The sequence below is a fragment of the Aristolochia californica genome, unplaced genomic scaffold (assembly GCF_029961685.1).
Source record: "Aristolochia californica isolate CCGP_79_NKW_82.1479 unplaced genomic scaffold, dmAriCali1.0.hap1 SCAF_2, whole genome shotgun sequence".
Classification (NCBI taxonomy): Eukaryota; Viridiplantae; Streptophyta; class Magnoliopsida; order Piperales; family Aristolochiaceae; genus Aristolochia; species Aristolochia californica.
The window spans coordinates 43766941-44045639 of NW_027181881.1; the positions used below are offsets into that span (position 1 = coordinate 43766941).

General features: G+C 38.2%; 34 protein-coding genes, 1 long non-coding RNA gene and 1 other non-coding gene across 55 annotated transcripts; 21 read left to right on the plus strand and 15 right to left on the minus strand.

The window, feature by feature from the left end:
- Window positions 1-5322: 5322 nt before the first annotated feature.
- On the minus strand, window positions 5323-11843 carry LOC137955639 (protein argonaute 4B-like). Its single transcript, XM_068802669.1, has 23 exons — window positions 11600-11843; window positions 11177-11419; window positions 10860-11065; window positions 10552-10773; window positions 10319-10455; window positions 10102-10199; window positions 9917-10014; window positions 9580-9748; window positions 9368-9484; window positions 9083-9190; window positions 8901-8963; window positions 8692-8805; window positions 8440-8605; window positions 8258-8370; window positions 8004-8141; window positions 7764-7891; window positions 7347-7412; window positions 6903-6966; window positions 6637-6748; window positions 6321-6394; window positions 6118-6212; window positions 5995-6026; window positions 5323-5835 (listed from the first exon to the last, which is right to left on the minus strand). The coding sequence occupies exons 2-23, from the start codon at window positions 11417-11419 to the stop codon at window positions 5660-5662; spliced, it is 2739 nt and encodes a 912-aa protein (XP_068658770.1). The 5' UTR covers window positions 11600-11843; the 3' UTR covers window positions 5323-5659.
- A 4804-nt stretch (window positions 11844-16647) lies between these two features.
- Window positions 16648-21863, plus strand: LOC137957016 (uncharacterized). The gene is made up of 8 exons (XM_068804717.1): window positions 16648-17491; window positions 17583-17768; window positions 17870-17968; window positions 18097-18207; window positions 19830-19961; window positions 20046-20183; window positions 21031-21261; window positions 21416-21863. The coding sequence occupies exons 1-8, from the start codon at window positions 16991-16993 to the stop codon at window positions 21797-21799; spliced, it is 1782 nt and encodes a 593-aa protein (XP_068660818.1). The 5' UTR covers window positions 16648-16990; the 3' UTR covers window positions 21800-21863.
- Window positions 21864-23062: 1199 nt separating this feature from the next.
- On the plus strand, window positions 23063-25555 carry LOC137957044 (ethylene-responsive transcription factor WRI1-like). Its single transcript, XM_068804746.1, has 7 exons — window positions 23063-23271; window positions 23572-23654; window positions 23781-23789; window positions 23887-23975; window positions 24066-24190; window positions 24308-24384; window positions 24779-25555. Exons 1-7 carry the CDS (start codon window positions 23063-23065, stop codon window positions 25360-25362), a joined length of 1176 nt encoding a protein of 391 aa, XP_068660847.1. The 3' UTR covers window positions 25363-25555.
- Window positions 25556-36239: 10684 nt separating this feature from the next.
- LOC137955606 (transcription termination factor MTEF1, chloroplastic-like) lies at window positions 36240-37523 on the plus strand. The gene has a single exon (XM_068802621.1). It carries the CDS (start codon window positions 36300-36302, stop codon window positions 37458-37460), a length of 1161 nt encoding a protein of 386 aa, XP_068658722.1. The 5' UTR covers window positions 36240-36299; the 3' UTR covers window positions 37461-37523.
- Window positions 37524-40720: 3197 nt separating this feature from the next.
- LOC137955605 (transcription termination factor MTERF8, chloroplastic-like) lies at window positions 40721-42902 on the plus strand. The gene has a single exon (XM_068802620.1). It carries the CDS (start codon window positions 40845-40847, stop codon window positions 42012-42014), a length of 1170 nt encoding a protein of 389 aa, XP_068658721.1. The 5' UTR covers window positions 40721-40844; the 3' UTR covers window positions 42015-42902.
- Window positions 42903-43018: 116 nt separating this feature from the next.
- LOC137955607 (uncharacterized) lies at window positions 43019-53988 on the minus strand. Of its 2 annotated transcripts, XM_068802622.1 has the most exons (10): window positions 53552-53987; window positions 52398-52543; window positions 52180-52276; window positions 44475-44584; window positions 44242-44310; window positions 43940-44055; window positions 43807-43861; window positions 43494-43614; window positions 43233-43375; window positions 43019-43143 (listed from the first exon to the last, which is right to left on the minus strand). In XM_068802622.1, exons 2-10 carry the CDS (start codon window positions 52515-52517, stop codon window positions 43042-43044), a joined length of 933 nt encoding a protein of 310 aa, XP_068658723.1. In that variant the 5' UTR covers window positions 52518-52543; window positions 53552-53987; the 3' UTR covers window positions 43019-43041. The 2 variants fall into 2 exon arrangements, with proteins under 2 accessions (XP_068658723.1, XP_068658724.1); XM_068802623.1 differs by having other exon boundaries at window positions 52398-53988.
- Window positions 53989-54659: 671 nt separating this feature from the next.
- On the plus strand, window positions 54660-57670 carry LOC137957074 (CST complex subunit TEN1). Of its 3 annotated transcripts, none has more exons than XM_068804776.1 (5): window positions 54660-54817; window positions 55496-55774; window positions 56325-56468; window positions 56961-57114; window positions 57200-57670. In XM_068804776.1, exons 3-5 carry the CDS (start codon window positions 56350-56352, stop codon window positions 57329-57331), a joined length of 405 nt encoding a protein of 134 aa, XP_068660877.1. In that variant the 5' UTR covers window positions 54660-54817; window positions 55496-55774; window positions 56325-56349; the 3' UTR covers window positions 57332-57670. The 3 variants fall into 3 exon arrangements, with proteins under 3 accessions (XP_068660877.1, XP_068660876.1, XP_068660879.1); XM_068804775.1 differs by having other exon boundaries at window positions 55585-55774; XM_068804778.1 differs by having other exon boundaries at window positions 55637-55774.
- Window positions 57671-58296: 626 nt separating this feature from the next.
- Window positions 58297-61083, plus strand: LOC137957173 (F-box/WD-40 repeat-containing protein At5g21040-like). The gene has a single exon (XM_068804907.1). The coding sequence runs from the start codon at window positions 59009-59011 to the stop codon at window positions 60689-60691; it is 1683 nt and encodes a 560-aa protein (XP_068661008.1). The 5' UTR covers window positions 58297-59008; the 3' UTR covers window positions 60692-61083.
- A 276-nt stretch (window positions 61084-61359) lies between these two features.
- On the minus strand, window positions 61360-64357 carry LOC137955120 (protein DETOXIFICATION 20-like). Its single transcript, XM_068801991.1, has 9 exons — window positions 64106-64357; window positions 63369-63910; window positions 63113-63199; window positions 62971-63027; window positions 62632-62870; window positions 62429-62547; window positions 62252-62338; window positions 62040-62130; window positions 61360-61499 (listed from the first exon to the last, which is right to left on the minus strand). Exons 1-9 carry the CDS (start codon window positions 64355-64357, stop codon window positions 61360-61362), a joined length of 1614 nt encoding a protein of 537 aa, XP_068658092.1.
- A 12838-nt stretch (window positions 64358-77195) lies between these two features.
- Window positions 77196-83301, plus strand: LOC137956885 (protein DETOXIFICATION 21-like). Of its 4 annotated transcripts, XM_068804544.1 has the most exons (12): window positions 77196-77315; window positions 77431-77603; window positions 77921-78084; window positions 78188-78277; window positions 78358-78647; window positions 79388-79929; window positions 80616-80702; window positions 80793-80849; window positions 81643-81881; window positions 82166-82284; window positions 82776-82862; window positions 83019-83301. In XM_068804544.1, exons 5-12 carry the CDS (start codon window positions 78390-78392, stop codon window positions 83091-83093), a joined length of 1464 nt encoding a protein of 487 aa, XP_068660645.1. In that variant the 5' UTR covers window positions 77196-77315; window positions 77431-77603; window positions 77921-78084; window positions 78188-78277; window positions 78358-78389; the 3' UTR covers window positions 83094-83301. The 4 variants fall into 4 exon arrangements, with proteins under 4 accessions (XP_068660645.1, XP_068660644.1, XP_068660646.1 ...); XM_068804543.1 differs by lacking the exons at window positions 77921-78084; window positions 78188-78277; XM_068804545.1 differs by lacking the exons at window positions 77921-78084; window positions 78188-78277 and having other exon boundaries at window positions 77455-77603.
- Window positions 83302-85360: 2059 nt separating this feature from the next.
- Window positions 85361-89225, minus strand: LOC137956886 (ADP-ribosylation factor 2). The gene is made up of 7 exons (XM_068804547.1): window positions 89120-89225; window positions 88882-89037; window positions 87820-87890; window positions 87222-87341; window positions 86231-86349; window positions 85701-85782; window positions 85361-85616 (listed from the first exon to the last, which is right to left on the minus strand). Exons 2-7 carry the CDS (start codon window positions 89027-89029, stop codon window positions 85611-85613), a joined length of 546 nt encoding a protein of 181 aa, XP_068660648.1. The 5' UTR covers window positions 89030-89037; window positions 89120-89225; the 3' UTR covers window positions 85361-85610.
- Window positions 89226-89675: 450 nt separating this feature from the next.
- Window positions 89676-94919, minus strand: LOC137955816 (vacuolar protein sorting-associated protein 36). The gene is made up of 8 exons (XM_068802966.1): window positions 93977-94919; window positions 93485-93688; window positions 92374-92467; window positions 92218-92275; window positions 91947-92016; window positions 90595-90730; window positions 90416-90500; window positions 89676-90068 (listed from the first exon to the last, which is right to left on the minus strand). Exons 1-8 carry the CDS (start codon window positions 94580-94582, stop codon window positions 90011-90013), a joined length of 1311 nt encoding a protein of 436 aa, XP_068659067.1. The 5' UTR covers window positions 94583-94919; the 3' UTR covers window positions 89676-90010.
- On the minus strand, window positions 94738-94935 carry LOC137957401 (U2 spliceosomal RNA). Its single transcript, XR_011113369.1, has one exon. It is a non-coding gene; the product is annotated as a U2 spliceosomal RNA (small nuclear RNA).
- A 1310-nt stretch (window positions 94936-96245) lies between these two features.
- On the minus strand, window positions 96246-101123 carry LOC137956353 (uncharacterized). The gene is made up of 3 exons (XM_068803820.1): window positions 100799-101123; window positions 97509-98021; window positions 96246-96657 (listed from the first exon to the last, which is right to left on the minus strand). Exons 1-3 carry the CDS (start codon window positions 101027-101029, stop codon window positions 96448-96450), a joined length of 954 nt encoding a protein of 317 aa, XP_068659921.1. The 5' UTR covers window positions 101030-101123; the 3' UTR covers window positions 96246-96447.
- A 373-nt stretch (window positions 101124-101496) lies between these two features.
- Window positions 101497-109029, plus strand: LOC137956874 (probable ADP-ribosylation factor GTPase-activating protein AGD14). The gene is made up of 13 exons (XM_068804529.1): window positions 101497-101793; window positions 102046-102107; window positions 103529-103616; window positions 103689-103750; window positions 103834-103930; window positions 104592-105041; window positions 105152-106051; window positions 106195-106335; window positions 106501-106605; window positions 106751-106837; window positions 107881-108010; window positions 108088-108133; window positions 108463-109029. Exons 1-13 carry the CDS (start codon window positions 101698-101700, stop codon window positions 108515-108517), a joined length of 2319 nt encoding a protein of 772 aa, XP_068660630.1. The 5' UTR covers window positions 101497-101697; the 3' UTR covers window positions 108518-109029.
- A 1895-nt stretch (window positions 109030-110924) lies between these two features.
- LOC137955929 (SEC1 family transport protein SLY1-like) lies at window positions 110925-113221 on the minus strand. Its single transcript, XM_068803156.1, has 2 exons — window positions 113061-113221; window positions 110925-112904 (listed from the first exon to the last, which is right to left on the minus strand). The coding sequence occupies exons 1-2, from the start codon at window positions 113089-113091 to the stop codon at window positions 111061-111063; spliced, it is 1875 nt and encodes a 624-aa protein (XP_068659257.1). The 5' UTR covers window positions 113092-113221; the 3' UTR covers window positions 110925-111060.
- A 288-nt stretch (window positions 113222-113509) lies between these two features.
- Window positions 113510-119972, plus strand: LOC137956395 (uncharacterized). 2 transcript variants are annotated; one of them, XM_068803879.1, is made up of 12 exons: window positions 113510-113664; window positions 114296-114458; window positions 114740-114817; window positions 115406-115521; window positions 115673-115726; window positions 115921-116008; window positions 116095-116187; window positions 117621-117661; window positions 117828-117881; window positions 117984-118147; window positions 119256-119325; window positions 119644-119972. In XM_068803879.1, the coding sequence occupies exons 1-12, from the start codon at window positions 113569-113571 to the stop codon at window positions 119767-119769; spliced, it is 1143 nt and encodes a 380-aa protein (XP_068659980.1). In that variant the 5' UTR covers window positions 113510-113568; the 3' UTR covers window positions 119770-119972. The 2 variants fall into 2 exon arrangements, with proteins under 2 accessions (XP_068659980.1, XP_068659982.1); XM_068803881.1 differs by having other exon boundaries at window positions 114296-114446.
- Window positions 119973-120511: 539 nt separating this feature from the next.
- Window positions 120512-120916, plus strand: LOC137955122 (chaperone protein dnaJ 20, chloroplastic-like). Its single transcript, XM_068801992.1, has one exon. It carries the CDS (start codon window positions 120512-120514, stop codon window positions 120914-120916), a length of 405 nt encoding a protein of 134 aa, XP_068658093.1.
- A 2065-nt stretch (window positions 120917-122981) lies between these two features.
- Window positions 122982-123437, plus strand: LOC137955123 (RING-H2 finger protein ATL64-like). The gene has a single exon (XM_068801993.1). It carries the CDS (start codon window positions 122982-122984, stop codon window positions 123435-123437), a length of 456 nt encoding a protein of 151 aa, XP_068658094.1.
- Window positions 123438-133460: 10023 nt separating this feature from the next.
- LOC137955124 (chaperone protein dnaJ 20, chloroplastic-like) lies at window positions 133461-133925 on the plus strand. Its single transcript, XM_068801994.1, has one exon. The coding sequence runs from the start codon at window positions 133461-133463 to the stop codon at window positions 133923-133925; it is 465 nt and encodes a 154-aa protein (XP_068658095.1).
- Window positions 133926-139056: 5131 nt separating this feature from the next.
- LOC137955517 (pre-mRNA-splicing factor SPF27 homolog) lies at window positions 139057-146173 on the minus strand. Of its 4 annotated transcripts, none has more exons than XR_011113163.1 (8): window positions 145909-146173; window positions 145440-145615; window positions 144292-144375; window positions 141850-141919; window positions 141526-141659; window positions 141089-141437; window positions 140322-140354; window positions 139057-139461 (listed from the first exon to the last, which is right to left on the minus strand). XR_011113163.1 is itself a non-coding variant. In XM_068802491.1 (8 exons), the coding sequence occupies exons 1-6, from the start codon at window positions 146143-146145 to the stop codon at window positions 141380-141382; spliced, it is 759 nt and encodes a 252-aa protein (XP_068658592.1). In that variant the 5' UTR covers window positions 146146-146173; the 3' UTR covers window positions 139057-139461; window positions 140322-140354; window position 141379. The 4 variants fall into 4 exon arrangements, 3 of the variants coding, with proteins under 3 accessions (XP_068658592.1, XP_068658594.1, XP_068658593.1); XM_068802491.1 differs by having other exon boundaries at window positions 141379-141437; XM_068802493.1 differs by lacking the exon at window positions 140322-140354 and having other exon boundaries at window positions 141379-141437.
- Window positions 146174-146743: 570 nt separating this feature from the next.
- Window positions 146744-154879, plus strand: LOC137955516 (mitochondrial import receptor subunit TOM40-1-like). The gene is made up of 11 exons (XM_068802490.1): window positions 146744-147214; window positions 147850-147931; window positions 148013-148109; window positions 148389-148484; window positions 148612-148662; window positions 150584-150649; window positions 150874-150975; window positions 151361-151429; window positions 151525-151608; window positions 154193-154288; window positions 154405-154879. Exons 1-11 carry the CDS (start codon window positions 147031-147033, stop codon window positions 154459-154461), a joined length of 984 nt encoding a protein of 327 aa, XP_068658591.1. The 5' UTR covers window positions 146744-147030; the 3' UTR covers window positions 154462-154879.
- A 1145-nt stretch (window positions 154880-156024) lies between these two features.
- LOC137956830 (non-specific lipid transfer protein GPI-anchored 31-like) lies at window positions 156025-157486 on the plus strand. The gene is made up of 4 exons (XM_068804468.1): window positions 156025-156600; window positions 156755-156799; window positions 157032-157085; window positions 157173-157486. Exons 1-4 carry the CDS (start codon window positions 156243-156245, stop codon window positions 157304-157306), a joined length of 591 nt encoding a protein of 196 aa, XP_068660569.1. The 5' UTR covers window positions 156025-156242; the 3' UTR covers window positions 157307-157486.
- On the minus strand, window positions 156170-157174 carry LOC137956831 (uncharacterized). Of its 2 annotated transcripts, none has more exons than XR_011113275.1 (2): window positions 157023-157174; window positions 156170-156875 (listed from the first exon to the last, which is right to left on the minus strand). It is a non-coding gene; the product is annotated as an uncharacterized lncRNA (long non-coding RNA). The 2 variants fall into 2 exon arrangements; XR_011113276.1 differs by having other exon boundaries at window positions 156170-156880.
- An 11479-nt stretch (window positions 157487-168965) lies between the features above and the next one.
- On the minus strand, window positions 168966-169904 carry LOC137955125 (uncharacterized mitochondrial protein AtMg00810-like). The gene has a single exon (XM_068801996.1). The coding sequence runs from the start codon at window positions 169902-169904 to the stop codon at window positions 168966-168968; it is 939 nt and encodes a 312-aa protein (XP_068658097.1).
- A 2972-nt stretch (window positions 169905-172876) lies between these two features.
- LOC137955472 (bifunctional UDP-glucose 4-epimerase and UDP-xylose 4-epimerase 1-like) lies at window positions 172877-176250 on the plus strand. Its single transcript, XM_068802424.1, has 9 exons — window positions 172877-173374; window positions 173554-173603; window positions 173768-173903; window positions 174902-175003; window positions 175093-175320; window positions 175471-175552; window positions 175635-175717; window positions 175795-175886; window positions 175976-176250. The coding sequence occupies exons 1-9, from the start codon at window positions 173180-173182 to the stop codon at window positions 176058-176060; spliced, it is 1053 nt and encodes a 350-aa protein (XP_068658525.1). The 5' UTR covers window positions 172877-173179; the 3' UTR covers window positions 176061-176250.
- A 326-nt stretch (window positions 176251-176576) lies between these two features.
- LOC137957065 (uncharacterized) lies at window positions 176577-177350 on the plus strand. The gene has a single exon (XM_068804765.1). The coding sequence runs from the start codon at window positions 176635-176637 to the stop codon at window positions 177253-177255; it is 621 nt and encodes a 206-aa protein (XP_068660866.1). The 5' UTR covers window positions 176577-176634; the 3' UTR covers window positions 177256-177350.
- Window positions 177351-177971: 621 nt separating this feature from the next.
- Window positions 177972-179802, plus strand: LOC137955473 (syntaxin-related protein KNOLLE-like). Of its 2 annotated transcripts, none has more exons than XM_068802426.1 (2): window positions 177972-178090; window positions 178284-179802. In XM_068802426.1, exon 2 carries the CDS (start codon window positions 178308-178310, stop codon window positions 179241-179243), a length of 936 nt encoding a protein of 311 aa, XP_068658527.1. In that variant the 5' UTR covers window positions 177972-178090; window positions 178284-178307; the 3' UTR covers window positions 179244-179802. The 2 variants fall into 2 exon arrangements, with proteins under 2 accessions (XP_068658527.1, XP_068658526.1); XM_068802425.1 differs by having other exon boundaries at window positions 177972-178086.
- A 5723-nt stretch (window positions 179803-185525) lies between these two features.
- LOC137955591 (ETHYLENE INSENSITIVE 3-like 1 protein) lies at window positions 185526-189643 on the plus strand. The gene is made up of 2 exons (XM_068802602.1): window positions 185526-185745; window positions 187251-189643. The coding sequence occupies exon 2, from the start codon at window positions 187353-187355 to the stop codon at window positions 189225-189227; it is 1875 nt and encodes a 624-aa protein (XP_068658703.1). The 5' UTR covers window positions 185526-185745; window positions 187251-187352; the 3' UTR covers window positions 189228-189643.
- Window positions 189644-195050: 5407 nt separating this feature from the next.
- LOC137955513 (type I inositol polyphosphate 5-phosphatase 10-like) lies at window positions 195051-199569 on the minus strand. Of its 3 annotated transcripts, XR_011113162.1 has the most exons (14): window positions 199418-199569; window positions 199170-199288; window positions 198888-198963; window positions 198077-198139; window positions 197903-197990; window positions 197687-197791; window positions 196877-197447; window positions 196599-196792; window positions 196381-196489; window positions 196118-196266; window positions 195805-196023; window positions 195500-195670; window positions 195201-195300; window positions 195051-195081 (listed from the first exon to the last, which is right to left on the minus strand). XR_011113162.1 is itself a non-coding variant. In XM_068802486.1 (12 exons), the coding sequence occupies exons 2-12, from the start codon at window positions 199197-199199 to the stop codon at window positions 195664-195666; spliced, it is 1611 nt and encodes a 536-aa protein (XP_068658587.1). In that variant the 5' UTR covers window positions 199200-199288; window positions 199418-199569; the 3' UTR covers window positions 195140-195663. The 3 variants fall into 3 exon arrangements, 1 of the variants encoding a protein (XP_068658587.1); XR_011113161.1 differs by lacking the exon at window positions 195051-195081 and having other exon boundaries at window positions 195140-195300; XM_068802486.1 differs by lacking the exon at window positions 195051-195081 and having other exon boundaries at window positions 195140-195670.
- A 5816-nt stretch (window positions 199570-205385) lies between these two features.
- On the plus strand, window positions 205386-209149 carry LOC137956785 (uncharacterized). Of its 3 annotated transcripts, none has more exons than XM_068804408.1 (7): window positions 205386-205442; window positions 205588-205622; window positions 206308-206406; window positions 206575-206751; window positions 207590-207688; window positions 207803-208045; window positions 208273-209149. In XM_068804408.1, the coding sequence occupies exons 3-7, from the start codon at window positions 206338-206340 to the stop codon at window positions 208723-208725; spliced, it is 1041 nt and encodes a 346-aa protein (XP_068660509.1). In that variant the 5' UTR covers window positions 205386-205442; window positions 205588-205622; window positions 206308-206337; the 3' UTR covers window positions 208726-209149. The 3 variants fall into 3 exon arrangements, with proteins under 3 accessions (XP_068660509.1, XP_068660511.1, XP_068660508.1); XM_068804410.1 differs by lacking the exon at window positions 205386-205442 and having other exon boundaries at window positions 205504-205622; window positions 208273-208466; window positions 208566-209149; XM_068804407.1 differs by lacking the exon at window positions 205386-205442 and having other exon boundaries at window positions 205504-205622.
- A 583-nt stretch (window positions 209150-209732) lies between these two features.
- Window positions 209733-211506, minus strand: LOC137956997 (protein PHYTOCHROME KINASE SUBSTRATE 4-like). The gene has a single exon (XM_068804690.1). The coding sequence runs from the start codon at window positions 211490-211492 to the stop codon at window positions 209837-209839; it is 1656 nt and encodes a 551-aa protein (XP_068660791.1). The 5' UTR covers window positions 211493-211506; the 3' UTR covers window positions 209733-209836.
- Window positions 211507-229173: 17667 nt separating this feature from the next.
- LOC137955126 (uncharacterized) lies at window positions 229174-229873 on the minus strand. Its single transcript, XM_068801997.1, has 2 exons — window positions 229750-229873; window positions 229174-229655 (listed from the first exon to the last, which is right to left on the minus strand). The coding sequence occupies exons 1-2, from the start codon at window positions 229871-229873 to the stop codon at window positions 229174-229176; spliced, it is 606 nt and encodes a 201-aa protein (XP_068658098.1).
- A 3659-nt stretch (window positions 229874-233532) lies between these two features.
- On the plus strand, window positions 233533-256269 carry LOC137955580 (probable apyrase 6). Of its 4 annotated transcripts, none has more exons than XM_068802588.1 (9): window positions 233533-234352; window positions 235587-235699; window positions 243319-243426; window positions 244815-244869; window positions 246975-247151; window positions 248217-248311; window positions 248431-248627; window positions 255011-255274; window positions 255769-256269. In XM_068802588.1, the coding sequence occupies exons 1-9, from the start codon at window positions 233719-233721 to the stop codon at window positions 255785-255787; spliced, it is 1662 nt and encodes a 553-aa protein (XP_068658689.1). In that variant the 5' UTR covers window positions 233533-233718; the 3' UTR covers window positions 255788-256269. The 4 variants fall into 4 exon arrangements, with proteins under 4 accessions (XP_068658689.1, XP_068658688.1, XP_068658691.1 ...); XM_068802587.1 differs by lacking the exon at window positions 255769-256269 and adding an exon at window positions 255625-255753; XM_068802590.1 differs by lacking the exon at window positions 255769-256269 and adding an exon at window positions 255625-255753 and having other exon boundaries at window positions 233533-234148.
- A 4228-nt stretch (window positions 256270-260497) lies between these two features.
- Window positions 260498-262308, plus strand: LOC137956106 (transcription factor MYB60-like). The gene is made up of 3 exons (XM_068803443.1): window positions 260498-260718; window positions 261078-261207; window positions 261468-262308. The coding sequence occupies exons 1-3, from the start codon at window positions 260586-260588 to the stop codon at window positions 262117-262119; spliced, it is 915 nt and encodes a 304-aa protein (XP_068659544.1). The 5' UTR covers window positions 260498-260585; the 3' UTR covers window positions 262120-262308.
- A 7373-nt stretch (window positions 262309-269681) lies between these two features.
- Window positions 269682-271853, minus strand: LOC137957030 (uncharacterized). Its single transcript, XM_068804731.1, has one exon. The coding sequence runs from the start codon at window positions 271458-271460 to the stop codon at window positions 269682-269684; it is 1779 nt and encodes a 592-aa protein (XP_068660832.1). The 5' UTR covers window positions 271461-271853.
- Window positions 271854-278699: the final 6846 nt, after the last annotated feature.

The following is a 278699-nucleotide window of genomic DNA, read 5'->3' on the forward strand; positions in this document are numbered from 1 at the left end:
CCCTTCTCTTCTCACTTCTTCCTCTTATCTTCTTCTTTCTTCTCTATTTTCTCTTCCTTTTCCTTTCTAATTCTAGTCCTCATCGCTCCAAATCAGAATTCCAACTCTAGATTTCAGTGAGAATCGACATTGAACACCACATTTGACCTTCATTGGCTATTGTCTTCCTCATTCAACCTCGACTCAACTGAGAAGAACCAACTTCTCGTTTTACAGCCCTTCTTTCTTCCATTCCTCTTTCCATTGTCGACACCCACAACCCTTGCAGGTGGCCACTCCTCCACCTCTTTGTTCGTCATCAATACGCCCAATAGCTATTGACAATCCCTCAGCCATCGTCGAGCCACAAATGCCTCACTGCCGCTGTCCTCCTCTTCGAGAAACCACCTGCTGCCACCGCCAACCATTAGCCAATGCCACCACTGCTGCCAGCCGCCATCACCAGAGTAGACCTTCCTCAATACCTGATTTCGCCCCTTTGAGCTTGGATCAGAACTTTGATTAATTAGAAGCTCGGGAAAAAGAAAAGCCCACACGTGTAAATTTCACACATCTGAGCTTATAAAGCGTCACTTGTGCGAATTTCGCACGTGTGCACAGGGATAAAAAAAAGGATTAAAAAACTAAATAAATAATTCCACCGATCCGACTCGCTGCCTGCTGTCACCGCCCTTCACTCAGGCCTCCCCACCGCCTTTGCCGCCCTTTAGCCATCGTCGGCAATTGAATGATGTCCGCCTGCCGACACTTGAACTCCCTTTCCATCGCTGAACTCCACATCTCTGCCATTGTTGTTGTTGTCGTCTGCCTTTGCTAGTGCCACGCTGCCCCTCACCATCACCTCTCGCCAGCATTGAAGCCTTACACCACCACGTCCTAAATCTACGACAAAATAATTCTCCCCCATTCCAAAATCTCGATACCTTGTAAGTGGCCATGCACATGCAACCTTGCATGTGGGGCCAAAAAATGAAAAAAAGGCCTTCCCTATTTGTGAGTTTTGGATTGCATTCGAATAAATCTGGGACCTCGTTTGTTGAAGTATTATCTAAACTCCCAGAGCTATACTCGGTAGAGTCGAGTTCTCCAATAGCAAGAGAATTGGTGGGGACACCAATATGCCCATCTGGCCCCAGTGAACCCACCAATTATGGTGAAATTATTTTTATTTTATTTTTAGCTTATCTTTCCTGATTTTACTAGATTTGATCGATATTGATCTTATTTGTTTTGAATTTTAAATTTCAATATTAGTTGTTAATAGGCTGTAACAGTTTGTTGAAGGTAGCTTTGAAGATGAATTAATAAATCCTCCTGCTATTTTTTCCCCTTCTTCTCTTTTCATGTCTTCCTCTATCTTCTTCTTCTGTCTTCTCTATTTTCTCCTTTTTACTATCTAATTCCAGCAGTTAATCGATAATCAGTTGCAGTAAATGAAATTACGTAGTTGTCCTGCATCACATTTGGTCATCTCAGTGGAGAGAATTTTAAAATTGAGTGTAGCAGCTTTGTACTGGTACAAATGTTTAAGCACTTCTTTCCATCTTCGTCTCTTGTTCTCATTATTAGTTTCTTTGTGTTCTATGCCCTAGGAGTTCTTCAACCTCTTGAAATAATTTGTTGTAAATTAGGTTTTTCATTTTTTGCCTTTAAAATCTAATTTGTTTGCTCTCTATCTCAGTTTGCAGCTCCATTATACAAATATGTTAATGTCTAAATCATTATGAAACTACTGGATTAGAAGTTTTCCTGGAGAGTGGAGATAATGACTTCAGATCATTGAGTCTAGGAGCAAAGTTTTAGTGTCTGAGAATAAGAAACTGGATTGGCAGTTTTCCTGGAGATAAATGACTTTAGATCATAGGGGTTAGAGAGCAGAACCTTAGTTATTTATTTGGTGTCTAGGAAGAAGAAATTGGAAAGATCGGTCTTTGATGGGTTTTGGTTTAAAAAATATAGTGGAAATTTATTGGTCTATACAAAAATATACTGGAGATTTTTTGGTCTATAGTCAACAAGCAATAGTAGTTGAATGCTTTTTTTCAAAAATGCCAACTAAAAATTGGTGAGTGATTTTGGAGGTTCATTATTCATGTAAGAAGACTATAGTCTCTTCTCATGTAGCTTTTTGTTTCACTGGCTGTTCAGATATTGTCACAAATTCATTTTTCTTGGTATGATATAAAAAAACACTTTGACGTCTGTAACTTATATATACTTTGTACTAGATTGACGAGAAGAATAATGTAGATTACATTTTGCTTTTAATGTTGCTTGTAAATTATACAATTGCCTTCCATAGGCTTAATAATGGTTGAGATATCTCTCAACTAGCTAGGTCTTGATATTAGTCCTTATTTTTCATTGGTTGGGTTGAATTTGAACACCTGTTGGATGTTTTCTTCTCAAGTCTGATCTGGGTTTGACATTGGAGCTACTGTCTTGAACAATGGTTTTAAAAGTAAAGTTCTCTTTACACTTGTTTATATATTTAAATTTTTTCAATAAAAAATAAACAAGATAAAAATTACTTTAAATTGATAGATAGTGTTTAAAATTTACTAGAGTCTTGGCTAACTGGCTAAATTTTGGCTGGACGTGTGGCTAGATCTAGGTTGTACTTCTTTTATGGGTTGGATTTGGTTTTGGACTCCTGTTTGGAGAGTAAAGGGTGTGCAGTAACCTATTTTGATGGTTGGGTAATTCAGGTACAATTTGTTTATCTTATAAAGTTAAAATAGTTTTCTGTCAACATCTTTGATCCTGGAAAAAAACTGAAATTACAAAAAATTTCAGACAGGTTTTATGAGTTTTGCTTGATAACTCATTGGATGTTCTACTAAAATGAGTTTTTGTTTTTTTTATTTTTATTGATTCTTTCAGTACTTACATTGGGATCCATTATAAATTCTTAGTTTATTTTTATCCATCTAGTTACTTAGATATAAATAGTTAAACAAAAATTGTTTTAGTCATGATTAATATTCTTTACGTAATGAATACTGGTTCATTTTCTGGTCAGTGTTTTTACCGGAGACTTGAGTTTCAGTTGTATGTACTGCAAACTTGGGGTTCAGTTTTTAAGTGCTTTCTGGATCTTTATAGCATGTCTTAAGGTCTGACTTCTTCAGGTGTGCTTCATATTATTGACACTTGGCAATTTAAATCATCTAGCACATCCTCCATGAGAGACTGATGCTAGATGTTGCTTTGGCTAGTGTGCTCTTGTGATTTTAGTAGGATTGTCATTCTGGAGTCAGTTTATTTATTTTGAAGAGTTGAACTTATTGGAGGGAACACGAATTAGTTGCTGGAATAGCTGCTACATGTGTTGAAACAATATATTTGATAGCCATGTTTGGTGGAAGAGTATTTTTCTGTTTGTTTTTCTTTGTGTCATTCTATGACATCTCTTGCCTTTTCTTATCATCTTCTGCTCTACCTTTTTCTTTCTTATCCAATCTTCTGCTCTACCTTTTTCTTTCTTATCCAATCTTCTGCTCTACCTTTTTCTTTCTTATCCAATCTTCTGCCTTATGACTCCGGTTTAGTTGCTGTCCTTAACAGTATCTTCTGTTAAGTGTTTGCTCTTGTTACTATTAGCCTCCAGACAGGATGGAATGAGTTCTGCCTTGTGACCTTTGAGGACTGTCCTTGATACTTTTTGTACAAGAGATGTCTTTGGGCAATCTTGGTGGTGTGGATATTTTTGTGACCTGGCATTTGGGTGAAGCTGATCCTCCAAAGCCAAGCCATAGTCAGAGAAGTTGATATATGTCATGGTCTTTGTAAATTTGGTAGTTTTGCAGGCCGAGTGGATTTAGTGGAAGGAAGGTGGGAGGCAATGACATTTCAGTGTTTCTTGATATTTGTAATAGTTGAGTAATTACTCTCAACCATTTTTGTTTTTATCATGGCTGGTTAAGAGATTCCAAGATCAAATGTGGAGTTACTGTTCTAAAGACATTTCACATATGTTGCCTTCCTCTATAGTCGTCTGCGATTAAGGTTGCTTACTGATTTCGTCGACTTAAGTTTTTTTCTTATTTTTTATTTTTTATTTTATTTCTTTGATGAACTTTCTGAATTTATCTTCCTATTTAGTGACGCCTGATGATCAATTAAGCATTACAACGTAAGCATTTCTATGGAAAATTCGGCTTTATTTGGGTCAGAACTCAAGAGGAGTACGAGTGTATTTTGTTCTCTTTCTTTTTTGACTCCTTCCGAGTGTGGATGACTGAACGAAACTGGACCACGTCCATGTCCAGGGTTGTGATCTAATTTTTTTTACCGGGTTGCAGAATCGTTGTTTAAATTGTTGTTGCATGTTTCATGCAAGAAATGGTCAGGGGCATGTGCATACCAAAGCTGATGAAAACTCTTTAAGTCTTTTGTATCAGGTTCAAAGTAAACAGGGTTGTGGTTTGGATGATAAGTAGGGTTGGTGCTTCTGTTAATTATTCCAACATTAGATAAAGCCTTTGTCTACTGTGTTTGTGATTATTCCAGGTTATTGGCTGGGCGTGTTTCTAAATTTCAAATAAGTTGTCCCATGTATCCTCCTCGAGTTTGTCGATGACATTAAGAGGCAGAAAACTACAGCGTTAGCCAGGCGTTGCAAGATATTAGTTATTTTCTGGAGCTTTGCGTCAAAGACGTGAGAAAATAAACATTCGATCAAGATCGGTTTCCTATTGCTCAAGATTCTTGATCAGTTACTTCGCATTTTGTCTTACTTTTATTATTTATAAATTTTTTTTTTTATCTCTAGTGTGAATATAACCTGTATTACAAATTTTTCTCTTGTTTTCTATTGCAGCACAAACGCAAGAAAAATTATAATAAAAAATTAAGTAATAAAAAATAAAATTTTCATAGTTTAATTTTCCTGTGATAGCAAAAATGATCCTCCAAGACCACTTCTAGGCCATGAAAAAGAAAGTGGAATTCCCATCATATGGCAGAAATTCATGCCTTGCATATAATCTCTTTTCTTTAAGTCCTGCATTTATTTATTTTATCTCTTCCATCTTTTTGGATGTCTTTGCGGAATTATGATGGAAGCCACACCATCGAACAGACACCGGCACCCATAAATACTCACTTTGTGGACGACGCCTTGACAACAAGAAAACCACAAAATCAATTGAAGACGATAGTCCATTGTTATAACTTTCACTGGAGAGTTTCTCCAATAACCTCTGGGAGGATAACCATAACAGATTTCCTCTGATTTCACGGAAGATAACTCATGCCAACACATTAATAACGGAAGAAACAGAGAAGTCCCCTCTGAAGCACCGTTATCAAACCACTCCATGGGAAAGACACTCCATTGAGCAAGCAACTAGTTTTTTGTTTTACAGCAAAGGAATAGAACTGAGTATAGTTAACAAGGAATAAAACAGTGTTTAACAAGCCAGAATAACAAAATGAATAGCATGCATGAAGCTAGGTCGACCTCAAAATATACAAAAGCAAAAGAGATTTCAGAGCTCGACACCATCAAGCCCTACTACCAACCACTAACATAACTTCACCTAGTTGGGTATTTACCAAAAAGAAATGGTAAGACAAAAAAGAGCATATGCAAAACGTGCGTTACCCATCTAGTGGTAGTATGTACATTGTGACAAAGAGTAATGGATCTCAACACCTAGCAGAAGAACATCGAACTGCTCACTCTATCATGTAGCTTAGGTAGTTCAGGTACCGGAACAGGTCCAGGGGCTGTTACCCCACCATAGCTCGAAGAGGTATCAGACATATCATCAAACTTTATGAACTGCCCGATCTGAGCTGCCGCTAAATGGGCATAGCAAATTGGTGCCACTGCAGAAATTTCAATATCCTTACATTCAAACATTCATGATGCAAGTGAAAGAACAGAAAGTGAGCCTGGCTTGAGGACGTGCACCACATCGGCAAAATAGCCTATCAGTGGGTTGCTGCACCTCGGGCCTAAGCTAAAGTAATTACAGCAGTACTTACCCACAGAAATGGCGGTTGTACTTCTTTGGTACCTGGGCAGAGTCAAAGGATTTGAGATGTTACCTCAAAAGAAGAAAGATAGAGTGGAAAATACGAACTAAATGCAAAGACTATAAGACTTACACATAGGATAAGGAATGCACTAATTCTTGCAAATCATCAGCAGAGAAACCAACCTCATCCCTCAAGACATGATAATGGGTAGGCCTAGTTGTACCCTATTAGACGCATGAATTAAAATGAATCAGTGACTAACACTTGGTTCCAGAAAGGAAATCATCACCTTATAGCTTCACATAAAAAGGGCTACTCCTAGCAGAACTCACTATCATTCCGGCATGAGAGCACATGAAGAAATCATAGTTACGCGGATGACACACTTTGTTGTCAACAACAGTTCCTGAAAAACATTTGAAAGCACAAAAGTCACAATGTCTAACAGAACAGGTGATGTGCCCCACAGGGATAGGTGTCTCAGTTATCCAAGACATCACGAGATGCAACTTGGGCATAAAAGCTCATAACATCATTTTATACAGATAAAAATAACATCTAGCACTCCTTGAAATCTGAGACAACCCTCATGCCCTGTCTAGCAGTTATGAGACGAATTAATCTAGAGTCTTTGGACAACAATCGCACCTGGAGGAACATTATCAGGGGAATTTGGCTGGAAGAATTTAGTATGATGATTTTTCTGAGCAATAATTACAGTGAATTTGGGAGACCATGTCGCATCAAGAAACTCACAAGCCTACAATAATATATAAAAAAAAGGTTAAAACACTGGAAGAAAGTGAGAAAGAATAAGTGCTTACATTTGCATGTTGGACAAAATCAGAAAAGAAAAAGATGATTGCTAGCATTCCTACTCAATCACCTAATTTAAATGAGATCAATAAGCTAACCTGAATAATTTGATCCAGTTCAATATTTAAAACTTGGTTGAACTGGGACTCACTCACACCATCACTACAAGTAAACACGTCATCAAAGTGAGCAGTTAAAACAAAGCACAAAACAATATTATTTTTTAATAACATATGGAAACAAGGGGACATCATAAATTCAAAATACAGTAATAAGAAATTATCCGAGCATTAACAAGAATAGAGAATCATGCAGTCTAATTAATACAAGGCTCCAATAATGGCCTAAAGAATCCAAAATTTGTGGATTAAAAAAATATTCCAACAAGAGATCGCAAGAACATGAAGACGATGGATAGATAACAAGAACAAGTTCACATCATCAGTATGCCTTTTAAGATAGACACGATAACTCAACCAACAAGAGATCTTTTTGTTTTTTTGTTTTTTGACAATGAACCAACAACAAGAGATCTGGCTTACCGGAAAATAATAATGTTCTCTGGCTTCCTTTTAGATGAGCTGTTATAAAAATCTACCAATGCCTCCCTGATTCATGACATGAGAAACACATAACCAGTCTATTAGAGCTATGAATCATTTCACCGATACACTTACAATACAATCGATATGTAAGTATGTCTCACTATTAACCGCAAGTCATTTTTGGAATCCCAGTAACAAAAACAATCCATCCCCTCAATCTTTGAGGTTAGAAAGGATCCTCCATCCAAGAGAATGAACAAAAAGATTTCAATCAACTGGGTACTGTCAACCAAACAATTGTTTGATACTAACTTAATACCATGTCACTCTTACCATTTTAAAAACAAGAACAGCCACAGGAGTGCAAAAAATGAAATTTCAAGTCAAGAAACTAATCATAATCCAAAAATCCACCTTATTAAACCCTGATCGTTGTCTCCAACAGGTTTAAAAAGAGAATCAATCATCTCGACTTTGGGCGATTGTGTACGTACAGATGCTCTATAGCGTGAAATCAATGGCCATTGACGAGAGCTGACAACCTATTCAATTGGCAGGAAGGGCAGACATGGATACAATGAGCCAGAGCAATTGATACAGGTCAGTATTCAAAGCAATTCCATGCAGGACAGACAGTATAGAGAACTATGTTACCGCAGCAATTGATGGCACATCAGACTGGCCAGGCGATCCATGAGAGACATCCATCCCCAGTATAAGAGTTGGAATTTTCGAAACAAGAGGGATGGCAGGGGAGTGCTCAACAGCAAGAAGGGAGTTAATGCCACCAAGCTGTTGATTGAATTTTAGAGAACAACAAAATCAGAAGGATTGCCAACCTTAACACAGAAAGGCAAACAACAAAAAAATTATATTTAACTACTGCAGTAGAATCTATCACTTATTACTTTGGCATTAATCTTCAAAAGGACATTAGTCAGGTACTGGTCATTGACTTTTTGTGGGGCAATGCATTGAGTCACAACTCCAAATTGTGAGAGACACTTCCTTTTCCATGGGCCTGCAAAGCACACTGTCAAACTCTTATGAAACTAAACAGAAGCAGGCAATACAAGTGCCCAATGCTCACCGTAAATGTCAGAATTTTTCCTTTCTGGAAGAACACAAAGAAGAAACAGTGGAGAACCAGGAAGACATGACATCAGCTGCTCAAACATGTTATCTACTCTTACTATTGGTGGAGCCCGTCTCATATTCATTTCCTCTTCACAGACTGCAGTGGGATCGTCTATACACTGGTGAAGTAAAAATGTAAGAAATACACAACAACTATAACAACCATTGAACCCAACAGGCAACTACAGAAACAGAGAGAACCTACAATTCCTTTTTGCATCCCACACTTTTTCAAATCCTGACTAAGAGCTTTTAGGTTACATCTCGCGCTGAAATTCACTATAGCCCATCGCTCAACTCTGGCTGCTTGGACTAGTTTCTACTCAAACCAAAAATATCAGAAATCAAAAACAGTTACTTCAGGAACCATGAACTAAAAGCATTAAATAATACACCATCACATTGATCAATGACCTTGTTATTGAAGTTCCAACGCCCATTCCTTGGTTGGAAATCTTCTCCATTACCCACTTTCAGCTTTTATTCAAAAATATTACCAAGAAATTAGTATAATAAATTCAGATGGAAAAACAGAAAAATGTTGCAAGAAAGGAGGTCAAATTAAAACATTTATAGTTTTTATTTCCAAAACGAACCTTGGGTGGTGGTAAGACTCGGCCATCAACTTGAGTGAAGTGAGTATTGATTGATACCCCACAAGCACGCAACATGGGATCCACATCATAGTTGCTACTCTTGAGAGCCTACAAAGGAGACCGTTGAGCAAGAGGAAATAACTATAAATTCTATCTAATATATGCTGCACAAAATGGTAAAAAAACCGAAGCAAATAAATTAGAGTATCTAATTGTAAAGATGAAGAAAGGGAACATTAAACTCAAGAACAAACACACACACTCACACACAGAACAGAAACCTACATCACTCAAAACATGCATTCGTTCTTGTGGCTTTTGTCGAGATTTCTCAACAAGGGAAGACCTTTGGAATGTTGACAATGCCTTTGTATAACGTTGCAAAGAAACTAGAGTGCATAGCTACAAAATGAAAAAGGAAATGACATATCAACATAAATGATTTAAAAAGCAATTCTACAACCGTGGAAACCTTTATATCAATTACACTGACTCACCTCAATGGGCATGTAAGTAGGCCTCTTAGGCTTCCCCACATTAATACAAGGCAAATTAGCAGAATATTGTAACTGCATACCCTTAATGTTTGTAAAGTAATCATATACAGTCACCTCACGGGTTACTGGCTCACCATCCCCATTCCCATTTCTCTCTTTTAAGGAGAATCTGTAATCATCAACATGTTTATGTGAATATCTAAAATTGCAGATTGTGCACAACTGGCAATTTCACACAATAGAACAACCAACTCTCTAATATGCTTAAGTACAAATGAGGGGAGCAGCGAACAGATAAGGAAGGCATAATGCTAAAACAGAAAACCAAGAAACTCACAATTGCTCGTTGCATAGCTGTTCACTCAATCCCACAATCTTGCACTCCGCATTTGTATGAAATATTTTCACCCTAAGATTTTTTATCATTCGCTTCGCCTATGGCAAAACCAAGAACCAAATAAGTTTCCGATATTAAAGTCTCAAATAAGGGTTAAATATGACCCATATGGAACTTCACACTACCTTTGCCCAGTCAATAAGATTGGGATGGTTTACTTTCTGGTTGTCAACAAGAAAGTCCACAACAGGGCCTGGTTTGACTATCATTGTGGTTGAGACATCTGAACAGAAAGAAGATTTATAAGTTTCATTGCTATAGTTCAGGGAAAAAAATGTTTTTCTTTAAGAAGGACAAACAAACATATTACCAAATAAACTTGGGAGCAGAAAGAATATATACCAATATTAAGTGATAAACCCCCTTGAGAGGTTCTGAAACTAGAATGAAACCCTCGGCAGCCAAGAACACCACCACCTATGTCAACGAAATTTCTGGGCTCATTCCTAAAGAAAGACTGTCTCACAAGAAGGCAGCCCCTGCGGCGTATGGAAGAAATTTATGAGCGTGAAATGAAAGAACATGCAAATATCATAATGAATAAAAACTAAAATGGACGATCAAAGCCACCCTACTGCTTTGCTGCATGCTGCCTTAGTATGATATCAAGCACTCGCAGTGCTTCCTGTGAATTCTCTGATTCATTACCCCGTAAAGCATTCCCAATAGCTTGCAAGGGAATTTTTGCTGCAAAACTTATCTCCACCTTGAAGGTCTTTGACTGATAGGGGCGCCGTCTCCTTTTTTTTTCAGTCTCATCATGGCTCTCATTGCCTGGGCTACCATTTCCAGAAACCCTGAAAAAACAAGCATTAACCAGACAAGAGCAATTAGACACGCAATAAAACATGTGGTGTTTGATGAAAAATAAACAAAATTGTACTTGTTAGAGGAGATGTCTTCCAGCACAACAGTGAACTCGTGATTATTTTGAGGAAGTGCCCCCACAGTAAACAAGCTCTTTTCACCATCATATGCAAAATGCTTCCCCCCAAGCTCGGTATCATATGTCTGGTGGACCTTGTCAAGTATTTTTCTGCCTACACCTTTTCCGTCAACTGGCTTCCCATCTTCATGGAACAAAGAAACCTGCCCATATTTCATTGAGAGAAAAAAAAAAAAAAACAACGAAGATGAAATACACTTCCAAATACAATAAACCGTTAATAATGAGTGAAAATGAAAGGAGGCAGAACATACACAATAGTGATAGAAGTAACCGTTGTTGCTGCTAACATTAACCTTAAAGTGGTTGGTTAGCAAAGGTATCGGTTGCCCCTTGCGTCCGAGACCGGGTCTAGCCATTGGAACACGTGTAGGCTTTGGGGGTGTTTTCGGCAGCGGATCAAGTTGATCCGATTCTACCTTCAACGGAACTACATTGGGCGGAATAGGAGGTGGCGGCGGTAAAGCCTCCTGTGCCTCGGGGTCTGAGGGGTCCATCTGACATTAGTTACAAATACATAAAGTTTGTAAGAGACAACCTAAACGTTTAGGTTCGGAAAAACCAAACCCCTTCCTCGCAATAACAGAAACATCACGAAAAGAAAATAACTAGAAGAGATCAAGCAAGTCAAACAAACAAGGGACGAAAAGCATATAACCATAATGCAGCTTATTTACCTTAGAGATCAAGCAGAGCAGAGTCAAAACAAAACAACGTCACCAAACAAAGAGAGCAGGAATCGCTAAACGAACACAGGAACACAGGCTAAAAGGAAGAGACCAGCTTTCTAGCGACTGCTCTAAACCCTAAACCCTAGAAATCTGAAGTTACCGGAGACGTAAAAAGCAAGCACCGAGCAAAAGTTCATATTCCTCCCAGAGTTCACTCCTGATTTCTCGCACAGGTTAAACCTCCGGTTTGCTGAAGTAGGCAGGCGAAGCTCTCGGCCTGCACTTCCACTTGTACTTAACTAGAAACCGATGAGTACGGAAAGCAACTGCCCATTGAAATGACAATACGCCCCCTCGTCCCTCTCTGTTTTCAAGGTTTCCGCTCCATACGGGAGAGATACGGTTGCGTTTCTTTAGGGGCAGTTTCGGGTAACAAAATATATCAGAGTGACGATAAAGGCCCAGTTCGAAAAATGAATCCCCCACCAGAATTCGTGGCAATTTTTTCATTTTCCATAGTCCGCAGGGTATTCGTGGTCCTCTTGTCACCTTTGGTTGACCCAGGATCGAGGACAGACACTGCTCTAGCCTTGACTTCCGTTCTCCCGTATGCCCGAGGACCACCGTCCCCGTTACTAACGATGCTCGTTTGACCCACTGTGGGCATGGCCCGTGACATGTTGCGGACATAGATCAGTCGACGATTCGTGGCCCTACTTGTTTTCTTGGTGGACCCACTTTCCTAGTTTTATTTGGTGGTTTTTATTCTGAAGCGACAAGGGCAGTTTTGTACTTCCGACCTCTCTGATCAAATAGGAAATTAATAGACGTTTTCGGACTGCCTCGTTTTTCTCGCCTCGAAGATTCGCGAAACCCTGCCTTTCTCGCGAGATTTTCTGCGTCGAGAAATTAAACGGCAGCGCGTGTTAATATTTTTTACAATTCATATAGAAAGAATTAATAAAGAATATTTTGTTACATGCGCAGCGCCTGCTGCCTGTGACCAGTATCCACCATCTCGGGGGGTGTGACATATTACTTTATATTGAATTCTGATTATTGGATGTACCAAAATAAAAGCTATACTCTGTATGCCAGCTCAAAGTGCCATTTAAGGGTTTCCCCTGATTAAGGGCAGAAAAAAAGCAATTGGCTCATTTCAAATCGAATCAAATAATAGAGAAGAGTTGATTAAAGGAATTTACTTAAAATATATTTTATATCATTTGCAACCCACCCCTAGGTAAAATCCCTATACATAGTAACAAATCATGTGACACATATTTTATATTATTTGTATGTGACTGTTAAATATGTCTATGATTTTACCTTGTGTACAAATAATGTCAAATTTAATTTTTAATTGTTTGCTTCCTTAAGAAATGATATAAGTTGTTGTGGTAACTTTTATTTGTGCAGTGGAAAGTTTACTTTCTTATTTTTTTTTTCACAACAAGCTTAGTGCATCAAAGTGTTGTGATGTTCAGATATTTGTTATGTTTTCTTGTTGTAAATATTGTAGAAAAGTTGTATTATTTATATATGGAGTAAAAATATTATATTATAATTTTTAATAGATCTTTTAAGTTCAAATGAGTAAACATATTTTATATTATCTATACGCGATTGTTTAATATATATCGTGATTGTGTTGATTTTTCAGACAAACCTGAAAGAGGGAGAAGAAGATAAAACATGAAAATGAGAGGTGGGAAAATAGAGAACAAAGAAAGCACATGTAGATGGATATGTGAGGAAAAATACTAAAGAGATATTATACTCTCTTATATCATGTTATTTATCAAGGAATACAACTCGAATCTTACTAAAAATAAACTTTTTTAAAGTTCTCAATTACACCTAAAAAATAACTTGTTAAACAGACTTAAGAGACAAAATATAACAAGGAAACATACTCTTAAATTCCAATTTTTTCCTTTGAATTTGCTTTTTTTATGAGATTTGTCTCGCCTGAAATGTAACTTAAAGTCAAAACATGAGACTTGTCTTAGACTCCTTGATATGACCTATTCAATAGATTGTGACACAAAATAGGTGACTTAGAGTAGTCTTAGTTTGTTTTTAGACTCTTATTTTATTTTTTATGTGTTTGCTTATTCCTGCCAACATCAATTATATACACCTTTTCTATATTTGAACGTGAATGTTAAAAAGGGAGAAGATATTTATCAAAACAAGTTAATTTCAATAAATTGAACACAATATATTTATACAAATTCGATGTCTCCAATCATGCCTTAAATCACACCTTCAATTATGCCTACAATCACATCATAGTAGACTTTTTCGTTTTGATTCTACGAAAGATTTTTTCTTCTTAAAGGAAGCTCAGACAGCTCATGCCAACACTCCCCCTCAAGTTGGTGCATACAAATATCTGATGCCCAACTTGCTAAGTAAGTTGTATAAATTCTTGCTGCATACTACACTTGGTCTGAAACAAAATATGCTATATATCCGCTCTTATTGAGCGCTCCATCGGGTGCAATTAGCAGAAGTCTATTTGTGCGATCCGATTTGGATGTTCAATTCATTAATTCAATTCAATCGAGTCTGGTTCGAGTCAAATTTGGTCTCGTCGTCTTCTTCGTCGAGAGTACTTCTGAACCGTGCTCTCACGGTGAACTAAAGATTAATTCGAGACAGTATTCAGTGACGGGTAACGACATAGCGTGTTCGGTAGACAAAGCGTCATTGGTGACGATAGAGCGTCTTCGGTGATGACGAAGTATATTCGGTTTTGTGGTCACGATAGAGTGTTTTCGGTAATGTAGTGACGACAGAGCGTCTTCGGTCACGATGACTACATAGCAGACTTGCTCTGTTCTTCTCCCTTTTTTTTTTTTTTTTTTCTTTGCCCTCTCTTTTGCTGATCCTCGTCGGGGTGTTTGCCCTCTCTTCAATGGAGTGACTTCAGCGCCTGCTCAAGCACTGCCACGTCCTTGGGGCCAACCTCTTCTTCAATAATAATGTCTCATAAAAAAGAAACACAATAGCAGCAGCTGAAATAAGCTTGGGTTGGTCCCATTTAACAATACCCAAAAAAATCATTGTAATATCACCCACGAAATAATCCAAAGCATATATCGAGTCCTGCCGAAATCTTGGGCATATATACCGAGGTAGCAAATAAGTGACCTGATCCGGGTTGACTCGGACCGAGTTGGTTCCAGTTGACTCGGTCTAGCTGGTGCAGGAGCAGTACCCTCGGGTTGCTGGTTCGCTGGCTCGCTAGTCCTAGTTGACTCGGGCGAGTTCGGGTCTTGGCAGAACAGAGCACGCTGCGCTGATTATTTTTGAGTTTCCTAAACTTGAATAAGGCAACAATATCATCTTTTTCTTCGCCGACGGCATCATCGGCTTCCTTCGTTACAGTGGTCGGCAGCGACAACGGGACCGGTGGTGTAGTCATCGGCGACGCTATTTCGGCTACGAGACCGTAGTTGCAGAAAGAGAACAGAGTTTTGCAAGTCGGCTTCTTTCGACGACAGCAGTGATTGGCAACAATAACGGGTTGGTGGCGAGGTCGTCGGAGATTGTCTTCGGTGATGGTCGTCGGTCATCGACGACGTTCTTTTGGCTACGAGAAGGTCGGGATACAGAGTTCTGCAACTCCCCGATGATTTTTTTTCGGCTTCTTCCTTCGGCAACTACGGGAGCACTTAGCTCCGACCTTCGGCGACGGAAAGGAGAAGATAATTCTCCCGCTCTGATACCATGTTAAAACGGGAGAAGGTATTTATCAAAACAAGTTAGTTTCATTCAATTGAACACAACATATTTGTACAAATTTGATGTTGCCTTAAATCACACCTTCAATTATGCCTACAATCACGTCATAGTAGACTTTTTCGTTTTGATTCTATGAAAGATTTTCTCTTATGAAATAAAGCTCAGACAACTCACGCCAATAGTGAATTTCAAAAGTCCTTTGATTACAAGTCAAGGAAGAAACCTTCATTAGATTGGAAGTTGCACTAGAATTTTTTCAACCTAGGTGAGTCTCAAAGCTCAAGAAAAGAGAGTTTCATTTCAACCAATTATCAAATTAGAAGAAATAAATTGATAATATGATCTAATAAGTATCCAGGAAGCCTACTACTCAACCCGCTTAGTTTGGCTTAAGATATAAAAGATGTCCATGATTTGAAACTCTAAGAAATAAAAAATAATATTGATTTAGAACTCTATCTATACTACAATTTTTAGGGTTGTAAGAAGGTAAAATCTAAGTTTTGAATGTAAGACCTGGTTGTAGAGAGGTTGGTCATGGTAGCTATGTTGGATTTTGTTGAAAGATATGATGTAATTTAAGTGTCATTGATATAATTAATTTATATTTTTTCTTGCTTCTTTTATCCTTGTTAGGATGAAGGAGATAATTGTAATATTATACTTTTATCATATTTAAATATAGCTTATAAGGGGAGTGTTTAGATCAAGTACATTACCCTATTATTCCTCCTTTTTTTTTTCAAATTCGTCATTTTTCCTATTCTCCTCCTAAAACCTTATTTCCACATCTTTTTTTTCTCTCTATCCCTTGTTGAAGTGAAGATAGGGATGGGCATGGGTTATGAACCCCCAAAAAACCCATACAATCAAACCCGACCCCAACCCAATCACTATCCTCGTAACCTCGTCCTCCCCCATCCGCGTAAACTTGACGCATCTCTACCCCGTTTTATATTTTTCCCTCCCATTTTTCATGGACATCCAAGGCAAAATAAACATTTTTTCTTTTCACTTTTTTGTCTCTTCTTTTATCTTTTTTTTTCCCTCCATAATTTGTACTAAAAAAAACTGCCATGGAATTGTCGGCTCCTTTCAAACTTTTTGATTCTGGTGCGCTTCTCACGGTAAGGGATTCTCATTTGGCTTCGTCCGAAACTGCCAAATTGAAACGTTATCAGTTACCTCGAAGGAGACGGGAAGTTCCCCACTCAGAATATTTCTCTTTCATTCGTCTACTCGTTTCGACCAAATATCATGCCTGCATTGACTTCATCAATCAATGTTTGCCTTTCAGTTTCTGTTGATTGCGAAATAGTTCCATCTCATTCGAAAAGCTTGGTTTGGGTTGTCGTATCTTCTCCCGAGGTTCCGCCTCGTTCCAAATTCGTCTTTCCTTATCGGAACCATGTCTCATCTGGTTCCCCGATTTTCAAGTCTGATGGTTGGGATACTGAATGTGTTGTTCAAGTGAGCTGTTTTTGAATTTCTTCTGAAACTCTCCTCCCTCATATCCTGCAGCTTCACTTCTCACAGATGAAGGACTGAGGTGTTAAAGCTCCAGTATTTCATCTATTTGTTCATTTTGAATTTCCAAAAGGTTGAAGCATGGGTTCTGCTTCTCTTGTTTGATCTGGTAAAAAAATGGCGACCTCAGCATTCAAATCGACTTCTAAGAGAGGGACTTTCGGAACTTCTTCAACTAACCCTGCTTCTGCGAATGAAAGCAATACGGGAGACGTAAAAAAGAAAGTTCCACCTCGAAGATCGAGAAGCGTTAGTGCTTTGTCCAGGAATTACACCAATCTCTCGATTGTATCGTCTTCATCTGATACTGTCGATTTTTCTAATAAACGGGATAATCCCCTGTTCGCTACCTCTTCTTCATCCCCCGAAGGGTTTGAACCAGAAAATCCGATAACAATCTCGAAGTTTGATGACGCTTTGGCAAAGTTTGACGAATCTAATCCGAAGTCAACAGGAAGTGGCGATTTGGATGGTAGAAGAGGTAGGTCTGTCTCGAGAAGCTCTGACACTATGAAACTGTTTTCTGGTCCACGAAGAGAAGTAGGACGAAGCTTATCAAGAATGGATATTGGAAGACGTCATAGATCTGTGTCAAGAGGGCCACATGGGAATTATGAGGTTTGAATTTTTTGGAGTATTAATGCAATGCTAATTTTTGCTATTGGTTTTGTACTACTTCTGGTACGTCTCTTGTTTGTTGCTTGTGCAGAGTAAAGCAGAATATCAACTTACTTTAGCTTCGAGTCTGCGGAGCAAAAATAAGAATAGCTTTCTCGTGAATAGTCAAACGGAGGCCGATCTGGTCACTAACGTTTCCAAGGTGACAAAGCCGCGTAAGAGTTTGCTGACATGGTCCAGTAGGTACCCACTTTTGGATCCTACAAATGGAGCTAATGTAAGTTGGCCGAAATCATGAAGAACAAGATTTTTTTTGTTTTATTCTCATTTTTCATGCTGTAATGGTTATTCAAATCATTTGTTGATTGGGTTCTTTAGTCATGTATGCGAGGACCTAATAGGGAGGATGGAATTACTTCAAATTCTCATTCGGAAGCAGAAGAAAAGACAATTAGATCCGTATTTGAGCATATGAAGGTGAATAAGAAAGCTGAGTTTCAAATCTATGATCTTGTAGAACTTTAGTCGTTTTCCCATCAATGACTGATTGACCGTAATCATGGATCTGACATCATGATTTCTGCTGATTTTTGCTTCCTTTACAGGCTTCCCAGAGTGATTATACAGCAGGTGATGCCAGCAACCATGTAATATATGAAACCCTACGATCTGAAGTGAGAAGGGCCATTTCTGATATACGAAATGATCTTGAAAATGTAAGTTTCTATGTCGTTTTTTACTTAATCCTTGATTTTGTGAATAATATTGTAGTAAAATATCAATCTGTAATCCAAATTTTATGGGAAAAAAATTTAAAAATTGACCAAGAATTTTGTTAAGGTCTTGGTTGCTTGCATTTTGATTTGTATACTTGTTAAAGGGAAGACAAGTGCTTCACTTTGCTTGCATGAGGTAGAAAATGAAGGTTTACATGGATGTAAGGGTGGAGAGATCAAGTTTGAAGAGCAGTCATTGGGTTATGAGGAAGTGGAAACCAAGAGGAGGAATGTAAAGATAATGAAAGTTTGGTGTAGATGAATGAGGGAAGAGACATTAGTCGAGAGAGGAAGGACTTAGGGGTTGTGGGAGGTGAGGGAGATAGGGGATGGTGGGGGAGAATTAGGGCTGGACATAGGAGAAAGGATGAGGAGTGATCAAACCCACACAATCGGGGGGTTAGCTGCCTCAAATTTCATGCCACATGAGCCTGATTTCTGAAATAGATTTCGGCCTGCTCACTCTGGAACTCATTACAATTTATAGACTCATTTAACCTTAATTCGACTAATTCCCTAATGCCAGAATAGCCTGCTGGCTTCCCCATGATAAAACCTCTAATTCTCTAAAACAACTTTGCAGCCATAAAAGAACTACTTTACTGGACCTTTCCCTTGACTCAGCCTATGGAGAGGCTCCCTTATTAAACTCAGACTTGCCAACATGACTGTAACATCTCAATGCCACTACTAAGTCTACTAAGTTAGGTCTACAACTATGTAACATTTAGTCAGATGTTTCTTACAATCAGCGAGGTTGACTGGAAACACATTCTGTTTTTTAGTTTCCACTGCTAACCACCTAAACCAATAACGGATCCTTTTATTTGCTAATTTCCTGCTGCCCATTTACCATAAAAGCTGCTATTCAAGGACACTCTGTGAGAAGTTATTATGCTCTCATGTTTATATTCTGAAATAATTAGGTCCACCATCATTAGGAAAGTCCTTTTGTGATGCAGGCGAAAATATTTGATGCGGGTACATATTCGGATCCTTAATAGGATCCGGTGTAAGTAGTCAGATCCTTAACCGGATCTTTAGTCGGTGTCGGATCTTTAGTCGGATCCTTAATCGGATCTGTTGTATTGAACCTGGATTAGGGTTTGCTTTATTTTGAGCTGCAGCCCGGGCTTGTCGGGGGCGTTGGGTTCGGTTAAAAGACTGTTTAGGTTTTAGAGGGAGGGTGGTTGAATGATATTGATTTGTGAATCGCTTTAGAGAATTTCTCTACGATTTCAGGGCGGATTTCTTGCGTTCCTCCCGTGATTCTCAATTTGATCCGCCTACAGGATAATCACTATCTTATCCGGCGTCATTTTGACAATATGAGAAGTATTCATCTGGCTAATTCTTGCAAGTGAAGATTATACAAAATTGTAGGTTCTTTGCAATTTCTTCCTTTTTTTTTTAATTGTTGTAACTGGGTTCCCAATGTCCTGTTGGACTAAAGCTGAGATCTATTGCACTTAACATCTATAAATTCAATTAATTGGGTCATTCTTATTCCTATTTCAGTTTTCAGTAAGATATGCTTGCTTGTATTAATCTAATTGTATTAGGCTGTTCGAGGAAAGAACCCTGCTATATTCTCAACAAACAATGTGACAGAGATTCCTCCGGAGTTGGTGAACCCAAATGCTATCGAGTTACTTTCTGATATCAGAAGGGAGTATGCGTCAAAGCTTGAGCAGGTTCCTTACCTATGACCTATTGAAATTTTCATTTTTCTTGGAAGGAAATGAATCGTTCTTTTGAATGGGGATTTTGACATGTAGTCCCAGGAGCGAGCCAGGAAGCTTCGGGCAGATCTAGCAATTGAAGTGCAGCGGGTGCAAGAACTGAGTAGAATTTTGAAGGGGGTCCTGCCTGACCCAAAGACTCCTCAAACAAGTCATTCTCGTCCAAGGAGAAAGGTATGCTGGACTAGTTGTATGCTGGTGTTTCTTGTTTTCTTCAACACCAATTTGATTAAAATCACCTTGGAGTAATTGTAGGTACTCTTGTAGAGGTCAGCACTTGTGAGTCATCTGCTTGTGGTTGTAAATGTGTCATTGCTTGCATTTTACCCAGGTCCACATTCCATCAAGCTTTGTTCTCAATGTGCTATCTGAATAGCCAATTGCTATATTTGGTCAATATTGGGCCAGGCCCAAGTGGGTGGAGAAATAATGAACCGGAATTATTTAGTTGAACCCAGTGCAAAACCAACGTTGGGTAAAGTTTGGTTTCAAGTTTGGTAGCTAGATCAGGCAAAGTATAAGCAAGACCCTCTTTGTATAGAGGAAAAGGCAAGACAATTAACCTATTGTATTCTTGAGGACTAATCCTAAAATATGCCGCCAAGGCTAGGCAAAATGTTGACCTTTACTTTTTATAAGTCAATTAGAAATTGACAATTTTAAAAAAGAAAGTATAGCAGGTCATCTTTGTGTATTCCTTGTCTGGATTGTTCTTGTATTCAAGTCTTATAAGGTTGGTTAAGGGGTTCTACCAGGTTGCATATACGTGAATGAGTGCTAATGAATGGCAAGTGCAATTCTTTGAATAATCATATGTCAATTGATGATTGATGTGTAGCTCTGGATGTCTTACTTTTATTCGTATTGGATGTTACTCACTATGATTACATTCATAGTGGAAGGTATTTTAGCACATGGCATTGATGCAACTTGATTCTCTAAATGTATTTAGATGGGTTGTCTTTTGTTTCTTTGTTGGTCACTTAAATTAATTCATTTAGCATGTCAATTGCAATGGCAGACTAGCATAGAAAGGCGTAAAATGTCCAAGCATTTGGCAGAGGAAGCGATGAACTACTTTGATGAATGTGTATCAATCTCGACTTTTGATAGTTCTGATTTCTCTGCACCAGAGGAGCCACTTTTTAACTCTGTTGCCGTTACTACTTCACTGGGAGGCAGTGGTTTTCCTTTGGAAGGAGGCTCAACTGCCTCAACTTCCTTCTCTGGCTGTCGTGTCTACAATAGCAAGGTAAATTTCCAAATGCAGTTTCTCAGATTCTTACTTTTAGTGTTTGAGTATTTTAACAACCTTTAATTCTTGAAAGCCGACATAATTCACATAAAAACTAGGAATTTCTAAAATTTCTTTGTTACTAATCAATTATTTTCTTTTTCTTTTGTAGGACTCGGATAATCAATCTCATTCCTCTTTTATACATGACCATTCAGATTTGACACCAAGCAGCAGTAGCAGTGAAATAATCAGAACACGTACAAATTTTGATAAAATCAATCTATCAGGTCCCACCCTAATCCAAAATGGAAATGTTCTGAAGTCATTGACATCAGCTGAAACAGACAATGTCAATGACATGAGAAACTTAGTAAAGAAGTTTGAAAAAGGGTATCAAAATGAAGGCTTAGTAACATGGAAAGAAGGACCAAGGTACTATGCAGATGACTACAGTTTCTGTATGTCAGCTGAGAGAATGCTATTTGACAAGGTAATTTATAAGAAGAGAATAGAGTCTGGTGGTCTTCTTCTCTGTAGTATTAGAATTTTTTAACAATTAATGTAAATTCCATAATGCTGTCAAAGACATTGTTCCGTTACAGGTCATACATTTTGACAAATATTTACAAGTCTGAATTGCATTGCATAAGGAGGTAACAGACATAACCCATTATAATTAGTTTTTATGTCGTTATCTATGACGGCTAAAAAGTTATAAAATTTTAAAATATTTATTTAATATATAAATATTTTTGTTTAGAAAAAAGTTCCAATTTTCACTTCAATTTTGAAGTCCTTTAATGCTATTGACTTGATTAATTGATGGACTAGTGTTACGTAACTAAGGTATCAAAATGTTTGCTATCCAATTTTCAGAGTAAGAAGCCAGTTTGAAAGTGGTGCAAAGAACTTGAGACTGCGTTTTCCCATTGCTATTTTGTTGTAGTAGAGCACCAAACTGGTTTAGCCTGGTTGGGGCCCTTCAGCTGAAAAGCTAAAAGGTGATTTTGGCTGTACTGGAAAACGGAGTTCGAAGGTCCAAGGAAGCTTCTGGTGTTGTGAAGTTCAGAAAATGTCTTGCACGAAACCTGTATACACGGAGATGAATTGAAAACACCAGACACAAGCATTCCAATTTGGCAACCTAATTTCACAGAAGCAGAAAAGATAACCACAGAGTAGATAGGGAGTTACAGGAAAAAGGAACAGGTACAGCGAGTGGGACCCCGGAACAATTTTAAATTTGAGCAAACAGGAGGCAAGACCTCTTTGTTCCAGATAAGATACTCGCATGTTAGCAGAAGAAGAAAACCCAAAAACTGGACAAACAAGTCGGAAATTTGATGGCCAAACAGGGCAATTACACCAAGTCAGTTAGGCTGCGGGAGATTTACTTCCATCAAAAGTATAGGCAGCTCTCTGGAGTGGGTACAAAAGAGGCTACAGAAAACGTTTCTGAACGAACAAAATCTTGGCGTTTTTGACTCACCATTTTTCATTTAAACGACTAAGAGAGAGAGAGAGAGAGAGAGAGAGATTCCTGCGCATCGATGCATGAGAGCAGCCTCAGCGTGTGCTCCCATTGGAAGCATGAGAGGCCTTCTAGCCAGGTGTAGGGTCCCAAATTAACCCAGGTTAAGATCTTAACTTTAAGTTAGAAAACCATAAATAGCGCCCCATCTCTTTCCTGCTCTTTCCTGAGTCACCATTGAGAGTGTGAGACCTCCTTGGGACCAAGAAAGAGAGAGCACAGGGTCCTTTCCAACAAATCTTACCCCCGATATAGTAATCAGCAAGAACCCTTTTTCTTCTCCAGATGAAGAAATCTTCGCCTATTGTGCCTGGGTCTCCTCCATCTCCTTCTTCTTCGTGTTCTTCTTCTGCATATCCTAGTTCTGCTTTGTCTCCCTCTCAATCAGCCATAAGTAAAATCAAACGTGCTAAGAGAACAATCAACGGCGAGAAACGCCTGCTGTCCAATAGCGGAGGAGGGAAGAGAAGCTCCATGTACAGAGGTGTTACCAGGTAAAGAGCGATCCTGAGGAGACTTTCTCTCATGTTCTTCCTCTGCTTAAATTAATAAAAATTATGAAGGTGGTTTCCTCTCTGCTAGTTTCTTTAGAATGGGTTTTCAGTAATGCCTCTGCGAGTCTGAATGTAAAGATCATGCCTGGTTGGTATGAATTTCCGGTGATACTTTCTGGGTCTGCCTTGCATGGATCTACCACAAAAGTTGGCGTCTTTTTTTGTTTCATGTTTGAACTGTTCTTACTTTCTAAGAATTTTTTTTTTCTCCATTACTAAAAACCTTGGTTGCATGTATAGGCACAGGTGGACTGGGAGGTACGAAGCTCATCTGTGGGACAAGGGCAGTTGGAATCCTGTCCAGAACAAGAAAGGAAGGCAAGGTAAAAACATCTCACAGAGAGTAAAAATGGGATATTTCCGCTTTCTGCTTTTCCACAGGCGATGATTCTCTTCTTGACAAAATCTTTTCTTTTTTCTGCTGTTTGTGGCTGATTCATCTCTACAAGTTTATCTGGGTAAGTTGCAGAATCCGAGTTCAATTGAACCCATTTATTTTGCCCGATTCCATCTCCGCTTTCATGCAAGTATCTCACTTCACGGAGCCAAATGCAGGAGCCTACGACGATGAAGAAGCTGCTGCTCATACTTACGATCTGGCCGCTCTGAAGTACTGGGGGTCTGATACCATCCTCAATTTCCCTGTCAGTGATCCCCTCTTCACTCCTTCCTTCTCCTATATACTCAAATTAGGTTCTTTCAAAAATTACTTATATACATATATATGAATGTAGATTAGCACATATATGAAAGAGTTCGAAGAAATGCAGAAACTCACAAAGGAGGAGTATCTGGCCACTTTAAGGAGGAGGAGCAGTGGGTTTTCCAGAGGAGTTTCGAAATATCGGGGAGTAGCTCGGTAAATATTAATTTAGTTTTAATTCATTCTTTTGCTTTTATGCTTTAAAAGATCGTCTACTTTACTCACACTTGGCGTTTTCCGGCTGCCGGAATCTGACGATCTGCGGGCTTTCAGACATCACCACAACGGTCGGTGGGAAGCCAGAATTGGCCGAGTGTTCGGTAACAAGTATCTCTACCTGGGGACTTACGGTGAGATCTTAGTTTCTTTTTCTTTTCTCTGGCTTCTGCATGCGGGAAAGATTCGCCGGAATATGCTTGTTTGGTCGGCGAAGTCGGTGATTTGGCATGAACGTCACGTGACACATGCATAATCCCTGCCGTCGAGGACGCGTGCGAGTGCAGCCATGCACGTGAAATTTCACACTTGTCACCGGCACGGGCCTGCACTGGGTCCCACTTTGCTAAACGCATCAAATGCTGCGTTTATAGTGTATAGAGTGACAAGACAAAAAAGAAACGGCCATCGGGTCGGACTCTGTAACCGGAAAGCTTGGGTCCCACTGCCGTCTCCGGGCCATAATTCTTCCTGGCTGTTACAATTTTTTTTTTCTTTTTCTGATTTTTCATTGTTTTCGCCATGCAGGAACACAGGAAGAAGCGGCTCAGGCTTACGACATGGCGGCGATAGAATACAGGGGAGCAAACGCGGTGACCAACTTCGACATGAGCTACTACGTGAGATGCCAAAAGCTGCGCCAGCTTCAGACCCAACCGCCACCGCCGACCGCTCTGACGGAGGCGTCACCACCACCACCGCAGCAGCCGCATCGCCCTTCTCCTGCTCCCTCTCCCTTCCGGGGGGCATTCCAGAAAACAGAGGCCATGGAGTATATCGTTCCCGGGGACCCCGACCCCATCGGCGGGCACTCAATCATGGACGACCTAGATGGGCAGTCCTGGGACCTCGCCATGGACTGCTCCGGCTATGACCCCCCGTTCTGGGTGGCCGCAGCCTTGGACGACAAGTCGAACGACTTAAACGATCTGTTTAACGATCTGGCATTTGAGGAAAACATCGACTCTTTCTTCGAGGGACTTGAGGGAGCCGCTAAATTCGGTGGCAGCGCCGGCAGTACTCCCGCAGCTGCCCACCAAAGTGGTGCATCGAAAGAGGGGATGAGCTCCTCCGCGGGCCCCATTGCCAAACCCATCAGCATTTGTTCTTAGCTTTTTTTTTTTTTCTGTTTCCTTCTTGTGCTTTCTCCTTAGTTTTGGAGCAGGTAAGGATTGTTCTGAGTTTGGCAGTGTTGTTGGGAGTTTCAGTCTGGTGAAGGCTATTTGGTCTTTATATTTTTGGGCGTTGAATTTTTATTTTTTATTTTTTTAGAGGACTTCAAGATGGTGATGTCCGTGCGGAATGTTTTACAGTGACCTGTTCTTGTTTTTCTTATTAAAAAAGCAAAAAAATAGTTCAAGACAAGTTAAGCCTTCTTAATTCATGACCGAAGATGTTAATACTATAATCTTTTTCAAAAGGATAAAAAGTATCTCATTTTATTGTCAGTATCTTCCAGTGTTTTCCATGCATGTTGCAGTCAATGGTGTATGAAAATAGGCCTTACGATATGCGATGGAATGAGAGAAAATCTGGTTTGAGTTGAAGCGAATTTGTGGAGACTTCTTTTGCATATAAAGGATTCTCGTAGGAGATTCGCTTCTTGCTGCTCTCGCCACTGATAAAAGATTTTCAGAAATGGGAGGATTCGACTTTGGTTCAGAAATACATTGGTTTGGTTTTGTTCAAAAACTGCGACCTGTTACTTCTTTAAAAGATTACTCCTGTTTCTTCCGTTAAAAAAACTATTCAAAGTTGATTGCTATACTTCAACTGATGCTCACATGGATGCCTCTAAACTTCACTGCTTTAGAAGATTCCAAACGTCATATTATGGTTGCATCAACCAAGGCCAATTATTCAGATCTCTCTTCATAATTCACGGATACATTTGTTACAAGAAATGAATATATGTACAGCACTTATCTCATCCAGAGTAAATACAGAGCTGATTTTCTGTATGCCTTCAAGAGGTAGAGTAATTGCCTGTATTCAGTGTTGTGCACAACAATGGCATAATTCAAACTGATTTGCAATAGAAAGAGCTGGATGTAAAACAAAATGTGTTAAAATTCTTCTAGAGTGATCTGTAAATTAAAATCTGGAAGAAGTATGTAAGAATGTAGGAGGAAGAAGAAGTGAATGAAAGAGAGAGAGAGGAAGAGATAAGAAAAAGTTGATATTTTTTGGAGTAATAGCTATGATGTTCTCTCTTTTGTTTTCTTTTATTAATCTTAAAAAAAAAAAGATTACATGATAGAAAATAGGAGAGATGAGTACTCTCCATTAGTACATATTAGGAAAGAAAAATTGGAGAAATGGGTTATCTATACTCCCCCTCAATGTGATGCAAAGATATTCGAGAGCTTCAACCTGCATGTAAAATCCATAAGGGGGGGTTAGTCAACTTGACGTAAGAGATGAACTTCAGCTGTATTACACAGTTCATCTTATGACGTGGTTAGTGAAGCACCAACGTTCAAGTCATGTAGATGACTAAAATGAATCTGAAAATTATCTCCACGGCTTAATTTCGGGAATCTGGATGAAGCGGGCACCGTGTTTTGAACCCTCGTTGAATTTTTTTTTCCGGTCTCTCTCCTGCACCCTCGCTCTCTCGGTCCCCTCCTTCCCTCCTTTCTTCTTCCTCTGAATTTTTTTTTCTCTCTCTCGGCCTTCATCTCCCTTCTCCCTCTCGCCGTTGTTACCCCTTTTGCTGCCGCCACACCTAATCTTCCCCCGCGCATCACCTTCTTTGCCTTTCGACGTCGTCGACTCGCCTCGTCATACCCCAGCCAGAGCAACTGCTCTAAAGCCTCTCCCATCGTTGTCACCCCCTTACCACCTCTTGCTACCATCATCAGATCAGCCAGCCACCGCTCTCGCTAGCGTAACACATAACCCCCCGGATACCTCTACGCCCTATCCCGCACAACGTGCGAACTCGCACGTGAAGTTTACACGTGCGATTTTTTTATAAAAAAAACTTGCAAATCCTATTCTCAGCCTGGTTTTTCTCTGGACGATGCAATTTCGTCTGCCTCTAGTACTGCTTTTCCTCAAGACGATGCAATAATATGTAAAAATATAGTGTGTTAAAGTTAACATTTGATCAATTTTTTTTTGTTTTTTTATAATTAATCATGTGCACAGTTAATTGGCTCAAGTAATTATTGTATTAATGTACAATAAATTGTAATAATTAAATAATATAATATATAATTTAATTAGTTAGTATATTAATATATTTTAATTATACATTAAATTACTTATTCGTGTTGTAATCATGTTTGTTTTACCTAATTTGGGGTTTAAGTATTATATTTTAATTAAGATACTATTATAAGTTACTCATTTTCTTGTTTTTGATATTTATCTCATTTTGGGGCACTAACATTAGAAAATGTTTTCCAGTGCACATGAACTCGTCCACACTAACACTAAGTTTGAAGTTGAATTTCATGTAGATGAATGAAATGAATTTGAAGTAGGAGATGAAAATGAACTTCAAATTTTAAGTTTGTTGACCAATCCCCATCATCCCCCCCCTCTAAATGTTAAATGTTAAAAAGTAAGAGCTTTAGTTGTCAACACATTTGCAACTTGGAGTTTCAAACAAATATAAGGTATATAAATATCCCAAAGACCAACCTTTATGAATAAAATGACGATCAATCTCAATATTCTTTGTCCCATCATATTGTACTAGGGTATTGACAATATTATTACATAACAATTTTAGAGGATGATTTTAAGATATACCTAAGTCGATTAATAAGACCTTTATCCAAAGTATCTTTGCAACTCCATTTGCTATTGCATGATATTTCACTTCTATTCTTAACCTTGCCACTATAGATTGTTTCTTTATCCTCTAAGACACAAAGTTGCTTCTCATGAAGCAATAAAAGCCACTAACAAACTGCTTGATTAGTTCAATTTTCATCTATCAAGACTTTGACAAACATATTAATGCTCTTGGAGAAAGTGAATCCAAACCAAGAGTACCTGTAAGATGACGTACATTCCACTCCCCATCTATAGAAACCACCCAACTAATCTCTTAAATCTATTCTTATCTAACAATGACTCATCTATAAGACACAATTTGTGTACTATTTCCAAACATCCCAACTTCTTTGAGAGTCTAATACATATTTTTTCGAACAAATGAATATTTCAAATTCCTTTCTACATTCTTTAATGCCAAGAAAATATTTTAAGTCACCCAAGTCATTTATTTTAAATTTCTTGGTTAGACTTATTCTCAATATCTACAATTTCCCCCTTTGCTTGTCCTTGTAACAATTATATCGTTACATGTACGAGTAAAACAACATTACTTTAATGATATCCTTGTTGAACCATGAAAAAAATTTCAAACACTCAAACCAAGCTTGAGGGAACTGTTTCAAACCATATAAAACTTTCTGAAGTCTACAAACTCTAGTTCCATCAACTATGAATCCTAGTGGATGAACCACATCTACTTTTTCCTCAAGATCACCATTGAGGAAGACATTCTTTACATCTAAGTGGTGTAAACTCTAATAAAAATTAATTCATAGTTAGAGACAACAAGACTTACACAATATTCAACTTCACTAGGTTTCATACCACACCTAGCTAGTAGATTTTGGATGTAAAAATTTGTTCTGTTTAGCAAGTTCATAAATTAAACCTCACATATATAAAATAAAGGAAACAATCTTAAACACATCTAGAAAATGCACCTTAAATCATGTCCTTAGCGACTATGTAACAAAGAGACTCTAGTTAGACTTTGTACTAATATTAGATTAGTAGTAACTCTGCGACGTGCAAAATAGACATCAACTTAAGGTTTGAAACACATATGTCTCCCTTTCCAAAAATAATAGAAAGAGAACCATTTGTAGTCCTAACCTTATTTTGACAAGAACAAAGAGAGTTTGCGGAGAATAAGGTAGAGATATTTGTCATGTGATCAATGCTTCTGAATCAATGACTTAAGAAAATGGAGTAGTAACATACAAGTAGAAGAAATAATACCTATCTGAACTAAAGCAGTGGAAGGAGATAACGTCTCTTCATTAAGTTTGGAGTACAGCTAACAAATATGGTCAATAGTATCACATGGGACAAAGGGCGAAGAAATACAACTACTTGAAGGAAATGAAATCGACACCTCCATGGTGTGAGCTTGAACTTACCCTCTCTTTTGTTTTGCCTTCTTGTTGTTAGTATACCCCTCCTTCAAATGGGGAAAAATTCACCAAATTGTTTTTGTTCATGTCCTCTGGCACCACAATGTGGACAAGCCTTTAGTGGTGGTTTGCTCAACCTTATCTAGGTTTGTACATAATGGGTTTGAGATGTGGAACTTATCTCAATAGAGCACATAACACGTAAACTCCCGCTAAATGGAGCACATGATACACAAAGTCCTACCCAATAGAGCATTCAATATACAATCTTCCAACAAAACATTAGGCCTCGGGCTATACAAATATCTTACTTTGATAACATGTAAAAATTCCTCAAGTAATTTATAAATTAAAATATGAAAGAAGTATGTAAGAAGAATAGGAAGAAGAAGAGGAAGTGCAAGAAAGAGCAAGAGTAGAAAAGATCAAGGAAAGTAACAACACAATATTCTCTCTTATTAATTTTAAATTAAAAAAAAATGATTAGAGAAGAGAAAATAGGAGAGATGCCTCTTGTCCATCATTACATGATTACAAGAGATGCCTCTTTTTGAAACCTAAGTAGCATGGTATGGAGAAAAGTTTCTGGAGTTACTGAAGACATATTAATCACGACATACTGTTCCTTTTGTGCAAGTTCTATTCAATCCATATGGGCATTGGGCGGTATCATTGCCAACTGTCTAGTAATAGTGTGAATAAAATTAAAGAGTATTGATGCAATTTCATACCTGACCTCCATATACAACTCCTTTTGAACTTCGTGTAATTACAACAACCGTTGTTTTCTTCTCAAAAGAACTCTCCCCAGAGTTTGATTGTACCGAGTCTCTAGCATGTGTTTGTCAAGGGAAAGAGACACTTAAGCATAAATGAGTTTACTACTATTGAGTTACAAGCTCTCCGTCAAGATTCATCATCTTTCATGACTTCATTGGTGGTAGAATTTGGATTGAAGGAGATTCTAATATTGTAATTAGGGAGTGTTTTAAGCCAATCAAACCCCTTGGTGTCATTGAGAGACTTTTCATGAGATCATGGATATTATTAGTGTTGAAATTTGTTAGTAGTCCTAGTCTAGTGGAATTTATAGGTTGAGATCTATTTTTAGCTAGTTAGCTTTTAGTACTATGGAGTTGTAATGGTCAGAGAAGTGGGTTAGAGGAGAAGTTAGAAGTTAACCGTCTTTTACTATTTTTGGTTGGTATATTGCATATATGAAGGCTATTGATTAATGAAAGGTCAAAGCAAAGTTTATTTCTCTTCCTTGTCTTGTTTGTAGTAACTTTATTTCTCCTTCTCTCTGATTTTATATTGGTGGTATTAGAGTTTACGTGAAGGAAAAAAATAGGAGAGAAAATCTGCAGAGTAAAAGAGAGAATTTCTCTCAACGTCAAATAACCTCTAAAACGTTTGTGCATTTTGTAATTCCTCGCTTTGATGATCATTATAATCATGGGAGCAAGTTGATGAAGAACTTCTTGAGGTCGAAAGAGTATTGGCAGGTTGTAGACACATGAGTGGCTGAACCAACAACATGCCTTCAATTGAGAGACATACAAAAAGTCGAATTGGATGCACTAAAGTTGAAGGATCCCAAACCGAAGAACTACCTTTTCCAAGCTATTAACCATTTGATCTTGGAAACCATTCTTTGCAAGCACACCTCCAAGTAGGGGTGGCATCGAGCCGAGCCAAGCCCGAACCTGCCTATGTTCGAGCCGAGCTTGATTTAAATATTTTGAACTCGGCTCGAGCCTAATAATTTTAACCGAGTTCGATTCGAGCTCGAGTTTCAACATTCATTTAAAAATTTTCAAAAAATACAATTCTCGAGTTCGTGCTCCAACATACATTTAAAACTTTTCAAAAAATAAATGTCAAATAAATTGTATATAAAATTATGCATACATTTTACATAAAATTGGGAATGACCTCTACTTAAAATTGGGTATAAGGGTGGCATCGAATCCAACTAAGTCCGAACCTAGTTTAACCCGAGCTTGATTTAAATATTTTGAACTCGAGCTCGACCGACCCTAGCCTCGAACCTAAACTTGTAATTGAACTCGAGCCTAATAATTTTAACCGAGTTCGAGCTTAACCTACATTTAATACTCTATATAAAATATATGTCAAATAAATTATATATAATATTATGCATACATTTTAAAAAAATAATGAGAGGGGAGGTTTAGGATTGAATTTCAATAATGGATTAGAACGCACCAATATTAATCTTTTTTACTCCAAATGTTGTCTAACTTATTTGTAATTTTTTTAATCTGGCCATACATTTACTATGGCTTCCTTAGTGCTTCTAGTTGAAAATTTATATTCTAGGAAAAACTAGAAATATTTTTTCTATGATACATATTTCATAAAAAAACCTTTAAATAAAATCCTATTACTATTAGTGACTTATTAGAAAATTATAAAAAATATTTTAAAATTTTCTTAGGAAAGTTAGGATAGGAAAGTTAGGACCTCTTATTGCCTCTTTTAGGGAAATAAATAAAAATTAATAATCAATCTAATATATTACTATACCTATTGATAATTTTTTAATCAAATAAAATATCAAACACAAAATTGCTATGAAAATTGCCTCATGCTAAAAGTATTACAATATCAACTGTCAAATACTTATTCAAAAATTTTCTATACGGTTTTCTAGCCCATCTTGGCAAGAAAATCTTACTTAGAAAATTATATGATTTTTTTAATAAGAATTTTCAATTACAAAAATGTTTACAAAAAACATGAGACACTAATAGTCTCTAGAAACTTATTTCTACTAAAATGTATTTTCAATTTCTTCAAGAGCCATGAGGAAGGAGAGTTTAAGATTTTTTTTCACTTTATGATCTCGCACGTACGAAATCATCATCAAGCAGGGGGGATAAGAACTGCCGAGACGAGGAACGACGCTGAGGGAAAAGCTTCCAGTGGCGTCGACGATCGTCGTGGATAACGGTTGAGATGGAGGCGGCGACAAAAACAAAGGCGAAGGCAGACGAGGGGGAAGAAATTGAGTGGCGGCCAGAGAATTAGAGGTGACGAAAAGGCAGAAGACGGCCGACAAGGCAGTTGTCGACGACGACAGAGGTGGCCATAGCAGCGGTCGGAGGGGCTCGACGATGACGAGGGGTGAAAGAATTTTTCCCCCTCGCTCCACTCGGCGCTCCGGTCTTGCTCCCTTGTCCCAAATCTCGCGTCGCTCGTTAAATTAACGAGTAGGCTAGCGAGCTTTCGAGCCGAACCTTGATTTGATCAAGCTCAGCTCATTTAAATGAGCCGATCCCGGATCTCGAACTCGGCTCGAGATTCGGGTATACCGAATCGAACTGAGCTAGAATCGAGCCAAGCTCATGTCGCTCACGAGCAAGCTCGGTTCGAAGCCACCCCTACCTCCAAGCACGTTTGGATTCTATGAAGAAGAAGTATCAGGGATCAACAAGGGCAAATAGGCTGCAATTTCAAGTACTTCGTACAGAGTTCGAAACAGTTCAAATGAAATCAGGTGAGTCGGTCATATACTATTTTTCACGTATAATGACAATTGTCAACAAGATGTGGATCCACGACAATAAGACAGAGGATGTCACCATAATTGAGAAGATTCTTTGATCCATGTCCCCAAAATTCAATTTTTTTGTTTGTTCTATTGAAGAATCTAGAGATATTGACAATCTTTCAATTGATGAGTTGGAAAGTTCTTTGTTGGTTCATCAATATAAAATTGTGTAGCAAAATAAGGAAGAACAAACTTTGTGGGCAGTAGCCAATCCAAAAGGCTTTGGTCATGGAAAAGGGAGATGGAAGGACAAGAATACACATCACAAAACAAATGAAATCAATGGTTCTGATTTCAAAAGAAAGGGTCGTGATAATCACCATTCAATTGGTTACAAACCAAAGTATGCAAACAAGTCAAATATTGAATGTTTTAGATGTCATAGGTATGGTCATTATAAGTCTGAATGTAGAGATAATATGAATAGAGATCATGGTGTAAAATCAAATTTTGTAGAGAAAGAAAAATAAATTTCTCTCCTAATGGCATGTCATGTGAAGGAAGAAAGCCATCAACACTTGTGGTGTTTAGATACTGACTGTAGCAATCATGTGTTGAGATAAATCAATGTTTTCAGATATGGATGAATCATTTCACAACACTGTGATATTTGGTGACAACTCTACAGTCTCTGTCATGGGCAAAGGAATGTAAAAATTCACATTAGAGAAAACTCAAATCAGATTATTACTAATGTTTTCTTTGTTTTAGATTTGAAAATCAACTTGCTTAGTATTGTTCAACTCCAAGAGAAGGGATATGTAATTTCTATCAAAGATGGAGTTTGTCACATGACTATACCGTTTGCGTTTTCTCCATCAAAAGTAGCTTCAATTTGTTGTTCGACATTATTTTCATCCCATATCTAGAACCTTTCTTCATCAAACATCACATCACGATTGATGACGATTTTCTTGGTGATAGGATGTATGTTTTCGAATGTTCACTAACACAAAAAAATATGCATTTCTCACCTTTGTCATCAAGCTTTCTTCTTTTCTGATATGGAATTGAACAAAAACAATATAACCAAAAATTCTAAAGTGTTCTACATTTGGTCTACGTCCATTCCAAGCTTCTTCAGGTGTCATGTTTTTAACAACAAATGTAGGGTTTCTGTCCAATACATAAGTGCTCCAATTGATCGGTTCAAGCCAAAAACTTCTTGGGATAATGCTTCTTGCCAAAATAATCCTCACCATATTTAAGATTGTATGATTCTTCCTCTTTGAAACGCCATGCTATTGTAGTGAATAAGATATTGTAAGTTGCTTTTGGATTCCATACTCCTCACAAAAATTTACAAATTCTTGTGAGTTGTATTCTCCACCACGATCACTAAGAAGGATCTTTATAGGCTTGCATGTTTATTTTTCGACCAACATCTTGAAAATTTTGAAAGCTAAAAAAGTTTCAGGAAATAAATCCAAGTTTTTCGACTATAATCATCAATGAACGTTTACCATCATTCGATGTTTGATTAATAGGCCCACATATATCAGAGTGAACAAGCTCCAACACCTTCTTTGCTCTCCAAGATTTTCCTTTTGGAAAATAATCTCAATATTGTTTGCCAACAACACATTCTTCACAAATTTGAGAAGGATTTTGAATTTTTAGAAGACCTGTCACCACGTCCTTCTGTTGTAGCGTTTTTAGACCTCCAAAATTTTGATGTCGATAGCAAAAATGCCATAGCCATGCCTTGTCCTTCAATCTCTTAGAGAAACATGATTGAGTGGTGTTGTCGAGATACAATAGAAACATCTGATTTGTCATCATGTTGACTTGAGCAATTAAGCCCAATTTTTCATCCTGAATGCGACAAACTCTATCTTTGATAGAAATCATATATCTCTTCTCTTGGAGTTGATCAACACTAAGCAAGTTGGTTTTAGATCTAGAACAAAGAAAACGTTAGTAATAATCTTATTTGAGTTTTATTTGGTGTGGATTTTTACATTTCTTTTGCCCATGACAGAAACTGTAGAGTTGTCACCAAATGTCACAGTGTTGCGAAATGATTCATTCAGATTTGAAAACATTGACTTATCTCTACACATATGATTGCTACATTCGATATCTAAAGACCACAAGTGTTGATTTCTTTCTTCCTTTTCTTGTCTTTAGTAGCTTTATTTCTCTTATTCTCTCTGATTTTACATTAGTGGTATCAAATCAAACTTTTATTTTAAGGGAGGGATTGTTGAAATATGTTAGTAATCCTAGTCTAGTGGAGTTTGCAGGTTGGGATCTATTTTTTAGTTAGTTAGTTTTCAGTATTATGGAGTTGTAGTAGTCAGAGAAGTGGGTAGAAGTTAATGGTCTTTTACTTTTTTTGGGTTGGTATATTGCCTATATAAAGGCTATTGATTAATGAAATGTCAAGCCAAGTTTATTTCTCTTCTTTGTATTGTCTTTAATAACTTTATTTCTTTTATTCTCTCTAATTTTATATCAATTAGTTCTTGTAATTATTTTTGGAGTCGTGTTTTTTGAGATTACTAACCATTTAACTTTTTTTAAGTGAAAAATATCCTTCTAATCTCTTGTTATGACAAAAAATCCCATTTCCTAGTTTTATTATCTTTACAAACTTCACCTTCCTAAAAAAACCACTTAAAGCAATGTTATAAAACTTGACGGAAGAGGTGGTCAGGTGTGATTTGACTTGGTTCAATCAGGTTTAATCACCAACTGGACATTATAATGATGTCCGTTCAGACGAGGAGAGTCCGATCTTAGTCTTTAAGAAGAGGGAGCATGGTTACAAAAACGGTTTGGTGAGAGCATCAACCAATTGATAAGGCATGAATAACTCGAAGATATAGAACTAGGTTCACCAATTGAACCAAACAATGTAGCCGAGTTACTCGGGTTTCGAGTGTTCTCCTCGGTATGTAAGACCCTTAGATATAGAACGAGGTTAAGTTAAATCCGGTTCAACTAGGCGGTCGGGTCCGCTTTATATAAGAGCTCCTGAGTGTCTATCCTCCGTTGCACAAAGAGGCAGTCTCCCCGTTTATAATTCTGCCTCTCCTTGTCTTTTGTCTTTGGCACGGTGAGAGTGAGACACCCCTTTTACATCTTCCGGTCTTTAACAGACTTCAGCAGGTCTGGCTTCTTCGCTACTCCCTTCTCCTGCTTCCTCTTGCCGCTGCATAAGCTATCGAAGGTTCAACCCTCAAGCTACTAATCACGTTTGTACAACAGCTTTATTTCGAAAAGAAAACACTGTAAGTCTCATTATTGGCTCCGTATTTTCCTTTTCGTGTGCTTCCTCAGCATGTTTCGATACTTGTCGAAAACAATAGTTCAAACCTGTAGGGCGAACCTGACAGCAGATATCCGCCTTCTCCGATGCCCGGCGCTTAAATCGTTTTGCACGATTACAGAACCGAGTGACTCTGAGTTTTGTTTACTAACGTACCTCAAAAAGTCATGCGGGTTCTCGCAACAAAGCGCCCTGTCAGTTTCCAAAGCTATCCAAAATAGAAAACTCAAAAGTCCAGACTCAGTCATTAAATTTCTGAAGGAGACTGGCTTTTCTCCATCGCAAATTACAAACATTATCACAAAACGTCCTCGTTTCCTTTTCTCCCGCGTCGAATATAGTTTTGCCCCCAAAATCAAAGTCCTTGAGGAAATGGGTTTGTCAAAACCTGAAATTCTGGAGCTTATTGCGACAGACCCGTTAATACTAGCCATCAATCTTGACAAGCGAATTAAGCCTTTGGTTGATTTTGTGCGATCTGTTTCAAGCTTAAACGAGTCAGTTATAAGCACGATTAAACGTTATTATCCTTTGTTTAGATCCAATTTGAAAAAAAATGTGGTGCCCAACGTGGATTTAATGAGAAAGTATGAAATTCCTGATCATCGTATTCTGGAATTTCTTACCACCAACCCGAGAGCTCTTATGGTGAATACCGATAGGTTTGAGAAAAATTTGAAAATTGTTGTGGGGATGGGATTCAGGCCATCTACCCATATATTTCTGGAGGCTGTGCGTGGAATGCTGACACTAAGTAAGTCAACATGGAAGGCCAAGTTGGAGGTCTACAAGAGTTGTGGTTGGTCAGAACAGGAGATAGACATGGCTTTCCGGAGACATCCTAGCACTCTTATGATATCAGAGGAAAAGATTAGGGCAGGCCTGGATTTCCTTGAGAAAGTGTTGGGCTTGGATCGATCATCGATTTGTGCAAATCCTATTATTTTGTTGCTTAGTCTGGAGAAGAGGATCATACCCAGATACAAGGTTCTGCTGGCACTGAGGTCAAGAGGTCTAGTTAAAAAGAAAGTGGAGGTTCTGAGAAACTTCATTATGCCGAAGACAAGATTTTATCAGAAGTATGTGGCAAGTTATAGGGAGGAGTTTCCTGAAATATTGGATGTTTATCAGGCAAGTGCAAATGTTTGGAACAACAAATTAATTGAGTCTTAGTATTTAATTGCTGATATCAGGAAAAAAATATAAGTAGTCCATGGAATACGTCTTGATGTGTCATGGTTTTGCTCTAATATTATGCATCCATTCATTTGGTTTAAGAGCTCTATTTTACTAATGAAAATTTAACTTTGTCAGCTTCACAATTCTCTGTACTTGAAAGAACTTAGCCCTGTGGTCATCCCGCTGTCTTTTTGTTATTTTTTGAACTCTGGTTCGGATGTTATTCACATTCTTCTGGAGTAATTTGCTGCGAAGATGTTTATCACAATTTAAAGTTGCTCCTCCAAGCTGTAGTTGTGGAGCACGAGGACTTAAAGGGTCAGTCTTTCAAAATTAAATGGTCCTATAGTTTTGCTTTTTGAAAAGTCAAATACTTCATTAGAAGATTAAGGGAATATTGAATGACCAAATCTAAATGATCATATGCTTTTTTGTAGAAGTTTTCTTGCTGCTTTCTGTGTTGCTTTTGTTTTCTATAATCTTTAGCTTAATGAAACTAGTATCTGGCTTTCTGGCTGAAATGGCTTTTAGTGACAAGTTTTTGTTTAATAACCTCAAGGAACTTCCAGGGGTCAGTGGTCAGTAGGCACTTTAATATCGGTTCTCTTCTATTTAGTCTTCCTACATTCTGCTTCATCACTTACTGGTTCTATTGATATGCTGCCTCTCTTTGAGTCTTTCCTCACTGTTTGCATCTAAGTTAATGATATAACACAGTTACTATAGTGTCAGTTTCAGTCTGAAGTTTGGTTAAAGTTTTGTGTAGGCTCTCACTGTCCTTGTTTGGCCTCAGGGCTTGGCAAATCTTTGATTTTTATTAGTTCGACTGAATTTGGCAGCTGAAGTTGCTTGCAGTGAGATGGATAATCCATTAGTAACCATGATTACTTGGCTGTGGCGTTCAGTGTTACCTTTTTAGCTGTTTGAACATGCCTGTGCTAATCGCTACCTAAAAAGTTTCTTGCATTAGAGATTTTTTCCGATGGTCATTGCCGAGATTCTTGATTCAGTTCCTCAAAATTTCTCTCCTGCTGCTGCTGTTGGGAGAATTAGCAATCTGAGGTTTCAGTTGGTGGGGACGTTTCTATGAACTGTTAGTATTACATTATTAGTGTCATGAGGGAAATACATGTCACAGTTCCAATTTTATTTATACATTATAGAATACAATAGGCAGAGTCAGAAGTCTTTGCGAGCACCACTCTTTGCTCTGCTTGGCGTAACAAAATGATTGAAACACAATTTTGTTATACTTCTACACCAACTCTGAAAATTGATGCTTTTCAAGCAAAATGAAATGGAGTTTCTATAAAATTGAATTCTAATGTTGCGACAACCAGTCATTGAAGTGTCATCAGCTCTTTATATATGTCACTATCTCCGGTGTTTCCTTCCTTATACTTGTTATAAACTTCTCCAGGAATTTCTTCTCCTTCAATTGCAGTATCGATAACAAACGAAGACTTCTCTTTGTCAAGTCCTTTGACTGCAAAATCTGCAGAACAGAACATCTAGGATCAATTTTTTTCTCCAAGCTAAGCGCAAGAAGAAGCAGACGGTTCAAACGCACAATCTTTCACAAATCACTCCGTCAAGTTTTCTGATTTTCTTCTCGGAGTTGGCCATGGAGAAAGGTTCTACTTTGATTGTTGCTGAGATGTCATCACCGGACCAACCCACGCTTCTAAAAGCCTCGAGTTTCCTTTCCAGCTTGATGTATTATTGGTTATTGATACACGAAGAGCTCTAATAAACGTCATTCCTGAAGGGGTGAAGCCCGTTTCTTTAAGGGGGGGTTAGTCCACAATGAAGTGGAATGAATTCCCCCCGTATTACCTAGTTCATAAAAAAATGGCGTTAGTGTAGAAAGACTTGAATTGAAGTGAGATTACACCATTTCATTCGCTTAGGCAATAACGGGGGAAAGTTGTTTCCCACCTATTTTGCGAATCATCAGTTTTTCACGTGCGACGCACGTTGCTTCGGTCCCCCCCCCCCAGCTATTCTGCTCTCCCTCTCCTCGATCTCTGCTCCCTCCGCGATCCTTCAACAAAGTGTTTTTTTTCTCCTCCCTCTTCCCCCACCCCCGTCGGCAGTCCTCCCTCTCCTTTCCCTCTTGACCCCGTCGCAGAGCACGGGAGGTCGAGCCTCTGTCGCAGAGCCCCTCGGCCTCTTGACTTCTCTTTTCTCTCGGCCTCCCTATTTTCTCCCTCTCAGTGTACTATCGGAGCGTCGCCTCCGTTGCCGTTGTCCGCATCGTCACCGTTACCGTTGCCCATTGGCCCGTTGTTGAGGAAGACGAAGACAATGTTTAATTTTTCCTAAGTTAGGAAAAATTAAACCATCGTCATAATTGGTTTAATTATCCAATTAATTAAACCATTAGTTTTTTATTTTTTTGTTAATATATTATTAATTAATAATATGTAAAATATATATTATGTTATTGATAAATTAATATATTTATTTATTTATTATGTATTTTTTATTTTGTATTAAAATAGTGAGTTTTAATGTTAAACTATATATTATGTTATTACAAAATAATTTATTTATTTATTATATTCACTTATGTTATTTTTAATTAATTAATTTATTTTAAATAATTTATTCTAGTCATACGTAATTAGTATATTAATTTATAATAAACTGTAATCATTAATTGATTTAATTATCCAATTGTTATCATTAATTAAACCATTAGGTTTATTTATTATGTTCTCTTGTGTTAGTTTTTAATTTTTTTATTAATTTTGTATAATTTATTCTAGTCACACGTAATTATTGTTTTCATCTATAATAAATTATAATCATTAAGTAATATAATATAAAATTTTTATTAATTAAGATATTAATATATTCTAATACTTCACGTTAAATCACTTATAAGTATAATAAGTATATTTATTTTTGTTAATTATATGTTTAAGTATATATTTTATTTAAGCATATTATAAAATATTATTTATTCTTTTCTTTATATCATATTTTTCATTTGGGGGCACTAACACTGGAATCTGTTTTCTCCTCGAGTTGAAGTTAAATCAATTTATTTTACTTTAATTTAATTCTTCAATTCAAGTTTATTGTGAACTAATCCCTAAAACAGTATTATTGAGGCTGGGATCTCCCGTTAGCACGGCAGGTCCACTATAATCGACAGTGTGAGAGGTCACACTTCTCCTCAGGACGCCTGGATCACCAGAGACGATCTTTGCGACGCATGGGCGTGAAAGGCCCAAACGCCGCAAAAAGTCAAATTTAGGTTTCAACGCCGCAAGAAGTTAAATTTAGGTTTCACCGATCAAGCTGCTCGGCCGGGGCCTTCTAACTTCCGGTGAGTGAAAGAACCGAAAACTCTACTTACACAGCGGTACGATGCTCTCACTTCTTTGTTGTAGACTTCTCCGAACCAGCAATGGGGACTCCGCAACCCATCTTTCTATGCTTCACAACCAGTGTTTCAAACCTTTTTCAAGCGTTGCGAACTCCAGATCACAGCCATCTCTTACGCTTAAATACCTTCTAAATTCATGTGGGTTCTCACCTGAGGAAGCCCTCCAGGCATCCAAAAGCATAAAACTGGTGAATACATCAGGCCCAGACTCCATTTTGCAGTGTCTGAAAAACTATGGCTTCACACAGACCCACATTCAACGCCTCATTTCTTCCTGGCCTAGAGTCCTCTTTGCCAAAGTGCCCACCCTGCAACCGAAACTTCAATTCGTTCGAGAGTTTGGAGTTTCTGACTCAGATCTTCCTGACTTACTTGTTCAGAACCGTTACTCGCTTGTTGGATGCCTAAAGACCCAAGTCGTGCCTTCTTTTCAGTTTCTTAAGGGCTTTCTTCATACCCCTGAGAATGTTGTAAAAGCCTTAAAGCGATCCAGATGGCTTCTTACTACCGGCCTCGAAAAGAAAATGCTTCCTAATATTAATCTCATGAAGGAACGCGGAGTGACTACTTCGAGAATTGCTCTGATGATCATGAACCAACCTAGAATTTTGACGCAGAGGATAGAAACTTTAGAGGAAACCATCCGTAGAGTTGAAAAACTGGGATTCAAGGGCGGTTCGCCTTTCTTTCTGTTGGCTGTACATGCTATTAGTTCGATGAGTAAATCAACTTGGGAAACAAAATTTGAGCTCTTCAAGAGGTTAGGGTGGTCCGAAGAGCAAATCCTTGTTGGGTTCAGGAGAATGCCCGTTTTTCTAACATGTTCAGAGAAGAAGATAAAGCAAGGGATGGATTACTTTGTTAACCAGCTCAACTTAACACCCGAGGATATTTCTAAAAATCCGAAGCTTTTAATGTATAGTATGGAGAAAAGGATTCTTCCCCGGTCTAGAGTGTGGAAGATTTTGAGATCTGAAGATCTGATGAAGGGGAAAGAACTGATTCGTATGTTGCTTGTTAGTGATATTGATTTCTTGGAGAAGTATGTGCACAAGTATGATGATGAAATTCCTAAGTTGATGAAGGTTTTTAAGGGGGAGCTAGAATTTGCCTGGTTAACTTCGTCGAAAGCCAAGGTAGAGGTTTGTTAAGTAGCAGTCTCATGTTGTCTCGATCAGTCTTTCGTCTTCTGCCTTTGATTGGTAATATATTCTTGTCATATTGGGTTTTTCTATTCTGTGGCTCAGCTTTGATGGTGGATGTAACCCAGTTCAGCTAAACGACTGGAATAGTTTTTGGTCTATATAGCAGTTATACCATCAGGTTCCTTGCGCTACACTTTTCTTTACTCTGATTCTACCATTTTTGTTCTTCTATGAGAAATTTTACTAGCCAAACTTCCTTACTGTTTGCGTTTGGAGGACACTGCTCCGATTCTTTTGGCCGGGGTTATATGCTGTCCTATCACACTCCCCTTTAAGTAAATGAGTTGCAGCTGTGGACGGCATAACTTGGCTTATCACAGGGTGTGGTGCTGTTGCGGTGTGAAATAGTAGGCGATTTCAGATTTGTCGATCCGGGCATCTGATTGTTCTGAGATAGAACTCGTAATCGGACAGTTCAAGATTGCACATGACGGGTGAATTTCAAAATCCGAATCTGAACCACTTCAGTGGATACAAAAGGCATTGAAGAAAGGGCAGATTACAAGTGAATGCTACGTTTGGTTTTTCTGCAGGCTTTCTCACTGAAGGGTGATTAGATTTTTCTTCTCCTAATTGACAGACAGCTCGTGGTTGAGAGCCCAATCGGGTGTGGTGAAATTATGATCCGAAGAATCATGTTAGTGTTACCTTGTTATTTGGATTTTAACCCCTTCATGCCAATCTTTATCTTAAACAATCTTCATGGTCTTCGGTTTTTGGTAGGATGGTAAGGACCAACATGCTCCTCCTACTCGGGCTTTGGCAGTTTTTTTTTTATTGAAAAATGTTGATACAGAGATGTAATCAGAAAAGTCAACAAGCCTTCAGGCTGGATAAGTTCATTTTTTAATGCTATTGAATATTTTGAGTAATGAACTTCACTCGTCGATAAATTGTACAGGCTAGAGAAGACTGTTAATGATAAAAAGACCATCTAATTGATTCTGAATAAATTGTTTCTAGACATGGTTAGTTATACTCTCAACAGATTGTACGCTGGTAAATCATTGATGCTTGAGATGTCTTCCAACGCAAGTTCTCGTTCTAACTGAGTTCTTGTAGACTTCAGAACCTCCTGGGAAGAAAAAAAGAAAGAGCATATTATAGGCTTAAGATTGCTAAAACCAATTTTCCGAGCAATGTGGTATTGAAGAGGATTCTTACATTAAATTCCATATAGGAAGCACGCTTTGCTAACCATTGAGCATCCAGCATCTCGAAAGCTATGCAATACAAGTTATCAAATGCCATTTCATCGTCGCCGAGCAGCTCCCGAAAGCGAACTCCAGCCATGGCAGTTGGCTTACCTGCAACAGTATTTCAGTAACCACTACAACATTTACTCGGTACTTCAAAGAAATACTCCTGTTAACTACTTATTATCTGGTGAATGTGACAACAATTTGGTTATATATGGATGCCCACCTGATTGTAGGTCTAACATCTGCGCCAGCATGAATGACACATTGATGCCAGCTACAGCAAATGGGTATTCCCATTCAGCTCTTCTCCCTTCTTTCTTGTGCAATAGTCTCTGGAACGACTCCTGCTCAGGAGTAACTAGTTTTTGTTATGGAGTGGAGAGCCAAAAATTTAGTTAATAGCATTCTTCAGAATAAGAACTATTAGCAAATTTAGTAATAGCAGATGAGCTATTAGAACCTCTAGAAAATAAAAACAAAAAGAGAAAAAATACAGCACATAATTCTGATATAGAGTTATGGACAGTGGAACAAACCGGATGCTTTTTGGCGAAAAAGATAAGGTTCTCCAGTGAGATAAAACCACCACCCCTGCAAAAAAGATTAAAATTAGCAATTTCTAGCTTCTTTTCATCAAATTTGGGAGAAAATCACTGTTCCTATGTATACCTGAAGTCTGTTGATGGGTCAGGACCTTGCCAGCCCATCTCCTTCCAAAGTTCTGATTTGAGAGATGGGAGTTCCCGATCAGGATAAGCCAGCCTCCACAAATGCCTAAGAGCGTCCTGAAACAAAATAGGTTTATGACTTAAAGGTAACCCAGTCATAAATTTGGCAGACAAACAAAACCATGCTAGTTGTAACAATTATGTAAGCCACCAAGTCTATATCATAACTCCAAGTTTGATTATTTTTTCATTCATATTAAAAGGGGAAGCAAACACAAGTCAGTTCAAGAAAGGTTATTTAACCTGATGATCAAGTCGAGAGCCGTCAAAGGGGACTTCCAGTCTTTGCTGCAAGTTCCTCAATCTTTCTTCCTAAAAAACAACCGAAAGTACAAAACGTAAATCACTACTTTGCTACTTCATATTTATTTCAACAAATCTCACTAAAGAAAAAGAGGTTGAAAAAAAGATTTTCACACAAAATAAAGCTTCAGCTAAAGATAATTTGAACACAGGACTGAAGATCTAACTTTTACCTGTAAAGGGCTCAAAGAAACATGAAAATTCTTATCATGTCCATTCTGACTGACGAAAGGAAGTGTTAGATATTTTCCTATAAATGAACCTGACCCGAGCACAATATTTGCTGTTGAAAATGAACAGATAACATAGTAAATACCAGAATCATACAAACTCAATAAACTCATATTTCATGGGAAAATGACTGCTAGCCTACTTAAAATAAAGGAGTAACAAATTTGACACTATTTAGGATCCACGAATGTTATCAACTTTTCTTGTTTTGAATCCTAACAATAATGTTAAAAATACATGTAAAAAATAGATGTCTTCATGCTCTCCTGCAATGACAAGTTTGGTCCATTCAGGCTTCAGCATCCCAAACCATTTCAAAACACGTGAAGTTGCTCTAGCCTTCTTGTTAAAAAACAGAACAAGTATTCACTACTTAACCAATATAGGATTACTCACACTCACCACCTTGAAGAATAGCCAACAAAATATGGCTTGTGTAAAATAAAGAAAACCAAACACACTGCCATCTGCTTATTTCTTCATAAACCAAAATGTGGCAAAGACAAAATATCAAACAGTTACCCATTTGATGGTGACACGTATCTTACCATCTTATTGTGTGCCTATGCACTCATTTCTAAATGAAATAGACAAAAGATTACAACCCTCAATTGGTCATAATTAACATACCAGGTGCAAATTGGCATATTGATCAGCATTAGATGAGCAGGCCCCCACTCCCAGATAGAAGGTGAACTTTGAGGATGAAAATGTTCTGATCCTTTAATGCATTGAAATTGTGAGACCAGAGCCTCACTTTATAAATGAGAACTAGCAGTCACTTTTATAGGTATTGTTGAAAAGCAAGTACAGGGGCACTTTAGTTATTTTATCTTATCATTATTTATATTTTTTGATGTAATCTTGTCCTACATGTCAAACTATGTCTATGGACCAAATTTCATGTAAAGAGGACACATAGAATAGGAGATATAGAGAATTAGGGTAAGGGCATTTTTGTAAATTGTACTCAACCCTGATTATAAATAGAGGTCGGGGAACGTGAAGGTCCCCCAACGCTGTCACTTTCTCAATCTCTCCTCCCCACTTTCTCTCCCTTTCATTCTCTCTCTTCAACCATCTTTCTTCTTAACTTTTTCATGGTATCAAAGCAGTAGATCACGTCTGAGAAGACTCTTTGTCAAGTTTTTCTCTCTTTTGAAGCAAACGTCTACATAAAGAAAGGGTATTTTTCCAGTTTTTCGGCTATTAGTTAGTAAAAATCCAATTTTTTCTCCTTTTCTCTGGGCTATAACCCTAGGGTTATTGGTTCTACTATTCTAAGAACAGATTATGAGAGGTATGTGCCAATTCCAGATCTATCACTGCTGATGTCATCTGTGCCATCTGCTGACATCAGCCCTAGCACAACTCTCAGTACACTGTATCTTCTGAATTTAATCCATGTGTTAGATTTTTTGGATTTCTTGATCTGCACACATCATCTATCTGTCCTAACTGTGATTTTACGCTGTGGGGCCCACTAAAGCTGGTTGCTTTTGAATTTTTTGGAAGGTTTATTTGATCTGATTGGTATTCATATATATATATATATATATCTATATATATATATCTATATATATATAGATATATATATATATATATCTATATATATATAGATATATATATATCTATATATATATAGATATATATATATATATATTATATATATATATATATATATATATATATATATATCTGATATGGCTGATTATGGTGAGGTTTACACTCCATCAAAGGAATAATATTAATCCGGATGGTAAAGATACTATTACTATAACCTTTGAAAAGTTGAGTGGTGATAAGTACCTTACTTGGTCCAGATCTGTTAAAGTGAACTTAAAGGGCAGGAAAAAGCTGAAATTTATTAAGGATGACCCTCCTTCTCCTCAGGATAATGATTGGGAGACTGAAGATAGTCAAGTAATGACTTGGATTGTCAATAGCATGAAATGTAATATTAAGAGCCAAGTTATGAATATATATATATATATATATATATATCTGATATGGCTGATTATGGTGAGGTTTACACTCCATCAAAGGAATAATATTAATCCGGATGGTAAAGATACTATTACTATAACCTTTGAAAAGTTGAGTGGTGATAAGTACCTTACTTGGTCCAGATCTGTTAAAGTGAACTTAAAGGGCAGGAAAAAGCTGAAATTTATTAAGGATGACCCTCCTTCTCCTCAGGATAATGATTGGGAGACTGAAGATAGTCAAGTAATGACTTGGATTGTCAATAGCATGAAATGTAATATTAAGAGCCAAGTTATGAATTTTGAAACTGGTGCAAAGCTATGTAGCTGTCTTTGGAAGCTCTTTATGGATAAGAGAACAATCTTTCCAGGGTTTATGAACTATATACAATTTTTTTGGCTTAAAAGGGGTAATAGAATCGTGACAAAGTATTATAGTTCTTTTTTGAGTATTTGGTAGGAAATTAATGTTTTTCATCCATTTACTACGGATGAAAGGGAACTCCGAAAATAGCAAAGTCAACTTCTTGTGGCAAAATTTCTAGATGGTTCGGCTGCTGAAGACATCATAAAGGCACAAATTCCAGCCTCGGATGAGATATCTAACCTCTCTACTATTTTTAATAGGGTACAGAGAGCTGAAAAGATTGTTGTACCTAGAGCTGGAAAAGATACCACATCAGCTACAGTATCTGAATCCATAGACACATCTAGGGGAATCATAGGTACTGGCAGAGGTAGAGATAATTCAGCAGAGGACGAGTCCGAGGAGATGGTAAATCTGAGTGTAAGTGTGATCATTGGGTCACACTAATCATCTCAGACAAATGTTGGTAAAATTTGGGAAGCAAGCATGGGCAAACACTATTACACACGAAGGTACAACCCTAGGGTCTGAAACTACAATCCCACCTGGTGCTCCAGACGAATTACAATAATTAATCCAACCGTAGGAATAGATCTCACAGCAGCAACAACAAATGTCCCAACATATGGCACAACTATTTATTCCTTCTGTATCCTTGGCACATATGACTCCTAGAGGTATGTCTGCACTCTCAATATCTCATTCCTCATCTTGGGTCCTTGATTTTGGTGCCACAAAACACAAGTCAGGTATGTCCTCACTATTTTCTGACTTAAAAAGAGTTCGTTCTCGTTAAGTATGTTAACCTTGCTGATGGGTCAGTTTCACTAGTAGAATCAGTAGTAAGTGTTACTCTTGCTCCTTTTCTTTCCCCTCAATCTACACTATTAGTTCCAAAATTTCCTTTAAATCTGTTGTCAATCAATCAGGTAGCTAAGTCCATGAATTGTTCTCTAACCTTTTATCCTACTCATTGTGTTTTCTAGGATATCGTGACGAGGAAGATAATCGGTTTTGCTCGTGAGAGGGGGATTATACTATCTGGACAACCACAACCCAGACAGTACTTTGCATGCATTACACACAGCTGATTCACCTCTTCAGTGACATCTCATACTTGGTCATCCATCGCCTACAAAACTAATTCAAGTAGTTTAAGATTTTCCTTCTAGTATTACTTTTCAATGTGAATCATGTCAACTGGGCAAGCATCATCAGAGCTCCTTTCCTATTTCATCTCATAAGATAAGTAAACTTTTTGAGTTTGTCCACTTAGATGTCTGGGGTCCTTGTCCTGTGACTAGTCAGTTTGGTCATAGGTATTGTATTTCGTTTATTGATGATTTTAGGAGATGTATTTGGATTTATCTCATGCAAGAAAAATTTGAAGCCTTTGATATATTTCAACTATTTTGTAATGAAATAAAGAATCAGTTTGCAACTTCTATCTATATCTTACAAAGAGACAATGGTCTTGAGTTTATGAACCGTAAATTTGACTCTTTCGGTCACAAGGAATCATTCATCAGACTTCCTATATGTTCACTCCACAACAAAAGGGAGTTGCCGAATGCAAGAACCTCAATTACTTGAGGTAGCTCACACTATTTTAATTCATATGAATGTACTTAAGCCATATTGGGGTGATGTTGTTCTTATTGCATGCTTTCTGATAAATAGAATGTCGTCTTCTGCTCTTGATGGCAAAATTCCTATTCATATTGTTTTCCATACTGCACCTTTGTTTCCTATATCACCTCGTGTGTTTGGGTGTGTATGCTTTGCACATATATCTGATCCTTCCAAGGATAAATTGTTTCCACAATTTGTTAAATGTATATTTCGGTGATATTCTCGGACACAAAAAGGGTACAAATGTTACTGTCCATTTATGAGAAACACATTTGTGTTTACAGATGATACTTTTTGAGGATGTTTCATTTTTTTAATCTTCCAGATCTAAGTGAGTTCCACCTGAACGTTCTATACCTAGTCTGGTTATTCCTATTCCAGTTGATGAATGTGTTTCAACCTCACATGATGCTCCTACTGAGAAACCACTACAGGTATATCAACGCCGATAACAACCATCTCGACCTAATCCAGACCCCCTTCTCACACCAAACCATGATTCTTCATCGTCTCCTGATCCTGAGGTCTATCGCCCTTCAGAAAGGTATTTGCAAAGGTACTCGCCATCCTCTATCTCATTTTGTTTGATTCGATTCCTTGTCTGACAATTATTGTAAGTTTGCTTTGTTCGTCTCCACTTGTACTATTCCTTCTTTAGTGCAAGATGCTTCGTTGATTCCTCATTGAAAGAAAGCCATGGATGTTGAGATGGAAGCACTAATTGATAGGGGGAGTTGAGAGTTATGTGATTTACCTCCCGGTGTTGTTGTAGTTGGCTGTTGGTGGGTCTATACTGTTAAATATAACTCTGATGGATCTGTTGAATGATACGACTCGTCTTGTTGCCAAAGGGTATACTCAAACATTTGGTGTGGATGTTTTGAAACTTTTTCTTCGATTGCCCGCTTGTCTTTTGTTCGCATACTCATTTCTGTTCCAGTCCATCAAAGTTGGTATCTGTTTCAACTGGATATTAAAAATGCCTTTTTATATGGTGATCTTGAGGAGAAAGTTTATATGGAACAACCTCCAGGGTATGTTGCTCAGGAGGAGACACAAGGTATATCGACTCATGAATGCTCTTTATGGCTTAAAACAGAGTCCACAAGCATGTTTTGAAAAATTTACTCAAGTGGTTATATCCATGGGATTTCATAGAAGCCACTGTGATCACTCACTATTTATTATGAAACAACCATTTGAATTTCTTATGTTAAGGAATAGTCCCACATGAATTAGTGAGTACAAATATCTTGTGTTGGAAAAGAAGTTTCCTAATTTGGCTAGTCATTTTGGGATGGGCACTGGACCCAACTTCCAATGGTATCAAAGCAGGTACTCATATGTGGGCCTACACCTAAATAATCCACTTGTAGAGCCACAAAAGAGGGCCTACACTTAAACTTTCCACTTGTAGAGCCATAAAAGAGGGCCTACACCTAAGCTATCCACTTGTAGAGCCACAAAAGAGGGCCTACACCTAAAATTATCTACTTGTAGAACCACAAAAGAGGGCCTACACCTAAATTATCCACTTGTAGAGCCACAAAAGAGGGCCTACACGTGAGGGAGAGTGTTAAGGAATAGTCTCACATGGATTAGTGAGTACAAAGATCTTGAGTTTATTAGTTAGGAAAAATGTTTTCTAAGTTGGCTAGTCATTTTGGGATGGACCTTGGACCCAAAATTACAATCTTAGTGTTATATGAAAATGATATCATCTTGTCTGAGAGTGACACATCAGGTATATAAAAAGAAATCCCATGCGCCGAATCACTTTTAGACTAAAGATCTGTGACAACTAAAGTATTTCTTGAGTATTGAGGTTGCAAGAAACAAGGAGAGAACAACTCTAACTCAGAGGAAATATGTCACCAATATGCTTCAAGAGTATGGATTTTTGGGGGCCAAACTTGCAGATACACCTATGGAAGTGGACTTGACATTCAAGACGATCAAAATCCAAAATTGAAAGATAAAACAATGTATCGGAGACACGTAAGAAAACTCATTTATGCTACGGTTATTAGACCAAATATTTCGTTTGCAGTGAGTCAGTTCATGGAGCATCCACGTAAGATTCACCTAGAGGTTGCACATAGAATTTTGAGATATCTAAAAGGAGAACTAGGAAAAGTCTCCTCTTTAAACCTAATAATCACTTGAGGATTGAAACTTTCTCTAATGCTGACTATGCAAGTTCCAAGCTTGACAAAAAAATCAACCACTAGATAATGTGTATTCCCGGGGGGAAGTCTAGTCAGCTGGAAGAGTAAAAAACAAAATGTTGTTGCTCGGTCCAGTGCAGAAGATGAATATAGAGCAATGACTCACACCCTCAATGAGCTAATGTGGGTAAAATCTGTTATCTATGAATTAGGCCTCAATCAAAAGGATCCAATGACTATATATTGTGATAACTAGGCAGCAACCTTCATCGCGAACAATCCAATCTTTCATGAAAGAACAAAGTATATAGAGGTTGATTGTCATTTCATCCGAGATGCAATAATGAGGAAAGGCTACTCTCAATTTGGTGATCAACTCAGCGATATCTTAACTAAAGCACTGAGAAAGTGTGAATTTCTAAATTTCTACGACAAGCTGGGACTATTCGACATATACTCTCCAACTTGAGGGAGAGTGTTGAAAAACAAGTATAGGGACATAGTTTGACATGTAGAACAATTACATCAAGAAATATAAGTAACGTCAAGGTAAAATGATCAAAATAAGCTGGGATTATTCGACATATACTCTCCAACTTAAGTATAGGGGCATTTTGATCATTTTACCTTGCCATTACTTATATTTCTTGATGTAATCTTGTTCTACATGTCAAACTATGTCTATGGACCAAATTTCATGTAAAAAGGACACATAGAATAGAAGATATAGAAAATTAGGGTTTTCACTTAAAGTAAGGGCATTTTTATAAATTGTACTCAACCCTGAAGGTCCCCCAACGAAGTCACTTTCTCAATCTCTCCTCTCCACTTTCTCTCCCTCTCATTCTCTCTCTTCAACCCTCTTTTCTTTTTAACTTTTTCAGGTTTTTTTTTTTTTTCAGTGTCTTAAACTAAAAAGAGTGTCAATATGCTATTTTCAAAGGATGAGCGTCAATCCAACAAATATCTACTACTTCTATGAGATTTCTTATAATTATATACAGAATACACTCATGAGAAACTCAGGACAACATGAGATGTGAGACATATGTGCTCACCGAGCCTTAGTATTAAATCCAAAACTTATCAATATCAATTCCTTGAATCTTAATAACAATGCAAAACACATTTAATTAGAACTCTTCTATGTCATGCTTGATAAGTAGTTAGATAGCAAACCAGTTCAAAGCATGGGGAGTCCCTTCAGCACTTTTTCCAAATACAGTTGCAGTATCTACCATTAGTTCACCAAGTGAACTTCACCTGATGAACTCTAAGCTATGTAAAAAGCCAATTTTAGTTACATGAGTAACCTTTGTTTCAACCGGATTTGTATGCAACTCATATTCTTCTCTTGAATGATACAACAGCTATTATTTCAATTCTTCACATTATTAAAGAACTTCACTATCAGGTGAAACCCATATTGCATACTGTGGAGGAGTAATCCTAAAAGAAGCAGAATGAATGCCAAACAAACAAAAAAAAAGCTTACCCAACCATTGTGCCCATTGAGCTATCAAGTTTGAAAAAAGAAATGTCCAGTGGAGATGTTCCTTTTTTCTCTCATCCCAGATATCTTGACCATACCTCTACATGCACAACAGAACAAGTTAAATCACTGTAAAACTATAAATAGTTGATAATGCTGTTGTATGTTGAATTACAACATATCCAAACAAAAAAAAAGGGTTCATGAGCAAGCAAAACTACCTCTGAGTCACTATCACTATAGTTCCCAAGAAGTGGTTCATTCAAGGAAGTAGATCTTAGTGAATCAAGGTGTCCATATCTTCTCCCATCGACATCCCCATGATGGAACCTTCTCCTCATGGTTCTTGAAGTTATAATTGTTGTTTCTACTTGCAATGACAAATAAGTTCAGATACAGATTCCAAAATCCAAAAACCACTAAAAGAAGCTGCATCTATTAAACTATTAAATGTTAGAGTTAGCAATAATTTCTCCTAATACAAAGTCCAAATAACTTAACAACTCTGTTTCCAAGTCTAGCGTGACCAGACAAACTTCTGAAGGATTTACGAGGTTTCAGCAATATCTAATAACCCTTCCATAATCAAATATTCAAATTATGAAAATTTTGAGTTAGGTTATAAGAATGTCTTGCTCCAAAGAGAGCTGTTGGCTCTTCCAATGGCCTAAGACTGTATATAGAACAGATTATCATCCCCCTTCAATGTTCATCAAGATATTCACTAGGTGGCAGAGGCAATATACTCCCACCTGGAGGCTTCACTGTATCCTTGAGGAGATCCAAGATGTAAATTTTAGAATTTCTGTAGCTTGGATCCACTATCTAAACCCCTCAATTGACTAATTTTCCAGCGCATTATTTAGCTAGAGATAGCTACCGTCAATATCTTGTTATCGGCAATGAAATCCCCCATGTGTCGTTCGAGTGGTAAATATTTGGTCTGTAGCGCAGCATATATAATCTTCTCTCGTATCCGTTCTGGCTTAAAAATATCTCCAACAATGAAAAGAAAAAAAAAAAGAACAAGGGCTCTGCCCTCCACTGACATGCGGAGCAACTAAATTTCATCTTTTAACAAAGGCAAAGATCAAGAAAAATCTACTCTGAAACTCAACTTCAGAGTAGGGTTTAGAATAGGTGCACAATGCTTAGAGCAAAAGGGCTCGAGTATATCCTCTTCTTTTTCTTTTCAATCTTGAGGATAAGCGAAATGCAACAGAGAAGGAAAAGGGCCATAACTAGATCGCTCCAATGCATAAATTTTCAACTGTACCGTTAATTGAACATCTACCAAAGCGATTTTGATATGTAGGAGTATAAAAAAATGAGAAAAACTCAGGACCCAAAAGCAGAATTGAGGAAGAAAACTCACCAGAGCCTCCCAAATCCGAAGTGTTCGCAGTAACAGTCGCAAAAAAAAAAAAAAAAAAATGTTCCGAGAAAAATCAGCGATCAGAAAGTAAAATCAGTTATCTGGATCCGGAGGATTCGAAGATGTTGCAAAAGGGACATCCCCAGAAAGCTTTATGAGCAAGTTATGCAGTCCAGAGACGCAACAACTTAAACGCACGCGCCGTTTTGGAACTTTTGCTATTCAGTTAAAACAAACAACCGAGAAACACCACCTCCATCGCCAAGCCCCGCCTGGTCTCTTACACGGCTGAGTAAATCTCCAGTTTTAGTTTTCGTTTTTTCTCTTTTCCTTTCTTATAGTTTTCTCTCTGCCTCGACACGGTTTTTCACCGGTAGATACCCCTGCGTGTCGTACCTTTGGTCTCCCTCCGTTAAAGCTAGTAGCTGGCTATGTCCAAGATTCAGAAGCCGGTCTAAGGTCAGCTGTCAAAAACTACTTGCTTTCGAAGATTATCAAACTTAGTCCGTTATCTTAGCAAAAATTTTAAAATTACGTCAAGCAACTGCCATTAGGATAAGACGGCCATATTTGAATGTTTCCGAGTCTCTGAACAGAAAATTCCTTTTTGTCTTTTTCGAGTTTTAGAAATTGACAACAACCATAATCCCACCATAGCCATGCCTCTTGACGGATGAAAGCTTCTAATTCGAGCCAATTTAGAACCATTCAAACCAGCCAAGTGAATTGATTTCTTTTTCTCCCCTCCGAATTTTCAATTCAGAAACCACAAAGACGTTGGTTTTGATTGAACCTAACCAATCAGTCCTCTGGATATATATTTGAAAAAAAAGTTTATTTAGATAATTACTTTTTAAATTAATTTAGGAAGATTGGTGTAGAATGGTGAAGTGCCAAGATAAAGAAAGATAAAACTTCATTATAAGGTTATTACTTATAACCTAACCCAATCTATTCCTTTGTGTATAAATTGATAGGATGTAAAATGTAAAAATTGAATTTTTTGAATATACGATACCGAATTTGTGACAAGTCTCTCCTCCTTGCAACCTAGACAGCGGTGACGAGTTACGGATGCTCTTAAAATGAGAGGTCACTGATTCATTCTGTTTTCTTGACTTAAATACAAAGGCGAAACTTCATACTGTGTTCCTTGCTAAAAGTTCAATATTTTGGCGGTCGTGTGTTAGCTCGGAGAACTCGGACGGCGTCTCCATCTCTCATTGGGACACTGATAACTACCTCTGCTTCCATTACTTCCTCTTCGTATGTTCTCCAATCTCTTCTTGACCATTTTAATAGATTTATTGTAGTTATTAAGGGGTTGGTTCTAATTTAATCACATTGCTGCTTTCGTGTTATCATGATTTTACTACAATTGCCCAGACTATTTAGTGTTTTTTTTTTTTTTTTTTGAGTTTCTTTCTTATCCACTTCTTCGAAACCTTGTCGAACAAATCTAGCTCTGTGTTTGTATTTTTATTTTTTTATTTTTTTATGTATTCCCCCCTCTCCCAACCTCCAGAGACCAAAAAATCCTGCCTTGGGAACGTCTGTTCATTGTTCTTTTTTCAAATCTTCTGCTCCATGTCCTCACCCTCAGTTTACTGTGAAACCTCATAACCCTGCCCTCCGATACTCATATCCTGGACCTTTCTTAGGCGTAAATTTGAAAAATTCATACCAAGACTAAATTGTGCTAGTTCTCTCTCGAACTGATTTCTCAGAAACTGCCGTAAATTTTGGTGTTTCCTTCTATTAGGATCCCCCAACATCCTCGTGATGAAAACACCCAAAACTTGCTACCTTCATCTCAACCTTGTTCATTGGAATTGTTTCAAAATCTTTTTCCCTTTAGTGCTAAGAGGAGTATTTGGTGGCATTCTCTTTATCAAAGAATAAAATACTGTGTCTTGACATCCTTTGCGTTTATCCAAAGTTTAGATCAGACAGGAAAAAATGGTGACAAGGCCTCCATATGTTTATGAAAAGTAGACCAGGCGGTGATTAATCCGGAGTTAATCGTGTGGCAGATGTTATAAACTTGCATTGAAGGGCTTTGATGTGAAGAGTTGACATGTGCAGAGCTTGATAAGAAATTGAAATGCAGCTGGGTTTCAACTTATAACCCTGGCAGTGGGTGTCGAGGAATTTAGTTTTTTCAGTCGACAACAAGAAAAAAAAAGTGAAAGTCACTTCTGAAATTGGTGAAGAACTCTTGAGGTTAGTAGTTATGATATTTCCAGTGGTTCTTTCAATCTAAACGCAGTTGAAAAACTAGAAAGGCTCAATGATGCACTTGATTAGTCAAAATGCAGCTACTAGCAATTACGTAGTTCTGATAATAATGGGCATGAAAAAAATGTAAATAACTAAAAACACCCACTGCCTGTGAGATGAGATCATAGATCACATCAATAAGTTTTTAGTTGATTCATTGGGAATAGCTATGTCCATCACATCTCAAACGACACAGTTTATCTTTTGTATTTTATTTTGCATGTTTTGTATCTAGGAGATTTGGTTTAGATGATCATCGATCTGAAAAACTTGTGTCAACAACATCTGATCATAAGACTTTTGTCCTTGAAGTTTTGGGACTGATCTTGGATTTATGTAATTCTCTGTTATGATTAACCTCATCCAGTAATTAGAGTTGAAGTCCAATTGGATCACATCCTAGACAACTTCCATGAGGGTGCTGAACTGGGGTTTAAGTTTCCTTGAGAACTTCTAAGAAAATGTGAGTAATAATGCCTCTTTGATTTTTCAGGTTTCCTCTTCTCAACACTTGTTAAATGTGTTTTGGGTCAATGGCTGCATCTATGGTAAAGCCTGGCATACCTGTTGCTTTACGGGAATTAGACAGTTTTTCACCACTGTTTAAGGAGGGAACCTCACTTCGAGTTACTGGAAAGTGAGTTGGTCTTTTCTAGTGAATGCTTCAGCTTCATTTGCAAATTCATTTACGCACCCTAAATATACTCTTTCCTCATATAAACTTTGAGATTTGTGAGTCATGAAAAGAAAGAGTTACATGGTGACAAAGATAACGAGCTGCCATGTGAGTGGATGATAAATACTAATGCTTATGTACTTACATAACTCAGTGAAACGTAGAACGACCTACAACATTCCTTGCAGCCTGTGGATTGCAGTGATTCTGCTGATGTCAATTGACAGGCAAAGCATTCAAGTTGCTTCCTGTGTTGGGCATCAGATTGAGTCTCTGCAAATTACATTTGAAGGTTCTTGCCCTAGACAAACACAGCCTCATCATGCCATATTATTCTTCAATTCTCAAACAATCTCTAGCCCATTGAAGGAGGGAGTGGATTGTTATTGGGTATTAGTTTACTTTTTATTTCCTTCACAATGTGATGCTTAAAAACTTTATTTGGTACATCAGGCTGCTAGAACATGATGAACATACTTCAGTTGCAGTCATTGTTGATGAAAATGTCAACCTAAAAATTGACACCCAACACTTGAGGGACCTCAACCTCCGAGTAGGATCTATGTATCAGTTCATTGGTGAACTCCACATTCATCTGGATACTGATGTAAGCTTAACACCTCTCTGGTTTTCTCATACAGTACGCCATACATTTCATTTTAAAGTACTTATTGTAGAAGTTAATTTTCCAGGCAACGCTGCATGCCCGTGTTGGTAGGAATGTGGATGGAATTGACCTCAATCTCTACTACCAGACATTGCAGCTCCGGCGACGGTTCGAAGCCGAAATAAGAAGACGTCAAGCAACTGATTTTGGGGGGTAGACAAGGTAATGGTTCAGATTTGTTATTCAGAGTCTGGGTGATCATGCGGTGTTGTAAGAAGAGAAAACATACCTCATGGAATTAAACCATGTAGCTGAATCATAGGCCTGACAAACTATCTTTCTGTGGAAAATTTGGTCTGAGACATCTCCATGCCTGTTTTTATGCTGGAACTGGATGCTTCATTTCAGTCGTTTGCCTGCATGGAAATCTCATAAGTGCGTTTATGCTGATTGATTGGATGACCATGTCAAGGTTGCTTTGGGTTCGAGTAACTCTAGTTGTTTCATTGAGACAGTAATCACCTTGCTTCAAGTAGACTCCTGGGCATATTTATGGATGGGCAAATATGTAGCTTTTATATGGTTTTATTTTTTATTTTTTTATTTATGTTTTATTTGTATATCATATTATTTATATTTATTTTCCCTATACAGATCAAAATTCCAAAAAAATACTCATGTCTTATATGAAGGATTACCTTTATTAGGGTTTTTAGGGTCTCTCGAATGTATTCAATACCGAAAAATGCTCATAAAAATATTTCTGGGTAATAATAGAAAAATATGAACCTAAGTTTATATAAATTTAGGTACATTCAATTTTTAATATAATTATTAAATTTGAATTGATTTATTTTATTCCGTATTTTTTATTTGTAATCTGATCCATTTTCTTATTTATATCAAAATTTTAATGGTAAAATACAAGTAATGACATTTTGTAAATATATTGAGGGGAATGATATATATGAGGCTCTACGAAAAACGTATAGTGCTACGTCCAATTAGAAAATTGTGACATCTCATCTCAGGTAGACCGTGGTCACATCCATCTATTTACGATTGTTGCATCTTAGCCGTTGATTGACACGAGTAGCGACGGTCGTCTAGACGGGACATAAGCTCACCGCCTCTCGCGTCTGTGTACACATTTTGAAGCTTGCTCGCTCTTGCCTTCTTTCTCGAGACCTTCCTTTGCTTTCCCCAATTTCTGGTTCCCTTTGTTTTCCTCAGTCTTTCTCCTTATTGGTTTTGCTGGGGTTCTGCTCCGGGAGCACCAGAGGACCATAGAGGTATTTTCGAGTTTTTCTTTTCTGTATCTGATCGGAATTTTTTGTGTTGAGTTATATGTAACTTCGATTTACTGTGTTTCTTTTATTTTTATTATTTTTTGGATAGTATCTGGTACTCTGGGTTCTTCAGCGAGCAAATTCCCCTTTTGTTTCTTTCCCTCTATTAATACTCCGTCCCCTATTCTTTATTTCTGCCTCTTTATTTCGGGAACTAGGGATTGAGCTAGGGTTCTGGTGTCAGAAACTTTAGGTCTCCTTACACGGATTTTTAATGGCAGTTTTGAATTAGTGAGGGTTGGGTGAGAAGCTTTTACGGAATTGTTGATCTTATTTTTTGATACTCGATATCAGATTCTCTGGGAGAAGCAATTGAATTCTAGGTCTCGCACCATTCTACGTTTCTTCAACATATAGAGACTGAATAACTGTTGATTGTCCCACTATTCTTAAGATTTTTTGTTTTCAGCAACGGTACCGAATACTAGGGCCTTCGGTGTTAAGTCCTCTGCAAGAGAGGCATCACAGGGTCTTGGGTCTCCAAGGGCTTTTCTCGGTACCAAGTCTTCAGTTCTGTCGTTCACTTTTGCAGTTATTTCTTTTTTATGGCACTAGCATGCCAAGAACCACGGGCCACATCTCCAAACACCAATAATTCTGTAAATAATCCGTGGGACGAAGAAGTTGCATCTGCCAATCTCGGAGCTCATATTTCTCCTGCCATTTCAAGATTTCATTCTTCAGAAGAAACCTGTGAAATCTTTGGACAAAAATCTGTTTCGGATTTTGATTCAAGTAAGGATATTACAAATTCACCTGGCCGGAAAGCTTATTCATCCAATGAATCATCCACTACCATCCGCCGGTCTATCACTGACCTTCCGGCAGCCTTGGTTTCAGAAATTCTTCATTGCCTTGACCCCAAAGAGCTTGGTATTGTTTCTTGTGTGTCTACTGTTCTTAACAAAATTGCCTCCGACCACCATGGATGGAAGAATTTTTACTGTGAGAGATGGGGTTTGCCTTTATGTCCTATATTCCCCAGTGAGAAATCTTGGAAAGAGCTTTTTATAGAGAGAGAATTCAGGAGTAAGTCCTTCATGGGACGTTACAGTGTGGATGCTCTATATGGTCATACTGAAGCTGTTCGTTCTGTTTTTCTTCTTCCGTCTGCCAAACTAATTTTTACAGGTGGGTATGATTCTGTTGTTCGGATGTGGGACATGGAAGAAGGGTTATCAATCATGTCATCTCGACCCCTGGGTTGCACCATCCGAGCAGTTGTGGCTGATATGGAGCTTTTGGTTGCTGGGGGGACTGCCGGTTTTCTCCAATGCTGGAGGGCAACTGAAGGCTTCCTGCATTTGTTTGAAATATCGGGTTCTTTGAACCAAAATTCAGAATTTCGGTTATGGGAGCATGAAGGCCCGGTCACTTGTCTTGCACTGGATTCTCTTAAAATTTACAGTGGTTCATGGGACATGAGTGTTCGTATATGGGACCGGAGTTGTTTAAAATGTGTGAAAATTTTGAGGCATGGAGATTGGGTTTGGAGTCTTGTTCCTCGTGGTTCCACAATTGCAACCTCAGCTGGAAGAGATGCGTACATTTGGGACATTGAAAGTGGACAACAGTTATCTGTTATCCAGAATGTTCATGTTGGTAATGCTTATTGCCTGGCTCGTAGCCACTCTGGAGATCTTTTATTCACGGGAGGAGAAGACGGAGCAATTCGTATGTATGAGGTACCCAAAGATCATTTTGATGAGAACATTACTTCTATTGCCACATGGGTCCCTCACACTGGTCCAGTTCTTTCGCTTGCATTTGAGTTTCCTTGGCTTGTTTCATCCTCCAGTGATGGGAAGCTGGCACTCATCGATGTTAGAAAACTCTTGAAATCAAGCTGCCGATCTTCATTAAGGGGCCATGTTAGAGTGATTAGTAAGTTGCCATCCACCGCGGAACCCCCGCTGAGGATGCTGCATGGTTTTGGGCCCAATTTGTTCTCTGTAGATATTGGTGCTGATAGAATAGTTTGTGGTGGGGAAGAAGGCGTTGTTAGGATATGGGACTTCTCACAGGCTCTGGAGATTGAGAGGAGGATTCAGGCCTTGAGAGGTATAAGACTTGAGAATCGAATGAGGCGGAGGAAAATTCAAGCAGAGAACAGCAGTAACGGACGAGTTGATCAGTGTTCTGTTGCTGCTAAAAGGAACCAAGCTAATGGGGTCAGAAGTGGTATATGGCATGGCAAACGAGGTGCCAGCGGAAAGCTGAAGGCTTAAGAGTTTTGATCCCATATGGGGCCTAGATTTTAGTTTTTCTTTCTTACCCATGTACAATAAAAACGACAGATCACTTGTTTTAGCAGAAACATACGCTGATTCTAACATTCCTGGCATAGTTGGATGTTATACGTCTCCCTTGATCAAGTCTATTAAAAGTGAAGTTTCTGTTCTTTTTTGGTGATTTTGGTTCGTGCTTGTTTGGGTAGATGATTCATACAGGGCAGATTCATGCTAGGGTTGAAATTGGTTACAATATACACCGACCCAATGAGGTGGTTGTCTCCGTTTTGATCTGGTTCAACTTGGTTTGGTTTCGGTACAGATGAGATTTTTATTTTTATTTGTTATCTTAACCGAATCTTATATTAAACTGTTATTATTAACTTGCAGTCCTGGTTCATTCCCTGTTAAGATCGTTTTTTAATATTTTACTATCAAATAGATGGAACGTGCAGAACATCTTTTTAAGGTTAAAATCAGGAGCCGATGAGATAGAAGTGATATGAGAAGAAGAAACGTGAGACCTTTCAGACAATTTATTTGTTTGATGAGAAGAAAGACGGAGCGGAGGCTGGACGAGAGTGGAAGCACCATTTTCCAACACCCGATCAACATAAGAAAACTTCTCCGGTATTTTGGTAAATGTCCCGATTAAATATGCAACTTTACGTTACAGAGTGCAACGCTCGATTTTGTAAATTGTAATGTGTTTCACGCGATTCAGGAGTATCAGCGAAACGATAGACTCCCGTTTCCCTCCGAAAGAAGCCCTCTGTAAGAAATGAAAGACCTGTCTGAGTCTTCCCTGAAGAAGAGAATTTTCTTTTCAGAAGCTTTGCAAAGTACGAGGATCAAGAAATATGGGAAATAAGGCTTCCAAGCTTCTGTTCTTCTCTCTTCTCCTAATTGCAATCATCACTCTCTGGCGATTTCAGGTTCTAGAATTTTGCGTGTTCACTTTTCTTCACGGTTCTAGGATAATTTTCACTAAAAATTCAAAACAAGGCAAGGGACTTTCAGTTTATTGTGAGAAAGATTCACATAGGGAAGGTCTCTTAGGCCTTCCACCTTATCCATCTTTAATTTGCAAGGGAGCATTGAGAGGATAACTTGATTTCCCTTCGTTTAATTGATCCATTTTTCTGTATGATATCCTCTTTACAGAGACACAAATTCGATCGTAGTGCTCACAAAAAAATAGCAGTTTCGTAATTCAGAGGGATAATGTAGTTTGGAGTGTCTTTTGTTCTTCACTCAAAAGAAGACTTTGTTGGGAAAAAAATAGAAATTGAAGTAATCAATTCTCAATATTTGATTCATTTCCTCTTCAAAAATTGCGACTAACCATGGTGCATGTCAATGTTATGTATCCCGTTTTTTGCTTCCTCATCTTTTGGCACAATCCACTTATTGACGCGGTGAGATGCCCTCTCCACCTGTAAACATAAAAGGATTCATAATGTTAACCTGTAAGTACTAGGTTTGAATGGTTGCTGTTGAACTAGACAAACTGGTTCTATCGTTTATAGCCATGAAGATTGGAAGTTTGGACTGGACCTGTTTATTCCAATCAGTTTTGGAAGTAATGATGATCAGCACCAGCGTTTGGATTGCAATCCCACATATCATCCCTATCCAAATACCCTGAACATAAATTTGAAAAACCCATCAGCCATTTCATATATATGTGCTTTAGTGAGAGAAGGTGAGAGAGAGAGAGAGAGAGAGAGATACTCTGATGCTGAGGTTTGCAACATATCCGAGCACAACCCCAAGAGGAATTCCCAATACGTAGTATGAGCCGATGTTCACATAAGCCACTATGTGCTGCCAACCAGCACCTAAAGCTACACCTGCTCACAGAGTAAGAAGAGTTTCAGAAACACTGAAATATCTGAACAAAGGAGTCGGAGAAGATGAATAGTGGATGGGCGTGCCTGAAAGCACTGGTTGAACGCTATTGAGCAAGACGGATAAAGAAAGGTAGATCCGGAGGGAGCCCACTTCTTTTGCAACCTCTACACTGCTTGTAAAGGCATAGGAAATCAAGCCTCCAAGCCCCAGAAAGAGAACGAAGAAGACCAGTCCGATGGTTAATGAAGTGGCTGAGACCATTAGGATGGCGAATTTCGCAGCTGGCGCATCTCCTCTCCCCAGCTCATTAGCCACCCGCACGCTGCCAATACCAAGGAAATCTATGATTCAATACATTGCTTTGATCTTGAACAAGGCAACAGGATTTAGTATAAGAAAGCGAGACCCTTCTCGCATCACACCTTGCTGCTGATAAGAAGCCCAGAGAAATCATCAATTCCCAAGCAGTGATATTTAGGCTGCAAGATTGGATATTAAAGCTGTGTTAGGAAGAAGCCGATTTGGGTTGCACTATTGAAAGGAGACTATACTTTCTCTTCTCACCAGATCGAGAATGCATTTATCGCAACCTCCGCATTTGGCATGTAACCTGCTAATAGCACCAACACTGAATTGTACCACAGCTCTAAGCTGTTATTTGTTGTTGTAGATGACATATTTTTCCAATACGGAGAAGGAGAAGAACAAAACGAAGAAATGATGTGTGAGAAATGGAGAAGATTAAAGACGGAAGAAACAATATAAATGCTCACAACCAGTTGAAAAAGAAGGAGAAGAGAGAAGAAAGAAGAATGCGTACCAGATCATCACACCAGAAGCTACAGAGAGCTTGATGACAGGCCATAGTTCACGGAAGGCGAGCCAGGAGAAGCCGGTCCATGTATTGGGGCACCACCCACCAAAAACATAAATTAATTGGCCGATGACGGCCAGCCAACAGGAGAGAACCATGGAGCCCATGGCTCCGTCAACTCCCAGTTTACAGACGTCGACGAAGACCCAGGAGAGGAGGATGTGGAGGAGAAAGGAAGCAGTTGAGACCCACGCAATTATGGCGTTTTTGAGTTGCGCTTGCAAGAACATTTGGAGGGTGTAAGTGAAGACATAGTAGTAGTTGATGGGAATGAACCAGAGAGAGATGGGGCCGGCCAGTCTTGATATTTCTTCTTCTTGCCCCATACTAAGGAAAATCTCCGTCGTGTAGGTGTATACAGGGACGAGAATGGTGGCTATGACCAAGAGAACGATCCATGAACGTTGCATGTAGACCCCCATCATTTGATGCTGCCCTGCGCCGAATGCTTGCCCACAGAACGTCTCCAGAGCACTTCCCATACCCAGCTGTTGTTGATTAATCAGTACATTAACAGTTAGCATTGTCCTTGATAAAATAGATATTCTATTAACTCGGAAATCACAACCATATTCAGGGCAATCAAAAAGTTTCTCTCTCAAAATCACAAAAATAGCTCTCCACTTAAATAAAAATAGATAAAAGAGTGACTTAGTATAAACGCTAATGAAGCACGAACTTACCAGTATTCCATTGGAAAAACGCATGATAACTGTTTGAACGAGAGCATAGGCTGCAAGTTCTCCATTGCCAATGTGACCCATGAAGGACTGTGTCACCACGAACATCCCGAACAAGGTCAGCCGCGTTATCACTGAAGGCCCTCCCACCCTCCATAGCTTCCCTGACTCCACCCATATTTTTCTGCCCAAGCTCATGCGCCTCTCGTCCGACGAGGACGACCGCAGAAGGCTCTCCTCCAACTTACTTTCCATTCTCTCTCTCCTGCAGCCACCGCTTGAAGAATATCGAATAGATATTGACCTGCCTGAATTGCAGGCACCTCTGGCTCTCCACTCTCCTGCCTGCGCTCAAACCAAATGCAATGTATTCAACTGTGACCCTTTTTTGTGTCTGTATCAGTGAAACGAGTGCCTTTTGGTAGTTGTTGGACCACTGCTTCCATCATACAGGAACCACTTCTTCTAGACCGTCTGAGTTTCTAGAAAGCAGAATCTCATGTGTTAGGTCGCATTCTCTATATCTTCCTCTCTTTCGTTTTCTTAAGTTCAAACGATCAAAATACTCAAATGGGAATGACCAGACAAGTTCAGCTACATTAATCTGCACTTGCATTTATTTTCCGAAGCTGTCTTAAAGTGTCAAGGATCGGTAGGATGATTGGCTCTAGTTGCTATTCCCCTACCTACTTAACACTTCGATGGAATCCCAACCACTTTTCAGCAGATCTCCAGTTAGGTCCGAACCTTTTTTATTGCTAATGGAGCTTTGGCTTTTAATAATAAGCTCGTTTATAGAATGATTTGTTTCCAAGATTCCATATATTTACCCATATGGTTTGCTGTATCGCTGATACATATTATATTTATCTAGCTTTTCTTAACCCAACGATTAGTTAAAAAAATTCTCTCCAATCTTATAAATCTGCTTCGCTAATCTTTTTAACAATTTGACATTCACTTGTGTTTTCCCTTTTTTCTTTGCTCTTGGTGCTCCTTTTAAATTTACTCCCTTTGGGCTAAAATCAGCACATCTTTTTGCTTGCTCGCGTTGCTACCATTGGTTGGAATTTGCGGAAAAGCGCCATAGAAGGGCTTTTCAGAACAGGCAAATGACTTTACGAAGAACCAATAAAAAATGCACTGTACGAGTTAGTTACATGAGACTTCTCATCTTCCCATCTCCGTCAACAGGATAAATTATCAGTTGCATTGGAAACTTTATGACTCTCCTTGGCAGGAAGATTGGTTGAAACTCAATTTTAATGGCAACTCTTAGGGCAGCCTTGAACCTGTAAATGGAAAGGGAGTAATCAGACACTCTTCTGAGAGTATTCTTTTCGTTGCTTCTACTACACCCTTGGTTAGTCTGCGTTCACAAATGCGGATTTAGTAGTCTTGCTCCAAGGTCAAAGGATTTACTATAACATATTCCTCTCCCTTGTCACTCCGCATTACTTGTCCTCAGGAAAGAAAATTCTCCCGGGGGCCATTTTTGGAGTATTTTAATCAGATTGAATGTGTATTTCTGATTATTCAATGTCTGGCACACCTCCATGAGCAGAGTGTGTCGGACGTTCTGGCTAAGGAAGGATCTAAGCGTCCTCATTCACTGCCTATAGTTCTCTCCATTTGTGTCTATCTGATCTTTCTTCTATTTTTTGTACTTTTTTTGGTATTTACTCTCTCTTTTGTTTTCTCAGAGTTAATCTTTATGTACTCTTTGTTCTACAGTTACTTGGAGATTGGTCAAGTAGCCAAGCAGAACTCCAAAGAGGAATTCCTACCATATAGTAACTACCTGTGTTTACATATGCTACAATGCTTTGCCAACCTAGACCCGGTAGAGAAAATTTTGAAAAGGTTAAATTGATTAAACCAAGATAATTAATGTTAATGGCATATCAGAAAAAAAATGAGTGTTTACCTGATGAACTTGCTTGTGAATATTGGTTGGACTCTATTGACCAACATAGAGAAGGGCATGAGCAGTTTGAGGCCCCATAAGCATAAGAGATGGCATTTCCTTGTCCCAGAAAAAGATAACCCTTATAGATAAAGAAATATCAGATGCAACTTTGATGAAAAATTTCAATGCTCCTGCATCCTCCCTTTCCCAATTCATTGACCACTTGCACGCTGCCAGTCCAAACTAAAATGTCAAAACAAATAAGTACTCCCAACACTTTGGTATGTAACTGAATGAACTCATACATAGCTGTTGAAAGAAAACCCAGCGGGATCATCCGCTCCCAAGTTATCTTGTTCAGGCTGTTATTTGTAAAAATTCTCAAGTCTCATTTCATTTTCACATTCAGTTTATAAGGAAGTTGGTCAGATAGGACAAAAAAATGTTTCATTACCATGTGGAAAAGGCTGATACAATAGCCTCAATATTTGTACCATAGCTCCAAGTTGTTGCATCAGATGAAGTTTGTGGTAAAAATAAAAGTTGGGTGGAAAGATGATTTATGTTAAATCAGTTGACCACTACATTATACCAGAGGAAATCGAAAACTTCAGTAGTGGCCAAAGTTTATCAAAAGAATGTTAAGAGAATACTTCCATATCTCTGGGCAGCTTCCACTTAAAACATACATAAATTGACTGGTGACTGATAGCCAGTTGGCCAACACCATCGAGCCCATGGCTTCTATAGTACCCAACTCCAATTTGTTAACTAGAACCTAAGAGAAAATCGCATGGATGATAAACGTTGCACTTGATAATCGTGAAATCATTGAATTCTTGAGGTGGCTCTATAATAGGTCGACATGGTAAAATTTAATTTGAAATAGATGTTCATGAGGATGAGGCAGAGCGCAATTTGGCCAGCCACCTACAAGAGCTCCTCGGATTGGCTAGAAGTCTTAGGATTTGGGCAGCAAAGATGTAGATGGGGAGGAGGAGACTGATAGTGGCAAGAATGACAACCCATGAGCGTTGCAAGTAAATACCTATCATGTGGTACTGTTTGACACCAAATGCTTATCCTCAAAATGCCTCCAGAGAGTTAGACAATTTCATAACTGACCCATCATCAGGTGGTTTCCTTGGATCATGGTGACGTCAATTGTAACTGCTACCAGTTACAACCTCTCCTCCTTAGATGAAAAATAGGAGTTTAAGTAAAGGATCTAGTCTAGCAGAAGCTAAACGTTTCCATCAATGATCCTTTGAATAAACGAGTCATTCCAATCATCTCTGAAAATTTGATCGCTATGATAGAAGGTATGTTTTTGTCTTATATTTTATTAATTTTATTATGTTTAGAGGTTCATATGAAGCTTTCATATGGTATCAGAGCCAGGATCGAATAGTTTCCATAACTCACTCATCATCAGGTAATTTCCCTAGATAGTGGTAATAGTCGTCAATTGTAACTGTAAGTAAATGATTTGGTCTAGCAGAGGGCTTGGACACTTCCGTTAACAATCCTCTAAATAGATAAGTCATTCCGATCAACTCTAAAAATTGATCGACTTGATAGGAGGTAAGTTTTCCTCTCCTCATTTGATAGAAAATATGAGTTTAAGTAAAGGATCTAGTCTAGCAGGAGGGCATCGACGTTTCCATCAACGATCCTCTGAATAAATGAGTCATTCCGATCATCTCAGGAAATTGACCGCCATGACAGGAAGTATGTTTTCGATTTACAGTTTAAAGAATTTCATTATATTTTAAAAGTTGATATGAAGCTTTTATATAGTATCAAAGCCAGATTGTGATCTTGAGACCTGTGAGAGTTTCTATAACTGACCCATCATCAGGTGGTTTCCCTAGATGGTGGTGATAGTCGTGGGTTGTAACTAGTAGCGCTTAGAACCTCTACTCCTTGGATTCGAAAAATAAGAGTTTAAGTAAATTATTTAGTCTAACAGGGGGCCTGAAAGTTTTCATCAACGATCCTTTAAATAGACAAGTCATTCCGATTATCTCTAGAAATTGATTGCCATGACAGGAGATAAATTTTGGGTTTATAGTTTAATAAATTTCATTATGTTTTAGAAGTTTATATGAAGCTTTCATATGGTATCCGAACCAAGTTGCGATCTTGGGACCTGTGACAGTTCCATAACTGACCTATCATAGGGTGGTTTCCCTGGATGGTGGTGATAGTTGTCGATTGTAATTGGTAGCAATTATAACCTCTCCTCCTTTGATGAAAAAAAAAAGTTTAAGTAAAAGATTTGGTCTAGTAGAGGGCCTGAACATTTCCATAAACGATTCCCTGAATAGACGAACAATTCCGATCATCTCTAAAAATTAATCGTTATGACTGGATATATGTTTTCGGTTTACACTTTAAAGAATTTTATTATGTTTTAAAAGTTCTTATGAAACTTCCATATGGTATTCGACCCAAGTTGCAATTCGAGAACCTGTGATAGCTTCCATTATCGACCAATCATCAGGTGGTTTCCCCAGATGGTGGTGATAGTTAGCAGTTACAACATCTCCTCCTTTGATAAACAAACCGCTCTGATTATCTAACAATTGATCGGCATGATAGGAAGTATGTTTTTAGTTTTAAGTTTAATGAATTTCTTTATGTTTTTAAAAATTCATATGAAACTTCCATATGGTATCAGAGCCAAATTATGATCCTGGAACCTGTGACAGTTTTTTATGAGAATACAAAATATCATATTTTCTCCCTTAATTCGTAGGATTTGATAATTATTTAGTGCCTAAATATACTCATTATTCTTATATTTTGATTTAGGATGCAAATGGAGGCACAAAGTTAATTAGGCGATTCTGGACAATTTCAATATTGCTTTGTATTCTAGGCATAACTCTCTCATCCAAGTTCTGATTGAGATGATACATGATGCTATGGAACTCTAAGAAAAATTTATATAACTTTTATGTTTAGAATTTTGAGAGATATTGGCTACATCCAGGTTTAAATTGGGCTTGAAGTTGTTTTACATGGAATGTGACGTCCTAGAATGTTCCCTAGCCCCACGAATTCTATATGTGGTCTATTTTAAGAGGCCTCCAAACTTGATGCACGAAAAGTCAAATCACAACATCACTTTCCTAGTCATAGTTGTACTTTATTTTATTTTTTATTATTTTTTTGAGGAGAGAGTGTTGGCAAAAGGAATAGAAGAGGAAGAGGCAGAGGAGTTCAATGATGACCTCCCTCTTTTTCTTTTCTCCAGTTTTTCCTCCTCTTTTCTCTAGTTTTTCCTTCAATTTTCTTCATGGCCCTGTGTGGCTAAACTTTCAGACTTGTTCAAAGGAAATTGAAGCCTAGGAATCAATAAAGCTGTGAGATCTGATTTATTTTCATCGTTCAATTTATGTTTTGAGTATCAAATGTTCTTCTATAATTTCTTCATGATTATCTCTTTTAATCACTAGGAGATCTACTAGTTTATTACTTGTTACAATCTATTGCTACGTTAGATGTCAAATCCGAAATTGTTTAATTCATCTAACTTGTGAAACAATTGAGATTTGATGATTTGCTACGTCAGGAATTATTAGATCTTAAGAAGAATGCTAGACTAAATTAAATGCATTCGTTTGTGCTTGTGTTGTTTAGTTTCATCAATCTCTCTAATTCTTAAGGTTGCTGCTAGATTAAACCTTTAGCGCTTGTCTAGGGTTGTTTAGTAGTTAGGGTTCAGTGGATAGCTTGTTTTCTAATTAACTATGACTAAGGTGAGATAAGAAGATAGTTCCAATGATGAATACTCAAGTGCGAATTGATATATACTTGCATTGATGATCAGTTGTAAAGTTCCGATGGTGGATGTTAATTTAGACCAAGGTTTGTTTTTTTGATTGATTTTGATCCTTTAATTTTCTTAGTTGTTTTTCTTTAAAAAAAAAAAAATCATTATACTCAACCCCACCCCATCCTTGTTCACGGACCATAAAATTAGATTTATTACTCTTCGTGGGAATGATCCTTACTCCCACTGCTACATATATTTTTAGGAGTATAAATTTTATTTTTGGTTGCCTGCGACAGCACACCAATTTCCATTATTGACCAATCATCGGGTGATTTCCCCTGATGGTGGCGATAATCTTCAGTTGTAACTGGTAGCAGTTACAACCTCTCATTTTTTTATGGAAAAGATGAGTTTAAGTAAAGGATCTGGTCTAATAGAGGGGTTGGACGTTTCCATCAACAGTCCTCTGAATAGACAACCCCTTCCAATCAACTCTAGAAATTTATCACCATGACAGGAGGTATGTTTTCAATTTGCAGTTTAATGAATTTTATTAAGTTTTAGAAATTTGTATGAAGTATTCATATAGTATCAGAGCCAGGTTACGATCCTGGAACTTGTGACAATTTCCATAATTGACCCATCATCAAGTGGTTTCCCTGGATGGTTGCGATAGTTGTCGGTTGTAACTGGTAGCACTTGCAGCCTCTCCTCCTTGGATTTGGAAAAACAGGAGTTTAAGTAAAGGACCAGGTCTAGCAGAGGGCCTGAACATTTTCGTCAACGATCCTCTAAATAGACATGTCATTCCGATCATCTCTGGAAATTGATCGTCATGATAGGAGGTAAATTTTTGGTTTATAGTTTAATGAATTTCATTATTTTTTAGAAGTTCGTATGAAGCTTCAGTATGGTGTTAGAGCTTGGTTGATATCCTGGAATTTGTGACAGTTTCTATAATTAATCCATCTTCATGTGGTTTCCCTAGATGGTGGTGATAATAGTCGGTTATAACTAGTAGCAGTTACAACATCTCCTCCTTTGATGGAAAATATGAGTTTAAGTAAATGATATGGTCTATTAGAGGGCCTGGACGTTTCCGCGATCCTCAAAATAGACAAGTCATTTCGATCATATCTGAAATTGATCGTCATGACAGGAGGTATATTTTCAGTTTATGGTTTAGTGAATTTCATTATGTTTGAAAAGTTCATATGAAGATTTCATATGGTATCAGAGCCAGGTTGCGATCTTGGAACCTGTGATAGTTTTCATAATCGGTTATAACTGGTAACAATTACAACCTCTCTTCCTTTGATGGAGAAGAAGAGTTTAATTAAATTATCTCGTCTAGAAGAGGGCCTGGACGTTTCTGTCAAAAAACCTTAGACAAATCATTCCGATCATCTCTAGAAATTGATCGCCATAACAGGCAATATATTTTCAGTTTCTAGTTTAATGAATTTTATTATGTTTGAGAAGTTCATATGAAGCTTTTATATGGTATTAGAACCAGGTTGTGATCTTGAGATTTGTGACAGTTTCCATAATTGACCCATCATCGGGTGGTTTCCTTGGATGGTAGTGATAGTCGTTAGTTGTAATTGGTGGTAATTACAACCTCTCCTCTTTTGATGGAAAAGAAGAGTTTAAGTAAAGGATCTGGTCAAGCAGAGGGCCTAGACGTTTCCATCAACGATTCTCTGAATAGACGAGCCATTCCGATCATCTCTAGAAATTGTTCACCATGACATGAGGTATGTTTTCGGATTATAGTGAATTTCATTATGATTTAGAAGTTCATATGAAGCTACCATATGGTATCAAAGTCAAGTTGTGATCCTGGAACCTGTGATAATTTCTATTATTGATCCATCATTGGGTGGTTTTCCCAGATGGTAGTGATAGTCATTAATTGTAACTAATAGCAGTTACAACCTCTCCTCCTTTGATGGAAAAAAAAGAGTTTAAGTAAAGGATCTGGTCTAGGAGAGGGCCTAGACGTTTCCACCAACGATCTTCTGAATAAACAAACCATTCCAATCATCTTATGAAATTGATCGCTATGACAGGAAATATATTTTCGGTTTATAATTTAATGAATTTCATTATGTTTTAGAAACTCATATAAAAATTTCATATGGTATAAGAACCAAGTAGCGATACCTACACCTGTGACAGTTTCCATAATTGACCCATCATTGGGTGGTTTCCATGGATGACGGTGATACTCGTCAGTTGTAACTGGTAGTAGTTAAAACCTCTCCTCATTTGATGGAAAAAAAGAGTTTAAGTAAAGGGTTTGGTCTAGCAGAGAGCCTGAACATTTTCATCAACGATTATATGAATAGACAAGTCATTCATGTCAAGTTGTGGAGCCTAATTAACACTTACCCTCATCGAGAGGGTCTACGATATATTGATTGTTGTGTCATTAATAGTAGTTTGGAAATTTCACACTTGTAATCTGGTTGACCTAATTTTATTTTAATATATAGAGGCGTAGTTGTTAGGGTTTTATCACCTTAACAAGGAGCATCTTGAGTTGTAGTCGAGAAAGGTTAGAGAAAAATCACTTTTAAGTGTGTGCGATCACTCTTGTAAACTATTTCATTTTCATAGTGGATTATTACAGTGGTGGAAGACAGGACCTAGTCTCACCTTAAGGCGAACCTGTATAAATCTTATTTATTCTCGTGTTTGTTTTTCCTTTCTTCTGGGATTATTATTACTGCTCTCATTAGTTCTGAATTAGGGCATCTAATTCCTAAGAACTCCAATCATCTCTGGAAATTAATCGCCATGACATGGGGTATATTTTTAGTTTATATTTTAATGAATTTCAATATTTTTTAGAATCTCATATGTAGTTTTTATATGATATTAGAGTCAGGTTGCAATCCTGGGACCTGTGGCAGTTTCCATAACTGACCCATCATCGGGTGGTTTCCCTGGATAGTGGTGATAGTTGTCGGTTGTAACTAGTAGTAGTTACAACTTCTCCTCCTTTGATGGAAAATTGGAGTTTAAGTAAAGGATCTAGTCTAGCAAAGGGCTTGGAAGTTTTATTAATGATCCTCTGAATAGGTGAGTCATTCCGATCGTTCTATGGAAATTAATCGCCATGATAGGAGGTATGTTTTGGGATTATAGTTTAATGAATTTAATTATGTTTTAGAAGTTCATGTTGAAGCTTTCATTTGGTATCAGTGCAATGCCTCTCTGATGGCTTCATTTCCGTTGAGATTAAAAAAAAAAATTTGAGCGACGCTTTGCGCATGATGCTCTTTGTTCTCTATGCGTGTTAGCCATGGTTCGTGACCCAGCACCAGCACCATGCGTTGGAATGCATGGGGGTTTACATGCTGGGTGGCACAGGATCCGCCGACGACGTTGAGGTTGTGACCGATCTTGCAACGTCCAAGATAATTAATGTTAATATATTAAACCAAGATAATTAATGTTAATGTCATATAAAAAAAAGTGTTTGCCAGATGAGTTTGCCTGTGAGTATTGGTTGGACACTATAGACCAACATAGAGAAGAACATGAGGAGTTTGAGGCCGCATAAGCATAAGAGATGGCATTTCCTAGTCCAAGAAAAAGACTGAAAAAGATAACCCCTATAGATAAATAAATGCTAGATGGAAAATTTCATTGCTCTTGCATCGTATCTTTCCCAATTCATTAGCCACTCGCACGGTACAAGTCCAAACTAAAATGTCAAAACAAATAAGTACTCCCAACACTTTGGTATGTAACTAAATGAACTCATACCTAGCTACTGAAAGAAAAACCAGTGGGATCATTAGCTCCCAAGTTGTCGTGTTTAGGCTATAATTTGTAAAAATTCTCAAGTCTCATTTTATTTTCACATTCAGTTTATAAGAAAGCTAGTCAGAGGGAACAAAAAATGTTTCATTACCATATGGAAAAGGCACATACAAAAGCCTTAGAGTTTGTACCATAGCTCCAAGTTGTTGCATCAGATGAAGTTTATTGTAAAAATAATTAATAAAGCTATGTAGAAAGATGAATTATGTTAAATCAACTGACCGCTGCATCATACCGGAGGAAATCGAAAGCTTCAGCAGTGGCCAGAGTTCATCAAAGGCATGTAAAGAGAATCCCTCCACATCTTTGGGCAGCTCCACCTAAAACATACCTACACTGACTGAAGATTGATAGCCAGTTGTTATGGTCTTGGGTTAAGTACCTATGTCTTCCGCTTCTGACAGCCGGTCTTTTGGGTAGTATCTGCTAGGTGTTTAACATTTGGTATCAGAGCTAGCGCTACGTCGCGGGTTCGATTCCCGTGTGCTACAAGCGGCGTGTGGAGGTGTGTAGCCCTGGGCGGAGGGGGCGACCTAGCGGAATGGGCGACCAGAGTGTGTTCCCGCACCATGGGCCATCGCTATAAGCGGAAGGGGCGACCTGAGTGTGTTCCTGCACCTTAGGGCCGTCGCTAGAGTGAGCCGCCTCCAGTGTAGGCTGTCATGGGCGTCGGCCTCACGACGGTGGGTGTGATGTTATGGTCCTGAGTTAAGTACTTATATTTTCCGTTCCTGATAGACTGACCTTTTGGGTAGTATTGGCTAGGTGCTTAACACCAGCTGGCCAACAGCATCGAGCCCATGACTCTTGTAATCCCCAACTCCAATTTGTCAACTAGAACCTTAGAGAGGATCACATGGATGATAAACGTTGCGTTGGATAGCTATACGGTCATTGAATTCTTGAGTTGGCTTTGTAAATAGGTTGGCATGGTGAAGGTGAAGTCAAAATAGAAGTTCATGAGGACAAGATTGAGTGCAATCTGGCCAGCCACCTTCAAGAGCTCCTCGGATTGGCCCAGAAGTCTTAGGCTTTGGGCAACAAAGATGTAGATGGGGAGGAGGAGAGTGGTGGTGGCAAGAATGATGACTCGTGATTGTTGCAAGTAGATGCCCATCATGTGGTGTTGTTTGGCATCAAATGCATGTCCTTAGAATGTCTCCAGAGCACTTACCATATTCCTAACTGTTAACACAATTTTGGAAGACAAACTATGATTTACTCTTTGATCATTTTCCAAATGCATAAGAGATGATATAAAAGAACGAATACACTGAATGATTGAAGAAACTAACTCAACAAGGGTATTATCATTCAAGAATTCCATTTTAAAAGCACAAGATAACTTTGAAGACGAGGGCATAGGAAGCTAGCTTGGTTTCACCAATGCTGCAGATGAATGTCACCACAAACGTCCCATACAGTGAAATCCTCCTAAGGATGGTTGTGTTGGAAGGGCAAACAATTCACTCAATAGAAAGACAAAAGAAGATGAAATTTTGAATCAATTCATTTCTTTTCAAAGCTTGACCACATGTGTTTATACTATTCAAAAGATAATTCTAATTCAATAACTTATGACCAAATAATTCTATAAATGCATCTTATCACACTAAAAGACACTAAATAAAGAATACACATTTGTTTTCTAAACAACCTATAGTAAATTAAATAATTTTCTCTAGAAAATTCTAATTCATGAATAGTTTTATTCATTGGAACCTAGACAGACATAACTTTTCGATGACATATTATTTGCACCATTTAAATGAAAATAACTCCTCCAGATTTCCTCACAAAAGACCTTTTGGTTCAATACCCACCCCATCTTAAACTTGATATTTTTGCAACAATGATCAATATTCTCAACTTTTGTTCATATTTGAGAGGTTTTGTGAAAATGTCAACAACTTGATGAAATGACTTTACTTCTTCTATCCATCTTCCATTTTTAAACACATTCTTGAATGAAATGATATCTTGTATCAATATACTTAGATCGATCATGAAACACCGGATTCTTTGCTAGAGATTTGTTATCTATCATAATCTTGGTTGTTTCACTTTGTTCCAAATGAAGCTAGCCTTTTTAACCAAATTGCATGATAGACACGATAAGTTGCACTTACATACTCAGATTGACATATTGAAAGTGTGACTATGGGTTGTTTCTTGGTACACCAAAAAATTGTATTATTTCCCAAAAAAAAGATAAACCCATAAATATTTTTTCTGTAATCAATATCTCCTGTATAATTACTATCACAATACCCTCTCAACTTGAAAGATACCCTCAAGACATTAGTACCTACCAATCTTCATAGTTAGTATGTAAACCCTCACTTTTTAGACCAACGAATATTGATCAAATGAGTTGGTTCGGCCAATCTGTGATCTCCCGTAAATTTCTGGACCTAACCAATCTGTTGACATTTATGGCCGAACAGTCCTGTAGATCTTAACTCACTCCAGCCAATAACGTTTGATAGATCATTTATGTCCATTTAATTAGGAAAAATTCTTGACATCACATCGCATACCCTTAAGAGAGAATTAACTTTAGTGGATAAACTGACCATAAAAGTAAACAAAAGCGTATTGGAACTGCAGAGATTCATCAAAGTTGGGCCTGCGAAAAAAGAGAACCATTAATTTGAATTTGGCCACCTTAGAGACCTAAATTAGTTCCCCGGCCGATTAACCAGAAAGCTGTCAGGGCGACTATTGGATCTCTAAGCCAATTCTGGAGTCCTGTCACTTGCCTCAATGCTGACCTTTGAATGGCTGGTGGAACCCACATGGACGCGACAGCTTTAAAGCCAAATTAGACGTGCTGATTTTATTGGAAACAGTTTCACCGTTCGCACACTAGCGGCTACGGAATTGTTAAGAAGAGAGCTCACGTGGAGCAATTGAAGCAGCAGAGCTGCGTCTGAACTCACTTCCTCCGCCTCTTTTATGTTCTGGATTCCGCTTTATTTTGTGAGGAACAGATTCGGACGCGCAGCAGCTTTCGTTTTCAACAGCTAGTTTGTAAAATATAAACCAGTCAAAACAAAACAATAACTCATTCTTGTCTTTCACCGAAGACGTCCAAAGCTATTAAATTCGGGTTTTGATCCAATTAAATTAGATTGGCTTCGAGTTTACTATTGGCCATGTAGATATTAAATTCTCAATACTCATTGCACATGACCATTTGTGGCTAGTGAAAATAAGTGAGAGCGATACTCAAACTTGGAACCAACCTTGTTTTGATACCATATTGAAACCAGTTAAAACCTCAATGTATTAGTAACGTTAAAACATGAATATGAGAGGGATGGCCTAATCCATATCAAATTCTCAACAATCTAATTAGTCAGCTGAACGTGGGGATGCTAGGGAACCAAAAAAAGTCCGGTTTTAATTTAATAGGGTTAAACTAGCCGGTCCGGTCCGAATCTAGTTGTGACATGATGACAGATATTACTCCATTGGGTGTTGAAACTGTTCGCTTTAACTTTCCCTCGGTGCACTAACAGGCCCTTGATGTCGATCTCTGCATCCTCCTTTTAACCAAATCTTTGGTCTCTGAATCCTCCTCTTCCACGTTGAGCGGCGACGGTTGACGTTCCTTTTCTCTACCGCGGCAGCAGGGCGGATCTGAAGCTTGAGAAACTCTGAGTTTCTTCCTCGTTTCTGTCGTGCGTGATACGTCTCTCTCTCTCTTTCCTGTGATTCTTTACACGATCCTCTACGATGCCTATGCTAATCTTAATTTCCTTACGGCGTTTTTTTTTCATTTCTCTTCTGTATTAGAGTAACCTTTACTTCAATATCTAGTATGTCCGTGCACCGACGACCTCATAGCGCATCTCAACGACAGCTTTTCGGTTAAAGTTCTGCTATAGTAGTGGTGGCCGAAACTTTGAGGCACAGGTTTCCAGTTTTCCATCCGTTAACAAGGATAAATCGGCTCCATCCCGATCGAGGTATGCAATATGCACTATGCTCTATTTCGGAGGAATCGAGATTTTTGGATGGCTGAAGCAGACGGTACTAGAGTTTAGAATCAGATAGATATTGGTTAAAAAGGAAAGCCGTACGCGTTTTTGCTTGTTAATAGTCGCTGCTCTGTCTATTGCCTGCTTGGTTCATCTTCGTCCACAAGGAATAATATGTTCATACTGCATCAGTTATTGCTCCAGAACAAAAAAGCCAGACAGCACATACTTCAAACTTAATCACAATTGAATTTGAGTAGGGATGACATTGATGAAGAAAATGACATCTTCTTTTTCTTTGTCAGGTGTACATTATTCTCTGCTATCGTTGTAGGACTTCTTATTCTTACTGCTTTTTCTTTGGATTCGGAAAGATAAAAAAAAAAAAAAAAGACTACGATTTTCGCGCTCATCTTCTCTTCAACGAGTCAAAGAGATCAGCTTCTCGTTACCGATTAGGTCTTAGCTGGTAATGCGAGGAAAACCTCTTTCCTATTTGAGCGATTTCAATTCTTTATAGTGCAGAACGTCTCTTCGGCTCAATTTGTCCTGCGTTTGTCCGATACTTGTAGATTCGGAGTTCATTTTAGAGCTCAACCAGAGGAATGATAAGTAAACGCCAAACATTAAGCGGCAATCTCTCAATCGAAGGTTGCCTTTTGGTAATGGCGGTTATTTTAGCTACCTTACCTGCATGTGCTCCGTATATACTCTCGTTAACATGAAAACATTTTTGCTGCAGAATAGTGTGCCTTCTGAGGTAGGAGCCACAAAATGCCGAGCGATCTGTACACGAAGCTGCTGCAAGCGGGGCCGAAGGAGGAGGCAGAAGGAAAAGAGAGTCTCAAGCAAAGACTCTGGACGGAGACGAAGAAGCTGTGGATTGTGGCTGGACCCGCAATTTTCACCCGATTTTCGACCTTCGGAATTTCAGTCATCAGTCAGGCCTTCATCGGTCACATCGGATCAACGGAGCTCGCGGCTTACGCCCTTGTCTCCACCGTTCTCTTCCGCTTCTGCAACGGCATTCTGGTGAGTACATTGTAAATTCTCTCTTCTTTTTCAATTCGTGTGTAGTAAAACAATGAACAGTTTGGTTACCGCGCGGTCACGTCTCATCCTTCTTGGGCCTAGCTGCTGGCTACTGTTTTGAATTGGCCCTAACAACAATAAGTTCTTTTTGCGCTTAGAGCGTTGAAAGTCAACCGATCCGGCAAATGCAATCGCCTAGGGGTATAAACGGTATCGAGTTCGTAGGATTGTTTTTTAAGATATTTTAATTCTGTTTGTTTATTTACTCTTACTGACCGAGTAAACTGGTAATTAAATGAAAAAATAATAAATATATTAATAAAATAGATAAAATTTATTGAAAATAAAAATATATTTGTAATATCTAAAAACGGTAAAAATTTCTTAGAATGTAAACCACGTATTAAATGGGGTTGGTTGAGCCGGGTTCAACTGCACCTGGTCACTCTCCATGTCTGTACTGCTAAAGCCCGGGGAAGGGGGAAAAAATAAAGCGATTGACCCTTTTTGAATGCTCAGTTAGAAGTCTGTCCGTTTTTGCGAGAAAATAAGAGGATGGGATGACCCTCCACTACCAATGAAAAAATGTTCAGGCAGAGCTGCCCTTCATACTCCTTGACATCTCTTTTTTCCATGCTGCCAATGACCAATGGGCTCTTACCCACCCTGCAGTCATGCGGATACAACTACAAGCCAATGGGAGCCACCACCTCACTATTTTTTGTCTTGATTGGTTGCAGTTGGGCATGTCAAGCGCACTTGAAACTCTCTGTGGGCAAGCATATGGTGCCAGACAACATCATATGCTCGGTATTTATCTCCAAAGGTCATGGATCGTCTTGATACTCTCCGCCGTGCTGCTCTTACCAATTTACATATTCACAACCCCATTACTACTGCTCTTAGGCCAAGCAGAAGCAGTGGCAGCTGTTGCAGGGACCATTTCTCTCTGGTTCATACCAGTGACATTCTCAAATATCTTCTCCTACACTTTTCAAATGTATCTGCAAGCGCAGAGCAAAAATTCGGTGATTGCCTACTTGGCAGCAGCATCACTTGCAATCCATGTATTTTTATCTTGGTTACTCACTGTGAAGCTACAGCTTGGGGTTGGGGGGGCCATGGCATCGATGATATTGGCATTTTGGATTCCCAACTTTGGCCAGATGGCATTTGTGTTATGTGGAGGTTGTCCAGAAACGTGGAAAGGATTTTCTGTTGCTGCTTTTAAAGATCTCTTTCCTGTTGTCAAGCTTTCTTTATCTTCTGGAGTGATGTTATGGTAAGCTACAAATACTTTAGCTTCATCTGGTCTGACATTCATGGCAACTTCTATTTGGACTAAAAAGCAACAAAATCAGCTAAATCTAGTGGACAATTTACAATTTGAATGTCGATTTCAAGTGCAGAGTCCGAGTTCCTTTTGTGGTTCTAAATCTTTTTTTTTTTTTTTAGACCAACTTGGCATTTGCATGCTAACCACCAATTTTTAGAACCGGTTTCTGGTCTAGTTTGCCTTCAGAGAGCCACATTAGATGTTTAAAGGGGCAAGGCATCAAACATGTGTCCAGGAGCCATCTCATTGCACTCAATGCAACTAAGCTGTTGTATTAGCCGTATCAAAGGTTCCTTTTGCATTTTTGTTGATGCAATGGGTTTAAGGTAAAAGACCGAAAGTTCAGCATACCATCTCAATCACAATGGCAAGTTTCCTTTCATATTTTTGTTGATTTATTAGGTTCAAGCTAAAATGTCAAATATACAGCATGAGTTTGTAGCGGCCTTTTGTGCATGTAATTCTTCATGTTTTATATTTGTTATTTCATTACTCTCTTAATGAATTTTATTATTCAGAGCGTGAAAGACCACTTTCTCATTGTGTATTGCCAAAGCATCGTGTTTAATTATACTGCTTCAACTTGGAAACAGCGGTAGTCTCTGATGTTCTTCAAAATTTTGCTTTTGCAGCCTAGAGCTGTGGTACAATACTATCCTGGTTCTTTTGACGGGGCATATGAAAGATGCTGAAGTTGCCATTGATGCACTCTCCATTTGGTATTTCAAAGAAAATGCCTCTTACATTTCTTGATTTGCTTCTTTATTAGAAAACTAAAGCTTTCCTGTCATTTTGAATAACTGGCACAGTCTCAATATCAATGGATGGGAGATGATGATATCCTTTGGTTTCTTGGCTGCAGCAAGGTGATTTTTTTTCAAGTTTTTATTTTCTGTTTTGGAAAGCATGGTAGACAACTTTAGATAAACCAAATGTAAAGCTTTCGTTTTGGACTGAACCCCCTGGTGAATTGGTTCTATTTAATAATTTTATTGTTGAATAGTTGTTTTTAAATTCAAAGTTGAAAACTCTATTGACTAGGTTAACTACGTCACTAGTTGAACCAATCAACTTGTCCTTTTGGCCACTTTGTTCCCCACATTTGGTTTTAAGCTTTTGAGACCAGGCCAGGCCTTTGGGTGTGGTTCAGGTCTTGTCTATGAACATGGTTGAAAAGAGCATTTAAGTAAGTTTATTTTGCTAAGCTTACTAGGAAGGAAAGAAGTTTGCAGTTCCTGACTGCACTCATAGCTATGTACGTAAAAATATTATTCCAATTAAAATGCTTTTCAGCAGTTTCAATGAACACATAGGCAATCCCACTACGCTCTTATGTGAATTGGTTGTTGACCTTGTTACATTTGATGGTATTCAATTTAAAATACCAAGTCATAGTAGTTGTCTGTTCGAGCGATGAAAATTTGGTAAGGTTAGGATGGTAGTGTTAGGTATGAGTTATGATGTGGTTGAGATTACTTGTACTTTCTCACATGCTAATATAGATATGTATCTCGGCTTCTTATCCTACATCATATTTTCACATATCTTATATTTTTTAAGCTTCTTTTTGATTCACTATATTGGTGATTAAGCTTTTCTTTCAGTGAATTTCTCTACCAGATGTAGAAAACCTATAATGCTTTGTTTTGAATTTTACAGTGTGAGAATATCAAATGAGCTTGGAAGAGGAAGTGCAAAAGCGGCAAAATTTGCAGTGGTTGTGACAGTGGCCACTTCTTTACTGATAGGATCAGTACTATTTGTGATGTTCTTGCTATTTAGAGGGAGGGTTGCTTATATATTTACAGAAAGCCCTGAGGTTGCTCGAGCTGTGGCATACTTGTCTCCTCTATTAGCCTTCTCCATATTGCTGAACAGTGTTCAACCTGTTCTGTCAGGTAAGCATTATCCTCTGAAAAAGTGCCTCTCTTTTCTGATTGTAAAGGTGGCAAACCTTGTTGAAAACTGCTAGTTTTTTTTTTTTTTTTTCATATCATCATTGGCTTTACGTTTTGAGACCTTAAAAAATTGCATGCATCTTAATTATAAATTTAATTTATTTGAAGATATTTAAACATTGATCATCGTCCGAAATAAAGAACTAGTGTAGTTTAACTTGGCAAAATACCAGAAAATCTCAGAACTTCTACATCCAAGTGATATTAAATATTTTCATCTACAGGGGTAGCTGTTGGGGCTGGTTGGCAGAGTGTGGTTGCGTACGTTAACATCTCATGCTATTATTTGATTGGTATACCACTTGGAGCTGTGCTTGGTTATGCGATTGGTCTTCATGTTACAGTGAGATCTCTTACCTCATTATTATACTTTATACCTACTTTCAGTTTCAAGTTATATTAAGGAAATAGAAATCGAATAGCCAGTCTCCTTGCTATCGTAATAAAATGACATGACAATATTTAAGGTATTCCGACACGACAATTTTTTTTGCAATCATAAGTGCATCCATTATTTATGATGGAAAAGATAGTAATAATACAAAAAAATCATGGAGAGAAGGAAAGGGATTAAACAAGAGACTGTTGGCCATCGAATTATCTATAATGACCTGCCAAGGTTAGTGCAGGGCTGAATATGTTAGAATTTTGGTTTATAGCCAAATAGGGTGAAAACCATAATGTCTGATTGACTGGTTGTGTGACTTTAGTTCAGAACTTGATGAGCTGTATCCTCCTGTATCTGTTAAACACTTTTGATATGCTTCACATATATCCTGAAGTTTTTTTTTTTTTTGGGGGTTCTGGCCAACCTTTGAACTACTTGTTTTATAGGGTGTTTGGATTGGCATGTTGGTTGGAACACTTGCTCAGACTGTTGTACTGGTTTTAATCACCTGGAGAACTGATTGGGATAAGCAGGTATGCAGGTTCATTGAGTCGTATTTTCCTCACAGCAGGCTAGGTTAGAATTTAGTGATTGAACTTCCCTGTTTGCATAGAACCTCGTGTTTATTTGCTTCTTCTTTGAGGAAAATAACTTCTAAAACAAGACTCCTGTTTTCTACTTACTTACAGGTAGACTTGGCTGCATCAAGGGTGAAGAAATGGGTCTTGCCAGGGGACGAATCAAGCCGTAATCAGCAAGCATAACCAAATCTGCTCACTGCAATTTGCAAAGATTGGATAGAACCTACGAAACAGTTAGCTGTGGAAATTCCAGGCCCATTTTTACTTTACGGCTCTTTGAGCTTGAAAAGGAGCCGCAGGAAGGATCATTCTGTCAGAATATTGCTCATTTTACACGCTACATATTTCCTCCCCAGCTAATATGATATTGCAATCTGTCTTTGGAATTTTATACCTATTTGAAGTTCCATCTTTGTCAGATAGTCTCCCAGTTGTCTGTTCCAGATAGACCACATCCATCTTGATTCTGTATTCATTTGAAAATTTTAGTTAACGTCTACTTGGTACTTGTGAAAATAACCATTGCTTCGAGACGTCACTCACGATTGATCTTTCATAGTTAGCCAGTCAGATGTATTGGGTACTTTATAAACAATTTAGTTTAGATTTTGCGTTCATGGTGTACAGGTCCGATTGCCTGAACTGAACCGGGCGCTTTCGTTTCCTTGTTTTTGACCCACAACAAGCGAATCCGGATTGTGTACAAGCGCCAGATGATCAGGTAGAACAGAGGTGAGAAACGAACTTGTTGGTTAATCACGAAGAAGACGACCTGATACAGAACTCGGAGTGGTGATATGTAGAACTCTTGCTCCCTGCAACAGATACCACAAGCACGCGAAGAGATTTTAATTTGGGGGGAGGTCCTGTGTAACTCATGCCACTTGTTAGCTACTGCCATATTTGCGGGACTTCATGCTATATTCGAGATCAAGCGAGGTGGCACCAGAGAATTTGTTGCGTGGAAGCGAAGGTTCCTTTATATTCGATACGAGTTTCCCTGACAATATTTTCTCGGACAGTGAGGGTGACTCTTTAGTAACGACTCGCATCGCGTGGCGAGAAGAATCAGAGAATCAACATGGAAGTTCGGGGGAGGAAGGAAGAGGCAATGGAAATTGATGTGGAGGAAAACTGCTCCACGTCGACCATACGTATGCATTTGCTTAGGAGGTTTCTTGCTATTCAGCAGCGGAGAGCTGAAGCTTATGTGAAACTGAAGAGGGTGGCAGAATTACTGAGACGAAATATTTTTCTCTCTCTTTAGTATGTCTACTTTTCTATTCCTGTTTCATTAGCAAAGGTACTTTTTCTTTCTTCTCCTTTTTGGAACGGGAAGGGCAATTTTTACTGGGACTATGCCACGGAAAAAAGCACTCTTCTTGTCTCTGTCTGATGAAATTAATTGCCATATCTATAAGTAATTATCTTGCTTTGTACTTTATGCCATGCTCTTGGTCACGATTGACTAAGAAAACTTAAACAGACTTGAGTCTTAATGAAGCCATCAGAGGGGTTCAGGATGCTGTGACCAATAAAAGGACAGTTGGAAGAAGTCAGAACGAGATGGAGGCTTTAGAGGCTGAATAAGTATTGATTCTTGTTACTGGGCAGGTGTCACTACCATCATATTGCTCCAGTATGGATTTTAGCTATTTCAATTGGCCATAGAACAATTGTGTTATAGTGATATCAATGAACTTCAAGAATAACGGCACCTCTTGATGCGTCAGGATTGTAAAAAATGTACATACGTAATTCATTTTTATTTCAACTACACATTCTTTTCTTTAACATCAGCGATGACTGGATCTTTTTGAATCATGAGCGAATCAGGAAATATAAATATAATATTATATATATATATATATAATATTATATAGGTGTACCATTTGTGAAGTTCTGCTGTCCTGCCGCCTCTAAACCCCTCGAGACCTGGCTGTACAGCAGTTATCGAGTGAAAAAACCCTTCTGCCTTTGCTCTTACCTTTATTATGATACCTTCGGGTTCACTTCCCCATTTGTTCAAATTGCAGTTGAGCCAAATATCTGACATAACAAAAGCCTCCTAGCGGATTCTGTACCTGCTACCGAAAAAGTAACTGGTGATGTTGGTTACATGAGAAAGCATGCTCCGCTGAGAAGATTTCTCACAAAGGCATCACCAGACACCGGACAAGAAAACAGTTTTTAGTAAGATGAACGAAATTGGACTTTCAATTCTGACTGTTGAACTTATATTGGTTTCATCTTATTAACATTACATCTGCTTTTCAAGCTTTACGCCAACACAGATGCAGACTTCACCTTGGGACGATGAGTTAAATCCAACAATATTTTGCTATCTTACAAACTACAACTAAATCTGACAAAAGTATAACCGACATTCTCACATGAGATGTAACAGAATTCTCAATTGTCGACTGTTTGATTAACAAAACCCAGCGGAATAACATAAGAAAATATTATAACAAGGAAAATCAGTTGTAAACGCAATAACCACGATTGTTAGACTATGAAAACTGTAATTAAACCAAACCCAAACAAAGAGAAAAAAAAAAAAAAAAAACAGAAAGATCTATGAATGACAGTATTATAACAATCGAAGGGTAAGTTGGCCACGAGCAAGTTCCACACAGATCTGCAAAAAACATTCCTTCAAATATTGCTTCCTTGATCCGCACAGCACCACAAAAATTTTCAAGCCTGAAACAGTACTCAGAAGATCAATGACAAAAATTAATAAGTCCAAGTACACAAAACCAAGGGCAGCCAGCATTGAAAACGTACTTTGTTGGCAATGTTGTTGGAAAGCCAATCCAGCCCTTCATACAAGCCCTCACCTGATGTTGCACATGTGCTCTGGATGTACCTGCAAACCAATAAAGAGAGGCAGACGTGTTAAAAACAGTTCAATTAACCACCTTCACCTCCAATAAAAGAAAGCCACAGGGACCTAAGATTATTTCTCTTTTTCATTTAAGTGACTAGTCTCTTTTGCATGAAGTCAACCACCTATCCTGGCAACGTCATCGAAATATGTTTCAGAATATGCCAACAGCATGTGGAAAAAACAGTCCACTTAACAACTTACTTCTATATTTACAAAGCACAGATCCAAATCAGAACACAAAGCAGGAAAGTTTCCTCCGTATTTTTTTTCAATGATTATTTTACTAAAGGCAGAACAAATATTATCATGGAACTCGCTCAGCCACAAGAACGCAAGGGGATATGAGGAAAACACAAAAAAATTAAACACATATGGCACAGTTGACAACAATGAAGAGGTTAGTTGCATGCACATTATAAAGTCTCACCAGTGTCGCTGGCGCAATGAATGCAGGCCAAGCTTGTCAGTGATTTCAGCTGCATTCATTGCATTTGGAAGATCCTGCTTGTTAGCAAAAACTAGCAACACAGCATCTCGTAGTTCATCCTGCAACCAAATGTATCATAGCTGCTACATTAGAAAATGAAACTGCAACCTTAAATAATGATGAAGAAGACTTTAAGAAGAAAGTATATATAAATCACATCCACCTTCAAAAGAAAAGAAAAAAAACAACAAACAGGAACCCATTTACTAATTTAAAGAAGTAAAAACCGCAACTCACATCTTTTTTAAACAGCAAACTTGCATAGACAATGGACTGCAAAAAATTTTAACCGCAAACTTGCCTAGACAATGGACTGCAAAACCACCTAGATGCTGGCAATTCCAATATAGAAATTCATAGGGGACAATAAAAGGGGAAACATGCTGTAAAATAAGGAATCAGTTAACATTTGTAACTGTATTAAGGATAAACAGCTTGATAATATACCATCCATACTTGGAATGGATTAGAGAGACCATGATTACCATCCCCAAGCATCCACAAGAAGACATTTTTTTTTTTTGAGAGGGGCGTGGCGCAATTCGAACTCGCGACCTGACACACCTAATGTAAACAGAATACCACTAGACCAAACAGCTTTAATATAATAACTTTTTTACTTGAAGACAAAATCTCGGAACACTTCACAAATTTAATCTCACTGAACTTCATTTCTCTAAATCATAAAATCTAACTAATAAAACATCAACATTATCTTATCATTTTCACTCCTGTAGCCTCATTGCCTGGTTAATGACGTTCAATGAAACAGCAAGTTGACTGCCTTCAGTAGTATAACTTGCCAATTCAATCATATTCTGAAACCTAATGATATTTTAGTCGCATCCCTGCCACCTCATATCCTTTATTCCTCTTTGTCAACCATATGAACATTAATAAATCACATTAAATTGTTGGTGAAAATAGATACCTCGTTCAACATTCGATGGAGCTCATCCCTTGCTTCAACCACACGATCTCTGTCATTGCTGTCAACAACAAAAATAAGACCCTGTGTATTCTGGAAATAGTGCCTCCATAGTGGTCTGATCTGTTTAGCAATATAGACACGAAGCATTAATGAAACAGAAAAAGAATAACAGAAATTAAAATACTAAACACAAAATGTTAACTCCCAGTTCAAACATGATACTCAAAAAAAGCTAAGAAGACACAACGAAAAAGAGAACCATGTCTGTAATCAAATACATATTCCACATGCCCTGTTTGTTCTAAATAATCCTTAAGCATAATTTTTTTAAAAGGGCTGAAAATTTATTAAAATGGGGGTGAAAGAAGACCCTAATGAAAAACATGAACAGATGGTCATTTCTAGATGCTTCAACTGGATGTATGACACTTTACAACGAAAGCCAACATCACACAAATCACTGATTGCTAACAATACTGTAACGAAGCTAAAACCTAGAGCCAATATTAAAGAGACAGCATTACAAGAAGAAGCCCACATCAAACATTTCAGAAACAAGAAAATATGATGATAGTCATAAAAACAGATTATTTCCTACCTTGTCCTGACCACCGACATCCCAGACAGTGAAGCTGATATTCTTGTACTCAACAGTCTCAACATTGAAACCTACACGCAAAAAGCATGATCATGAGACAGTGATAAAAAAAAATTAAATCTACAAGACAAATATAATTCCATTATTTTTTAGTTCATAAAAGAAAACCACATCAGGTCATGTAGTTGCTATGCCCAGCCACTTCATCCAAAACTGTTCTAATTTCAAGTTCCTGTAAGATAATTTCTACGGATTTAGATCAAATGAAAGCCCAGCCAAGTCAACTATGGTGTAGCATGTGGTGTTCGGACAAAGCAAAAAAAGGCTGATTTGATTCAAGCTAGATCAACGAAGACTTCTGGCATTGCAAAGTACAGTATGACAGGGCCACTAGGAAAATCAATAAAGATCTACAACGTGAGGTAACAGCTCAAAAGATCAACCAAAAGCCAAAGAAATGTAACAGACCATCTCATGAACAACAACTGATTAAATCAAGATGAAAAACTCTAACGCAACGCACCAATGAATCCACTAATGGGTGAACTCTGTAATTAATGAGAAATGACAATCAAAATTTTGCAAATCCTACAAAAGACACAGATCATTCATTAAACTACTCAGCGACTGAACAGAAGATGCAGATATGACTCTCCTTTCTCTTGATTGTCTTTCCCCCTCCAAACGAACACAGTTAGAAGGCTGACCTAGAGACACATTATGCCACAGCCCGTGCGCAAGGCCAGATCTCTAATTCTGGAATAACCAATCAATACAAGTAGAACCACCGTGAAGCAACTCCTAAGGAAATTCTACAATTACAGATCGGAGAAACAACAACGGACGTCCCAAATTCGTCACCTTTTGGTTGAAAGAAACTCAGGCTCTCAACCACGAGAGAAAATAAAAGACGTCATTCACTTTGAGATCGAAAAAAAGAATCGGGGATCCGAATCATACAGGCAGACAAATGCCTTCCAGAGTCAAATAATCAGACAGACAGGAAAGAATCAGAGGCAAGAATTCATAGATGGAAGATGACTAGATGAAATGTTAACTCACCAATGGTGGGAATGGTAGTGACGATCTCTCCAAGTTTGAGCTTGTAGAGTATCGTGGTTTTACCAGCGGCGTCGAGTCCGACCATGAGGATCCTCATCTCCTTCTTGGCGAAGAGACGACTGAACAGCTTCGTAAACGTGAGCCCCATTTTCACAGCTGAGGAGCGGCAAATCAAAGATCAGACGGCTTGAAATCCAGAGATCTAAGGAACAGCGAGGGGAAGAGAGTTTTTTCTTACCAGAGGATCTTCGGAATGCAGATCGAGAGAAACGAAGCTTCGGGAAACGGGGAAAAGGAGGTTATGTTTTGGGTGATTTATACAGAAGAAAGAAGGTCCGGCGTGAATACAACGCTTACTGGACAATGTTGACACGCTCCTTGTACGCGCAATATCACGTGACGAGAGAGTGGAGGGTAGTTACGGAAATTGAATAAGTATTAAGAGTATTTCTCTCTTTAAATAGATACAAATGAGTGGACAGTGGACGTCTTGTATCTGGTCTCTTAAAACCTAATACGTATATATATATATAGTTTATAATATTTTTATTTATAATTTCTTTTTGACCAATTTTTATTTTGAAAAACTATGGGAAAATACATTCGAATAAATAGTCCCAGTTGGTCAACTCAACACACAGTTGTCATGGGAAACAATGGGAGTGGCCTTTTCTCGGTCGGATTCAGCACAATCTTCCGGTATCAAGTGTTTTAACTTTATGACTCGAAAATGCAGAATCCCTGTCAACTCCGACGCGTAACAGATCACACTGTAAGAAGCCTATTTTCATTGTAACACCCTGCAAGAAGCCTTTTAATTTTCATCACTAAACTACAACCGTCTCATTACATCTTTCGGTAAAAAAAATGGCTTGATTACAGTTATTATTACATAATCACACGGATGGGTTCACGAGACTGCTGTCACTGCATGATACTCATCTCAGGAAATCGGGTGTTTCATTACAGACAAAAATAAGAGTGAATATCTTCTTTCAGTTGCACGGATTAGGAGTTAGCAGCTGCCTCCCATGCATTGAGACAAGATTTGGATGCAGGAAGAAAGCTTCTCTGCTTCGTGAGAAGCTAACAAGCATCTCTGGCTAGAACACACATCTGGAGCATAACCTCACCCCATTGTGGAAATGGCTGAAAACCAGCTGCTGTATTGTCCATCATCGTTCACCCTGCAAAGCCAATAACTTTCACAACCTAAACAACATGGATTTACTGCTTTCCGTGGTCGGATACACTAAAAAATCGAACTTTGCTTCATCTGGCACTCATGATCACTAGTTCTTCATTTTATAGGAAGTATTTTACGTCACCAGATGCTGAACACCTATGACTACTAAAGTTTTTTATTATATAAAACATGAAAATTTCAACCTACTATAATGAATCATCCCATGAAATAGCTTGTGAAGTTCATTCCACTTAGCTCCTCAAGCATCAGACTAAGTTCAGGTATGAATATCTTGACACTGAATAAAGAAGAAAAACAAAGGCAAGACAAATGGGATGTGAAACTAACTGGTAGATGTCACTCGGATGAATTTCTTCAAACAGATTAATGTAAAATCTGAAGCCATCAGCGCTGACATCTCTACATAGAAGACCTGCAAAGCCAACTTCCCAATAAAATACTTAACCCATGGAAACAAAAGATGAGAAAACGTCATGCTCCAAAGGTATGGCTAATTTATTGCATACCTTTGCTTTCAGCACTGAGAAGCTGTTCCTTAGCAAGAGCAGGAGCAATGCCGAGTGTAATTGCAGCATCGCTTGCACTTATACCCGTTCGAAGCGCTGCTGACCTCAGCACAAGGGTTTTGATTCTTCCAAAAACCTAAGTTAGAAAATGAAACTTGTTCACTGGGAGATTGGGATAAAATACATAGGAGGTAGGTTAACCACAATTTTCAAACAAGATAAAAAAAAAAAAAAAAAACTCAAGGTGTGTGCTCCATGTCACCAACAATTACTTGCAATCAAAGATACATAATTCCAAACACAACTTAATCTACTTTGCTTCGTTTCGAATTTGAAGAATACAACTGTTACCTTTCTTCTTTTGGTGGAAAATTTAAAGAAGCCAGGTGAGATTCACATTAAAACCTTATTAATAAAACTTTAACACAGAGAAAGCAGACATGAGAATCACAAAAAAAAAAAAAAAAAAAAAAACATAAACACATCATAAAGTGAGAACAACATCCCTACTAAATTTCCCTCAAATGTTACAACAGGTCAAATGACTCTTTGGCTTATCCATTCACAGGGATTGAAGGCAGTGAGTCCATAATCTGGAGTTTGTTGATAAAGCAATGAACTGGTGCCATGTGACATACTTGCATAAGAAAATAAAATTAAAAAATATAAGAGATGCCAAAGAAACCTAAGACAAAAGAGAGATTTACTGAAGATTATACAAGAAGAATCTAAAGCATAAAAAATTGAAAGCCATTTATTCTTTTGCATATTCATTTTTAATCTCCCTCACTCCTTCCATGTATTTGAAATTATGTCTTCAAAGCATGAAGCAACACCCTTTTCTCAAATTTTGGAAGCAACCAGTCTCAATTAAGTTCAGAGTTAGATGCCACAAGCGTGATCAGGACTAAGCCCATATAAGGGTTCTCAATATCTCCTCACATAAGAATTTTCTAACCTTTTTTTTCATGGCAAAAAATGTAAGCCAAAAGATACAAAGCAGTTGCAAGTGTCACAGATTAATAAGCAGTGTTCAGACATTGGAAGTATAAATTTGCATAGTAGATACAGCAGACACCAAAAAAGCAGATTGAGCCCTTGGGTACATGTCCACATGAGGAGGTTCTGAGCATTAGTAACCAACATAGTGAAAAGAAAAAAAAGGACACTAGAAAATATCAATTATATTGACCTAAATTCAAATGAATCCGGGGAGATTGCAAATCACTTGCTACCCCACAATGAGATAGATTGCAAACTCCAAACTTCAGAGCTTGAGCTTGAGCATGAGAAAAACTGCACCAGTAATATGAACAAGACTGCATCAGAACAAAAGATATTTTGGGAAATACCTCTTCATCACTGTGAGCTTTGCTCTGGATAACCATTACTCCGCTGTCAAACTTTCTAAGCGTCACTGGTCTGTTGATTAATGAAGAGCAACGAATTAAAAAATAATAGAAACCTAAAAGCAAACAGAATTGTAAATGTTGTTGTTGACAGGTTTAGCTTTCTAGCACAGAAAGGTGGAAAAGACATCATTCGTCATGATTAATTTGAATTTGGAACAAATATTTCCACAATCAAAACGTCAAAAGGGTTTGAAAGTTCACTTGTCCATACACATCAAATTTCTCCCAAATTGAGCAGGCTTGCAGCAAATCCTCTGGCGAGATCAATTCTGTAAAAATAGTACAAAAAGATGAAGTATTGTAACTTCCACATCAGAGGAACCACAAAAATCTTTTACAGGTATATCTTTCAAAGTTTCAAACCTACCCGTTCCCCTTGCACGATTGAAAAGACAATACACGTCAATCAGAGCAATCATTCCTCCAGATCTCTCCAGTGGTATTTTGACAAAATCTGCCAACTGATCATTAAACAGTAAATCAAACGAATCCAAGAACAGTGACATTTGTAATGTACATTTAACAATTTAAAGACATTCCAAAATCTAAGCATAAAACGGAAGTATACACTCAACCAAATCATGATTGGATTTTGAAATTACAAATTATAGAATAAAAATGGAAACCGGGTCTCTTGAAGAAGAAAGGGACATCATATCAAGTGACTTTGAGAGCAACCAATCAACTACTACATCTATTGCCATCTGTTGGAGGAACTGGGATCCCTGAACTCAAGAACAAGCAATAACAAGTAGAGACATTGACTTACTAGTAATATATCTTAAAACATCAAATTATTCTGCACACAATAGATTCAGGGATTTCAGAGAAGCTTCCAAGACAAGCTTCAGAACATAAAGACTTCAGAGATGATCATTCCAAAGAAAGAATAAGAGGCAAATTACCAAGTTCTCAACAGCTGGTATTGTAAGCTGATAGATGCTCATCTATGTCGTTAGCTGTCCTAATCTGTTCCTCGATGGGCTCAAATAATATAAAAGTGGATTTTTGCCTCTACTCAAGGTGAAAGATACCTCCTTGACGAACACCCTACAGCATCTAAAAGATCATATCAAAGACTTTACAAGAGCAGTGAATGAGCTAGCTGATTGACGCGCATACTATTGGGAAATTCACAATTACCCAGTTGTGGGAATATTCTGTTGTAATATGAGTGGCTGATCCCCTTTTTCCCTAGTTAGAGCTTCACATTTCATTCTTTTTTTTTCAGCAATAAAAAAAAATCATCTACAAAGAAATATCTTATACGCGGTTAAAACCTTTTCAGCATTTACAAAGAAGATGACACTGATTAGCAACTCCCTTAAGGGACCAGGAATAATACGCGGGTAAAGAAAAACTTTGAGACGAAAATAAAACAAAAGGCAAACATTTATTATTTACTGGCATCCAAAAGGCACATATCTGCTGGCATCCAAAAGGCAAATACGCAGTTACTTGTAAATGCAGATGAACACCTGACGCGATAACTGCTGGTGATATAGTGCCCCTGCAGACTCCTTGGTGACTGGCGATGCAATACCAACACTGAGCAGCCAATCCTGCATCTCTTGCTTAGAACCCATTTCCTCGTCATTGGCCGCACCAGAATGAGCACTTGGAGCCAGTAAGAGCTTCTGTCTCATTTTCTCTGCCAACTGCACCATCTCTTGTGCTTTGCTCTGCACAAAGCATACTTTATCGAATAAAATGTATAACTCCAGCTTTCGCAGTAGAAAACTCCCAAAACAAAAAAAAAATCATCTAAATTGCAGACTGCCTTTTTCATTCACAGTAATTTCACCACTAAGCTAAGCCTTGAGAGAAGAAGTAACCAAACAGGCAAAACGAAAATATATTACGCACTCTTCAATTATCGAATACGAGCATCTATATTTCCACAAAGGAGCGGGAGGATATTTGCTTAATAGCAGGACCATAGAGACAATGAAAATACTAGTAGGGAGTACCATGAGAGCATTCAAATCGTGAAATGCGTCTTGCAAACTCTTATCAGTACTCTCCCATGTCTCCTGTTCTTTCCTCAGAATTCCCGATACCCCAGCCATCCTGACACCGCCGCTCAATCTCGCAACATCAGCCTCTTTCAATTCAGATCGAGTGGAGGCCACCGGAGCCGAATTCTCCCACGATCTTGATCTCAAAACGTCCCAAAGCCGCCCGTAGAACGCATCCGAGTCGTTCTTCCCCCTCAACACAATGGTCACGACGATCGACCTCGATCCCTTATCGACAATCTGACCATCAGGAGAAACGGATACCTGCACACGCATCCTGGGGCTAGCAAACATGGATTTGATTGATTTCTTAGGTGGGAAGAGGTGGACGATCGCTGCAAGAGGAATAGCATAGCCGACGGAGGAGCGGGACTCGTCGACGAAGACGAGGCGATGTGTAGTAAGGATTAGGAGGGAGGATTTGATTGTGGGAAAACTAGGGTTCTCTTCGCATTCGAGATCGACGGACGACTGAAGTGCACATTCGACCTCCCCAGGGAGGAAGACCGGCCGGCCGCTGCCGGTCAGTTCCGCAGGCTGGAGCAGTCTCCCGGCCATCTGCAAAGGATCTGTGCTCACTTAGGCTGAAGTTTCCTAAAGACCTGCCTTCACGGATGTGAACAAAATGGACCTTGGTGGTCAGAGTAATCGCGATTAGTGACAATATAGACTACGATTTTGGGTTACAAGGAAGATTTTGAACTTAGAATTGGGAAGGGTGCGCCTGGCCCGAGCTGTAGTGCTACGCAAGGGCGACGCTCGAAGGTCCACGATAGCAAGCTACCGGTGGCGGACCTTCCCCCACAAGAAATTAATTTAATATCATGTGATCCGATGGACCACGTATCAGATATTAAACTGATAAGAACAGATACTACACTTGATCTTAGCCAAAAGGCCGAGAAAGGTATGCTTTGGTCAGCCGCTTCCGTCTCCATTTACTGGTTCCTTCTGACGTGTAGATCTCTTCCCTCCTCGTATGTGGGACTAAAACTCTACGAGGCAGTCTGCAAGGCAATACTTAACAGCGTAAGACATGTTTCGGCTTTCCCGGTTATTTTATACCTGGTTTCTCTATTCTATATTAAGATATTTATTTACTATTATTAATCAGTTATATATTTTAATGATAATTTTAAATATCATATACTATTTTTAAATATCTATTTAATGTATTTAATGTCAAGTTTATTAATTTTTAATATTATTTATTACTTTGACTATACAAAAGGGACTTCTTTTACACTCACACTATGCAAAAGTTAAATATTACGATAATAATAGATTTTAATTGACGATGGGATCTCCACCAACTAGGGTGGGCACAGGTTATTAGGTTTTTTAAAAACGTGACCCTTTCCCCCAAAATGCCTTTATTGTCCCCATGTCTGTATTTGCATCATCTTTGTATCCCAGCTTTATAGTAAGAGTTTACCATGCAATGAGAGGGAAGGTGGTGAAGCCTGCTTCTCAGGTACTGGACGGTGTAGGGGTGGTGGGTGCCGGCTGGAATGTCGAGACAGGTTACGACTCCCGTGATGAGCTCGGCGTCGTTGGACTCCGCGCGGTTGCGGAGGGAGGAGTCAAGGACTTCCCGACGGAGCATGGCGATGTTCGTGTTTGGCTCGAGGGTTTTGGAACCGAAGTCGACGACTGGGTTGGAAGGCGAGATGATATGATTTTCATTCGAGTGACCCGGCGATCAACGAGTCCCGGCGGGAGGGATAACTCATCCAGCATGCAAAGAGGGATGGCGCAGCCGCAACGTGTGGACCCAGCGTGGTAGTGCTCATAAGGGAGGTCTGCACTCCGCCGGCGAATTTTGGAGAGTGTCTATGGACGGCGGAGAGGGAAAGGATCATCTGTGACTGAGCTGCCATGGAGGGCTTTCAAGAGGCGTGAGAAACACTGCGTTACACTTCATCAACCCGGCAGGTTAGTGGGAAGTGATACGAAGAATAAACACTGTTTTTATAGAGTCAGACTTTCCATGATTAGAAAAATGGATTAGTTCGATGGAGGTAGCAAGGTCTCTGCGACAGTTGGACAAGCAGAGCTTGATGCATAGACGATTAGTTCTGAAACCTTTCATGCAAAATATCGAGATGCAAACAGAAAGCCCCCGTCTCATGAAGGAAGAATTTTGGAAAATCTGAGGACGGTTAAATACTCAAAAGAATTATTCCTTTCTTTTCTATTGAACAAAAGAAAAGACGCAGGAAACATCAACCTATCAAGTCATAAATGCAAAATAAAAAAAAGGCAAAAGTTAAAGTTACATTTTTCATCTCATCCCAAATCTCTCAAAGACACTACAAGGGACATTTTTTCATGATGTGTAACAGAGGCTTGAAGAAAATAAATTGCTATTCAAGTTGCAAAATTGAATATATGGCTTGAGAAACATCCTAAACTTAGCACTGCTATTTTGATGAACCTTCCTCACTGCCACCATCCAAATCAGCCGATGGGCTTGTTTCTTCAGCCGGCTTTGCAGGGCCAGGGCCAGCTGACACCTTCACCATTGAGGCACGCAATAGCCTGTCCCCTAGTTTGAAACCCTTACGATATTCTTCAATTATAACCCCCTCTTCATACTGGGTCGACTCTTCCTGCATGATAGCTTCATGAAGCTGCATCCACAAATAACGCTAGTAAGGATCAGAGGATGTAGATATATTTAGGTCAGATTCCTAGAGTTTAAGATAATCCCAACTCTCGGAACATTAACTTCTTGCCATCTTCTGTAAATTGTGAATGGAGAATTTATCTATTCACATCATCCAGATGAAAAAAAACATAAAAAAATATTTTTACTTTTTCAAACTTGGATCTAATATTATTGGATACCACTATTGTGCACAAAAACAGAATAATGGGAATACATTTCACACTTATTTAAAGAAAAAAACTCGTTGAAGTAAAATAATTTTTTTTTGTCAAAATTAACAATGGAGTGATATAAACTGATAACTAAATGTATGTTAGGAGAGAAGAAAACTAAATTGCCAATGAAAAATTGTGTTCCTAAAAACTGATGATTCCTACATTCCTAAGAAAACTAAATGAGGCATTACTCACGATGGACCAGGCGAGAAATATGAAATGAAACAATCAATTGCTACTTGGATTAACGTATCTGAAAATTTAACTACCCTCCTGTAGAGAAGGTCATATTTGAAACCACATAAGATTCTCTTTATAACAGATGGGCTCTAGATCACAAATACAAAGAAACTTCAAGTGCGACAAACCTGGAATCACCAGTTCACTGTCTTAAATGGTGTGGAACAAATTATCTTTTTTTGAAATAAATAAATCTTCCTTGGTTTCTTTTTCTATAATGAAAACAACACTTGGTCATTCAGATAGAAGAAAAAGAAGATGAAAAAAAGTGTAGCAAACTCCACGCATTTTGACGGACTCTATGGATTTAACTAAATAACATTTAAAATTGACAAACATCAGGGAAAGGAAAACTCACCAATGGATCAAATGGCTTCCCAACCGTCTCCACAGCTTCAACACCAAGTGAGTTGATAATCTCAACAAACTGTTTATAAATGCTTTGATAGCTGTCATTAATTTTCCCTTCACCCTCGGTTTCTGCCTTGATCTGAGCCTTAGCTCTTTCAAAATTGTCCAGTACTGGCAACAAACTCTCCAACACTTCCCCTTGCACATTTTCCACTAAAGAAAGCCTTTCTCTTTCTGTCCTTTTCCTGAAGTTATCAAAATCCGCACTAATCCTGAGAATCCGTTCTCTTTCAATGGATAATTCTGCAGATAGAATTGCAACTTTTTCTGCAAGAGATTTCTTCTCATTCTCTATTGAAAGAAGGAAGGCCTCCACCTCAGCAAGTTTGGATGTACCACCACTTTGCAACGCGTCTTTATATGACTGAAGGGATGTCGTCACAACTGAGGGAGATGCCTCATCAGTATCCACAATTCCACCATTGTTCACCTCATTCACAACTTCATCACCAGAGGCATCCTAAAAAAGAAAGATAAAAATCTTACGCACAATCTTGAAGTAGTAAGACATCAATACATGAAGTACTGCAGCTCATGTTGTTGACGAACTCTGGTACCCAGTAAGACATGATGATCGTAAATGGTGGTTCAGGAGATTATCCCATGAATCACCACCTATCATCTAGGCAATAAATCCAGTGGTGATAGCCAACCTCGTCCTTGAAGAACAGGTGTTTAGGTTTTCTCCGACTAAAAGATGATTGTTGGTTCTATAGAAGAAACAGACTTAATACCATTCAATGCATTTCATTTGGACAGGAAGCACAATACGATTGGGAACAAAACATTTAAGCATTTTATAGAAGAATGGTGATAGCCAAGAATAACAAAAAAATATGTAAAATTGTTTAACACAAACACATGGAGGTTACCTGATCAAACAATAAAGCTACATTGCAAGTAGATAACTAAAAGAAAATGTGGAAACTTAAACTAGAGAGCTTTACATTCTTAGGCAAAGACAATGTGACAGGTGGATATTATACAGTGGGTAGCTTGTTGAGCTGAGGCTACATGGCAAGAAAGGAAACTTAACTCATTTCTGTTTCAAAAAAACGAGCAGGTGACTGATGTGATGAAGATCGTAAATAGAGGATTCACTTTTCCTAATGTTATTTCCAGTTCACCAACTGTATATAGCACACATTTTTCATTGCTAAATGCTCATATTCAATAGAAATTGAGATTATTTAACCAACTTTTCTCCGCCAAATTGGAACTCTTTACAAGAACGCTTGCACGTCTAGGATTAAACTGTATACGGCAGAAGAACTTCACCCCGGGCATTCTGACATTAGATTGGATGATAGAAACTTAAGACAACGACCAATTTGACAGAAAAAGTCAACACAGTAAAATCTGGAAAGTCCTGTAGCAGTGTCAGGCTAAACCATGTATTCTGTGTACATCTTTCTAGTGATATAATCTTCATTAAAATAATACTCTTAAGGGCAATCAACCAAGTAATGGTTTGATATATGGAAACTTTGAAATAATCCTGAAAAAAGTAAACCTAGTAAGCTAAGGAAAATAAACAGACAGATCTTGATAGAAGTCTGAGATCTTGCACTCAAAGGTACTGTGGTTTGAACTGCTCTTTGAATTTAATAAGCCCAAACAATGAGAATTAGTTATTCTGCATATAAGGAGGTTGGAAAAGGCAATATAGACTAGCTTCTAAAAAAAATCGCCCAATAACTATCTAAAGCAATATAGACCAGTAAAGTCATCTTTCTCAGTTCAACTAACGAGTAAAAAAATAAGTTTGTAACTGTAGCTAGATAAGAGATAGTCCCTTCTATGCATGCTCCTTGTTTAGCTAATTATTAAGAGGAAAGCAAGAGTCACTAAAAAAAAAAAAAAAAAGAGGAAAGCAAGAGCTCCCCCCTCCCCTTGTTTTGTTATGTGAGATGCTTTCCTCTGCTTCGTTTTGAATGGGTTTTAATAACATTCTCATCAATAACATTCCTCTGTTCCTTGTTTAGACTGTAAATGAAGATTTTCATCAACTAATTCCAACAGGTGTAGCATCGTCAAAACCATTATATATGCCCAATGTGCATCTCCTGCTGTTAATATTTGGTCCAAAGTTGGAAAGTAAAAAACAGGGCATTTCAACCATCCCAACCAGTTTTTCTTTGTTTTCATCCCAACCAGTCACTCTTATTGTTTTGCTCTATTGGCCAAGAGGCATATTTTCAAATTTCAACCAGAAATTGTTGGATTTATTATTAGTTCCTTTCGTCTAATAAAGCAATTCTTCATTATGACAACCAAACTCAAGTGACACCAGGCACCGACTTCATCTGCCCAATTCTGATAACTGTGTATAACCAGGTCCGAACAAAATCCAACTAAATGAGCAGTTTATAAAACAATGCTCATTCAGGTTTAAGGCGTTTGAGTTATATGCAGTTTGCAGTAACAAATTATTCTTCTGGCATTCACTCAGTTAAAAGCAAATCAAATAGTCTGAAGAAAATGTATTCAAGATATCAAGTACTTGTGATAGTATCCCTATGAGATAAAAATTTCAACCAATTCAAGCGGCCTGGAGACAGTTGATTAATTGGTTACACTTCCACAGAAAGGAGACAAAGAACAAAAAAAAAAAAAGAAAGAAAGAAAGAAGCAAGGAGAAAAGATTCTGAAGTGTGTCATGGCCAAACAAAATGTGGATGTCATTTCATGAGGCCATGGAAGTTCAAACTTCGGTTTCGTGATAGAGAGTTTCACTATAAGCCCTTAATCAGTCCATGTGTGAGCCAGATAGCTCTTCAGAAAAAAAAAAACATAAAAAGAAAAACAAAATTTTGATCTGGGGCATTGGGAGCACATTTTCTTCTTGAGTGTACTGTCATTTATCGCCATAGAAGGGATAGAACAATTTAGACACATAAATCAGCTCAGGAAAAAATAGTGTCACTTCCCAAATAAAAAGACAAGAACAGAAGGAGTCCCTGCAGTTTGTCCAAGGGGCAACAGAAAAAGGCCAAATGCAAATATACTAAGAATGCAACTCTCAGGGAAAAAAATTAACATAGTCAGCGCAACTTTACCAGATAAAAACGCAATACAATCCCAACAACCTAGCTTCAAATAAAGTATCTAGAATCAGTTAACTGATGTTTCCTTAAAAAACACTAAGAAGCTCCTTTGCAATGATTTTCGGCTCAAATACAACATACCAAACAGACACACAGAAGAGTATAAAACTATCCACAGTAACAACAGTACCTCCGATGTTGTATCCTCAATTTCATCCGTCCCCGCAGTTTCGTCTTGCGCAGCTAATGGCAGAAAGGCAGGAAATCGAAAAGGTTTCTTTGGGAACAAAGTAAATTTTGTTTGAGCGGATTTCAGGGGCCTTGGTTGCAACGATACGGTTAAACGCTTTGGGACGTCTGAGGAAGTAAAGACCCGTGGACAGAGGAGAAGAGTTGGCGACCTTATGAATGAGGAGGCCATTTGGGGTCTGCACAGAGGGGAGGAGAAGAAAACCTCAGAGAGAAGAGGGGAAGAGATTGGAAACTTCTTGAATATACATTTCCGCTCCCGACACTAAACGAGGTGCTCGAACAGGGCCAGGGGGTCCGAGGAGATATCTCAGGATCTAAGCAGAGCACAATGAGAGTGCCATCGCATGAGAGGCGCGTAAGAAACTATCGGGCTGGAAGAAACGAGAAAGAAAAATATACGTGGTTGAAAAGGTTGAGCCGTTGACTGGCCGAGGTTTTAGACATTATAGTAACTTCAACAAAAGACAGGGGTAGTTTTGTAACTCGAAGGATATTCTCCCGCTTGACAGTTCCTTGACTAATAGAAACGTCACGAGTCACCACGGGGACCCCCCCTGCAAAGTAAATTGTTTATTTGCAAAGGACACCTTTCGTCCTCCTGCAGGGAATTCTGCTTCTTTCATGAGTAATATATAAACGCGCCTCAAAATTGAGCTGTCCACAGTTTGAATCTCTGTCGTTTCTCTCCTACTACGAAGCTCCCCTTAAACCCTAGATTGTGAAGTTGATCCTAGATTCGCGTAAAGTCGTCTAGATTTACAGGAGAGCTTCTTCGTTTCGCTATTTTAGGGTTGAAGTTGAATTCTGTTTGTGATAGTCTTTATCTTCGACAAAAAAATGAGTAGTAGAAAGGAGGAAGAGCGCAATGAGAAAATCATACGGGGTCTCATGAAGCTTCCTCCCAATCGGAGATGTATAAACTGTGATAGCATCGTAAGAGTCTTTTCTCTGTGGCTTAGTCCTTTCCTTACTAGTTCTCTCTCTATCGTTTTAAGGAAATTTGCTGTATGATTTACGTTGAATTGTGGTCGTTTAGCTCTTTGATTTTGTTTTTATTTTTTTATCTTTCATTAACGGAAAATTGATTTAGTTTTAGTGGTTCGCCTTTCTGTTTCGTTTCTAGTGCTGTTGTCATTCTTTTCCTGGCCTTCTTTGACAGAATTTTCTAAATTTCTTTTGACGCAGGGCCCTCAGTATGTCTGTACAAATTTTTGGACTTTTGTCTGTATTGCTTGCAGCGGGATACAGTATGTATTTCCTTCTATATATGGTTGCATTGTTCTTATTAAATCTGAGATTTACGTTAGTTATGAAGAGGATTTGGAGCTGATGAACTTAAAAGAACAGCTGAATACATGCTTAAATTCTTTAAAAAAAGAAAAAAAATGATATGCTTAAGAGTGTAGGATCGTAATACTGTCATATTTGTCGTACTTTTTTGCTTGAATCCACTTTTGTGTCACAAAGCAACTTAATATTTATCTTTATAGCCAACTCAGTAGCTGTGTTGAAGTGCATACTAAGTAACCTTTTCGATAGATCTTTTTTCTTGGTCTCTGACTGTATTAGCAAGTTTCCATATATTAGGATTTAGGATAAGTGTCTCTTGAAGTTATGGTTTTTTTTTTAAAGTTAAGTTCTGTTAATTTATATATTGGAGGCAACACTAAGCTGTGACCTGTTGGCTCTTTCAATCTAAGATTTTTAATGTGGCAGTGGATAATTCACAATTGAACAGACTTATTGGAAACAATTTCTTGAAATTGTGGTCTAGTGGCTCAATGTGAGGGTCCATATGGTGGTGTATACAAAAGTGTTTAGAACTTCTGGTCTAGGATCTGTTTAGCTGCACTTCTTGAAATTCCTGGAACTGCACTAGCTGGATGAGATAGAAGGAAAACAGTAGGACAATGGAACTTCCACTCCTATAAAAACTCTATTCGTTCTTAATCATGTGACACTAGAGTTTTGAGATGGATTCATCTCAAATTTCCTTTTCTTTCTTCCATTTATTTTTCTTTCTCCTTCCTCTTGTGGCTCCCTTCTTATCATGTCAGAGAGTGACAGGCAGTATAGTCAGGAGCCTCTGATTGTTGTTAATTAGTTATAATTTGGTTTTAGTCATATAAAAGTAATCTGGTATTAAATAAGTATGATTGTAACTCATGGATTTTGCTGATTATAAGTGCTTAGCACTTTTGAGGACTGTATTGTCATAGCTGCTAGTTGGTTATCCAGCGGGAGAGATATCATTCCTTTTCTTTCAGTGAATTTTCTGATCTTTCTTCTTCATTCATCTGTTTCAGTGTGGCATCCATGGGGTGGTTATTATTTGCCTGCACTTCCTGCATGTTTGCATTAGTCTTCTTACTTCTATGCTCTTGTTCTTTGTCTGTCTGTCTGTCTCTTTGTGTCTGTCTACCTTTCTCTTTTATTTTTTATTTTTATATACTAATAGGTCATATTTTACAAAAATGAGTCATATTTGAAATTCTACATTGAAACACGAGTAAAGTATATGTATCTCGCTTATTTGTTTGAAGGTTTAATTTGTTGATTCACTTCCTATGCTTATCTTAGCAGAAGAAGATAATCTTATTATTATGGCTAATTCTATATTTTATTTGAGTTTCTTCCTTTTTATGTATTTTATTGGCATTTCCTACAGTCGTGAGTTCACTCATCGTGTGAAGTCTGTATCCATGGCAAAATTCACAACTCTAGAAGTTGAAGCCCTTCAAAAAGGTGGCAATCAGGTAAGTAGATGACAGTTTATGTGTTGCTGGTCTCTGGATGACTCAAGAAGAAATTATTTTATTTCTTGTCAGCGAGCAAGGGAAATTTTTCTGAAGAACTGGGATTTGCAGCGTCAAAGGTTGCCAAAAAGCGGGTAAAATTTTTTGTGCTTATTGCTGCAGGTTTTAGTGTATTGTCAAATATTGGGTGCTAAAATACTCCCATTTTCTTTTGCAGCAATCCGGATCGTATAAGGGAGTTCATAAAGAGTGTCTACTTGGATAGGAAGTATGCTGGAGGAAATGTTTCTGACAAACCACCAAGAGATGTGCAGGCAATTTTCTGTAACTTCCCTTTGATATTTAGAGATCTTGCATGTTATTCCTGTTGCATCCTATTACCTTCATTTCTGAGGTAATGCTAGTGTAGAAATGATTATGACATGTCTGAGCTAGTGGGATCTACCACGTAGAGGACTCTACAACTTTAGTGGGCTACAGTTAAAAAGTCAATCTAAGGTGAAAACTAGACATCTGATCATGCTGTGCATGTAAAAAGAGAATTCTCTGATATTCTATGCATCAAATGGATAGCCAATTGTTATATGTGGATTTTGCACTGTGGCCTATCTAAGGTGGGAGGATGGTGGATACATTAGCTTTTGTATATGTCAAGCATGCGATCTTATGCATATTAGAATGAAGCATGACAGCCAGTGTGTTCCTTAGAATCTTTTCCTTTTTTTAAAATAATAAGAGAGCTCTTACGAACAAAGAAAATAACAATAAAATGCAGTCATAGAGGACCAACATGAAATATGATGGTGTGGCAAAAGAAAATTTTGAACAGAAGGAATAGAAGAAAATGTCCAAAAGTCATCTTCATTAGTCAATTGAATTTTTCTCTAAAATCACTTTGCTATAGTTATCCCAGAGAGTTCTGTTTTATAATTGACATTTGGCAAAATGGGTTTATGTGGACATTTGCATATACAGAACCACAGAAACCATGAAGAAGAACATAGGAGGGCCAGCTCCTATCACTCCTATTCCCAAAGTCCACCTTACGAACACCAGTATGAAGAACGTCGGTATGGGAGACAAGCTGGTATGCTGACTAGAAAGCCTGGTTCAGATAGAGGGCACTACGATGGCAAGATATCGAGCTTTATCTACAGTCCAGGGCGTTCGTTGGAGCAAATGTATGAGGACAGATTTGCAAATGAAGAATCGGGTGCACGAGCTTCTGATTATTCTGTTTCTAGTGCTGGAGATCCTTTCAGATCAGGTGCACTATCACCTAGTTCTCTAAAGGATACCGGATTTAGCAGCCCGCCGGTGCATACAGGAAGGGAAATCTTGAGCGTTGATATCAGCCGCCAACATATAAGTTCCTTTTCTGACGCAAACACTAAGAGAGATGTAGGTGGGATACCACGACCGCAGGTTGAGTTACTGCTCTATTCTCAGAACATTATGCTTTGTATCCCTAATACTCCACCTGTTGTCCAGATGAAAAAATAAACAGTAACAACTTATTTTTCCTTTTTCTTCAGAGAACTGAATCTGCAGGGAGCTTTGGGTCATTTGACAGCAACTCCGCTTCTTTCAAATCTGTTCATTCGTTTGTCTTTGCTGATGTAGTGTTGGAACCAGAGCAGTTTGTTGGATCTGTCCAATCGTCTGTCTCTGTTGGTGTCCCCCATCAGGTCCCTTCCAACTCAGCCACCAAATACTCCACAGAAACTTTAGTGAATCCTTCTTTAGATTTATTTGCAGACATCAATAATCAGCCTCCATCAGTTGTGAAAACACTGGAAACATCTTTGCAGCCACCTATAGATCTCTTTGCCGACTTCAATGATAAGCCCCTAACAAATTTGCAGCCCTCTACAAACACTTCGGCCTCACCTGTAGATTTGTTTGCCAGGACTTCCCATGAGCCATTGTCTGTTATGCAACAACCAACATCGCCTTCAGCTTCACCAGTAGAGTTGTTGGCTAGCACCACCCAGCTGTCTTTGTCCTTCCAGAACCAGCAGACATCTTCGGCTGCACCTCTAGATTTGTTTGCTGTCACCACCCAGCCATCTTCATCTGGGGAACAACACCCTTCCACATCTTCAGCTCCATCTATAGATTTATTTGCTGAGATCAACCAGCAACCACCATCATTGACGCACTTTGAGCAAAAACTACCTTCAGTTCCCTTTGCTGGAAGTGAAGGCTGGGCCACATTTGATTTGCCTCAGCTTTCCCAGTTGCCCCCTGAAACCAAGCAGGAGTCTTCTGCTACTTTGACTTCTGGCGGAGTGCCCAAGAAGAAGTTGGAGTTCTTCTCATCAACTGGTGAGAGTGGGCAGTGGTCGTCCATTAATCATTCAACATCTCATGGGTCTCTTGCCTATGGAGTGGCTGGTATTCTTCGGCAGTCTGATGCTCCTAATAGTTCCCAGGTGCTTAATTTTCTCTTTAACATCTTTTGCCCGTATTTTAGATTCATATTTATTATATACTGTAGAAGACCTAAAGTTAGAAAAAATTGTTCTGTTTACATTTTTTTTAATCTCTCTTCTTTTTTAATATCTCTTCTGAAAAGTCATGGAATGCTTTCGATGATTCCACTGGAAACTTCCCTCAAACAGTATTTGAGAATCTTGCTCCGAAGGTTGAATCACAAGTTGCAGAACGAAAGACTTGTGCAAATACTGAACATTGTGACAACTCCAAAAGCTCCCAGGTTGCTTTCTTTCAAGTCTTGTTGTTTATTTTTTGTTTGTTGTCTTTGCTTCTTTCCTTTCCATTTATGCTTTGACTTTTCTTGTTTCTCTCCTTTTCTCTTAATGAATTTCATTCTCATTGTAGCCTTATGCCTTACATCCTAATTGTTTTGACCCTGTTGCAGGACCTGATCAAAGAGGGCCTTCTACCATTAGTTATGGAAGATGGAAATCCTGTTCTGAATGTTCAGTTTGATACTGTTGCCTCTTTATCACTCTTACCTGCCATGGTACCTCTATTTCCCTGAATTACGCTTGCCTTGATTTTAGTTGGTCGGTTATGTGCCAGTCATGCTTCGTACTTTTTTACTCTCTCTCTCTCTCTCTCTTTCTCTCTCTCTCAAAAGTCGAAACTGACTTGTTTTGGTCTTCCAGGGAGGAAATCATTCACATAGTCATCATCAGAAGTCTATGAATCCTTTTGATTTACCCTATGATTCTGAATTAGGGCCAAGTGATGGGGTATGTTTTAACCATTTAACCCTTTTAAAATTAGAATTTTTTTTAATTAAGATGACATTTTCAACCCTGAAAGTTGTTTTAGTGAGATGCTCTTTTCAAGTAAAATTCTCTCTTTGTTCATCCTTTGCATCTATTATGGTGGTGGGGAAAATAATTTGGCATTTACTGGAATATGTGTACAAGGAGAGTGAATAAGAGTTGGGTTTTCCTTTAGAAGGAATTTTTGAGTAATTTCGTTTTCACGATGCATCTCAATCTGTGTTGACAAAGTCTTTCTCCAATTTTACATGGCAAACATCTTGCTTTTGATGCCTTGGTATCTAAACTAAAGCTTTATTTGGTCAGCGATAAATATGATGTTAAAAAATGAAAGCTTTCACCTGAAATACATAGGAAGGTGTATCAATGATCTTGTGATCTTTGATTATGTGTGCTGCAGATGTATGCAATGTACAGTTTGTGGTTTGTGACTCATATAACAGTGGTTTTAGATTCCTGTAAATCCATGTTTTATGTTAGGGACTGCACCGCTGGTCTTCCTCAGGCATTTGCATGATTAGGTTGTTTTTATTGTGATATTATTGTCTGTTCTAGAAGCTTTTGAGAAGCTAGTTGATCTGTGAAAATCTTTTTAAGAGGTTCCCATGACAAATAAATAGTAGATTAATTTGGTTGCGTTTGTTGATGGAGGTGTGTAAGCTCCTTTGGACTACAGAATATGTTCTTCTATGGGTGCTAAAGGAGTCAAGTTTGGCTTGTTATGTTGGGTCCTGTGAACTGGAATTAGATCCAGAGTTTGTATGGATTGGGTTTGTGAACTGGATTAGTCTTCATGACTCAAAGATCTTCTTAGTGGACTAGGTATCTGCCACTGTGTTACCAAATATTTTTTGTCAGAAGCTACAAAATTCTTCGTTTTGTAGTTATGTGTGGCTCTGATTCATTCTCTACATGCTAGAAACATTAGAAACACATTCAATTGTAGCTGTTCTTTTAATGCCAGGTTCTTGTCATACTAATTTCTTGGAAGTTGCCTTTTGTAGTTCTTGGACATGACATCATTGCAAACAACATTACCAGACCCATCAATACCAACTGCTTTTCTTGGTGGTGTCACTCACCCATGGTTCCCTCAGAATCCAGTGGCTTCATATATTCCTACTGTACCGCAAGGTAAGTTTCAGAAGTGTTGGTGGGCTCAGAGGTCTTCTTATTATCATCACATCTGATTTATTTGCATGAAATTTCAGGAAGCTTAGCTTACATGCCTGGACAAGCACCTAGCCCTCAGCTTCCGTAAGTCAACTCTTTATATCTTCTTCAGGGGTGGGCATAGCGTTTTGTTGCAGTGCCCTAAATCCTAGAATGTAACAGACGTTACGCTGTATGTGATGTTAGATATGGCTCCTGTAGCGTCCAGTTATACCCAAGGGTATTACATAACATCTCCATCCAAACCAGAGACGTGATATGCCCACTACTGATCATTTTTTTTTTTTTTTTGGTTTTTTGTGGCCTGTGTCAATCATTCTTTTTTCTTCCATCTGTCCCTCCCTCTCTCCCTCTCTGTTGTGAATATCTTTTGTCCAAGTATGAAAAACAGCCACCTATTGTTGAATTTGCAGGAATCTCTCTTCACAAGGCCCTGTTGCATCACTTGGTGGGAACCCTTTCGCATAGGAATTGACAAAATAGCTTTGGTCTTGTATGTGCTGGTGAAAATGTCAATCTATTATGAGGTCATTCATTCCTGAAGGTTAGGTTTGTTTATTGACCCACAAAAGGAATCCTTCTGGAGTGAGGAGTTGAAATAGGATCACGATCAGTACTACCCGTAACATTTGGGATTTGGGCTTGGAAGTTCCACTCCTGTGTGCCTTGTGCAATTAATATTTGTTGTATAATGTTTCCATACTACTTGGTCCATTTAGTATCTGAGTGCTTAAAAGAGAATCTGACCCTGAAGATGTGATTTTTTAGCGGCATGCTGGGGTGAATGAGGCTGGATCCGTATGTGATATTAATTGGCCAAGCCTGTGTTCTCAACCTATCACGGGCAATAGAGTGTCGTTACCGGGTTAGTGTTTGTAGATAACTCAATAGTGAACAAAAGTGCTGCTCATTCATATATTATTTCAAGATTGTTTACTATAATTGCACTTGCAACTCAAATGAACAAGACGTTTTGTTCTTAAGCTGTTTCCCTTGTTTTGTTATTAGATTCTGTTTTGCCACCACTTAGCCCTGGCAATTCACTTGATTGGATTTCAATAATTCAGTTCGTAGGCGAACTGGGGGCCGGAGGTACATGGCCGCGATGTTCCTCAAATTAGGAGAAATGGACAAGTCATACAAACAAATCGAGTGGTAAAAGAAGAGAAAAACGACATTGAGTTGGTACAAAGTAGATGCACTTGTACAGTGGTCTTTCGCCAGAAGCGATTGAAGAGTGCTACATTCTTTTATAGGAATCGGCGTTAAGGGGTGGTCAGCACGTTTTGTGAACTCCAATGTATGATCAATTGAGTGCCTATGAGATCCCACATATGTTACCGGATTTTATATGAATCAGTTTAACCTCGTACTGTACTTTTATTGACCTTTGCCTCGTACGAGATCCATCTCAAGTCATTCACCAAATATTTTATGACACCAATTATTACAGTAGCATCTAAAAAATGATAAAAAACAATGACTGTGAGCAAATATTCCATATTGTGACCATTTTAGTACTCGTTCCCTAAAGCTTCCGACCAGAGAGAAACCCTTTCATTCTGTTGTTACAATCGTTACATTTTGGAAGGAATTTTCTACGTACTTGAAACTTATTGGTCGGGATATTAAAGCAGACCGGAGAAAAGAGTGACAACGGATCTTTGAGACAAGTAGAGCCCATATTGTTTGTACACAGAAATTATTTATATGAAAATCGCTTAAAATCCAGCTACTCTTCCACTACCAAGCAGCAGCATTCAATGAACTAAAGGATGATAGCGAACAACCAGAAACTGGGGAAAATCATAGTCTTTATACAATTGAAAGCAAACTACCAGAAGATGGAGGCAATCGGAGCTTTCTTAAAGAGTTGTATTAAGATGCCCAATTTATCTATAATATATTCCAAAAAGATGCAAGAGCCATAGCTTATGAAGAACTGCACCTTCAATATAAGAGGGATTGAATCATGGGTCATGCCTTACACCTGGGGCAAGCATCCTTCTAACCAGTATAATTGAATACGCACGCCCACGTTACACACAAAAGGTACAATCAATAAAATTTCATTTTAAAACAATAATAGTACCTATTGATAACTATAGGGTCAAGCCCGAAAACAGTAAAATTCCCCATCCTATTATACATAATAAATTTGAAATGATAGTCTGTGAAGCTCAAAAAAAGTACCAACCTAGTCCAAAATCCAGCCCCTGAGACCCATATTACTAAAACCCATTTGCATATGTGTTGCAAATAAGACCTGGCATTCTATAAAAGCACATTGGACAGAGCAATTTCTTGCTGTCAAAAGAAACAGCAACAAAAGATCAATAACAACATCAGAAGAAGTACATTCTCTCTTTCATCTTTTTTTCTCCGTTGAGAATGATATAGACATGTAATTATCAGATTGACTCAAAGGCACAGTGGCTACCTTCGGTCTCACAGATGTCTCAGTTGTCACTTGATAAAATAAGTCTCCAAGAATAATGACAATAAAGAAAAATAAAACAAGTCTAAAAGAATAGTAACACTAAGAAAAAATAAAACACTACAACTAAAGTATGACACATACATCTCATTTTCTATGTTGGTACAGTCGATAGAAATCAAATACCATAGTTTCATGTGCTTTCCCAAATATGTTTACAAGGTGCAAAATGAACAAGTGGAGTTACATATTAGATATAAACAGTTGCACGCCATGCATATGGAAGACATGCTTTGACAACCTAAATCAGAAGCAGATGTGGAACTTCAACAATAATGTAGAGTCAGGCAAAGGTAGCAACTCTTGCACAAAAGTTGAACAACATGAGAAAATTAAGCTAAATCATCTAACTTACAGGTATTCGTCTGCAACAATCTATTTCAATCTTGAATCCTGGGTCCCAACATATTGTCACTTTCACAATAAATCCAAACATTGGTGTTATATTCCCCATAATTCATTTGAATGCTAATAACAAACTCCAAAAGAAAAAACTACCAAGCTATCTTTTTTTCTAATGGGTTGTATTATCATTACTGCTACCACCTAATCCCATTTTTTGTCCCAACACTGTAAGCTGCTCAATGAACTCGACCCCGGAAAGGACCTCTGTTGTTCCATAAATCACATGCTTACTTGGTTGCTGCCTCTGAGCCATTTCCTGCAAGCTGCCATACTCCATATAATTCCCACCACCAATCATAAAAACTATTGCTTCTTTGAAAGGACCTTTCAAGTGGCCTCCACTGGCCCCTGAACTAGATTTTGGGGCTCGTGGATCAAACACAAGGTATGAATCGACCTCTGGATTCGGCTTCCCATCCATTATAGCCTCTACTGTCCTAGTAACAGCCAGCTGTCTCCCTTCAGACAAGAGACTTTTCATTCCTGCTGTGACTGCACTAATAGACTGTCCATACAGCTTCTCAGCCCAATCCACTATATTGCTCTTGCTTGCAGAATTGGCTGAAGCCATGGAAGTGTTCAAAGATTTAATTTTCTTCACATATTGGAATGCACAGGAATCCACCTCAGACTCCCTTAAAGCAACATCTATGGCCTCAACTTCAGACTGTGGGATCATCTCTGTTGCAAGGAGATAGATTATAGCAAGCCTTAGCTTGTCTGTTTTTGTCCCTTTACCTCTAAGTGCACTCAGTAATGCGTTTCTATCGATGCTTTCTTTCACTAGCATATCACTCTCAAGGGTACAATATGCATCTAATGTTCTTTCTTTGATCTTATCCAACAAAACAGACAATATATTCATATGTTTATCAATGAGCTTCTTCCTTTCTGTAAGCTCTGGAAGGGAATTCACCGCATTCATCAAGTGTTTAGTGTGGCCAATCAAGTCTGGACCATCAAAGTCTGCCCCATCATGTGCCCCAGTACGCTGATTTACCTCGTCAACATCTTGCTTGTATTTTTCCAATTGGGTTTGTATCTCTTCAGCAGCTTTTGGAAATGGGGAAGATGCATTGGACACCCAGAATGGATCTGAGTAGTCCAGTTCATAAGATTGGTTTCCACCCTTTTCCCCTTGGACAGTCAATCTGTTTAGCTTTAAACCTAGCACATCATGCACAAGTGGACGGTACGTCCAATCATGTTGAATTGCTACTGCAGGCTCAAAATTGCGATCAAATATACAGAGAACTGGTCTCTGGAAAGAGCTCCCCAAATTACCACCCTCAGTAAACAAATTGTTCTTTGTCATTAAATGGTCCCTCAACCTTGCATCTAAGGCAGATGCAACCATCTCTGCAGGGCCTCCCTGGACGCAACGTATAATTGGAACGACCCCAAGTGTTACCAGAACACAGAATAACCCACTTAGAAGCCTTTCCACAATCTCCTCAATTTCTCGTTCTCCAGCCTTGGGGTCATTGAGCTGAACGTAAGTCGTGGGTTGAGCAAGCGAGAACATATTGTCTTCAAGGGTTATAAATTCCAAATACTGATCGTAGATTTTGCCAACCCGATTGACTGATTCGGAATTGAGAAGGTCCGTTGCAAGGTTCTCAAGCAAGGGGCGGGGGATGGAGGTCGAGAAATTTAGGTGGAAAATATCGTACAGAGAGCGAGACGCGTCAGATACAATCCGCGAGATATTAGCTGAATTAGGCTGAACAAAGTAGATGGCGGGGACGTCGGGAATCGTTTGCCTTTCTTTCTCGATCAAGAAATACAGAGTAATCCCATGTTTACGCAGATCTTTGACGTGGATTAGCGGCGACAATACATCACGGCAGAATTTGTCTAAAATTAATACTTTGTAAACTTCTGCAGAGGAATTGGAAGTGCCGGTGGTTGCATTGGGAGTTTGGTTGAGATTTAGCATCCTAATTACACAACCTGAAGACAGACATTAGATCAGCGAGTTCCCATTTCCAGGCACAAGTTTCATGTTTTCGGGAGGTTTTTGCCTTTTCTTTTCCTTTTTTTTTTCTCTCGCTTGATTTCTGCTGGCTAAAACTGGAAACGAAATTGAACCAGTGGCAGACGACGTACCTGTTTGTTTCTGCCGGAGATTGAGCGCCATGTATGCTGTGAAACTTGCTAGGATAGTTAAGAGACCGATTACTTCTCTCCTGCTTTATGGAGCTCAAATTTAGTTGGAAGGACCAGCAACAGGAGGAGGCGTTTAATTTTTACAGAGTAAACTGCTTCAAGCTTCCTCTGTTTCGGTCGAGATCGACAAACACCGGACTAAAGCGTATGGGCTGATATTTCATACTTTACTGAACCCGGCTCTTCGTCCCTTCGGCCCTTCGGCCCAGATCTTAAGATGGCAGCCGTCCGGAGACAATTTATTCTTTTTAATAAAATTATATGCTTGAATAAAATTATAATAAAAATATTTTTACATTTATTTGTTTATTTCGCTTTCCCCTTGGATGGATTCGTCTTTTCCTTCGTGAGGTCGGGAATTGACTTTCTTCCTTAAAGAGCAAGAGCGCTCTCTCAAGTGATTACAGCCATTAGTAAGAGTGAGATAGTGTCAAACGGAAAGAAGAAAATGAAGAGCATTCCTCTACTATTAATGGGTTGTGGAGGCGTTGGCCGCCAGCTTCTTCATCATATTATCGATACTCGATCTTTGCATGCCAAACAGGTAATCAAAAGAAAAAAAGCTTTACTTTTTTTGTTGTTATTGTCGATCCTGGTAATTATAAACTTATGGATACGCGTGTTAGGTTGCAGAAGTTGGTTTGTGTTGATGATAATGTAGGCACTTCTTTGTTTCTGGGTTCTAATTTTGCTTGGTTTATATTGTGAATATTTACTTTCCTTCAACTTTATTGATTTCTTGTTTTTTATGATTGATGATTTTGTGACGAAAGGGAGAACTCTTATGAAACAATTGAAAAATGACTTTTTTAGTCGTTTCTCAGCACGATTATCTGGCATTCAAAGACTATGTGCGAATAAGATTAGTGAAAATAGAAGGGGAATGAGGTATAAGTGTTAGAAAAAAGAGTTTGCTACAGATATCGAAGAGAAAAACCCATGCTCTGAGGAGTGGAACTTTGAAAGTCTACTGGAAGTTGCTAAGACTTGAGAGGTATTATGTCAGTAAATGTGATGCTGGTGTGGAGCTTGAATGTGTTGAACTTGCAATAAATGAAAATTAAGGTGTTATTACGTTTATTGAAGGTTTTGTTTGTATATATATTTTTGAACGGTAGATTTTTTCTATACAGTTTTATGTATACTGTAGTAATGCTGCTTCAGTATCACTTCAGGGGCTGCTTTTACGAGTTGTGGGAGTGTCAGACAGCCAAACCTTGGTTGTAGCTCCGGATGTTTTCACAACAGGTCTAAATGATAATTACTTGGCAGAACTCTGCCGGCTTAAGTCTTCTGGTTCTTCGTTGACAGCCATGAACAAGTTTGGTAATTCTTCAGGTCTCTAATAGGAAGAAGACATCTATTTCATATGACTTAGTTAATTAATTTCCTTGTCTCATTGTGGAACTGCTTTTTCCGTGGATTTCTATTTCACTTCAATTTTATTTTTATATGGACTTCATGATTTTTTATTTCCAGGATATCTTTTAGTTCCAGGCAATGTTTTGAAGGTTCTCTTGGATTAAGTTACTCTTTTGAACGATTTTATATATCTGTTTCTTAAGCAGATTTCATTTACATATTCTCTTCTCTGTGGTTTTGTATTTTTGTTGGTGTAGGTGAATGCCAAATATTCAAGAACTTTGAAGTGACAAAAAAAATAGTCGATGTTGCTGCCTTACTTGGAAGATCAACTGGTTTGTAGTATGTCCAATCTCAGGTGTTCCTTTATACTTTATATGTTTGCCATTTTTGAAACATTCTTTAATGTGGCATTTAGAAGTTTTAAATGGAATGGATAAACTTGAGGATATTAGAGATAGAAAACTGATTGCCCTTCTTAACGTCCTTGAGTTGATCAAACAATTTAAACTTGCAACTGGCTGGAGGTGGGGGGGGGGGGGGGGGGGTTGTGGCCATGGTGCATAGAAATTTTTACAGTGTGTTATTCATCTGTGCCTAATGTCTGTTGAGAACCTACCTGATTGAGACTTGACAGCAGCTTTTGATGGTTCATGAGGTGATAGAAATCTCTGCATCCAATCTTGCTTCAACAGTTCATTGATGTTATGATTGGCTAATGTTTTATGTCTACTCTATCCTGGTGTAACACTCTTCTTCTGACTGGAGACCTTATATTAAGTGCTGCTTAACTGACAGAATCACAATTCAACTGGCTTCAGTGATTCATAAAATAAAGAAAAGTCATTGATTGCCTTCTGGTATTTATGTTATCTTTGATATTAATTGCCTTCTGATATTTATAATATTTTTATTTTGCATAGGTTTGGTACTGATTGACTGCTCTGCTAGTTCTGAAACTGTCGGACTCTTGAATCGAGCTGTTGATCTGGGCTGCTGCATTGTGCTGGCAAATAAGAAACCACTTACATCTAAAATAGTAAGTTATTTTTCCAATTCTCTTCATTTAATGTAGGAAGTAAAGTGGTCCACATTTCTTTCTTGACCATGTTTTGCTTCTATTCTTAGCTTATCATGTTGCTAGAACTGTTCATGATGCATTTGACATCTTTATTCATTTAATTACACAGGAAGATTATGAAAATTTTGTCTTAAACTTGCGCCAAATACGTTGTGAATCAACTGTAAGTTTGGCTCATGGACATTAATAACCTTCTTTTCATTTTATTTCATTTGTTTTCTATTTTTTAATTTCTCTCTAGCTCTTTTCAGCTAAATATTGCCAATAAGTTCAAATTGTACTAGTATAAAAACCTATCTTTATCTGATTATTAATATTTTTCCTATGAGTTGTTAACTATGGAATTTGCATTGCTAGGTTGGAGCTGGTCTTCCTGTGATAACTTCGTTAATCCGTATAATTGCATCTGGAGACACTGTGCACCGTGTTGTTGGGAGTTTAAGTGGTATGGTTTTTCCAAGCCTCTCAGGCATTTATGATGGTTTTATTAGGGGACCATATTCATATCCTTTACGTGTGGGAACTTAACAGGTACACTTGGATATGTGATGAGTGAGTTAGAAGACGGAAAGCCATTCAGTCAGGTTGTCCGAGCAGCTAAAAGTCTGGATTATACAGAACCAGGTCTGCTTGATTAGTATATTCTTAGACTGTCTAATTTTTTTTTGCATGGAAAAGATGGTTTTACCAGTGGTTCCTTCTCCACTATATGTTTTTAGCAGTTTTCTTTGTTGATGCTTTACTTTTTTGGAAAGGATTTGTTGATATTTATCTAAATCAAGTATATTTCTTGTAATGGTTACTGTTTCAAGAGATGTAGTTAATACTGATATTATTTTACTACTTATAGTGGTATTTTTTACTCTTTCCCTAATGCACTGTTAGAAAAAGAGCATTCAAAACAATTTTGTGCTTGTATTGGCTTTCAGCCATATTTCCTAATCTTTGAATCTTAATAAAAATTTCAACTCACTGTAAAACAGGAAACAGTACAGATAAAAAAGCAAAGGATCACGATATTAGAGAATTAAATGATTTGAAGTGAAAGAAGCTTAAGTAGAGATGAAGACAGAGAAGTCCTCAAGGTAGGATGAATTGGAGAAGTATGCCTGTTGTGGTTGAATAGGGTCCTTAACAAGGTAAAGATGAGAAATATGCGAAGTTGTGGTGCCATATCCAAGACTGGATAAGGCATTCAGAGTCATGATGCATTTGACAGTTCCTTGTCAAGCTAACAGTGCTGCTGATTTTTTAGCTAAGGAGGGGGTGGACCTTCAACCTCTTGTTATAGCGGGCCTCCTTTATAGTCTTGTTGTGTTACTGCCTTCAAACTTGCTCTTTTTGGGAAAAAAACCACTAAAACTATGGAGTGTCTAATAGAAGGTTTCCAAAATTAATGATCTAAGACTTAAGGTTTGAGCTGCTATTTTATTGGACTGCAAAGAAAATGTGTACATTGCAAATTGATGACTTACATGCTCCTGTGGAGACTTTACCTTGTTTTGATCAGCTCAAAAAAGGGGGGTGGGGGGGGGATTGAGGAGGAGGATTTAGCATTAGCAATTAATGGTGAGTGTCTGAACTGGTGATTTAAAGTGTGTAATTATGTGTTAGGTGGATTGAAGAAGTCTAAAGGCTAATTTATGTGGGGGAAGTCATTGCAATTAAGAAAGTCATCTTCCAAATAACTCTCTGCAAGTAATTCGTACGTAAGATAAGTTTTGCCCCATTTAGCCTGTAATTATAAAAGGTTCTGCTGGTTGAGATCAGAATCTCATATTACATGTTGTTTGTTATCTAATGCATGCTCTCTAGTATGTTATTCGAAAGCAACATGATCCTCTTGCATTTGTGCTTCTCTAGTTTCAAGTTACTGACATTCCTCTTGCATCTTATGGGATTTATTTTTTATTTGTTATGAAGGGATCGTCTCAAGGGATTTGAATGTCTTTAATGTGCGACAAAGGCTGTTGTGTTTTCATTCAGTTTTTTAATTCAGTTGCTAAATGGCACTGTTTTTTGTTCCCATTCATTTACTTATTGCCACTTACAAACAGATCCACGTGATGACCTTGGTGGGATGGATGTTGCAAGAAAGGTTTGAATCCATAACTGAGAATGCAAATGCATATATATAGGACATTGTTCATTATGTGCATTTGTGAGAGGATGCGCTTTAGCTATAGAAATATGCTTTAGCTCTCTCGTCAATCAACATTCTGCTTCATAAGTATTTAACTATGGCTTTATGGTTGTTGAAACAGGGTTTGATCTTAGCACGACTTCTTGGATTGAAGATTAACATGGATGACATTAAGGTTTTGAAACCAATTTTCTCCATCATTTGTTCTAGGTTAGTCCAACGAGTACACACAAATATTTTTATTTGACAAAGTAATTGTGGTATAAAAAATATACAGGTGGACAGTTTGTACCCGGATGAGATGGGACCCTGTTTAATGACAATTGAAGAATTTATGGATAAAGGCCTCCCATTAATTGATAAAGATATTGCGGAGAGAGTTCAAAAATCATCATCAGAAGGAAATGTTCTCCGTTATGTTTGTACAATTGAGGGGTCAAGGTATTTTGTTGATCTGGCTCTTGGTTTGTTACTTCCTCCTTTTTCCTTATTGCTCTTTTTAGAAGATACTGCCTAATCAATTTCAAAATGGGGCAGTAAAGATTTGAATTTTAAAAATTTATGACATGAATTATAAAAATAACCAAAGAAAAGCTGTCATCATACATTTCCATATTCTGGATAAGCGATAAGTAAGTATTGAATTTTTATTTCCTGACAAATGAGACTGTCATTTGAGAAAGGTGGAAATACACTGTAGGGCAAAGCTGCTCCATGCAAGCAACAAACTAGAAAACAGAAAATCAGAACAATATCAGGTTGGCCCTGGTTATCTCACAGCAAGTGGCTGCTGTTGCATGCCCTCCCTTGCAAGAGCATCTGTAATATTAGGTATGAGACCCTGAGAATTCCCGCCTAAATAAATGTCTTGAATCTCCATAAGTATATGCCAAAGGTGTAAGGGGCTGTAAGCCTTTTGAGCGCCATTTGATAAACACCTAATAGGTACCCTTGACTTCAAAGGGGTCTGAGAGCTTCTCCTTGTAGCATCTTGGTGCTCAAACATTGGGTTACTGTACTATAGAACCCTGCATTTATATTAAATAGTCTAAAACCTGGCAAGGCCGGTTAGCCAAGTAGTCTAACTATAAAGTTGTCAATCCACTCAATGGATTGCTTGGTCAGGAATAGTGCTAGACGGATAAAGAGCAGCTGAACTAAATACAACCATCATGACATGGTTATTCAGCTATAAGCATTACTAATACTGAGCATGTTAACCATTTGCTGAAACTTGTATCATTTTGGAGGATCTTGACTTTGGGAAGTTTTGTGTTATATGGTCACATGCAAAACAATTGTAGCTTGCAAGTGTATAATTTAGAGAATACTGGACAATTGAGCACCTTAAAGAAAAAAAAAAAAAAACTCAGGATAATCAAACTTATGAAACGACCATTCTGCCTTTTTGTGGTGTTGGTTGAACCTTTCAACTTGGGTGAAGTCATTCCCAGAATATAATACTGCTTGGAGAACAAGTTTTTTGCTGATGTGATGTTGCAAACACTTTACTGAAGAAGCTGTAAGTGAATTTGTTCTTGCTTAGCAGGTGTCAAGTGGGCCTTCAAGAGCTACCAAAAAATTCTCCTTTGGGACGATTGAGAGGAAGCGACAATTTGGTAATCTAGTTTAGTAGCTTTCAAATGATGTTTTCGTAAACATTTCGTGAATAGGGCCAACTATTGAGTTCCTTGCATCATATTGCATGTGATTCATTTTGGGACCTCCTACCATCATGAGCAGAAATGCTATGGCCCCAAATACATGATGTTACAACCACTGAGCATGAAAGAGACATCCAAGTATTGGATCAACAGCCGTTATGCATATAAATCACTGGTTATTTAGGAATAGAAAATTTGCGCAGGTTCTGATACTTGCATCTAAAAGTCACAATCCTTGGGGGCTTTTTTGAGTAATTTTTGACAAATTTGCAGGTGGAGATATATAGTAGGTGTTACAAGAAGTTGCCTTTGGTGATTCAAGGAGCTGGGGCTGGAAATGACACCACAGCTGCAGGAGTCCTAGCTGATGTCATTGATCTCCAAGATCGCTTTCCTTGAACCATGGTAGTGTGTGGCTCTAGTTAGAATTAGGAAGAATAGGAAGCACAAATAACTGAGAGTGCTGAAAGCTGTTGTGAGCAAATTAAAAATCTATTGCTACTTGGTTTGTAACTAGACCTTATAAATGATTCCAAAATCATTCAAGGTAACTTAGAAACATTGAAGACCATATGAATAATATGTATTTTTTCTTTCTTCTCCATGGACGTTCTCTAGTCTTATAAATTATAGAAGAGTCTAGGGTAGGCCTTGAGTATTTTTTCTTCTTTAGAAAAAAGTTGCCATTTCTTCTTTATATTTACAATACTACCATTATTTATATTTTCTTATAAACAAATTGATTAATACAAGAAAATTCTTAAATAAAATTAAAACCGTGAGGTAATAAAAATAAAAATAAATCAATTTTTATAGAAGATAGGAGATGAGGATTCCAGAAATAATTATTTCCATTTAGAGAAAAGTTGATATTTCTGTGCATGAAAGCTATCTCAGAGTCATCCAGTCCCCACGCGCTTACTTGAAGACACAACACGAAACCTCTATAAAACCTTTTAAACTTCTCCTTTTCTCTTCCATCATCTCTCTATATTCTCCTCTGGTCTCTTCCGGCGTTTTCAAAACCATGCAAGCTCACTTCACCCGCACGACTTTCTGCTCCCCACAATTCCCTTTTTCCCAGAAGCGAACGGGCTTCACAGTGGGCCTCCGGGTTCCTACAAAACAATCGCCGGCAATAATGGTGGCGGCCTCCACCACCATGTATGATATTCTGTCTGTAAGAGAGTCGGCCGGACAGGATGAGATCAAAGCGGCGTTTAGAAAGCTGGCACGGAAGTGTCACCCAGACACTTGTGGCTCTGGGAAAAAAGACGATTTTACGAAGCTGTTCATTCAGGTACGAGAGGCCTACCGTGTTTTGTCCGATTCTGTTCTCCGAGAGGAGTACGATTCCCAGCTGAGAAACGGGTACGATTCTGCAGTTCTGAATTGTAGAAGAAGAGGGGAGAAAGAGAGAGAGTTTGGCGACTGGGAGGCGCAACTGGAGGGACTTCGGAGAAGATTCTCTGGTCGGAAAGCTGGGTCGAGTTGGGGAAGTCGGATGAGAGCCACAGCGGTTGCCCGTGCTTCTTCAACAGCTTGAACATAATTACAGTTTCTGTAACTTCTTTCTTCTTGTAAATAATAAATCCTTCTATAAATAGTTGCATATTCCATAGAAAGATCAAACTTCATGTAAAATCTTCCGTGCTAAATGGAAACAGTGCGCATTCTACAAAGATCAAACTATCTCTAAATTCTTTTGTGCGAAGCTTTTGAAACACCCCATTTGATTTCGGCAAATACGCTTTAGTTCATGAATCATGATTGGGATCACCCCGTCCAAACTATATGTGAATTACTGTAACGGAAAATGAAGAACTAACAGCCAATTTCAATTTTCAGTAGCCGGGAGCTTCGTTGATGAACACTTTACAACTTGAAAGTTTGAAACTGTCAGACATACGAGATAACTCTTGCATTGCGAGTTGTTTTCTGATTATTCAATTGACCCATGAAACGGCTCTTTCGTGAAGTTAGCAATCGGCATATTGATGGATTCGTATTCAATATTCTCAGAAAGCCTTATCCACTGAAGAGGTCAAATTCATAATCATCTATTAATATGTTTATGGAAAAGAAGTTCCCATGGCAAAGAAGTTCCCAAGATGGAAACTTCAATTGTGTAGGTTCCTAATCGTACTGTAGAGAGAAAGAGATAGAAATCCAAAAAAAAAAAAAAAAAAGAGTGAATAAGATGATTACAAAGAGCCAGTGAAAGAGACTCGTGTCTTATCTGAACTGTGAGTCGATCACTTTATTGAGTCTTTTAATTAGTATTTGGGTTAGTCGACCTCTTTTAATCACAGTAGAAAGACGAGTAGAACCCATCTAGAAGGGAGGCAGTCTCATCTTCCTATCCATCAACTAGCTCAATAATTTATGATGATCTCTCCAAACAAGCACCGTAGAAAACCTTGTAAATTATTTTAAAAAGTCAAAACCAACTTGGAAGCTCCTCGTTTCTCCCATTTCTCTTTTCTTTCTTGTTTCTAATACATCGATAACTCGCCAACTTTCCTATGTTTTGTCAACTTTCTCTTAGCTACCAGTCTTTGCACCTACAACAAAAGCTGAATCAAACTTTGACGCAAATCAGTGGCTTCGATTTCTCTTTCTTCTCTCCCCATAAAATGAATCTGACCAATTCTCTGCAATTTTTTGCTAGATTTTTACGCCCTTTGACTAGAATTGGTTTGTTTGAGTCAAGGTATAGAGACGAACCGATGTTAACTGCTCTCAAGAACGACTTAACAGTTCAGCCAATCCTGACTCGGCCGAATAATTCCGAAAAGTACAAAAGGAGTCTGCACTCTGCAGTACCCTTTTGGGGCAAACCATCAAATCGAGTCTGTGATTGCTTTCACAAAACCACCTACTGACTTTACCCATCTCTACTCAAAATTCTCGTCGTTGAGCCGACTCTCAACCTAAATTCAAGTTTTTTAATCCAACAACGACTTCCCAGACAAATCACATCTCACAATCACTTTGTTAATATCAAACGTCAGAAACTTCTGGCACTTTTTTCCAGCTTTTCTTTTTTCATCACGGCTGCTGTGAAATATTGTACAATCATCCTGTGCATGCAAGAGCTATCTGTCGTAGGGTCACAAGACCACTTACCAAAACGAAATCGTAGAGAAGAAAACTAACTCTTTCCTTAAATTAGCTGTAGCAGTAGCAGAGCAGAGGTTGCAGGAAGAAATCATATCATGACTTCTTATCTTTTCTTTACCCCTCTATCCAAGGTCTTCGATCTCTCAGATCTTTCTGGATCCAAATATGGCCCTTATTTTATTTCGGCAACAATTTGAAATGATTACGTTAACAAATCAAACAATTTAATACAATAAAAGCATTGCTTCAGTCAGAACTAGGCCATTCCAGTTGAGTCAATCAGATACTTTCATCTGGGTCCTTCCATTTCAGACTCCAGAACCCACTATACCCAAATGAACAGATTTATCATTTTCATTTTAAGTTGTCTGAGCAAATTCATTCATTCTGGTGATACAGGAGGTAAACCAGTTTCTGGGTAAATCTATATATATTTAGGCTCCGATACTTCTGGTAACTTAGACGTCTGCACCACGTTAATGGGAGTCATGGCAGCTCCAACTCTTGCACTCTGTCTTCCTCTTCTTGTTCTCATTGTCCTGTTCTTTCTGACTCTGATTCTGCAATCTCTACTCCCGCAGCTGTTTGCTTCTATATGGACGCGATTCATGATGGCTTCGCAATCTCCATTCCGAAGGTCAAATTCGAAACCAAAGAATTGGCTATTATCGAGTGATTACAAGGAAAAATTTGTCGTTAGTTGTTACAAAGGTGAAATGAGCTTCAAGGAAGAGGTCGAGTGTGGTGTTTGTATTTGTAAGATCAGCAGGGGCGAAGAGATCAGAGAGCTGAGATGTGAGCATCTCTTCCACAGGCACTGCTTGGACGGCTGGTGCGGGTATGGAAATGCAACATGCCCGATTTGTCGACGGCCACTATTGCCGCCTTTGCCGGGAGTTGATTGGAAGCATGGAGGAACTGGAAAGCACCGGTGTCCACTATAGATGATGAATGGGGTAAACCCTCGTTGTTTCTGTTACTGCATAAAGAAGATGATTTCTTTACCATAATATATATATTTGTTTATTTTTACTATTTATGCATCTAATGAGCATTCCATCAACTTGATCTAGTTTGTTTGTGAATTACTGCAATCCGCCCATTATTGGTTTCAAATTTATACGCTCAAGAACGATTTTAATACGGATCCCTATAGGTGCAACTTCTCAGATATATTTTTTAATTTTGAACTTCCGTGAAGGAATTTTCACCCTTTTTAACTGATTTCATGTTTCTTCTTCGTCTCAAATCCTTTTCACGCCACTTCTTAAAATCCATTTATCTGGTTCAAAGTAGTTCATATTTCTGGTTTTCAGATGATTTAGATGGAGTACTGGTTCCATCTAAATATGTTTCTTGTAGTGGTTTTTTCCAAGAGATAAAGCAGCTAGTGATATTTTTTCTCTTTTCCTAATAAAATATTTAAAAAAGAACACTTAAAACATTTTCTGCTTCTACTGGTTTTGAGCCGTACTTCCTCATCTTTTAATCTTAATAGAAATTAGACAAAGATAAACTGAAAGAACATGGAATCATAATGGCAAATAATGGTCTCATATTCAAGACTGTATAAGGCATCCAGAGTTGCAATGCATATTACTGGTTTGGAGTTGTTTCTCATTTGTTTCATGCTCCTTGTAGAAGTCTTAATTCTTTGGTTAAGGAGGGGGTGAACCTTGAATTTTTCCATGTTAGTAGTATCTTGTCCTTTGCTTTGTAAATTGTTACTAGTCATTTTGTAATAGCTAGGCCTTACACCAACCTTTTTCATGGCATCTGAGCTAGTGTTTGTATGTGGTCCACCCATATAGTTCAGGTGTAAGAGTCATAAGAGGGTCTAGACATGAGAGGGAGTGTTAGAAAGTAGTCTCACCTATATTAATGAATAAAAAGATCTTATTTATTAATGGGAAAGAATCATCTAAACTTGGTTAGACATTTTGGGATAGGTCTTAGACCCAATATTATAGTGATAAGGGCTATTGTGATTTCATTGAATTTATTTATTTTTAATTCATTTGCTAAGTGGGTATGTTTTGTTGCAAAGTTCCATTCGTTCATATATTGCTACTCAGAAAATAGATTTTTGTGATGACCTCAATAAGATGGAAGTTACAAGAAAGATTTGAATCCATAACTATAGATTGTAAATGCATATGCACAAGATATTGTTCATTATGTACGTTTATGAGAGGACATGTTTTAACTATAGAAGCATGATTCAACAAGCTCATCAAATTACTTTTTGCTTCATATGGATTTGAAGTATGATTCAACTACCTCACTAATTAACTTTTTGCTTCATGTGTAGTTAGCTATTATTTTTTGTAAAAAATACTACATGTACATCCCTCATGCAATCAGTCGTGTCAAACTATTCTCACGCAACAATCCATAAACACAAATTTCCTTCTCAAACCTTTTTTCTCCCTTAACCAGCCGTGTCAAACTATTCTCACACAACAATCCATAAACACAAATTTCCTTCTCAAACCTTTTTTCTCCCTTAACAAATCCATCCCACTTACAAAACTTTCAAAGGCATACAACTTTGCAAGAATCCTCTCCTACAATCTCCCAACTTAAATATCTCACTAGTTCTAGATCCTACCATCCAACCTTATAAAAATAAGAGAAACTTTAAACTAAATATTTTTTCCTATTTACACGATACACAAAGAGAAAGTTCAACATGGAAATCTTCTAAATGTTGGCTAAAATCTTCCTTTTCTTTTTTTAAAATTTTATATAGAAAGTTATATAAAATAAATTATATTTGTTATTCAATCAATGAGAAAAAAGTCCTACTATTCATTTTTGGAAGGTGTCAAATCATCCAACTAATTTCACTTGGTATCAAAGTTAATGGTTTGATCCCAGAAGGGTTTGATCCAAGAAGATCATCTATTTCATAAACACAAGTTGTCCTCCAAACTGTTTTCTCTCTTTCAATGATCTTTCTAATTGTGGTTCACTTCAACACCAATGGCTTCTAATGTTATCTTCTTCCTTCTCAAACCCACCTATCTTTGCCACCTCTATCACACCCTCATATTTCTCAAAATCATGCAACATGATCTACGTTATTTGGAGATGTCAATGGGTTTCAGTATTGTGGCGACTCAATTTACTCTAATCAGTTAAAGGCAAGAAAGATATACTTAAACCAAACAATGCATACAAACATTAAAAATAACTAATGATCTTAGACTAGTGAGTAGGTTAGTAAGTGTGGAGAAACTTCTAACTCCCTCGTCGCCATCTAAAACCTAGTATCAGAAGCTAACAAGATATTTTGGCTCATAAATGGTTTAAATTTATCTTACAAATTGTTTGCTACAACCATCCTAGCATGACTACCCTTTTTTCCCCATGAGGAAATCATCCCTACACTATAAAACCATGATATGAGACTCTAAGAGTGACTTAGTTGTTCATTAATATTCTCTACCATGGTAGCAAATGCCTAAGGTTTCAACACATCTGTAGAAAAATAGTAAGAGTGTTTCTTTTTCTAATCTCAATTAATAATAAGATAAGAGTACCTCTTAGTTATTTAATTCCTATTAACCATCACAATCTTCTTGGCCCTCTACTCCTCTTGATCAACAAACAACCACTTCTATCACCATTCATTGCCAAATTGCCACAAACTCAACCATTTGGCCAAGATCTATTAGCACTAGCTCAACCACAACTTTGTCTAAACAAATCCCCATAGATTTGCCACCTTCTCCATCTCTGAACCTAAAAAGAACAACAATGGTTTATTGTTAACGACCTTAAATGCACACATTATCAATGACCCATATATGTTTACTAACACTTTTTCCTTATAGAGATACAAAGAGAGTGCGTGTAGGGATTCAATATTTTGTATGTTGTTGCAAAAGGTAACGTTGCGTTGCTCTCTAAATCCTACTGGTCCCTTTAACCTTTACAAATTAGCAAGAATCCTCTCCTACAATCTCACAACTAAAATATCTCACTAGCTCTAGATCCTACCATCAAGCCTTATAGAGATAAGAGAAATTCTAAACTCAAAAACTTTCTTATTTACACGATACACAAAGAGAAAGTTCAACATGGAAATCTTGTAAATGTTGGCTAAGTCTTTCTTTTCCTTTTTTTTTAATGTTATATAAAAAGTTATATAAAATAAATTGTATTTGTTATTCAATCAATGAGAAAAAAAAAGTCCTATTATTCATTTTAGGATGGTGTCAAATCATCCAATTAATTTCACTTGGTATCAAAGTTAATTGGTTGATCCTAGAAAATCGTCTATTTCATTCAAACACTAAAACACAAGTCGATCTCATTTGATGTCCTCTAGAATGTTTTCTCTTTTTCAATGATCTTTCTAACTACGGTTCACTTCAATACCAATGGCTTCCAAGGTTATCTTGTTCCTTCTCAAACCCAACTATGTTTGCCACCTTTGTCACACCCTCTTATTTGTCAAAATCATGTAACACAATCTGCGTTATTTGGAAAAGTCAATGGGTTTCAGTATTGTGGTCTTAATGTCTCATGGGATTTACCAACGGGTCCTTTCCACAACCTCCGCAAATCCTGAATGCAAACCTCAATCTATTCAGCATCAATTTGGAGTACGATGAATAGGTCCAACGAGAATAATTGTTTGTGAGTTGGCTAAATCTAATAATCTCATAGGAAGCACTTTGCCATATTGTTAGCCTTTAGATTGCAGATGAGGAGGTGGGTCAATTTACTCAAATTAATCAAAAGCAAAAAAGATATACTCACACCAAAAAATGCATGCAGACATTCAAATAACTAATGAGTAGGTTAATAAGTGCGGAAAGAGTTCTGACACCCTCGTTGTCGTCTAAAACTAGTATCATATGCTAACAAGATATTTTGGCTCCTAAATAGTTTATATTCATCCTATAAATTGTTTTCTACAACCACCCTAGCATGACTATCCCTTTTCCTCATTAGGAGGTCATCCCTATGCTACAAAGCCATGATATGCGACTCCAAGAGTGACCTAGTTCTTCATTAATATTCACTACATGGTAGCAAATGCCTTAGGTTTCAACAAATCTCTACAAAAACAGTAAGAGTAGTTCTTTTTCCAATCCCAATCAACAATAAGATAAGAGTACCTCTTAGTTATTTAATTCCTATTAGCCATCACAATCTTCTTGGCCCTCTACTCCTAATTCTCCTAATCAACAAGCAACCACTTCTATCACTATTCATTGCCAAATTGTAACAACACAACCATTTGCCCAAGATCTATTGGCACTAGTTCAACCACAACTTTGTCTAAACAAATGCTCATAGATTTGGCCACCCTCTCCATCTCTGAAACTAAAAAGAACAACAATGGTTTATTGTTAACGACCTTAAATGCACATATGATCAATGACCCATGTATGTTTGCTAACATTTTTTCCTTATAAAGGTACAAAGAGAGTGCATGTAGGGACTCGATAATTATCTGTTGTTGCAAAAGGTAAAGTTACGTTGCTCTCTCAATCCTTCTGGTCCCTTTAACATTTACAAATCTGCACAAATCCTCTCCTACAATCTCCCAACTTAAATATCTCTCTAGCTCTAGATCCTACCATCTAGCCTTATAAAGATAAGAAAAATTATAAACTCAAAAACTTTCCTATTTACACAATACATGAAGAGAAAGTCCAACATGGAAATCTTGCAAATATTTGACAAAATCTTCCTTTTCCTTTTTTATATACAATAAATTGTATTTGTTATTCAATCAATGGGAAAAAAATTCTCACTGTTCATTTTGGGAAGGTGTCAAATCATCCAACTAATTTCACTTGGTATCAAAGTTAACGATCGGATCCTAGAAGATCGCCTATTTAATTCAGACACTAAAACACAAGTTGTCCTCCATATTGTTCTCTCTTTTAATGATCTTTCTAACTACGGTTCACTTCAATACTAATGACTTCCAATGTTCTCTTTTTCCTTCTCAAACCCACCTATGTTTGCCACCTTTGTCACACCCTCATATTTGTCAAAATCATGCAACATGATCTACATTATTTGGAGTAAATGGGTTTTGGTGTTGTGGTCTCAATGTCTCATGGGTTTTATCAACGGGTCCTTTCCACCACCTCCACAATTCCTGAATGATAGTCTCAATCTATCCATCATCAATTTGGAGTAAGCTGACTAGGTCCAATGAGAATAATTACTTGTGAGTTGGCTAAATGTAACAATATCTTAGGAAGCACTTTGCCATATTGTTAACCTTTAGATTGCATATGAGGAGGTGAGTCAATTTACTCTAATAAGTCAAAGGCAATAAATATATACTTACACCAAACAATGCTTGAAGATATTAAAAATAGCTAATGATCTTAACCTAATGAGTATGTTAGTAAGTGCAGAAAGAGTTCTAACACCCTCGTTGCCGTCTAAAACCTAGTATCATATGCTAACAAGATATTTTGGCTTGTAAATGGTTTAAATTCATCTTATAAATTGTTTGCTACAACCACCTTAGCATGACTATCCCTTTTCCTCGTGAGGAGGTCATCTCTATGCTACAAAGCCATGATATGCGACTCCAAGAGTAACTTAGTTCTTCATTAATATTCTCTACATTGTAGCAAATGCCTTAGGTTTCAGCAGATCTCCACAAAAACAGTAAGAGTGATTCTTTTTCCAATCTCAATCAACAATAAGATAAAAGTACCTCTTAGTTATTTAATTCCTATTAGCCATCACAATCTTCTTGGCCCTCTACTCCTATTTCTCCTTATTAATAAGCAACCACTTCTATCATTATTCATTGCCAAATTGCCACAAACACAACCATTTGGCCAAGATTTATTGGCACTAGTTCAACCACAACTTTGTCTAAGCAAATCCTCATAGATTTGGCCACCCTCTCCATCTCCAAAACTAAAAAAAACAACAATGGTTTATTGTTAACAACGTTAAATGCACATATGATCAATGACCCATATATGTTTACTAACATTTTTTCCTTATAAAGGTAAAAAGAGAGTGCATGTAGGGATTCTATACTTTATCTGTTGTTGCAAAAAGGTAAAAGTTACGTTGCTCTCTCAATCCTTCCGATCCCTTTAACCTTTACAAATTTGCACAAATCCTCTCCTACAATCTCCCAACTTAAATAGTTCTCTAGCTCTAGATCCTACCATCTAGCCTTATAGAGATAAGAGAAATTATAAACTCAAAAACTTTCCTATTTACACGATACACAAAGAGAAAGTCCAACATGGAAATCTTGTAAACATTGGCTAAAATCTTCCTTTTCCTTTTTTAATGTCATATAAAATAAATTGTATTTGTTATTCAATCAATGAGAAAAAAAGTGCCACTATTCATTTTGGGAAGGTGTCAAATCATCCAACTAATTTTACTTGGTATCAAAGTTAACGGTCGCATCCTAGAAGATCGTCTATTTCATTCAGACACTAAAACACAAGTTGTTCTCCTTTGATGTCCTTCAGATTGTTCTCTCTTTAAATGATCTTTCTAACTATGGTTCACTTCAATACCAATGGTTTCCAATCCTTCTCAAACCCACCTGTGTTTGCCACTTTTGTCACACCCTCATATTTGTCAAAATCATGCAACATGATCTACGTTATTTGGATAAGTAAATGGGTTTCGGTGTTGTGGTGTCATTGTCTCATGGGTTTTATCAACGGGTCCTTTCCACCATCTCCATAATTCCTGAATGACAATATCAATCTATCCATCATCAATTTGGAGTACACTAAATAGGTCCAACGAGAATAATTGCTTGTGAGTGGGCTAAATGTAACAAGATCATAGGAAGCACTTTTCCATATTGTTAGCCTTTAGATTGCATATGAGGAGGTGAGTCAATTTACTCTAATCAGTCAAAGGAAAGAAAGATATACTTACACCAAACAAGGCATAAAGACATTGAAAATAGCTAATGATCTTAAACTATTGAGTATGTTAGCAAGTGCGGAAAGAGTTTAACACCCTCGTTGTCGTCTAAAACCTAGTATCATATGCTAACAAGATATTTTGGTTTGTAAATGGTTTAAATTCATTTTATAAATTGTTTGCTACAACCACCCTAGCATGACTATCCCTTTTCCCCATAAGGTCATCCCTATGCTACAAAGCCGACTCCAAGAGTTATCTAGTTCTTTATTAATATTCTCTACATGGTAGCAAATGCCTTAGGTTTCAACAGATCTCCAAAAAAATAGTAAGAGTGATTTTTTCTAATCTCAATCAATAATAAGATAAGAGTACCTCTTAGTTATTTAATTCCTATTAGCCAGCACAATCTTCTAGGCCTTCTATTCCTACTTCTGATCAACAAACAATTACTTCTTTCACTATTCATTGCTAAATTGCCATAAACTCAACCATTTGACCAAGATTTATTGGCACTAGTTCAACAACAAGTTTGTCTAAACAAATCCTCATAGGTTTGGCCACCTCTCCATCTATGAAACTAAAAAGAACAACAATGGTTTATTATTAACTACCTTAAATGCACACATGATCAATGACCCATGTATGTTTCTACCTATTCAAAGTGACTATGCATGATGGTTTCTACCTATTTTTACAAGACGTGCATGCGTTCACAGCAACATTGATGGTTGGCTTCATTGTGGCACCATCGGATGTTACATCGTCTACATCTTTGATAGTTTACTACACAAGTTTAAAGTACTAGATTAGGTTAATAGTATTTGTAATTTTATAGGATGGCAAAACATTCTTGTTTACCTTTTTCTTGTACTATTGGAAAAAGCTTATAGGCTGTTAATAGTTGTTCATTCTGATTTGTGGGCCCTGCTCTGAAAGTGTCTAAATTTGGTTTTGAGCATTCATGACTTTAGTCGTTATATTTGGACTCATCTCCTTAAAGACAAAAAATGAAGCATTTGGAATGTTGGTGAAGTTAACAAATTATTTTAGAAACTCAACTTTCTTGCAAGATCAAACCATTGATTTACTTCTTATTTAGATCAACATGGCATCACCTATCGGGTTTGTTATCTTAACAAAATAGGGTAGTAAAAAGAAAAAATACCATATTACTAAATGTAGTTGAGCTATGCCTTTTCAAAGTAAAACCCTCTCTGCATTTTGGGTAGAGGCTTTTACAATTGAAGTTTACATCCTAAACTATTTATCGTCTTCTGCTTTACAATGTAAATCTTATTATGTGGTTCTTCATGATACTTCTCCTATATATTCTCATATTCATATTGTTGATACATTATGTTTTTTTTATTTGCAACATTACAATAAAAAAGAAAATTGTCCTTGATCCCTACCATGAATGTTTCTTGGATTCCATGATAACTATAAGGGTTATAAGTGTTATTGTTCCACGATAGGTAAATTGCTTGTTATTAGTCATGCCTATTTTTACAAATGAAGTTTTCTTATATTCTACAATAAAGACGAATGGTTCCCACAAACCCTAGTCTTGAACTTTTGAATACCTCTCAAATGCTTTTCAAAATCCTTTATCTACTCCCCCGACTCAACCTAAGCTGCAACCATCTTCCTCTTTAGACATAAACATCTCCAATCCCTCACTCTTCATCCCATAACCACTCCAAGCACTCATTCCATAACCCCTTCTGCAACCATGTTTCCATCTCCCTCATATACTTCATGCCAAATTGAAATTATTTTGTACATCCATATGGTTTCACCAACTCCTCCCTTTGCACCTTCCACTAATACTCACTCCATGATGACTCAAACAAAGAGTAAGGCTACTACCTCTATTCTTGAAGCTCACATGGTCCCAGATACTACCGAACCTAGCTACTTCCTACAAGAAGACTGTCTCCCTCAATGGTAATTCACCATGCAGGAGGAATATGATGTGCTAAGGAATCAAACAATAAGGGATCTTCTTCCAAAAACCTTCTATCATGCACATTGTTGGATCTAGATATGTTTCAAAATAAAATACAATTTTGATGGCAGCGTTTAAAAATTGAAAGCTAGCCAACCCTCTTTAGTTGCTCCGGGCCATCATCAACTTCCTAGAATCAATTACAACCAAACTTTTAGTTCAAGTTTCTCATCTCAATCCATTAGAATCATCCTCTCTATCTAGCCCTTACATTTTTTATGTCGATAATGCATTTTGACATGATTCTCTTCAAGAACAAGTCTATTTATAACAAACACCTGGATTTGAAAACTTGTCTCAACCAAATCATGTATATCCTATAGAGCAGTATTGGCAGTACCACTAATATACGTCGTGTATCAAGCGATTTGTATTGGATTTGGAAGGGGGTGACATGATACGATCAAATGCATGCTTTTATCTGTTTTACCTGATACACATTTGATCATACAGATTCTATAGATGATATGTATAAGCACATTACATTATATTTTGGGGTTCTTAATACGATATCTAGTACTGATATGAGCACCCTGAGCAGAGAAGATAAGAAAATAATTTCAACCAATTAATAGAATTATCTGTTCTATACTAGCCTCTAGAACAATACAGATTAGAGCATTTAAAAAGCCAGATGTATGGACATAAGAGGCCAGTATTCCAAACTAACAACATATATGGAAGGTATCGGTGTAATCATAAAACAAAACAAACTTGAGACCAAAGTTCATGAACCAACAGCTCATCACATACCATCTTTCCAGTTTTGAGTTTTCACTTGATCTCTTTAAGAAAGAGAAGTAAATTATCCTTTCTGTCCTATATACCAATTCAATGTATTAAAATTGTCTCGTACTCATCCAGTCCCCTCGCCCCTTCTGTAGGCAAAACATGAACACACACAACCTCTATAATACGATCCTCTCCTTTTCTCTTCCATCGACTCTCTACATTTGCTTCCCCTAATCTCCTCTGGTCTCTTCCGTCATATCAGAGAACCATGCAAGCTCAATTCACGGGCACGTCTTTCTGCTCCCCACAATACCCTTTTTCCATGAAACCAATGGGTTCAAGAGTAGGCCTCCGGGTTCCTGAAAAACAGTCGCTGGCGGCGGCGGCGGCGGCACGCACCTCCATGTACGACATTCTCTCCGTGAGTGAGTCAGCCGGACAGGATGAGATCAAAGCGGCGTTCAGAAAGCTGGCACGGAAATATCATCCGGACGCTTGTAGGTCTGAGAACAAGGACGAATGTACGAAGCAGTTCATTCAGGTTCGAGAGGCCTATCGTGTTTTGTCCGACCCCGTTCTCCGAAAGGAGTACGATTCCCGGCTTAGAAACGGGCACGATCCTGCAGTTCTGAACTGTAGAAGAAGAGGGGAGAAAGTAAGAGAGGTCGGGGACTGGGAGGCGCAACTGGAGGGCCTTCAGAAAAGATCCTCAGATGTGAAAGCCCGGTCGAGTTGGGCAAGTCGGATGAGATCCACTGCGGATGCTCATGCTTCTGCTTCGTCTTCAACAACGTGAAGGAAATCACAGTCTTCCGTGATTTTGAATATTTTTCTTTTAAATAAATAAGTTCTTTTGCAAATACTTGCATATTGCGCAACAAGATCAAAACTTAATGTAAAACCTTCTGTGCCAAATGTAAACGGTTGCGTATGAAATAAAATATAAAACTATTATGTAAATTCTTTTGCGCAAAATATTTCGAAACACCCTATTTGATTTCAGTAAACTCTATCCTGCATTAGTTCAAGAATCATGATTGGGATCTTGGAAGTCGGCAGCTTACGTTGATGTATTAGCATGAACCGTTTCTGATCATTAAATTGACTCAAGATGCGGCTTTTTCGTGAAGTTAGTGAGTGATAAACGTTTTGATGAATTCCGACTCTATATATAATCTCAGGAAGCCTTATTATCCCTAGAAGAGACAAATCCATAATCATCAGTCTTGATGTCATGATATGTTTCTGGAAAACAAGTTCCCAGGATGGTTGACAGTAAGATAGAGTGATATTAGAACTAAACAACGAAAGAACTCAAGACACTGATTCGATTTTTGCTGTAGTCGGCATTAGAGTTGTCAACCGTATGCCGTGCATGGAGCAACTTCACAAGCCATGCATTAAGAAGATTGTCTCTAACCAAGAAAATATTGGTACCCATCAATAAAGGAGAAAGGTGGCAATTCGAAACATTGACAAAAACTGATTCATTGACTTTCTATGTTAAAATATATCTTACGTTATTACAAAATAATTTATTTATTTATTATATGCGCTTCTGTTGTTTTTTACTTTTTTATTAATTTTTAATAATTTATTATAGTCACACGTAATTATTGTATTAATTTATAATAAACTATAATAATTAAGTAATATAATATAGTTTTCGTTAATTAGGATGTTAACATATTTTAATACTACACGTTAAATTACTTATAAGTGTAGTAACCATATTTATTTTGGTTAATTATCTGTTTAGGTATATGTTCTATTTAAGTATATTATAAAAGGTTACTCATTCTCTTGTTTATATCATACTTTTCATTTGGGGGCACTAACACTAGAATCTATTTTCTAGTGCACTTGAACTCGTCTACACTAACACCCAAGGATGAGTTGAAGTTGAATCAATTCATTTAAGTTCAATTTAATTCTTCACTTCAATTCAAGTTCATTGTAGACTAACCCCCCCTAAGAAAAACTCTTGTAACGTTGGATAAAGTTTATCTTAATAAGAAGCGGTAGTTATATCAAACAATGAAATTCATACGATTTTCTCATTAAAAGTTTTCAAATTTTGAAATCTTCATATGAGTGGTATGAGTTGGGATTAGAGTGTTGTTGTAAAGTTGTTATCTCGTATAGTATTGGCCTTAACTTCTCCTTTGAAGCTGTCGATAATTAGGCATATTGGATTTCCTCAGGGTGTAGAACCCCATAGAAAAGAAAAGAAAATGAGAATTTGGCCATTATTATTCCAAAATATAGATAGTGATTCTCCTTTTCACTAACTATTTTTCAGGAATAATAGTTGACAAATTCTCTTTTTTTTTTTCTTTTTTTCTTTCTAGGGGTTCCAAACAGACCCTAAATATTTTCACCCTATTGAAAATCAAATAAGTCCCTTTAGAAGTATCTTCCACGTATGTGTTTTTTCTAGGTTTATAAACGGTTGTATAGTCTCAACCACTGAAAATCCCAAAGAGATGTCTCTGCCAGACATCCACCCCTCAAGTGAGAAAAGTTTTGAAGAAAGAAATTTTTTCAACTATATAATTTTAGTTTTAAATAATGATACTTAGTTACTACCCCAAATAGGGATTGACAAGCACAGGTTTCACACGATATATAGGGATAAACTTGTATTTAAACCTTAGTAGTGTTAAAGAAGATGTTTAGTAAAAATTACAAACTAAGAATTGATGGGTACTCACAGGTCTTCTAGAAACTTGGGAGCCCACCATGACTGTGGAGATGAGAAGTCGATGGACATACATTATTCTCTTCTCCTCTCCCATTCTCAATCATTTCCTTGTGTCTTACACTTTTTGGTTCCAACGCTCATCCAAATGAGGAGGCAATATCCTTCACCCTCACAACATGATTATAAGAGACTTAATCTCAATCTAGTCCATGAACTAGCAAATCTTATCTTTCAAAAAACCCTAAGTGATTACTTAAAGAAAACCGAAAAAATGGCTAAGCTCCTCGTGTCACCCAATTCTCTTTTCTTTCTTGTTTTCCAATACGTTGATCACATGTCAACTTTCCAAGTTCCTGTGATTTTGCTCTTAGCTATGATATATATCTTTGTGTCAAGTTAGGTTCAAGGCTTATCCCAAAATGATTAATATCTTAGGCAATCTCTTTCCTAATTAATAAACTAAACATATTTATTCTCACTAATCCATGTAGACCATTCCTTCACATTTTGCACTACAAAAATGAAGAAAATCAAGGGCATAAAATATTTCTCCTTTGGCTCTCCCCATAAATGGAATCCGAGTTTTTCCCTATAATTTTATATCCACCCTTCTCCCTAGAAAATGTTTGTATGAATAAGGCACAAAGACAACAGTAGGATTCATTGCGTCTGCTCCATATGTTCGAGGCATTTTTTAAAAGGAACAAAGGGAGGAGGTGGTCACCTCATCTTGGTCCTGGCCATTAAGAGGGTTGAAAATTCAAACCCTTCTTTGTCTTTTGTCTCCATTTTGGGATCCGGTTGGGAACAAAAGAGCAAACCGAATTTAGAAGGATTAATTTCTAGTTCATGCATGATAGCGACGTGAGCTGTGAATCGACGGCTTCCATTCACCATTCGGGGTTCAGAGGCAGCTTGTCCAGGGCATGGTGCAGTGGATGCTAGAAGGGCTTAAATTCAAGAAGGCGAGTAGAGACTTGCAGAAAGAGCAAAGCCGGATGTCTCTAAATTGATTGCACTCCTGAATTGTGAGAATAACCACGTTAAAAGGTATCAGGATTTCCTGTTTAACGAATCCCTACTTATTCAACCCATCTCCACTCCAAAATTCTAATCGTTGAACAAACTCTCAACCTATAATTCACGTTACTTAATCCAAACGACGACTTCCCAGAATGTTGGAATTTGTGTTTGTATCGACCGGGCTAGTCCTTGTATAAGATCCGTGGGGCTGCTTTCCTAACAGGTTCGAGCCTTTTAGCCCATTGGTTTCAACATGGTATCAGAGCCCGGGTTTTTCCGGTGAATTTGTCCACGGGTTTTCCCATGCGGGGGAGTGTTGGAATTTGTGTTTGTATCGACCGGGTCAGTCCTTGTATAAGATCTGTGGGGTTGCTTTCCTAACAGGTTCGAGCCTTTTAGCCCATTGGTTTCAACACAGAATAATCCACTTTCACAATCACATTCACTTTGTTAATATCACGCGTCAGAAACTTGAATTTTTTCGAGCTTCTCTTTTTTTCTACGCAGCTGCTGTGAAATAATGTACAATCTCCTGTACTAGAAGGAGCTGTCGTAAGCTTGCAAGACCACTTACCAAAACGAAATCGTAGAGAAGAAAACCCTTTTATGAAATAATCTGTAGCAATAGCAGAGGCTTGAAAAACTTCAAATGGGTCTGGCAATCTTCTTTACCACTCTGAGGTCTTCGATCACTAGATCTTTCTGGCCTCAAATCTTATTAAGTATGATGCCCTTCGGTCCATTAATGGGTTTGGTCTTATTTTAAACCAACAAGAATTTGAAACGATTATATTAACAAATCGAACAATTTAATACAATAAAAGAACAACTTCAGTGTACAATCAGATATTTTCGTTTGGATCCTTTCGCTACATAAGTTTAATCCAGAACCCAATATACACAAATGAACAGTGTCATCATTTACATTTTAAGTTGTCTGGCGATATAGGAGAACAGTTTCTGGGTAAATCTACATATTTATCCTCTGATAGCTCTAGTAACTTGCACGTCTGCACCACTTGAATAGGAGGGCAGCCCCAAACCATTGCACTCTCTCCTCTTTTTCTTCGTCTCGTTCTCCTGTTCTTTCTACTTGGAGAGAGATGTTTGGCTCTATATGGACACGATTCATGACAGCTTCGCAGTTTCCATTCCGAAGGTAGAATACGAAACCAAAGAATTGGCTGTTATCGAGTGACTACAACGAAAAATATCCCGTTAGTCGATACGAAGATGAATTGAGCCCCGGGGAAGGACAAGTATCCCCCTTTGTCCACGGCCGCTATTGCCACAGCTGCCGAGAGTTGACACAAGCATGGAGGGAACAACTGAGAAGGCTGAAGAAGAACAAGAAGAAGAAAAGGATGTCGTTGTGTTGTATTCCTGAACTTATGTGAAGGAACTTTCACCCCATTGTTGACTGATTTCATGTTTCTTCTTGGCTTCAATCCATCTTCCAAATATGTATTGTTTAAAAGAGCTTAACCACCTTAAGTTTATTAACTGGTTCAAAGCAGTTCAGTTTTTTGGTTTCAGATGATTTAGATGGAATACTGGCTCCAAAATGTTCTTATATATGTTGCTGAAGCTTCCTGGCACAGATACTTGAATATGCGACCATGTATTTATACTTCGGTTTCTGAAGGGTTTCGCAGAAATCTGGAAGACTGCATACTATGGTTATGTTTAATGTTTCTATTTGTCAATTTATTGCATTCATGCCTAGAACAAGTGCCATGGGATCATTTGATAGCTTATAAGACACTACAGTTTCACATTTACATCAGAAACATTGTTGTACCACAACTGCTCCAAGATCAAACTGGAAAGCTTAGTTGAGTCAAATGTCAAACCTTGAACTTGAAAGCTTATCCTTCTTGTCATTGCATGCTTTGACAAAGCTCAGAAAATCCCAAGTGATATATGGGAAAATATGAGTTTGCCTCGTATTGTTTCATGCCCTTCCCAATTGCTTGGCTTATACAATTTCATGTTCTTCTTCTACCAGTATCCTAATAAGTTCTTCGACCAAGAGGTCAACCACAGCAAATATGATACAATGGATACAAGATGCTGTTGTTGTGATCCTCTTCCCACTTCCGCTTTAAAGCAAGTTAATAATGGATCCAAAACATATAACAGAGACTGGTGCATCCACTAGAACTAAAATAACCTCCATGGAGAGGTTCTGACTACCTCCAACATTCATGGACAATTTTCCCATACCAATTAAAAGTCAATCCATTAAGGTAAAAATTAGACAATTCAGTACCAAGCACCAACACTAAATCTTAAAGTTCCTGGAGCCTTAGACATCTGTTCTTAATGTACAACAACCATCTCTAGCATACTGTAAGCTCTCGTTGGAGAGCACATACCTATTTTAATCTAAGCTGATACCTCTTTCCTTTAGCACCCCATACAAAGTTCATCATGCAGGAATAGCAAACAGAACAAGCATAGCAGGCATTGAACTGGAAGTATATAGATCAATGAAAGTATAGACGCAGCCAACCACTGGAATGTGGATTCCTTCTACATTTCATAAGATGCCTTTTCTGTTCTTCACCTTGTTACTTCCTACCCATTCACGTTTCCTACACCTCTGTTACAGTAATAGAAAGGTATAAAGGAAAAATTACTACGTTGATTTTTTAAACAATTTGAAAGCAACTTCTTTGGCAGCAGAAAGTATTGCAACAAAAATGAAACAAAGGAGAAGTTATTCTTTTGATTATTTAAGCAATTTGAAACCAACCACTCTTTGGGAGCACAAGCTATTGCAACAAATATCCTAATTTTTCCAAACAAAATAGACCATAAATTAGGTGTAGCAAAGGATGAAGACTCAGCTAACTGAGAAAAATTGGGGCTATTTGGAGAGTTTAACAAAACCTACCAACACATAAAAAATACTTAAAAGTAGAAATATTTAACAAGCAAACTTTTGGACAAATTGTAAAATCTCAAAAAACCTCCCTCTAACGTGCCTACAGCCATCCAACATCATCATTTCTTTTTTTTTTTTTAACTCAAACAGAATGACTAAAATACTCATTCATATAAACTGTATTAATGATGTTATGATGTCAACATCATTATTTCCCTCACATTTTACTTTCTTAGTTTCACAAAGGGCATTACCATTCTCTTAATATATGAAACAAAAAATAAATCGTACATCCCATCTGTTGAGCTACTAAGAGAGGTTTCACTTTACCTTATATCCATCAACACAACAAACAAATGGAACAGTAACCACTCTTTTTTTAAGCAAGGTTTTTTACCTATTCAACCCACACATATATCAATCTCGAGGTATCTCAAACCCCACCTAACAGCAGATTTGGATTTGTTGAACTATACCGTAGATTTAGGGTTGAGTTAGAAGTTTTTCAAACCCTCTACAGCAGATCAATCTGAATATATTAAGAAGAATGCAAATATAAGGTTCACAACAAATACCTGAAGAATCGGAGCACTCAAATATGTCATAACCTATGCAAAGAAAATTGCAGTGTTGTCATTTATCCATGTCTGATAGACAATGTATCAGGGAAAGGAAACAGGTGAAAAATTCTTGTATGAATAAATACAAACTTAGACAAGAAGCATAACGAGGGCTGCCGGGGTAAATTTCTGATGTATAAACACCAATAAATATCATTGAATTTTCTCTATATGCTCTTATATAATTTTTGCTGACATTTTCTCTGAATTGACTCACTACTCCCACTTCCCCTACTAGCTTTTCCCCCACTTCCCAATCCCAAATCATCTCTTTCAACTTTTTTTTTTTTTTCAATAATCATGAGAAAGAGGATTGCATTAAGAGGGCTCCCAGGGTACGCAAAGAGTCCAGTGAGTAAATACACAAATGAAGTAAAAAAATGACATACTAGACCCTAGACTAAGATCCACACTAGGCCACAAATAAACATAGTAGATCCTAGACTAAGATCCATGCTAGGCCACGAAAAATCTGCTGTTCCTATGATATTCGAAGAATTATGTTTATCTACTTGCTAACTCCATTAAGACCTATCCTTTTTAAATAAAAACACTATTAAGACCTTATAAAAGGATCAGAGTGAACTGTTCTGAAGAAGCTTCTAAATTTAAATAAAAAAAAAGAGTTGATTCCATGGTTCTGAAACTTCTAGCTATAAGAGCAGGGATACACATTTTAGGGTATTGATAATAGAGTATATAGGAAGGCATTTTGTTTGCACCTCACTTAACAGAAGTCGCGGGTCTTCCTTAGTTCCAACAAGACATAAAGCAGTGCCAGTTCCAGATTTTATCTAGAGCTTCAAAGCAAGTTCAGATCCCCAAAAAAGGTTTTGCCTTCAAAAAACAAGTTTAGTGCCCAGCTAAATAACAAGTCATTAAGGCAACAAATTAGTGCATAGGTTTATCCTTTATCTTAAGTTCCATACAGAATCCATACCACATTTCTAGTTACATCGAGATCACGCCAAAATTACTTATGATACTAGTGCACCTGGACATGAAACAGTACCTCAGTGCTCTGATACTACTTTAGAGCCATTTTCTATGTTAGAGTCCAAGTTCAGTCCCCTGCAAGAAAATTTTCTCAAATAGTGAAAACATTCACATTCAGGTGAAAACAGAGAGCAGAATCAAAAAAGCATTTAAAAAGTCATACATTCCTGCAGCTTCTTTCTTCATTTCTTCAATACAATCTTCCATCTTCGCACAGGCATCTTGGATCTCTATGTTCTTCATGCAGAGTTCATTATATTGCCCAGCCAGTGCATTAAGTTCAACAGCTGTCTTTTGCTGGTCATATTCAAATGATATATGTATACCAAATAAGAATATTTTTTGAAACAAAAATAAGAATATTTTGAGTCAAATGGAAACAAAAAAAAAACATAAACTTAAAAACCATATATCGTTAAAAGTATTTTACACAACCAAATGCCACAATGGAATTATAGATATATTCACAACAGTTCCCAACTCTCACCTGGTGAAACTTTCTGTCACGGTTTACAATTTCTATCTGTTCCAGATGTCCCTCAGCTTTGGCTTGCATACTAAAGCAGGAAGAAATCAGAAAACAAACTAAAGAGAATAAGCTAATAGTCACAGAAGTTCACAAATTATAAAACAGATACCACTAACTTCACTTTGGAATTAGTGTAAGTAAACTTATTTTCCAGAGAATACTCTGTTGACAATCTATTACTGAGAAGAACTGTTTCCAAGGCTGGATTTGGCATGACTTTTTTGAGCCAAAAAAACAGCAATCTAGTTTGTAACATTAGGTAGCGACCTTGTCAGATGTCTAGTACCACAATGGAAAGTGGACTAACTGCTTTAGTATAGTACTTGTTTGGTGTTTACTCCCTAGTTTGACCATTGTTGTGATTTATATAAGGTGAATCATATAAAATTTGTAAAACGGATGGGGGTACTATTGTCCAACAATTTTCACTATGTCCTCTTCCTAGAAGGAAAACCCTTTCTTTAGAAAAACTTTATTTTGTAACTTCTCCAAGGAGGTATTTTTTCTTCTTTGAAGGTGAACCATTTCATAAAAGGAAGGATAGACAAATTTTTGACTGCAGAAGGAGCTCTGTAGACCTACTCATTTCACGTGGGGCCCATATAATTTGCACTTTCATATGTGATATGGGGCCTAAAAAATAATGGTGCACGTCAATCATGGCTCAATTTTTCAAGTGCTCTTAAACATTTAATGTGGGACCCGCTACCTCATTGTAACAAGTAGATCCACCTAGTGTGCTTCTACACTTTGACATGGCCTCATCTAATACAGACCTAAGCCTTTGATGTGGTGCCCACCTAACAAGACGTGCATTAAAGTCAAGGTCCAAGTTATGGTCATATACTTTTCTGAAAGAAAAAAAAATGATATTCATCTAACATGGAATCCACCTAAACCTAAATTAACAGGACCTAAAGTTTAGGTTTTAAATTGCTCATGCAGTTTAATAAGTTATATTCATTGATGAAACCAAGTTTACTAGTAAGGATGCTTTAGTAAGTTACTAAAATGTTGTCTAATATTAACATAACCAAACACAATACATGAATCTTACACATGAAAAGCAATTTGGAAATAGTTGGGGTCATACTACACTTCCTCACAAATTCAAAAAAAAAAAAAAAAAAACAATAAAATAAAAATATATATAACCAAACACAATACATGACTCTTGCACATGAAAAGCAATTTGGAAATAGTTGGGGTCAAATTACACTTCCTCACAAATTCAAAAAAAGAAAAAAAAACAATAAAATAAAAATATATATAACCAAACACAATACATGACTCTTACACATGAAAAGTTATTTGGAAATAGTTGGGGTCAAACTACACTTCCTCACAAATTCAAAAAAAAAAAAAAAAAAAACAATAAAATAAAATAATAAAATATATAACCAAACACAATACATGACTCTTGCACATGAAAAGTTATTTGGAAATAGTTGGGGTCAAACTACACTTCCTCACAATTCAAAAAAAATAAATAAACAATAAAATTATAAAATATATAACCAAACACAATACATGACTCTTGCACATGAAAAGCAATTTGGAAATAGTTGGGGTCAAACTACACTTCCTCACAAATTCAAAAAAATAAATAAACAATAAAATAATAAAATATATAACCAAACACAATACATGACTCTTGCACATAAAAAGCAATTTGGAAATAGTTGGGGTCAAACTACACTTCCTCACAAATTCAAAAAAATAAATAAACAATAAAATAATAAAATATATAACCAAACACAATACATGACTCTTGCACATGAAAAGCAATTTGGAAATAGTTGGGGTCAAACTACACTTCCTCACAAATTCAAAAAAATAAATAAACAATAAAATAAAATCTTGTACGAAAGTCTTTTAGAAAAGAACTCTGTAATAAAGGTCTCTCAAGAAGGCCTAGCAGCGCAAGTTGAAGCTTGTATATTCTCCATTTTAAGATTGACAAAGGAGTATTCTAAACCAAGTCTCGACAACACAACTAAACTGACACTTGGGAGGAACACAGTTATGTATATTGAAGTGAATTGGTTGATTCAGACTTCTTTCTCTTAATCAGCAGAATAGTTTTTTCAAACTAAACTTGGACTCTTCTATGAGATCAGTAATATTCCCAGTGATTTGTTTGGAATTGGTCCTATATTAGCAGATGTGCTAATGGGCTTGTGGATAAGCTGGCCAAGGAGGGGTAGATCACCAATTCTTCATTGTTCTGATCAACCCTCCCTCGGCTCATATATTTGTGTTTGGCCTTTGGCCTTTTAATGAAATTGCCTTTAAAAGAAACTGAAGTTGGACTCATTTTCAATCAATGTAGTAGACACTTAGTAAATGGTGTACAGTGAAATGCAGAATGCAATTGATTTGCCAAGAAAAAAGTGTTACCTCGATAAGAAAGCCTCCAATCGCTGATTATTATGTTTCCAGACATTTGCTCCATGCTTCAGCATGAGTTCAAGATTTTCAATCCTGCAAAAGATTTATAGGAGGTAACTGGAAGGAGCATGGTATATCACAGAATGCATTAATTCACATAATAACCAATGATTTCATCTGTAAAGCCCACAGCTCAAATCTCCAGACAAGCACAAGAATCATTTTCATAAACCTGAACCTGCATACTGTAATTCACTTCAATGTCTTTCAGATGCAGGATGGCAATGGTTACAGTAAACAGATAACCTCAGCCTACCAAAACCAAACAATGCCAGATTGGAGTATGGATTTTCAGCTGCCTTTCAGTGAAAGGTTCTGGTGAGACTGCCCCAACTCACCTTATTACCTTCACACCCTATTGAACTTTTGAGTAATTTAGTAATTACAGAGGCCAAAATGTCAACAAAAAGAAACATCCAAAAATTCTCGGGGAGTTCCAGACACCATTCCCATTCTCAATTGAACCTATCAGAACTGGGCAGTTTGACTAAACCATTTTGCCCCTGCTAATTGAGTAGAACGTTGAGAATTTTGCCTTTTGAAAAGTGGACAGTTGAGAAAACAAACACAAAGAGGAAGAAATCTTCTATCACTGAGAAAAGACATTAAGATTTTCAACGAGTCTTCAGTTTTGAAGGGATTAGAGCTCTTGGAGTCAACAAAATGTCCATTGCCATGTTGAAATGACTGAGGCAAGAATATAAATTCTAAAATACAAAGCTATCTATACTTGCTTATCTCATTAGAGAAGAAGCTTTTAAAGAATGAAACAATAATTAAACGGCCTTTTAACATAATTGTTGAGTGGGAAAAAAGTCCCACATTGAAAAATGAGAAGAAAAAGTTAGTAGGTTATAAGATTGAACAATAGGCCTCTAAGTGGCTAGGCATTTTAGGATGGAAACTGGTTCAACCCAAAAATCCAACAATTATATTAATGACTCCTTAAAAACCCGTCCTGTCTATTATGAGTGGTTGATTATAAAAAGGGCTGATTTTAAAAATACTTCAGTTTTGGTTTTCTCAAGTGTCACCATGGCAAAAACATTAGTTGCACAATTCATATATTTTTGACAAATTCAGGGACCACTTAGTACCTTATAATTTGATGCTGAAGCATCCTTTGAGCATTCTGAACAGAATTTCTCCAAGCATCGGCGTCACTCCTCTTATGGGCCGGTGGTGGTTCCAAGTTATATCGAGAGATGTCCAACGCCACAGGAGGTTTTCCTGATCTCACTCGTTCATATTCTCTGGCAAGCATAGGGTGGTCCTGGGTATAAATAAAACAAACACAATTTCTCATATTAGCCCATGAATGCTGTAGACTGCAGCAGCCAACCAGTGAAAGATCGGAGAGAACCACTCTCAGAGTTTTAAATCACTTCACCGAGTGTTACAGCAGAAACTTAATAAAAAAGGGAAAATTTTATAGAAAAGAAAAAAAAGCACCAAACAAACATATCTCCAAACCTACTTCTTTCCCTGTTTAAACTTTGAACTGTTAAAAACGATGAAGATAAGTACTAATTGAATCAGGAGGAAATGAAATGGCAAAGAGTCAACCTCGAAGTTGAATCTAGGCATTGGCGGGAGTTTTTTAAGAAAATCTGCGGGTTTTTTACTGCTTCTTCGCATTTCCTCCTCGACCAACCGATCCACTTCAGCCTTAATAGCCGGGCTACCGTAATCTTCATCGATATACGGTAACGCATCAACGATTTCTTCTGTCAAACCGCCGGTCAAGTTAGGGTGGGGAGCCTCAGGCGGAGCTTCGAGCATTAGGATCTCAACGCCCGCCATTTCGTTGCTCTCTATTGGAATACCGACACGAGCTTCGCGTTTTTTCCTTGAGAGATAAAACCCTGTGTGCTTAAAGTTGTGGGCACCGGGTCGGGTTTTGCGGGGGAATCCGACCCAACTCGACTCGGACCCAGGGACAGGTCGTCGGGGATGGGTGGAAAAGAAAACGCTGTCGGGTTTTGGGTCGGGGACAACCGGAGAGGTTTTCCCTGCCTAAACATGGGATTTTAATACCCGAAAATACCCTGTAAATATGCCAGATATATATTTCAACATTAAAAGTACATTCGGTATTTAAGGAAATTAAACAAAAGTTTTTAAGAATTTTTTAAAGCGTCAAAACTCCTGTTTTTTTTTTCTCTACTTCTTCCGGTTTCTGCCACCAACTACCACCTTTATAATCAAATAATCTAACCAGGATTTGGACAGTTTTGGCTCACTCGAACCCTGAACTGTGTCCTCCGGAACGGCCGAAACGTCGGCAATATCTTCCTACACGATACCCGATACGTGGAAAGACACGAAAAAATGAGTGGATGGAACAGAAACGACTCAAGTGTCAATGAGAAAACCCTTCCAAAACCCTTCTCCGTGGACTGACTGACTCTAGCTAGTCAGCACAGCAGTCACTCCCCCAACCTCTCCTCGAATATCATTTATTTGATCTCCTCCTCGAGTATCATTTATTCATCCTCCCTCCCTCTCTCCCGCAGAGCAGAGGCGGAGACCTTAACCTACGCCCTCTGCCTCTTTTGCCTGCGCCCACTTTCTTCCTCCTACTCATTACCCTAAATTGGTCTTAAGGCCACGGAAGTAAGACTGTAGGGTGATTCGGGAACCCTTTTATTGCTTTATTGCGAGAAGAACAAGTTTGGAAGAAATACGATGGGATCTTCTGTTAGCCATGCGGCTGCTCCTGCGTCCCCTCCTCCTGCTGTTATGTCTCCTCTCGGGTTAGTTCCGCCTCAGCCTGATGCGAAGGAAAATGAGAGCAAAGCCGAGGAAAAAGTCGATTATTTGAATCTTCCTTGTCCAGTTCCATATGAAGAAATCCAGCGAGAAGCTCTGAGTAAGTCTCAATCTCATTTCTTTATTTTTGTTATTCTTTTTATCTGCGTATTTTTTACCGTTGTGTGTTTTAACTTGTTTGAGATTTCATATATGTGGTGGGTTCTTGTCGGGTTTATTTTTTTATTTGTGGACTTTGAATATTTAATTTTGTCGGGTGTGGCCTTATTCGAGGATATTTGAGAAATTCATATACGGCGATGGTCTTGAATCTTGATGATGTTTAACAGTTCTGTACTAGTTCGATGAGAGCAGAAGCCGTAACATGAATAGTTCTTTCTTTTTATTTCGTTGTCATTGGGTAGAAATTCATGCATCATATAGTTGCATCTGTAAAAGAGCGAAGAATGAAGATAAATAATGATAATGGCGTTGACGTTGCTTGCCATATAATGAGAAACTAATTATGTTAGCTTTGAATAGCTAATGACTGAAGTTTTAAGTTTAGAGTTAAACATGGGCGTTCAATGATAGTTTCATGCATTTAAAGTTCTTTCAGCTGGTAGGAGCCTAGTGAAAATTAACTGTAAGAAATGTTTATTCTTTGTCAATTAGCTGTAAGCGATACCTCTGCTAATTGAAGTAATGTCTTGGTATTTAACCTTTCTCTTATAATCTGTCTTGTTCATTGTCCAGTGTCATTAAAACCTGAGCTTTTTGAAGGCATGAGGTTTGATTTTACTAAGGGACTTAACCAAAAATTCTCCCTTAGTCACAGGTATCTTCAGTTTATCTTGTTTTTTATGCAACATTTCCTCTTGTTGATGATGCTAAGTTCTTCTTTCGTATCATCCTTCAGTGCCTTCATGGGTTCTATGGAGTTGCCACAGAGTACTGAACCAGTAAAAATTCCAACTGCACACTATGAGTTTGGGGCTAACTTTATTGATCCAAAGGTTGGTTCCAACTTGTGTTTGTTTTTTTTTTTTATATATCTTTTTGTAGTAGCCACTTAGTTTTTTTATTTTTAGCTTTTTACTGGATATCTGATCAAAAACTTCATAGTGGACAATCTTGGGGCTAACCTCATAAGGGTCATTGGTTCCAACCACTGATAAAAATTTTAAGTAGCATTTTGCAAGAGGTCCAGTTCTCTAGATCTTTTTAAGAATTAATTACACTATTTTAAAGCTTGAATTTTATTTTTGGCTTGAATTTCCATGGCTGTGTTTCAGTTTATGCTATTTGGGAGAATTCTGACAGACGGTCGTCTTAATGCAAGATCCAAAATTGACCTGACAGATAACCTAATCTTGAAGATCAATGCACAGGTATTATTTGTACTTGTCAAAAGAGTATCTTTGATAGACTTTTTCGCATAAACAGGACATTTTGTGCTTATTATGCAATTGTTTATAAATGCTGACAGTTTATTATATTACATTTTTCTGATTGCAGATTCAGAATGGCCCGCATTATTCACAGGGCACTTTTAATTTTGATTACAAGGTTAATCCCTCTTCTCATATTTCCATTATGTCGATATCTTTCTTCTGATATCAATTCCTTTAGTCATGTCTTTGAAATATAATCACTGTCATTTGATCTTTGGTGGAGTGGATTTTGTGTTGTGTCAACTTTGAATACGTACCCCATATCAGTGATATGATGAATCCAATTGTTGACTTCACTTACTGGACCTTTACTCAGTACTTTCTTAGTAAACTCTTCTGCCAGCCACCTTTTTGGCATTTGTAATTTTATTTTGTTGGTGAAAATAAACAATTAATTTAGGATGTCTGAATTTATGGGTGGGTCATATACTTTTTTGCTTAGAGAGTCTAGTATCTTTCCTTGGCTGTTGGCCTTCTATTGCAGTTTGATGGAAAGGCAGCCTGTTGATTATACAAAAGTCCTTAATAATGTGTAAAACACTTATGTTGTTCTTTTACGCTCTTTGATTGTTTGGCAGTTCAATAGAAATTGTTCTAGACATTACTATCTTCTAAAAATTAGGTAACCTTGTTCTAAGGCTCTGTCAGCAGCATCAGAAGGAATGCCATCCTGGAAAACCAAGACATTTATAACCTTCCAATGTGGAGAATTGTCTAGGAAAGTTTATACTATTGCCTCACTATCTAGTCGTTCTACGTTTATATAAATGCCCATATTTTTTAGAAAATGTTATGTAGTCCTTTTCAACCTAAAGCTTTATTTATTATTAGCAGCCTTCAACATGTGCTGCCAAGATATTTTCAGAGAATCACATAGATCTTTAATTTTCTCACAGACGTAGCGAGTCTCCATGAGGGGGGGTGATCCTTATCCAGCTGATCACTACTACTGAGTCACCTTCTATCACCACTGGAAGTGAGAAATTCTGTTTGTAAAACTTAATTTCATGCAGAAGGGCCTTCACTTCAGCAGTAACTTAGTCACTTGTTCCAATAGGACCAGAAAAAGATGGTAATATAGAACTCTCATTGAACTGAATCACTCCTCCGATACTGAATGGTCCTGGGTGTTCAAGTGATATGCCACTTGATCGAGTGTTATTCTATATTGTCTAAAACTTTTTTTCAGTAATAAAAGATGACCACTATTTTAAAAAAAAAAAAAAAAAAAAACCCTTAAACTTTATTTGTCAGTGATTGAGATGGAGATGATTTTCTTCAGGTTCTGAGCACATGTTTATCCAACTAACTCTTGTGGAAGGCATGGACAGAAATATTTGTCTACAAGTAGTCTTTTCTACGTTAAAAGGCTTCTTGAAGGCCTCAAAAATTGAAGAGTAACCTTTTTCTTCATAGAACAAGTATTTTCTGTTTCTTCAGTGGTGCCAAGAATACTACTTGGTTGAACCATTGAGAGAATTTTCTGTTGTGGTTTTCTCTATTTAATTCTGTTAAGCATGTTTTGTCTGTACACTGTGTGAACCATTTTGTGCTTATAGCTCAGTTGTCGAAGACGTCTACTTTCATTCTTAAATTGCAATTTTATTTCTTGATTTGCTTACCACACAATTTATAGAGGAAAAACATGCACGTATAATCTTTCTAATGGAAATCCAATTTTTTCAACTGTTGAGCATTTCTTACTGAAATAGATAACATATTAGTTCTCTATTTAGAACTGTTCTCCTGTAAATATTAAAATTGATAGAGAACCTTTTTTTTCTTAAAAGTAAATAGAAGAAACTTGGCCGGTCAAAATTAAGCATATAAACTATTGCTGGTTTGCATCCGGGGAAAAAGGAAAGCTTGTTTGTCATTCTATTACTTTGTGAACTGCTCGCATCCAATTTCTGTAATGATTGAAGGTTCAAGAGCTACGGGCAGTTCTTTGAATGGATGATAGATATGAAGATTTCTTTTTTCAGTGAAAGTGAATTTTTGTTTCTTTTGCTGATGATCATCTTTCTTGTATCCAGGGCAAGGATTTTAGAACTCAGTTTCAAATGGGCAATGGTGCCTTCTATGGTCTTAACTACATTCAGGTATGCCATTTTGTTTTAGTTGGTTTTTTAGTGTCTTCAGTTGCTTGCAGTAGGTGCTAAAAACCTTGATTATCAATTTAAGAAAATCATTTTTTTTATTTTTTATTTTTTGCTGTCCCTAGAAATTGTATGTTTGTAAAAAGAAATATTAAAATAGATATTAGATTTGTCATTTGCGTGAATACTCTTGAGACATACTTACAGCTTCATTTGTTCTTTTCCAGAGTGTCACTCCAAACTTGTCACTTGGTACTGAAGCATTCTGGCTTGGCCATCAGAGGAAGTCTGGTATCGGCTTTGCAGCTCGATACAACACTGATAAGATGGTATACTATATTCCACCCCCTGCTCACTTAATTTAATTTTGAGATGAATTATTTGTTGTGTCTCACATTCCGAGATCCGCAAATTCGGCAGCCGATGCGCTTGCTAAAAACGGAGCTACCCTACAATTCATGGTTGTCAGGGACATGCTCTTCTCTTTGTTATTTCTGTATTTCTCTTGTTTATATATATACACATCCTTTTCAAAAAAAAGAAGATGAATTATTTGTTGTGGTTTAAGAACATTGATAAGTTACTTCTTCCAATTTTTTAAAAAAGAAAGGAGATAAGTTTCTCTGTGTTTTATTGACATCCAGTGTTGAGAAATGAGAAAGTTTTATATCTGGAGCTCTAGCTGAAAGAGTTTTTTTTTTCACCCCCACTTAGGTGGCAGCAGGTCAAGTTGCTAGTACTGGTATAGTTGCTCTGAGCTACGTGCATAAGGTGTCTGAGAAGGTGAGGAAGTGTAAGATTGAATAGTAACTTTTTGTTCACATAAGCATGTAATTGATTTTTTTTTGAACTCATCTGATTCTGACTTGTCCATGTAGGTATCTCTGGCATCTGATTTCATTTACAATGCAATGACAATGGATGCAACTGCAACCTTTGGTTATGATTACATGCTTCGGCAGGTACTTCTGTTACTCGCACAGTTTTGTGTCCCAGTTATGATTTGCCTTGATTTTCTATTAGTTCCTTTGTCTTTGTCATATTATGTGTTTTAGCGTTACAGTTAAAAAAATGGTGTTCTCCATAGATTAACGAAATTATTGCATCATATGAAAAGATATATGACCCATGCTCCAACACCTCTCAATTCCATGAGAGGTATACATTTTTTTTATATTTATGGCATGTGGGTGTTCTTCACTTTTTTTTAAATTATATGATGTAAAATTATATGCTTGGTAATGATTGTGGCATTTGTATTCTTGATTATTTAAGAAATTGTTGCACCAAGAATCAAAGCCTTCTCTGAAGTTCTTTTTTTGATTGTTGTGGATGTGTGATCCTGTATAGTTGCATCAATCAGTGAGAGAGTCAACGGTAAGAAGTAATGTATTGGATCTAACGGCTCCTGGTGCTATTAGTGATGAAAGTGGGAGTGATATCATCATTCTTCTCACTGTCTCTCTGACTCTGTCTTGGGTTCTCTGGATGGCTTTTTATTTTATTTTATTTTGTTTTTCTTCTTTGCCAAAACTGTAGTGGTATCTATCACTTTTCCTGTTTCAAAAAATAAGTATGATGTCTTGGTCCTTGGACAGGTAACTGTCTGGAGAGCCTTATTGAAGGAAACTTCTTAGTTTTATTGTATAAGCAATGCAATTTTTTTGCTGGGCATTGGCATGAAGTGGCTGTTCTAGAAGAAGTTTCAGTGATGGGCATTTTGGATTCCCAATATGCACTGGGGACATCAAAATCCGATACGTATTGGGTGTATTAGCTGCTGTGTTCCCCTTGTATCAGCTGATACAAGGTGTATCAGGCTGTGCAAATCCAACACATATTGTCTGATACGCGATAGGTATCGTAGGATACATGATACCTATTGGTGATATGCTCATCCCTGAGTAGTTTCAGGCCCATTGTTGGATGGCGGTGGTTGCACGTACTGAAATAAGCCAAAATGGCTTTATAGGCTTTTCTATTTTTGCCCCAGTTTGTTTCACTGAACCCTTCATTGTATTACTTATTATTTATTTATTATTTATTTTTTTTGAAATATTTTTCAAGTGTCATATAATAAGAATTTAGTTTTTCTAGGGACCTTGATTCAGACACCTAAAGGAGCGAATGGATAGTAGTGTTCCTTGTTCTTATGGTGTCCTGTACAAGGTATATTGCTTGGATGCTTCTTAAGATGAAGAGTATGAGATTGAGAGAATTTAGGATTTAAAATTGCAGAATCATGGATATTCTCTGCAATGAGGGAAGGCACCGCAATTCACCTCTATTTGTTGACTAGATGGGTTTGGATGAGGAGAGTATGTCCAAAATATGCCAGAATGTTCAAGAGGATAAAAACTATCCTCAGGGTTTTAACTGAATGAAATGTGGGAGGACCTGGTCAAGGTGAGTGATAGCTATGAATCTGTTGATGTAATTGTCATTACACATCAGGTATTGTTTTATTTCAATATCTAGAAAGGTCACAATTGTCTCTTGATTTTCTGACCTTGTGCTGCAAGTGATTATTAAACTTGTTTAGGAATTTGACGAGCTCTCAATTGAGCTCAGGTGCGGAAGTCTCATCTGTTAAGCGTAGGGGCACAGACGTGTTCCAATTACTTCTTTTTTTTTTGTGGATAACTGAATTCCAATTACATATTGTGATTCTTTCTTGTACCTTTAGTCTCTAAATGATTTTATTCTTCATTGACGGTGTATGACCTGGTTATATTATATAAATATATATTTTTTCTGGCATATGCTGGAAAATAACTTCGATGAATGCATATTATGTATATTTATGTGATTTAGTTTTTTTTCTATTTCAGTAATAATTTTTTGTATTTAGTGGTTCAAAATGATTGGATTTTTCACCATTTTTTCTACGTAACGAGCACCTGGAGCTAAATGATGCTTTACCTCCAATACTACTTTCCTTTTGAAAAGCAAAAAAAAAAAAATGGTGATTCTGTTACAACTCAGCGTCTGCCTCTTTGAGTGAGTGCCAATTCAAGATGTGCAATTTGCGCATATTTTTTTGTTATCTATGACATTTGGAGAAGAAAAGTGCAACACAGATAAATGTTTTTTTATCTGATTCTATTTTTTTTTTAAAGTTATAGGGAAGATCATTTCAAAAACAAAAAAGTTATAGATGGCACTATTCTTCTTCTTCCATAGTCTAGTGTCATAGACAAGGCTAGCAGACTGGTAACTGCAGGTTTCAAGACATTCCTATCCTCTTAGTGGATGTAAAATAATAATTCGGGTCTTTGAACCTGTTGTTGAAGTTTTGATCAATGACATGACAAAAAATAAAAAAATAAAAAAAATAATTCACAATTGCTCGAGGGTCCAACTCAACTTTATATATCGAATTGGGATATTTCTCTGATAACTGCCTTTGACTCCTTTTATGCTCAATGTCTTGTTTCAAAAGTCAATGCTGCTTAGTTTGTTAAATTGCACTCAAATTCAACACAATGATTTTACTGTTATCTATTTTAGTCTCTATACCTCTATCACGAACTGTATTGCTTGCAGTGTCGTCTACGAGGCAAACTTGATTCCAATGGAGTTGTGGCAGCTTTCTTAGAAGAGCGGTTGAACATGGGGGTCAACTTTATCCTTTCTGCAGAGGTATGGATAGTTTCTAGGTTTGATATCCTTAATAATTTATCTACTAATGTTCTATCAACTTAGCCATGTTGGTCTTGGTTTTTAGTTCTGATCTTGTGTATGATGTTTTTTGGCAGATTGAGCATGCAAAAAAAGACTATAAATTCGGATTTGGAATGTCTGTAGGAGAGTAGAAGTTCAACAACAAATTTAAACATGGGCTATACTACATCTGCTGCATTCTTCAGTGGTTTGTCTTCTTCCATGAGATCGCCAAAAGGGGTTTTCATCTTGGTCAAGTTTCCTGGGCGGATCATCTGATGAGATCCTCAGTGTTTTGGGTATGTCTTTTGAGTTTACCATAGATATTCCTCTCTTCAGGCTGCGATTTGGCAGGTTTAGCCATTATTAGCTGAATTTGGCATTTTCAAGCCATGATTTTGTTTCTGAGCGATTAGGGTAAATTAGAAATTTTACAATAAGAATGCTCGAGAATTCAGAGGATTGAGTGATTGTTTCATTAAAATCATACCATTTGATTAATCAATCCTTTTAATTAGCACGTCAGCTGATGGTTATTTGTCTTGTAATGTCACCCTTTTAAGACAGAATAGATGCTCATCGAAGTCGTCCTTGCGAAGGTTTTATCCCAAAAGTTCCAAGTTGGACTCGTTTATCCGGAAATGCTTGTGGTGCAATAAATATATTAAACACAGTGAATAATGGGAAAGGATACGGTTGAATTTATAAGAATTCTTCCGTGAATAAGACCCGTCTATATTGGAGAAGATCTATTCCTCGACTGGTTATTGAGGCAAATCAATTACCAAAGTGTGATTAAATTGGACCGACTTCTGAGTAAGGTAAGACTTTAAAGATTTAGTTATAATTAACGAGGCGTGTGTCAGAGGAAGACGAAGGCATACCCAACCCGTGACATATTTGCTTCACAACAACTGGAGTAGTTGCAAACCAGCAGGGCACATTAAATTTCCTTCCATGTTTTCGGCCATCACTCATAAAGGTATACAGATTGACAGAAATGCTTCACTTGTGAACAGCTCTGACGTTTCAATTTGCCAAAGAAAGACAAATCGTTTGTGGGACTTTGACTTCCTTTGGTAGATTGACGATAGCCCGCTTCCGAATTCATACGAAATGAAGAAAAAAGATGATTCTATTGCAGCCATCATGCTTATGTTATATGGACGTTGATGCCACTCTCATCTCCTCCACTGACGCTTCTTCGCTGTCCATTGTGAGATTAGGGTAAAGAAGAATCCGCAAGCTTTTTGCAGACTCGTTTCTGGTTGAGATAATTGATGATTTCGGCTTGGACATTGTGACGCCATTTATGACGGAATTGAATCCTATCTGGAAAAGTTTGACTGCTTAAAAGAATTTAAGTCGTTGTTGACATAAACGCGCCATGTGTTCTGTTCTCATGTGTTTCTCCCTCTTTCTCTCTCTTTCTCGTGTTTCTCAAGTCCGAGGGGAGAATCATATTTTTCCAGCGGATGATGGGAACTGTGGATAGTCACAGTCATCCTGATCAGATTTTTGAGGGATTGTCTCACTTGATAACTCGGGAATTGACCTGAAGTAGACGGCGAATTCCAACCCAAAAAATGTTGCAGTAAAAATACTAAAATTTGATCTTGCATTAATGGGGTAAGAGTAATGAAGAGGTGAACGAGCAGTCGGGAAAATGTTTGGCGCCGTTGAAATTAATGGCTTCCTTCTCACACAGGTTGGTATTGGTAGGTGAGGTATTTCCGACTCTTTCAACAACATTTCGACGTGAGTGGAGCTTATCATCATCATACATATAGAGGCACATGACTCAGGTCTCAGAGACCTCAACATAGAAAGGGCAGTGGGGTTTCGTCGTTCGCAGTATCAGAAGAAGGAAGAAGAAGCGGCAGAACTGTCTTATTTTTTAAATTTCGGGAGCAAACACCCTGAAAAGCTCAAAATGGCGTGGAAGTCCCAGAAGGAGAGAATTGGCTTCCTGTTGTTTTTGACGGTGATCGTGTCCGCTGCGATGGTGGGGGCACAGACCACGGCGCCTGCCCCGGCACCGCAGGATTGCCAGACTCTGGTGGTCACCAACCTGGTTGGCTGTTTGGATTATGTACAACCGAACAGTACGGCGAAGGCGCCAGCAAAAGATTGCTGTACAGGCATCGACGGAATCTTCAACAACGATCCCCTCTGCCTGTGCCAGCTTCTTCTCAACTCCAGCAGTGTCGGACTCGAGTTCAACAAGACAAGAGCTCTCACTCTCCCAACCGTCTGCAATCTCAACACTCCTCCCGTCTCCATTTGTTACAGTACACCCATCAAAGATCCTTCTTTTAATTTTTAATTCAGCTGCTTTTTTTATTTGTACATTACGTTTTCCTTCTAATTAGCTGCTCTGTGAACGACATTGAGGCCATGGCTGACTGTCTATTTCATTATCTTGGCACCCCTTTGAATCTGCAGCTCTTCTACCTCCTGCAAGTGCCCCCACGGGAGCTGAGAGTCCAGGTAATGAATTCGAACTCCTTCCCTCTTCTTCGTTGTTCACCATGATCTACCAGGTCCAGCAGCTAAAATAGATTTTCTTCTCTTCCACGACATATAAAATAGAAGGGATAGTGAAAATTTATTCTTCAAAAGAGGAAATGTAAAATATTTGGTTGGAACTTCAATCGAGCAAAATTTTCACGGTCATAAATTAGAACTCAGAAAGTAAGACGAATATGCTTACTTGTTGCAGAGAGTGGCGGAGTGGCGGGAGGTCCAACGACCGGTGGCCTTGCCCCAGGATCAGGTAACATTATATCTTTCAGTCACTCGTAAATTTCCTTAAATCAGATAAGAAACAGTAGTAATCTCTTTAAAAAAAATGGGGAATCAGGTTCGGGCTCACAGACGGCAGTTTCACCGACGGCACCATCGCCGGAGAAGAGCGAAGGAGACACAAGGTTGAAGCACTCTGCTTCCTACGTTCTAACGGGATTGTCAGGTGCCATGATCGCCATCTTCCTCTGAAGGAGTTGTTTAATGATTGCCCCCGCCATGGGGATTGTTCAGTCAGTCACTCACTCACTAGGAAATTAGTCCAGAATATTGTAGCTTGATTTGGCATCCTCATTTTTCCATTTGTCTGCTGGCTTGTTGCATACTGTGACTGGGACATTGAATAAATCCGGCCGTCCATGGATATGCTTATTTCTTCATTTTGCTTTTAGGGGAAGATTTTGAAAAAAATGTTTGTTTGTTTGATGAGGTGAGGAAGATAAGGGCAAGTGGACTAAAAATGGACAGATCTGGTCCTCCACAGAACACAGTGAAGTGTGTGGTGTCGTCTCTTTTGTGTTGATTAAAGGGTGGTCCAAAATTAATGAGATCACATGTGACCGCCAACAACATAAAAGGTGCTTGAATTGTCACCTCATCTTCACAACCACCTCCATTCTCAAATTGGAGAGTGAGGAGCCATTCGGGAGGCAATAGCTGTCTACCCCCAAAGAAAAGAAGTCGGTGCTATCCCATTGGGATTGGAGGGGAGCTCCCAATCCCTTTCTGACAAATAGAGTAACACCAAATAAAGGTTTTCATGAATGATTTTTTTATGTATTTTTCTCTCAAACGGATGTTATTTAATATACACTTACAAACATAAAATTAGGTCCAATTTAAATCCTAAAATTAAGGAAACAAATAGGTTTCTACAATTATGCTAATGTTACAGTTTATAATTTTACATTACAGTTTTACACACAATCCCTCTCAAGTTAGTGTATAGATATCGATCATGCCTAACTTGTCAATTATACCATGAAATGACTTCCCTGATACTGCCTTCGTGAACATATCAGTCTGTTGACTCTCGGATTGAATAAAAGGAAATTGTTTAATCTTTGCATCGAGGTTCTCCTTGATGAAATGACGATCAACTTCAACATGTTTAGTGCGATCATGTTGAATAGGATTTTGTGCAATTGCGATGGTTGCCTTGTTATCACAATGGAGATCCATAGGTTTAGCGTATTCAATCCCAAGTCCCTCAATCAGAATTTGTATATCCTTCAATGTTAGAAATACTTTTTTTTTTATAATAACAAACCTTTTCCTAGAACACTCTTTAAGTATCTCAAGATCCGATAGACCGCTTCCATATGTTCTTCACTTGGTGCATGCATAAACTGACTCACAACGCTCACTGCATATGCTACATATGGCCTTATGTGTGACAGGTTGATTAATCTTCCAAGTAATCACTGATAACGCCCTTTGTCTGTTGGGGTTTGATCTACTGATTTACAATCAAGCATTCTGGTTTTGGCTAGAAGATCCAACACATATTTTCGTTGTGACATGAATACTCCATATTTCGATCTTGCAACATCAATTCCCAAAAAATATTTAAGTTGTCCAAGATCCTTTCTTTCGAATTTAGTGGCTAAATACTCCTGTAAAGCTTGCATTTCACATGGGTGTCATCTCCTGTCAAGACCATATCATCAACATACACAATTAAAGTTGTTACTTTTCCTTCTTTGTGTTTTATAAACAAAGTATGATATGAGTTGCTTTGTTTATAGCCAAACTCCTTCATTGTAGCCAAGAATCTCCCAAACCATACTCTAGGTGACTATTTCAACCCGTACAATAACTTCTTCAATTTACAGACTTCACCTTGACACAAAGAACCACTTTTAACTATGGGTGGTAGGTATATGTAGACTTCTTCTTCTAAGTTTCCATTGAGAAAGGTATTTTTAACATCAAATTATTGCAGAGGCTAGTCTCGATTTGTTATTATAGATATAAGAATGCGAATTGTATTGATCTTAGCTACTAGTGCAAAAATATCTTAATAGTCTATCCCATACTTTTGCGTATATCCCTTTGCAACTAGCCGAGCTTTATATCTTTTAATACTTCCATCCAGTTTGGTTTTCATCATGAACACCCATCAACATCCAACTGTCTTCACTCCTTTAGGTTGTGGAACAAGTTCCCAAGTGGCATTCTTTTGTAGAGCTTTCATTTTTTCGTTCATCACCTTTTCCATTTTGGATTAGCTAATGCATCCTACACATTACTAGGAATAGAAACCCTGGATAATTGATTAATAGTAAATGTATACAATTTAGTTAACCTATAGGAGGACACATAGTTGTTGATTGAGTATTTGGTCTTGGCTTCAGGATCATGTTCATATTATTTCTTTGGAACTCCCTTATTCAATCTTTGTGGATATCTAGGAGTTATATTTTCTGTAGGAACACATGTTTCATTAGACTTATCAAACACAGGATTCGTATTTACCTGAGAAGGAACATTCTGGGTTGATTCTTCAGTTGATGGTGCAGATAGACACAACTCTGAGGGTTCTTCAGGAAAAATTAATGATTCACTCTCGACTTCATGGTTATGATCACAATCTTGTTGCACATCAAGATGACCTGATTGTTTAAAAAATTCATTCCACGCTTCTAACTCAATAAACTCAGCAGCTCCAATATTTCTCTTGTTAATTAAAAAAATTCATTCACCGCTTCTAATTCAATAAACTTAGCCCCTCTATTATTCTCTTGTTGAACATTCTCTTCACTCGAGCTCTCCCCCTAAAGAGAATTATGAGAGACTCCCCCTGAGTAATAAGGCTTTAATTCATGGAAAGAGGCATCTAGAGTCACATGGAGCTTTCGGGTGTGTGGATCATAGCACCGATATCCTTTTTGAAAATCAGAATAGCCAACAAAAATATATCGTTTGACACATAGATCAAGTTTATTTCGCAAGACTTTTGGGATATGAACATATATGGTACACCCAAAAATCTGGGGTTCAAGATTCGAAAGATGGGGAATGGAAATTAGGGAGTGCAGTTTTTGTTGAGGAGTTTGAAAATCTATAACTCGATAAGGTCTTTGATTGATAAGGTAGGCAGCAGATTTGACAGCTTCGCCCCAATAAAACCGAGGCATGTTCATGTCAAAGAGGGAGGCACGCACTACTTCCAAAAGTTGTCTATTCTTCCTTTTTGTCAATCCATTTTGTTGGGGATTATAGGTGCACGAGGTCTGATGACGAATTCCATGATTGTTCAGAAAATTACCGAGAAAAAAATCGGCAAATTTAGTACCATTGTTAGATTGCAAAACACGAATCTGCTTCTGGTGAGTGTGTACCATTTGGTGAAATTTCTGAAAGGCTAGACACACGTCACTTTTTTTTTATAAGCAAGGATACCCAAGTCACTCTAGTGCATTCATCAATAAATGTCACAAAGTAGTGAGCTCTAGAAATAGAGGGAACCTTTGTAGGACCCAAAACATTAGAATTAATAACCTCAAAAGGTTTGGAACTCTTATTCAAACTCGGTAAGTAAGAGATATTGTGGCTCTTAGCCAGTTCACAAGTATCACAATGAAAATCCAAATTATTCAAACTTGAAAATAGTTGTGGTCGCAATTTCTTAAGATAACGGAAGGAAAGATGGTCGAGTCTTCGGTTCCATAACCATATACTTGTTTGAGCACCGTCTTCACTGCTAGCTTGATTTGCCTGACTGATTTTCGATCTCCCATTCTCTGTCAACTCCAAATAGTAGAGTTTGCCCTGTTTAACACCATAACCAAGAATCTTCAGAGTTAGAAAATCCTGCAAGACAGAAAATGAAGGCCATAAAGTGACAATAGAAGCAAGAGTTGAAGTAATTTGGCTAACAGACAAAAGATTGTATTCAAGAGATGGAACAACAAAGACAATATGTAATGTAAGATTATTCGACAAGATAACTGATCCTTCCCCGGTAATAGGAGAGGTACTACCATTGACGATGGAAATAACGGATAGATGAGAGGTATGACAGATTTTAACTGACTGGAATCCCTCGTCATGTGATATGATGCACTAGTATCAATAATCCAAGTTTTATTCTTAGAATATGCAGAGAATACTGATGTTTTACCAATAATACCTGGATGGGTAATATTTGTCGTAAGCAGCAATTGATTTTCTTTCATGGATGTCATCATAGCTTTCCTAGCAATCCTTTTACGAGGTTTTTTTTAGAAGTCCCACCACTCCGGATAGCCAATAATCTCGTAACAATGCTGTTGCAAATGACCTTTTCCCCCACAGTGAGTGCATACCCAGTTGTTAGCTTTTCCAGAGGATTGAGTGTTTCGATTGTTTGATAATCGAGTTTGGTTAACCAGCATAACCTAGTTCTTAGAGATTAGATCATAGCTCCCCATTGTCTGTCTCTAGGTTGACCAGAATTTTTTTTCGGTCTGGTCTTGAAATTCGATTTGAGCCACTGGGTTGACCTGGTTTTGAGTCTTGGTCTGCTTCAAGTCTATATCATGTTTGGCAGAAAATAAAGTATAGTAACCTAAGTTTTAAAAAAAATCACCTTCGTATTCATTGGCGAGACGATGCTCTGGTGCGGCTCCCCCTTCGTCGGACTAGTGGTTCAGTTGTCGTTCGTCGGCGGCTTTCAGGAGTCCCACCAGAGTTTGGCTATCACTCTAGTGGCGGTGGCTACGAGGAAGTGAGTGCAGAGAGATTTTTCGTACCTCTTTGTCTTCTTCGGCGAGACAACGCTCTTGTTCGGGCTGGCGGTTTGCTGGAAGGTCGAGCAGAGACTACATTCGGAAGGTCTATCGGAGTAGGGTGACGGCAGTTCGTCATCGTCTTCATCGAGAGCACTTCTTGACAGTTATCCATGACAAACCAGAGTAGACCTGCTCTGGTTTTGAATTCTACTGACTGAGATTAATACGGGACAGTCTTCGACGATGACAAAGCGTCTTCGATTTTTTATTGCGGTTGTCGGTGACTTTCAGGCTGGTGGTATGGTAGTTGGCAACGTTCAAAAGCGGGTTTAAACCAGCTCTTCATTCACGGCAACTACAGAGCAGACCTGGTATTTTTTTTTTTTCGGTGACAGAGTTACTGCTCTACGCTTCGGCTACATGACAAACTTGCTGCTCTATTCTTTGGCGATGGGAGAAGGATTATCCTGATCTAATACCATGTCAAACAGAGTAACACCAAATAAAGATTTCAAAGAATGATTTTCCGATATATTATTATCTCAAACAGAGGCTATTTAATATATACTTACAACCTAAAATTAGGTTTAATTTAGTTCCTAAAATCAGGGAAACAAATCATTGCCTACAATTACGCTAATTTTACACCTCATAATTTTACATTACAACTTTGTACACAGTGTCCCTTTAGCCGGACCCCTCTCGCCAACAGTAAAAGAAAATGGGAAAGATAACATGGTTGTCCCGCATCTAAAATTATGAGTTTCTAAAACCCATCCATTTGCACTAATTAAAGATGGAAAGGGGGAGGAAACTGGTCCGATCCTAGTTAGTTACATTCCGCTCTATTGATATCACTGTCTGCTTCAAATTTGAAGGAATCGATACAACTCTAGTTGCATATTGAAGGAAGTCTAAAAAGTAAAAACTACAGATCGATTACAATGAGTTCTTAACGAAATCACAAGTCTCCCACCAGGACTAGTTGCTCGGAGCTCCCTCTATCTCCGCTCGATGAGATTCTCTACTGCCTCCCTCCACTCTTCAGCCGACTTTGTGTTGCCAAGATTGCTTGCGGATTCATGTCATGCATGGCCCTCACATGCTTACTCTTTATAGCAGCATAAGCTTCCTTCCTCAGAGATGTCAGGTGCATTGGACCCATGATACAATGACCCAGAATCCTCAAACTTGGCTGCAGAAGCTCCCACTGCAGAGTTGCCCTCCCTCATTGATAAAAAAAGGGAATACAGAGGACATTGAAGCAGAGTATAAACTACCGATCATATATTGATAAAACAAATAGTCTATATAAATAGACTAATACATAACTGAAAGTAACACTAAAAATATTCATGACAGGCACGATCCAATGCGTAAAACAAACTTACTTAACAAAATAAACTGAAACTGACACTCCTAAAGACTACGACAACTAGTCTTAATGTAGAAATTAATAATTTCCTCAACAATCCCTCCCTTAAACTGATGTTCTAAACATAACATTCAGTTTAATAAGAGTCAAACTTTGAAGCTGCTTCCCTCAAAGTGAATCATTTGAAATGCAAACACCAAGTAGCTTCCTGAGCTTCTAAAATGCATGAAACTTGAGAGGCATGGTTAGAATATCAGCAATCTAGTCTTCACTTCTACGGTAAATAAGATTAATGACTCCATCATTTGTGAGATCCCTCAAGAAATGATACTTCACATCTATATGTTTGCTTCGACCATGTAAAACTGGATTTCTTAAAAGCTTTATTGTTGAACTGTTGTCACAATCAATCTAAGTAGGTCCATCCTCCTTAAAATGCAGCTCTTTAAGGATTTTCTTTAGCCAAATAGCTTAACAAGCACAAGCTGTTGCAACAACAAATTCTGCTTCAGTGGATGATAATGTGACAATAGGTTGCTTCTTTGATGACCATGAAACAACTCATGTCCCCATCATGAAAACATACCCAGATGTGTTTTTTCGATCATCTGAATCTCCTGCATAATCACTATCTGTAAAGCCAAATAGATTTGACTTTTCTCTATTCTTTTAGAACAGCCCAAACTCCTTAGTACCTTGCAAGTAATGAAAAATTCTTTTTGCAGCCAAGAGATGAATCTCTATAGGACGTTCCATGTACCTAATAATCACACTTACATCATGCATTATATCAGGTCTTGTTGTGATCAAATACATTAAACTCCCCACTATTTGTTTGTAAAGAGTGTCATCAACCTTCTTTCCTCCGTTATCTTTGTTTAGTTTCATACCAAACTCAGATGGAGTATTTACAGGATTACAATCCTTCATCTGAAACCTATCCAAGATTTCTCACACATACTTCTTTTGAGAAATAAAAATTCTAGTAGAAGACTACATCGTTTCTATGCCAAGAAAATAATGCATCAAGTCAAGATCAGACATATCAAATTCAGCCATCATCGATTTCTTAAAACTACCAAACATGGTTGTATTATTTCCAGTGTAGATTAAATCATCTACATATAAGCAAATAAGCAACATCTTTCCTCCATCTTCAATTTTTATAAAAAGTGTATATTCATAAGGACATTTCTGAAATCCTCTCTTCAAAAAATAAGTTTATATAAGATTATACCAAGTCCGTGGAGCTTGTTTTAATCCATATAGAGTTTTCTTTTAACTTATACACTTTATGCTCGTTGCCAAGTTTTACATAACCAGGAGGTTGATTGATAAATACCTCTTCTTTCAAATCTCCATGGAGGAATGCTGATTTCACGTCCAATTGGAAGATTGGTCATGAGTGTTGAGCTGCCATAGCAATCACCAATCTGATTGTATCATGCCTTAAAACTGAAGCAAAAACTTCTTTATAATCAATACAAAAGTCCTGCTTGTAGCTCTTAGCTACCAAGCGTGCCTTGTGCTTGTCAACCTCACCATTCTCCTTCAGCTTTGTGTTGTAAACCCATTGTACACCAATTATCTTCTGCCTTTGTGGAAGATCACATAGCTCCCATGTATCATATTTTTCAATGGTTGTAATTTTAGTATCCATAGCTTTTCTCCATTTTGATTATATGACAGCCACTTCAAAAATGGTAGGATCACAATTTGAAAACAGAGAAAAATGAGTAAGTGGGTCATCACCTTGGTCAACTCCAGTAACTTCATAATCAGTCATCCATGTTGGTCTTCTTCGAACACGTTGAAGACTTTGTGATTCAGCTGGAAGTGGGTTTTGATCAATTGGAAAATTTTGAGTGACTTCCTCTTCTTGCTCATTCTCCATAGGTTGTTGCCCTTTCTCATCATCATCAAAATCTGTTGGAATACTTTCTTTAATACCATTTTGATTCCATGACCAGGTGTCTTTTTCATCAAATACCACATCACGGTTGATGACAATTTTCATGGTGTTAGGATTGTATAGTTTATAGGCTTTTGACTTATCACTAACACCAACAAAAATGCATTTTTCTCCCTTGTTATCTAGCTTCCTCCTCTTCTCAACTGAAATATGGGCATAGGCAATACACCCAAAAATCCAAAAATAATCTACGATAGGTTTCCTTCCGCTCCATGCTTCCTCTGGTGTCATATTTTGAACAATAAGTGTGGGACTTCTGTTCAATATATGGATGTTCCAATTAACTGTTTCAGGCCAGAAACTTTTTGAAATGCCACTTGTAATCAAAAGACTTCACACCATATTCATAATAGTGCAATTCTTCCTCTCGCATACACCATTCTGTTGGGGTGTATAAGCTGTTGTAAGTTGTCTCTTGATTCCATGGTTCTCACAAAAATTTACAAATTCATGTAAGTTATATTCTCCACCGCGATCCGTGCGAAGAACTTTTATTGGTTTGCCAACTTCTTTGTCAACAAGCGCTTTATAACTTTTAAAAACTACAAAGGCTTCAAATTTTTCTTGCAAAAAATAAACTCATATCTTACGACTATAATCATCAATGAAAGTAATGATATATCTTTTGCCTCCATTAGAATGTGGTGTTATTGGCCCACAAATATCGGAATGAAGCTCCAATGTTTTCTTCACTCTCCAAGATTTTCCTTGTGAAAATTGATTACGGTGTTGTTTGCTAACAACACATTCTTCATTAACTTGAGAAGAAAGTGTAATTTGAGGAATCCCCGTTACTATGTTCTTTTCTTGTAGTGTTTTCAATCCACCAAAATTCAGATGCCCATAATGAAAGTGCCATAGCCATGCCTCATCTTTTAATTTTGCTGAGAAGCACAAATGAGTTGTGTTGTGGAGATAAAGTAGGAACATACGATTCGCCATCATGTTAACTTGAGCAATTAAGCCCAACTTTGCATCTTGAATTTGTCATACTCCATCTTTCATAAAAATCTTGTATCCTTTTTCTTGTAAATGACTCACACTAAGCAAGTTGGTCTTTAAATCTGGCACAAAAAGAACATTAGCGATAGTGTGGGTGGAATTTCCTTTGGTTTGGATTGTTACCTTTCCTTTTCCCATAACAGAAATTGTGGAGTTGTCACCAAACTTAACAGAGTTGCGAAAGAATTCATCCAAGTCAGAAAATACTTCCTTCTCTCTACACATGTGGTTGTTGCAGTCAATGTCTAAAAACCACATTTTTTGTTGAGTTTCTTCCTTCACATGACACACCATCAAAAGAGACACCTCTTCTTCCTTTTCTGCAAAGTTAGTTTGATCTCCACTTTGTTTATTCAAATCAGTTTGGCATTCTGATTTATAATGGCCATACCTATGACATCTAAAACATTCAACATTGGACTTGTCTACTAACTTTGATCTATAAGTTGTTGAGCGGTGGCCTCCACGTCCTCTACCTCTTCCTTGAAATTGACTCTCTTGGTGATGATGATTTTGTTGTTGGTTCCCACGATCATTGTTATTTCTGCCTCCTCTACCTCGGTCTTTTCCTCTTCCTCGTCCTCTATTAGCTCTATTGGGTTTAGAGTGATTTTCTAATAAAGCAATCAATGCTTGTTCTTCTTTGTCCTGCCGGTTAATTTTTTGTTCATGAACCAACAAAGAACCTTGTAATTCATCAATTGACAGTAAATCAACATCATTAGCTTCTTCTATAACACGAACAACAAAATTAAATTTTGGTGTCAAGGATCAAAGAATATTCTAAACAATGAGAACATCCTCTGTTTTGTCACCATGGATCCGCATCTTGTTAACGATTGCCATCGTTCTTGAAAAATAGTCTGTAATTGATTCTCCTGACTTCATTCGAAATATTTTGAACTCCGAACGAAGTGCTTGAAGTTGCTGCCTCTTAGCCCTAGTTGTACTTCTTCTTCATGGAATCCCATAGATGCTTGGTTGTATCTTTGCAAAGAATGGTTTCCAAGATTGAGCGATCAATAGCTTGGAATAGATAATTCTTTGCTTAAAGATCCTTTAACTTCAGCCCTTCTAGCTCTGTCTTTTGTACATCTGCCAGTACAACACCTACTGTTGATTCTATTACTCTAGAAACAACAACTGTCCAATATTCTTTGGACCTCCAAAAAATTTCCATCAGCATGCTCCAATGGTCATAGTGACCATCAAAGCTTGGAATGGTTGACTGTATAAAACTTTCAGAAGCCATCAATTTCTTAGGTCACTCTCGGGGTTCTGCTGTACCGAACACGGTAGTCCGCTAGACTGAGTGATGAAAAAAAATTCTACTGAAAATTTATCGAGAGAAAAAATACCAGACTTCTGTTGGAATTTTGGGGAATCTCAATCGGTTGTGCTAAACTTGAAGGTCAGAATCCTGTCGGAGATGGGTGACTCAACTGGTGATGACAACGGTGAGGAAGATCTATGGCAACAGCAATGTCGACCCTCAGTGGCACAGATCAGGTACTGGCGGCGGCAACGGCAGCAGCGAACGGAGATTTAAGGAATTTTCTTCCGAACAGAGATTTGCGACTCTGAATTTCGGGATTTTCTTCCTGAACAGAATGTTATTTTCCAGAGGGGTCTCGGTCTCCCTCTTTGCTTTGACCAATTATTTGGGAGCTCTGATTTTTGGCTATGTTTCTTCAGCGACGGGTTTCGAAGATTTTCGGTTCTATTTCTTCAGCGAAGGGTTCTAAAATTTTTTTCTACTCTATTTCTTCAACAACGGGTTCTGAAATTTTTGACTCTGGTACCAATGGCGGTGATGATGGCCCTCGGTGGACAGAGAGCTTTATTTTTTCAGGGACAGGAAGAACTATTCGGGAGCTCTGATTTTCAGGATCGTTTGGAAAAAAATTCGGCTCTGGAGAGGTCTTGCTCCTTTCTCCTTCTATGGTTGCGGCGCAGGAAATTGAACGGAAGATGAAGGCTACGACTGCTGCCGTGTTGTCACTGAATAGAATTTTCCTCCAAGTCGCTAATCAAGCTCGGATACCACTGATAAAAAATTGAATACAAAGGACGTTGAAGCAAAGTATAAACTATCGATCATATATTGATAAAACAAATAGTCTATATAAATAGTCACCACAGGCATGATCCAACGTGCAAAACAAATTTACTTAACAAAGTAAACTGAAAATGACACTCCTAAAGACTAGGACAACTAGTCTTAATGTAGAAATTAATAATTTCCTCAACTCTCATCTCTCTTCATCATCCTTCGGTGCCTTGCTTGCTTCACCGACTTCCGCTTCTTCGTTTGTCGAAATAGTGATTTCTTTCTACAGGGACGGATCACTTTCTGATCCATTTTTGGTACCCTCAAAAGTACTCGCTTGCCCATAATCTACAAAACTCGCAGAATTTTGTTTTAGAACTCACAGCATAATCATATCTTACTGTATTACAGTTCGAGGGTGACGTTGACGATGTGAACTCGCTTAGTGGCCAAAAAGGTCCCACGGTGACACGACGAAGATGTGGAGCTCCATGGCGGTGTTCTTCGTGGTGGAGCTGGTGGTCTCTGTAAAATCGTAAAATCTTTCTTTCTTTCACAGTTTATTTCACACACTTACATCTCTATTTATATACATAATTTTTCAGTTATTCGTAACCCATCTCTCGGATCATCTCCGAGGCCGTAGCTACAGAGGTCTTCTTCCTCTGTTTTTATGGATATGGAAGACCATTCCAGAGGAAGAAGTCCTCTAGAGGAACTCACGCCAATAGTCCCCCTCAAGTTGGTGCGTATATATCTTTGATGCCCAACTTGCCAAGTGAATTGTAGAAGTTCTTACTGCATACTGCTTTTGTAAGTATGTCTATCAACTGGTCTTCAGATTTAACAAATGGAAATTGCATTATCTTTGCCTCAAGGTTTTGCTTGATGAAGTGTCGATCTACTTCCACATGTTTAGTCCAATCATGCTGAACCAGTGAAATATCAATAGTCGCCTTATTATCGCAGAATAAGTTCATCTCACAGTTTGGGCCAAAACCAATTTCGATTAATAATTTTTGAAGCCAGAGAAGCTCACAAAGCCCCTTAGCCATCCCACGAAACTCAGCTTCAGCACTTGATAACGCTACCACCTTTTGTTTCTTACTTCTCCAGGTAACTAGGTTCCTTCCAACAAACGTAAAATAGCCTGAGGTAGATTTTCTATTTGAAATGTTCCCTGCCCAGTCAGCATCTGTATGACCTTGAACCCATAGGTGATGGTTTCTTGAGAACATGAGTCCTTTTCCAGGGGAGAACTTTAGGTATCGAAGAATTTGATTCACAACATTCATATGATCTTCACTTGGACAATGCATGAATTGGCTTACTACACTTACTGCATATGTAATATCAGGTCGTGTATGGGAGAGATATATAAGTTTCCCAACCAACCTCTGGTATCTGCCTTTATCTCTTGGCACTTGGTCTGGGTATTTTCCAAACCTGTGATTCAGGATAATTGGGCTATCTGTAGGCTTACACTCCAATAGTCCAACTTCTGATAATAGATTTAGTATATATTGTCGTTGGAAAATGAATATGCCTTGTTTGGACCTAGCAACTTCTATTCCCAGAAAATATTTGAGTCCTCCCAAATTTTTCATCTCAAATTTTGTTGCCAATTGATCTTGAAGTCTTGATATTTCTTCTGGATCATCTCTCGTAATAATCATATCGTCTACATACACTATCAAGGTTGTTACTTTACTTCGTTGATGCTTTAAGAATAGCATATGATCTTACTTGCTTTGTTTAAAACCATATTTTCTCATTACCAAAGTCAATCTCCCAAACCATACTCTAGGAGATTGCTTCAAGCCATATAAAGTTCACTGGAGTTTGCACACCGTCCTTGCTTCAGAAATTGCTATATATCCTGAAGGAATATCTATGTAGATTTGTTCTTTAACATCTCCATGGAGAAAAGTATTTTTTACGTCAAATTGGTGGCTAGGCATACGGTTAATGAGGTAGACAGCCGTAGTAACAGCATCAGGCCAATGATGACTAGGCACTTGAGTCCCAAGTAAAAGAGTTCGAGCTGTTTCAAGAATGTGGCAAATTTTTCTCTCTACAATACCATTTTGCTGAGGAGTTTGGAGGCACAAGGTTTCAAGAATCAGTCCATGTTGTTGGAAATAATCACGGAACTGATGATTCACATATTCTCCACCATTATCAGATCGAAAAATTTGAATGTTGGTAGAGAACTGTGTTTGGATCATCTTATGAAAGGTATGAAAGACCTCATCCTTGTGTTTCAACAAGTAAAGCCAAGTCATTCGTGTACAGTCATCAACAAATATGACAAACCAACGAACCCCAGACCTAGCATCGTAGGGGGAAGGACCCCACACATCAGAGTGAATTAAAGCAAAATGATTATCACTCTTATTCATACTTAATGGATAATTTACTCGATGACTTTTAGCTAGAATGCAAGTCTCACAGTTAAAATCCAGAACTAACAAATTCGAAAATAGATCAGGAGACATATGTTTCAAATACCCAAATGAAGGATAGCCTAACCGATGGTGCCACATCAAAATTTGTTTCACTATGAGGTCGTTCAGGTGTCGTATGTTTGTTTCACTATAAGGTCGTTCAGGTGTCGTATGTGATATACACAACCTACGCTGAAATCTTCCATGTAATAGAGCCCAATGATCTCCTTGGTGAGAATATCCTGAATAAGACAAAATGTAGGGTAAATAAGAACCACACAATTCAACTCGTCCGTAACTTTACTCACTGATAGTAACTTGTGAGACAGAGAGGGCACGAGTAGTGTATTAGATAATGGTAGAGTTGGTGATAACATCACTGTTCCAACCCCTGTTACTGGAGAGATAATTCCATTAGCGTTGGCAATGCTATTTCGCCGAGGAGCAGTGTGTTGAGAAAAATCATTTGTATCAAATGTCATATGGTCCGTTACTCCAGAGTCAAGTATCAACGCTCTGCAATCATCCTCTCTAGTGGATCCGAGGAGAGCAATACCTGGGTCCACATCCGTCTGAGGAGGTTGAGGGAGATCACCGTTCAAATACCCCAGTTTGTCTTTGTCTGATATATACATCTCGATAATTTGGGATAGGTCAAGTCTAGTCCAAGTCGAGTCTTGGTCTGAGTCTGGTTTGAGTCGAGTCCATTCCAAATCTGGTCCAAATCCAGTCTGGTGTAGTCCAAGTTCGGTCCGGTCTGAGTTCGAGTCCAGTCCAGTATGAGTCTGGTCTAAGTCAAGCCCGAGGCCAATCCGGTCCAAACACAGTTCGATCCGAACTCGGTCCGGTATGAGTCACTTGGCTTCGAAATTAAATGCCACTCTCTAATTTTGGGTGGGTTTAATTCTGAATTTGTGGAGACATATAGAGATTTAGCGAGGGAGATCACTTGAAGAGATGGAAGAAGACTGGTACAAGAAGATTGATGATTGGTTCAACAACTCCAATCTGCACTTACAATGAATGTAGAGGATGCAAATACCATTGTCGAGCTGAGCAAATTCCCGTGGATGCTAATGACCCCATCAACAGTGCATATCACTACAAATGTGTATGCCATAGGTAAAACTGTTAATGGTCATAAAAACAATCTCTAGTTTTGACAGTGATAGGTAGGAGAAGTGTCACTATAGTTAAGGGTGTGGATTTCTAGCGAGCAATTGACTATATATGAAAAATAATATGAAAAGGCCCTTTTTCCAAAATGACTAGTCATCTTAGGAAACTTTTTTCCCAACTAATAAACTCAAGATCTTTGGTCTCACTAATCCATGTGGGACTATTCCTTAATACTCCCCCTCACGTGTAGGCCCTCTAGGCTATTACACGTGGATAATTTGGGTAGAGGCCCACAAATGAGTACCTGCTGTGATACTATGTAAAATCGTAAAATCTTTCTTTTTTTCACATTTTATTTCACACACTTACATCTTTATTTATATACATAATTTTTCAATTATTCGTAACTTGTCTCTCGGATCATCTCTGAGGCCGTAACTATAGAGGACTTCTTCCTCTGTTTTTACGGATCTGGAAGACCGTTCCAGAGGAGGAAGTCCTTGGGAGTAACTCATGCCAATTGTCTGATGGTAGAGGCAGGGATGGGCAACGTGTGGTACTACGACGGTGACGGCCCGGCCAGAACAGCCTTCGGTTTCGTGGCCGTAGAGGGGCTAAGAGGATGGCTTCGAAGCCTAGAGGTCCAAGTCTATTTTATCCTTTATTTTTATTAAAAATTAATTTTTGAATCTTATTTCCGTTCTTACATTTTAACTTCTTCTATCGATTAGTGGTTTTGAACCCTTGTTTAAATTTGCAATTTGCAGTAGCTAGACATCTAAAATTTATACGATTTTTACCATTCTCTTGTTCTTCTCTTCATGCCACTTCGCCAAAATGATATTTTTTCATATCTTATTCGTTACATAAAACTTATTCTTAAGTCTAAATCCCTCTTAAGTCTTAACGAAAAGTAAGCGTCTCGTTTTTTCAGATATTTAAATTTATAAAATATCCGAGATGACTCAAACATACACAAGATTTCACGAACAACATGTCACTCCCTGAAATTTGGAATATTTCGTCCTTTTCTCCGGGAGACTGGGGGCTTATTGCGTAGTATGGCTTATGTGAGCCAAAATCAGCTGGAAATTTCAGTTGGCTTGCTGTAACTCTTCTGTTCCGTCCCAGAAGACTTCCGTTAAATTCTCCCGATTTCTTGTCTTTGTTATCCTCCATTATTGCAAGACTGTTGTAGCAATGCAAGTTGTTGGGGTCATCCGAGTACAAAGCCATCCGAACTGTCATGCTTATCCAAATCTTCCTCGATAAACTAAATCCCTCTATTTTCGGCACTCAGCCTACCATTCGCACTCACTCATTTTCCGCTCCTGGGTTCCTCCGCCAACCTCTGAATCTCTCTCTCCCCACCTCCTCTTGCTGCGATGCCGTCCGAACCCCGGAAGATTCTTGTCACCGGCGGTGCGGGTTTCATCGGTACTCATACCGTCCTGCAGCTTCTCCAAGAGGGGTACAAGGTTTGGATCATTGACAACTTAGATAACTCTGTTCCGGATGCCGTCGACAGGGTTAGGGAATTGGCTGGACCGGAGAGAGCGCAAAACCTTCATTTTCATCTGGTAACTCCTCCTTTTCTTCATTTGAAATGGAATGGATATTCTGTAGATCTTGACAGTAAAGGAAACGAACAAGGAAAAGCAGAAATATCTTTTGACTCTTGGCTCTTCTTGTAATGGATTAGAAGACATGAGTTTATTGGTGTGGCAGCATTTTCTAATGCTCCGTGGTTGAATTGTAGGGCGATCTTAGGAACAAAGAGGACTTGGAGAAGTTGTTTTCTCAGACAAGGTTGGTGGGTCAAGTTCTTCATAGTTTAGTTTTTCTTTTCTTCTCTTCCTTTATCTGTTGAATTATATACCAATTAAGCACTCATGGCTATTTATGACTCTATTACAGTCATACCTGCATGTGTTTTAATAATTGACTTACCTGAGCTTTTTGTTATGATCCAGATTTGATGCAGTTATCCATTTTGCTGCCTTGAAGGCTGTCGCGGAGAGTGTTGCAAAACCTTTCCTATATTACAGCAACAATTTAATTGGCACCTTGTACTTAATTGAGACCATGCAAAAATATGGTTGTAAGAAGGTAGTTTATCATTGTTATACTTTTGCAGTTCACTGTTTTTTTAATCTAAAATGGTGTCTGATGCCTGCCACTTTGCTACTTTTACTTTTTATTTGCTTCTTTAACTTTCATAATAGCCATATAACTCTTAGCTTTCTTTATAAATTCCAAACAGAAGAATCTCAAATATGAAAATTTTAGTCATGTCAAATATGAAAATTTTAGTCATGTTTGCTATAATGCCTTTTGTCAGTATTTATTGTCGTGCTTGCTATAATACCTCTTAGTCAATATTCATTGTCATGCCTGCTGTAATACCTCTTTGTCAATATTCATCTTTAGGGATTTTTTTAATCATTTTCATGCCATAACTATTTGATTATTCCTCATGTAATTTGCTTCACTTGTAAAAATCCTTTCCTATCCAGTACTACTTGCTTTGGGTTTTTCATGTAAGTAGGGTCAGTACAAATTTGAGTATGTTTCTTGAAATTTACGACCTTCCCTTTGTTCAGCAAGAGAAACATGTGTCCCAGTTGAAGTTTTTGGTATCTATTATGTAATGATGAAATGATAACTTGTGTGGACTGTAATAAATTAATAAGTTCATAAATCATGGTGATCCTTCTCTGACTTTTGCATCTGGGCCTGTGGTTCGTATGGTTCTTTGCATAATTTTACGTGGCCTGTTTGTTTATGCATGTTACGGATAAAAATTTTTTAGACAAATTTACTTTTGTCTCTCAAACCATTTATCTTAAATTCTTTCAGTTTGTTAAGGTTCGTGTGCCAAAAATAAAAATGGGAAAAGAAGATTCTGTTGTGGCTAGTACAGGAATCTGATAGAGGTTTTGGTTAAAGGAGAGTCTTACCTAATTTGCTGCCTTTTTTTCCCTTAGGCATTCTTGTCTAGAATCAACCATCTCACTTGTTTCAGTTTATATGATTCTTGTTGATTATACCTCTTTTCTTTCCTGTTTTTATCAACTAACCTCTGCTCATTCTTTACTTACATATAGATGGTCTTTTCCTCATCAGCAACCGTTTATGGCCAGCCTAAAGAAATCCCATGTGTTGAGGACTTCCAACTAAATGCACTGAACCCATATGGGCAAACAAAGGTATTTGTTTGAAACAACCAATTTGATGTAATCCTCAGTTGGGCATCTTGTCAGTGAAAAATATTCCTCAATTTTTTTTTGCTTAATAGCTTTGGTGTGAAGAGATGTATCGCAATATTCATAAGGCAGACCCAGAATGGAGGGTAATATTACTAAGATACTTCAACCCAGTTGGAGCTCACATGAGTGGTCGTATTGGTGAAGACCCGAAAGGTATTCCTAATAATCTTATGCCTTATATCCAACAAGTTGCTGTTGGAAGGTTGCCCGAGCTAAATGTATATGGTCACGATTATCCGACAAGGGATGGGAGTGCTGTAAGTATCATATCGTTCAAAATTATGTCCTGTAGTTTTGAACTTTGAGTTAGACATTTAGCCTTCTTTTGGTTATTTTTAAATAGTTTACATCATATATATCAGTGAACTGATTCAGGATCATATGCCTAAAAATCCTTTAATGAACAGATCCGAGATTACATCCATGTTGTGGACTTGGCTGATGGTCACATCGCAGCTCTTCGAAAGATTTTCTCTACTGATAATATAGGTCTTACTTCCATTACTCAAATTTATACCCATGCCTATGTGAGCCTTAGTTTAGGCGTTACTAAAGTTTGACCAGGTTGCAGGTTGTATTGCATATAACTTGGGGACAGGACGTGGCACTTCTGTGCTTGAAATGGTTGCAGCATTTGAGAAGGCCTCAGGAAAGGTGAGATTGCTGTCCAATGTTAGCTCTTTCTTTTCAACATGTTCAAGTAACTGATGAAATGCAAATTTTCTGGGTAGAAAATTCCCGTCAAATTATGTCCAAAGAGGTCGGGAGATGCCACTGAAGTTTATGCTTCTCCAGAAAAGGCTAAGAAAGAACTTGGCTGGAAGTGAGTGCAACCATTAATCCAACAGCTCAAGAGTTTGTATTCATCTTTATAATTTGTTGATTACACTGAATCGCTCATATCATATGCAGCCCAAGATTCGGTATCGCAGAGATGTGCAGAGATCAATGGAACTGGGCAAGCAAGAACCCATGGGGTTACCAGACCAAGCAGTAAAAACTGAGATGGTTGTATATGTGATGATTGCAAATAAGCTATTTTTTTTCCCTTCGCCATCGTTTCTCAAAAGAAATTTTATTGAGTTTTCTGTAACAGTTGGGGGATCCCGACAGATGCTGTCTTGCATTGAAAATTCACATTATGATTAAGATCTTAAATTTTTCGCCGAGAAACAAGGAAACAAAGAAGGCCCTTTTGTCATGGCCAGGTTATCTAGGATTTTGGGTTGCTTGAGATTTATCCAGCACTAGAAAAAAAAATTTAGGCAATACTCGTTGGTATCAGTTTCGGATAATATACGTTTCGCACACTGTGTGACGGCTAACTCTCATATGTAACAGGTTGTGTAACACCCCGGTATAGGCCCTACCAATCACACGTTTACACTTCTATTGTAACGGCCGATACTGTTACGAAAGGGAAAGGGCTTGGGAAACCGATGAATTTACTAAGAGTATAAGATGGAACGTCCACGTAGCTTTCCAGTTTTGTATGTGATAACCTTATCGTCAAATGCTCCCAGGGCTTGTAATGTATAGATAAGTCAAAAACTGCAAGAGGTTGAACAGCAATGGCGGCCACGGGATCAGCATCGTCATTACCGTCCATGTCGGAACTCGCATCGCATATATGCAACAAGATCCAATCCGTATTCTCCACCAGCGACGGCGGCAACGATCGCCCGTCGGCTCTGGACATCGTCGTGGAAGAGATAGCAGCAGTCGCCCGGAAAGGTCGCATATTCGTGCACGGAGTGGGGCGCGAGGGTCTAATGCTCAAGGCGCTCTGCATGCGCCTGGCACACCTAGGCCTCGCCGCCCACGTCGTTGGTGATGTCACGACCCCGCCTATTACTTCGCCGGACCTGCTCGTGGCCTCCGCCGGACCGGGAGGGTTCTCCACCGTCGAGGCTATTTGCAGCATTGCGAGGACGGTTGGGGCGAGAGTGCTGCTATTGACGGCGAAGCCGGAGGGGTCGGCGGCGCGGCTTGCGAGCTCTGTCGCGCTCGTGCCTGCACAGACGATGGCGGACGGGAAGGAAGAGGAGGCGCCGTCGTCCCTGCTTCTGCCCATGGGGAGTCTGTATGAAGGGGCGCTGTTTGTGTTGTTCGAGATGGTGGTTTTCAGGGTGGCGGAGCTTTTGGAGGAGTCTCCTCACACTGTCACTTCCCGCCACACCAATCTCGAGTAAATCCGTGTAAGAATCAGGGTTCTCAATGTATTTCAGAAGAATTATCTCTCTTCTTTTTTTTTTAAATAAAAAATCCTACCTCTGGTGTATCGACTTCTTGCGGCCTTGAACTGGTAAAATTTTGTATCTGAAATGGGTTGAATTCGCCCGAGACTGAGATGGCTGGAAATGGCTTTAATTGAGGATAGGTGGACCAGCTGAAAAAGTTCAGGATCGCTGAAAGAACTCCGAAATAACTCAGGATCACATTCATTTTTTTCTTGACACATTTAGCAAAAATCCTGTATCATAACAAGCGCCGTGGATTAACGCATTTGCTTGATCAAGGGACTGCATGGGAAAACAATGTTTTATAAGAACAGGGAGAATGTATTCGCCGAAACTTTTATAAATTATAAAACTTTAACATCACCAATAGCAAAATTTAGAGTTCATTGGAAGCCCAAACGCACTTTTCTGGATATATTTTGATTTTCTATGTCAGAATTAAAGTTAGCTAATAATCCATTTGTGGGTACTAAATTGAAACTTAGGCTAGTATCAAACTTTTGTTTCTGTGGGTAACTAGAACTTCAAAGAAGTATCCGCTCCCTGCAATTTTCAAATGGTAATATAGCCGTTACAAGAACAGAGTAACGGCTACTTTCTTCAACGGCTAGTTTCCTGACCTTTGTAAAAGACACGATGGATACCATCTCTGTCTCAGGCAGTTTCTCTCCATTCTTCTCCTCATCTGTTGCTCCCTGCTCTCTTTGCTGGACACTGGTTCTCACCTCGGGGGAGAAACCAAGAAGATTTGGCCCTGAATTTCCATTCTCTTGAATTTGTAAGGTAGGTACGCATCCTTAATCTGTTTTTTTTTTTAATCTATTTCAGTTTTCTTTCCTTGATCTGTTTACAGGGGCTAAGCCGAAAGATCCTCTGATCAAAATCTTTAGCATATAATCTTTTGTTTCGATTCGAATGGGTTTTGGGTTGGGAAGATTATTCTGTGTTTGTTGGTTTCCCTAATTTTCGTGTGAAAACAGGGGCTCGTTGTTCCGTTCGGCAAGATGAACGACCTGATGACCAAATCCTTCACCAACTACGTCGATCTGAAAAAATCTGCTTTAAAAGACCTAGAAGCAGGTCCAGATGTGGAACTTGAGATGGCTACTAGCCATATGATGGATAAAAATTTGGGCCAGTTCCTGGAAGAAGCCGGCAAGGTGAAGGAAGAGATGGATGTGATCCAAGACGTTCTCGGCAGGTTGCAGGAAGCCAACGAAGAGAGCAAATCCGTGCACAAACCGGAGCCTTTGAAAGCCCTTCGGACCAAGATCAATGCGGACATCGTCACAGTGTTGAAGAAAGCAAGATGGATCCGTGCTAAATTAGAAGACATGGACCACGCCAACGCCGAGAATCGGAGGCTGTCAGCATGCCGGGAGGGCACCCCCGTCGATAGGACAAGGACATCGGTGACCAACGGCATGCGCAAGAAACTCAAGGATCTGATGATGGACTTCCAGACCCTGAGGCAGAAGACGATGTCCGAGTACAAGGAGACGGTGGAGAGGAGGTATTTCACAGTGACAGGGGAGTATCCAGAAGAGGAAATGATCGAGAAAATTCTCTCTAACGGGGATAGTGAGAGTTTTCTGCAGAAGGCGATCCATGAGCACGGCCGGGGGAAAGTGCTAGCCACGGTTTACGAGATTCAGGACCGGCACGACACAGCGGTGGAGATGGAGAAGAGTCTGTTGGAGCTGCATCAGGTGTTTCTGGACATGGCAGTGATGGTGGAGGCTCAAGGGGAGCAAATGGACGACATCGAGCATCATGTCATCAATGCTGCGAATTATGTCAAGAATGGGACTAAGAATTTGAAGACTGCCAAGGAATACCAAAGGAGCAGTAGAAAATGGATGTGCATTGGCTTGATTTTGCTGCTTATTTTGATTCTAGTCGTCGTTATACCAATAGCAACCAGCTTCCACAGCTCCTAGTTTTATTTTTTCTTCTGTCTGCTCATCCTCCCATGGAGAAGGAGAAAATGGGAAATATTGGGCTATCTGTGATCGTGATTCAAAATTTCTTCTTCTTCCTGTGATCGTGATTCAAAATTTCTTCTTCTTCTTGGGTACGGAGTTCTGCTCAAGCTCCCTCATGGGTTTGCTGTTTCCTTCTCTGCCATGTTGGGAAAAAAGTATGTGATCATTGGGAAAGATTGTTTCCTCAGAGGAGGAGACGCTGCTTGTCAACAAGAATGGTCCGAGTTTAATTTTAGTTCAGTCAGATTTGACAATGTAAGATGAGAGGTACTCTCATTGATTCTCAAGGGTTTCTCAATATAGATTTTCAACTGAGATCTCCTCAGAGGAGGAGACGCTGCTTGTCAACAAGAATGGTCCGTGTTTAATTTTAGTTCAGTCAGATTTGACAACGTAAGATGAGCGGTACTCTCATTGATTCTCAATATAGATTTTCAACTGAGATCTCATTGATCAGGACTCGTGTATGTTTTTTTAGAGCTAAGACTTTCTAATCGTCTGGTGATCCTTGGTATCTCTGCTCCACCATTGCTAGATAGCTCGCTTGCTCTGCAATTGATCGCTTCCGAAAGTTGTTCTGTTACTTGGTATACATCTGCCAGAAATAATTTGGCCCATCAACAGGGCTTGTAAACTCCAACTTGGCCCATCCCAGATTTTTTAAGCCGATTAAGATTTGGTGGGAATTCAAAGCTAATATGTTGAAAAAAATAAAAAAATAAAGGATAAATTACATCCTTTTTCCTACTTCAAGAAGGAAGAATGAATTGTTTTTATATTTTATTTTTATTTTTATTTTTAAAACCCTGGTGGTTGGGAGTTCTGCATCACCTACTTTGACTTCCTTGGGGTCAACTTCTCTCACCCAGCTAAGCTAACAGCTGAGTCAACTAATCCTGTAGGTATTTTTAATATCAAATAGTCAACCTGAGCATCCAGAACTTCAAAAGGGTAGCAAAGCTTTTAATGTCAAATAGTCCCTTTCGTATTCTGAAGGAAAATGATTAGATCTGTATTCTTCTCTGATGGGGTTAACCTGAGCTTGACGAGAAACAATTTCTCAGGGTTGTCCTACTAGTGCATCACTTTTCTTCCTATTGCTGAATCTTTAGGATAATGACCGAAATGGCTTCATTAGAATATGCTTACAGAGATAATTTGAATGAAACCCATTAATCTTTTCTTCCGATATCATGATTTGTAAAGCTAAATCTAACTGGGAAGCTTTCAAACCAAAGAACAGAGCAGAACAAACAGTTCTTTCCAAGCAGAAGAAATTAGATGGATGGGAATAACTTGGTTTTTAGTTTTCTAATGCTTGACTTTAAAATTCTAGCGGCCTGTAAAGCTGTACAATACAATGAACCAAGGGAGAGGCGAAAATCCCATCTACAAGGACAAAAGATCTCCCTAGATACTCGCTTTATTGTCATCAATTATATCAGTTTAATAAATCTATGATACATTTTTACTCCTAACATTCCAATCTAAGTTCTGAACCTTCTCCTTCATCTTCCTCTAAACAGAGCAGCTACGTACAGTGAATGTGCATGGAAAGAGAGAGCTTCTCCTAGATACTCGCTGTCTTCTCCACAGCCAGAGTGTTCTTCTTCTTTATGTCTCCTGGTGTTGTTTTAACTTTTTAACAGCAGACAGTAACTTTACTTGGATATTTTTTTCATCTGCTGAAAATGATTAAATTGGACTTGAGTTCTGAGACGAATCTAAGCATCAAGAGACAAAATATGAGTAATCTGACAAAGTTTCTAATTCCAGTTTGGGAGGAAGCTCCAAGCATGCTTGTCATTTGTTAATCTTCTGTAAGCTTAAAAGCACCCTTCATTAATCGCTCAGAAATCTCCACGACTATGATAATACATAATTGAAGAGACAAAACAGCTGGACTCTTGTTTCAGCTTCCTGTCTAGCCAAGAAACCATCTGCAGTGCAATGAACCGAGCCGGCGGAGGGGGCGGGCAAGAGAAACACCTTGAAATAGCAGGATCTCCCCAGATACGCACCCTTCTGCTCTCCAGTTTTGTTCCTTCATAAAGTAAGTGCATTGCATCTAAACGAAAACTCTACCAAGTGATGGGCAGGTACAATAAAGCCGCTTCACTTCTCACTCCAATTGCTTCAGATAGAAAGTTCAGTTTCTTAAAAATGCCTTTGTGTTATATGAGAATATGTAAAGACTAATTTTAGTATGTTGGGTAAGTGAATTGCTTCACGTTTGGCTGTTCCAACTTCTAACGTAATCTCATTTTCATTGTTTGAGACTTCTGATTACAGTAAAATGTCTGCTATATGCATCTCACCTTGTTCATGGCAGATGTATCAATTTTCCTCTTTCTTTATGTTAGTTTTTTTTTTTTAAGATGACCACATCCTTGTCTACCCTGCTGCAAACACCACGTTGCCCTATATTTGGCTTCTCTTTCAGGTCTGGAAGGGCTACCTTATCTCTTACCTTCTTTTAATCCCGAGTTCTTTGTCTTGCTTCAAAGTGAAAATAATGCTAAGAATGACTCTGGAACTATTCGAGTCTTTCAATGTTCGGTGTTTTGAATGAATCGATTCTTCATCTCATCTATGAAACTGTTAACTCTATTAGTATATGGTGTAGTTCTAAGATATAATGAATAGAATCTGTTGAAATGGGGTTAAATAGTTATTAATAACAGTGGAGAGGTGAAACCCGAGGTCTGTAGCTGGGGCTCAGGAGCAGGTCGGTGGACAGTGTCTGTCTGACGAGGGCATCAAGACAGGGCATATTCTTTCCTTCTCCCTGAGTAAACACACACCTCTATAACCAACTAATTCTAACTTCCATTTTCGCGGTGGTTGAAACGCCACCTCCAGCACCACCACCATAACTTCTCCTGTCACGGGTTCATCTCTTCGTCCCAGATCCATTTTTTTAATGGGTTTCTCTCCGTTTCCAGTTTCTTTACTTCCATGCATATTTAATAAAGTTAAGAATCTGGTTAAACAAATAGTTGAGCAGTTTGGAGAGTTGAAAGATTAACAAAACTGTACAAAGCAGAGCGAATCTGAACTTGAAAGAACATGTCTGGTTTCTATATTTTATTGAGTCCCCCTTTGTTCACATGATTAAGAACGCAGAAAGATCCTTCCCAACCTTTTTATTTACTTAAAAGAAAGAATAAAGGAAAAAAGCCAAGATGAAAAGCCATTGATGACTCTTTAAGCTCCACACAGAACTACAGATCGAATCCTATACAGTGGTAAGTTATATGTTTGGAATATTTTAGATTTGTATCGTGAGTGTGAGACAAGGTAGTGATCCCAAAGAGGCAAAACTGGTTCAACCGTGATGAAATTACAAATGGAATTCTCTCAGTAGTTTGAGGTGAGAGATTAGGAGATTGGTTTTGTCAGTTCTCTTATCTCGAAAACAAACTTAACTAAAGATAACCCAATGCAATGAACCGAGATGGAAACGAAGAAACTCCTTAGATTTGCCTAGATACTCTCCTCTTCCTCCTCATCAACTATGTTGTCCTTTCATTATTCTTTTCCTTTTTCTTAGTGACAATAATGTTCAGCTTGACGTTTCCTTTTGTTAAGTTCCTAAGCATTCTCTCCTTATACAGGCGAAGTGCACTGTATCCGACCTTCAGAGATCAACAATGTCGCGATTAAGCAGACACTAAATCATCCTACAAAGCCTGATTACTTCTCTTTTTCAACAATCTGATCTTAAATAAGATTTAATAATTGCATTCTGAGCGAGTTGGCTCGTGACTCGGGACAAATAGACTTGGAATTTGCCGTGGGGGAATCGGTTGAGTTAGATGCAGTCAATTCAAGTCTCACTCGATAACAACTTACTTCGTTTGAGTCTAACTCGGTTTGACTCATTTCAAGCTCCCCGAGACCTTAGTTTACAACATTCGAAACAAAATTAGTGACTAATCCCTCTACTTATCATCTCTATTATGTGACGTTAAGAAGAGTACCATGTAAGCATGCTTGAAGGTCAACCGATTTTTATACCGACTAATTTAGCAGATAATCTCATTTTTGTCAAAATTTGTTATGTTAAGTAACGTAATGAATAAACTGATGGTTTTTATAACCATGGTTAAGTCATCCCTGTGATTACTTAAATATATGACTTTGAGAGTGTGCATTTTTTAAAATGTTTTTTATATTAAAATTAATTTATAAGCAATAAGTGATGTAACAAGTTAACAACTATAACATATGTAAATTGGACTCTATGGTTTGTTCTTTTGAGAATAATTAATTTTAAAAAAAAAATAAGAGACTACCTGGTCGGACCAGATTTAACCGGCGGTCGAACCGGTTCAGTAACTTTTAAACCGACCGGCACTGAGCTGTTCGGCCTTTATAGTCATGATAATTGACGGTGATGGGGACTCGCGCACCCACTTGCACGGAGCCGTGACTTTTAGTTAGCCGCTGTTTTGTCCCCCATGCTGGTCGGTCCCACCCATGTCTCCTGTTTTTCCGGATGGGGCCCTCTCTACCCCCACTGGACCCACCCCACGAAGTAGTAACAAGTGAGTAGTAACCCACCCACTGCCCCCAAAATAAATCGCCTTTGGTCGATTAGTCACAAGCAGCTTAACCAAGGGCAGTGGTAAATTCGTAAATTAAACAAACTTTTTTACGGTGCGTCTGTTTGTTTTTGGGCTCACCCTGGGCCGGCGTGGATTCTTGCCGACACAGCTGGATGACCTTCTTAATGTGGCCTTAAAAAGAGGATCTCCCATCCGAAACGCCACAGACACTGTACACACCACTCGGGGCGTATTTTATATTTATCCCTACTTGTCCCTGGCAAGATTGACACGTGAACCAAAACGAAGGTTAATGATGATTTCTCTTCAAATTCTGGAATCGTCCTTCTTAAGTATTTTCTCACAGTAAAGAAACACAGGACATGGGAACCGGGTTCATTGGATGCCACCGGACGGGTCACGTGCAGCTCTGCTCGTATGCCGTAAATTTGCGGGAGAGTTCGGTAAATCCTGTAGACGACAACTGAAGCCTTAGGATTCCCAGAATCCAATCATGGACGTAACATCCCGACAGAGTCGACGGTTCCGATTCGTCAAATACCTCCTTCTACGGTGTAGATCCCTTTGACAGCTCGCTCGGTTGCCCCCACATTACAGCATTACCGACACACTACAAGTTCCCATATCTGTTCCTTCTTCGTCTTTTTCTCAAAACAAAACAAAAATACCCTAAAAGCAAAAACCAAAATAAAAATATTAAGCTATTAACTTTATATTTATTTTTATTTTTTTAAAAAAAAAGCTTCGGATAAAGAGGAAGGGGGGAGAGAGGGAGAAGACGCCCACTGCAGGGAGGCAGAAGCGCTTTGGACGTGGCGAGCACCAAGAGAAATCCGGGGGACCACAAATGTAACACGTTTAGACCGGACAGAGGCCATATGGGAAAGGCGCACATGGGGGCGGCGAGGCACGGCACGGCCATGCGGCGGCTACGATTTCGATAGCCGCCGATTAGATTTAGTTCTGGTCTTTCTTAGGTCGTGTCGTAGCAGAAGATTGCCGTCATCGGGTTGAAACACCAAATTTCCCTCAACTTTTTCAATAATTCCATCCCTGTTTCTTCTCTCATCTGAAACTATAAATGATTTTGTACATAAATTAATACTTTTAAATAAAATAAAAACAGCTTCCAAAAAATAATACCTCTTCTCTCATGGTTCATGATATTTGTTTTTTTAAATAAATATCATTTTAATTCTAATTTAATAATTAAAATTCATAGGTAATCTTAATAAATATTAATATTATAAGATATTATTACATCTTATTTGATACGAATGAAATATAATATTTACATTAAAATTCATTTCAACTTAAATTATTGAAAGTGTTGGAATTTTAGATAATAGTTTTTTTATTTAGATAGTTTCCGAGATTATTACTTGATTAGCTGGAGATGGCAAGGCACATTCAAGCGAGGATAAATGAAGGAGGGAAAAAGAATATTTGGAGAGGCCATTTCCGTAATTGTACTTTAGATTCGAGGGAGATCTCCTTCCAGGAAGCTTTGGTCTCCGGTGAAAGGTGGAGTCGCATCCGCACGTTTGGACGCGGGGCCCACGCATCAACAGATAAAGATCCTTCTATCGAGATTAATTAACATTAACGTCAGAGCTAAAGAAATAAATTGTTGTTATTTATTTACCGAAGCTATTTCAAGGAGAGCTCTCCACTGTACGACGGGAGAGAAGATGAGGACAACCTCCTTCTGTCGCTCCCATTTCATCTTTTCCCTCTCTAACTTTCTCTCTCGTCGCCTCTGCATCTAACCCCTCTCTATTTCCTCTCTCCATCTCTTCCTCCCTTTTTCTCTTATCTCTATCTAGCTGGTGTACTAGCAGAGCTCCGAGAGCAGCTTTAATGGCGGGTACATAGACCTAGATAAGGTTCGTGATAAAATCTCTGTGCCTTTTAGGCTGCTATGTTAGCCTTTTGCTTTTCTCCCCCTTCTCTTCATTCTTTGCAATCATTTCTCCGTCCGAAGTTATTTTTCCGCTGTTTTGTTTGTTGAATTTTTTTCTCTCGCTCGGTCTATTGCTTCTCGGTTTTTATTTTGTGTCGGATCGAAATAGATCTGTGAGAAAGGGTTCTGAAAAGCTGGTGGAAGCAAAATTTGCCTTTTTTTATGTAGTTTCTTTGTTTCTTAATTTTGCTTGCTTTTCGGAGTCGTCACTTGCTTCAACGTTTGGTGTCGGTTGTCTTTTTTCCCGAGAACGGATCTTGTAGCTAGATTTTCATTATCTCGAGCTATTACTGGTTCTTGAGATCGCGTTTTCCTGGTCTCCGATCTACAATTCGATTTTACTAATTCATTTTTGGTCTCCAGATAGCTTTTGGTGTATTTTTTATTTTTTATTTTTATCTCATCTCGTGTTCCACTTTCCTATCTATTTCTGTCGATGCAGTAAGTTATATTTGATTACAAGTTAGAAATATTTCCTCTGCTAGTGTCAGATGGCTTCATTTTCTATTCGATTTCAGGAGCTCAGTGCTTTTTCAGTTTCATCTGTGTTCCAGATATGATTATCTAACTCCGATTTTCGGTAATTAAAGAATCAATTAGTCGTTTTATTTCAGACGAATGAATACTCTTCTCGTTTTTTCGTGGATCCGTTTTAAACTGCAAGTCAGTCTATCCATGCATGCGAATCAGAATTCCTTTATGCCGCCGAAGATTGTTTTCTCTGTACATTCGGGTCAGCTGTCTGTCGGGGGTCGTTTTGGTAGTTCCTTCACCGGCTTTAGGTGTCTACTTTTTCTGATGGTAAGGCTTTTTATCGTCTCTGTTTTCGTTTAATTCTGCTTTATTCGGTTTATGGTTTCTTCAATCCATCCTCTCCAAGTAATTTTGTTTTTCTTGTCTCTTTTCTGGTGGCTCGTGTTTCGAAGCTGTGGTGATATCAGGGTTCTGTAATCGATTTCGTGAAAAATCTGTGAGATCAGTTCGGTTTTTGGTTAATTACCTTTGGTTTCATTTGGATTGCAATTGAATTTTGAAGAAACTCACCGTTGTTTTTGTTTTCATACTGGTTCTTGTTTTTATTGTTTTTACCTATTATTGCCAAGCGAATGAGGATAGGATTGTGCCTTCAGCAGTTTATCATGTTTGGCGTTACTCGATCAGAGAGAGGATTATTACTTTTCTATATATGTAAAACGTCTCCTACTTTTTTGTGGGTGTGGGGGTCTTCTTTTCCCTCTCTACTCTGTACTCCAGAATCTGTTTTAGATCTTCTCTGCTCTGAATGCTGTTTTTTTTTTTTTTTTTGTGGGTGTGTGGGTCTTCTTTTCGAGATTTACTTTTGTCTTCTCGAAGGGTAAGTTTTCTGACTCTGATGACAGCGATAAGTACAAAATTGAATTGAACCATTTCCATCGATGTGTTTTGCAGGAAGGCTAATTAGATCTTGATATTTCTGATCGATCAAAAAAAGCAAAAAACTGAGAATTGAGAAGACCTGAGTACTTTGGAACTAAATTTGGGAGGGTAAAGATGATGTGTATGTTCGAGGAAATGGCCAACATGGAATTCATTTCTCTTCCGGTCAGCGAGCCAGATCCGTTACCGGAAGCTGAACCTGAAATTCTCCAAGACGATGACTACAGTGAAGAAGAGATGGATGTGGACGAGCTAGAAAGGAGAATGTGGCGAGACAGGATGCGCCTCCGACGCCTCAAAGAGCAGAACAAGGGAAAGGAAGGCTCCCCCGTCGGCGATTCCACGAAGCAGAGGCAGTCTCAGGAACAGGCCCGGCGCAAGAAGATGTCTCGAGCTCAAGATGGGATTCTCAAATACATGCTGAAGATGATGGAGGTGTGCAAGGCGCAAGGTTTTGTGTACGGGATCATTCCGGAGAAAGGGAAGCCGGTGAGTGGGGCTTCCGACAACCTCAGGGCTTGGTGGAAGGAGAAGGTGAAGTTTGATAGAAACGGGCCGGCTGCAATAGCCAAATATCAGGCCGATCACGCCATTCCCAGTCCCAACGAAGAGAGCAACTCCATGGCACCGACTCCCCACACCCTGCAGGAGCTTCAGGACACCACCTTGGGTTCTCTTCTCTCTGCTCTGATGCAGCACTGTGACCCGCCGCAGCGGAGGTTCCCTCTGGAGAAGGGGGTGGCCCCTCCGTGGTGGCCGACGGGGAAAGAAGAATGGTGGCCTCAGCTGGGCCTACCCAAAGATCAGGGCCCGCCGCCTTACAAGAAGCCCCATGATCTGAAGAAGGCCTGGAAAGTGAGCGTCCTCACTGCGGTGATGAAACACATGTCACCCGATATTGCCAAAATCAGGAAGCTTGTGCGGCAGTCGAAATGCCTTCAGGATAAGATGACTGCCAAGGAAAGTGCTACTTGGTTGGCAGTCATAAACCAGGAAGAGGCTCTCTGCCGCCAGCTTAATCCCGATGCCTGCCCCCCTTCATCTCTTGGTAACGGAGGCTACACTTTCAGCAGTGGGAGCGAGTATGATGTGGAAGGGGTAGAGGATGACGTGACCATTGAGATCCCTGAATGCAAGCCTCGGGATCTTGGGTTCTTCAATCTGGGCATGGCGCCAGCGACCAATGAGCGTTTTATGAGCCCACCGGCCGTTATCAAGGGGGAATGTAACAGCGGCGACTTTATCCGGAAGAGGAAGCCCACCGTCGAGCCTGACATGATTGTGGACCAGAAGATCTACACCTGCGAGCATGTTCAGTGCCCTTACCATGATTACCGTCTTGGGTTTCTTGATGTCAATTCGAGGAACAACCATCAATCTCGTTGCTCTTTCCGACCAAATTATAATTCCACGGGCATCGGGATGACCGGCTTTCCCATCCACCATGAGAAACCGCCAATTTTCACTATGCCTTTCCACCGGCAGCAGCAGCAGCAGCAGCAGGTCAAGCTGGTGTCACAGGCTCCGCCTCCTGCTAACATGAATATCGCGGGCTTGGGGATTCCAGCAGACGGTCAGAAATCAATCCATGAGCTTTTGTCCTTCTATGACAACAACGTCCAACAGGGAAACGAGAACTCGAATCATGGTGGGATGGACCTGATGGGAGATCAGGCGACGCTGCAGCAGAAGCTTCATGTGGAAGACCACTATATGGATCATGGGCAAGTATTAGGTAGTGGTATCTTTGATAATTCAAGCGCACACATGAACAATAACATGGTCCTTAGAGATGATTGTGCGTTTGAACAATGTAAGATGCTTGATTCCCAGTTCGACAGCGGATCCAGTGAGATCTCCTCCGGTGACTTTGCTACGTTCGGATCTCCTTTTAATCACATGCCCCCAGTGGATCTCACTGAGACTTTACAAAGGGGAGCAGCAAACGACGTCGGGCCTAAGCAGGAAAGTTCGTTCTGGTATTACTGAAAGGGTCGGAGGAGTTTCAGTGGAAGGCACTGAATCAATCTCTGGGAGGAAGGCTGTGGATTTCAACAAGGGAAAAATGCTTTCTCACATGAAAAATTGCCCAGAATCAGGTGAACTTGTGCGAGTTAAAATCAGTTTCATGTATAGAGAGAGACTTTCGGAGCTGAGTTCCCCTGATTGGCAAAATCCAAAAACAATTTTTTTTTGTTTACCGTTGAAATCCAGAGTCTCAGGTGTAGGGTTGGAAGGGGGTGTGTTTGCGTCCATGGCAGTTGCTGGATCCATCCGGCCAAAAATGGAGTGCGTTTCAGACCGGTTCTGCTTCGTGATGTGGTATAGTTATTTCGTTGTTGAGAACTTTGTAATGGGTTTTAACTAGAAAGCCATATGTGAAAATATTGCTTGTGTTCCCTTTAGCTTCGGTGTTTGCGCCTACTTTTGCTCTCTGTACTCTGTTGTGCTCTCTTTTAATCTCATCTTCCAATTTCTGATGTGTTGAGTTAGTTAGTTGTCGCTCGCTCTACTCTTCTTTAGATGGTATGAACAACCGACTCTCTTGACCCGTCCCGAAGAGATCCACCTAACAGCAGCGAACTCGAGTTGAGCACGGGTACGGGGTGGGGCTTGTAGAGATGTTACACGTCTGATGTTTGATGGCTAGCTGGTTCCATCTGTTAGCTCGTGTGGGTCCTCTTATCTGGTTTGTCTCCACCCCCTGACATTGAACTTAGACTAGCGGTGGTGGCAGCAGCCTCTAGACAGGCGAGTTAGGTCCCTTCCACTTCACGCGCTTGACTGATATTTTCGACTGGCTGTCAACCTCGATTAATTCCAAGCGACAGTATTGAGAATTCAAGACGCACAGAAGGTTCCATCTAACTCTCATAAAACATCAACTTCACGAGATCTACGCCGTTCCTTTCACAGGCTCTTATCCTCATCCCCACCGTTGATTTCACGCGAGACCCACCAGGAAAGCCATCGAAGACGTTCTAAAAGACGGTCCAACAAAGCGTTTTTTTCCTTTGACCACGACTGAGAGTCTTGACTGTCGCTTTCCTCAAACTCGTAGAAAAAGAAAAACTCGGACGGTCCGAGCGAGTTGAATCGTCCAGTCTGACAATCGCATGTGACGATCGCAATAAGAATGGTTGGTCACTTCTAGAGAAGGTATCCTCCAACGCACAAAGCTTAAAAAGTAGCAAGTGGATAGAAAATGGAAGAGGAGCCAGTGGGACCCATCCGTGTTGTCACATCGAGCTAATAAATTAATTACAAGTTGTGACCTTTGACGTTTAGCCTTTTTATTTATTTAATTTTTACCTAATCAATATTATCAATCCACCGCCTCGAATTTAATCACGTGCTCGAATGTGGATTGTCTGCCCTGGGGGGTGGGGCCGGGCCAACCACTAATCTTGTTTAATGAAGTAGGTTAAAGGTGAAGATTGAAGTACTTAATCTAAGTAAAGAGATTAGTAAGAGCCAGAGCCACTGTTATGAGATGCATGAACCTGAGTAATGGGGGTAAACAGATTCGTCCCGTAGATTGCTTCTCTTGACTGTAAATCCTCCACAGAAGTATTTGGCCAATCCCGAGCTCTGGGAATCCTCCTTGTATTATTTCCATCATTGTTGTTAATGGAAATTATATCTGTAAGACATATTTGGATTCATCTCCCTAAGTGAAGATTTTCTTCCCTGTGTAATTATTTGCACGGAGAAGATGGTCTATGAGGATAGTGATGGACAAAGAATCTTTTGAGTAGTCTCGTTTTCCTACGGTTCTCAAACGCATTATAAAATTATTTAAAGGGGACATGTTGGATAAACGCTTTAATTATCTCCTCCGTTAATTTCCCTAATGCTATATAATGAAATTGACGGTTAAGAGTGAGGATTCTCATCTATTAATTTCTCAAACGCTGTAATTGTTGGTTGAGTTCCTCTTTTTGCATAGGAAAAGTCCTCTATAGCTACGACCTCGGAGATGATCTGAGAGACGGATTACGAGTAACTGTAATATTATGTATATAAATAGATATGTAAGTGTATGAAATAAAATGAGAAATAAAGAAAGATTTTACGATTTTATATGGTATCAGAGCGGGTCTCAACCAGAGATCGGCTTTGGAGACGACGTAGGGAGAAAAATCCGACGACGGAGATTCTTGTGCGTGTTGCTTCTTCGGCGCGAACAGATTGTTGAGAATGGAGACTTAAGCTTGGTGTCGGAGACCTCTCCCACTGTCGACAGCGTGAACAGATTGTTGAGAATGGAGGCTTGAGCTTGGAGTCGGAGACCTCTCCCATTGTCGACGGCGCTCACAAGGACAATGGCCTGCGTGAATAGATTGTTGAGAATGGAGGCTTAAGCTTGGAGTCGGAGACCTCTCCCATTGTCGACGACGCTCACAAGGACGATGGCCTGCGCAACGAGAAATTTCTCATCCCGCGTGGCTCAGAGGCAGCGTTGCGGGGACAATGAACTTTCGAAATCAAATCCCACTTTCCCACTACCGACGATGCTTGCGAGGACAATGGCTTGCGCAGCGAGAAATCTCTCGTCCCGCGCAGCTCAGAGGTATCGACGCGAGGACGATGAACCTTTGGAATTAAACTAGCACAGAATTAGGGAGCAGGATTTAATTTCAAAGACAAGCGACTCAGACCAGACCGGGTTAGGACCGAACCGGCCTCGGGCCTGACTCGAACTAAACTCATAATGGACCAGACTCTGACTCGGACTACACCAGACTTTGACTCAGACTACACCAGATTTGGAACGGACTCGACTCAAACTAGAATCAGACCAAGACTCGACCTATCCCAGGTAGTCGAGATGTATATCTCAGACAAAGACAAACTAGGGTATTTGAACGGTGATCTCCCTCAACCTCCTCAGACAGACCAACCAGGTAATGCTTTCCTCGGATCCACTAAGGAGGATGATTGTAGAGCATGGATACTTGACTCTAGAGCAACGGACCATATGACATTTTATGCAAATGATTTTTCTCAACACACTACTCAGCAAAATAGCATTACCAACGCTAATGGAATTATCTCTCCAGTAACAGGGGCTGGAACAGTGATGTTATCACCAACTCTATCATTATCTAATACAATACACGTGCCCTTTCTTTCTCACAAGTTACTATCAGTGAGTAAAGTTATCGACGAATTGAATTGTGTGGTTCTTATTTACTCTATATTTTGTCTTATTCAGGATATTCTCACCAAGGAGATCATTGGGTGAGGTGCAAAGAGAAGGGGGCTCTATTACATGGAATATTTCAATGTAGGTCGTGCATATCACATGCAGCACTCGAGCAACCTCAAATTGAAACAAATTTTGATGTGGCACAGTCAATTAGGCTATCCTTCATTTGGGTAATTGAAACATATGTTTCCCGATTTATTTTCGAATTTTCAGTTCTAGATTTTAACTGTGAGACTTGCATTCTAGCTAAAAGTCATCAAGTCAATTATCCGTTAAGTATGAATAAGATTGATAATCCCTTTGCTTTAATTCACTCTGATGTGTGGGATCCTTCCCCCAAAGATGTTAGGTCTAGTGTTTGTTGGTTTGTTATATTTGTTGATGAATGTGCATGAATAACTTGACTTTACTTGTTGAAACACAAGGATGAGGTCTTTCATACCTTTCAATCCTTTCATAAGATGATCCACACACAGTTATCTACCAACATTCGAATTCTTCGATATGATAATGGTGGAGAATATGTGAATCATTAGTTTCGTGATTAATTCCAACTTCATGGACTGATTCATGAAGCCTCGTGCCCCCAGACTCCTCATCAAAATGGTATTGCAGAGAAAAAAAATTGCCACATTCTTGAAATAGCACGAGCTCTTTTACTTGGGATTCAAGTGCATAACCATCATTGGCATGATGTTGTTACTACGACTATCAACCTCATTAACCGTATGCCTTTTTAAAATTCTTGAGTTTAAGACTCCCCTACAAGTCCTATCAAACGATGTTTCATTACCCTCGGTGCTCATGCTCCCCCCTTGAATTTTTGGTTGTGTTGTGTTTGTTAATCTCCATAAAAACCAGTGCTCGAAGCTTGATCCGTGTGTCATTCGGTGTCTGTTTTGGGATATGCGGTCCATCAAAAAGGGTATCGCTGCTACGATCCATCTACTCAACGTGTCAGAGTGGTTCCGTCCACTCTTGTAGGCGGTAGCTTTCCGCACCTAACAGATCGGTCTGTTGGGTTGTATTGGCTAGCCGCTGTCATGGTATCAGAGTTAGGTACGCCACGTCCCGCGTTCGAATCCCATGAGAGGCGGTCAAGAATAGGCGGGGTGGGTATCAGAGTGGTTCCGTCCACTCTTGTAGGCGGTAGTTTTTCGCACCTAACAGATCGGTTTGTTGGATTGTATTGGCTAGCCGCTGTCACAACTCACATATGTAATTATAGATATCATGTTTCTCTAATTTGAATCTTACTACTCGTCTGCTACATCCAATTCCTCTCTTCAGGAGGAGACACGAGAAGAATAGCTAAATTGGATGACATTTGATTGATTCAAGGACACTGATATAGCAACCACTATGGAACAAGATCTAGAGAAGATATCCTCAAAAATTGATGATGAAGCAGTTTCTCCTCAAAATTTTGTCACACCTCAAAATTCTAACGATATAGCTATTCCTGTTGGTTATGAATTATTTGTCGGGCGCAATTGAGGCAAACCACCAAACAAATATTCCCCCGAAGTGAAGGGAAACAAATCAAAATACCCAGACCAAGTGCCAACAGACAAAGGTATATATCAGAGGTTGGTTGAAAAACTTATTTATCTCTCCCATACACGACCTGATATCGCCTATGTAGTAAGTGTAGTAAGCCAATTCATGCATTGTCCTAGTGAAGATCATATGAATGTAGTGAATCAAATTCTTCAATACCTAAAGTCCTCCCCTGGGAAAGGACTTATGTTCTCAAAAAAAACATCAACTAAGGGTTGAAGGTTATACAGATGCTGACTGGGTAAAAAATATTTCAGATAGAAGATCCACTTCAGGCTATTTTACGTTTGTTGGGGGAAACCTAGTTACCTGGAGAAGTAAGAATCAGAAGGTAGTAGGGTTATCAAGTGTTGAAGCTGAGTTTTGTGGGATGGCTAAGGGTCTTTGTGAGCTTATTTGGCTTCGGAGATTATTAAGCGAAATTGGCTTTGGCCCAAAATATAAGATAAACTTATTCTACGATAATATGGCAGCTATTAATATTTCACATAACTCGGTTCAGTATGATCAGACTAAACATGTGGAAGTAGATCGACACTTCTTCAAGCAAAACCTTTGAGGCAAAGATAATTCGATTTTCATTTATTAAATCTGAAAACCAATTGGCAGACATACTTACAAAAACATTATACAGTAAGAATTTCTACAACTCACTTGACAAGTTGGGCATCAAAGATATATACGCACCAACTTGAGGGGTACTATTGGCGTAAGTTCCTCCATAGGACTTCTTCCTCTGGAACGGTCTTCCAGATCCGTAAAAACAGAGGAAGAAATCCTCTGTAGCTACGGCCTCGGAGATGATCCAAGAGATGGGTGACGAGTAACTGTAATATTATATATATATAAATAGAGACGTAAGTTAATGAAATAAAATGAGAAAGAAAGAAAGATTTTACGATTTTATAATAATTAGTAGCTGCTAATGGAGTTCTAATGAGGTACGAGACACTCTTCCCTTGGTTGTCACTTGCAGAGATAGTGAATGTCCAGAATGAAGAACTGTGCGCATTAATACTTCCAAGCAGAGCATCGGTCCTGTCAGTCGATTGCAAAAATAATGCCGTGGGTCTACATTTCATAAAGTAGCATGAGTTTGCTAGTTGATAAGGATACCATGAATCTGGAATACTTGACAACGCCACCAGATTTAACTCTCATAAAACATGGAAACAGAGAAGATAAGTTACACGTTTTTCTGACTCTTCATTTATGGCCAAATGGCAAGAAAGAATTGAAATAATACTCGTCAAGATGGGAGCTCAAGTCAGTCACAGCTTCAGGGACCCACTGCAGGATAGCACCCAAAAGAAAGCTATTGATATACAAAGAGATTTAGACTAGAAAATGAGAATGAAACGCAAGCGACCATCTGTTTCATATAAGCTAAGCTGTCAATCAAATGGACAGCACCTCACATGCTGTGACAGAAGACTCGGTGGCGATGGTAGTAAGCCATCCCTCAATTTTAATTTGAAGAAAGACTTACCCACTACTTAGCGATTCCCCGAACAGCTGTTCTTTTTGTCAAAAAATGCTTCTGCAGATTTATACAGTTTTCTTGCAGTTCCCAGGATAAGAAGCTCCTCTCTAAACATTGTCAGTTACGTAATTCACAAAAATAAGGTGAGATCTGTATGTAATTTCTCTGCTTCAGAACCTGAAGGACGAAAAAGGTCGAAGGGTATCAGTTGATGAACTACGGCATCCACGCAAAAACCACAACAGAAATAAACACGTTTCCTTTTATACTTCATCATTTATAGATTTGTCTGGTGACTTTGTGCTACTCACAAGGATTTGAAGGGCATATAGGTACTGCTTGAAGGCAAGAGCTCTTCCACCTCAACTTTCATGTTTGAACTGGGTAGACACTTGTTTGATCTGCTATCAAGTACCTCAACATCTACCACAAACACAGCACACACTGGCCGGTGATCTGAAAATCTTGACTCCCCACGAATATAAGATAATTGAGTTATTCCATCACCATGCCATAGTATTCTATCACACCTGGAAGTTTTACCAGAAGCTTTAAATTAAGATACATCTAAAATTGAACAGAGTTGGTCATATATGCAAAACAAGTTCTGCAGGCACCAGTTACCATGCAGGAGTTCGTCGTTTTTTCTTTGATGTTATGGTCTCTCCAGCATATGCATCAGAGTTGTATGAGTATTTGTATGTTGGAGCAAAGTAGATTTTCCCTTCATGCCATCTCTTGAATACACGCCCTGCTTCTCTCTCGATTTTAAGCTATCAAAGGAAATGAGCTCTCTATCAGCAATCTCTCTCTCTTATCGTCCTTAAGATATATCCCATGATTTATAAAGACAATTGTGATCAGCTCTAACATGAGATCAAGCATACCTGATCCTTTTCAAGAAGGGCATGCCAGTCATTATCCTCAAGAAGCTTTCTGGTTTCAGAGTAGCTCAAAGCAATTCGGTAATTCAGATCTCCCAACCATATGATCCGGCTGAAGGAAGCAAGTCCATATGGAGGAAAAAGAACACATTACGACAACATTGATGAGAGTCATTGTGTCAAACTCAAACTCGAAAGCCTAGCACAGAAAAGCAGCTTACTCATGTTCAAGAATTTTTTCAGGTATCCTTCGGTTAGGCGTTTTGCAGATTCTTGGGAATTGGGTATTCTTCAAGATTTCTATGACATCCAAGTTTCTCCTCAACTCATCTCCTTCCTTTTCCCCTGAAGCGAGGTGACTGCACACAAAGCAGAAACTTGTTTGATGCAAATACATGCTCACTGAGATGCAACCCTACAAACAAAAAGAAATAATTAAATAAAAATAGAATTGGAATCAGAAGAGCAATTGGATAGGTAAACAGAAATTTTGTTTTACCTTGTTGCCAAGGCAACCCATGATCCCACGACCCATGCAAGAGAGTCTCAAATGGCTAATATGTTGGACAAGTTCCTTTCTCACCCAGATTGTTAAAAAAATACCAACCATTTGCTTACTTGCTATCAGGCTATATTTCAAGTGATTATTGAATGAAGCAGAGGGTATTTCAGTCACCATAAAACCATTTGTCCCATCTTCCTCCTCCGATGAAGAATCCTCTTGCCGTACTATTGCTTCTTGACACCCAAAACATGATTCCTTAGCATATTTCTTCTCTACTTCATGAGGGCAATTACAGATCTTAAGCTTCCTTCCTTTTTCTGTCCTGAAACTTTTGCTTACAGTTTTGAGTGAAGGCTTCTGAAAGAACAAGAAGCTGGTAGGACTTTTTGAATCTCGAGAAGCTTGGGAGCCTACAGACGTACAGAGATCAGATGAGGAATCCAAGGCCATTGAACATTCCGTTTTGTTGAGAGATTGGTTTATCAGGGAGAGCCATTTTGCTGCTGGTTCATTGTCTTCTATGACTAGAACATTTCCTGCGTTTAGTGGGACTATTTCCTGAAAGCTGAAAATATCAAACACCACGAGCGAAGGCAAACAGCAAAATATATTAGTCAGGAAACAAGTGCAAAAAATTGATAAAAGATAGAATAATCGATAAGAAAAAGAAAAAGAACCCAATGGTGTAAAAAGCTACAAACTTTTTTAAATCCCAGAGACATCATGGAGACCAATATTGGGTGGAAAAATAAATCCTTACTTCGACAAACTAATTTGCATCAAGTTTGAGAAAGTATAGCGTACCCTAAGACATAAATGTCTGACTCCTTATCAACTTGAAGAAAATTGTCAAGATTCAGCCCTTTGTGAGGTGTTTTCCCTCCTACATTCCATGTTGCCACAAATGTCCTGGAAAAGTATGTAAAAGAGAGCAATAAATAAACCGTACCGATTATGAGAAAAAAATCATAAAATTGGATGAATTAAATAAGCAATGAACAGAAAATTGAATGCCAGTACCGCAAGGACTGACACTGAACGATCTTTGTTGCTGGCAGTCTCAAACCTCTGAAATTCATAGTCCCCGCTCTGAAGTTCGAGTCCGTTGCTGCAATTACAATACTCGAATAAATAACCAAGAAAGAGGGAAAATTATGAACGAAAGAGGCTGTCAGGCACTGTGGACTTCCATACCGGAGATGCTTTTCTTCAAAAACGGAGGAATAGCTGAGCAAGCAGGGTCTCCGTCAATTTCCCCTTTATTTCATCACATGAAAGGGAAAAATAAGAACCAGGCGTACATGCAGAGAACACGAGCAAAAAGAACAGAGCTATGCACAAAGCGAAAATAAAAGGGGCTCTTTTTGGTTTAAAAGATAAAAAACACCATAAATTGCATCCTATAATACAGCTTCGTAGAGTGAAGGAGAAATTTAGCTACAGCCATTTAACAATTTTGGATATTGTCTTCTTCTTCCCTTTGCCCTTCTGCTTTATCTGGGAGCGAGTCGTTCCAAACGTTTGTTTCGGAGTTCAGAACCAGAACTGGAAGAAACTGACTACCGGTTTACATGAAGAAAGATGAAGTTGGGACCATCTTCACATGGCGACCATACTACCGGATGTCCCTGATCATATGGGAATGGAAACATCATTTTCACAATGAAAGTCCGTATGCGGTTGGGTAAGAAGTTCTTGTTATTGTCTGACATTGAAAATGAAACTGACGTATACCCCCATATGCACCACATAAATCACGCTCACTATTTGCAAGTTCATAAAAGCACTCTCTGCCCAGAAACTCACTAACCTCGAAGTCATTATAGCGGAGAAAACAATTTCGTTCTCATGCGGAAGCACTATCAAACAACAACGCGTTGTTGAACTTACGGATAAGAAGCTGTCTATAAAAAGTATAAACCTTTCAGAAATCAGGTATCGGTAAAAATCCATTCAAGGCTAACAATCCCTATATATGAAGAAAATGCGATTACAGTTAACTTACCAGAAGAGTTGCAAGAGTCTTCGTCTTCATTCCTTCTACACTTCTCTTTTGTAGTAAAGATTTTTGGAATCAAAGACTGCAAGTCCCATCAATCAGCTCAATATAATACCCCATCATCCAAAGAATAAAAGCTACCCATTTACGGGGTGATAAAAGAAAAACCACTTAAGTCATTTTCCATCATTAGATATTCCAAGGTTTCGATTCTCTAAAGAAAGAAAAGAAGTACAAACTGTAATCTGGAATTAGCATCCAAAGCCGGAAACACGAGACAGAACGAACCTTCTTTTTCTTACTGCTCTCAAGGGTCATATCTTCGAGACCTCTATTTCCTTCTCCGAAGTTACTGGGAAGTTTAGCAATCAAATTTTAGACGTCAACAAAGTGAAACCCATAAAGTCCTGCACAAATTAGTTCGGGGTACTTGATGAAAAGGCGGGAGGATTTTTCTTTGCATGCTCCTTAACAACAAGTAAAGCAATAAACTTGGAAAAAAAAGCTGAAGAAGTAATATCCCTCGTTCCTCTTACAATGAAAATCCATTGCTAGTAATTCACTCGTTTGCGTCTCATAAGAGGCTAATAATCGATTCGTTTGCGTCTCACCGGAAACCGAAGTCATTCTGCAAAATCGACCGTATCAACCTCCAACGATTACTTCCAAGAGCATCCGAACTCCAGAAACGTCTGTAATCCAAACACAAAAAAGAAGGAAAACCATTAGCATGGCCATGGGAAAACTTATAATGTGATGAAATTAATTTCTTTACCTTAAGAACAGAGAATGAGACTAGAAGAAAATACAAAAATAATGAACGAGAATCTCATGTCTTAAATGATAAAACAACAAAAGCGACCTGCTAGAAATATTGAAAACAACGAGAACCTAAGGAATTGCTCCAATGCACAGCAAGACAGAACCGAATTGCCCTTTGAAGAATTGGAAATAAGAAAGCAGAAGAGAAAAAAATGGGACATAAAACGCCCAAAACAACCAATTCTGCCTCAAGGAAGTCAAACAGCTGGAATATTTTTGTTTTCTGCATAAGGAAAAGGAAAACCAACGGGCAATGTCGGATACTTTAAAAAGGATAACACGCTATCACCTCAGATATCTCACTTTTCTCCATCAAAGCGCTTCAAGCTTCATGTAAGAAGACGAAATCACCAATACCTTGTTGCCACTGAATCCATTGTCATCAATCATACACAGAAGCAGAAGAAGAGCCCCATCAATGCAAAACAACCAAAATCACACAATCCGGGAGAGATTTCTCGAGGTTAACGAGGATCCAACTGCCCCGAAGATTAAAAAATCAGAAAGTGCATGAAAAGAGCCTGAATATTGGAGTTGTAGAACTCCCGAGTATTGTTCCTAATTCGGAGCATCGAAATTTACGACGGATTTGTAGACTTCACGTGTAAGGCTTCGGTTGCCTGAAGATGCAGTCAAAAGCGGTCATCCACCGTGCGGGAATTCCTTTTAGAGTTTTCAAAGAGGACAGGATGTTTCTTTTCTCTACCGATCTTATTTTTTTTCTTTCAGAATTACTAGGAAAGGCCGTACTTTCGTCTCCTTCTTCTTGTCCACCATCTCTTGCTCTCTTTCATCCGGAACGAATAAGGCGCCTGAAAACCGGTTTCTTCTTAACAGTCCCCACGAGCTTCCTCGATCTGGGAGAGAAAGATTTTGAGTAGGGAAGAAACAAAAGCTCTGATGCCGGATTCTGAAACAGCCTCTGTTTTTACGAGGACGCGGTCTTTCTTAGGCGAAGCAGGACTCCAAGTTTCAATGGCTCCTGTCGAAGAAAGGTCGGGAGTACACGTAATTTCATTACTCCTGCCCCATGTCTCGACTATTTTACCTACCCAGGTGAAATGGAGCGAACAGGCGGCGAGTTTTGAAAATGCTCTGTTAAGTCCCTGATTTTTGGGAAATTTTGAGTAGTGACCCACAATTAGTTGTGAGGTAAATGTTTAGTGAATCTCTTTCCTGATCAGTTCCATAAAAGTTGAACCGAAAAGGGAGTTGCTCCATTAGGTTATCATAATCAAATAGGAAAAATTAGCTGTTGTTTTGTCAGTGATGGTTGTTTTTTTATGATGCGGAAAGCACGTCTTTGGTTTTTAAGGAGCTGGTGAATGAAAAGAAAGAATTAATGTTTAAACAGAAAAGGAACGTGGATGGAAGCAGTCTAATCTAAAGAGCCAGACACTGCCAGGTTGTGAAACTGAGGGGAAATGGTCCATGTGGCAAAACAGGCACTGTGGTTCTCATCCAGAATGAAAAAGCAAGATAGACTACTGGAAAGCGGAAATAAGGGTCCAGTTGCACTGACAGGCTTGATGAATCAAAGCTTGAAGGCAAATGGGTCGCAACTTTTTTTCTTTTCTGAGTATCCATTATGGGGTTTCATTGACCAATGTGCTCTGCTTTTTAAAGGGATGCGATAGAATTTATACTGCTATAAAATCATCCCTAAAAATTCTGATATTTAAGGCAGTTTTGTTTGACAGATCCGTGCTGATAATCGCTCATTTTCTCCATAAAAAACCAAATGTTCTTTATAGAAATAAAATATAGGTCAAATGTAGGAAAACCAGTGATCATATTTATCCAAACAATACCACTGTGTAGTGTGCATTTATGACATAAAAGCGAAATGTTGATAGAAAATTGGACCACTGATTTTGTGGGTCCAAAGAGACCGACCACTCTGTATGGCTGATCTGAATTCTGAGCAGCTCAACCATAAAACCCGCAAGGAACTAAGGAAGTCAATGTTACAGAAGGTGGTTAGTTATCAGGTCATCCAATCCGATGGTTCTAAACATTCCACTGGCCAATGAAAGCGAGTTATCTTCAGAAATTGATTAAATGGTTCATCTGTTGGCAGAAACCAGTCTGCGTTTGCTGCTGCTAGCCGACAAAGAGAAATATTACAGAGGAAAGCAAATTCAGTTGAGTTACCACCTATCGTTAATGGACCAGAACACCCCCACAACAGTACCTAAATTTTCCATGTCAAACGAAAGAAAAAAGGGACGGTGAATGTAAACTTTGCCGACATGGTGAACGGGATCCAGTTACAGAAGTCGGGTAATATTATAAAAAAAGAAGAGGAGAATCCGGATGTGATGACTGCAAAGGCGGTTAGTCGATTCAGAGAAAGGCGTTTTTCTTTTTGCCTTTCAATGCTATCTGGTTAGTTAGATCGAGAGTAGAGACGGGAGCAGAAAAGTCATTGAAAAAGTTGCATTAAAAGTTGACCTTAAGATTTGGCCAATAAAATCTCTCGCGGAAGTTTCACTTTGCCGGATACCAAAAGCACAAACTCCGTAGAAAACCAAAAGCCAGAAGTTGGACGTGAAAGAGAAGAAACCGATCGAGAGATGGTAGAAAATTAAAGAAAAACGTAAAAGTTCGAAGAGAGAAACTGAAACTTACTGGATTTCGAGCTTTTTTGAGTGTTTTTTTTCTCACATCGACAATCGGCAATCTCAGTCTCTCTTTTATCTTTCGACATGCTTTGAAGAATCGAAACTGGCCAATCTCCCCGGTCAAAGCCTCGAACCCTCGCCTGAATCGCTCCAAGGATGATAAAGATCGCCGTAATCGAAGCTTTCCGACTAAACTCACCAGAGTCAAATTCCCGATGTATCAGACTGTAATTACCATCCGTCATCAGATTCCAGTGAGTAGAAAATTATCTTCTTCCAGCTTTTGGACTGATTTGGCAGATCTGACAACGAACGGTATCTATCTGCCGATAAGTTTAACCTCCGGATCTGTTAATGAATTGACAAAGATAACCTTGACAGCTGCAAAGGACGTGGACGTCATTTGAATTGATTTGTGGATAGTGAGGGCAGTTTACGCTCTGTAACCTGCAGCGACGTCGCACGCACTAACTTAGGACGTTCACCCACAGAAATCCAAGTTGTTTGGTCTTAGGTAATGATTCATGTGCGAAAAATGTCTGGGTCGTTGAGTTGGGAACTGATATGGAAGAGTTGAAATTAAGAAGCATTTAGGTATCCTTTCATTTGTCAATTAGTAAGAAAAGTCATCAGTCAACTATAGATTTCATAAGTTGATGTAAACTAATTGAGATTAGATCACATAAAGAAGAGCTGAATCAGCTAAATTAAATAATAAAAAATAGATATATTATCTATTTTCATTTTATTTAATAAATGGGTAAATAGATAAAGGGGTTAAATTACTCAATTAATAAATGACGAACAAAAAAATAAAATAATCAGATAAAATTGATACATAAGGAATAGAAGTAAAGAATAAAGGCTTTCAATACCGGATTGATATTCAAAGGGAAATATGCTTTCAAGCTGCTTCGTTGTAAAATAGACGCGTTTTAGACCGGAGAACCACACGAGTATATATTCTTTGTGAAAAGTTGCGTGTTTGAGCAAAATCTACTTTGAACGACGAACTTTTCTCTCAGAAGACAATTTTATCAAGTGGAGGAAGATGCCGTCTCACATAAAATCTGCAGGCGGAAGCTGATTCGAGCTGGATTCTAGCCCATTTCTGTTACAAATATCCGCTGGATTCGAGCCCATAATGAAACACTTTCTTATGTTAGTGCCCATAATGAAAAAGAGAATGAGTTACTTTTTGTAATATACTTAAATAGATCATATACCTAAACAGATAATTAACCAAAACAAATATGGTTATTACCCTAATAATTAATTTAATGTAAAATTAAAATATATTAATATATTAAATAAATAAAAATATTATTTTATTAATAAATTAAGATAGATTATAATTTAGTCTAAATTAATACAATAATTACGCATGAAAATTAACTATGCACTAATTAGTTATATAAAAAAAAGATAAATAAAAAGTAACAAATCAAATTAATGAATATAATAATTAAATAAATATAATATTTTATTAATAACATAAGATAGATTTTTACGTAGTATTAATTAATAACAACGCTAGGGAGGCGAAGAGTGAGAAGGTAGGAAGGAGCGTTGACACAAAGGAAATGGGATGAACCAAGATTTTCATAGGAATGCTGATTCAACCACTTTAGGGGGGAGTCTAGAATGAATTCCACTTCTTTTGAATCACGTCAGGTAATTGAATCAAACAAAAATCGAGGAAAGCTGATTCAGACCTTTTTTCGAATCATTAACAAGAAGTGCGGGATGCGCGTTCCTCTCGGCCTCCCTCTCATCTCCCTCTTGACCTTCGTCGCAAAGCACGGGAGGTCGAGCCTCTGTCGTAGAGCCTGTCGGCCTCTCGACCTCTCTTCTCCCTCTCGATGTACCGTCAGAGTGCCGCCTCTGTCGTCATTGCCCACTGGCCCGCCGTAGTCTCCCCCCATCATTGGTGTTGAGGAAGATGATGCACAGCGTGAGGAAGACGAAGTTTAATTTTTTTTTAAGTTAGAAAAAATTAAACCAGTGTCATAAAAATAATAATCTATATTTTTATGTATAAAATAATTATTTTTATTTATTCAGTATATTCATTTTTATAATTACTGTATTAAATAAGTGATTTAATAGTCATAGTTAAAATATTGTTAAAATAAATATTTGATAAATTATTTTGCTTTAATTATCCCATTGCTATAATTAATTAAACCAATGGTTTTAAATTTTTTGACAATATATTATTAATTAATAATACATAAAAATATATATTATGTTATTGATAAAATAATATTTATTTATTTATTATATTATATTAACTTTTTATTACTGTATTAAATTAGTGGTTTTTAATGTTAAAATATATCTTATGTTATTAAAAAATAATTTATTTATTTATTATATTCGCTTATGTTATTTTTTACTTTTATTTAGTTATTTTTAATAATTTATTCTAGTCACACGTAATTATTGTATTAATTTATAATAAACTATAATAATTAAGTAATATAATATAGTTTTTAATTAATTAGGATATTAATATATTTTAATACTACACGTTAAATCACTTATAAATATAGTAACGATGTTTATTTTGGTTAATTATCTGTTTAGGAATATGTTCTATTTAAATATATTATAAAAAGTTACTCATTCTTTTTGTTATATCATACTTTTTATTTGGGACAATAACACTGAAATCTGTTTTCTAGTGCCTTTAAACTTATCTATACTAATACCCAAGGATGAGTTGAAGTTAAATTTAAATCAATTCGTTTAAGATAAATTAATTTTTTTCACTTCTTTTCAAGTTCATTTACCGGAGTTAAATTTAAATTAATTCGTTTAAGATAAATTAAATTTTTTCACTTCTTTTCAAGTTCATTTACCGGAGTTGATGCACTATTATCATGTCACTGGTCTGCCACCCATATTAAAACAGAACAAAGTAGACCACATATAGGCCCTGTTCGTAAAAACATGCTAGTGCCTTCTGCAAGGGGTGCACAATACACCCTAATGCGCAAGCTGAATTTTCCTCGTACCAGTTTCTAGAAACCGAGACTTCACGAGTTTCTAGAACGAGACGGGTAGAATTCGTTTTTAGCGGTGGTAGCTGTCTCAGCCACCGGTCATACAGGTAAGCTCTTCTGAAACCCAAAAGATACCATCATCCTCCACATTTCCAACACTGCAATTTTTTTGGAGCGTCAGCTTGTTGGTGAAAATAAGGTAGTTATCGAGGGGTTCTCTTGCATATAAACTGATCGAGTTTTTGTGTACAGAGAGGTAGGGAGCTTCATCGTGTTTGTATTATAAGGTACGTGACTTCGCTGCGAAAGTTTTCTGTTCTTTCGGTTTGTTTTCTCTGCTGTAGTACTTTTTTCTTTCTGAGATTTTGTGATTTTGGGTTCTCTATCATGCCTATGAGCTTGAATACGGATGTTGTTTTTTCCTGAATGTTTCCTTGGATGCATACTTGGAATTGTTGATTTCTCTGGTTGTTTGCATTTATTTCACTGGAATCAGATACGCAGACCGTGCATGCTTGATTTGGAAACGTTCACGGAACCACTTGAGTATGCTTGCTGTATACGGCAATGTTTTTCCAACGTCAGTAACATTTCCATTCTCTTAGGCGTTCACGTTTGTGTTCGCTAGCTTTCAGTGACTGTCAGATTTTTCACCAGCAATCTTCATGTGGAAAGAGGACATGAGAGTTCTCTGCCACTCTGTTCCGATAAAAAATTGACCTTCAAAATTATCGCTGGCGATATAGTCTTTTCAGAAAATTTCAAAGCCAGTTGTTTAATTGGATGTTGCAAACATCTTTGGAACTCAATATTGAACAGATACAATGATGTCACCTATTGCCAATCGCCAATCGCCAAAAGATTTGCCATTTTGATGTGATGATTCAGTCGTTTGCTCTTTTGAATCTTTTGGACGTTCGGCATTCTGAAATTAATTAGATAGTATCTTCATTTCTCTGTTACTGCCTGTAGATTAGACAAAAACAGTATAATTTCGACTAGATGTCTTTCAAAAAGTTCAAAGGGGGCAGCATCGACCGAATTTTATCATTAGAAGAGCAACAACTGAAGGTATGCCTACTTTTTTGTTCAAAAGTTCTTTGTTTCTATCTCCATGGCAGATTAGCTGAATCAAAGATATAATAGACAAAAATGGAGAAAGGGGCGACAGCTGAAATGCACATTCACCAGTAAAGCAGTTTATACTAACAAGAACTTTTTTTTTTTTTTTTTAATCAGATTAATGAGGTTCGAAAGCTTCTGGGTTCTTTGAGTGAGGAGTTACCAAGCTTCTGTTCAGATGCTTCAATATCGAGGTTTCTTAGAGCAAGAAATTGGAACACCAAAAAAGCGAGCAAGATGTTCAAAGAGACCTTAAAATGGAGGCTGGAGTACAAACCAGATCAAATACACTGGGTATGAAAATATCACTATTATGTTTCCCAGATCTTGGTATTCTTACATCTTTTGAAAATGTTGTCCATATAGACTCCATATACACTAAACATCAAGTTATATAAATTGATGAGATGAAAATATCTCTTTACATATGGGATGCCCTAAGATTCCATTCAATAGTTTGCCAAACAGAGTTATCAAATCTATAACTTCATAGATATATTTCTTGGGTTAAACCCTTATTTTGAAAAACTAAGGAATTTAGCTGCTCCTGCTCAGGTGATAAGATTGTTCAATTATGCCAGTTCAAGAAACTATATGCTTCATTTCTCATCAGTAACTTCTAGTCTAAAAGTTATAAAACTTGTGACTGTGCCTGATATCATCAAAGAAACAGTCTTTCGTTGAATACATCTGTATTATACTACTTGTTTGTGACATTTTCATAGATATATTTCTTGGGTTAAACCCTTATTTTGAAAAACTAAGGAATTTAGCTGCTCCTGCTCAGGTGATAAGATTGTTCAATTATGCCAGCTCAAGAAACTATATGCTTCATTTCTCATCAGTAACTTCTAATCTAAAAGTTATAAAACTTGTGACTGTGCCTGATATCATCAAAGAAACAGAGTCATTCGTTGAATACATCTGTATTATACTACTTGTTGTGACATCATATACTGGTTTTGTCATCCAATTTCATCAACTGACAATTATCCCAGCTTTAGTATAGAAGATATAGCTAAAGCATGGGGCTTTTGTGAATTCTGTTCAGCTAAACATGACATTCGCACATATGTACAATACAACTTTTCCGTATGATTTTTCTGAAAGTCATTCATTTCTGCTTTCCTAGGAAGATGTAGCTCAAGAAGCTGAGACTGGAAAGCTCTACAAAGCTAACTATCTTGACAAGGAAGGAAGGGCAGTAATAATCTTGAGACCAGGTTTCCAGGTAACACAAGCAAATGATTTCATAACCCTTGTCTCAGACTAATTGAAGCTATATATAATCTTCATGACATTGATACCATTTCCTCCTCTTTCTTTTTGCCCTTTCTCCAATTAGAATTCAAGCTCAAAAAGAGGACAGATAAAGTTTTTGGTATATTCGTTGGAGAACACCATTCACAACTTGGCTCCTGGTCAGGATCAGATGGTGTGGCTGATTGATTTTACAAACTGGAACTTGTCAAGTATATCAGTGAAGGTGACGCAGGAAACAACACATATCTTACAAGACTATTACCCAGAGAGATTAGCTCTGGCAATTGTCTATAACCCCCCAAAAATCTTTGAATCATTTTGGAAGGTATGAGTGCAAATATTAACCTATTGCTGCAAGACGATATTAGTTGCATATCTATGACCCTGCCCATTTACCTGTCATGCAACCTATTTGTGAGCTAAATCTAAAGTGTCTCCTCTTTTCCCTAATTTTGACTTGAGCAATATTTTTTTTTTTTTGTCACATTCTACTTATTTTAGGTTTAAGCAGCATGGTTATGTAGTTTTAAATCACAACCTTGTGTTTTGTAGATTGTGAAACCTTTATTGGATACCAAGACATATAAGAAAGTGAGATTCGTTTACCCTGATGACCCAGAAAGTCAGAAGATAATGGAGGACCTCTTTGACAAGGACAAGCTGGAATCTGCACTTGGGGGCAGGAATTCGGTTGGATTCAGCTTCAAAGAGTATTCAGAACGGATGGAAGAGGAGGACAAGAGGAGGTTTGCCGACCAGAACTCCGATGTCCTTTGTCTGTCTCAGCAACAATCTCTTGTGTCTATTCTCCACGGACCTCAGGCCTTGATTTCCTCTGATCCCAGCTCTGATGAAGCTACTTCCTCAAGTGGGCCTCCTTCTCCAAATCCAAACACCACTGAGTCATCGGATGAGAAGATGCAAGGGGATGGCCCCCTTAGCTGTAAGAACTGCATCAAGATGCTAGAAGAAATCCCAACTGATAATCTTCAGGTAAATGAGTGAGCTCAGAGTGTACACTGAGACTAGCGGCAATCGTTTGCATCACATTCGAGTTTATGCCAAGGAGTAAGAAACTGCTACTACCGGAGCCCTCTCTCTCTCTCTCTCTCTCCCCCTTAATAAAACTCTTACATTTGATATATTTGCTAATGTTCTTGCTATTTAATTCTTCCTAGTAAGGAGTACCAGAACTGCAATTCTGTAAGATGGGCTTACTATGAAATGTATTTTATCATGAACGAAGAAAAAAAGTGATAGAACTGTAAAAAAATGAAGAGAAAACTGGTATGAACATTTCATTTTCTTTAATTCACGCACAGAATTCAGTCAGAACCGTAGGAAGAAGGGAAGAGAGGAGGAAAATCTATGCAAAGCAGAACTGTGTTTTTTTTTTCATTTACAATATCATGGACCAGGTTAATTCTGAATCATAAATCATTGTCTTCTTCTGCTTCTTGTACTCGTTTATAATTGGTTTTTTTTTTCTCATTTTACACCAATGAATCAAATCCGGATATTCGAACCTGGTCAAAGAAGTGCTGATTTGCTCTTGGATTCAAAGAACAGACTCAATCACATCGTCTTTTTCTTCTTTATTTTTCGGTTTTAAATGTCCAACATCCAAGATGGTTTTCAAGGCTTAAATTATCTTCTTCTTACTCTGACCGAGAGACGATCAGAGCTTAAAATTTTCTTTTTAGAACTAATTTTAATATTAATTTTATTATGGAATATGACTATTTAATTTATTATGTCATAATAAGATAAATTTAAAGTTGTCATAAAAACAGAAGAAAATGTGAGTAAAAAGAAATTGAATCTGAATTATTAGATCTATGGATATAATGGATGCAATTGAATTTAAGAAGCCATATCCTTTCGGTCTTTCATTAAATAAAATTAATTTATTATATTTATTAATGGATATTTTTAGTTATGAATCATGGATTTCTTTAAATTAGAAATAAAAAAAGGAAATTTTCTTTTGAGCCGAATGATTAACCCAATATTCCAATAATCAAATCCATCCACACAAATTTAAAGATTTAAGCACTATTAAGAAAAAAATTCACACGAGAGCCCCCATTGTAGCATCCCAACGTACGATTAATGCTTACCTACTGTTGTACGTGCGAGCCAAACGTGCGGATTTGGAACGTGCGAGAGAGGACTTCTCAGGGACTCTCGGCATGTGCACGGTGCTCCCGTTTGCCAATCTCGCCATCGCCGCGATCCGCCCCGATTCAACGGGATACTTTGGTGGGCCCATCCTAATTTGCTGATCAGGTCCACACTTGACAGGACGGGGCCCCACGCTCACGGCCTTCTCACCCTGGCAGCTCAACAGCCCCGTTCCCCGCTTCTTCCGCCCGGCGCCCCCGCTACCTCTGCCGACTTCCTCCTCCACCGTCCTCGTCTCTCCAAAATCCGACGCCGACGTCGAGAAGTTGGCCACGCTGCTGCGGTCGTGCCAGTCCGCGGTCGTGACGCTCCAGTCCACGCTCACCTCGCTCGGCTCATATATCTCCGTCGGTGCCACCGAAGTCGTCGTCTCGTCGAGGCTCCGCCGGAAATTCAGCAGCCCATTGCCGCCCCCGACATACCTGCTGATCTCTTCGAATGATTCTCTTCGACGATACATCGCGAACGAGGAGGTGGCGTTGGTGGAGAAGCTCTCGATCTCGAACAGGTCCGAGCTCGAGTCGCTTGCTATGTCGTCGTCGTCGGGTGTTCGGGCTTTTGGACTCGTCGGGAAAGTGAAGCTCCTGCGAGCTACGTCCCCGGGGAAGGGTGCCATCAACCGTCTTTGAAATTCACTTGATTTTCGGATTGTTGTGTCCTCCACCGTGAGCGGTGGCCGGAACACCTCTAACGACTTCCTCGGCGGCTCTTCCACTGCGATCCCAGACGCCGGTGGATTCAGAATTGGGAAAGAGAACCCACAGGCATCATTAAAGGACCTCCCGGAGGGAACAACTCGGCAACCTATATCCGCCGGGAAACTGCTTTCAGGAGAAAAGGTGGCCGAATTGCGGATTACCTTGGGCGAATTCCGGGCAACTACTTTCATTTTCTTAATTTCTTCTACTTCGAAGCCGCTGCTTTTCTCAGTACTCTCTTTGGATGCTTTCTCATGAACTGCCTCTTCCATTCGGACACTCTGCTGCTTCTGATTCGAACAACTTTTACGGGAAGACAAATTTGAAGGATGTGCGCTTCTGGGTTGAGAAAAAGTCTCTTCAACTTCGACTGATTTCTTCCCAGAGCAGGGGCACTTTCTTCTGAAGAGCCATTTCGTGGAAGAAGAACTCTTTCTCTGATCATCCAAAGGAAGATTTGTCATCGACACGGCTATAGACCCCGGAGGTTTTGATAAGAGACCAGTCTGGCTATTCCAACTAGCTTCAGAAGAAGCCATGGGAGTGGCGTTAAAAGAACCAGTTCTGTAGTTTCTTCCATACCCATCTACAGAAGACACGGAAGAGAGCCTGTGAATGGTAGAATAGTCGCATCTCTCAACGATTTTATCGAGATTTGGTGGTTTTTGAAGGTGTTTCTGATCTGGGTTTACGTTGAAATACTTCTCTGCATCGAAGATGCTGATCTCAGTGTCGTCGGCCGCCATTTGGTGAGAAACCCGGCCTTGGAAGGATTTGTAGGGTTGTTCAGGTCGAAGATAGGAAGCGAAGGAGACGTCTCTGAGGTTGGGTTTGGAAGGAAATGAAGGAAAGGTGGGAGAAGAGTCAACTGTCACTGCAAATCTCTCCATATCGCTCTATCCAATTTTCTCCTCGGGAAGACTTAACTCCACCGCTGCAATTCTCCTGCCCATATTTATGCGCTGAGTGCAACAACGTCACGCGTAGAAGTACGTCTTTTCTTTTCAAAAAAATGTATATAATCTACTGCTTATCTACGTGCATGTACACAACCGATACGTACGTACATGTATAGGATGATGCATGCACACCAGAATTAAATGGGTGGTGAGCAATATTTTAAATGTTAATTCTTCTTCTAAATAAATAAATAATCACATGTTCCCTCTCTCCCTGTCTTTCTCTGTCTTTCTCCCTCTCTCCACGGAAATGAACTGAATAATTTGAATAATGCATCAGTCTTCACGAATGGTAGTTTCTTTTTCCTTTCTTGACAAATCTGAACCATTTTCCGTTGAGTCTTCTCTGTACAAGTTTGAGTTCATCACGTGCTCGCAATATTTTTACTATAAAATACAGATATATATAAAAAACAAAAAAATTAGAAAAAGGAAAATTCGGTAGTAACTGAGAAAACAGATGCACGGCTACCCCCACCTATGATTGTGAACATGATGATACTAATAATGGCAGCAAGAATGACAGCTGATGGGAACAGCAACAATAAGAGCCAGCAGAGATTTGACTCATTTTTGCTGGTTTTAAAAGGCTTAGGAAAATGAAGAATTTGTAACCTCATTTGGGTTTTTTTCTAAGAATGTGATTAATCAAAGGTTTAGGAAAAGGAAGAATTTGTAACCTCATTTGGGTTTTTTTCTATGAATGAGATTAATCAAAGACTAGGACAGGTTAGACAACTATCAACATTGCCCATCAAAATTTACTGTCAATGAAAAGAACTGAGATGATTTCATGGAGATGTTCATCAAAATAAAATCTAGCCATTCTTTTGAATCCTTTCCACCACATAATAAATCTTTCAGGGAATACTCAAGTTGTTGGTTGAATGAATTTCATCATCTTGGAATTGCAGGAAAAAAAAAATGAAACTCAATAATTTTTTGTTCTTTCAACCACCGTATCTCATAATCTTATGAGATTGATAAAGAGCAAAAAGCATTTCAAAAGATGGACGAGAATCTGAGACAGGAGCTATTTGTCTGGCTTAGAGATCTTGGAGTGCCTGCAACCACGCACTTGATAGTGGGTTCCACAAATCCTTCAGCATCTGTCTACAGATACAAAAATAATTCAAAATTATTTCCCTTCAGTGGAATTCCCACGAATTCTCTGCCAAAACATACAGCTGCGGCTTACTCTTCCAAGAGTAGGTGGTAAAATTTTACACTTCCCGGCCTTTCCCCGTCTCTTCGCCTGTCCCAGTTTAAGTTACAGAGAGAACTGGTCTCTGAGTCATGACATTTCATGAAGTTCAACTGTGGAAATTCCTGAATCAAAGAAGATGGGATTGGGGGACCACGGCCTTGCATGATATATATAGAGGCTTAACCGAGCGCTTTCTCACATTCTGTCATTTGCCCTTCAATAATTATTGGATATGTTTGTGCACTTGGGGAAGAATTTCAGAGCACAGTTGTTTGCAGACATCAAGGACCCACGTTTGGAAGAAAATTCTGAGTTGATCCACGGAACCCGATAAAAAAAGGAACAAAAAAATTCTTCATGGGCATCTTTCTTTCAGTCTCTCCTTTCTGGGAATGAGCTCAAATTCCTGCTCAAGTTCATTCTCCAAGGAATGTAAAAGAAAACTGAAAATTGCAGTTCGCAGAAGAGTCTAAAGAAGAACAGGTGTATGACGTTGTTCAGAACGATACGATTTTTGTCATCTCTATTAAGAATTATTATCCTTCTTGGCAGTAGATGGGGAAAAACGAGGCTTCTGCTTCTCACCACACATTCCCTGACATGAGTACGGATCATCAAGGTTACCAAGAAAGATCGGCCACATGCACTGTCGGCAGCAATCGCCGGCGGATGGCCGGGAACTCAGTCTCCGGCGATGGAGATGAAGGACAAAATGTTATTTCACCATATTTCTTTACCTGTTAAAAAAGCAGACAATATGATAGAGTGATTATGGAATCTTACATGATAATGGACTTGTAAAGGTGATTGATTTGAGCAGATCCTGACAAGGAGACTCCTCTAAAGCATTTGACGAAAAAGAAGCTTACAATAAGTGAACCCACTTCTGTAGTTTGTTAATCCTCTTACGAATTACATTTCAAACCTACTCTCAAAGCTTTACGATATATGAAGTTTGGATTATTTTCTTAATTAGTACTAAAAAGCAACATGGAGTGTGATTACATGAGACAACATGCATTGATTTGAGGACTGAATCTTGGTTACCTAGTGATCCCATATAAAGTAAAATGACCATTCAAAAGTTTGAGATAACGAGAAATTAAGTTTTCAGTGTATTGTTAGATCTGTAGTTTATTGAATTTATCTTTGTATGGTGATAAGTCAATTCAAGAGCAGCAGCTGTAACGAGACAGGCTCACCATAGAAAACTCCAAATAATTTTTCGCAAGAAACAAAGAGACCTGATCTGACATGATCTGACATGATCGGATGTGAATTGGAGGTAAGTAATTTAAGAAATTAACGAGTTACTTAGCGGCTCATCGTCGCCAGGTATTGGAATATTCCATTGATCAGGATGCGAGCAAAATTGTGGAAAAGGGTCCTCGAATCAGATCAATCCATCTCATTTCCATACATTTGTCTGCATTGCACCATCCAACAACGAATACCCCTTAATACCTTTGAACCCAATTAGCATTACTTAATTACTGAACATAATCTTATTGTGGAAGAACTGAATTAAGATCTCCACACTCATGCCCACCCACCAACAACCAGTCCTACCTAAATGATTGGAGATGGATCTAATCATTCTAATTCATGTCATGTCCACAACACGATTAGATTACATTTCTCACTTTTGCAAATATTTCATTGGATATTTATGAAGAAGGACATGTTAGATTGGTCACCCAAAGCAGCAGGTAAGAGTGGTAGACAGCATAAGCATTGCCCCAGTACTTCTTTTCACACAAATCAATCATGGAGAGATTGGCTTTTCCCCTTTAGATTCCTCTTTTGTGTCTCTTTTCCTTTCTGATCCCCCTTTTTTCTCGTTTCTCTTTTTCTCAAGGATGTCTTCGTACTTGCCATTAACTTGAAAGTAACACAACTGCAGAGAGCTCGACCGCCTTTGATTTTTGCATCGGTTTTGCCGTGTTTAAGAGCCCTAATAACCAGAGCTTCTCTAATGGAGACGGAAACAATCAACTCGTGCATTAAGGGGAAGACAATCTGTAATGTGTCTATGTCGCACCTGAGACATTGGATTTGCATTAAGTTACTTCCCATTGCTTTCACTCGCTACAGAGAGAGAGGTACAGAGAGAGATCATTGTGGATGTGGATGCAGGAGAATCTCACGTAGATGGTGGCGCTGAGTGTCTGATATGACTTGAGCTCTCACATTCTGTACAGCCGACACGCATGCAGACGTCCGAGTTTAATTTGTTTTCATCTAACTGCAGCTTCTGGGTATCATTCCTCTCTCTCTCTCTCTCTCTCTCTGTTGAAGGGATTTCTATAGTAAAACAAATCAAAATTACTGTTTTCAGGTGAATTTCCCCACTTGAGTTATTCTCCGTCAACAGAAAAGGGACCTCATTTTCAACCTGGGATCAAGTCATTCAAGCGCAAAAGAGGTAAAAACTATTATACGCCCCGTTTCTTAACACTCCTACGAAACTGAATTTTGATTGGGATTCATATCCCATCACTAGTTGAACAAAAAAGGGTTGCTAGGATTTGATGTTTGCGCGATACCCTTGTTAAACTTTTGTAGAAGTTGAAACGACTGAAACCCAAAAACTGAAAGCAATCAGAAGATGAGGATGAAAATGAGGGAGATGTAACAAACACAGTTCTGAAATTTTTAGGTCAAGTCTCACTTTCAATAACTTACTTTTTAGGTTGCTTTCTTGTCGTTGCAAGTGTGAAGGTCTGTTGGATGGGGCAGAGTAAGGTCCCACTCCCTGGCTTCAGTCCAGCCGGGCATCCCCTTCATGTGATGTTTTTGTCACCCTTGACATTCAATGTTTTGCAGTCACCGACTCACAGAAGCTTTTGAAGCTGAGAAATGAAGAAAAGGGGACTCTGCATTTCCACATGCTTCCTTTGGCCACACATAAAGAAGCAAATCTTTGAGGAGAGAGTTTGGCCAATGTAGGGCAGGGCAGCCAACCTCTCTCTCTCCTTACAATCACAACAGAACTTGATTGATTAGGATGTCAATCTGAGGTGGTGGGAAATTGATGTCAATCTGAGTTTGGCCAAGGGCAAGTTGATGTTTGTTGAGTCCTTGGGAACAAAATACAAAGTTAGGGTAGTGAAGTCTGGTCCACACGTCCTCACTGGTCACTCATGCATGATCCAACTTGAGATTCATAATTTGGGTTAACCTTATTAGTGGCTTCGAGCAGGTTATTACTTCTGTAGATGGGAATACCATCACAATCAGCATGAGCTAAGAACAAACTTGTGGCTTAGGTTGCAAAACTCGTGCCTACATCCTAAACTGATTCTATCTATACAGGAAAAGATTAGTAGGCTAGTTTGAGGTGTTTTTATCCAATTCAAAATCATCTAAAAGGACAAACAGAATTGGGTGATAAGGCAGACATTTTGATGTCTTGGGTATCTGTACCTTTCAAAATCATGTTATATTATCGAAGTCATACATAACCTTTCTGTGATTTATGCTTATATTGATAGCTATTTGTTAAATCAGTTTGAGGAATCAAGGAGTAAGGAACCTCTGTAAATGGGGAAAATCTGCATCAGAACCCAGAACATTTCAACGGCCCATATAAAGGCTGATTAATTCATACTGAAAAGCCTCATTTTCTCGTTCTTCCATGGAAGTAGATCATTTCTGCTGCACATAAATTTGCTTTTCTCCCTCATTTTTTAACGAGATTTTCATGTGCTGGATTGCATGATGATGATGATGATCTCTTGTTTAAGAATGTTAGAAGTTTATCTTCTCTGCAAAACTCATATCAGAAATGGTTTTGGGAATACTCTTAGTTTAACCAGGTAATTGAGTAAATGGGTATAAGATACTTCTTATCTATATCTTTGCCTAATTCATTAAGGGAAAACAAGTGAAATCACTGGTATTGTTAACCGATAAAATGAATGGCTTGGAATGACTTGTTTATGGATGTATGAAAGATTCTTGTTCATCCCGCTTAATGTAGAAGAAGAAAAGATGTAGTAAAGAGATCTCTATAGGGGTCAGCACCCATCATGTGTCTATTTGAGTGTGGAATAACAGCAGTGTCACTCTCTAGACGTGTTCTCTTCTGTATTTTGGTTACTGACCTTGCTGCTTCAGCTTTGGTTACAAGATATCCCCGTAATAGGAATAATAACAGCAGTGTCACTCAAAATTATTCATCACAAGGGAGGAGTTCTGGTAAGAGAGGTCGTAGAGGAAGAAATGGTAGAGTTCTGGTAAGAGAGGTCGTAGAGGAAGAAATGGTAACAGAGGAGAAGGTCGTCAACTGTTAGTTCTATTTCAAAATGAATCAAATCACCAAAAACTACTTGCCCTTGCAGAACTTATTGATGGACAAAAGGATAATCAAGTAGATGTTACTGCTTTGATTGTCGATCTTCAGGATCTTCATGTCAAAGAGGCCCCTAACAGTGGTGCTAGACAACTTATCTCCAATGATCCACAAAAAAATGTACACAAACTCTTTTGTTTCGGAATGAGTCTTTTATTAATTAAGTTGGTTTACTAGGAAAGTTGTTGGTTTCGACTTGTTGAATTTTTGGAAAAGAGAAAAATTTCACTAACTTGTTGTAATTTGTGTATACGAGTTTTTATTTATAATAGAAGAAATAAGTAGGATTCATTTACAATTAAACTATTGTTATCCTAGTTAAGTCATTATATATGTTGATATAAGTCTTAGAACAATTGAACATAAATGTGAGAGCTCTTCTTGTGAGACTCTTGTAAGACTCCATCATAAGAATTCTGGCTCTGTAAGACTTCTTGTTATGAGACTCATGTCAGAATATTTCATACATGTTCTTCAACACTCCCCCTCAAGTTGGAGTTTATAACTTTAGCTTGCAATGAAAAAAATTATTGGTCTTCAATCTTCTTTTGCTAATTTTTTTTTTTATAAATACAAAATTCTTAATATTATGTGCTCTCCCTTTCTTGAATATTTTGGTCACACAAAAATTACCACAATATGTGGAATAAAATACCTTTTTTTTGTACTTCTACTTCTCCCCTCAAATTGGAAAGTATCGATGTAATACCAATTTGAATAAAAATAAAATTGTATTTATTATCTCCTCTATCAAGGTGTCATAAGGATAAAAACACAATTGGACACACTCTCAAAAAATAAGATGGGTGATGTATATATAAAAAAGGTCGAAACCAACCTCATAGGATTTCAAACAAAAGTAGTGATAATAATCACTAAAAAGAATAATGTTTGTCACTCATTAAAGGTACTCATAAAAATGTCTCAATGGACTTAAAACAACCATATGTATATAAAAAGAGAAACCAATCGAAGCAACGAACAAGAAGTTGGCCCAAAGGGGTATGCGAGAGTCAAAAAAGGATGGTAGGAGAAAAGTTTCGATAATAAGGGGTATATGGGGAATGTAACAAAGAAAAAATAAAGACCTCTATAATAATAAGGAGACTAGAAAAATAACTTAACAAATTTGATCAATTATGACCCCAAGATAATTTCATGAGGGTGGACAAAATTTTTTGGAGTTGACGATGCAAAAGATATATAACCAAGTAACAAAAACACAAAACTTGAAAATAATATTGATTATAAAAACTCTGATAATTGCATAACTTAACTTACTAGTTTCTGTTTCCAAATTGATCAGTCCTTATGAGGAAAGTTTCTAATCAAATACTCAATGAATTCTTATATGGAATACTTGCCAGATTTGACAAAATCAAAACATAAACTTTCTAATGATAGACATTTATGAATTAACAACACTTTCCTAAATTAGACTTTCCAAAGATAAGAGATTTCTCGGATCAAAGATACTTCAAAAAAAAGATAATATTGAAGTTAGACCAAAACTCTCTGATTAGAAGACAAATTTGGCTAAACATGGGATTTTAGGAGAAAAGGAAACTTAATTCACGTCAATGCCTCGAGAGATAATAAGAGAGAAAATAGGAAAAAAAAAGAATTTTTTGTAGAACTTACCTTTGGTACTTCTTATATTAATATCTCCCAAAGTATAACTTAGAATCACAAAAAGTTTGTTACTAAAGAACTAGACTCGAAGATATTTAATTTGATACCTAATTTGACACAAAAAAATTCGTTCTTAAATCTTTTATGACCTCTTGATTATCTTCATTTTGTATCTTGACCGTTGGAATACGAATATCTACTTAAAGAGAGATTAGATTGACATGGAATTTTCTCCTTATGAAACTAAATTTTAATACCATTCATACAAGTATAACTTTTCTTCATAAAATATACTTATTTTCAGAAAAATAATCTAATAAATTTCAGACTTTGTAATCTGGCCGAACTGAGTACTCTTTCTTCTTTGGTTAACATGACCATTGACTCTTCCAAAATCAATATCTCCCTCTAAAAAAATCAGATTAAGAATTAGTTGAATAGGTAAGAAAATAGACTTACAAATATTTCTTTTGATACATAATTCTCCATATAAAGTCTTATTCTTGATGGCATAAAATAACTCAAAATTTATAGCTTTCTGCTACTACTCGAACCTTTCTTGCAGTCTGACCTTTGTTGCTTCCAAATATCGATTTCTCTTTGTGGAAAACTCTGATTGAAAAAAATTATTTTTGCATTGGAAAGTAGACTCGAAGATATTTTCCCAAATATATAATTTACAATATGAAAAGCTCAATATTGAGTTATGAACACCAAAAAAATAATGGGTATTGAAACTTAAAAGAGAGGAAAAAAATAAAATACAAACCTAAACTACTAAAGATGATAGAATAGAAAAGGATCACATTATCTTTGTGCGTTACCAAGTCAAGTCATAGAACCTACTGTGATACCATGTTGAATTTCTAGAAAAGAGAAAAACTTCACTAACTTGTCGTAATTTGATTACATGAACCTTTATTTATAATAGAGGAAACAAGTGAATCCAATTACAATTAAACTACATTTATCCTAGTTACACCCAAAGTTAAACACTAAAAGATAAGTCTTAGAACAATTGAACAATTGAATACAAATAGATGACTAACATAGCTAAAACATATTTAACTCAGACTCTTATGTGAGACCTCCTCTTGTAAAACTTTGTAAGACTCCCTATAAACATTCTGGCTTTGTAAGACTTCTTGTTGTGAGAGTCATGTGAGACTTTTTCATACTAATTCTTCAACATAACTAATTCACAACAGAAAAAAACATAAATATTTATTTTATTCAATTTATCTTGTTTCTCCTCCAGCTTTTGAGAAGGATAATTTTTTAATATGGCCCATAAGCTAGATTGATCGGCTGAACTAGGTTCAATTAGATCCAATTTCCTATTAAGTAAAGAAAATATGAAACATGAAAATGTGTCAAATTCTGTTGACCATGCTAGATTGGTCAGCTCAACCTGTGAAACTACTAAGCCGACTAGGTTGTTACATCATTCGTGTGCCAAGGGAATTCTTTGCACAATGCATAACAAGGGAGAGAGCTCACCGCCTCCCTTCTCAACAAGCACTCATGGAACTCCTCCCCTGCCAACATTTAAAAAAAAGGTGGGGCAGAAGGGCTATCGGCCCTCCCCTCGCCCTACCGCTTCATTCTAACCGACTTCGGATCCTCCCTTGACGTAGAAAAAGTAAAAGGAGAGGGAAAGTCCAGTCTCGTGGAGCTCGTACGCTGAAACCTCTATCTTGGAAGAACTTAATGGGGGCAGAGGAGAGGGAGATCCTCTCTTATTCGAGAAGACTGAGGGTAGCTCTATGATTTTCCTTGCCATGGAAGAGAGCTCGTTGTGCAAGATAAAACGGGGAGAGATAGCGGGCTTCCCACTTTTATTGTCTAATATTAAAGTTTTTACATTTTATAACTGATTCAAAGCAAAATCGCCAATTTACTTTATAGAGAACCTTTCGAAACTTATCAAGAGTACAGTCGACGTACATTTTGCGGCATTTTGAATCCTAATGGCAAGCTTACTTTGCTTTGCGAGAACATTTTGAGAAAGGTTTTATCTCCACTTCGTGGACCGAAGGAGAAGAGTTATGAAATCGCATTAGAAAAACAAAACAAAAGAAGGTACAGAAAATGCTTCTTCCTTAAGGGCATTTAGGGCCACCCTCCTTAGTTTTCCAGTTGTTGTAGCAGGGGCAGACCTCCTTCCGACCATATGTGCCTGGAGGAACACATCTGCACTTGAAACAACACTTTTGACAGAAGAACATGCATGGCTTGTGATACTGTGTCTTGGAGCATCTGTACGAGCATGCACCTACGCACTCTGCAATGCAATTATCATTAGCATCTATCAATATTGTAACTTTAACTTGTCCTTTTTCCAATCCTACAAAGCCCAATCGGATTTTATGAGCTCAGATGGAAGGAGAAAAGTCGAGTCCACAATCATACCTGCCTGAGAGAACCCAGAATGCCTGTGCCTACGCCTATGCTGCCATTTTATGGAAATGAGAAAGAAGCAGATTCGAGTTAGTTTTACAGAATAAATGAAAGGATATTACTGAAACGTTTTCTACTCCAACCCTTGTTTCAAGCCAAACCTTCGCGGTCACAAAAGCCGAAGTTGGTTCGATCTCCATCTCCAGACGAGCCTGCGAAAAGGATCAAAGTGAGGTCTACGTAAAATAGTTGCACAAAAGGATCTTTCTTTCAGAGAAATTGCTTCTTGTTTTAGAGGACTCACTTCACTCACTGCCACGACTTCTGCAAAGCATAGAAGGAAAAAGAGGAGTAAAATTCGCAGAACCCTCTTCATCGAAACACGGTAAGGAAAAGAAACCCATAAAGCTCTGAAAGAGAAACTCAATTTATAAGATCTGGGTGAGTGTATTTCGTCTTCAACCTTGTTTTGTTCCACCGACAGGGAACACCTACCCATTTAATCTCTGTATTTCTCCTCCTTGTTTACAAACGCAGTTGTTTTTGGTACGGGCTATTTAGTTTCCCACTAGAATACAGAGTTCCACTCATTGAACTCTCAACAGCCGATTCAAAACGCCTTGAACTAAGCAATTTTCAGCTCTTTTTTCTTTTAAATCAAAGAGAGGACTTAATCAGGGGGTCAAGACTTAGATCATTAGACTACTTGATATGAAAAAGGTTCAATTAATATGGGCACATGTAGAGGTCGGTCGAAAGTGTTCGGAATCTATTGAACCGCTCAAACGTGAGAATTAATAGTCGAGGAAGAAAAGGCTCTGTTGCCCATGCTTTTGTCTGCATCACTTCGCTTCCCTTGGAAAGAAAGAAAAGGTTGCCAGACGATTAAAAATTCAGCACTTCAGTGAAGTCAACGAAATCCATCACTTAAGTATGGGGTTAACATGCTTACTTACCAATGCACGATAAGCTATCTTAATCATGCTGAACAATGGAAGCGCTTACAAGAAAACCAGGATAACAGTTCTCAATTGACTAATTCATGGAACTCCACTCAGGAAAGTATGAGCCACTTCCTGTGCAAAATGATTAGGGACTTCAGTCGATCTAGAGGAATCGTCTATAGTAATGACAATCTGGGGACATGGAAAGTTTAGAGAAATGTTAGCATCTTGCAGTTGCGTATTTGTAGCTTCTTCAGAGTACGAGGGAGGTAAGGCAACTCCATTAGAATTGGACAATCTGTAATTTGAAACTCAAGTAAGCAAGGGAATTCACCTTTTACTGTCTCAGTCCGTTTCTCCAAATTAGGCATGTCTTTAAGTATTAATGTCTCAAGGGATGGGAACAGCACCATAGACATACCATCGTGACAAAGATTATGTCCTACTAATCGTTTTACTTCATGTAGTGCATTTACCACAAGCTTTTTGAGGCAGGATAGATGCAACAAAGATGAGAAGACACACATCTCCTACAATTATATAGGTAAATACTCTTCAGGTGAAGTAGCGAACTTAACCAAGTTGGAAGAAGTTTTCTTGCTTCGTAATTAAAGATTCCAAAAATACGCCAGCCATTGATGAGGTCCAAGAACTTCCAGAACTTTCTCTTGGAAGCCAAGTCTCAGAAAACTATCATCACACTGTGTCCACCTCTAGTCCAACCTTAGCAGGCTCCATTTGTCCATCAGTCGGGCGAACTAGGCTTCTTTTTCAGTAGCAATAAAGTGTCTCGAGGAGCACAAGGGACACCCATTCTTTGTGTTTCTTTGTGTAAGCTTCTAATATGGGTTCATGAGAGAGCAAGATAGCAGATATTTTTCAACTCGCCAACTGCATCAGGCAATTTTATGATACCAGTAACACTCAAATCTAAAATAAAAAAAAATTAATTAATGAAACAGACAATCTGTTGGAAGATAGGGCCCAAGCCCACACGACCAAGGAAAACTCACATATCCAAGTATGTTAAAAAATGGGCTCAAACCTATAAGACCAAGGAAGACCCACACATCCAATAGATGTGAAAGATGGTTCAAGACCCATATATCAAGGAAAATGCCTATAGGCCTATACAATAATGGTAGGATGGTAAATAAGGAGTCATTTTATAGAGATGACGTTGATGTAATTAGGTTAAAGTTCTATGGTTAAAACCTTAAACCCTAAGTTCAAGGGTATTATTGTAATACAATAGTTTCATTAATCTATAAATAGAGCTCAAAGGAAAGGGTTAGGAAATCAAGTACATAATCTCATTCCTCTAGTTTTCTCTCAATGAGTCCTTTTCTATTTTTCTCTATGAACTAAATCCAACAGAGCATTTGATTTTCAGGACTCATAGTATGGTTTTCACAATTCCAAATCCTTTATTTTCTTGTCTCATATTGATGCTTTGTTTTTTTTTTTTTTTTCATACTAGTTGGAACATTGTTGTTTAATTTTGTTACTCGTTTTCTCTTGCTGCCCAACATTACCCGTTGGAGAGATGGAATTCTTCTCCAATGTCGGCTTTCCCAGATCGGATTATCAAGTGTTTCCACTGAGTAAGATCCGAAAGTTGATTCGTGCAACCCAGATCTATTTCAAATTCCCTTGGCCAATGAGATGAATCTCTACGAAAGGATATTCGAAGACCTTGCCCCACCTGATCTTGAAGCCGAAGATACATGCTTCATGAATGCAGTGAAGAGCAAGGCAATACAAGTCTTTAATTTTGCTGAAGCTATCAGTATTAGAAGGTGGTCCTCCGAAAATCTATTTAAGATAATGGATCTCCACGATGTTGTCTCTAATCTCTTGTTGTATATTACCACTATGTTCAGATACAAGTTATCGGAGTCTGTTCGGACATCGACAGAGGACATACTCATGCGGCTCGCTGAGGCGGCAAGGGGGATAAGACTGGTGGCCAGTTAGGTGCGATCGATCGCCATGACTGGCCCTTCCTCATTCTGGCCTTAACAAGGTGTCGTCGTCGTCGAGTTCCATGGCCGAGGGTGCGGCATCCTCGTTTGAGACAAAGCGTTTTTCCGTTTATTTCTTGGCAAGCCGAGAACAAAGCCAAACTACGGAAGAGAAAAAGAGCCTTTGTCAACCAACTCGGACCAAGTCAACCCAGTTCGAGTCAACTCAGACATAGCCCACTAATTTCTTGCCTTGGTATACGTGTCCAAGTTTATATATTTCAACGCGGCTCAGTATTTTTTCTATGGTTGGTTTATTATTTTGAAATATTGACAAATTATTCCTTGGTCAGCATATTATTTGGTACAAATACTTGCATTAGATTATTTTATGGGTCAATTTTACAAAGATTATTTTGGTTTGTGTTATATGGGCCCAAGCCCATTACAACTGTTGCTATTATGTCTTTTTGAATAAGACATTATTATTGAAGAAGAGATGACCTTAGTATCTATGGACCCACTACCCTCATAAATTGAAATTTATTACTTCTACCACTTGAAAGTCGTTGTCCTGTGGAGGGACACGGTGATGGAGGTTCGAATAGCGTATAGACCCACTACCTACATTAATAGGAGTGGCACTACCTACAGAAGATAGGAGTAGGGGTGGCTTCAAACCGAACCGGCTCACGAGCGGCTCGAGCTCGGCTAGGTTCCGGCTCAATTCGATTCGGTATACCTGGATCTCAAGCCGAGTTTGAGATCCGGGATCGGCTCGTTTAAATTAATGAGCCAAGCTCGACCGAATCAAGGTTTGACTCGAAAGCTCGCGAACCAACTTGTTAATTTAACGAGCGGCGCGAGATTCAGGGATTTGGGGGAGTCGGGACCAAGAGCCAGAGCGCCGAGCGGAGCAGAAGCGAAAGCGAGGGGAGAAAAATTCTTCCTCCCCTCGTCACCTCGTCACTGTCGAGGGGAGGAAGAATTTTTCCCCCTCGTCGGCCGCTAGATCCCCTTCCCTCCGATTTCTTCGCCTTTGTTTCCATCACCGCCGCCTCCATTGCCGTTGATAGGTCCTCGTTGGCGCCGCTAGACCCCCTTCGCTTTGCATCGTCTCGGTTGAAAACTAAAGTTCCAGAGAGACCTAAGTTGGGAGAAATAATTCCCCCCGCCCCGTGCACGAAGACGATTTCGCACGTGCGAGATCATAAACAAGCGAAACCCCCTGCGCAAAGACAATTTTCGCACGTGTGAAAGTCACACGTGCGAGATCATAAACAAGTAAAGAAAATCGTATAAAAAAATTGAATAAGTATTTAACAGTTGATGCTATAATACTTTTAGCATGAGGCAATTTTCATAGCAATTTTGTGTTTGACATTTTATTTGAATAAAAATTTATCGATAAGTATAGTAATATATTAAATTGATTATTATTTTTTATTTATTTCCCTAGAAGAGGCAATAAGAGGTTCATTTAACTTTCCTAAGAAAATTTTAAAATATTTATTTTAATTTTCTAGTAAGTCTCTAATAATAATAGGATTTTATTTAAAGGTTTTTTTGGAAATATGTATCCTAGGAAAAACTACAAAATATAAATTTTCAACCAGGGGTACTAAGGAGGCCATAGTAAATTTATGGCCAAATTCAAAATTTACAAAATAAGCTAAACAACTTTTGGGGTAAAAAAAATTAATATTGGTGGGTTCTAATCCATTATCGAGATTCAATCCCGAACCTCCCCTATCACTATTTTTTTTAAATGTATGCATAATTTTATAGATAATTTATTTGACATATATTTTATGTAGAGTATTAAATGTAGGTTAACCTCGAACTTGATTACAATTTTAGGCTTGAGGCTAGGTCGGCTTGAGTTTGAATTCGAAATATTTAAGTCAAACTCGGCTTGAACATAGGAAGGTTCAGACTCAGTTGGATTCAATGTCACCCTTATGCCCAATTTTAAGTATAGGTCATACTCAATTTTATGCAGAGGTCATGCCCAATTTTATGTAAAATGTATGCATAATTTTATATACAATTTATTTGACATGTATTTTTTGAAAAGTTTTAAATGTATGTTGGAATTCGAACAAGAGATATGTAATTTTTGAAAAGTTTTAAATGAATGTTGAAGCTCGAGCTCGGCTCGAACTCGATTAAAATTATTGGGCTCGATCTCGAGTTCGAAATATTTAAATCAAGTTTGGCTCGAACATAGGCAGGTTCGATGGCACCCCTAGATAGGAGTGTGTCGAATAACCAGCATGAGTTATTTGACTGGATTAAAAAACAATATCATACAACTTGAAGTGATTTTACTCTTACTTTTCTTATGCTAGCTGGGCCTCATGAACGAGAGCACCAACGTGGGGGAGTGTTAGAAGATGTGCCACATTATAAAAAAAATTATACACCATTTGCAGCAAGCTGGGAGTTCATGTTGTTCTCACCCCTAGTTTGAGGGGGTGTGTTTGAAGATAGGGCCCAAACACACATGACCAAGGAAGGCCCACATATCCAAGTGTGTTAGAAGATGGGCCAAAACCCATAAGACCAAGGAAGACCCACACATCCAAGAGATGTAGAAGATGGGCTCAAGGCCCATATATCAAGGAGAAGGCCCACGAGCCTATACAATGATGGCAGGATGGTAAATAAAGAGTAATATCATAGATATGATATTAATGTAATTAGGTTAAAGTTCCAGAATCAAAACCCTAAACCTTATGAAGCTTCATTAATCTATAAATAGAGCTTCAGGGGAAGGGTTAGGAAATCAAGTCCATAACCTCATTCCTCTGGTTTTCTCCCAATGAGTCTCTTTATCTTTTTCTCCATGAGCTAAATTCATGGAGTTCTGAAAATCAACACAATCACTAACGGACTGATGAATACATCGAGTACATGGAGAAATATCCACTATTTCCTCTCTCGCAAATAATAGAAACGTTTGCAAACGTCTGCATTTGTGGATGGCACTAATTGTGTCCTTATCTACACCTAAACAGATGATCGATGCATGGCGAGCCTTGGCAGGGCCCATTCACCTTCTTTATTTTCACAACATTTAATCAAAATTTAAATAAATGTTATTTAAAATTTTATTTACACACTATAAGATTAATACATAATAAACTTTATTTTATATTTTTAAAGGTTTTAATAATTCGAAGTACAACCGGATATGATCTACAAAAAGACGTGACTCTAAGAACATCATTAAAGGAAAATTACAAGAATTCAAATGATATAATGTTTTGTTATCTAAAAAGTCCTCTTTTATTCAACCTCTATGCACGAACTTGATTAGAGTCTTGCTCAATCTAAGGGAAGTACTGGAATTCCCTTGGTTGACAAGTTTCAATTTTACAGTTAACCTCTATTTTGTATTTGACGACAGGGTTTGATCCCGTATAGTATAAATCCAATAGTTTTTCAAGTTTTTAATTTGAAATTCAAAGTGTCGGAAGCACAGTTGATTTTCTCTTTTCCAACTAAGTTTCACCACACTAAACTTTAGGATAAATCCTGCAACAAGTTCATTTTCCCCATGGTGGAGGACACTTTTAAATAGTGTCACCTTTATTCTTTGGGTAGACTCTTCCTACAATGTCATGTATTATTAAATGTGTCACCCTCCTTTGCTCGAGTGACATTTTCTTGTAACAACATATGTCAATCATGTGCAACCTCATTTGCTTATGTGACATTTAGGTGTTATTCTTCTCTAATTTGATTTTGTTAGTACTTCATACAATCCACTTCATCTCATTGTTAGTTGGGCTCTGATCTTAATAATTGATTCAAAACTTAACAACAAATTTGACATTGACTTTTAGACTTTTTTTCTTTACAATCTTTATGCTTTAACTGTTGAGAGTTTTGATTTTGACCATTGGTCAATTAATGGTTAGGTTCCTTCAATTTATTTCATTGATCAATATCAACAATAGTTGTCGACAAGGTTCTAACTTTGGTGATCAAATTCTTATATTTCCGTATTTAAAATCCTTATTGTATTTAAAAATACAGTACATAAGGGTGGAAAGAATTGGAAAAAATGCTGGAAGATTTTTTTTTATATTTATCCCATTTTTGGGGACATCAAAATTTTCCTCTTGATTCTACTTTATTCATCTAACCTTTAAAAAATGTTAAAAAGGATAAAAAAATGAGTTTCTATTAGTTTAATAAGAAATTATAGGAAAAATAAATCAAGTAGCACTAAGGAGGTTCTTAATCACTTATCTTTTGCTTTTAACAATAATATTTTATTATTTATAAAAATATTATTTCTAGTGTAAATAAAAAGACATAGCTATTTTTTAGTTATTTTCAATGGCAACATAAACACAAGAAAACTAGTTAAAATGAAAAATTTCCAATAAAAAAATATTCTAATGAAATTTTTTTTCAAAGAATATATTTTTATTTTATTTTACTACGAGGGCTCAAATGGTCCCTAAAAGTTCATTTTTGAAATACAACACACCATTGTTTAATAAGGCTGCACTTAAAAAAATATTCACTATATTTTTCCTATAGGGGGGTTAGTGCACAATGTAAGTGCAGAGGGAAATCAGATACAATGAAAAGTACTTTCCCTGGGGAAAGTGAGAGAGAATGTAATATACTTGTTTGTGTTAGTGTGTGCAATGGAAAGTGCAGTGTAAAATACTTGTTTGTGTTAGTGTGCACAATGGAAAGTGTGGTGTAAAGTGAATATAGATTATTTATTAAATAAAATATTTTGATATATCTGACTATTAAAAAATTAAATTAATATTAATTAATAAATAAAATATATTAAATTAATATTACTTAATAAATAAAATATATTAAATATAATAATTAAACAAATGCTTACTTTTATATTATTGAAATTGTAATCAAATTTTAATTTTTCAATATCTAAATATGAAATAATTATACAAATATCGTACTACATAGCGTACTACACAAATATCATAATAATAAAAATAACAATAATACAAATATAACTCAATCACCTTTTTAATATAAAAAATATATATGTTCATACAAAAGTACAACACAAAAAAATATTTAGTGGTATTAAAATATAATATTCAATAATTTTGTCACATCTGAATTGCTAAAACATCTTGATAATATGATGTTCTTGCAGATTGTACTGCGGACTCCCTCTTAGTACTTCTTTGAGTGTCCACATCATCCTCAACATCATCATTACTATCACTGTCTTCATTATCACTTTCATTGTTATCTTCACAATGTTCTCCACCAGAATAATCACTTGAATCATCTTCTTCATCTTCAAATAAATCCATGTAATCTTCTATGCGTATGTAATTATGCAATACACAACAAGTAATCACAATTTTTACTTGGACATCAAAATCAAAAGGAGGAACATCTTTTAATATCTTGAAACGAGCTTTTAAAACCCCAAATGTACACTCGATAGTGTTCCGTAAAGATGAGTGTCTTCGGTTAAATAATTTTCTTTCGTCCGTAGGAGTATTATTCCCAAATTCTTGCAAGTGATAATGAGTACCTCGATAGGGAGCCAAGAACCCAGGAAAATTTGCATATCCAACATCTACCAAATAATATTTGTCTACAGTAAAATATATATCTACTATAATCTAATAAAAATATATATTTAAATAGACTATATAGAGAGAAATATTTACCTTCAGGAACATAAAGTTTATCTCGTCTGGTTAATGTTGACTTTAATACACGTGAATCGGCTGCTGATCTCTCCCATCCAGCAAGTATATATGTGAATTGCGTGTCAAATGTATATGCTGCCATTACGTTTTGTGAGAGAAAACCCTTCCTGTTCTAGAATCTTGCTTGTTCATCTATTAGGATATGTGCTTTAATATGAGTACCACCGATAACACCAATACAACCCTAATAAAGAAATCATTAATACAAATATATATTTTTTATAGTAACTGAAAATTAATTATCAAACGACTTTATATTTACCTTAAAATATGGATAATAGATATCATTATTCAAGATCTTTGAACGAGTACGTCTTGAAGGTCGCTTTATTGTAGTCTGATAATAACATTTAACACCTTGTTAAAATACTTACTAATTGTCCAATTTGATCTTTCAAACATCGCTGAGGTTACATTGTAAGATTGTTGTTGACCAACAAAAATATGCAAGTTATTCTTCCACAGATATTGTCCTTGTATCAAATAAAAGTCCTCTACTTTTCAAGATTTCAGCCAACTTAAGAAACATAGTTTGATTCATCCTATATATTTTTTAAAATTTAATAGGCGATTCTAATGTTTTCTTTAGATATCGTGGACCACCCAAATGATAAGAACGTTGTACTTGCCTATTACGTTCATTTCATTATGAATGGACAAGGACAAGTACAACTATATAAGCTACAATACAGATACATATTTTCTCCCTATCTAGTAGATTATCCATGGGTACCTGCAATAGTAGACATTCAATAATGAAAACATAGTTTAAACACATTCAATAATACTCATTCACTGTGGACCAGAAATACTCAATAATCAACGTCATTCATACAAAATCAAAGGTGTCTCGTAAATATAGGTTAAAACTGTCAACATCTGTATAAGTCTATTACATTGCATTAAATTTAGTCATCAACCAGTCATACTGATGTTCCTGTTTCATCTTCATAAACATATCCTTCTTAGCTTTGGTGCCGAGCAACTCCATGGCAAAATACTTGACTTCTCTGGGCAAGTTAGGTAATGTCTCGAGTGCTTCGAACAATGGAGGTTCTACGGGGAGAGTAAAGATTTGCGTAAGGGTTGATGACATATTGTTAATAGCCTCAACGATCCTGTTAGCATTTTCAACTAATGGTTCGGATCTCTTTCTACGTCGAGTAGAAGAAGTTTTATCCCCATCATTGCTTGGTGTTTTGCTTTTCGGTGGAGCATCACTTGGAGACTCTGTAATGTTGGGTGCTGGGATCTCACTGATTGCATCTTCTTCATCAATGTCATCAATCATTGTCCCTTCTACAAAATTCAAAAGGTTATCATCTAACTCCATGCTTGTGTTACTCGCTTTCCCCGAGGCCATAGTGTTTCCAACCACAATAGACAATTTTTCATAGAGCGGACAACCTTCCCGCCTATACTTGTCGACTTCTCTATGCGGCTACATGAAAAATTATCATTTAAAATACTAAAAAACATGATTAATAAAGCAAGAAACATAACATTCTATGTTACATTTATAAACCTTTATGTAGTCTTGTCACACTGTCTTACTCCCAATGACTTTCTGGGTTGCTGGATCCCACCCAAAGCCGCTAATGTTTAGGCATGTATCACAACCATATACATTCTTTTCCAAGTCTTCACTCGATTTTTCAACTGTTCTACTATTTTTTCAGTTCGTTGCGTCCAAATTGAACATACTGACACAATTGTTGAAAACTTCGTATTTCCAAACTCCATTGGGTAATTTTTTACCCAAATTGACTTACTCAATGAGAAAATCAAACATTTTACAGTCTTTGTCAGACGTCCATGTGTCGTATGACCTCTTTGTAGTGCTATCCATACTGTCTTTACCTTTCCTCTTTCCAGCCATCTAAAACTCATAACCAGTAGACAATGAATAAAAAATAAGTTATTTTTAAACAAAAAATTGTGAGGAGGAGAAGAAAAAAAGGAAGGGGGAATCCACCCCCCCTCCTTACCTTACCAGATACACAATTTATGAAACTATTATTCTCTTTACTATCACCACAAAAAGTTAAGCATCGTTAACATGAAATATATAACATATTAGACAGAAGAGCCTCAGATAAAATCATATAGTGCTGTAGACAGATTAAAAATAACAGTGGGGTCCTGAAAAAGAAAAACAGTAAATTTGAGATGAAGATCACCTAAAAACTTTACACTGCATTGACCTTGTAAAAAATGTAGCTCTGTTTCATTTTATTCTATTTCTCCTATTTTATTTTATCTACACTCTCACAAGAGCAAAACACGAGAACCATGACCAGATCCTAATTACCCTCATTAAATTACTTTCAACAAAGGTTAGAAAATAATTCTTCATCACTAATGTGCACCAAGAAGTTCACAATGTGCCTTCAAATAATTTCATAAATACCTCGAATCGAGCCGAAAAGGTTGCAAAGAGGGGAGACTCGTTCGGTGACGATCGTCGGTGCTGAGGACGGCGAGAGGAAGAGAATCAAGCGCTGGGGAGAAGTCGCAGAGGGGGCGATTGAAATCGCAGATGATCGCGAGCGAGGAAGGAGTCGAAGACGTTGCAGAGAGAGGGGAGAGATGTCACCGAAGGTCGTCGGAGTTGGGGACGGCAAGAGGAGCGCCGGAGACAAGGTCGCAGGGCGATTGAAATCGCCGAAGGTCACGAGCGAGCAAGGGAGATTTTTTTTTTCTCCGAAACCCTCATTCGGCAGAGGTTCCTCCCCGACAGCGAGATATATTTGAGCGATGGTAACTGAAATCCAAGTTTGACCCCTCTGATTTCACTTACTATCGTTTTATACCTAAAACGAGGTATTTCGCTTTTCCCCGTCACTTACAGTATGCACTAAGGGGGAGTTAGTGCACATGACTCAGGACATGATCTTCATGCGCATTACGTAGTTCATGTCCTGATGTCGTTAGGGAGAGCCAAAATTCATGTCATGTACATGAAGATACATGACTCAAGAGTTCATGTCTCAAGAGTAACGGGCGGAAAGTGCTTTCCGCCCGATTTTGAGAATCATCTACATGACTCTCGCGCGGGCTCTCTCTCGTCGAGCGGGGCTGTCTCTCGGGGGGCTCTCTGCCGCACACCCTCTTTGCCATTTCATTTCCACAGCCCTCTCTCCTTCCACAACCCTCTCTCGGTGTTGCCGGAGCCCTCTCTCGGTGTTGCCGCAACCCTCTCTCTTTCCGCAACCGTCTCTCGTTCCCGCAGCCCTCTCTCGGTGTTGCCGCAACCCTCTCTCGTTCCGTCGCCGGCCGTCACCGTTGCCTACTAGCCCGTCCCCATCGCCATCGTCGTTGCCCGCCGTCGTCGCTGGCCGTCGCCGTCACCTACTAGCCCGTCCCCGTCGCCATCGTCGTTGCCCTTTGGCTCGCAGCTGAGGAAGACGACGATGGTTTAATTTTTCCTAAGTTAGGAAAAATTAAACTATCGTCGTCAACACTAACACAAATTCTTATCTGATCTTCATGTACATGACATGACATGATCTTCATGCTGGACATGACTTGATCTTCAAAAATCCACTTTGGGGCACTAACCCCCCCTAAGTAAAATATATTTCACTTATACGTTTCGCCCCACTTTCCCCTGGGTAAGTGAAATACATTTCACATAGGATACGCACTAACCGGCCCATAATTTCCTATTTCACTTCTCTCCCCTATACATTGCACATAGGCTGCGCACTAACCGGCCCATAATTTCCTATTTCACTTCTCTCCCCACTAAACTCTCACAGGGACGATCCTCTGCTTCAAACGAAAACACAGAAGAGGAACGCAGTTGCATCCATCTGATTCTTGACCTCGAATATTGACAGCATCCCTCGTGTAGAAGACGGAGAGATGTAGAGATCTCGATTAGATCCGGCTCGCGCCTCACATGTCCTCCTTGCGATCCCCGCTATGAACTTCTCTAGTCTGCAATCCAGGGTCACGGCAGCGGCGTATATTCCTCCTCACAAAACCCAACTCCACCCTCGCATGCACTCCTTTAACGCTCCTTTCCCCTCGTCTCTGCCGAAACCGGCAAACTCTCCTTTGCTGTCTCGCGACAAGTATTGGATCCTTGCCGCCACTCTCCTGATCTTGCCTTTCGTCTTTTACTTGTTCGCCATTGCACGCGGGGTACACCTCTCGTCTAAATTCTCCGAGCCTAAGCCAAAGGGTTACGGCGTCATCATTCACGCGGGCTCCACAGGTTCGACCGTTCGTGTTTTCGAGTTCTTCAGCGAGAGGGGGATTCCATTTGTCGGGTATGACGGCAGCAGTGGGACTGTAACGATGAATTCTCCACGGGCCCTCATGGATTTCGTGGATAATCCTGAGAATGCAGGTAACTCCATTAAGGGGTTGATGGAATTTGCCAAAATGAAGGTGCCAAAGAGAGATAGGAAAGACACCAAGGTGAGACTGATGGCTACCGGGGAGCTTGGACGGGTGGGACCTACTGCGAGGGATGGGATTTTGGAGTCGTGTAGGCAAGTTTTGAGGTCTTCAGGATTCTTGTTTATGGACGATTGGGTGTCTGTGTTGACAGGTGGTTTGTTTGATGAGACTTGGACACAAATTTGTTTTCTTATTTCTAATCATTTACTGCGGTCAGTGAGTCAGCCTTCCTTCGAACTTCTTCGAACTTTTTTTTTTATATGCATACATTAGGGGATCATACTCAAAGCAAATAGTTAAGAAAAAAGTAGGATGATCAATAAGAGTTGTAAGCTCGTAGTTTGTCAGGATTTCTGTTTCCTCATTGAGTTCTGCAGTGGCAGTTAGATTCTGGAACTCAAAAAGAAATATTCAAAACAACTTACTGCAAAAACGAGCTTTGACTGTGGTAACTGCTTGTAATCCAGATTTTTAGAAACAATCTTTGAATTTTGAAACATAATTTTTTTTTTTTCATTTTTGGGATTCACACTGTATTGATGGAAACTATGAGGAAAAACTTTGAAGAAGACTAACTTAGAAATTTTCCGATTTCCTTTTGCCCCTTTATTATTGCTATCAAGTGCTTACGGTATCTATCAATTCTCCATTATCTTAACCATTTTTTTTTTTTGAAAATGTATCTTAAGTATTTTATTGGTCTCTAATCATTGACTGAGTTCTCTTTTCATGAAAGGAAAGAAAGAAATGGCTATCGTGGACTAGGAGGTTTACTAGTGTTTTGGGGGCCATTTTAATATTAGTGGCCCTATCTATTGTTTGGTCACACATTTGAAAACATGGTAACTTGGGGTGGATTCCTCTGCAAATAAAGGTCTTCCGATCACACTTTTTTACATTTCTTGATCTATTCGAACTGAATCTGTGGCCACCTTCCCCCATCCAGTAGATTTGGCTGTGACAAGGTCCTTTATTCTCTCTAATACGATGTACTAATATTCAGAACAGATATTTAAGTTGTCCTTCAGCAAACATGGTAACTTGGGGTGGATTCCTCTGCAAATAAAGGTCTTCTGATCACACTTTTTTACATTTCTTGATCTATTCGAACTGAATCTGTGGCCACCTTCCCCCATCCAGTAGATTTGGCTGTGACAAGGTCCTTTATTCTCTCTAATACGATGTACTAATTTTCAGAACAGATATTTAAGTTGTCCTTCAGCTATACTGGGTTTTCAAGTTGTTAATTTACCGAGTGTTAAAGGGATAGCAGCATTCTTTACAACAATCTGTACCTCATTACAATAGCTGAAGGACCCATATGAACATCTTTTTCAGTATCTGGTGTGAAAGATCAAGGGTACTGAGATGGAATCTTGATGCAGGTCAAGAAGAAGGAGTATATGCTTGGGTTGCTGCAAACTATGCTCTTGGGACTTTAGGAGGTGATCCTCATGACACCATAGGGATAATTGAACTTGATGGGGCTTCTGCAAAGGTTCTATTCATTCTTTATTCATTTCATTTGTCAAGGTGCTGTTAAATAACCTTACTTGTATTTTGAGCTACTTTTTGTCTCTGGTTTCGTTCTTGATAGTACTCTTTGCAGAATTGTGGTTTATTCATTGGGAGTACAAAAATATTTGTGACATAGAGAAAAAAATCAGGAATAAATGATTAAGTATTGTTCAGTATATTTATCCTCCTCCCTTGCAGGTTGTCATGGTTAGATACGAATGTATATGTTGATTTTATATTGAAGGAGTTTAATTTGGAAAAGGCTTAAATTAGACAAAAGTCACGGGCTAATAGAAACAAACTATTTAGGCTTTAACTGAATTTGCTTAGACAAAACTACTGACTAAAGGTGAAAAGGGAAGAAGATTGAGAGAAGAATCAACAAAAAGAATAAGTTTAGGGAAGAGAGAAATTTCCATAAGAGAGAATGGGGCTGAAGACAATTCAGTACTTGATCCCTCACCTAACTCTTTTTTTACATTAGGTTTAATAAGGTATACAGTTAAAGTAATACCCATTCAGCTCATAACTTAAAGATTAACATATAAATAGTTCCACACCCAAGAAGTGGGTTCTCCATTCAGTAAATGTCTTATGAGATATGGAGGGGGGCTTGTGCTTGCCATTTGACCCTTTTCCTATAAGCTACCATCCTATGCGGCTTACCCCTGTCTCAAGTGCAGCCTCCACTTGATTAGAATACCCCTAAACTATAAAACAATTATATCTTGAAACTTTCCCTCAAGATGGAGCATATATTTTTGATACAAAATATAACAAATTACTTTTGAGATGAGTGCAGAATTAGTTTGCCGCTTATGGGAATCAAGTGCGTGGGGGGTTCTCATATGTTAGTTAGGCTGCGTCAAGGGTTAGACTTGAGCCTTTACACCCTTGGGCATGGTCTTGGTCTGACCATTGACCTGGTCAAAGCATTGGTTCCATTCCTGATATGCATTGTATCCATACTATGAAGTGAGCTATATGGTGCAGTAGAACTTTGCGTTTTACTTCCCTAGTCCAGTGCAACAAGGTGGTTCAGATTCAAGGAATCACAACATTGAATACTTCCTCTACAGTATGGTTAACCTAAATTTGAACAATAACTTAGAAAACTACAATCTGGATTCAAGTTGATTAAGTGAACTTGAAGGACAGAAAGTAGTGTTTTTTCTGCTGTTTAGAAAAGTAACAAACAGAGAAAAAGTACTAAGGATAAGCTTATCCAAAAGAGGACAAAAACTAGAATTTTATTCAATAGCAAAAGATTGGTTTTTGAGTTACATATGTGGGCTTTTTATAGTCATACAAATCAGCACAATGGGAAACTCATATGCTGTCAACAATAGGAAACAAACTCCAATTAGGATTTTCTACATCTATCTTTACTTACTGGAAAGGAAACTCAAAACAGAAAACTACTTCTAACTTGATAACTTTAGGTTTACTAGTAATTAGGAAACAAGGACTCAAACTTAAAAAAGGAAACTGCCACTAGAAAAAAACTTCCTAATTGAAGATGTTAATCAAAATAGCTAGTTTCTAAAAACAACGAGTTACTTGTCTAGTTAAAACTTCTAATTTCAGCATGCTTAAAATAGGGAATTGCAATTTAGAGAGACTTTCTATTCTTGGAGCTTGAGCCCAAAAAATGAAATTCAGGTCTCTTTAAATCTCTCCTTCTTTAATTTTCTTTCATAAACTTGAGATATTTTTGGGTGGTCTCTTATTCTTAAATATTCTTCAGCTAACTCTTCCACATTCCGGTTTACTGCCTCATAGTCCTATCATTTTTATTTTTCTTTTCATTTTTTAGTGTTTCATATTTCCCATGTGTAAAAATCAAGATTTGGGTGAAGGAAGAGGAGAAAATTGACAGGAGAAAATGAATTTTCTGAAGAGCCTGAAAAGGCTTCGTTTGGAACTGTACACGAATTCCCCGACTCCTTAAATAAGTGTTTTGAGTTACATATTACAAAAATACCTCATACACTTAATAAACCTTAATCTCCTTATATCTTCCTAACTACACATCCTATGTACATGAAAATTTAACCACTAATATAATTAACATGCAGAATAAGATTGCATAAAGAAAATTAACCGCTAAAGTGGTAAAATGACCAAAATACCCCTGAATATATTTTCTAACACTCCCCCTCAAACTGGAGCGTATATATCCAGGAGTTCCAGCTTGTTGCAGAATAATGTAAATTCTCACTTTCCAAGGGCCTTGATGATGACATTTCCTAATTGATCTCCAAGTCAAACAAACGGAGTTACTACCTCTTTTTTCATCACCACATCTTGAATGAAGTGGTAATCCACTTCTATATGTTTAGTCCTCGCATAGAAAATTGGGTTACTTACAATAAAGATTGCAACCTGATTATCACAAAACATGCTCATCGGCTCATCCTGGTTGAAACATAACTCTCGTGAGACTTAACCTCCTCCTCAAACTGGAGCGTATATATCCAGGAGTTCTAGCTTGTTGCAAAATAATATAAATTCTCGCTTTCCAAGGGCCTTGATGATGACATTTCCCAACTGATCTCCAGGCCGAACAAACGGAGTTACTACCTTTTCTTTCATCACCACATCTTGAATGAAGTGGCAATCCACTTCTATATGTTTAGTCCTCACATACAAAATTGGATTACTTACAATAAAGATTGCAACCTGATTATCACAAAACATGCTCATCGGCTCATCTTGGTTGAAATCCAACTCTTGTGAGACTTAACCTAACCCACATCAACTCGCTCACTATGTGAGCCATCGCCTTGTATTCAGTTTTCACACTAGACCGGGCAACAATATTCTGTTTTGTACTTCTCCAGTAACCAAATTTTCTCCTAGGAAGACATAATATTTAGAAGTTGACTTTCTGTCCAATTTGGACCCTACATAATCTGCATAAGAGAAAGCCTCTATCTTCATATGATTGTTAGGTCTAAAGAAAAGACTTTTTCTTGGTGCTCCTTTCAAATACCCTAAAATTCTCCGTGCATCTTCTAAGTGTATTTTTTGAGGATATTCCATAAACTGACTCACTACACTTATTGCAAAAGAAATGTTAGGTCTAGTAACTTATGCATAGATTAATTTTCCCACTAACCTCCGATATTGTGTTCTGTCATTTAATTCATCACTCTACTCATCATGGAGATCATGTCCTACTTACATTGGGGTATCAACTGGCTTGGCTCCCAACAAACCATACTCTTGAAGCATATGTGTGACATACTTACGTTGGGTCATCACAACGCCTTCTTTACATTTCGCCACTTTAATGCCAATAAAGTATTTCAACAGTTCCAAGTTTAGCTTGAAAATGTGCAGAAAAATGAGACTTGGTATCCTCTACACTAGAAATATTACTCCCAGATAATATAATGTTATCTACATACACCAAAAACCCAAAATTCTAAAGGACCTCTTCATCACAAACAAGAAGTGATCATAATGACTCCTTGAGAACCCCATAGATAGCAAAACCTTCTTGAATTTTTCAAACCAAGCACGTGGACTCTGTTTCAGCCCATAAATCGTCTTCTTAAATCTGCATACTTTATGTGTCTCCCCCTGAGTAATATATCCTAGAGGTTGCTCCATATATACCTCTTCTTCTAGATCACCATATAGGAAGGTGTTTTGAATGTCCAACTGACGTAGATACCACCCTTGATTCCTGCAACTGAGATCAAAATACAAACCAGCGATAAACGAGCAATAGGTGAAAAGGTTTCAAATACATCGATACCAAAGGTTTGAGTATACCCCTTCGCAACCAACCGAGCTTTATACTGCTCAATAGAACCATTTGCATTATATGTGATAGTATAAACCTTGCAACAACCAACAACTTTGGCCCCTTATGGTAGATCACACATTTGCCAAGTGCCTCGATCTATCATAGCATCCATTTCAACATCCATAACTTGCTTCCAATGAGGAGACGAGAGAGCCTCCTGCAGTGAAGAAGGGATAGTGAAGGTAGAAATGGACAAAGCAAAATTTTTATAGGAGTTAGATAAGGAACAAAAAGACACAAACTGAGATAACGGATACCGTGTACCTTTACCTTTCTTGACACTCTTTTTGAATGCATCTGAGTGCAATAGGAAGATGTAGATCATTACCTCCAGGATCTTGAGACGAGTTAGAATCGTGGTCCGGTAAGAGAGTCGGTGGTGATACTTCTTTTCGGCATTCATATACTTGTAATGGTTTCTCGATAGTGACAACTTGTGATGGTCCAATGGGTTCATCAACTGGTACAAGGATAATTGGTGCCGGTTTTGGTGAAACAACATGATCAGAAGATAAAGATATAGAGGAAAAGAACGACACATCCTCAAATCAGTAGATACAAAGGTTTTTCTAGTGGACGGGCAAAAACATTTGTACCCCTTTTGTGTGTGAGAGTACCAAAAAAATACATGCATAACTACTGGAGGAGAGAACTTATCCCTGGAAGACCCGAAGATGTGAGCAAAACAGACACATCCAAACACTGGGGAGAAATAGGAAATAATGGCATGGACTGCAAAAGAATCTGCATAGGAATTTTTTTGTCTAACACAAACGAAGACATTCTATTAACCAAGAAACAGGTTGTAAGGACAACGTCACCCCAATAAGACTTGGGCACATGCATCTGTATTGTCATTGTTCTAGCCACCTCTAGTAAATGACGATTCTTACGTTCAGCTACGCCATTTTATTGAGGGGTAAAGATACACAATTTCTGATGAATAATTCCCTATTCTTGACAAAAGACCTGGAATTTAATACTCATGAACTCGAGGCCATTATCAATACGCAAGATACCAAGCGAAGCAACAAACTGATTTTTTATTTCATTGAAGAAAAGTTTGAATACCTCAAAGGCCTCAAATTTTTCCTTAAGAAGGTAAATCTAAGTACACCTACTAAAATCATTGATAAAGAAAATAAAATACCTATGACCAAATTGACTAGTTACATGACAAGGACCCTAGATGTCTGAGTGTACAATCTCAAATAGATGACTGGTTTTATGAAACGAAACTGAAAACGAACTTCTATGATGCTTGCCCAGTTGATATGTCTCGCACTGAAAAGAAGAGCTCGTCGGAAGCTTTGGAAAGACTTGAGTCAGTTTTACTGTAGTGGATAACCTACCTGCAAATGCCACTGTAGAGGAGAATTTGTGGTATGTAACGCCTGAATATTATTCTGTCGATGGTTCTCCAAGTAATATATAGCCCATCTCTCTCACATGCAGAACCAATCGTCTTCCTCGTCTCGAGATCCTGAAAAACACCTTGAGTATGATAAAATGTGAGAGAACAATTCATTGACTTGGTTAGTTGACTAATTGACAACAAATTTAAAGGAAATTTGGGTACAAGAAGCATTGATTGAGGAGACAAAAAGGAAGCAGGAGTGACATTGCATACTCCTTGATCATGAGAGGTAGAACCATTTTCAAGGTTAACTTGTTCGACACACAATGACTCTTTTAAATCGAAAAACAATGGTGACATACCTGACATGTGTCTGGAGGCTCCTGAGTCAAGAACCCAAGACGGTGACGAGTCAACATGATAAATTGCCATACCTGAGTTAACACTGGTAGAACTAGGAATTGGGATGGAAGCATGAGCTACAAATGCTGAGATCGAGGCAGCAGAGATCTGTGCCATGCATTGAGCTATCTGCTGTTGCTGCTGTATCAATAATTGCATCTCATCTGGAGCACCTGGTGTAATTGTCATAGAAGAATATAAACTCCCACTTCCACTATCAGGAGTTGTGGAATTACCCCATGTAAGTTTCCCAAACTTAACCTAGCATCTGTTAGAATAAAGATTATTTTTGCCACAATGAACATACTTCCTTTCTGACTTACCATCACCACGTCCTCTACCTCTGCTTGAGCCCTCTCTACCTCGGCCTTTACCTCTACCTCTAGAGGAATCTATAGGAGCTGATGTAGTGTTGGAAGTATTAAGAGTAGTGACTTCCATTATCTTACTTCCTTTACCTGCTCTAGGTACAATAGTCTTCTCAGCCCTCATAATACGATTAAAAGTGGTAGAGAGAGTAGGAATTTCATCTGAAGCTAACACTTGGGCTTTAATTACATCAAATTCAACACCTAAACCATCCAAAATTTTTTGCAACAAGTATCTGATTGTTTTCTCAACTCCTTCTCATCCGTAGTAAACAAATGATATACATTAATCTCTTGCCATATGCCGAGGAATGCATTGTAATATTCTGTAATAGTTCGATTTCCTCATTTCGACCCAAAAAAGTCTATATACAACTCATAAACTTGAGAGAGATTACTCTCTAGTGCATATAAAGATTTTAGAGACAGCCACATAGTCTTTGCTATCTCACAATTCATCACCTGATTTCTAAGAGTAAAATTAATACTATTGACAATCCATGTCAAAACCTGATTGTCCTCTGCCTCCCAATCGTCATCTGGAGGCACTGGGGATCATCTCGGATAAAATTCAACTTCTTTCTACCCTTAAGATACATTCTGACAGATTTGGCCCAATTAAGATAATTGGGCCCTATCAATTTTTTGGAAGTAATCATGATGGTATCCTTTCCATCAAACCGAAAATTTTCTCTAGCCGGGGTATAAATTTCTCATGTCTCGGCCATAATACTGATATATGATTACAAAATAACCAATTTAAGCTTCTAGGCAATTTCCAAATTTATCACCAAGGTGGGTCCCACACACTAAATTAGGGTTAGGGCACAAAAAATAGGATATGCGCACTTCAATAATCCAATAATCAGCAATTCACAACTATTTCAACCAATATCATGCAAAAGGAGTAGCAATTAGAGCTGACATCATCATTGGGTGATGATGCATGCATCCAACCCTGGGTTGGGTGACACAGATTTCAAAAAACTTAATTAGGGCAATCAAAGTGTAAAAAGTCCTTCAATGATTCATAAAGATCAATGACCCTAAGGTTATGGTAGAGAAAAGAAGAAAAAAACTTAACTTTGATGAACTAGCATAAAAACCTGTAGTTTTTCTCCTTCCAACAGGTCGTCCTCTTCAGAAAATGGTAGGAATTTGCAGTAGAGCAACGATCTACTGCTTTGATACCATGTAAAAATCAAATTTTGGGTGAAGGAAGAGGAGAAAATTGAGAGAAAAGGAGAAAGGAGAAGAAGAATTTTTGAAGAGCCTGAAAAGGATTCGTTGGGAACTGTGCGCGAATTCCCAGACTCCTTAAATAAGTGTTTTGAGTTACAAATTATAAAAATGCCCTTATACACTTAATGAACCTTAATCTCTTTATATCTCCCTAACTACATATCCTATGTACATGAAAATTTAACTACCAATATAATGTAACATGCAGAATAAGATTACATACAGAAAATTAACCACTGAATGTATTTTTTAACACCATGCTTTATGGAAGTGGGGGTACAATGTATTCTCAGGAAATGTGAAACAATATGACATGCAGTTAGCTCTAAAAAATTTTAGACCATGCAATTCTTGATTGATAAGAGTGTCACTTAATAATTAGTGTATGATTAAGCTATCACTTGTATATGTAGGTTACATTGGTTCCAACAGAACCACCTCCAATGGAATTTTATCGATCGGTCAAACTGGCTGGAATTTCGTACAACCTATACAGTCAAAGCATCCTAAATTTTGGTCAGGTGATCCTGCAGTTCACTATGTTTCTTTCTTATATTTTGATATGCCATTTCACTTTTTATATTTAATAGGTGGCTTATTGATAGTTATAGAGATTAACCATTTTATGGCTGTGGATGTAACATTGTATGCTTCTTCTTGTTTGAGAAGGAAAAAGTTGTTGCGGGAACATGGTCCTATGTTAGTTTGGAGTTGAAAAATTTTCTATAATAATTAGTAGGGAAGAGATTTCCTAACTTTGGGCTACCTATCTGAAAGGAACAAAAACCAACTTCAACTAGGTATTAGAGTGATTCTAAGTTTGTCTATTTTTGTGTAGCAGTTCATGTCCGTATGTTCTGCCCATATTGGTCAGGCTCCTTGTTGAGGTCTAGATGTGAGGGAGGGTGCATAAGTAAAAGGTCCCACCTCTTTTTGTGGCTGTACATGTCTACCATGTCTCAGGGTAGTTGTCTAAGAAAGAGAAGTTTTGTGGTCAAATTTTCAGTATTGACTTGGGTTTGGAAAATGCCTGCACCTATTTGTTGGGAAGAAGCTTTCTCATTTCAGTTAGCCATTCGGAAGGAACCAACCTGACTACAATGTAACTACTACTGTTAGTATTTTTTTTTCAGTACCCATTTTTCAGATCAAATTCTAGATGCATTCTTGTTATCAGTACAAAATAGTAATTAGCATCTTCGTAACACTTTATCTAGTAAGTTCTGGTTCTGCAAAGAAGTTGAAGTGAAATCCAAAACCAACCATTAGAGTAAACTTTGTTATAATCCTGACCTTCATCAGCGGAGAGAGGACGAGAATCTGAGACAAAAGAATTTATTGTTAAAACCTTCTAGCTGCAAATACTTTATGCCCGAGTGATTTGGGCATCAAATTTGTCTTTTTAATCTTTTCCCCGGCTTTTTCTGTAGATGAGCTAGCCAAAAAATTGCTGTGGAATATACTGTCCTTGGATGATTAGCATGTGTTAACTATATTAAATAGGCTTGGATTGTTTAACCATATTTGGAGTTTTCTCCACCCTTCGTTTGTATCCTTCATTCTTCTCCCACCAGCTGACATTCTTCTTTCAAGTTATCTGTTCTTTCTAATATGCTGAAAAGAATGAATCCCTAAATGACTTAATTTTCTGTCAGATTTTCTTGAGAAAAGTTTATTAGCATGGATTCAATAGAAAGTGAACCTTGGTGGATCTGTATCTCTTTGCGGATCTGTATCTCTTTGCCTGTTATAAGGTTCGAGTGCAGTTTAAGATTTCAAAAAGCTTCTGTTATTTATGGGATGCTTGTTGCGTGGTGTTTTTTGTCATTATATTTTCCCTTTATTTTCTTTGGAAAAATATTTGCTAGTGGAATTCACAACATATCACCTCTGTCATTGTGTTGTACAGGATGCGGTATGGGAATCATTGCATAAGAAACATGATGCCAGATTGTTGACATCATGTAAGATTTACTCTTTAATGTTTTATTTGTTCATATTTTATACTTTCTGATGTTCAGTGTGCCAGCATGAAGTGGACTTTCTTTTTTCTATTTGCTCTTGTAATATTCGAAGTTTCTGTAAAAGGTGATAGGTGATGGCAACAGAATGTTCACTTGTCAACTTCTTTTTTCCCCTCATCTTGTTTTTCACCCTGAGGAATATGATGTATATGAAGGTTTTGATGGTGACAAATGTGTATGCACAAAAGACTTTTGACCACTTTTGGTCCGATTTTATTGTGGTGATCTTTTCAGGACAAAACTGAGGCTAAATGCTGGAATGAATGGTGTTGATGGTTGTACATATGTTGTTACCCATCCTATACCAAATTCAGCATCCAAATTAGTAACTCCAATAAAATGGGATGCAGTCATTTGAAAAAGTTTAGATGAATCATATTCTTGGGCCATCTGATTGTGTTAAGTCACTCAAATGATTACGGGGCAGAAGAAGGTCCTGTGGCCAGTTGGCAAAGGAAGAAGTATCAGCTTTTGGTCAGTCTTTTACGCTAAAAACCCTCGAAAACTTGCAACTGTTTGTGGTTTGATCACTGATAGAACCCATGGGGCATGGGGCATGAAGGGCAAAAAAGGGAAAATGTCCAAGGGGCATGGGGCATAAGGGCAAAAAGGAAAAATGTCGGAGGGGTGTGGTGCATGAGGACTAAAAGGAGTAAACCTCCCTCTTCTTGATAAGATAAGATCCCACTAGATTAACTTTATTTTTAATTGATGTAATCTTTCAATTTCTAGAATCTCTCATAGATTGATGTAATGTTTTCAATTTCCTAGAATCTCTCTTTGAGTTATGTAATCCTAGTTGTCCCAGATAATGTTATAAATAGGGGGTGTTAGCTGAAGGAGAAGATTAGTCAAGCCTTTTCCAAATCTCTTTTGCTCTCCTCTCCATCTCAAATTTGTGCCCTAGCACCCCTCATCTCTTTTCTCCTTCTCTCTTTTCCTTCTAGCCTCTCTCTATCTCCCTCTCTTCCTCTACTTTACTCCTCTCTTTTTCCCTTCTCTCTTATTTTAACCCTCTTAACTTCTCTCTTTAAACTCTACTTTGCAATTTTATGAAATGATAAGGAACTTTTACAAGTGGGTTCTTATCAATCACTCCACAATATATCCAGAACATGTCCTAGTAACCATGTGACTGCCATCCAGGTTGATCTCTTTGACCATGTAAGAATGCCAATACTATGAAGGGAAAAGGCACTTGCAAGTGGGAATAGTGAAAATTAGGAACTTGGAGATGTCCATAATTGTTCCTTAAAGAGCAAAAGAAGTGGATCCAGTTATGTTTGAGCAATGAATTCCTGAAGATAGCTGGTGCTGAGTTTTTTCCTAGTAATCTTATCAGAAGCAGGGGTTCTACATTTGCCACTTGACAATAGGAGAAGGGATTGAAGTCTTACCCCCACCAAGAAGCTCTACTATTGTATGAGAAAAAAATCTTAGAAATTATGATCACATTAGGGAAGAGAAAGTAGGGGAAAGCCACTAATCAGTATAGGCTTGTTAGTTGTGGCTATTGTACACGGATATTCTTGAATGTGAAAGTGAGCCTTGGTTCTGGCAATTTCAAGATTTTGGTCCTATAATTAATGTATTATTGGAAATGCATAGCTAATTTTGAAAATTTTGAAGTGTAAGGTGTGATATAAAGTTGTATGGTTTTATGTAGTTAGAGAGTCTACATGGATTTGGTTACATCTAGAATGGGATGAAGTGCAGGCCACAGTTTCTTAGATGTTCCTTGTGGTGTCTAAAAGATCTTTTCCTTGCTTGATTTGTTGCAACTACAAAGAAGGATACAATTTTTCTTTTGTTTTAGTTTTATCTTTCATGAGAGTAAAGAGTAGTTTATCTCTAATGACAGTAAAATGAGTAACTATTCATGTATATTATTGATATCATTGTGAACTCCTTTGCAGGAATTAGTTCCCTTTATTTGTTTAAGTTAATATGTTTACAAGTGATATGCATTTAATTTTATGTAAACATTCGCCTTTCTAACATCATGTCTTAACTGAGCATTAAATTCATCTTTGCTAATTATGCAGCGACAACTTCTATCCAGGATATCAGAACAAATCCTTGCATCCCTAAAGGATATAATCAAGTATCAGACCAAACAATCTCACTAAATGCAAGTGAAGGGAAACACCAAGAGTTCTATGTGGGGGGAAATTTTTCTGCGTGCAGAGCTGAAGCTTTAGTTTCCCTTCAAGAGAGAGGAGGTATCCATGTGGTCTCTAGAGAGCTTATTTTGGTTTCCTCTGTTCTTTATCTTTTTGCTGGCCTGTCAATTTAAGAAGTGCATGTGCTATCTGAAAATTTATAGTTGAGTTTCTATTTCTTCTTCAGCTTTATGAATGAAGTTGGAATTTGTGAACAGTGTTCTCATATGCTTCCATAATATTTTCCAAGTACTATCTGGGAAAGACAGTTCTTTGGATATCCCGTTCTAAATATCCTTGGTAGGATATTGCTTCCATAATATGTTGTCTTATATTTTGGTGAGAGCTTCAAGTGACAAAATTAAGCTAGTAATATTGAAGCATTTCATATTTTAGCAGTGGTGCTGCACCTAAGTACAATTGTTGAGACCTAAATATGTAATGGAGATATGGAAATTTGTTTGCCTGAGGGTTGAAACACAGGTAGAGATGCTTGACTCTTTTGTGTACAACAGATAATATTTGGTGTAGGCTAACTTCTAGTTGTTGCTAGAATGCATAACTATTTCTATCTGATCATGCCACAACTTACTCTGAAGGGTGTAGAAAGAGGAAACTAAATAAGGAGTTCATTTATATATTAACTCTTTTGTGGTTTATGGGTTGAAGTCAATTTGGTAAATGTAGTGAGACATTCTAAGAGAAAAAATATGACTTCTAGTACTTTTTGTGACCACCATCCACCTTCTAGGCTCTTGCCTTTTGTATTTTTTATTTTTTAACAATGAGAATATGCATTTATTAGAAAATGTCAAGGAGTAGAAAGGGCAATGAGTGGACCAAAAAGAAAAAAACATATCAACTCAAAATCTAGACTGAGGCATGGGTATGGATCCCAAGAACAAGGTTTATTTTGAGTCCTCGTCTCTTGTAAAAGAGCCTGTTAAATGATTGGTTTGAGAGATGGATCTTTTCATGAAAATTCTAAACTTGAGAGATGAGCCTTCTATTGTGGAATTAGCTTTCTTGCTAATAATATGTATATTGCATGATCTCTTACTATTAGGTGTGGTTGTTTGTGTGCTCTGCATGCGTAGATTGTGACCTCTGTAGATCATTGTACAGGTTCATGCTTGGATCCACCATGTGGAACCGCAATGTTGATGACTCATCTGGGAGGTGGAACCCCATCTGCAGCAAACTTTTTCTATACTACAGAGGTGAGCAAATATAATATCCAAGTTGGTCACCAGTCGATGAATTCTGTACAGGAATTAAGTTTTGCCATGCTTATCTAACTTGAGGTTTTTCTTTTTCTTGTTTAATTTGTCCTCTTTAGTTATTTGGACTGGTACCGAGGGCTTCTCTACTGGATATTGAAGCAGCTGGACAGTACTATTGTGAGAGTGGTTGGGTCAAATTGAGAAATGAACATAGAGGCATCGGTGAAAGAAATTTATTAAGATATTGTTTTTCTTCAGCTTATATTGTAGCTTTATTACATGACATTCTTGGACTCCCTATGAATGCTAAAAGGTACGCAGCCTATTCCTTTGCTGCTTCTTTGAATTCTAAATAGTCAGTCTTTCTTGGGGGTTTATTGACCTGAAAGCAAAAAGTTGAGAGTGTAATTGAGGTTGAAACCGTGAGAGACAACTTGCAACACTTGGTCATGGCTGGTAAAAGGCATCTACTTGTGAGGAAGGAGTCTAACATTATAAGCAACAAATGAAATAAAAAGTACCAAATGTACTGAATTTCAAATGTTTAGGGTTCCTTATGGCTGCTTATTGTCCCAAACAGTAATGATGTAGATAATGTGTCTTCTTTGCCAATTGTAAGTTGCTGTATTTTAAAGTTTTCTATTTGGTCCTCTATTGCATCTTTATTCTGTTCTGTTTTTTAAGATTGATCAGGTTATGTATCCACTGCCCGTTTCCCTGAACTCTTTTTTTTTTTTGAAAAAAAGGTGATAGATTAGATAGCTGCCAAAAGGCAACTACGAGGGGGCAATCCACACAATGAGAGATTGTTGATTGATCCCCTTATTAGCTAGCTTGTCGGCTAAGCCATTAGCACTTCTTTTTATTTGAGACTATTTTACAAACAAGTCTAGGTAGGTTAGAGACTTCAAAGAAAGCATTGACATGGAGCCAATAGGGTTGTAAACAGATCAGATTTGGTCTGGATATTGAAATTCCTGATCCGGTCTGATTGCAGATATTTGGATATCCAAAATTTGAATATCCGAAAAACTATCTGAAGTTAGATATCTGAATTCGATACGTCAGATAACATTTGGATTCGGATGATATCTGGATCTAAAATCCAATAAAAAAATAAATAAAATTCTGGAAAATGGCTTAAAATTTGGAAAAAAAATGTGACAATGACAAAAACATTAAAAAGGGAAAAAACCAGAAATATGGGAGCATTGCAATGAAAAACTTCAAATTTGTTGTTGAATCTAATTCGACTTTTGCTGCCTTGGTCGATTTTGCGGTCCCTCGCACTCTAGTTCAATTAATGCCTTGTGGGGATAAATGAATGCGAGAAAAGGGTGTCTTGTAGCTGCTGATGAGCCAGGGGAAGAGAGAAAGGTCTGTTCTTTTGCTCCGATTTGAATCTCCAATTCCAAAAACTTCTCTTGGATTTCTACTTTCTGAAATCACTATCGTCTTTTGCTTTCTGAAATCCTCTTCTCCCGTGTTTCTGTTCCTCTCTGACTCTCATTTCCTTTTTCTGGGCATTGTTTCTATGGTTTCAAATGAAGTAACATATGAGAAACCCTAAACAACTAGTAAGCATATGAGAAGCCGTTGCTGGGTGCTTGGTTGAGGAGGCAGGGACATGTTTGCCCTAGAGACCAGTTGCTCTAGATGAGGCCATTAGAAATGCCTTCAAAGACAAGTCACGAGCATGCATACGTGATAAATTGATGAGTAGCAGCCTCAACAAGCCTTTGAAGGGGGAGGGCAGGCCGTTGAAGTGTTTGTTGTTTCGTTCTTTCCAAATTGTCCATGCAATGTAGGCAAGGTAGGCCTTCCATAGAACCTTTTCGAGCAAGGGGAGGCTAGTTGAGAGGAGCTATTGAATCAAGGCTCCAAATGAACTTGGCATTGTTCCCAAGAAATTGAAGAGGCCTAGGAAGTGATTCCAGAGATTGCTAGCAATGAAACAATGGATCAAAAGATGGTTCACGAATCCTATTGAAGAGCTACATAAGGTGCAAGAGGTTGAGCCCAATGGAACGCCTCTTTGTTGGAGGTTAGGAAATATGAATATTCTACTCTCCATGGCACTCCATGCAATTAATTTCACTTTTAGGGGGGCTTCAAGGGACCAAGCTAATGAAGTTGGACTACAAGGAGAGGGATCTTGAATCAAGAATATCCACTATGCACTTTGTAGTGCTCAAATTTTGTGGGGGTCCAAAGCAGGGGATCCCTGCCCTCCGGTCTGAAAGTGTATCTTCCAAGATTGGAGAGAAGAGAGCATAGCTCCATTGTCTCCTTGTCTTTCATATGCCTTCTAAATTGGAGGTTCCAAGCTGTCACCGTTCCAATAGAGGAGAATTCCCCATTAGCAACTTCTGAGACAAGCTGGTGACGCCTGGTGGAGATGATCATCTAGCCAAGGATCAATCCAAAAACTATTTCTCACAAAGCGGTAGATCATCTAGCCAAGGATCAATCCAAAAACTATTGGCATTTCCGATGCTCGTAGAGGACCTTGTGTGCTTGTGAGAGAGGAGCAATCTTGCACCATATAAGCGAGAGATTCCTGCTGGTGATGTTGTCCAGCCATCTGGTGTTGTTAGCCATGCCAAGTTTGGCCAGGATAATTTTTTGCCAAGGTGCATTGTCGCTGTTGGCAAACTTCCAAGCCCATTTCATAATGAAAGCTATATGAACGTCTCTCACACGCTGAATACCCAGGTCCCCTCCTCTTTAACCCGATAAGTCTCCTTCCAATTTACTAGATGAAACTGAAAGCCTCCCGTAGCTCCTTTCCAAAGAAAGTTACTCTCCAACTTTTCAATTTTCTTTGCAATGGTTTCTAGGTAGTGCAGGAATGAGTGATGATGTGCTGGGATGCTAGCAAGAGAGGCTTTTAGAAGGGCTAGCCATCCTGCTTTAGAGAGAATTTTCCCTTTCCAGGTCGATAATCTCGTTTCCAATTCCTCCACAACCCTATCCAAAGGGAGTGGTGATTTTATCTGAAAAAAGGGGGAGGCCAAGATGGGAGGAGGGGAGAGGATCAGTCCTATAGTCCAGAATGCCCTCAACCTCCCACATGAAACCGGTCTCCACATTGATGCCATAGGCTCGGGCTTTTCCCCAGTTGACTTTCTGGCTGGAGAAGGCTTCATAAATGCCTAATAAGGCTTTAAGATTCTTAAATTTCTAGCTGGTTGCTTGATACAAGCAGCTAGTATCATCAAAGAATTAGAGCAGAGGAATATCCATCCCCAGGTTCCGACACAGGCTGCAAAGAGTAGAGCAGCAAGACTTTTGCCAAGGATGTTGAAAACGAGGGAAGAGAGGATCCCCTTGCCTTAGTTCTTGTGAGCTTTTGAAGAAGCCACAAACCTTCCCGTTGATCAGAACTGAAAACTGGCTCAAAGAGATGTGATCTTGCATCTAGAATTGCCATATATTCTTAAAACTGAGTCTTCTCAGCAAGTAGTCAAGAAGTCACCAATTGGCTCTATCAAATGCCTTCTCCATGTCCATTTTAACAACAACCAGAGGTTTCCTTTTGATCTTAAAGAAATGGTGAAGCTCGTGGCCCGTTGTTGAATTCAAAACATTTTGGCCTTTGAAAAAAGCACTTTGGCAAGGGTGAATTACCGCAGGGAGCACTACACAAGTTGGGAGACCATAATGCAGGAGAGGATCTTGTACACACTAGAGACCAGGCTGAGGGGGCAACGGTCGCTTGGAGATTTAGGCGGACTTTTCTTTAGGATAATGGAGATGGAGGCGCCCAGGGTTATGGCAGTGGTTCCCTTCATGTTTGAATTCCTTCATCATTTGGATCACATCCGTTTTGATTATGCTCCAGCAATGACCGTAAAATTCTGCAATTGATGCATTAGGCCAAGGGGCATCGTCATGAGGCATGGAGAAGCCAATGTCTTTTTTTCATAGAAGGGCTTTCAATCAAGTCCACAATGATGTTTAGAATTGTGCGGAACTTTAGCCAACTTGGCAGAGGCCTACAGTATTCTCCTCTTGGTACAGGTCCTTGTAGAGAAATTTAGGAACTCAGCAGTGATCCTTCCCATATTATCAGGGATCTCTTCATCAAATTCTTAACATAGTGATTTTGTTAGCTCTTCTTCTTGCCAAGGCAATTGCATGGTCTTGTTATTTCTATCCCTCTCTTTAAACCATTTTTACCTTGCCTGCCACTTCCCAAAAAACTTGTCATGATGCATTAGTTTGCTAAGCTCAATTTGGAGATGGATTTGGGAGGAGAGTTCAGCGGCCTCCAAGTTTCTAGCCTCCTCAAGGAGGTCCAACAGATGAATCTGCTCAGCCATTTCCACTTTCTGGTTTGAAATTCGATTATGTTCTGTCAAAGCCCATTCCTTAAGTTTGCATTTTAGCATCCTGAGCTTTTGGATAAGGACCCAACCTGCCTGACCTTGAATTTCACCACCAATTGTTTACAACATCCTTGAAGGCTTGAGGAGCCATGAGTTTTCGAAGCGGATAGAGGCAGGGCCCATCTGGTATTGTTAGTCACGAGCAAGATCAGCTACTGGTCAGATGTGGTTCTCAGGGGGATGTTATCGGACGCACTGTGGTAAAGCTCAAGCCACTCAATGTTGGCAAGAAAAAGTTGAGCTTTGTCATGATGGGGGGAGGGGAGGGGAACTGGCATTTGGACCAGACAAATGACTTACCAACCAAGAAATTTTCTCAAGGTTGTGAGCACCGATAATGTCACTGAATAATCCCCGCATTGAGGAGGTGATCCTGGGGGCAAGAGGTTTCTTGTTGTTGCAGAACCAGTTGCTGTTGAAATCTCCCCTGAGCAGCCATGGTTCATAAGGTTGAAGGAAGGATGACATTCGTCCCAGAAGCATGCCCGCTGTCTTTATCATGTGGGCCTGTAAACTCCACTCAGCCATCAAGCAACACTAGCCTGAGTGTAAGATGCCATTAGAAGCAGCAGTATCAGGTCGGAAGGCCCAGCCGAGGCCCCCATCATGCCAAAGGTCCCTCACCATGCTTGGGGTGACCGATTCCAGCTTTGTCTCTTAAAGAATTACCAAATTGGCTTTGTATTTTTTTATGATATCACACACCTAATCTCTCTTTGAAGTACTACCAAGCCCTCTTGTGTTCTACGATGAAATAGTCATGGTCCTACTTCTGTGATCTTTCCACATCTCCAATAGCTAGTCTTCCTTTTGCTTGATTTTCATTCTTTGGCATTTTCCTTGCCAGTTCTTGCATATGCTCCCATGTCTTAGCATCGTATTTGCTCTTGAGGCAAGTGCAGATTTCATCTTGCATGAGCTCTTCCAACCATCATTTCTTTCGGGAAGATGAGGCCACATTTCTTCGTCCTCTTTTTGTTGATTTAGGCATGTCCATGTTCTTCTTGCTTGGAGTTTGCAAGTCTTTAGCTTGTTTCCACTTACTATGAGTTTTGTTGGTTGTACCTCCAGATTCTGCCAAGGGGTTGGCCTCATCAATAACAGCAGTGTCCTTCCCAGGACAGTTAGTTGAGGCCGGGCAACTGTGGGAGAAGAAAGGAATTGGAGGACAGGAGGTTAGCAGAGAAGAATCTGGAATTTGGGAGTTCAGGACCCTCGAAGTCTCAGGTAACTCACTCTTGTCTTCTCTGGTTTTCCATCAGAAGCACATCACCCCCAAACTTCTAGACCATCTCCATTTCCTCCCTTGAGCTAAGAAAGAAAAGCCATGTGTTTTGGCTGCTAAAGAGACAGGTGGTTTGTTTAACTTTGAATTATACCACTTTTGGAGTCCCTCCTGCTTCTCATCCTCCCACTGGAGAGTACAAAAAGGTATCCTCTATAACGTCTGCTTCTCTGCTCAGTAACATTGGGGAAGACGAGGAAGTTCAATGGGTTCACAGTAGAGCAGTGTCCAGTCATTACCATGGCTTTGATATTCCGGAGCCACCGCACCATGATCAGCTCTGGTTTGACGAGTGGTGAGCACCAGCCAATCCACGTGTGGCTCTGTAGAGCTTCCCTCCTTCCTCCATTTAGTCTCCTGTTTCTGCCGAATGAACTCCTCAAGTTTCTCCAGCAGAGGCCCCCAAGAGAAGCTCTCCGGGGATGACTCAGGAAAGTCTCATGATCACCTTTTCTTCCCTGCTTTCAAGTATTATTACATTCTCTCTTACCTTGATGGCAGTGTAAATGTAGAGTTGTTGCTCCAGAGTTCCTTTCTCCTTGAACATCCTCCCGGGTCCCATGAGGTAGCTCTGAACTGTTGAATAAATCATTTGACTGCCGAGTCTGGGATTTGCATGGAGCTCATCTGGTTGGTCTTAATGGAGATCTTCACAGCACTACACCGCATGTTTTTCTGAACTTTAGCCAACATTTTTCAACTATATTACTAAATCAAGCTCAGTATTGAGCAATTGCACTTTGCTCGTGCTTAATATAATGTGCCAGCCGCCAGGAACAAATATGTACCATAGCCTGACTTTGTTTGATTACTACTTAGTATAATTATTTAATTAAGATACTTGATTAAATCAGCCTTGCAGCTCAAGTAGCTTCTGATCACTTGGGTTTTTTTAACACAAGAATGCTGAAGTTGGATGTGATATTGAAGTTTGATTCTACTTTTTCTTACTCTTTAGAGATCAAGTTACCTGATTTACCATTTTATTCTGTAGAGATCCTAAAAACTTTGTGGTTTCAGGATTGGATTTGCAAATCATACTGTGGGCCCTCCTTTGGACTGGACAATAGGAGCCTTCATCCTTCAAACAGTGGTGGAGCCTGAAACTGAGTCAGATACCCTGGCTCACATCGTTGGAGATGACTCTGTCACACACCTTTCATTATTTGCTATTTTCTTCCTTGCCATTGTTGCTGCATTTTATATATCAAAGTGGCGGAAACCACAGTTAAAGACAGTATATGACTTGGAGAAAGGCCACTACATTGTAACTCGTGTACCCAGGTAATTTCGTTAGAGGATTTATAAATTATGTTCTGTAGAGCAAAGTGACCTTTCAAAATCAAGGAAAAAACGCAATGGATAAAAAAACTGAAATTTTGAAATGAAAATCCATCATGGCTCCTGTTGAAGCATTGAAACTATGGCCTATTTTGGAGTGCTGTCGTTCTTCCTAGCCCACAAGCTTGCCTGGTTCATTATTCTTTGTCTTTTCTGGCTTAACTATGACCTGTGGATTAAAAGGGTGGAGTTATTTTTTGGTGGCATGTAAACTAGTGGAGCTTACCTTCATATGATCACATGTCTACAAACTTGTTGACCGACTACTGATTAAAAATGTTGCATATGTCTAGTCACTGTAAGCACTCTATGAAGAAGCTGGGGCCCAATTTTGACCATTTGAAAGTGACTAAGAGTTGGTTACTAGCCTCTGGAACTGGGTAGCTGCGAGGCCATTAAACTTGTTGGTCTAACAAAAATGGCAATGGCTTCTTCAGGGGTTCACATATGAAGTAAAGGGGATAAACATGCCAATGCCAGCATTGAGCTGATCGTAGCAAAGCATGGAGGAGGAAGCCTCTCGTCTTGAAGCGCAACTGAAAAAACAGCTATGAATTTTAAATACTGAAGCTTCAACCGTTTTATCTACTTCATTTTGTTTTCATTTTGTTTGTTGTAGTGGCGTTCCTTCTCTTCTTCCCTGCAATGTAGGTAGTGGACATTGATGACTCTGCAGGGTGATTACATGTCACCCACCCAACCCGGCGCTCACCTCTGTGGTGGAGAATGTGTTTGTGGACTGCGTAGACCCTTCCTGTGGTATTTGTGGCTCTCGTGCTTCTGGTGACACAACGAAGCAGTACGGTTGAAGGTTTTTAACAGAACCCAGGGTTCGACCACTTGTCGATGGAATGTCAGTTGCCTGTCACTCTACCTTTATTGAAGACAGATTGAAGGAACCGCGGATCATTTGCAATTTTTTAAATCCAGTTTGATCAGTCTTCACCTCTACAGTAAGGTATGGGCTGTACATCGTTATCAAGAAAGCAACAACACGGGGCGTTAGTCAAAGTAAGAAAACAACATCTAGCCTCTAGGGTGTCCAATCTAAATCCTGTTTAGCCTTCTGTTTGCAAGCTTGATATTTGTCTGCAAATGATTGAGATTGCATGCGTAATACAGGTTCGATAAAAAGGAGCTTTAATCGGGATGTCGATTGATGAATTTAGTGAGGCGACAGAGTTTTGTTTCCACCCAAGTCTTGGATCATGATATAACCATCAGCTGTGTCCCCTTCGAGAAATTGTTCAGCACAGGTTATTGTCCTTCACTCCCTTGCCTCACCAGTTTAAAACTTGTTTGGAAATGATTTGCATCGTTAAAGAGATCTGGGTTTCATTTCCATCGGCGGAAGACAGTCGATTTTACTGTAGATGAATAGACGACGAACCCTCTGCTTCACAAACTTCGTGGCACTCCCAGTTTAAACTCGTTCCCAGGTAATGGTTCCTGCAATGAACTTAGGCGGTACGTCTAACAACTTGGTCGTGCGTCAGTGGTGGAATAAACATCATCAACCGTAACTATCGTTCATATTTGCTGCGGCCTGTGTCGCTTAACAGCAGCAGTAATAAATCTGAAGCGGGAGTACTTGGGGACATCACGGAAGACAGATAAGACCAAGGCAGCAGAAACTAAAAATTGAAAAGAAAAAACATTAAAGACCTGGCTCCGTGGTTGGTTCGACTAGCAGTCGCAGCAGTACCACCCACTTCCCGAGACGGAGCATTTACGGCCAATTACATTCTGAGCCAAGGTTAGGAATCACTGCACCCGTAACATGGACGACATCAGAAGTGGTCCTAGCTGAAACATCAGTGATCTTCGTCAGGCTGACAACTCCCTTTCTGAGATGGCCATTGAGAGTAGTAAATCACCCAAATAAGCCCGAAAACGGAAACAATCGTATATTATCCTGACTAGACAAGTACGGGGATTTCCTGGACCACTTTGGTCTCCTGGAGATCCATCGCACCTCGTCTCTCTCTCTAACTAGTTTCATATTGTATTATGCGTTTGCCATCCATCGAGGGTTAGGTGGGTCCACAATTTTAATGCCACTTTAAGGACAGATGTTTCCAATTCACGTTGTGGGTCTTAAACATTAGCGTCCGACTTGGAGGGTTAGGTGGTGCTCTTCCGTTCTTCTTCTATCCCCAATTTATTCGATCTTAATCTCGATACCGGGTAGACGTCGCTTCACCGCTCTTCTCACGAAGACATCCACGTGTCATTTCTTCTGCACGTAATAAATTGATCAATTGCGTTAGACGAGTCCGAGTGGGTTCCACTATGAGATGCACGTGTATGGTTGTAAACGAACCAGTCCAGCCCTCGACGCGTGGACAAGGAATGCCCATTCGCTGAGTCAGAACGGAATCCGAAATATTTTGACATGTCGGAGCCCCAGCAGATTCCCGTCGTAATATCGTAATACTACATTTTTCGAACATATATATATATATATATATATTTTAAATAATTAATAATGATTATAAAATGACGCACGTAAATTGAAAAATCGAGATTTAAGAGGGAACCATAGTAGACCCACGAGACCAAGTACTAAAATCTCTCCTACGGTTTTTCAAGATGTTCTGGGGACCGGTTCGCGTTCAATGGGTAGGATCGTTCCGGCGAGTGGGAACCAGTCTAAGCAATGGAGCCCACAAGGTACCATGCGTCAGGTGGAGAGGAAACCCCCTTTTTTTTCATATTCATCACGGACCCAAAATTGGTAAGTGGGCCTTGAGATCGAGCCCGGTCCAACTCTAGCTCTCCCTGGTTAAGACTTTCTTATACTCTTTTTCAACCAAGGGGTCAACGACTAGTTTTGAATTACAAAACTACCCTCCTACTAGTTTTGCCAATGCACTTTGGATGGGATCGATCCTGGTAAATAGATGAAAATGAATTGGAGCAGAATGAAGCTAAAAGAACTCAAGTACATAAAAAAGAAACTAAGATAAAAAAAAATTAATGTATAAAGTTTTATTCAATTGAATCATAAATAGTAACATCAAAGAGCAATTAGTAATTACACTACACATAAGAATTACAATTTAGAGAGAGAGAGAGAGAGAGAGAGAGAAGAAAGTGAGAAGACTAATAGTAGGTGTTTTGTGTCAGAGTGGTTTCGTCCACTCTTGTAGGCGGTAGTTTTTTGCACCTAACAGATCGGTTTGTTGGGGTGTATTGGCTAGCCATTGTCATGGTATCAGAGCTAGGTACGCCACGTCCCGCGTTCGAATCCCGTGAGAGGCGGTCAAGAATGGGCGGGGTGGGTGTTAGAGTGGTTCCGTCCACTCTTGTAGGCAATAGTTTTCCACACCTAACAGATCGGTCTGTTGGGGTGTATTGGCTAGCCGTTATCATGGTATCAGAGCTGGGCACGCCACGTCCCGCGTTCGAATCCCGTGAGAGGCGGTCAAAAATGGGTGGGGTAGATGTCAGAGTGATTCCGTCCACTTTTGTAGGCGATAACTTTCCCATGACAACGGCTAGCCAATACACCCCAATAGACTGATCTGTTAGGTGCGAAAAACTATCACCTACAAGAGTGGACGGAACCACTCTGACATTTTGGACTTATTAGATATCTCGGGTTCTAAAAAATTCAAATGCTTCATGAGTTGATACCCATATATATAGTAAATATTGCAGTAAAACCTTGAGGGAGGAGAACAAAAGGAAGAGAGTGGGCAAAGAAAATTGGGAGGGAAGAACAAGAATGAAAGAAAAATGAAGTCCTTGAGTGAACAATATTATGAGAATCAATTGTTGTTTATAGTCATATACAGATCGGGTAGATGTCACCTTGATTATATTTATTTTATGTGATTAACCTATGAATACTACCTATAGGTCTACATAGTAACCATGACAGTTCATCCCTTGTACAAACACAAGTTTTTCTCTTATATCAGACTGCAAAATCAAGTAAAATTGTCCGCCCTAGTGGAAAATATAATTTTTAGTAATAAAAATGTAACTGTGAAGCAGCAAGACTAGCTTTAAAATCTGCTCGAAAAGATCGTCAAATTTATGCATGAATCTTATTGTATATCTAGAGCTTCATTCCACGGATAAAGAAATCTGTACCAGGTAGTAACGACATCTAATAACTGTTTTACCTTTTGTCTTTTGTTTTTTACGAGAAACCAGAAGAAGATTTTCCAATTACAGTGGCAACCAGTACAGAGCATTAGTACATGTTGGCCTTTATCTGTTATGGAAAATTACAAGCAAGGAGGGTGTAATGATTCCTGAATTTACTGCTCGAAGCAAAAACTTATATTTACTGCACGCATTCACTTTCAAACCAACTTCTTATACCATCCTCTGGATCGATCGATCTCCTCGGTCATTTTTAGCTTCTGTTTCTTGCAAATAAGTTCTTCAGATGCAGTACAAAAACCATACCAGAGAGAAGAATATTTACATATGTAGTGGGGGGAAAGTAGAAATAGAGATGAAGTCGATTTCCATTTTCATTCCCACTTCCACGATCCTACGTGAATTCAAATCATGGTACCGTTTCATGTACTTTGGCAGAGAATTTCTACCGCGTCCAAATTCCAGCGTCCAGATTATATAATATACACGGCCACCCTTTATTATGGCCATATCCATGCAAACATCAGAGGCCACCCACCTCCGGGCGTTATAGCTTGCCAGGGTGGTTTTCTACTTCCAAATCCGGTGCTTTTTCTCTTTGGCCCTTTAGGGTTTCCTCTACTGCTAGCTTCTGAACCGAAGCAGACACATATGACAGGGGAGATTGATTGATTTATTGCTTACTTTTTCACTTCTCACTTCGCAGGGGGAGATAAAAATGAGAATGACCCAGGATTAATGTTTTTACAGCTTAGAAGAGAGAGGGAGGGGTGGAATGGAAGGATAAGAGATGATTGTAGCTTTCCTACCTTTTCGGGAAGAACTGATGATTCATATGACTGCAGAACAGAAAGAGAGCTGAAGGAAATTCATCTACTCCAGCTGACTAGCTGACTTCTTTTAGTTGTAATTTGACTATTTCGGAAAGGTGAAAAAAAGTTTATAGTGAGTCAGAGAGGCGGATCATCGGTTAAAAGACAGCTTTTCTGCTAGTCATCTTGTATATAAAGACTCACATGTGAATGACTCTTTGTCAAAAGCCAGCGGGAAAGGAAGGAGAAACAGAAGAAGAGGAGAAGCGAGCGAGCGACCGAGAGAGAGAGAGAGAGAGACATAGAGAAGGAGAGTGGCAAGAACCATGGGGAGGCCTCCTTGCTGCGATAAGGTGGGAATAAAGAAAGGACCTTGGACTCCTGAAGAAGATATAATCTTGGTCTCTTACATCCAAGAACATGGACCTGGGAATTGGAGATCAGTGCCAACAAATACAGGTATACCCAGCTAGCTAGAAGAAAGAAATGATCAGGAAGCAGAGAGTTTCACTCACTTTCTTCTTCTCCTTCTTCTCGTGATTTTCTCTTGTTTCTCAATAGTCGCTGATGCGTACCCACGACTGCGTCGATTTTTCCGATCTGGGTTTTATGTCTCTTCTTCCATTTCCATCGAATTCAGTGATCTCGACGTCTCTCTTTATTTTACCCATAATTCAGCATCGTTGATCTACTTAGGAGGCAGTTGCATGAACTTCAGAAAAGGGATTTTTTTTTCTTTTTCTTTCTTTCCGCCCCTCTTTAATTTACTGATGCATGCAGTGGGAGAATTAACTGCCATTTTGGATGTGGTGATGCAGGTTTGATGAGGTGCAGCAAAAGTTGCAGACTTAGATGGACGAATTACCTGAGACCAGGAATCAAGAGAGGGAACTTCACCCCACATGAAGAAGGGATGATAATCCATCTCCAAGCTTTGCTTGGTAACAGGTAGGGGGTTTGCATTTTATTACTATTTCAGTTTCTCATATACACCTCAACATCTCAATATGCTTTAATTCACCTGCAAATCACTTGTTTGCTCTTTCAACCTTAATTCCATAGATGAAAATATAATCAATCTCCACCCTGATTGCACTGGAGCCAAGAGAAATATCTCCACAAATCCAATTCAGAGCTTACTGTCATTTTCCGTAATTATCTTCGAGTTTCTGGTAATTAATGTACTTTTTTTCTCTGATTTTCCACAGATGGGCAGCCATAGCTTCCTACCTTCCTCAAAGAACGGACAATGATATCAAAAACTACTGGAACACCCACCTGAAGAAAAAAATCAAGAAGTTCCAAACGGCTTTGGACAGCCACATCACATCTGATTCAAACGGTTCTCAAGTCACAAGGAATTCAGAGAACTCCAGCAGCCACTCCTCACTTGTGAGGCAAAACCAAAGCTGCTCCACTTATGCTTCAAGCACAGAAAACATTTCAAGACTCTTGGAGGGTTGGATGAGAAATTCACCAAAGGCCGGTCTGAAGTTACCTTCTCAAGGGAGGCAACAACAAGACCAAGGGAACAGTAATGCAGGTCCCGCAAATTCTTTCCGGTGCAACGAAGCCAAATCCGAGCACGAAAGCTGCGACATGATCTCCCATGAAGAGCTCGAATCTCTTTTTTCTTTTGACAACAACATGGCCTGGGAGAAGTCTTCTTCTGATTCTACACTTCATGGATCTCAGACAACAACAACAACTGAGAGGTTTAATTCCATGAACGAAACCAAGGTGAAAAATCAGCCCCCATTTTCGTTCCTAGAGAAGTGGCTGATGGATGAAGCAGCTAACGGGCAGGTGGAGGAGCTTATGGGTATGTCTGCAGATTGCTGTTCGGCAACAATCTTTTGACAGGCCCTACCGAGATCATCCTGGAGGGTCCAAAGAGAGAAGGAAAAAAAAAAATCAAAGTAACCTGCTTGATCGAGCTAATGGCTGAGCCAATTCTCTTCCTTTGTTTTTACTTTTTTTTAATTTTTTTTTCTCTTTTCTTTCCCAGGGTCTTAAACAAACTGATCTTTTGGCCAAAATGTACTATTTGAACAAATGGTTCTGTATGGATTTCCTTGAAATAAATCCAACCTTTTCTCTCTCCCCTTTCCCTTAGCGAATAACAACAGCCATTACCTTGAAGAATATATAACGAATTATCTCTCGCGACCATGGATACATTGTGTTAACGGTAGTCATTTCAGTAAATTGAATGTCAGAGACATGGCCAGATTCAGGCATTTCTGCGTGCACTCAGGTATACGAAAAGAGAGAGAGAGAGAGAGGGAGAGAAAGATAAACATAAATACATTTTCAATTAAATGTAACCTGGGTTAGTTTTTTTCTTCAGTGGCTTCTACACTCTACAACCATGGCACCGTATGCAGGTCAGAAGGTGGACGTGAGGCCTAAAGCTTCACAAATACAAATCTGACACCCCCGTCGTAAACAAAATTTAAGTCTCCCATTTATTAGCTACATCTCATGGGCCAAATCATGAGTACTGAATAACCTACCGCCAGCTCTACGAAATTAAACTCTTAGAAGACGATCAGATTCCACCGGAGTGTTCGGCCGGCGGAATGGTCAGGTTGGACTGAATTTATGAGAATGAAACAGGTATATATCTTATTTTTCTTATATGGGTATGTGAACGTAAACACTTGGGGTTTCGGCGGGGTTTGATTATAGAGAGGAATATACCCTGTAGAGACATGACAGTGTTTCACGTAAATCTTGCAACTAAATGGAGGAAAAATGGCACTGGCATGTGATCTTTTTACCTTTGAGGCGTGAGTGAGGGAGCTCCAAGTGCTGGTTGCATGGGTTAGCCATGCAAGACTGTTAAAAGGACAAAGGGAAAAAGGTGGGATCGTAATGTCATTGCCACTAGAGGTTTTTATGGTGGGGGCCTTAATAAAAAGAGAGAGAGCATGTGAGCTTACCAAAAAGTGAAAAAGACGAGGGGAAGAGGTTTGTCCAAATAAGAGAATCTTGGGTGGGAATACTCGTCGTTTTGTTCAATTGTTTAGGCTTCATTCTGGACCATATATATAATCCTTCTCTATCTTCTTTGAGCTTCCTTGGTCCCTCAGTGATTGTTTCGTCTACTGAACCCATCTTGCTTCCTTTGGCATGCTGATCCCACCACCCTTGCCCCACCTTCTTTCCATTTTAAGTATGAGTGACCCAGCTTCGTTTTCAAAAGACCTTTTGGTTTATTTCGTGGTCCCAATTCCCAACTGTACATTTGAAGATTCTGAACAGCAAAATGTGGCATTTAACAATTATATGATGCCTCCTTCTTCCTAGTCACATGACTATCATGACTCTCTCTCTCTCTCTCTCTCTAAGCCTCATATATCTGACCCTAATTGCAGCATTACCTCTCTGATCAATCTTTAGTAGTAGTGGTACAAACCCAGAATCCTAATTTTCTCCCTCACTGTGCCATGGTTGTGAAAACTACAAAACATCTGAAGATGCTCTCTCAGGCATTTAAAAAAGTCCTCAGCTAAACTGGACGAGGCCGATAAAACCGTAGTTATTACACTCCACCAAGCTATTTAATCCAGAATGTCTATATCTGAATTCCATGGAAAAGGCACGATTACTAAGTCCCTTTTGAGTTTACTGTCAGTTTCAGTGGCCTTAAAATTCATCTTAAATGACTGGGCCATCACCGGAAGAAAACCTTACCTACTCCTTGAAACATATGGTTCCAAATTCAAAAGAAGGTGGCGCTTTGCTAGATTGGTGGCGACACACATCCAAGACCTTTCGGTAAGCATCAACATATACTGACAGGTACCAGGTCCCTGTTGAAAGCTTGAAGACAGCCTTCCCATTTTGAAGCCCAAGACAAAGAAAAACAACAGAAGAGCTGGACTACTGGAGGAATCCTCATCTTGAAAAGATTTCTTTTCGATTTTTGTTGTTATTTGTAGCTGATTGTGTTCAACAGACTAAAGCAGCAGCAAGCTTTTTCTGGAAAATCCACAATAAAGACGGAGTGGGAGAATATTCCTGGGATTGCAACTCTGGGAATACTTGCATCAAGAAGAATTGAAATAGCAGACTATAAATTCCACTACTTTGCCGAAGAAAACAAACAAGCAAAGCTTAGCAGAGTCGTTTCCTTAAGTTATATATGTTCTTTGGTTAATATTTCGTTTTCAGAACAAGTAGTTTCGAGTAATCCACAAATTCTTCAATTTCACATCAGCATACTGATCTTGAGGGGAAGACTGAGAGAGAGAGAGAGAGAGAGGGAAGGTTTTTGGGGAAAAAAATCAAGGAAGAAAACCTTTCCTGCATTAAAAATCTTCTTCAACAACAATGCTGAAATTTCAGATCTGGGTTGAATGTCTTTCTTGTATAAACTATTGTCCAACAATTATTTCCAACCGTTTTCTCCAAAGCAAACGGGTCACCGACCTGTTCTAGAAAGAATTTCCTTCTGTTTATAGCATGCAAAATCGTCCAAAGCTTAAATCCATTTCCCTCACTCAACTACCATCAAATATTACATGTTCCACTATAGCTTACTCGCAAGTTAGAATAAAACCGTTTTTTTAATGACGGGAAATTAATTCTTTTATGCCTGGAAGCTGTACTGCTGCTAATCACGTCCTCCCACTTCTTGTCTTCTGTCCATTGATTTTCTTAAAGCTCGAAGCCATTGGTAAATACCCACTCGAGGTGGCCATGCATGCCTATGAATTGAATTCATCTCCCTGTTATATATTACCGGCTCTCGTCGTCTCCAAAGTCCACCTCCAATGATTGAGGATAAAGGCTCCGACTACTCACTTCCAATCTCACCCAGCTAGGCTCCATCTTCACCTCTCAAACGAGTGGAGAATGCTCAAGTTTTCATGTGGGGAGGCCAGCGTGAATCATATGCATAATCCTGTCTCGTGAAGAATGAAACACGCGGTGCAATTTAGTTGCTGCAAGTTCTACCATTAGAGGGGCTCTCGTCTCTATTTCATTCATCAGAAATCAAGTGGCCAGAGCGGAAACCTAAAAGAGAATCAGGACACATGGAAGGTTTCGTTGGTTTAATGATCACTCTCATATAGATCCCTTCTAACTTGGAAAGAGAAATAATGGTGCAAGAAACTGACTGGGAAACTTTTGAACCAGCGGGAGTTCATCACTTTGTACAAGTAATTATAAAAAATAAACAGATTAAATCTCGGGAACAAGAGCATTCAAGCGATGTCACTAGCCATTTTTCATCTGTCCTCTTAATTTTGAATATCTTTTATAATATATGTTCCCTGCCGACAGTATTAGTACATAAGAGATAAAATAAAAAAACAAAAAAACAGTCGTACAAGAAATAAGGAAGTGGTAGCTTATAATTGCAATGATTCATTAAGGCCTCCACAGTCCTCATGCATAATAAATCGAAGCTTGCCTTGTTTTAGCCCTCGGGCCCCAATCACTAATTGGCTTTCCTTTGATAATCTTCCAGTTCTTGTTATAGCTCTTTATGGGTTGCGCATCAATTATTTAATAGCATTGACGGAAGAGAGAAGGTGTGAAACACCGGCCAACATCGCTGAGACAGATATATTATAGAGAATTTTTATGTCCACACTGTACGATTCGTTTACTTGTTCTTTTACTAGAAAGGAAGACACAGAGCATCCGAACAATTTACTTAGAATTCAATACTGAACCAGAACCTTGAATGTTGAATCCCACCATGACTCGTCTCTCTTCACTGCCTCAAAACCCAGAGAAAATGAATAACTGAAGACGAAGAAGAAGAGTATTACAGTATTGTGGCTTCTACTCTCCAGATGCAATAATCTAACCCAAAGAACTTACTAATTTGGTGTGGTGACAATAGAAAACAGCAGGCATAAAGTTATTAATTTTTTTTTTTTTTTTTGTTTTCGTTTGTTTTAGGTTTAGGGGATCAAAAGTGTGAAATCTGTTAAAATTTTGCAATGAAAAATGGTCTGTTAGGGTTCATTATATTTTGATAAACTTGTCTCATTTGGTGTTCATAGCAAAAGAAAATACTTCCCAGAAAAAGCATAATAGATCTAAGCTTTCTTAAGTTAGTATAAGGTTTGTATCAGTTGTATCAGGCATTTAGGATGTACCTATATAAAATCATATTCTGAGTAGTCTCTTACTCATCTCGATCTATTGTTTCCTTCTTATTTTCTCTGGTGTTCTTGCCATTAGTATGAAGTTCGGATCAAAATCTATCCCAAAATGACTAATTAAATCAAAAAACATCTTCCTAACTAATTATAAACCCAAAATCTTTGTAATCATTCATCAATGTTGGACTATTCTTTAACAATTAGAACATGTCTTTCATTACCAGCACCGCTTCTAAAAATCCGTATAATTTAATCGATTGTCAGTTATCATTTGGTTTTGGTGTTAAAATTTAGTTGATTACTAAGTAATTTGAGATTATTTTCCAGTACCAAATAGCTAGTACTTGCCTCATTATGAAGATAACTCCAACCTTGCCAGAAGTAAATCCATATTGGATGGTTTCAAACCATGCTAGTTTGAGAGGGGCAGCCATGATCAATGCCACTAGATTGGGTAAGGAAGCAACATCCATGACAAAGAGTTCATTATGTTTTCCACGATCCCTTGTGTACTACCATCTTAGCATTTTACCCATGTCTAATCAGGCACCCTGCAATCAACATCTTGTAGAATTTGTGCATGTGAGCAGATGAACTAGCATTTGAACTTAAATCTAGATATACAAATTATGAGGGAACCCAATATGCTCTTATAATCAATTAGCATTTGTATAAGAAAATTTCTCATCGGATGCTCTCGTTCATGATAGTACATTTCAAAGGCTCAGTTTCAACAAACCCTGAAACTCTTGAAGCTTTATAAATGGAAGGTTTTCCCTCATGCCTTCACTCATTACCAAATGGCTGCACAAGTACACTGAATTACTTCACATAAAAGCTAATACAGATCTACCCCAAATGGCAAAAGGAAAAAAAATTAAGAGCAGAAAGGGGAAGTCAAACCGACGTTATAGGACAGGAAAAAGAGTAAAAAATGGCTCCCACAAAATTGAACGATCCCATGAAGGACCGAGGGAAGCTGCATAAGCTTCCCAAACATGGTGGGGTGCCGTAGAAATTAAAACGGATAAATGTATTCTTCTTTTCTCCAGACATCTGACAAAACAAAGGGGTAGGCCCTTCTTCCAGAAATATATTATTAATTATTGAAGGTAGTAATGATCCTCACGATCACAAATTTGAAGATTGGATTTGATATATAGCATTAAGAGAGATAGTTTCACAAATTACCAAAATTATTATTTTTTTTAAACAAAGAAAGAAATATAAGAGAGGCAGATGAGTGTCATACTTGTTAAGTACAGAGCTTCTGTAACTGCCGATGGGATGACGTGGGTCTTAAACCTTCATGGACGTAGGAATGTGGTCTTTTGAAATGGCGCTACGTTCTCCATAAAAGACATTGGCCCATTGCTTCTGAAACTGAAAGGAAATTGGACCAACCTCTATAGTTAATAATACTTTCTTTTCTCTTATTCATTGTTTATATCATTCATTTTCTTTCTAACTTCTATCAAATAATAAATAGACTAAACAAGCTCTAAATTACTTCTCACAATAAAGTTGAAATTGATAGGACATCAAATAATTAATAATTTAGGATATAAAGAAAAGGTAACATCAGTGAATAATGCCCAAACACAAGAATGCAGACATGTAAGTAGGTGTATGTCATCTTCAGGTCATATATCTCAACGCTCAATTGAGCCTGCACCAACTCATCAATTTAAATGCAAAAAGTTGGCATTTTTGGATTATTGAATAATGAACGTAATCACATGAATTTGACATAATCTTAGCAACTCAATAACGTATTATAATCATTCAGAGAGTGAAAAGGTAAAAATTAGAACAGATAAAAGTTTTATTCCATAGTCTTTTGTAATTAGATAGGACAAGTGATTATGGCTAAGCGTTATCATAATTTTGAGTTTTTCCATTGTTGACCGATATCACCACATCTTATAGAAGGTTTTAGTTATATTCTTTGTTTCTTATCATCACCCACCACCATGCAATCTGGACACATAACTTCTGTCCAGAAAATTTCGCAAAAAAAAGAAAATGGTGATAACGTCTCATCCCATCTCAGCTAATAGCCTTCCAAAGTGCTCCACGTTCGACCATCTGAAGTTCCCTGCCTCAATTGGGATTTATTTTGATGACAACAATTATTCTCTAGGTCGCCCCATCTATATGGTTCGCCTGTTCATGTGGATTTACCCATAAATGCAGCAATGATATTCTTCAGTATTCATAGCCTGGTTTCGTGACTTACAAACTCATGAGCTCAGCCAATTGACTCAATGTTTTAAGTAGGCAGTTTGGTTTGAGAAGATTGGATCAGTCCCGTACCAGACTCGTTCCATACTATCTCTGAATCAGCCTCACCAAGAAGTATCAGCAGTAACAAGGGTAGTGGGCCAGACAATATACATCACACGCTAAATAATTATGGTTTGACAAAACTTGGAAGCATAACTCTCAAAAAGAAGAAATAACTTGACAAAGCAACTGGCACAACTGAATCTATTTAGTAATATATTGGACAAGGACTTGTTACCCGATTATCTATCTGATCACCCAAACCCCTTGGGGGGATTCTGTATTTGGTATCTATGGAATGGAAAAAAAATCAATCAAGCTAAAACCAAAAGTTACGTATTAATTTCCTCTTTCAAATGCCCTATCTTTTTTTGGAAAAATAAGAAGAAAACTTATTGTTATTGGGGATGATTTTGATGGAAGATTTGAAAGAATTCACCCTTTTTATTGATGTACAATGACATTATTAATACTGAGAGGGACAAGAGCTTAAGCTATCTCAAAAGGAAAATAACACCTAATGGTCCACAGCTAACATCTTCATGACTATCTACTTCGCACTTATGCAAAGTCGATGAAGAAGTAAACATTTGAAGGCAATCAAAGAAATGGAATATCGGTGCTATATTTTCATATGGTACCTCAGTTCAGGAAGCCAGTAAGTATACTAGTTCTTTTCCCATCTCCTTCCACGGGTTAAAAATACACCAGAAGTAGATAAACATTTTTTTTTGTTTTGTTTTGTTTTGTACCCCCCCCCCCCCACCCCCCCCCCCCCCCCCCCCCCCCCCCCCCCCCCCCTCACAACAGGTCATGAGAAAACCTACCATGCACAGATTGAACAAGGGTGCGGACAGATAAATCAAGTTCGAAATACAATTACTGTGTACAGGACAGAAAATACAAGTACGAAAAAATTCTTATCACGATTCATCAGAACTCGACATTGTGAAAATCACAGAACCCATCAAATTTCAAGGCCATTAAGAAAAAGAAGATAAATTTTTATCAGAGCTTCTCACTGATCCTTACCATAAAAGGAGTAATATTATTTGTGTGCAATACAATCCATGAAGACTCGAACAACTCATGAAAATACTCAACTCCAATTTCCTCAGCCGCTGACCTAAATGCAGCACCAAATTCATTCCCTTGAATCGCACCAAGTCTTGGTTTCCCACAGACACCAACCAGCAGAAATTTATTGGGCTCCTGTGCCAAGCAAGCACAAATCAAAGGCTTCATCCTTGCACCTTTTTCTCTCAGTGCATCCATCAAGAAATAACAGAATTTGGTTAAGGCCTGTGGGTAGCCCAAAATATTGGTGTCAACTGTATCTTCAAGCATGGCCCACCTAAATTTTCTGCCACTTCTGATAAAACCAGCTTTTGTGATCGCTGAACTACCCTGTCTAAGAATTGCCCTCTGCACTTGAATTGCATTTTGCATTCCTTTTCTCAACTTATCAAGATTGTTAAGAGAAAGAGCTGAATAAGCAAACCAGAACTGTTCAGCTGGAGGACCACCGTTTGATTCCACAGATGATTCAAGCAAAGATGTAACCCCATAAACTACATCTGCCGCTGAAACCTTCGAACTGTACCCATGGTGCCTCAAAAAACTTCTGTAATAAAATTCTGTCAACCCATATTCGGGCAAGAATCTTTCAAACTCATCCTTCATTTTCTGCTTTACCTCAATGCTCATGTATTGGAACTTCTGTTGGCATTGTTCAAGAGGAAACCCCATTCGAGCCAATAGAAGTTTCAATTTTTTCAAGCCATTATCACTCCAGGTATTTAATTTGGTCGCAATGTAAGAAGAACAGAGCATGGAATCAAACAGATTCCACTCACGTAAAAGCATGAGTTTGGGTTCGTCCTCATAAGCAATTCTGGATGAATCTGGAGCTCGAATTTTGGTACCATCTTTGAGAGTCACAGTAGTAATAGCATCTAAATTGCCAGAGCTGTTGATGTGTTGCTCAAGCTCCATTACTCCATCTTGGTACCTCTCGTTCGTTAGTCTCTCGTGAACAAACTGATCAGTGAGAGAAACACACGCTAACCATAATAACTCGTTAGTGTTTTTCCTAAGAGAATGGGCTAAATCGTACAACAAATACCCGGATGGTCTTCCATGGAAAGTACCGACTTTGTAATAAAGGGTTTTAAGCTTCTGGTAAGCATTTGGATCACTAGGATCCACCTCAAATTCAGTTGATACCCGTCTCCGCTTCTGGGAACCACCATTTTCATCATCACTATATCTCTCACAGTCTTCATTATCGGAGTTCCCGCTTATCTCGTCATCGCTGTTCAGATCTGACTCATTTGCTAAAGCCACAAAGTCAAAATCATAATGCAGATCAGCGCGTTGCTCATCATCATGGGTATAAAGAACGACGACTTGTTTGTTCTTATCACTGAGGTTATGAAGATGGATAGGACGGTGGCTATCAACAACAAAAACACGAGCCGCCTGACCAAGATTCAAAACTCTACGTAGGTCTCGATGGCAGCCCCAATTTATGAGAAGAAATGATATGGGCTGGTCTGAGGATTGAAGAGCTGGCCCAACAAAACATTCGATTTCACTAAAAGAGGACACCGGATAGCAAGAATATAAGATGGAGTCCGAAGATAGGATGTGAGTAATGGTTTTCAGGGCACAGAGTGAATCAACGTCAGATGTTGAGGGAAAAATTAATAAAGGGATTGAAGACGAAGCTGGCACTGCTTCTCGTATTCGAGCATAGAAGGATTGCACTCTCTCCTCCCTCACCATGATTCCACCAGTCGATGCAAAATAATTAAAGGTGATAAACTGTTTATGGAAGAAAATGCTACAAACATTGTCAATCTAAAGCTCATCCAATTTCCAAAACCCTGCTTTTATCGTTCTAAATCTGATCAGAACCCCCCTCCATTCCTTCTATCTTCTCTAGGGAAAATCTGAATTGAATGTCTAACGATACAATGGGGCAAAATTCTCGTATTATCACCTAACTAGTTCAGAAATTCAATTCTAATACACACCTAAACATTGAATAGCAATATTCTTACGAGGAAGAGCTCAAAACCTTTTCTGATATTGGATCAGAGTTACCTCCAGCAGATAAATGATGCAGAAACATCTGATCCGGAAGCTGGAAGCTATCTGGGGGGCTCCGCTTCCTCTTGTTTGGATTCTGAAGGGGAAAGAGAACGACAGATGGGAAAGGGAGCTGCAAAGAAGACTGATATTAAGTATTTCGAGGTTCGAACGGCGATGAAATTCAAATATTCGAGCAACGGCGAAGTGCTTGGCGGCAAAGTCGTGGTTGCTCGATTCAAATATTCGCTGCTTAATCTTTCAACAAATGACGATCTTATCTTGGCCCAAAATAAAAAAATATGATATAAATAAGAGAATGAGTAACTTTTTGTAATATATTTAAATATAACATATGTCTAAACAGATAATTAACCAAAATAAGTATCGTTACTACACTTATAAGTGATTTAATGTGTGGTATTAAAATATATTAATAAACTAATTCATAAAATATTATATTATATTACCTAATTATTACAGTTTATTATAAATTAATATAATAATTACGTGTGATTAGAATAAATTATAAAAAAATTAAATAAAAGTAAAAAATAACATAATCGAATATAATAAAGAAATAAATTATTTTTTAATAACATAAGATATATTTTAACTTTAAAAACCACTAATTTAATACAGTAATTAAACTTAATATAATAAATAAATAAATATATTACTTTATCAATAACAAAATATATATTTTTACGTATTATTAATTAATAATATATTATCACAAAATTTAAAACCATTGGTTTAATTAACTATAGCAATAGGATAATTAAACCAAAATTTTTTATCAAATATTTATTTTAACAATATTTTAATTATGATTATTAAATCACTAATTTAATACAGTAATTATAAAATGAATATATTGCATAAATAAATAAAATATTTTATAAATAAAAAATATAAATATTGTTCGTAAAATAGGTTGAATCTAATTTCCCTCGTTTTTGCCTGATTGAATTACCTAATGTGATTCAAATGAAGTGGAAATCATTCTACACTAACAACCTAATCTAATGAACTAAATAATGCGGGAGTAATTCAAGTGCAATTCATTTTGGACTAACCCCCCCTAAAATAATAATGGAAGAGTTTTATGGTATTATTCACCCAAAGTTTCATAGAGAGAGTGTGTTCACTTATGAGCAAACCTTCCAGCAATGCCAATTTCTTAGCCATTTCAATGGCTTCATTTTTCATAATCTGTAAGTATATAAAAAGTACTTAAAACACATTGTAAAAAGAAAGAAAGAGAGAAAAAGAATAGTTAGTTTTCAACAGGATCTCTATCCGTGTGCAAATAAATTGTTCATGTTCCTCACCTTCAACAATATCCCAACATCATCATCACAGGACGGGGGGACAGAGAGAGAGAGTCACCTGAATTATCTCCAGATATTATGCTAGACTCAGCTGGTTCTACACCAACTACCTAGGCAAAAGTAATTGGTGAAGATAGTAAACATAAAATAGTGTTGAAAAAACTAGTACAAGGGCATTTTAGTCATTTTACCTTACCCTCACTCACATATCTTAATGTAATCTTGTTTCCTATGTTGAATTATATCTATAGTCCAAGTTTCATGTATATAGGATAGGTAGAATGGGAGATATAAGAGATTAGATTTTCACTTAATTATTGTAATGAAATCCACTTAAATAAATAGGGTAGGACGACCCCCAACGTAGCTCATTTTTCTGACCTTTCTCCTCCAACTTCTCTCTCCATCTCTCTCTTTCTTTACTTTTTTTATGGAATTAGAGTAGTAGATTACTTCTAGGAAGGCTTTTTGTCAACCTTTATCATCCTTTGAAGCTGTCATTTACATAAAAAAAGGATCTCCTCAAGTTCTTCGGCTACCGGTTGATAAAAATCCAATTTTTCCTTTTGTTTTCTCTATTATAATCTTAGGACAGATTTTAATGATTTTAAACTATCCAAAAAGGGTTTTTTATGCTTGCCTTGGGATGTGTGTCAACTCCCTCTTCTGCCCATGTTGATGTCATCCCTAACATATGCTGACATCAGCCCTAATTATTTTTAGGTTATTTGATCTAGAGTTGGAAGTCTATGCTATAGTCTGTGAGTTTTGAAGTGCACACATCACAATAACTACCCTAACCCTAATTATGTGAGGTGGGGCTCACCTAGACTGGTCATATAGAAACTTTTGAAAGGTACAATTGATCAGATTTGTGTTTTAATACAAGCATTATGGCTATATATGTCATCTAAAGAAGTTTTAGGTTCTTATGGGAAGGACATTATTACTATTACATCTAAAAATTGAATGGTGACAATTATATCAATTGGGCCAAATCAATTAGGACGTATTTAAAAGGCAAAAAACAAAAAAAAATGAAATTTATTAGGGATGATCCTCTCATTCCCCATGATGATGATTAGGAAATAGATGACTTGGATTGTCAACAATATAGATTTTTCTCTTCAGAACCAGGTTGTGAATTTTGAGACTGCCAAAGCTATGTAGTTATCTCTAAAAGCTTTAAATGTCTAGGAGAGTAATTTTTCAAGGATGAATGAGTTATATACTAATTTCTTTGGGTTGAAAAGAGAAAACCAGATAGTTATAGAGTACTTCAATTCTTTTCTGGGAATTTGGCAAGAGATTAATGTTTATCATCCATTTACTATGGATAAATGGGTCAGTTTCACCAATACAAAGAGCATAAAAACCTTGAATGGGTCAACAGTATGTTGATGGGTCAGTTTCACCAATACATAAAAACCCTGAATGGGTCAACAATATGCTAATGGGTCAATTTCACCAATGGGGGGGTTAGTGCACATGACTCAGGATACGATCTTCATGCGCATTACGCAGTTCATGTCCTGATGTCGTTAGGGGGCGTCAAAATTCATGTCATGTACATGAATATACATGAATCAAGAGTTCATGTCTCAAGAGTAACGGGCGGAAAGCACTTTCCACCCGATTTTGAGAATCATCCACATGACTCTCGCGCGGGTTCTCTCTGGCTCGACCGTCTCGCTCTTTTTTTTTTCATTTCGCTCGTTTCGTTCCCGCACAGACACTCTTGTTCCTGCAGCCCTCTATCGTCTCCGTGAAGCCCGAGCTCTCTGCTCCCTCTCTCGTCTCCGGTCTCCCTCTCGACTACCTCCATCTCTCGCTGCGAGCGTTCTTTCGGCGTCCTTCTCCATCTCGAACTCGTTCTCCCTCTGAACCTCTCGCTCGTTTCTCCCTCTCTCTTATCCATCTCGGCCTCCCTCTCTTCTCTCTGTCTCTTCTCCCTCTTTTCTCCCTTGGGGCATCTCACTCCCTTCTCCCTCTCGCTCATATCTTTTCTCCCAAAATTCCCTCTGATTTCCTGCGATTTCCCCTAATTCAGTTTTGGTTTTTTTCGATTTTGACATTGGGCTTTGATTTCTAAATTTCTACTTTGATTCAGCATCGATTTTCCCATTTCGGCTTTGATTTCATCCGTCGGCTTCGGTTTTCCCTAAATTTCAGAAGGTATGACTAAACGCTAATTTTTTTCTGATTAAATGAGTGTTGTATTTGATTTAATTTTAGTTCCAGTGTCTAATTTGGGGTTATTTGTGCATAATTGTGGGATTTAGTGTTACGGATTAGGGTCTAAAATTTTTATTAGGGTTAGGGTTTAGTGTTTTCAGGGTTTGGTGCTTTGTATTTAGGGGTTAAGTTTTTAGGGTTAAGGATTTATGGTATTATTAGGGTTTAGGTTATGGAATTAGGGTTTAGGTTTTTTTTTCAATTTTTTTCAGCTAAGGTTTAATGGGTGATAGGGTTTAGGGTTTAGGGTTTGGGGCTTTTAGGGTTGTTAAGATCTAGGGTTTTTTGTTTAACTTCTGGAATTAGGGTTTGGGGTATAGGGTTTAGGAGGTTTTGGAGGTATGGGGTTTAGGGTTAGGGTTTTGGAGGTTTTGGAGATATGGGGTCTAGGGTTAGGGTTTAGGAGGTTTTGGAGCTATGGGGTCTAGGGTTAGGGTTTAGGGTCTAGGGTTTTTAAGGTTCTTAATTACGGTTTACGGTGTTTAGTCCAATTCAAAAAAGGTTGAGTCGTCTACACAGGCGTCCATTAGCCAACGAAACCCGATCCCCATCACTGACGAGGTACAGTTCCTAGTGACTGTGAAGTCATATGGGGCTCTACCAGGGGTGTTCGGTGAATTTGGACTTGATGTGTGTGTGTGTGTTTGCATTGTTTTGCATCTCCAATGGAAATAGTTGATTAGTTTTGGAATGTTTTAGAATGTTGTTTAAAAATTTTGAAGTGCTATGGAATGTTTTTGCGATGTGGTGAGGAGATTCGGGTGTTATAAATATCCACCACATGGTATTTTCTTATTTGTGGTTTTTGTTTTGTGACGGGTAATGGTTGTCTGATAAAGTTTTTTCCATGAGGACAATCTCGGATTTAGATTGAAAATGGCTGCAAGAAAACAACCAAGTGGTCGACTATATGACTTTTGGAGCTTTGAAGAAGACAACAAAATGCTCGATCTTTTAGTCGACCAGGTATATATGGGGAACAAGTTGCCCAATGGTGTTTGGAAGCACGAGGTATATACGGAATGTGTCAGTAAGTTCAATGAAGACGCTGTCAATAAAAAAACTATTGAGCAGCTTAAGAATCGAACAAGATCATGGAAGAAAACATACCAAACGATAACGAGCTGTCTCAACACTAGTGGGTTCGGTTGGGATGCAACCACACAACGAGTTACTGCATGTCATTCTGTATGGCAAGACTACATTAAGGTCAGTAAATCATGATATATTGTAAAACAGTTTGTATTGTTTCGCATTACTAAGAATGATGTTTTATTCTTGTAGGAGCATAAAGAGGCTGAGAAGTATAGACAACAAGGTTGCCCCCTTTACGACAAATTGGCTATTGTAGTCGGAAACACAATAGCCGTAGGGAATGGTAGTACAACTCCTATAGATTTGTGTGATGAAATTATCCATGATGAGTCGGCTCCTATCCCGATGGATGAGCTCGACAATGTTGACATAGTTATGGGAACTCCACCGCAATTCAATAATGGAAATGATTCGATAGCAGATCAATCTTGTGGAAGTAAAGGGCCATCTTCACCTCGTCATAGAAAGAGAAGCGAATTGCCCACTGAAGACAATAGACAATTAATTGATGTAGTTAGCCAGATCGCTGAAGCTATGAAATGTGTTATGAAGTATAAGGAACGCGATGTTGAAGAACCTTGGATCAATGCCCTCATGGAAATTCCGGACCTGTCAGATGCACTGAAGTATGACGCTCCTGAATGGATAAATACGCCAAGTAAGATGACCTTGTTTTTAAAAATGACAGTGGCAGAACGGGTTCAGTGGCTTAATTATTGTGCAAACAAATAATTGTAATGTATTTTAAGTACAATATCTTTTTTGAGAAGATTGTTATGTATTAAAGACGATGTTTGAATTATAACGTTGCTAGACTTATCAGTATGGTTAAGGTTTCTATTTTATATTTTTGTTGTCTTAATATATTATGTAGATAATATGGTGGATGAGTATTGATGTGAATATGATTATTGAGTTTGGATGAATAGGTTATGATTAAAGATTAGCTATTATTTTTGTTTATGACTATTTAGAAGTTTAAATTTGCAGATTCTCATGGATATTATGACAGAAGAAGATATAGATGTAATTATGATTGGATTGGCATGTATTATTGTCGTCATAGTTTGGTGGAGGAGGTGATGGGGTTCAATTACGTGCAACAGACGATACAGACAGCGATGATAGCGATGGTCTTGTGGAAGAGGATACCCAAGTAACAAGCTTTCAGAGGCAGCGTGCATTAGAATCCACAAGAGCCGCACAATTTCAAGATGACATAGCGACTTGCATGTGGAATGATAACTGATGATTGTATCTTTTGTTGTATTTGAACATGTGTTGTTCTTATGTACTAAACTTGTAATTTGATGATTTTAATGCTAATCATGAACTGGTTATTACAATAAAACTCTATTACATTAATAATAAAGTTGTATATTTATTTCTATATTATATTTATTAAATTTTATTACTATATTAAACTAGATATTTAAGTCTGATAAATAAAATATAGTTACAATATGTATTTGATCAATTGATTAATTTTATTTTTTTGAAAATATATTATCAATTAATACTACGCATATTACGTTTTTAATAAAATAATTCTTTATTTACTCATTATATTTATTTTTTATTTATTGTATTATATTAGTGATTTAATAGTGGTAATATTACGTACAAATATATAGTGTATTAAAGTTATGATTAAATCAATTTTTCCTCTTAAAACATTCATTTTTAGGCTATATTATAATTAATCATGTGCGTATTTCATTGCCTCACGTAATTACTGTATTAATGCACAATAACATATCTAATTCAATTAATAAATATATTAATATATTTTAATTATACATTAAATAAGTTACTCGTGTAGTAATAATGATGGTTTTACCTAATTTGGGGTTCGAGGATTATGTTGTAATTATAAGTGTACTGTACAGGTTTAGGGATTCTCTTGTTTTTTATGTTTTTCTAATTAGTGGACACAATTTACTGGAAACTGTTTTCCTGTACATGAAGGCATCAACACTAATACTAAATGCGAAGATGATCTTCATGTACATGACATGACATGATCTACATGTTGGACATGAACTTGATCTTCAATAATCCACTTGGGGCACTAACACCCCCCCCCCCCCCCCCCCCCCCCCAATACAAAGAGTGAGAAATGTTACACCTGCTTCTTTCTTATTACCTCAGTCTGCATTACTTGTTTCCAAATTTCCTTTAAATTTATTGTCCATCAGTCAACTTACAAAGTCTATAACTGCTCTTTAACCTTCTATTTTACTCACTGTGTTTTTCAGAATCTCGTGAT

Excerpts from the sequence above, each read along its gene's own strand:
- LOC137955639 (XM_068802669.1), bottom strand. The coding sequence starts at position 11,419 with ATGGACCCCTCAGACCCCGAGGCACAGGAGGCTTTACCGCCGCCACCT. Across the intron at positions 8,142-8,257 it reads TTTTGAAGATTAATGCCAAA|CTTGGTGGCATTAACTCCCT; the intron begins GTAATAAGTGAT and ends TTCAATCAACAG. Across the intron at positions 6,749-6,902 it reads AACTGGATCAAATTATTCAG|GCTTGTGAGTTTCTTGATGC; the intron begins GTTAGCTTATTG and ends ATATTATTGTAG.
- LOC137957016 (XM_068804717.1), top strand. The coding sequence starts at position 16,991 with ATGGCGACCTCAGCATTCAAATCGACTTCTAAGAGAGGGACTTTCGGA. Across the intron at positions 17,969-18,096 it reads CCGTATTTGAGCATATGAAG|GCTTCCCAGAGTGATTATAC; the intron begins GTGAATAAGAAA and ends CTTCCTTTACAG. Across the intron at positions 21,262-21,415 it reads GTCGTGTCTACAATAGCAAG|GACTCGGATAATCAATCTCA; the intron begins GTAAATTTCCAA and ends TTTCTTTTGTAG.
- LOC137957044 (XM_068804746.1), top strand. The coding sequence starts at position 23,063 with ATGAAGAAATCTTCGCCTATTGTGCCTGGGTCTCCTCCATCTCCTTCT. Across the intron at positions 23,272-23,571 it reads ATGTACAGAGGTGTTACCAG|GCACAGGTGGACTGGGAGGT; the intron begins GTAAAGAGCGAT and ends TTGCATGTATAG. Across the intron at positions 23,976-24,065 it reads ATACCATCCTCAATTTCCCT|ATTAGCACATATATGAAAGA; the intron begins GTCAGTGATCCC and ends ATATGAATGTAG.
- LOC137955606 (XM_068802621.1), top strand. The coding sequence starts at position 36,300 with ATGTTTCGATACTTGTCGAAAACAATAGTTCAAACCTGTAGGGCGAAC.
- LOC137955605 (XM_068802620.1), top strand. The coding sequence starts at position 40,845 with ATGCTCTCACTTCTTTGTTGTAGACTTCTCCGAACCAGCAATGGGGAC.
- LOC137955607 (XM_068802623.1), bottom strand. The coding sequence starts at position 52,517 with ATGAGGAGAAGGTTCCATCATGGGGATGTCGATGGGAGAAGATATGGA. Across the intron at positions 44,311-44,474 it reads TTTCTTTGAGCCCTTTACAG|GAAGAAAGATTGAGGAACTT; the intron begins GTAAAAGTTAGA and ends GTTGTTTTTTAG. Across the intron at positions 43,615-43,806 it reads TTTTCGCCAAAAAGCATCCG|GAGTCGTTCCAGAGACTATT; the intron begins GTTTGTTCCACT and ends ACTCCTGAGCAG.
- LOC137957074 (XM_068804776.1), top strand. The coding sequence starts at position 56,350 with ATGTGTTTTGGGTCAATGGCTGCATCTATGGTAAAGCCTGGCATACCT. Across the intron at positions 56,469-56,960 it reads TCACTTCGAGTTACTGGAAA|GCTGCTAGAACATGATGAAC; the intron begins GTGAGTTGGTCT and ends TTGGTACATCAG. Across the intron at positions 57,115-57,199 it reads ACATTCATCTGGATACTGAT|GCAACGCTGCATGCCCGTGT; the intron begins GTAAGCTTAACA and ends TTAATTTTCCAG.
- LOC137957173 (XM_068804907.1), top strand. The coding sequence starts at position 59,009 with ATGGCACTAGCATGCCAAGAACCACGGGCCACATCTCCAAACACCAAT.
- LOC137955120 (XM_068801991.1), bottom strand. The coding sequence starts at position 64,357 with ATGGAAAGTAAGTTGGAGGAGAGCCTTCTGCGGTCGTCCTCGTCGGAC. Across the intron at positions 63,028-63,112 it reads ATAAATGCATTCTCGATCTG|CCTAAATATCACTGCTTGGG; the intron begins GTGAGAAGAGAA and ends CCAATCTTGCAG. Across the intron at positions 62,871-62,970 it reads GGCTTCTTATCAGCAGCAAG|CGTGCGGGTGGCTAATGAGC; the intron begins GTGTGATGCGAG and ends TGGTATTGGCAG.
- LOC137956885 (XM_068804544.1), top strand. The coding sequence starts at position 78,390 with ATGCCGAGCGATCTGTACACGAAGCTGCTGCAAGCGGGGCCGAAGGAG. Across the intron at positions 78,648-79,387 it reads GCTTCTGCAACGGCATTCTG|TTGGGCATGTCAAGCGCACT; the intron begins GTGAGTACATTG and ends GATTGGTTGCAG. Across the intron at positions 81,882-82,165 it reads TGTTCAACCTGTTCTGTCAG|GGGTAGCTGTTGGGGCTGGT; the intron begins GTAAGCATTATC and ends TTTCATCTACAG.
- LOC137956886 (XM_068804547.1), bottom strand. The coding sequence starts at position 89,029 with ATGGGGCTCACGTTTACGAAGCTGTTCAGTCGTCTCTTCGCCAAGAAG. Across the intron at positions 87,891-88,881 it reads CACTACCATTCCCACCATTG|GTTTCAATGTTGAGACTGTT; the intron begins GTGAGTTAACAT and ends TTTTGCGTGTAG. Across the intron at positions 85,783-86,230 it reads TCATTGCGCCAGCGACACTG|GTACATCCAGAGCACATGTG; the intron begins GTGAGACTTTAT and ends ATTGGTTTGCAG.
- LOC137955816 (XM_068802966.1), bottom strand. The coding sequence starts at position 94,582 with ATGGCCGGGAGACTGCTCCAGCCTGCGGAACTGACCGGCAGCGGCCGG. Across the intron at positions 92,276-92,373 it reads CAATCGTGCAAGGGGAACGG|AATTGATCTCGCCAGAGGAT; the intron begins GTAGGTTTGAAA and ends CTATTTTTACAG. Across the intron at positions 90,501-90,594 it reads TCTCAGTGCTGAAAGCAAAG|GTCTTCTATGTAGAGATGTC; the intron begins GTATGCAATAAA and ends TTGGCTTTGCAG.
- LOC137956353 (XM_068803820.1), bottom strand. The coding sequence starts at position 101,029 with ATGGCCTCCTCATTCATAAGGTCGCCAACTCTTCTCCTCTGTCCACGG. Across the intron at positions 98,022-100,798 it reads TTGAGGATACAACATCGGAG|GATGCCTCTGGTGATGAAGT; the intron begins GTACTGTTGTTA and ends TTTCTTTTTTAG. Across the intron at positions 96,658-97,508 it reads GGAAGCCATTTGATCCATTG|CTTCATGAAGCTATCATGCA; the intron begins GTGAGTTTTCCT and ends TTGTGGATGCAG.
- LOC137956874 (XM_068804529.1), top strand. The coding sequence starts at position 101,698 with ATGAGTAGTAGAAAGGAGGAAGAGCGCAATGAGAAAATCATACGGGGT. Across the intron at positions 103,931-104,591 it reads AACCACCAAGAGATGTGCAG|AACCACAGAAACCATGAAGA; the intron begins GCAATTTTCTGT and ends TTGCATATACAG. Across the intron at positions 106,336-106,500 it reads ACAACTCCAAAAGCTCCCAG|GACCTGATCAAAGAGGGCCT; the intron begins GTTGCTTTCTTT and ends ACCCTGTTGCAG.
- LOC137955929 (XM_068803156.1), bottom strand. The coding sequence starts at position 113,091 with ATGGCGCTCAATCTCCGGCAGAAACAAACAG. Across the intron at positions 112,905-113,060 it reads TCTCCGGCAGAAACAAACAG|GTTGTGTAATTAGGATGCTA; the intron begins GTACGTCGTCTG and ends GTCTGTCTTCAG.
- LOC137956395 (XM_068803879.1), top strand. The coding sequence starts at position 113,569 with ATGAAGAGCATTCCTCTACTATTAATGGGTTGTGGAGGCGTTGGCCGC. Across the intron at positions 116,188-117,620 it reads TCTGGATTATACAGAACCAG|ATCCACGTGATGACCTTGGT; the intron begins GTCTGCTTGATT and ends ACTTACAAACAG. Across the intron at positions 118,148-119,255 it reads TGTACAATTGAGGGGTCAAG|GTGTCAAGTGGGCCTTCAAG; the intron begins GTATTTTGTTGA and ends CTTGCTTAGCAG.
- LOC137955122 (XM_068801992.1), top strand. The coding sequence starts at position 120,512 with ATGGTGGCGGCCTCCACCACCATGTATGATATTCTGTCTGTAAGAGAG.
- LOC137955123 (XM_068801993.1), top strand. The coding sequence starts at position 122,982 with ATGGCAGCTCCAACTCTTGCACTCTGTCTTCCTCTTCTTGTTCTCATT.
- LOC137955124 (XM_068801994.1), top strand. The coding sequence starts at position 133,461 with ATGGGTTCAAGAGTAGGCCTCCGGGTTCCTGAAAAACAGTCGCTGGCG.
- LOC137955517 (XM_068802493.1), bottom strand. The coding sequence starts at position 146,145 with ATGGCGGGCGTTGAGATCCTAATGCTCGAAGCTCCGCCTGAGGCTCCC. Across the intron at positions 144,376-145,439 it reads CTTCAGCATCAAATTATAAG|GATTGAAAATCTTGAACTCA; the intron begins GTACTAAGTGGT and ends AATCTTTTGCAG. Across the intron at positions 141,920-144,291 it reads TTGGAGGCTTTCTTATCGAG|TATGCAAGCCAAAGCTGAGG; the intron begins GTAACACTTTTT and ends TTCCTGCTTTAG.
- LOC137955516 (XM_068802490.1), top strand. The coding sequence starts at position 147,031 with ATGGGATCTTCTGTTAGCCATGCGGCTGCTCCTGCGTCCCCTCCTCCT. Across the intron at positions 147,932-148,012 it reads AAATTCTCCCTTAGTCACAG|TGCCTTCATGGGTTCTATGG; the intron begins GTATCTTCAGTT and ends ATCATCCTTCAG. Across the intron at positions 148,485-148,611 it reads TCTTGAAGATCAATGCACAG|ATTCAGAATGGCCCGCATTA; the intron begins GTATTATTTGTA and ends TTCTGATTGCAG.
- LOC137956830 (XM_068804468.1), top strand. The coding sequence starts at position 156,243 with ATGGCGTGGAAGTCCCAGAAGGAGAGAATTGGCTTCCTGTTGTTTTTG. Across the intron at positions 156,601-156,754 it reads TCCCGTCTCCATTTGTTACA|CTCTTCTACCTCCTGCAAGT; the intron begins GTACACCCATCA and ends TTGAATCTGCAG. Across the intron at positions 156,800-157,031 it reads CACGGGAGCTGAGAGTCCAG|AGAGTGGCGGAGTGGCGGGA; the intron begins GTAATGAATTCG and ends TACTTGTTGCAG.
- LOC137955125 (XM_068801996.1), bottom strand. The coding sequence starts at position 169,904 with ATGATTATTACGAGAGATGATCCAGAAGAAATATCAAGACTTCAAGAT.
- LOC137955472 (XM_068802424.1), top strand. The coding sequence starts at position 173,180 with ATGCCGTCCGAACCCCGGAAGATTCTTGTCACCGGCGGTGCGGGTTTC. Across the intron at positions 175,321-175,470 it reads CGACAAGGGATGGGAGTGCT|ATCCGAGATTACATCCATGT; the intron begins GTAAGTATCATA and ends TTTAATGAACAG. Across the intron at positions 175,887-175,975 it reads AAGAAAGAACTTGGCTGGAA|CCCAAGATTCGGTATCGCAG; the intron begins GTGAGTGCAACC and ends TATCATATGCAG.
- LOC137957065 (XM_068804765.1), top strand. The coding sequence starts at position 176,635 with ATGGCGGCCACGGGATCAGCATCGTCATTACCGTCCATGTCGGAACTC.
- LOC137955473 (XM_068802426.1), top strand. The coding sequence starts at position 178,308 with ATGAACGACCTGATGACCAAATCCTTCACCAACTACGTCGATCTGAAA.
- LOC137955591 (XM_068802602.1), top strand. The coding sequence starts at position 187,353 with ATGATGTGTATGTTCGAGGAAATGGCCAACATGGAATTCATTTCTCTT.
- LOC137955513 (XM_068802486.1), bottom strand. The coding sequence starts at position 199,199 with ATGACCCTTGAGAGCAGTAAGAAAAAGAAG. Across the intron at positions 197,991-198,076 it reads TTTGAAGAAAAGCATCTCCG|CAACGGACTCGAACTTCAGA; the intron begins GTATGGAAGTCC and ends TTGTAATTGCAG. Across the intron at positions 196,267-196,380 it reads CCCTTCTTGAAAAGGATCAG|CTTAAAATCGAGAGAGAAGC; the intron begins GTATGCTTGATC and ends TTCCTTTGATAG.
- LOC137956785 (XM_068804408.1), top strand. The coding sequence starts at position 206,338 with ATGTCTTTCAAAAAGTTCAAAGGGGGCAGCATCGACCGAATTTTATCA. Across the intron at positions 206,407-206,574 it reads TAGAAGAGCAACAACTGAAG|ATTAATGAGGTTCGAAAGCT; the intron begins GTATGCCTACTT and ends TTTTTTAATCAG. Across the intron at positions 208,046-208,272 it reads TCTTTGAATCATTTTGGAAG|ATTGTGAAACCTTTATTGGA; the intron begins GTATGAGTGCAA and ends TGTGTTTTGTAG.
- LOC137956997 (XM_068804690.1), bottom strand. The coding sequence starts at position 211,492 with ATGGAGAGATTTGCAGTGACAGTTGACTCTTCTCCCACCTTTCCTTCA.
- LOC137955126 (XM_068801997.1), bottom strand. The coding sequence starts at position 229,873 with ATGGCAGCATATACATTTGACACGCAATTCACATATATACTTGCTGGA. Across the intron at positions 229,656-229,749 it reads TAAACTTTATGTTCCTGAAG|ATGTTGGATATGCAAATTTT; the intron begins GTAAATATTTCT and ends ATTATTTGGTAG.
- LOC137955580 (XM_068802587.1), top strand. The coding sequence starts at position 233,719 with ATGAACTTCTCTAGTCTGCAATCCAGGGTCACGGCAGCGGCGTATATT. Across the intron at positions 234,353-235,586 it reads TTGGGTGTCTGTGTTGACAG|GTCAAGAAGAAGGAGTATAT; the intron begins GTGGTTTGTTTG and ends ATCTTGATGCAG. Across the intron at positions 243,427-244,814 it reads GCATCCTAAATTTTGGTCAG|GATGCGGTATGGGAATCATT; the intron begins GTGATCCTGCAG and ends TGTGTTGTACAG.
- LOC137956106 (XM_068803443.1), top strand. The coding sequence starts at position 260,586 with ATGGGGAGGCCTCCTTGCTGCGATAAGGTGGGAATAAAGAAAGGACCT. Across the intron at positions 260,719-261,077 it reads ATCAGTGCCAACAAATACAG|GTTTGATGAGGTGCAGCAAA; the intron begins GTATACCCAGCT and ends GTGGTGATGCAG. Across the intron at positions 261,208-261,467 it reads CAAGCTTTGCTTGGTAACAG|ATGGGCAGCCATAGCTTCCT; the intron begins GTAGGGGGTTTG and ends GATTTTCCACAG.
- LOC137957030 (XM_068804731.1), bottom strand. The coding sequence starts at position 271,460 with ATGGTGAGGGAGGAGAGAGTGCAATCCTTCTATGCTCGAATACGAGAA.